We start from the raw sequence: 260,692 nt of genomic DNA on the forward strand, positions 1-260,692 counted from the left end.
GCTGGATGGTAATTTTTAGTTGGTTTATTCTTTTTATAGTATGTTGTTTTGGATCTTTCTCTTGGTTTTTCTTGAGGAAGCTCTTGTGTTGAATCTTGAGATAAATCACTGAGTTCCATAGTATCCAGTTCCGATGAAAAGTTCACTTTTGGTGAATATCCTTGTCCTTTGCCTTTTTTGTTCGTATTTTTCTTTTTAAGGATGGATTTGGGGTAGAGAAGGGTTCTCTCTCCTACCCCATTCGTATATCTGGTCATGTTTGTAGTCGAACATAAGTCTCTTTGAAATTTTCTGTGCTTTATTTCAATGATATGTTCCTCCATTTCTTTTATATTAGCACTCATATTTTTTTGTAACATTTCGTATTCTTGTATATTATCGGGTCTATTTAGTTTTGATTTTAATGTATTGATGTCCGTTTGTAGATCCTTTAGTTTTCCCCCCTCATATCTGACGATAAGTGTCATTAGTTTAGTTGAGCAGTCTGTGAGTATTTGATTCCATTCAAGCACGAATTGCTCCGAAAAGATGGTAGTTGGAATTTTCTTGATACGTAATCCTCTTGGGATCATGTTTTTTTCCAGGTATTTTACCAAAGTTGTGTGGTCCCACCAAAGCCTTGTTTCTTGATTCAGAACTTTTTCCAGTTCATACATGTCAGTAGTATTAGATGTTTCTTGTGGTACATATTATCAGTATCCGAGAATACCTGATCTGCTTTAGATCTTCGTTCCGGTGATAAGCAAAAAGCCATAGCAGAGTTCACACAAGTCAGCCTCGACCTGTATGGTTTGAAGAGAGGAGTCCTGAATGTCTGCTAGATTCAGCTCAATTTCTTTGAGGAGAGGACTTGCTTCTGTTGCGGATCGGTGAGTCACGGTAAAAAATAAACCTTTGAGCAGGGTAGAAACATGTAATGTGAAGATACCAGGCTCACTATTTCTGCAGTGAAGATGTATCCGCGTGCTCGGTGCCTTGGTTTTTTCAACCTCCTTGTTCAGGTATAGCGACAAAATTAGAAATTTCAGGCTCCAGCACTCACTTTTTGAAGTGTCAATTTCTCCATCTTTATTGAGCAATAGTGCATAGACAATACAGGACTCACATTCTCTCTGTAGGCTGTTGACGCGTTTCGAAAGGTTCTTATTTGTAACAGTAATGTGCGTCTGATGTCTTCAGGTATAAGTAAAGGCAGAGGTGTATGTAATTAGCACTAAAATCACCCCCACTTCTCATCATGTGAGGCGTGGGGGAGGGGAGTAGAAAAAGTAGATGTGAATCTTCCCCTTTGCGCAGCATTTATCTCTAAGACCTATCACCTGAAACATCAGATTCTTTCCAATCGAATATCTGGCTTCCAGAGATTAGTTTAATGTTACTTTAAAAACATGATTCTATACATACAAAATGTTTTTCTAACATTAAAAGTTAAGTAGCAGGCAGATAAAATAGGGACAAAAAAAATCAAGAAAACTCTGCTTTCAAGTTCACTGCATGTGATAGGTACTTGTTCACATGGAAGTTGCGTTAGTTTCAAATTTGGCTTTGAGCATATGACTGCTTGATATTGGATTAAACTTGGTAATAAACCATACATACTGAGGCTCTTGTGTCTGCAGGCATCTGTATGTATATACCAACAGTAGGAAAAATGTCCCTAATAAAAGTGCATAATTTCCTTTCTCATGTTTAGACCATTGGGATGTCTAGTTTCTAGTTTAAATATCCAAAAGGCCTCTCTTAGATTAACTTGATGTTTAATATCTCCTCCTCTAACAGGAGTTTTTACATGTTTAATAGCATATGTTTTGAAATACTTGGGGCTACGATTATGTTTTTCGATAAAATGTCTGGCCACATTTGATATGTTAGTATAAGAAGGATTATCTATGTAATTTAGATGTTCCAGAATTCTATTTTTGAATTTTCTTATAGTGCATCCTATATACATTTTATCGCATTGTTCACATCTGATCACATAGACTACTGCTCTTGTATTGCAGTTAATATAGGACTTAATATTATAAGTTTGTGTGTGATCTGTATTTGTAAACGTCTTGGTGTTTTGCACATAATTGCATGTGCGGCATCGCTGACTACCGCAGCATGTGAACCCTTTGTAGGTCAACCAAGTATCAGTTTGCAAGCTGTTTTCTCGTACAAACATGGAAGGAGACAGGGAATTGCCTATTGTTGGAGGTCTTTTTGAGACTATCCTGCAGCCTTCCTTCAATACCGTATTTAGTATGTTATCTTCATATAGTACCGGAAGGTATTTTTTAATTATGCCTTGAATTGTATTGTATTGTCGGCTGTAGGTCAGTACCAAAGTTGGTTGTATTACTTTAGTTTTATTTTTATTGTCCTTCATAGTGACCTGTTTTATTTTTTTGTTGTTTTTTTTTATTTTTATTTGTAATAGCATAATTAGGATATTTTTTGTCTTTACATTTTCTAAATTATGTCTTTTGTTATTATTGAACAACAGGGATTCCTAGTTCTATTTTTTGCTATTCGTAGGCCTCTTAGAATCATCCATTCTGGGTATTTTCTTTTCAGGAGGCGCTCCCCTATTGTGCAACACTCTTTCTTGAATGCTTCAGTAGTATTACAGTTTCTTCTGGCCCTTATAAATTCCCCCACTGGAATGGATTTAATACAAAAAGTGTGAAACAACTGAAAATATGTCATATTCTAGGTTCTTCAAAGTAGTCACCTTTTGCTTTGATTACTGCTTTGCACACTCTTGGCATTCTCTTGATGAGCTTCAAGAGGTATTCACCTAAAATGGTCTTCCAACAGTCTTGAAGGAGTTCCCAGAGATGCTTAGCACTTGTTGGCCCCTTTGCCTTCACTCTGCGGTCCAGCTCACCCCAAACCATCTCGATTGGGTTCAGGTCCGGTGACTGTGGAGGCCAGGTCATCTGGCGCAGCACCCCATCACTCTCCTTCATGGTCAAATAGTCCTGGCACAGCCTGGAGGTGTGTTTGGGGTCATTGTCCTGTTGAAAAATAAATGATGGTCCAGCTAATCGCAAACCGGATGGAATAGCATGCTGTTGCAAGATGCTGTGGTAGCCATGCTGGTTCAGTATGCCTTCAATTTTGAATAAATCCCCAACAGTGTCACCAGCAAAGCACCCCCACACCATCACACCTCCTCCTCCATGCTTCACGGTGGGAACCAGGCATGTAGAGTCCATCCGTTCACTTTTTCTGCATCACACAGAAGACACAGTGTTTGGACCCAAAGATCGCAAATTTGGACTCATCAGACCAAAGCACAGATTTCCACTGGTCTAATGTCTATTCCTTGTGTTCTTTAGCCTAAACAAGTCTCTTCTGCTTGTTGCCTGTCCTTAGCAGTGATTTCCTAGCAGATATTCTACCATGAAGGCCTGATTCACACAGTCTCCTCTTAACAGTTGTTCTAGAGATGTGTCTGCTGCTAGAACTCTGTGTGGCATTGACCTGGTCTCTAATCTGAGCTGCTGTTAACCTGCGATTTCTGAGGCTGGTGACTCGGATGAACTTATCCTCCGCAGCAGAGGTGACTCTTGGTCTTCCTTTCCGCATGTGAGCCAGTTTCTTTGTAGCGCTTGATGGTTTTTGTGACTGCACTTGGGGACACTTTCAAAGTTTTCCCAATTTTTCGGACTGACTGACCTTTATTTCTTAAAGGGCTTCTATCAGCCCACTAAACCGTTTTTTTTTTTTTTGGTTAATAATAATCCCTACACTGCGAGCTCCCTATACATAAGCTAAATATTCATTTTTGTTCAGTAGATTTTGTTAAAAAGCTATTTTTATCATATGTAAATTACCTTGCTACCAGCAAGTAGGGCGGCTACTTGCTGGTAGCAGCCGCATCCTCCTCTCATAATGACGACCCCTCTGCTCTGTGAGTGACAGGGCCAGGGAACGGGATCGTTCTCTGCTGGCCCTGTTTGAATTCAAAATATCGCGCCTGCGCCTTACCTGTCTTTAATTGGCGCACTGAGAGGCGGCCGCTCTGTCAGCTGCTCCATCCTCAATGCGCCTGCGCCGATGACGTCACATCTACACCCGGCGCAGGCGCATTGAGGATGGAGCGGCCGAGAGAGCGGCCGCCTCTCAGTGCGCCTGTGCCGATTAAAGACAGGTACGGCGCAGGTGCGATATTTTGAATTCAAACAGGGCCAGCAGAGAACGATCCCGTTCCCTGGCCCTGTCACTCACACAGCGGAGGGGGCGTCATTATGAGAGGAGGATGCGGCTGCTACCAGCAAGTAGCCGCCCTACTTGCTGGTAGCAAGGTAATTTACATATTATAAAAATTGCTTTTTAACAAAATCTACTGAACAAAAATGAATATTTAGCTTATGTATAGGGAGCTCGCAGTGTAGGGATTATTATTAACCAAAAAAAAAAAACGGTTTAGTGGGCTGACAGAAGCCCTTTAAAGTAATGATGGCCACTCGTTTTTCTTTACTTAGCTGCTTTTTTCTTGCCATAATACAAATTCTAACAGTCTATTCAGTAGGACTATCAGCTGTGTATCCACCTGACTTCTCCACAACGCAACTGATGGTCCCAACCCCATTTATAAGGCAAGAAATCCCACTTATTAAACCTGACAGGGCACACCTGTGAAGTGAAAACCATTTCAGGTGACTACCTCTTGAAGCTCATCAAGAGAATGCCAAGAGTGTGCAAAGCAGTAATCAAAGCAAAAGGTGGCTACTTTGAAGAACCTAGAATATGACATATTTTCAGTTGTTTCACATTTTTTTGTTATGTATATAATTCCACATGTGTTAATTCATAGTTTTGATGCCTTCAGTGTGAATCTACAATTTTCATAGTCATGAAAATAAAGAAAACTCTTTGAATAAGAAAGTGTGTCCAAACTTTTGGTCTGTACTGTATATTCAGTGGATAACAATTTTACTGCAGGCCTGTGAAGTACAGGCCCAAAAAATTAGGCATTAACATGACAGAAAGAACAAGTGATTATGTGGCTGGAGGTATATTAGGCGGTCAGTACATCACAATTTTACTATAGGCCAGGGAAGTACAGGCACCAACCATTAGTCATTCAATGGACAGAAAAGAACAAGTGATTATGTGGCTTGAGGTATATTAGACGGTAGTGAATAATAATTTTATTGTAGGCAAGTGGAGTTCAGGACCCAAACATTAGGCATTTACTTGACAAAAATGAATAAGTGATTATGTGGCTGGAGGAATATTAGGCGGTCAGTGGATAACAATTTTACTGCAGGCCAGTGGAGTACAGGCCCCAAACATTAGGCATTCACCTGACAGAAAAGAACAAGTGATTATGTGGCTGGAGGTACATTAGACAGTCAGTGGATAACCATTTTACTGTAGGCTAGTAGAATGCAGGCCCCCAAAATTAGGCATTCACCTAACAGAAAGAACAAATGATTATGTGGCTGGAGGTATATTAGATGGTCAGTGGATAACAATTTTACTGTAGTCCAGTACACACCCCTAAATTTAGGAATTTACCTGACAGAAAATAACTATTGATTATGTTTCTGAAGGTACATCAGGTAATCACTGGATACAAATTTTACTGTAGGCCACTGGAGTAGAGGCCCCAAAAATTAGGCATTCACCTGACAGAAAAGGCCTCTTATGCCGCTGTAGATACATAAGACAAGGACCATTCTTTGTTCTGGGTTTCGGCTGATATGTGTGGGCTGGCGTGAGGAAATTTTATTACACGTGGTTGTCACAGGTGTTGAATTCCTCTGAGATCAATGCCTCATTCATTTTTAGAAATGTGAGGTAGTCCTCACTGTCGTAAGCTAGGCGAGTATGCTTATCTGTCACGAACCCCCCTGCTGCGCTGAACGTCCTTTTGGACAGGAAACTCGATGAGGGACAAGCCAAGAATTCCATGGCAAATTGTGCCAGCTCTGACCACAGGTCAAGCCTGCACACCCAGTAGTTTAGGGGTTCTCCGCTTCTCAGAGTGTCCACATCGGCCGTTAATCTGTTGTAGGCGTTCCCTGAGGCTAGATCTGGAGCTTGGCTGTCGATGGGTTGGCTGCAAGAATGATCTCATATCCAAAGTGACAAACACATCTTCAAACCTCCCTCTTCTTGCAGGCACGGTAGGATTGGTACCTGCATCTCTTTCGCTGTGGGTGAAATTCCTCTGCCAGCGCCCGCAACAGCAAAATGCAGCATTTCTTGCAGCAAGGCTTGGAATCCTGCATTCTGACAGCCCTCTGTGATGATGGTAACATGTCTGCGATTTTGCGTTTGTACCAGAGATATAAGTACGTTGCCACCCAGTACTGGTCCTTGCCCTTTATGCTTTTTATACAGTGGTCCCTCTTCAAATGCAGGAGCATGAAGGCCCCCATTTGCACTAACTTGGAAGCGGTGGAGCTCCCTGGCTCCTGCTCATCGCCCAGGAGAATGTCGTCCTCGGTCTCCTCCCCCCAGCCACAGACAACACCAGGGATCCCTGAAAAGTTTAAAGTGACCCTCAAAGCCTGCTCTTATTGCTCCTCCCCCCCCCCCCCCCCCAGCCACCATCCTCATCAGACTCCTCTTCACACTCATGCTGACTTGTCTCAGATGGAGCAGTTCCCCCTGGGAATTCATTTAGCATTGCGACTTCCTCATCTTCCTTCTTCTGCTCCTTGACTGCTTGATCAATGACACAACGCAATGCACGCTCCAGAAAGAAGGCGTAAGGTACGATGTCACTGACGGCTCCCTGGCTGCTACTGACCAGTTTGGTGATCTCATCAAATGGCCGCGGAAATCTGCATACACTGCGCATGAGCAGCCACTAGCGCGCTGAAAGAAAAAAAAAAGCTCCCCAGAACCTGTCCTGCTGCAGAGTTCGTACAGGTAGTCTTTAACAGCACGTTGCTGTTGGAGCAGCCTATCAAGCACATATAAGGTGTATTTCCATCGCATCAGGCTGTCACAAATCAGATGTCTGATGGGCAGGTGGTGTCGCCGCTGAACATCAGCAAGGCAAGCCATGGTGTGTAATATCTTCTAAAATAGACAGATTATCCTGGCCTGCCACAGGACATCCTGGACCCCGGGGTTTTTGACAACGAATCACTGCACTGCAAGTTCATGAGGTTTGCCATGCACGGCACGTGTGTCATTTTGCCCTGTTTCAGCGTGCTCAGCGTTGTCGCACACCACTTTACCAACTGTCATATTGAGTGGGGTTAGCCACTGATTGGCCTGTGACCGCAGAGCTGAAAGCAGTGCAGGACCGCTGTGGCTTTTGTCTTCCAGGCACAACAGCTGCAACACAGCATGGCAATGTCTCACCTGGCACGTCGAATTGGTTCTTGGGAGCTTGGGAGGGTGCAGCGGATGAGGCGATAGCAGTGGAAAAGGAGGAGTCAGCCGTGGAGGAGATGGACGATGGAGTAGGCGGAGGAGAAGAAGAGGCAGGCCTGCATGCAATCCGTGGCGGTAACACCAAATCCACACAGGTGCAAGGTTCACCCAGTGGGCAGTAAAAGTTATGTACCTTCCCTGCCCGTGTTTGCTAGACCACGTGTCTGTGGTCAGATGTAGCTTGGCACCGACACTGTGTGCCAGAGATATATTCAATTACCGCTGAACATGGCCATATAGCTCTGGGATGCCCTTCTGGGAGAAATATTTCCATTAAGGACCTTCCATTGTGGTGTGCCAATGGCCACAAATTTTCTAAAGGCCTCCGAGTCCACCAGTTTATATGGCAGTAGTTGGCGGGCTATCAGTTCCAACAAGTTATCTGGCGTCATCAATTTTTTACGCTTGAACATTTGGGCCATGGAAGCCTGGCAACTACTAGATGAATGCGACGGCGGCACGGTAGAAGGTGGAGTGGAGGACAAATGAGAGGAAAGATGATAAGGAGAAGAAGCAGGACGTGGAGCGCCAGGAGTGTGGCTTTGTGGGTTCTGACGGCGTTGCTCTCACTGGGCTCGGTGATGGGAGGCTAGGTGCCTTCTTAAGGCAGTCATCCCTAGGTGAGTGTTGGGCTTACCACGATTTATGTGTTGACAGCACAGGCTGCAGATCTCAACACAGATCATGACACGTTAAAAAAAGCCCACACTACGGAGCCATGTGCCAGCATCCTGGGAGCGCAAGATGTGACTGTTCATGGTGGATGGCTCGCTCCAGATACATTTGCAGTTTGCTTTTTGCCTCCTGTGCACTGCGATTTCTGCCTGCTTCTCTTCTTCCTTCTCTTCCTCTGTGCAGCTCCGTCTCTCCCTCTGAACTCCCCTCCTCTTCCTCTCTTGTGGGCACCCACGTGATGTCCATCGACACATCATCATCGTCACCTATACCACCACTGACATTAGAGATCTCAGAGTAGGCAGCAACAGCGGGGACCACCTTCCTTGGGCTGATCTGGGTACCATCATCAGACCGCTGGGTGGCGGCCGTTGCTACCTCCTCTTCCTCATCCAATGCCAAGAATGGCTGTGCATTGGTAAGCTCTGTGAATGGATGGGAAAACAATTCCTCTGACTCAAGTGGAGGGGTATGGTGGTGGTGGTAGTGGTGTCTTTGGGGGTGCACACAACAGAGAGTGAGGAGGGTGAAGATACATAGGATGAGGAGGGTGCAGAAGCAGAAGGGTGAGTGAGCCGCTTAGCCAACTCTGGTGCATCCTTTGACATAATTACATGCACCTTCTCCAACTTCCCACTTAGGCTCCGGCCTGGTGCACCTGCCCGACCCCTACCACCACTGCGGAACAGCCTGCCTCTTCCACTGCCTGTCATTTTCAAAATGACCCTGTGCCAAAAAGCAGTATTTGTGGAAGCAGGTACAGTTGCAAGAAAAAGTATGTTAACCCTTTGGAATTATATGGATTTCTGCACAAATTGGTCATAAAATGTGATCTAATCTTCATCTAAGTCACAACAATAGACAATCACACATTCTGCTTAAACTAATAACACACAAAGAATTAAATGTTACCAAGTTTTTATTGAACACATCATGTAAACATTCACAGTGCAGGTGGAAAAAGTATGTGAACCTTTGGTTTTAATAACTGGTTGAACCTCCTTCAACCAAACGTCTGATCTGCAACGTTTCCTGTAGTTGCAGATCAGACGTGCACAACGGTCAGGAGTAATTCTTGACCATTCCTCTTTACAGAACTGTTTCAGTTCAGCAATATTCTTGGGATATCTGGTGTGAATCACTTTCTTGAGGTCATGCCACAGCATCTCAATCGGGTTGAGGTCAGGACTCTGACTGGGCCACTTCAGAACTCGTATTTTCTTCTGTTTAAGCCATTCTGTTGTTGATTTACTTCTATGCTTTGGGTCATTGTCCTGTTGCAACACCCATCTTCTGTTGAGCTTCAGCAGCTGGTCAGATGGCCTTAAGTTCTCCTGCAAAATGTCTTGATAAACTTGGGAATTCATTTTTCCTTCGAAGATAGCAATCCGTCCAGGCCCTGATGCAGCAAAGCAGCCCCAAACCATGATGCCCCCACCACCATACTTCACAGTTGGGAAGAGGTTTTGATGTTGGTGTGCTGTGCCTCTTTTTCTCCACACATAGTGTTGTGTGTTTCTTCCAAACAACTCAACTTTGGTTTCATCTGTCCACAGGATATTTTGCCAGTACTGCTGTGGAACATCCAGGTGCTCTTGTGCAAACTGTAAACGTGCAGCAATGATTTTTTTGGACAGCAGTGGCTTCCTCTGTGGGATCCTCCCATGAAATCCATTCTTGTTTAGTGTTTTACGTATCGTAGATTTGCTAACAGGGTAAACGTGCAGCAATGATTTTTTTGGACAGCAGTGGCTTCCTTTGTGGTATCCTCCCATGAAATCCATTCTTGTTTAGTGTTTTACGTATCGTAGATTGGCTAAAAAGTCTTTAGCTGACACTCTAGGATTCTTCTTCACCTCATTGAACAGACTGCGCTGTGCTCTTGCAGTCAACTTTACAGGACGGTCACTCCTAGGGAGAGTAGCAGCAGTGCTGAACTTTCTCCATTTATAGACAATTTGTCTTACTGTGGACTGATGAACAGCAAGGCTTTTAGAGATACTTTTATAACCCTTTCCAGCTTTATGCAAATCAACAATTCTTAATCGTAGGTCTTCCGAGAGCTCTTTTGTGCAAGGCATTATTCACATCATGAAATGCTTCTTGTGAAAAGCAAACCCAGAACTGGTGTGTGTTTTTTATAGGGCAGGGCAGCTGTAACCAACACCTACAATCTCTTTTCATTGATTGGACTCCAGTTGGCTGATAACTCACTCCAATTAGCTCTTGGAGATATCATTAGTCTAGGGGTTCACATACTTTTTCCACCTGCACTGTGAATGTTTACATGGTGTGTTTAATAAAAATATGGTAACATTTAATTATTTGTGTGTTATTAGTTTAAGTAGACTGTGATTGTCTATGTTGTGACTTAAATGAAAATCAGATCACATTTTATGACCAAAATGTGCAGAAATCCATATCATTCCAAAGGGTTCACATACTTTTTCTTGCAACTGTATATCGCAGCCCTCAATCAGTATTTTGTGGAAGCGGGTACATCAAAGCCCGTAATCAGTATTTTGTGGAAGCAGGTATATCGCACCCCTCAATCAGTATTTTGTGGAAGCAGGTATACAGAAACCCTCAATCAGTATTTTGTAGAAGCAGGTATATCGCACCCCTCAATCAGTATTTTGTGGAAGCAGGTATATCGCACCCCTAAATCAGTATTTTGTAGAAGCAGGTATATCAAACCTCTTAATCAATATTTTGTTGAAGCAGATGTATAGCACCCCTCAATCAGTTTGTGTATATCACACCCATTGCAAATAATTGTTCCAATAACGCTTGTCCCTCTATATACCTGCGGTATCGCAGCATAACCGCATACAACTGCTGCACAATAAAAAAATGCACTATAATATTCTTTCTATGTTAGAAAGTATATTATAGGTATATTACACCCCTCAATTTGTTTTTGTTTTTGAGGCAACAGGTATATCACACCAGTTGCAATTAGTTATTCCAATAGCATTTGTCCCTCTATATAGCTGCGGTATCTCAGCAGAACCGCACACAACTGCTGCACAATACAAATGCACTATGTTAGAAAGTATATTATAAGTTTATCACACCCCTCAGTATATCACACACCTATCAATAGCACACCTATTCCAGTCCTTGAAAGGACTTTTGTGGCCCTATTAGCTAGAGTTTGGTGTCCCTAATAGTGATGAGCGGCAGGTGCCATATACGAATTCGAGATATTTCACAAATATTTCGTGAAATATTTGTTAATTCGTGACTTCGTTATATACGTGCATTGTTTTTTTATCGCGAGAAGTCCTCATTGAAATATTAGTGTTTGCATGCGCATATATGGGCGTAGCTTAGTCTCGCGAGCAGTTTCAAACATTTGGTTCAGAAGTAGTTTGGAAAAAATGGTCAGAAGTAATTTTACAGACATCGAGTTAGATCTCCTGATCACTGTATTACATATCAAATGCTTGTTATTTAAATGTATTTATATGCAGATAAAGTGATCCTAAATATTCGTGATATCGAAAATTATTACTAGTGATGGACGAACATCGGCCGAGACGGTTCGCGAACGCGATCAAATGTTTGCGAACCGCAAGTTCGAGGCAGGTCCCATTTACTTTAATGGCAGGCAAACCTGAAAAACCTTCAGCTCATATTTGCAGCCAGCAAACACTTACTAGAAGTACACAAATAGTCCCACAACATGGACAGTGAATATACCAGAGTACACAAATAGTCCCACAACATGGACAGTGATATACCAGAGGGGGATCATTGGCAAAAATTCCCACAAAAAATATGTATTTTAATCAGGGGCCATTTTTATGTGCCTTGAAGGGAAACGATCAATAACGTGCCCTGCTGGAGCCTAGAAACTTTTTATTTTCTATAGGTTTGTATACAAATGTGCAGCACTCCATGTTTTTGTATTCTGCAGAGTCTATTTAAAAAATGAATACGTATATTTTATTTCTTCCGTGGAACTGTATGGTGAACGGACGCCACTGTACGGCATCAGTCTGAGGCATCTGTTAACACATACATTTTTGGTATGCATTAAATGGATGGCAAAAATAGGATGTGGACCCAACCCTGTGTCAGACTAAGCACCAGTACACATCGGAGCAGCGTGGCAGAGAGGGGAGGCCGCCATGTACTGACAGAGTGCTACCTGTTCCTGGTGGTCAGGGATGAGGACTGTGCTTCCCCAGGATCATTTTCTACTGGGAAATACATTGCACAGTATAATACACTAGAATCTATATAATATACACTCACCTAAAGAATTATTAGGAACACCATACTAATACGGTGTTGGTCCCCCTTTTGCCTTCAGAACTGCCTTAATTCTACGTGGCATTGATTCAACTAGGTGCTGATAGCATTCTTTAGAAATGTTGGCCCATATTGATAGGGTAGCATCTTGCAGTTGATGGAGATTTGAGGGATGAACATCCAGGGCACGAAGCTCCCATTCCACCACATCCCAAAGATGCTCTATTGGGTTGAGATCTGGTGACTGTGGGGGCCATTTTAGTACAGTGAACTCATTGTCATGTTCAAGAAACCAATTTGAAATGATTCGAGCTTTGTGACATGGTGCATTATCCTGCTGGAAGTAGCCATCAGAGGATGGGTACATGGTGGTCATGAAGGTATGGACATGGTCAGAAACAATGCTCAGGTAGCCCGTGCTATTTAAATGATGGCCAATTGGCACTAAGGGGCCTAAAGTGTGCCCAGAAAACATCCCCCACACCATTACACCACCACCAGCAGCCTGCATAGTGGTAACAAGGCATGATGGATACATGTTCTCATTCTGTTTACGCCAAATTCGGACTCTACCATTTGAATGTCTCAACAGAAATCGAGACTCATCAGACCAGGCAACATTTGGTGAGCTCGTGCAAATTGTAGCCTCTTTTTCCTATTTGTAGTGGAGATGAGTGGTACCCGGTGGGGTCTTCTGCTGTTGTAGCCCACCTTTCTTTCCCATTCTGACATTCAGTTTGTAGTTCAGGAGATTGTCTTGACCAGAACCACAACCCTACATGCATTGAAGCAACTGCCATGTGATTGGTTTACTAGATAATTGCATTAATGAGAAATAGAACAGGTGTTCCTAATAATTCTTTAGGTGAGTGTAAAGATAGGTGATTATTTATTATATAGAAATACGTCTATGTTAGGCATATTTCTGACACAGATTGTGGTGCAAAGGTCCTTAGCACCGTAATCTGCATATTTTTCCCGCTCAAGCCAGGTCTAAAAAAGGATGGCATGGGCAAGGAAAGGGATACAGTTATGGCCATCCAGATATTGGATACCACTGCCATACATTGACCGGAAAACACCTCTGCACAGTGACCGAATAACACCTCCATACCGTGACCGGATGAAAAAGTATAAGAGGGCACAGTACAGGGAATGAATAGGGGCACTGCACAGGGTGTGGTAAGACGGTGAGGAGCACAGTACAGGGTGGGGGGCACAGTCACGTGACCTTGTGACATTAGAAGGTCCTTATGGTGAATGCGGTTCATACGCCACAATAATGAGAGGCAGAGGAATGAGACAAGGGTGTGATTATGTGGCTAGAGATAAAAAATGTAACTGTCGGCCAGTACAGGCCCCAAAAATAAGCCAATAGTAGGGTTGAGCTTACCGAACTTTACGATTTTTGGACCCTGAACCCAAACCCGAACTTTTCAGTAAAAGTTTGGGTTCGGGTTCGGTGTTCGGCATGGCTGTGATTGGCCAGTGCAGCATGTGACCCAGCCTCTATATTAGCTGGAGTCACGTAGCGCTGCACGTCACACTACTCTGATTAGTGTAGGGATAGGATGCAGCTGAGCCCAGTGACACAGAAAAATAAGTTTTATCCGTCTGTTAGTTAGGTGGGCGTCGGCAGCCATTTTATGCAAGTTCAGTGCACCAGCACTGCATATGTGCATTTTTAACAGTCAAATAAAAGCTTGAAATACTGCAATTATATTCTGGGTTGAAAAAAATTACCAATTTTTTGCAAGACCCAACATCTATGGCCTTTGCAGCATTTGTCAGTGTGAAGTATAATCTTGAAATACTGCAATAATATTCTGGGTTTTTAAAAAAAACACCAATTTTTGGCACATCTGGTGCCTTTGCACTATTTGTCAGTATGAAATACAAGCTTGAAATACTGCAATAATTTTCTGGGTTTAAAAAAACACCCATTCTTGGCAATACCCTGCATCTGGTGCCTTTGCAGCATTTGTCAGTGTGAAATATAAGCTTAAAATACAGCAATAATTTATTGGGTTAAAAAACACCCATTTTGGGCAAAATACTAAATTTGCGGCCTTTGCTGCATCTGTCAGTGTGAAATACAAGCATTAGATACTGCTGTTATATTCTGCTATTCCAAAAACATCCATTTTGTGCAAGATCCTAATTCTGCGGAGAATGAGGAGAGCGTCAAATAAGAGACGTGTCCCCGGTCGTGGAGCTGCTGGTGGAGCTCCTGTTGCAGGGAGAGGACGTGGTCGATCTGTGCCAGCTACACACACAAGTGAAACACCTTCCTCAGGTGGGAGTAGGCGACAGAACCTTCAGCATTATTTGGTCGGGCCAAATGCTGCTCTACTAATGGTGAGGCCAGATCAAGTGCAGGCAATAGTAGATTGGGTGGGAGACAATGTGAAGGAACTGGAGGCACTGTCAGCAACCCAGTCTCCTGCTGAAAGAGTTGGCACCTGTAGCCGATGTCCATTAGTCTTTCACCTCACTCCCTTGCAAATCAGCCAAGCTGTCTGAGCCCCAAATCATGCAGCAGTCTCTTCTGCTTTTTGATTACTCTGCTAGCAGGGTTTCCCAGGGCCATCCACATAACCCTGACCCAGAACTGGAAGAGATTGAGTGCACCGATGTCCAACCACTTATGATTCAGGATGAGTACATGGTAGGACCACCGCAGCACGTCTCGGATGATGACGAAACACAGGTGCCAACTGCTGTTGCGGTATGCCAGACCTTGCAGGGGTATTATGCGTGAGGTCATGGTGTGAGCAATAGGTGGGCCGAGGTAAATACAGTTATGGTTACTCACGGTTATGTCGTCACTGGGCAGGCTTGCATAAGAGTGAAAAGGAGAACGGCACAAGAGTTCTCTGGGGCACACTCTTGTGTAAGGGACACTGGCCAGATGGTGGTTTGAGGTGCCCTTGGTGGTCTGTATTAATGTGCCAGTGACAATGTCCCTTGTAATCGTGACGCCAGTACCTTTTGGATGGAGGTACAACCATTTACTAAACTCCAAATGGTACTTTACTGATGATGATGACCCTTGGTTACAGTACATCCATAGGCAATAAACAGTCTCTTGATACAATCCGGCATTAAGCACAATCTCCCATGCATATTGGAATAGGGAAATGCAAATCCTCAATGAAGTACAGGCTCTTGTAATATATGAGAAAACTACTGCTCAGACTAGGCTGGTAATAATGAAAGTCTTACACTGGTAACAACTCCGGCCTGATTCTAATCATTTAATAAAAAGGTGCTTTTCTGAATCCTGAAACTTCTATTCCAATGTTGTTCTGACAGTTGGCCTGACTGTCCTCAGGATTTAAACTGGAGATGTAGATGCTTCAAGCTATCTCTTACACTTAGTACAAAGGTGCCTATTAAGTCCTCAGGTAATAACTATCTTGCTAATCCTTTGTCTTGCATAAACGTGATAATTCCTCAAATGCTTGGCTGCATACAGTTTAGACATTGGTCACTCTGGAAGAGCGATCTATAGTAGTGGATTTCTCACCTCTAGGAAGAATACTTGCAGGCTTTGACCCTCGGCTATGGAACCGACAGGGACAGAGTAGACAGTCTAGGAAGATGCCTCTCTCCAGATATTCAGCTACATGGCTGTTGCTTTCTTGAAGGCTCATGAGAGAACTTAATTCAACTGAACTCTCACTTGGATTTACCTGAGCTCATCTGCACTGGTTTGGATTTACCTCAACCAGGAACTGAACTGAACTGCACTGCACAGAACAGCACATAATTGCACAGCCTCACTTAGGTCTGAGCTAATATATATATATATATATATATATTATATATATACACATACACACACTGACACTGCTCTATCTAGAGGATAAACAAGTGTAGTGCACCCTGACTAGGCCTGTGTAAAGGATATTTGCATGTAAAATCAAATTGTGACATGGAGAATATGACAGGAGATAAAATACAAAATACTGGCATATCACATGACATTAATACATGATAAAAGCACGTTTGCGGGGCCCGCGGTTAGTTGAGTGGGACACTGCATACACCCCTGTGGTATGACATGTGTCGACTCCGACACATCCAGTAGCAGGAAGACGGTCATCTTAAAAACACCAATACATACACCATATACAATCACTTCCAAAAAGAGCAAATATAAATATGGACTCTGAAATGTAATACAAATACATTTTAAGCAAATACGTCACATACCATAGATACATATAATATACAGTCCTGATCAAAAGTTTAAGACCGCTTGAAAAACAGCAAAAAATCATATTTTACATTGTTGGATCTTAACAAGGTTCCAAGTAGGGCTTCAACATGCAACAAGAAGAAATGAGAGTGAGACAAAACATTTTTTGAGCATTCAATGAATTGAAAATAACGATTAAACTTAAACAGGCTGTTTTTCAGCTGATCAAAAGTTTAGGACCACATGCCTTTAAAAGGCCAAATCTGTGCAAAGATGTTGATTTGTCGTCATTTTCTGTCAGGTAGTCACACGTTGTGATGGCAAAGGCAAAAAACTCTCCCTTTTTGAATGTGGTCGGGTTGTTGAACTGCATAAGCAGGGTCTCTCACAGCGCGCCATCGCTGCTGAGGTGGGACGCAGTAAGACAGTCATTTGGAATTTCTTAAATGATCCTGAGGGTTATAGAACAAAAAAGTCAAGTGGAAGACCCAAAAATAATTTCACCAGCACTGAGCCAGAGGATAGAATTGGCTGTCCGTCAAGACACTGGACGATTCTCGACCCAAATTAAGGCCCTTACTGGTGCTGACTGCAGCACTATAACCATCAGACGGCATCTGAGACTGAAGGGCTTCAAAAACAAAAAACGTCTTCAAAGACTTTGTCTCCTTGAACGCCACAGAACTGCTCGTTTGGACTTTGCAAGAGAGCACCAAACATGGGACATTCAAAGGTGAAAGAAGGTTTTATTCTCTGATGAGAAAAAGTTTAACCTTGATGGTCGTGATGGTTTTCAGCGTTACTGGCATGACAAGCAGATCCCACCTGAGATGTTTTCTACGCGCCACAGTTTTCCTTCAGTGGAACAATGGAGCTCAAGGAAGTGCAGGGGCGTCAAACGGCCGCTGGCTATGTCCAGATGTCGCAGAGAGCATTCCTCATGACTGAGGGCCCTCGTCTGTGTGGTAACGACTGGGTTTTTCAACAGGACACGGCTACAGTACACAATGCCCGCAGGACAAGGGCCTTCTTCCAGGAGAATAACATCACTCTTTTGGCCCATCCTGCGTTTTCCCCTGATCTAAATCCGAATGAGAACCTTTGGGGATGGATGGCAAGGGAAGTTTACAAAAATGGACAACAGTTCCAGACAGTAGATGGCCTTTGTGCAGCCGTCTTCACCACTTGGAGAAATGCTCCCACTCACCTCATGGAAACGCTTGCATCAAGCATGCCGAAACAAATTTTTTAAGTGATCAACAATAACGGTGGAGCTACTCATTACTGAATTCATGTTTGGAAGTTGGATTTCTGTTTTTGAAGGGGGAGTTTAGTTTTTTTTTTGGAGGTGTGGTCCTAAACTTTTGATCAGCTGAAAAACAGCCTGTTTCAGTTTGTTCGTTGTTTTCATTAACCACTTCAGCCCCCCTAGCTTAAACACCCTTAATGACCAGACAACTGTTTACAATTCTCCACTACACTACTTTCACCGTTTATTGCTCGGTCATGCAACTTACCACATAAATTAATTTTACCTCCTTTTCTTCTCACTAATAGAGCTTTCATTTGGTGGTATTTCATTGCTGCTGCTACAAATTTTTGCAAAAAAATGACATTTTTCACTTTCAGTTGTAATTTTTTTTAAAAAAACGACATCTATATATATATTTTTCTCTAAATTTCTTGTTCTACATGTCTTTGATAAAAAAAAAATGTTTGGGTAGGTAAAAAAAAAAATGGTTTGGGTAAAAGTTATAGCGTTTACAAACTATGGTACAAAAATGTGAATTTCCGCTTTTTGAAGCAGCTTTGACTTTCTGAGCACCTGCCATGTTTCCTGAGGTTCTACAATGCCCAGACAGTAGAAAAAACCCACAAATAACCCCATTTCGAAAAGTAGACACCCTAAGGTGTTCACTGATGGGCATAGTGAGTTCATAGAACTTTTTATTTTTTGTCACAAGTTAGCGGAAAATTATGACTTTTTTATTTTTTTATTTTCTTACAAAGTCTCATTTCAATAACTTGTGACAAAAAATAAAAACTTCCATGAACTCATGGGGTGTCTTCTTTCCAAAATGGGGTCACTTGTGGGGTAGTTATACTCCCCTGGCATTTTAGGGACCCTAATGTGTGAGAAGTAGTTTGAAATCAAAATGTGTAAAAAATGCCCTGTGAAATCCTAAAGGTGCTCTTTGGAATGTGGGCCCCTTTGCTCACCTAGGCTGCAAAAAAGTGTCACACATGTGGTATCGCCGTACTCAGGAGAAGTTGGGAAATGTGTTTTGGGGTGTCATTTTACATATACCCATGCTGGGTGAGAGAAATATCTCTCTATAATGACAACTTTGTATAAAAAAAATTGAAAAGTTGTCTTTTAGAGAGATATTTCTCTCACCCAGCATGGGTATATGTAAAAAGAAACCCCAAAACACATTGCCCAACTTCTCCTGAGTACGGCGATACCACATGTGTGACACTTTTTTGCAGCCTAGGTGGGCAAATGGGCCCACATTCCAAAGAGCACCTTTCGGATTTCACAGGGCATTTTTTACACATTTTGATTTCAAACTACTTCTCACGCATTAGGGCCCCTAAAATGCCAGGGCAGTATAACTACCCCACAAGTGACCCCATTTTGGAAATAATACACCCCAAGGTATTCCGTGAGGGGCATGGTTAGTTCCTAGAATTCTTTATTTTTTGTCACAAGTTAGCGGAAAATTATGATTTTTTTTTTCTTACAAAGTCTCATATTCCACTAACTTGTGACAAAAAATAAAAACTTCCATGAACTCACTATGAAATAGTAGACCAGTGTGGCACACTTGGTGATAATGCATGGAGTTGGGATCCCACCCCGTTCTTTCCAAAATGGGGTCACTTGTAGAAGTAGTTTGAAATCAAAATGTGTAAAAAAAAAATGCCCTGTGAAATCCGAAAGGTGCTCTTTGGAATGTGGGCCCCTTTGCCCACCTAGGCTGCAAAAAAGTGTCACACATGTGGTATCGCAGTACTCAGAAGAAGTAGGGCAATGTGTTTTGGGGTGTCTTTTTACATATACCCACGCTGGGTGAGAGAAATATCTCGGCAAAAGACAACTTTTCCCATTTTTTAAAACAAAGTTGGCATTTGACTAAGATATTTATCTCACCCAGCATGGGTATATGTAAAATGACACCCCAAAACACATTCCCCAACTTCTCCTGAGTATGGCGATACTACATGTGTGACACTTTTTTGCAGCCTAGATGCGCAAAGGGGCCCAAATTCCTTTTAGGAGGGCATTTTTAGACATTTGGATCCCAGACTTCTTCTGACGCTTTAGGGCGCCTAAAATGCCAGGGCAGTATAAATACCCCACATGTGACCCCATTTTGGAAAGAAGACACCCCAATGTATTCAACGAGGGGCAAGGCGAGTTCATTGAATTTTTTTTTTTTAGCACAAGTTAGCGGAATTATTATTTATTTTTTCTCACAAAGTCTCCCTTTCCGCTAACTTGGGACAAAAATTTCAATCTTTCATGGACTCAATATGCCCCTCAGCGAATACCTTGGGGTGTCTTCTTTCCAAAATGGGGTCATTTGTGGGGTGTTTGTACTGCCCTGGCATTTGAGGGTCTCCGCAATCATTACATGTATGGCCAGCATTAGGAGTTTCTGCTATTCTCCTTATATTGAGCATACAGGCAATGAGATTTTTTTTTCCGTTCAGCCTCTGGGCTGAAAGAAAAAATGAACGGCACAGATTTCTTCATTCGCATCGATCAATGTAGTTAAAAAAATCTCTGCCCCCCCAAAAAAAGGAGGGGAAAGGCGTCTGCCAGGACATAGGAGCTCCGCTCAACATCCATACCCACTTAGCTCGTATGCCCTGGCAAATCCGATTTCTCCATTCACATCAATCGATGTGGATGAATAAATCATTGCCAGGATTTATTTTTATTTTTTTTATGTACAAAAATCAGGCCGCAACGCAATAAATTTATTAACTTTATAATAACATTTGAACGGAACATATAAACTTTATTTAACTTTTTGAACAGAACGTTAACTTTTTAGCTTACCGGTGATTATTATTTTTTTACCTTTATAGGACAAACCTCTCCTTCCCCATGGGACAATGTGCAAAGCGCAAATCGCCCAGAGATGTAGCTAAGTACATTATGTACTTTGTCCCAGGTAAAATGAGAGGTTTGCAGCAGCTCTGTGTGAATGGGCCCTAATAGCCCTGTGTGCCTGTCCTGTGAGATGCAATCCCTATGCTAAGTGTACCTGTGTGTGGTACTTCCGGAAACACTCCCCTAAGCATAGGGCAGGGTGGTCAGGGCAGTCAGGACAGAAATAGCGGGTGTCACGCCTTATTCCACTCCTGCTACAGACACAACATCTTTTACGGGGTGACGGTTGGGTTGAGGTACCAGCAAAGACATTGGGGAAATGTTGCTCGTGTAGACGGCTCACTACACTGGTGGTTGGGGCCACGGAACATGAGGTTCTCGATGATCTCTTCCTGAAATTTGAGGAAGGATCCTGTTCTCCCAGCCTTACTGTAGAGAACAAAACTATTGTACATAGCCAATTGAATCAAATATACAGCCACCTTCTTATGCCAGCGTCTGGTGCGTCGAGAAACTAAATAAGGAGCCATATAGTCGTGGACACAGAGGGGCTTTTCAATGACACTGGTTGCTCGTTCAATTTGTATTGTCGTGTCTGCGTGAATAGAGGAGAGCATGTAAATGTCACGCTTGTCTCTCCATTTCACCACGAGCAGTTCTTCATTACACAAGGCAGCCCTCTCCCCCCTTGCAAGACGAGTGGTAACGAGCCGTTGGGGGAAGCCCCGGCAACTAGGTCGCACGGTGCCACAGCAGCCAATCTGTTCTAGGAACAAATGCCTGAAGAGGGACACACTTGTGTAGAAATTGTCCACATAAAGATGGTACCCCTTGCCAAATAAGGGTGACACCAAGTCCCAGACTGTCTTCCCACTGCTCCCCAGGTAGTCAGGGCAACCGACCGGCTCCAGGGTCTGATCTTTACCCTCATAGATTTTGTGGGTATAGCCTGTGGCCCTTTCACAGAGCTTATACAATTTGACCCCATACCGGGCGCGCTTGCTTGGGATGTATTGTTTGAAGCCAAGGCGCCCGGTAAAATGTATAAGGGACTCGTCTACGCAGATGTTTTGCTCAGGGGTATACAAATCTGCAAATTTCTGGTTGAAGTGGTCTATGAGGGGCCGAATTTTGTGGAGCCGGTCAAAAGCTGGGTGGCCTCTGGGACGGGAGGTGGTGTTGTCGCTAAAGTGCAGGAAACGCAGGATGGCCTCAAATCGTGCCCTGGACATGGCAGCAGAGAACATGGACATGTGATGAATTGGGTTCGTGGACCAATATGACCGCAATTAATGCTTTTTAGTTAGATCCATGTTGAGGAGAAGGCCCAGAAATTTTTTTCATTCGGAAACTTGGACGGGTTTCCATCGGAAAGGCTGGGCATAATAGCTTCCCGGGTTGGCGGCTATAAATTTAGTGGCATACCGATCTGAGCTGTCTCGACCCGAACTCCATACTGGGCGGTGAAAGGGGGAACTAATGGTGCGACTGAAGTTGGGGACTGCCAATCAGGGTTTGCCAGCACCTCAGGGACTCTAGGGGCTCAAGGGCCTGTCTGTGCGGTGGCTGTGACGGGGTAACTATTGCACGTGGCACCGTACCAGCTTCAACTGCCCTTCTGGTGCTCGCCACTTCACCATGTTGTACGGCAGTGCTGGTACTAGGTCCAGGGTGGGCTGCACTGCTGGTGTATGCCTCACCACGTAATCCGACAGCACCAGCCCCACTCTGCTGCCCTTGAAACGGATCCTGCGCAACCTGTGGTGTAGCAACACGGGGCCAGGTACGCCTGGTGGTATCAGGGACCTCAACCTCCTCGTCCGAACTTTGGGTCAGACTGCCACTGCTTTCTACAGGTTCATATTCTGACCCGCTGGATTCATCAGATGAGGGTTCCCATTCCTCATCCGACTGGGTCAGAAGCCTGTAGGCCTCTTCAGAAGAATACCCCTTGTTTGACATTTGGACGATTAAATTTAGGGGGTATTCCCTGAGACTACTCAAGAAAAAAAGCAAGCCTGTCTTACAAATGGGAGGCTAGCGAAGTGCCGGAGGCCGCTGCGATGGATAAAAAATATCAAAACAGATTTTTTTATCGCCGCAGCGCTTGTAAAGTGATTGTGCAGTGCTAAAAAAAAAAAATTGTCACTGCGGCAGGCGTGGGTGAACGCAGGTGTGGGCGACCGATCAGGCCTGATCGGGCAAACACTGCGTTTTGGGTGTAGGGGGCGAACTAAGGTGACACTAATACTATTATAGATCTGACTGTGATCAGTTTTGATCACTTACAGATACTATAAAAGTACAAATGCTGATTAACGATACGCTAATCAGCGAATCAGTGACTGCGGTGCGGTGGGCTGGGCGCTAAACGATCGCTAACTACCTAACCAAGGGGCCTGGTAGCATAGGATAGTTTTCTTACCGAGGTTGAAATCATAGGCTCATCAGGAACAGCTTTTGTGTTTAAAGGTACAGTGTAAATTGGCTCTGATGTAGCAGAGTCCATAGGAGTGCGGTTTTTCTCATGTGACTGCATTTGTTCACACTCACCATGTTGAATCTGGTCTGTCTGGAGTGCAGCAATGTGGCGTAGATCTTCTAGATGTACCTGTAGTCTGGCAATTTTTTCTTGTAGGTTTTGGACTTTCGCATCAGGCTCTGCAGCAGTAGGTTTCATTTTGTCTTGACGCATCTGATCCCGGTATGCACTGAACCGTTCCTGATTCACAATGTCCTCAGGTGTTTGGACTTTGCGCTTCAGCTCCGGTGATGGCTATGGACTTATAGGGTGCTCCAAGACAGTAGGTTGCCAGAAAATATTAGGTCCAATAAAGGTGGCTTTCTCTTGGTTAGTGGTATGAATCGGTTTACTGGGAACCTCTGGGGTAGTCTCGGATAGTTCATTGGCTTACTCCCAGTTCTCTTGTTTAGGCCGCAGGCGCGTCACTGCTGTGACATAAGGACCTCTCAGGCCCTCCGCAGGGGTAAATTCAACGGGCTCACCTTTTCGGAGATTGTGCAGGTATCCAGGTAAGTAGCTCCACTTCACCGATCTGCGGTTCACATATAGATCACGGTCAGATCTTTTATAAAGCCGAACCCATGATCTTCGTCAAAGGTGATTACGGTGCTGTCAGGGATGGTCTTGCAGAAAGCTGGAACTTATAAATAAACATCCGACTGGCTTGATCACAAACTAAGGAGCATATGGGTGAGCCCTATAAAACCCCTAGAGCTCTCCCTGACTGCTATGCCCATGCAAAGGTCTTTATGGTAGACGATTGCATGTTCACGTACAGTACAGACCAAAAATTTGGACACACCTTCTCATTCAAAGAGTTTTCTTTATTTTCATGACTAGAAAAATTGTAGATTCACACTGAAGGCATCAAAACTATGAATTAACACATGTGGAATTATATACATAACAAACAAGTGTTAACAACAACTGAAAATATGTCATATTCTAGGTTCTTCAAAGTAGCCACCTTTTGCTTTGATTACTGCTTTGCACACTCTTGGCATTCTCTTGATGAGCTTCAAGAGGTAGTCACCTGAAATGGTCTTCCAACAGTTTTGAAGGAGTTCCCAGAGATGCTTAGCACTTGTTGGCCCTTTTGCCTTCACTCTGCGGTCCAGCTCACCCCAAACCATATCGATTGGGTTCAGGTCCGGTGACTGTGGAGGCCAGGTCATCTGGCGCAGCACCCCATCACTCTCCTTCATGGTCAAATAGCCCTTACACAGCCTGGAGGTGTGTTTGGGGTCATTGTCCTGTTGAAAAATAAATAATGGTCCAACTAAACGCAAACCGGATGGAATAGCATGCCGCTGCAAGATGCTATGGTAGCCATGCTGGTTCAGTATGCCTTCAATTTTGAATAAATCCCCAACAGTGTCACCAGCAAAGCACCCCCACACCATAACACCTCCTCTTCCATGCTTCACGGTGCGAACCAGGCATGTAGAGTCCATCCGTTCACCTTTTCTGCGTTGCACAAAGACACGGTGGTTGGAACCAAAGATCTCAAATTTGGACTCATCAGACCAAAGCACAGATTTCCACTGGTCTAATGTCCATTCCTTGTGTTCTTTAGCCCAAACAAGTCTCTTCTGCTTGTTGCCTGTCCTTAGCAGTGGTTTCCTAGAAGATATTCTACCATGAAGGCCTGATTCACACAGTCTCCTCTTAACTGTTGTTCTAGAGATGTGTCTGCTGCTAGAACTCTGTGTGGCATTGACCTGGTCTCTAATCTGAGCTGCTGTTAACCTGCGATTTCTGAGGCTGGTGACTCGGATGAACTTCTCCTCCGCAGCAGAGGTGACTCTTGGTCTTCCTTTCCTGGGCGGTCCGCATGTGAGACAGTTTCTTTGTAGCGCTTAATGGTTTTTGTGACTGCACTTGGGGACACTTTCAAAGTTTTCCCAATTTTTCGGACTGACTGAACTTCATTTATTAAAGTAATGATGGCCACTCGTTTTTCTTTACTTAGCTGCTTTTTTCTTGCCATAATACAAATTCTAACAGTCTATTCAGTAGGACTATCAGCTGTGTATCCACCTGACTTCTCCACAACGCAACTGATGGTCCCAACCCCATTCATAAGGCAAGAAATCCCACTTATTAAACCTGACAGGGCACACCTGTGAAGTGAAGAGCATTTCAGGTGACTACCTCTTGAAGCTCATCAAGAGAATGCCAAGAGTGTGCAAAGCAGTAATCAAAGCAAAAGGTGGCTACTTTGAAGAACCTAGAATATGACATATTTTCAGTTGTTTCACCCTTTTTTGTTATGTATATAATTCCACATGTGTTAATTCATAGTTTTGATGCCTTCAGTGTGAATTTACAATTTTCATAGTCATGAAAATAAAGAAAACTCTTTGAATGAGAAGGTGTATCCAAACTTTTGGTCTGTACTGTACCTCATACTATGTGACACCTGAAAACCCTATATTAGTGAGGGGACACGACCACCGGCTCCCTGCACTTAATACGGACGGAGTCAGGGTCACCTAGAATCAAGCCAGCAAGAAAACACAAATAAAAGGAAACAGACTTATCTGAGGAATCAGCAGAAGCAGCATCCAGCAGTGAACACAATCCAAGAAAAAGTATAAACTGCAAAGTGAGGCAGTATGGGAGAGAATATAAAGGAAGACAATTAGTGTAATTAGGTGACAGCTGGGAGAAGGAGGAGATGACAAAGTGAAACCAAAACAAAGAACTTCATGCAGGTAGAGAAGAACATCCAACAGACCTTCTCACAGAAGTGGCGGTGACAGGTGCCTGACCTTTGTTCCAGGCGGGGTTGACATTCTCTTGGATCATCATGGATGGCTTTAGCAACTTCTTCGAAGTATATCTTGGCTTGGGTCGTCTTGCATTAGAGTAGGCCATAAGGTATTCGGCCTAGGGAAATCTCCATTCAAATTTAGGCAGGGGAAGGGCGGCCTCTCTGGTCCAGGAGAGTAAGCTTGTGGCTCACCCATTTCAAATGCTGCGGCTCCGGGCTGTGCATCGGCAGATGCTGGAGTCTCGGTAATTGTTCCGGTGCCCGTCGCTCTTGGGAGTGCAGTCTCTGGCATGCTTGCAGACAGCAGGACATTCAACAATCCTCTCCATTGCTCACTCAGACTTTTCCTTCCTCGGGCACGCCGCCTAGGTAGTCCAGTATATGGGAGGCGGTGCACATATTGTAATCCATCCTAATGAGGCTTGGTCTGTGGCGCAGCAGAAATATATCTACCGTTTCTTTTCAAATGTAATGGCACCAAGTTTTCCTGCTTTTAGGGGGGAGTGGCTTTAGTTTTTACCGCCAAGCTGCTCAGTGATGACGCAGCAAACAATTACAAGTCCTTCAGCGGCAATTTTAAATGCAAAAACAGTCCATTCAAATACAACAAGCAGCGCTACTGACTTATCAAAAATCCACAATTTCACAGTTTTAACGATGCGGTTTTGTAGCAGATGAATAGCTCAATACATGCAGACAGTCTTTAAGCAGTTTTAACAGTTCCTTGGCCCAATAGAAGCAATAAACAGTTGGGTCTCATTCACAATTGGCAATCCACAATAAAGCAGGGTTTTGCAAGTCCTGTTCTATAAGGCAGAGAGGATATTGATCAAAAATCCTGTTCATAGTGACCCAAATTTAATCTTATGCGGTATGCCAGACCTTGCAGGGGTATTATGCATGAGGTCACGGTGTGAGCAATAGGTGGTCCAAGGTAAATACAGTTCTGGTTACTCACGGTTATGTCGTCCCTGGGCAGGCTCGCATAAGAGTGAAAAGGAGAACGGCACAAGAGTTCTCTGGGGCACACTCTTGTGTAAGGGACACTGGCCAGATTTGGGTTTGAGGTGCCCTTGGTGGTCTGTATTAATGTGCCAGTGGCAATGTCCCTTGTAATCGTGACGCCAGTACCTTTTATATAGAGGTACAACTATTTACTATAGTGTTAATAGAGGAACTGAGTCTGAAGCAAGAAGGATAAAACTCCAAATGGCACTTTACTGATGATGACCCTTGATTACAGTACATCCATAGGCAATAAACAGTCTCTTGATACAATTCAGCATTAAGCACAATCTCCCATGCATATGGGAATAGGGAAATGCAAATCCTCAATGAAGTACAGGCTCTTGTAATACATAAGAAAACTACTGCTCAGACTAGGCTGGTAATAATGAAAGTCTTACACTGGTAACAACTCCAGCCTGATTCAAATCCTTGATTAAAAAGGTGCTTTTCTGAATCCTGAAACTTCTATTCCAATGTTGTTCTGACAGTTGGCCTGACTGTCCTCAGGATTTAAACTGGAGATGTAGATGCTTCAAGCTATCTCCTACACCTATTAGAAAAGGGTCCTAATAAGTCCTCAGGTAATGACTATCTTGCTAATCCTTTGTCTTGCATAAACGTGGTAATTCCTCAAATACTCGGCTGCATACAGTTTAGACATTGGTCACTCTGGAAGAGCGATCTATAGGAGTGGATTGCTCACCTCTAGGAAGAATACTTGTAGGCCTTAACCCCCGGCTATGGAACCGACAGGGACAGAGTAGAGAGGCTAGGAAGATGCCTCTCTCCAGATATTCAGCTACATTGCTGTTGCTTTCTTGAAGGCTCATGAGTGAACTGCATTCAACTGAACTCTCACTTGGATTTATCTGAGCTCATCTGATCTGGTTTGGATTTACCTCAACAAGGAACTGAACTGCACTGCACAGAACAGCACAGAACTGCACAGCCTAAGTTAGGTCTGAGCTAAGCTATATATACACACTGACACTGCTCCATCTAGTGGAGAAACAAGTGTAGTGCACCCTGACTAGTCCCGTGTAAAGGATATTTGCATGTAAAATCACATTGTGACATGGAGAATATGACAGGAGATAAAATACAAAATACAGGCATATCACATGACATTAATAAATGATAAAAGCATGTTTGCGGGGCCCACGGTTACTTGAGTGGGACACTGCACTGTGGCATTCTGCAGCGTGCAGACCGACAAGGAGTGCAGGGGTGAAGACTGGGTGGAAGATGATGTGGAGGACGATGCAGCAAGGGCCTGAGCACACCAAAGCCAGCTCCAAGGAGTGGCAGTTCTTCAGACAATGTGCTGACGACAAGACATGAGTGGTTTGCACGCTGTGCAATTAGAGCCTGAAGCAAGGCATAAACGTTCTCAACCTGAGCACAACCTGCATGACCAGGCATCTAAGTGCAAAGCACGAGCTGCAGTGGAGTAGACACCTCAAAAACCAAGAAAGGTCTCTGGCTCCTCCCACTTCCTCTTCTGCTGCAGTCTCGGCCTCTTCATCCACCTCTGGAGTGACCGTGCCACCTGGCACCCCGCAAACAGAGGATATGCCAGCAACACCGCCACCTGGGTCACCAAGCATCTCCACAACGTCCCACATAAGCGTTCAGCTCTCCATCTTCCAAACACTGGAGCGGAAGAGGAAGTACCCACCTACCCACCCGTGATCCCTGGCCCTGAATGCCAGCATTTCAAAATTACTGTCCTTTGAAATGCTGTCATTCCGTCTGGTGGACACTGAGAGTTTTTAAAGCCTTATAACGGTGGCTGTCCCACAGTACGTTGTGCCCAGCCGCCACTACTTTTCCATGCGAGCCATCTCTTCCCTGCTTAACCAAGTGGGGGACAAAATCAGGTGTGCACTGCGCAACACCATTTGTGGCAAGGTCAACCTAACTACGGATATATGGACCAGTAAGCATGGTCAGGGACGTTATATCTCCATAACAGCACACTGGGTAAATGCAATGGCGGCTGGGCCTGAGGCGGATAGCAGTTTGGCTCATGTCCTTCCACCACCGAGGATTGCAGGATGCTTCTCTTTGCCCCCTGATGCTTCCTCCTCCTACTCCGCTTCCTCATCCTCTACCAGCTCTTCATCCAGTCAGCGTAACACCTTCACCACCAACTTCAGCACAGACAGGGGTAAACAACAGCAGGCAGTTTTAAAACTTATCTGTTTAGGGGACAAACCCCACACCACGCAGGAGCTGTGGACGGGCCTTGAAAAACAGACCAATGAGTGGCTGGTGCTAGTGAGCCGGACAAGCCGGTTTGATGCACATCCCTTGCCTGGCACATATGCTGAATTTGGTGGTGCAGAGGTTCCTCAAAAATTATCACGATATGTCTGAGCTGCTGCATAAAGTGGGGGCCATCTGTGCATGCTTTCAGCGTTCTCACCCTGCTGCTGCTCGCCTGTCAGCACTGCAGCGTAACTTCGGGCTTCCCACTCAATGCCTCATATGCGATGTGCCCACAAGGTGGAACTCTACCTAGCACATGCTGACCAGACTGTGCGAGCAGCAGCAGGCGATAGTGGAGTTTCAGCTGCAGAAAGCACGGGTGAGTTGCTCTGCGGAACAGCACCACTTCACCACCAAAGAGTGGGCCTTCATGCGAGACCTGTTAGCCTTGTTGCGCTGTTTCGAGTATTCCACCAACATGGCCAGTGCCAATGACGCCGTTCTCAGCGTTACTATCCCACTTCTATGCCTCCTTGAAAAAACGCTTTGGGCGATGATGGAAGAGTATGTGGCACAGGAGGAGGAGGAGGAAGAGGGATCATTTACAAGGGTTTCAGGCCAGTCATTCACAAGTGGCTCCGAGGGTGGGTTCCTGCACCCACAAACACCAGGTAGACAATTGTCCAGCCAGGGCACAGTTCTGGAGGATGACGAGGTGGAGGATGAGGAGGAACCATGTTCACAGCAGGGTGGCACACAGACCAGCTCATGGCCATCACTGGTGCGTGGCTGGGAGGATACAGAGGACACAGACGATACACCTCCCACAGAGGACAGCTTTTCATTGCCTCTGGGCAGCCTGGCACACATGAGCGTTTACATGCTGCAGTTTCTCCGCAACGACCGCCGAGTTGCCCACATTCTAACTTGTGCTGATTACTGGGTGGCCACGCTGCTGGATCCCTGTTACAAGGACAACGTACTGTCCTTAATTCCCTCCTTGGGACGTGATCGTAAGATGTGCATGTACAAGCGCACGCTGGTAGACGCGCTGCTGGTGGCATTCCCACCTGACAGCAGGGGCACAGTGGAAGCACAAGGCGAAGACAGAGGGCACCGCCAGCACCTCAGAAGGCAGTGTTAGAATGGCGGAAATGTGGAAAAGCTTTGTCAGCATGCAACAACAGCCAGCACCACCAGCTGATATGGAATGTCTTAGCAGGAGGCAGCATTTCAGCAACACGGTGGAGCAGTATGTGTGCACACGTCTACACGTACTGACTGATGGGTCTGCCCCCTTCACCTTCTGGGTCTCCAAATTGTCGCATGGCCTGAGCTTTCTCTTTACGCCTTGGAGGTGCTGGCCTGCCCTGCAGCCAGTGTATTGTCTGAATGTTTGTTTAGCAAGGCAGGAGGGGGTTATCAAAGAGAAGCGCAGCAGCTTGTCCACAGTCAATGTGGAGAAGCTCACATTCATTAAAATGAACCAGGCAGGGATCCCACAGGACTTGTCCGTACCTTCTGCAGAATAGACATGTATACTGGCCTCACCCAGCCATTGTTGTACTCCAGCCCATTTTCTCTTTGTTTTATTTTTTATATTTCCCAATGTTTTGTGGTCTACCCAAATTTAAACAAAAATAAATTAATTAATAAACTAAAAATAAAAACAAAAACCATTTTTGGCTACCTCCTCCACCGCCGCTTCCACCTACACCGCCACATCCACCGACTCCTCAACCTCCTACTCCAAATGGACCTCCTCCTAGATCAAGATTATTATTTTTTACGTATTTTATGTTATTTGAATCATTTCTCTATCCACTTTTGTTTGCAGAGCACTTCACATGCTCCTAACCACATTTTGCTGCCATTTGCAGCACTCTAGCCCTTTCCATTACTTTTTTAGAGCCATTTTAGTGCTCCAAAGTTCAGGTCCCCATTGACTTCAATGGGTTCAGGTTCAAGTTCAGGTCCGGAACTAGAACTTTTTTTGTGAAGTTCGGCCGAACCCATAGAACCCGAACATCCAGGTGTCCGCTCAACTCCATTAATAAGCCCTTTTTCTTTTTCCCCATTAATATATGCCCCAAAAATAATTTAGAACATACACTACGTGCAGAATTATTAGGCAAATGAGTATTTTGACCACATCATCCTCTTTATGCATGTTGTCTTACTCCAAGCTGTATAGGCTCGAAAGCCTACTACCAATTAAGCATATTAGGTGATGTGCATCTCTTTAATGAGAAGGGGTGTGGTCTAATGACATCAACACCCTATATCAGGTGTGCATAATTATTAGGCAACTTCCTTTCCTTTGGCAAAATGGGTCAAAAGAAGGACTTGACAGGCTCAGAAAAGTCAAAAATAGTGAGATATCTTGCAGAGGGATGCAGCACTCTTAAAATTGCAAAGCTTCTGAAGCGTGACCATCGAACAATCAAGCGTTTCATTCAAAATAGTCAACAGGGTCGCAAGAAGCGTGTGGAAAAACCAAGGCGCAAAATAACTGCCCATGAACTGAGAAAAGTCAAGCGTGCAGCTGCCAAGATGCCACTTGCCACCAGTTTGGCCATATTTCAGAGCTGCAACATCACTGGAGTGCCCAAAAGCACAAGGTGTGCAATACTCAGAGACATGGCCAAGGTAAGAAAGGCTGAAAGACGACCACCACTGAACAAGACACACAAGCTGAAACGTCAAGACTGGGCCAAGAAATATCTCAAGACTTATTTTTCTAAGGTTTTATGGACTGATGAAATGAGAGTGAGTCTTGATGGGCCAGATGGCTGGATTGGTAAAGGGCAGAGAGCTCCAGTCCGACTCGGACGCCAGCAAGGTGGAGGTGGAGTACTGGTTTGGGCTGGTATCATCAAAGATGAGCTTGTGGGGCCTTTTTGGGTTGAGGATGGAGTCAAGCTCAACTCCCAGTCCTACTGCCAGTTTCTGGAAGACACCTTCTTCAACAGTGGTACAGGAAGAAGTCTGCAAGGTAAGAAAAACATGATTTTCATGCAGGACAATGCTCCATCACACACGTCCAAGTACTCCACAACGTGGCTGGCAAGAAAGGGTATAAAAGAAGAAAATCTAATGACATGGCCTCCTTGTTCACCTGATCTGAACCCCATTGAGAACCTGTGGTCCATCATCAAATGTGAGATTTACAAGGAGGGAAAACAGTACACCTCTCTGAACAGTGTCTGGGAGGCTGTGGTTGCTGCTGCACGCAATGTTGATGGTGAACAGATCAAAACACTGACAGAATCCATGGATGGCAGGCTTTTGAGTGTCCTTGCAAAGAAAGGTGGCTATATTGGTCACTGATTTGTTTTTGTTTTGTTTTTGAATGTCAGAAATGTATATTTGTGAATGTTGAGATGTTATATTGGTTTCACTGGTAAAAATAAATAATTGAAATAGGTATATATTTGTTTTTTGTTAAGTTGCCTAATAATTATGTACAGTAATAGTCACCTGCACACACAGATATCCCCCTAAAATAGCTAAAACTAAAAACAAACTAAAAACTACTTCCAAAAATATTCAGCTTTGATATTAATGAGTTTTTTGGGTTCATTGAGAACATGGTTGTTGTTCAATAATAAAATAAATCCTCAAAAATACAACTTGCCTAATAATTCTGCACTCCCTGTATAACTGTGGCCGTGAACGGCAAATAATATTTTTTTTTGCCACTAATACACGCCAAAAAGGGCTATAATTTCTCTCAACACACAACAGCTAATAAGCCCCCTTTTTTTTCCCCACTAACATACGACAAAAAAAGTCTTTATTTCACAATGTTTTTATTGAATAGTATAAAACATACATCACAAGCGACATAGCATTCTTTGCTTTACAATCACTTACATACTTCTCAGATTAATAATCGTCATACTGTGTCCTAGTGTTGGGATAAAGGGAAAGGGGGATAGGAATGGAGTTGGAGGGACATAGGATAAGAACAGCAGAACTACAACAACAACATCAACATAGTCGTGGTTCCGAATTAGGTATAGAGTCAGTACTTAGTGAAGCAGTCAAGTTTCAATTATATTCATGTATAAAGCTGATCCAAAAAATCATAATATCCCAAAGGTTATATGTGTCAGTTCACTAAACTGCAAAGGTAAGACCTTAACCTACAACCCCTGTGCCTCTTAGCCTGCTTTCTCTCCCTTTATGAAGATAGACCTCCAAATTTCCCATTTCCCAAGGTAACTATTATATGATCCTGAGCAAGATGCCATAGTGCTTTCCATTTCACAATGGTAGGAAACCCTTTTCGAGACCTCAGAAATAGTACCACCGTGGACTTCCAATGTTTCGCTATAAGTATTTTAGCAGCTGTTATGACATGGAAGACAACCATACGATTTCTCATAGGAATCAGCTCTAGGCCATTAAGCAGGAGGAACATGTCGGGAGTATAAGGTATTCCAATTCGGAGAGTGAATGACAACAGATTATACACCTCCCTCCAAAATTTCCTGACCTCCGGACATCCCCAAAATATGTGTAGCATATCCCCAAGAAATTTCTTACACCTCCAACATGTGTTAGGCACACCCGGGTATATCAAGGATAGTCTTTCCGGAGTCATGTACCATCTATATATTATTTTCCTAGAAGCTTCTAGGTGGTTAGAGCATCTAGAATATTTTTGGGGGGCAGAGAAAATTGTTCTCCAGGAGATTTGGTCTATCGGAATTTTCAGGTCCGTTGCCCATTTTTCCACTCCTGAAGTCATAGCCACATTACATACATCTAGTAACATTTTGTACAGTGTGGATATGCCTTTAGGCTGGGCAGTTGTCCCAAAGAAATATTTAGCGAAGGGAGAAGCTTTACCAGCTTCCTCTTCTTGTAATGAGGACAGCAAAGATCTCAGCCGCAAATATCTAAAGAATTCCCTGTTGGAGAGACCCAATTTTTTAGTAATTTCAGAAAAGGGTAACAATCTCCCAAATAACACTCACACTTGTTATGCCTTTCTGTATCCAGGTATCGAATGATATATCTGGGAGCATGTGTTCCAGAGTTTTCATAGGGATTTGTGTGCGCTGCATTGTAACTAGTTTCTTAGCCAATATCACAGATTTCCACACCATGAAGCTTGCCCTCATTGGTTCATATTTAGGAGGATGTCTCAGTGGGTTAATAAAAGGACATTGAAGAATGTCCTTGATATCTCCTGTACCCATTGCGGTTGTTTCCATAGCGACCCATATGGGAGGGTTTGGGTTTGCGAACCAATACCTCATTTGGTCCAATAAGGATGCATAGTAATACAACAACAAATAGGGAAAGCTTAGGCCCCCACGCACCGTAGGCGAGTATAAGGTAGAAGCTGTTACCCTGTGTTTGGCGTTTTTCCATACAAAATTTGTCAGTAAAGCCTGAAGTTTAGTAATGTATCTTTTGGACAAAGTTATTGGAACGTTCCTGAACAGATAGATCACTTTTGGTAGTAACATCATTTTAGCCACAGCAATCCTCCCCTCCCATGAGATTTCTTGTGAAGAGAAAAGGTATTAATCAATGGCAAATAGTTCATCTTGTATAGATTTTTGGAGGGGAACGTCAATGTGATGCCAAGATACGAGATCCCTTCAGTCGTCCACTTAAACGAGAATTGGGAGGATAATGTCGATGCCTCATCTGGCGCTAGGCCCATATTAAGAATAACTGATTTACTAACATTTAGCTTGTAGTATGAGATGTCACTGAACTCTTTGAGTTTTAGCATGACCGCTGGGAGGAATTGTGTAGGGTTAGATAGTGCTATAAGCACGTCATCTGCAAATAAGCTTATTTTATGTGCTGCCCCACCTACGGTAATGCCCTCAATATCAGTTGCAGAGCGGATAGCTGCAGCTAAAGGTTCCATGACAAGGGTGAAGATCAGGGGAGAAAGGGGACACCCCTGTCGTGTGCCATTGGAAATCGGAAATGGTTTGGACATAAATCCGGTGGCTAGTACTCTAGCAGATGGTCTAGTGTACATTGCCAAAATAGCAACTTTCGCCATTCCCACTATCCCAAATTTGTCTAGGACTCTATCCAAGTAGCCCCATTGGACCCTATCAAACGCCTTCTCCGCATCCAGGGAGAGGAGTAGAGAAGGCGTCCGACGAGCCTCCACTTCCTCCACTAAGTCCATAAACCTTCTAGTACCATCCACTGATTGCCGTCCCTTCACAAATCCAACCTGGTCTTTATGGACCAGAGTTGGAATTACATCCGCAAGTCTCAGGGCTATGATTTTAGCATATACCTTCAAATCTGTGTTTAACAGCGATATTGGATGAAAGTTCCCTGGTCTGTCTGGAGGTTTCCCCGGCTTAGGGAGTGCAACAATGGTCGCCTCTAACATCTCATCCGGAATCACCCCAGTTGACCGTATTTGATTGAAGAGATTTTTAAGAGGAGGAATTAAAAGATCCTTAAACTGTTTATAGTAACTATTTGTAAGCCCATCAGGACACGGAGACTTGCTAGGCTTTAAGCTTTTGATTGCCAGATAAATTTCTTCCTCTGTTACTGCAGCTTGTAGGACCTCAAGCTGCGATTACGTAACTTTCGGAAGGTCCACTGCCTCTATAAAGGTATCTATAGCCGTGGACGAGGGTTGAGGGGTGGAGACCTGATTTTTCAAGTTATATAGTGAGGAATAGTAGGCCACTATTTCTTCCGCAATAAGTTGAGGGTTAAAGATTTTCGTTCCTTGATCATTCAATATATAGGGAAGTTTTGTTTTACATTGTTTTTTTTTTTATTTAAATTTTTTTTATTTCTCAACATGAAACAGGGAGTTACAAGAATCAAGGTATCAAAGCATAGGCATGCAAGCCTTTACAGATCTGGACAGTAAAGAGACAGCTATAATTCGAATGTATGGGTGATACAGCGAGGATCCAAAAGGTACATTTAGAACATTTTGTCACATCATCTAGACGACACAGAGAGGAGAAGGACAATGTTATAGAAACAGTTAAAGCATTACAGGAAGAGTGGGTTCTACTGGACAAACAGGTCTGTGACTTAGGGGCCAAGAGAGCAGAAGGTCATGCTTACATCTCTCTAGTCTGGGTTTCTGAAGTTCGACCAGGGTGACCATTTTTTGAGAAATTCCTTATGGGATCGCTTCTCCCAGGAGGAAAGTTCTTCAAACCTGTGGAGTTGATCCATTTTTTGGATCCAATTCTCCAAGGTTGGAACTTGGACTTGGAGCCAGTAAGTGGGAAGCAATAGGCGGGCAGCCATTAACATTTGCATAAAGATGTATGGTGGTTTTACCTTCTGGTCTGCATTATGGAGGGATAAGAGAGCAAGCTGTGGAGAGGGTGGGACAGCTGACCCACAGATCTTATTGGCTGATGCAAAAATCTCCATCCACCATCTGTGTATGTTGGGACAAGTCCACCAAATGTGTAGGAAAGTGCCTTTTTCCCCACAGTGCCTCCAGCACGCGTCCGAAGAGGATTCAGAGTAGAGTGATGTTTTATCGGGCGTGTTATACCATCTGGTGAGAATTTTATAACAATTTTCCTGGATTCGAACGCAGCGTGAGGCACTGTGGGGGTAGCCAAGGAGACCATGTAGACTATTAAACGGGAAGACTATGTTGAGGTCTTTCTCCCAGCTGCTCACGAATGAGGGTTTGGCAAGTAAAGGTGGTAGGCGTAGCTTACTATAAATAAGTGAAATTAATTTCTTAGGTGCAGATTTTTGTGAGATAATTGATTCGAACCAGACTATGGGTCGTGTTAAATCTCCTATATTAATGTGTTGTTTCAAGTAAGCTCTTAAATATGCTATGGTAAAGATATCGCATGGATGCGGATTCAAGATAGAGTTGAAAGCTTGGAGGTCTATCCAGTCTCCCAATGGGAGAGCCAGGGTGTTTATGTGTATGGGTGAAGACTTAAGAGCCTGGGAGGTTGCGGATTTTAATGGTAAGGGGGCTGTATCAACTATATCCCTTACCGTCAGGAGGGGAGAAGGGTATGGTATGGCGCAGTGTGAAGAGGAGAACCATTTCCAAGCTTCTAGTGTAGCTTTTATTATTGGATAGTGAGAGAATTGCCCTGGGAAAACTGTCTGGTTACCAAGCAACAGTGCTTTAGGAGACTTCTTCAAGATATCTAGCTCCATGTCTACTAGGAGGGAGGACGTTGAGGTTCTCAGCCAGGCCACTGCTCGAGTCAGGAGGATGGCCCTGCCATAGATTTCGGGGTTAGGTAGTCCGATCCCCCCCGCATGTCTAGGTTTGGTGAGTAAAGAGAATGGGAGTCTCGCTCTCCTACCGTTCCAGATAAATGACCTGAATTTTTTAAAGACTTGATCGTAGTAATGTTTGGGAACTGGGATAGGTAGTACCTGTTGGAGGTAGGTAAGGCGAGGGAGGATCAGGGAGGTAAGTAGATTTTTGCGTCCAAACCAGGAGAGAGTTGGATTGGATCTAGTTAGGTTATCAATAGCCTCGAAAATGGATTTCCTGAGAGGGATATAGTTGAGAGAGAAGAGGTCATGTATGTTTGGACTCAATTTGACTCCTAGATAGGTGATTGTTGTCGAGGACCAGTTAAATGGTGAATCCGTCATAAGGAGATTTTTAGTGAGATCGGGAACTCCCATACATAGTACCAGGGATTTGCCAGCATTTATTTTAAAATCGGAAGCTAAGCTAAAACAGTTGAGGTAGCTTTGAATCCGAGGTAAGGAAATTTTGGGATTAGTCGTCATCATTAGGACATCGTCGGCGAATGCTGCCACTTTTTGTTCCCTGCCTCCCAAACACAGACCTGAAATCTCCCCGTCCAGTCGTATGTTAGCAAGAAGTGGTTTGAGTGCTAGAATGAAAAGGAGGGGTGAAAGGGGACAACCTTGTCTAGTCCCATTGCTTATTGGGAATGGGGCAGACAGATTTCCATTGACTTGCACCCTTGCTGACGCCTGTTCGTACATGGCAAAAGTAGCTTGTACAAAGGGACCAGGAAGGCCAAAGCCCACCAGAGTGTGTTTTAGGTATTGCCAATTGACCCTATCAAATGCTTTCTCCGCATCTGTACTAAGGAGAAGCAATGGGGAGGCAGTTCTTTTAGCGTGGCATATGATGTTAATCACCCTGGCCGTGTTATCTTTCCCCTCTCTAGTGCGGATGAAGCCAACCTGGTCCCCGTGAATGAGGGAGGGGAGAAGAAGAGCTAATCTATTAGCTAACATTTTGGCCAGGAGTTTGAGGTCTGTGTTTAGGAGGGATATGGGTCTATAGTTGGAGCATTGTGCGGGATCCTTCCCTTCTTTTGGTATGAGGGAGATATGTGCCGTGGTCATGTCTCTGGAAAGGGGATGGCCCAACAGTGACTGGTTGCAGACATCCAGGAGATAGGGGAGGAGTATCTCCCCGAAGGTTTTGTAATATGAAAGGGGAAGGCCGTCTGGGCCTGGGCTCTTTCCTGATGGAGTTTGTGACAAGGCATTTTTAAGTTCTGTTATGGTAAAGGGGGCTTCCAGTTTCAATTTTTGAACGGGGGAAAGATGGGGTATTTTGGATGAGTCCAAGAAGTCTCCTATAGCAGATGTTCTCTTCTCGGGTGTCTCAGGGGGGGGGAGATTGTAAAGGTTGTTGTAAAAGGACCGAAACTGCTCAGTGATCTGGGATAGGGAGAAAATTGGTTTACCATCAGGTGCAGCTAGTTGATGGATATAGTTGGAGGATCTTCTCCCCTTAATCCTGCTCATCAGAAATTTGGTAGCCTTGTCACCATGAGCAAAAAACTTGTGCCTAGTGCTCATGTAGTATTTGGCTGCTTTGGATGAAAGGAGGGATTTTAGTTTCGCCCTATTGTCTGATAATTCTTTTAAATGGAGGTCTGAGGCGGAGGATTTATGGCGAGTTTCCAGGTTCTGGATTTTTTTAAGGGTATCATCTATGGCTTTTTCTTGGAGTTTCTTTTTGTAGGAGCCAATACTTATGAAATGGCCTCTGACGACCGGTTTATGAGCGTCCCAGAGAGTGTTAGTGGAAATTTCTGATCCTTTATTTAGAGAGAAGTAGTCTATTAAGTGTTTGGAGATCTGATCTATTGAATCTTGGGAACCTAACAAAGACTCATTTAGGCGCCAACTAAAACAAGAGGGGCTTTTTGTGGGGGCTAGCATCTGGATGAAAATAGGGGAATGATCTGATAGGTGAATAGAGTCTATCGTGGATGTACTACACAGATGAAGGTGTTCCTTAGAAATAAATAAGTAATCTAGCCTATGGTAGGTAGCATGGGTGGAGGAGTAGAATGTATAGTCAAGAGTATCGGGATGGTGGGAACGCCAGGGATCAACCAGGTTTAGGCTCCAAATATTATTTCTGATGGATTTAAGGGCTCTGCCAGACAGGGATGAGATTTGTGTCATATCTAACTGTGGGAAAAGTGCAGCATTTAGGTCTCCTCCTAATATTACTATACCCTCTTTAAAAGGGGTGATAATTGGGATTATGCTGGACAACCACTGGGATTGGTTGGAGTTAGGGGTGTATAAATTTGCGAAGGTGTATATTTGTTGGCCAATTGAGCCTTTTATGAAGATAAACCTTCCGTCTGGATCGAGTTTTTGGTCAATGAGTTTGAATGGAACTTTTTTATGGAACCCTATACTAACCCCACATGATGCAGACGAATTGCCTCCGCAGTGGAACCAATCTGAGTAGTAGGAGAACTGCATATTGGGGTAGTGGTTAAAGCGGTAGTGTGTCTCTTGGAGGAGCACAACCTCTACTTTGGCTTTTCTCAGAATGGTAAAGACTTGGCTCCTTTTTGATGGGGAGTGAAAGCCCTTAACATTATAAGAAGCAATGTGTAAATCAGCCATTTGGTGAGGTGTGAGTGGAGTTACCTCTGAGCTGGAAGTGCCTCCTCCAAGAGAGAAAGTAGGCGATGTATGGACTAATCTCCAGATGCACAATCTGAATCAGGATGATGCTGGGGTCTCTTGTAGCCAGTTTGGATATGATATACCTTGAAGGAAGAACAGGGTAAGAACGTAGAACAGAACATAAAGGAACAAACAAACAATAAATCAGCATTGGTGAATATGCTGCATACATGTGGGGGGAAAAGGATGGTCTGGAGACCAATGAGGAGGTCGAATAACACCTCAAGTGAGGCCAATGAACTATTGGGGAGAATGGATCTGCCTGAACGGTGAAGCAGACATATAAACACTGGTGTCAGTCCAGCGTTATGTCAGAGTAATCGCATGAAATTAGCGATCTTGCTCAAGTTAGGGAGTTCAAACATTTATAACAATAAAAGGGTAAGATTCCTGTGGTTTACTTAATGTTCCTGAGAAAGGCTTCTAGGAGTAAGTTGCATGCTTCTTTTCTTGGATCTGGAGGACTTCGGGGTACGGAGGACTTCAAATGGAACCATCTTGGGGAGATCCGGAAGGTCACGCAGGTCCTGGAAAAGTTCCCAATTCTCGATCGGCAAGGGGTCCACTTTCAGCAGGTCGTAGGTGGCTTGAAGATCTGTGAAGGACTTGATAAAGAACTTGTTCCCTACAGCAGAAAACGCCAGTCCAAAAGGATAGGACCAACGATATGGTATTTTATTGGATCGGAGCCAGTCAGTCAGGGGTTTGAGCGCTCTGCGTTTTTTCAAAGTAGAAGGCGCCAAATCTTGGTAGATCTCTAATCTAGAGTCTCCGTAGGACAGGTCGGCTTTGTTGCGGGCAGCTTCTAAGATGGCGGATTTTGTCGGGAAGTGTAAGAACTTGCAAATAACGTCCCTGGGCGGGTCGGAGGGTTTGGGTTTAGGGCGGAGGGCTCTATGGGCCCGTTCTATGACCACATCTTGCGGGAAGTCGGGGCCTAGTAGCGAGCTGCAGATAGCAAGAACAGCCGCCGGTATATCCCCGGGTAAAACCGCTTCTGGGATCCCACGAAACCTTAGATTGTTCCGGCGCCCTCTGTTGTCTTGATCTTCGATAGTGCTATGCATCTCGTTGAGATAGTTTGAGCAGCGGCGAAGAGCGTCCGACACTGCTGTGTGGTGGTTCAGGGACACTGCCTGATGAAGCTCTAGGGTCTCTACCCTGTCTCCTATTTGCCGCACCTCTTGTCTGAAGGCTGAGAGCTCGGAAAGGATGGGCTCCATAACCCTATTCAGGGCACGATCCAGGTATTTTTTCGTTAGAGGTAGATCGGAGCTGACCTGTGTGTCCTCCGTTTCGCTCTCGTCGTCTGAGAGGGTAGGGGCCCGCTTTGGCGCTTTAGGATGTGTTGCCGGCGCCATCTTAGTTTCCCTTGCAGCGACCGTTGCTGCCGCTTTTTTAAGGAATTTCTCCATATCGCCGGGAGGAATCTGTCCCTTGGAGTTAGCGGGGTGGTCTACTTGTTTCTGGTTGCCAATTTTCACCATTCTCGACCAAATGTGCTACTGTAGGCTGGTGTTATATTTGATTCTCCTAGGAGAGCAGCGGACTATGCGACCATCTCAGTCCGGCGCTAGCTCCGCCCCCCCATTGTTTGGTTTTTAGTCTGGACGCCAATAGGGAGCTCGCTCTATTGTCATATCCATAATATTGAGCTTTCAAACGTCTCAAGGCCATGTCATATTTGTAAAGCTCCAGGTCATGTAGTTTGGAACGCAAGCTTTGCAACTCTTAGTCCCTTAATGGACAGAACTTCTGTTTGTTCAAGTTACTCAGCTTGATTATGGAGTCCACTAGTTGCATCTTAAGTGCCTCCCTCTCTTTTTTGTCTTTGGCTGCAAGGCCCAGATAATGTCCTCTGGCATATGCCTTATGAGCGCACCAAACAAATCGGATATCCACCTCTCCTGTATCATTATAGAGAAAAAATTCTTGCAAAGCTGCATTGGAACCAGGTAGGTACTTAGCCGAGTGCAGGATACGATCATTAAGTCGCCAGGTTGTGCGTGTACCCGACGGGTATTGCTCGGCCATAGTGGTATGAACAGGGGCATGATCCGACCAACTAATATACCCTATATCACACGCCAAAATTTTGGTCACGGTGTTGCTGTCTGTCAGGAACAGATCAATCCTAGAAAAGGTTTTATGTGCTTGCGAAAAGTAGCTAAAATCGCTCGCTCATCGGCATGCTTAGATCTCCATATGTCTGTAAGACCCTCTTTGTGAGTGAGGTCAAACAGTTTAGAAGGTTCATTTGGTTTCGAAGGAGCTGAGGAATCCAGTGCCGGCCACATCAGCGAATTAAAGTCTCCCATAATCACTAGGGAATCTTTTTTGATCCTCGAAACCAAAGTAAGCAGTTTACGTATAAATTTTAAAGGACTTTGTTTGGCGCGTATAGCGCTACTATCGTAAACAGAACATTATTGAGTTCGCAAATCAACACAACATGTTGCCCACCTGGATCCATTATGGACTCATGGAGCTTAAATGCCACCGTATCTTTTATGGCAATAGAAACCTCTCCTTTCTTTTTATTAGCTAGTGTAGACGAAAATACATGAGGGAACTTCTTATGTTTGAGCCTGTGAGCGTCAGCTGTGAGAAAATGTGTCTCTTGGATACCCAGAACATCAGAGTTATCAGAGATTGCATTCTTCCAGAGCTGAGATCTCGTAAAAAGGACTATTGAGCCCCTTTGCATTGATGGAAGTAAATTTAAGTACCATTTTGAACAGTAAGATAGGTTGCTATAATTACTAAATCCCACCAACCCCACTGTAACCTGCTGATTTTCGTTCTAATGGGAAGACACAGAACAGTGTACTGAGTATAATCAGATTCACTCACGACTAAACATAATCTGAACCATAAAAATTGAGCCATAAAGAAGGCGAACTGTACAAACATCAAAAATGGATGCAGTAAGATTGCGCCTCAGTGAGGGGTGTAAGAACATGAAACGGCCGTTAAGCCTAAAATGAGATGTTATATACAGTAACTCTTAGAAAAAAAAAGAATATATATTAATAGCCACCAGTTCAAGTAGATTCATGGTGCAGAAGGATGTCTCTCAGGGACGACAGCCCATTCTTCTTCCATTCTGGTTGGCAAAGGAGACTTGGATCAATCAAAGCCATGGCATCCTTGGCTCCAGGAGCTACAAATTTCCTGCCTTTGTACGAAATGAGAAGCTTTGCTGGGAATCCCCATCTGTATGGAATGCCGTGGGAACGGAGCAGCTTAGCAACCTCTTGGAACTCCCTGCGTTTAGCTAATGTCGCAGCTGATAAGTCCGTGTACAGAGATATAGCTTGGAACCTATCCGGTAAAGCTGGATTTTCTCAGTCTTCAAGATCTATCACTTTGGCTCTCAGAGCCGCTATCTCCTCATCCTTCTCATTATTGGCGTCCACCAACACATTGTGTGCTTGGGCGTACTCCGCCATTTTGTTCTCTAAATGCGATGTTCTATGTCCCACAGCAGAAATCTCCATTTGTAAAGGCAGCACCAGGTCTCTGATGTCTTCTTGCAAGGATTTTCTCAAATCCCCCATAAGGGCTATAAGGAGAGCCTCAGTGACGGGTTTCTCCCCTGCTGTTTGGCCCTGCACGGGCGTCTGGTTCAGTAGCTGCAGGGTTAATGGAGACCTCCCCTGGGCCCCTATACTGTTTCCTAGGCCTTGTGCTTGCACAAGTATCGTCCCCTCCGTACCTTGCTGCAGCGCTGGGGATCCGCTTGGACCCTGAGAGGATGAAGGGTTCTGCTGCCGAGGGGTTCGGTACTCCTGCGCCACCGGGGAACTTGGTTGTTGAGCCACACTATCAGGGGAGACTCCCGCCGTTTCTGAACGCTGCCTAGGTGCGCGCCTCCCGCAGCGCCATCTTGGATTCCTCCCATCGCGGGATAAAACTCTGTCAATTTCGCTGACACCGGCTTCTTTTTGATTCTGCCCATGGTAGGAAGAGGCAGGTGTTGTGTGGGCGAATTCCAGTGGCTTTATAGCCGATGGATTAGTGCTGTGAGCAGCTTATTAGGCTTGTTGGGGCCAGAGCTCACTCACCAGACGTCCAGCTCCATGCGCCGCCAGGCCACGCCCCCCCCCCCCCCCCGAAAAAAAAGTCTTTAGAACATATATATAACTGCACCGCACAAGGGCTAATAAGACCCCAATAGCAAGAACCTGAAATGAGCAGCATTATAATGGCAATTTGGATCCTCAGTCAGGGCAGCAAGGTGTAATAGAATTGTTCCTATTACCCAGGCGGTAAACACCCCTATTGGACCCTGTTCAATACTGTGGAATAATTCCTCCCTATCCTTTCCCTACATTTCTAATTCTCTTTCCCTGAACTTTTATTGAGTAAAATATAAGTTTTCAAGTCTTTCCTAGCACTGTCCCTAATGCCTGCTAATGTCTCTCCCTGCACTAAGTACACTAGAAAATGGCTGATTCCAAGATGGCTGAGGCTATTTATAGGGCTCTGACATCAGAGGGCTGGCTGCTGATTGGCTGCATGCATGGCATTGTGGATGATCCCTCATTCCCAGAATTCCTTGCTTCATGTCCTAACACGTGCAGCAGCCATGTTGGGAAAAAATGTGATTCATTATCACGAAGCGTGAGGAAATTTGGATTTGATGCAAATTGAATAATTCCTGGAATTCAGATCAAATTCCACTTCGTCAGCTTCGATTTGCTCATTTCTAACAGTAGTCCATGGCACCTCATTAGGGAATGAATCCCCCAGAGTTAAAGCCCACATCTCATGACTATCAGTACAGGGAGTAGACATACACACTGCACTTCCTATAATCCGTCTTGACTGTGGGAGACAGATTTCTCCTGTCAATTAGCAGTTGGTGGCAAGATGGCATGAAGGGAGACACCTAGTGCACCTCTTATTCTTCAACTTTAAAAAAAAATCGGGATATATTTTATCAAATGCAACATGTATAAATATTTTTTTTCCTGGAGCATCACTTCTAATGGAGAACATGTTTACATGACACCTGACAAAGCCATTTATGTCCAACTTTATGATATTTCTGTATCCAGTAGAACCCGCTCAATAAGTTAAGGAATGTACTGTGTTTCGGATAACACTAGCTGAGCACAGCATATTGGGAATTAAATGTTCATTTTGCACAGTCCCATACTCACTTATTTCTTCAAAATACCTGCAGTGTCAAAATGCTCACTCCACCCCTTGATAAATAACTTGAGGGATGTTGTTTTTAAAATGAGGTCACATATTGGGGGGTTTTACTGTACGGGTACCTCAGGGTCTCTGCAAATGTGATGTAGCACCTAAAAATCGTTCTGGCAAAATCCACTGTTCAAAAACCAAAGGGTGCTCCTTGTCTTCTGAGCCCTACCATGTGCCCATATAACAGTTTACGTCCACATTTACGCACCCATCTATGAATTCAAGTAGTGTGGTGAGAGTCTCAGACAGCATGAGCTGGGCACAACATAGTGGGCACTGAAATACCATATCTGTTGAAAAATAGCCAATTTTCATTTTCTATGGACCTCTGTGTAAATATTTCAGCAAAATACTGCAGTGTCAAAATGCTCACTCCCCTCCTTGATACCTTGTATTCTATTCAGGCAAATAGAATAGGAGCACATGTAAGGTGTGGGAAGCAAAGCTTAATAAGAAGACGGCTTGCTTTTCACACAAGCATATGCTGGACACAAAATGAAATGGTGTGTAAGTGTAAAAACTGCAACTTTCACTTTGTACCATCTGTTGTGCATACACTTTTTCAAAACACCCATAGGGTTAAAAATGCTTGCAGTACCCCTTGTTAAAGTCGGGGTGTGGTTTCCAAAATTGGGTCATCTCTTGAGGATTTATTTTTTTATTTTACCTCAAAGTTTCTGCAGTTGTCAGTCAGTGCTGTATACATCATAGATTAAGGTCTCAAATGCACATGGGGCTTTTTCTCTTCTGAACCCTGCATTGTGCCCAAACAGCACCTCCTCATAAATTAGCCGTCTACTACGGCAGCGTAAGGAAGACAACTAAGACCGTCTTAGTAAATGTCCCTCCCTCAGGATAGGTCATCAATATCAGATCAGCAGGGGTCCGATCAGCTATTTGAAGAGGCCAGGTGCCTCTTCCTAGGCTATGTGACATCACCATACATCAGTCATATGGCATTGCTCCAGCTCAGCCCCTTTCAAGTCAATGGGGGTGAGCTGCAATACCAAGCACAGCTGCTATACGATGTAGAGTGCTATGGTTGGTGAGCACGGAGAAAGCCGTGGCACTCAACAGAGCTCTGATGTTAAATAAACAAAGATTTGTAACATTCTGTTGTCACTTTATCATTATAGGGTATTGTGTGCAGAATGAAGGTGAAAAACTTGTTGTTGTTTTTTTAGCCCAAGACCACAACATGACAAAATGTGAAAAAAATGTTAAATGATATACAATTTATATATACAGGTCCTTCTAAAAAAAATTAGCATATTGTGATAAAGTTCATTATTTTCTGTAATGTACTGATAAACATTAGACTTTCATATCTTTTAGATTCATTACACACCAACTGAAGTAGTTCAAGCCTTTTATTGTTTTAATATTGATGATTTTGGCATACAGCTCATGAAAACCCAAAATTCCTATCTCAAAAAATTAGCAAATTTGTTTTTAATACAAAAAAAGTCAACCTTCAAATAATTATGTTCAGTTATGCACTCAATACTTGGTCGGGAATCCTTTTGCAGAAATGACTGCTTCAATGCGGCGTGGCATGGAGGCAATCAGCCTGTGGCACTGCTGAGGTTGGGTCTTGCGTCTCTCAACTTTCTCTTCCCAATATCCCACAGATTCTCTATGGGGTTCAGGTCAGGAGAGTTGGCAGGCCAATTGAGCACAGTAATACCATGGTCAGTAAACCATTTACCAGTGGTTTTGGCACTGTGAGCAGGTGCCAGGTCGTGCTGAAAAATGAAATCTTCATCTCCATAAAGCTTTTCAGCAGATGGAAGCATGAAGTGCTCCAAAATCTCCTGATAGCTAGCTGCATTGACCCTGCCCTTGATAAAATACAGTGGACCAACACCAGCAGCTGACATGGCACCCCAGACCATCACTGACTGTGGGTACTTGACACTGGACTTCAGGCATTTTGGCATTTCCCTCTCCCCAGTCTTCCTCCAGACTCTGGCACCTTGATTTCCGAATGACATGCAAAATTTGCTTTCATCCGAAAAATGTACTTTGGACCACTGAGCAACAGTCCAGTGCTGCTTCTCTGGAGCCCAGGTCAGGCGCTTCTGCCGCTGTTTCTGGTTCAAAAGTGGCTTGACCTGGGGAATGCGGCACCTGTAGCCCATTTCCTGCACACGCCTGTACACGGTAGCTCTGGATGTTTCTACTCCAGACTCAGTCCACTGCTTCTGGAGGTCCTCCAAGGTCTGGAATCGGTCCTTCTCCACAATCTTCCTCAGGGTCCGGTCACCTCTTCTCGTTGTGCAGCATTTTCTGCCACACTTTTTCCTTCCCACAGACTTCCCACTGAGGTGCCTTGATACAGCACTCTGGGAACAGCCTATTCGTTCAGAAATTTCTTTCTGTGTCTTACCCTCTTGCTTGAGGGTGTCAATGATGGCCTTCTGGACAGCAGTCAGGTCGGCAGTCTTACCCATGATTGCGGTTTGGAGTAATGAACCAGGCTGGGAGTTTTTAAAAGCCTCAGGAATCTTTTGCAGGTGTTTAGAGTTAATTAGTTGATTCAGATGATTAGGTTAATAGCTCGTTTAGAGAACCTTTTCATGATATGCTAATTTTTTTAGATAGGAATTTGGGGTTTTCATGAGCTGTATGCCAAAATCATCAATATTAAAACAATAAAAGGCTTGAACTACTTCAGTTGGTGTGTAATGAATCTAAAATATATGAAAGTCTAATGTTTATCAGTACATTACAGAAAATAATGAACTTTATCACAATATGCTAATTTTTTTAGAAGGACCTGTAATTATATACAATTACAGTGTATATCACAGTTACCAGATGTACATTATTGGAGGAGATTTTTAATGTTTCTAAAGCCATCCAGCTAATTCAGATATTCGGTAATAATCTTTTGTGATTTTATTGTTTATTAATCATTTAAATACAATGAGTCGCTATAGCTGCATACTATGACTTTGGTACATTTTGTGGATGTGTCTCTTTAATTTAACGAAAAGTGCTGCAGGCCACTCATAAGATAAGGAAAGACAATATTTGAAGAGAAAGATATTTCTTAGTCAGCAAATAGAAAGAAAATTCTAACTAAAGCACCAGAACCTTTGCACTGTAAAAAGTTCACATGGCCAGGGATGTCCTACGGCTCAAGACAAGCTGTACCTATAACTCTTCCTGACACGACAATGTAAGCTGCCTGAAAGACATGTTCTCCTATTGTGTGGAAAGTTTGTGTGGGTGGATAAAAGTTTTAAGGCCAATCAATTATGGCTCCTTTTTAACAGATCCTTTGTTCTCCCCAGGCCCTCACAGTAATGAGATCAATATACCTGGCTGGTTGACAATAGCCAAACTCGCATTTTGTACTGTGACTAAAAGGTTAACTAACCTGTCATACAATTCTCAAAGTCATTTTTTGTATTCTATTTTATCGGTTTTACTGGAAATATAGGCAACCAAAGTTGGTGCCTACTGTGCTATGGAATCAATACGCAGCTGACACGTATGCGTTGTATGGATTCCATTGTACTGCAGGAAAAGGACAGCAAGCAGTAGTGGCAACACACATCGCTGGTCCTGCCTGTGCCCGCTCAGCTAAATCCTGGCATAGGACATTGGTGCAAGTTTTCCTGTAGTGATGTGCTATGAACAGATTTTCACTGAACGGAGCGAGCACAGGCAGGAGCTCTGTATAACACATTGATGCTTCTACCTTTGCCAGGTCCACTCAGCTAAATCCTGGCACAGCACATTGGTGCAGGGTTCAAGTACCCATGTGCTATGCAAAGCTCCTGCCTATGCCCACTCTGCTCAGCTCTGCATAGCACATGGGTACAGGAAACCCTGCACTAATATGCTATGCCAGGATTCAGCATGGCAGAGCGGGCACAGGCAGGGGCAGTGATGTGTTATAAAGAGCTCCTGCCTGTGCCCGCTCTGCTCATCTAATGCTGTGCATTTTACATTAGTACAGGAAACTTCACTAATATGCTATGCCAGGATTTATCAGAGTGGAGCGGGCACAGGCAGGAACAGTGATGTGTTATACAGAGCTCCTGCCTGTGACCACTCTGCTCAGCTAAAGCTCTGCATTTTACATTAGTACAGGAAGTTTTATGCGAATCGACTTCGGATGTTTCATCAGAAGTTGATTCGCTTATCCCTAATTGATAGCATTCTGTGTGTGCTTGTGTATACAGGGAATGCTTATCAGTCACTGATAACACTTCCCCCATGTACAACTGATCTCAGAAAGAGCAGAGATATAAAATGTATAAACTACAAGTTATACTGAATCATTTCCCATAAAACTGTAAATCAATCTGCTTAGCTCCTCCTGCTCTATTACATGCTGCCTGCTGCACTGCGTTTTCTAGTCACAGGTTCTCTTTAATCCCATGCTTTGCCATTACCTCAAAGAATAACTTGATGTCACAATGTCACAACTAAGAGGAGCTTAGGTGCATGGTAGCACCGGACATGCCGGACAAGCTTTCTTGGTGCCAAGACGGGGCACTCAAAATTCCCAGCATTCTCAGTCTATGAAGTTTAGAATGGACAGTCATTAATCTAACCCCCTTCCCCAACAATCCCTACCATTCGCATTTATTATACGTAGTCCCCATTTCCCTCTTCAGATGTGCAGCTTTTAACGGGCTGGCTGGCTGCGACTGACGCTCCCTTCCTTCAGCACCATCTGTCACACAGTTATAGGCCACTTTCACATGGCACTATTTTCCATCAGTGTTTGTAAGCCAAAACTAGGAGTGGAATTTGGTTTTGGCTTATAAATCCTGCCATGCGAAAGTCTGTTAGTCTACTACTATGTGATAGGCGACCCTATCTTCGAGAAATTGCACACTATATCGCTAACCATTTTTTTCACTGATTATCCTAGGACTGGTTCTATGGAAACCACTGATTGGAAGAGAGCAACTACTGACAGTGATCTGCCTAATCGCTGCCTGCATATATATTTTTTTTTACAGGGACTGTGAAAGCAACTAATGGTACCCTCATCTCCATTTAGGGGCAGTACTGTTATAACTGATTTTCATCTATAGACATCATTTTCAAAGCAATATGTTCTTATGACAGTGGTGCTTTAAGGCCTGGTTCACATCTGTGTTGTGAACTCCAGCAGTCTGTTCCAGAAGTTTAGGCATGTATGACGACTTTCAGCCAGACATGCATAATTTTTTTATCTGGCCGAAAGCCGACATATATGACAGAAAGCAGGTAGATCCCAGCCGGATCCCATTACAGTGAAAGGGAATCCAGTGGTGCGTGGTAGTATCCGGCTATGCAGATGTGGATGCAGTAATACAGTTACATTCGTGTGCTGGTATCAACTAAGCACATTCAGCTAGAATAATAATAAACTCACTCCGAAAAGCTAAATTACTGTAACACACAGTTTTTAATGTTCATGTATAATATATGTAATATTCATTTTTGTTTTCTTTTTGTATTCAAAGGCAGGAAAGGCTCACAGACTCAGTGGAGAGGAGCGAGATCAGCTCCTCCCTAACCTGAGGGCAGTTGGGTGGAATGAATTGGATGGCAGAGATGCAATTTGCAAAGAATTCCATTTCAAGGACTTCAACAGGGTAAGGTAACTTCTGCACATATCTATTACTGGACACATACACATACTGTATATACATACACATAACTAAAAAACATAAAAGTAATATAAAGAGCATCTGTTACATGATCAGCCTTATTAAAACAGACATACTGCCTGGTAGGGTTGATCATGGTAAATTAGAATTAAATTAGACGCACAGATGAAGCAGGAGATTGTCAGGAGGTAAGCGTTCCTTCCCGATAATCGCCTGCTTGACAGCGATCTCCTCCACAGTATGGGGAGGAGCAATCACTCATGCCATTGATAGTCCCCATACTAAATCACTGATTTACAGCAGCAGATCTGCTGCTGGCAAATGGTGATGTTTGAACCTGCTGAAAGACTGCAATTGCCCGAAGAGCGAGCATTCATTGGGTAATCAGAAGCAGTATTACACTGCCAGATCATCACTAACGTAGATTATGTGATCAGACCACAGAGAGGTTGATCTAGCCCCTGGGATCACTGTCTCACCTCACCCTCATTGCCTAGCCATGAAATCCCTAGGTCAGCAAATCTATACGCCTTTTCTTCTGGGAGGAGACTGAGTTTTCTGAGCTAGAACAGTGCAGATCTCAGAGCAGGGAGAGCTACCCGAGATCAGCTGCATATGTGGCTGTATTTATGTTTCAATAGGGGTTAATCATGGTAATAGATGCACAGATTCAAAAGTCCTGCCTGTCCCATCAGGAGTATGCAAAGAGGTATCGCCCAAGGAAAATAACTATCTTGCCAGCACCACCTCTTGGAAGTGGCTCAAAATCCGAATTTCCAGCAAGCCTTGGTATTTGACAAAGGAACCTCGAAGTTTGCTGGAAAGTCAGATTTTAGCTAATATGGAGCCACTCCCAAATGGTGGCACTGGCCAGATGGTTCTATCTAGGAGATACTGTACCTTTGCATACTCATTTTCCATGGATTATTGACAATAAGTCTCCACACCATGGAGTACTTCCAGGAAGTCTCCAAACTGAACTGGTCCCTTTAAGGAGATTCAGCAGCCTGCCTAAGCCATCAAGATGCTGAAATACATCATTATAAAAATAAGCATGACAAAGACTAATCTGTACACCCAAGTATAAAGGAAGTCAATGGGAGAACCCGAGCATTTAACCAGGTACCCCCTACTCTGAAGAGGGGAGGACGCCTGATTTATAGGAAAATGTCAGAAACTGATGGGAAACCCCACCGAAATGGTTCGGGAACAGCATGGGTGCATCTTGGACTCCAAGGTCGCTGCTGGGAACAATGTTGTCCGATTAGTACGCCACTTTTACAGACTGACAATAATACACACAAAACCGAAGATGAAATCGATTTTAGAGGAAGATTTTTTAGGAAACATTCTTTCCTGTATATTTAATATATATATATATATATATATATATATATATATATATATATATACATATAAGCAAAAAAAAGGAACAGCACCTCCTGAGACAAATCGCAGGTGCAAGCTACCCGGCAATAATACAGCAAACAAATAAAGTAGCAGCACACCACTAAATGCACTAAGACTAGAGTATACAGGTAAATGTGTGAACAGGGTCAAATACATGACACCAATACTTACTGCAAAGCAGTGAAGAAGCTCTTAGTGCATATTATTGATCAAAAATATGTCGGGCCCACCTACCAGACGACAAGGTAGCTTCTTATCAGGTGGGACCTACTCTAACATGGAGGGTCCAGCTCCATTTTCACTCTGATTTAAAAACACCAAGGGCTGGGGGATGGGCAGGGAGTGCTAAGTTCCAAAGAGGATGCCTGGTCCTCTATAATATACATATAAGCAAAAAAATAGAACAGCACCTCCTGAGACAAATTGCAGGTGCAAGCTACCCGGCAATAATACAGCAAACAAATAAAGTAGCAGCACACCACTAAATGCACTAAGACTGTGTATACAGGTGAATGTGTGAACAGGGTCAAATACATGACGCCAATATTTACTGCAAATGCAGTGAAGAAGCTCTTAGCGCATATTATTGATAAAAAATATGTCGGGCCCACCTACCAGATGACAAGGTAGCTTCTTATCAGGTGGGACCTACTCTAACATGGAGGGTCCAGCTCCATTTTCACTCTGATTTAAAAACACCAAGAGCTGGGGGATGGGCGGGGAGTGCTAAGTTCCAAAGAGGATGCCTGGTCCTCTATAATATACATATAAGCCAAAAAACGGAACAGCACCTCCTGAGACAAATTTTATATATATATAGTGCAAGTGCTGACCCAAATTTTGTTGATTTTCGGAACTGGGGCCATGATTAGGTGGCACGGTCCGTGGCATCAGTATTGCGCCTTTAGAGGTGATATTCGTGGACCAGTGCAAGACGAACCACAATGAAAGCATTTGCCAAGAATATTTTCATTAATCAACAACGAAAGTCGGAGGTTCGAAGACGATCCGACAGGCGATCCGGCGGCGTTATTCCCATGACCCAACGAGCAGCTTCCGGGAAACCAAAGTCTTTGGGTTCCGGGGGAAGTATGGTTGCAAAGCTGAAACTTAAACTAATTGACGGAAAGGCACCACCGGGAGTGGAGCCTGCGGCTTAATTTGACTTAACACGGCAAACCTCAACTCCTCCGTGCTAATTAGTCACCTGACCCCCGGCGGTGAGGATTGTCTTGACCAGACTCTTATGGAGAGTGCCTGCTGCTTAGCTGACCATTGAAAAAATTATGGTTTAGGACCTGCAGGTGAGCTAACCATCGCAAACATTATGGGCGAGGTCCTACTGCCACTTTGCTGACTCTAGATAACTTCTGCCTGATCGCCCGTCCCTGTGACATCGTTGATCCATTTGGATGTCAGCCTTATCAACTTTCCATGTTATTTTATGCACTTAACATGGTGACCACAGGTAACAGGGAATCAGTGTTTGATTCCGGAGAGGGAGCCTGAGAAACGGCTACCACATCCAAGGAAGGAAACTGTCAGAAAAGGACACCGTCTATTGAAGAATAAAATTTTATGTCACAGAAAAGTTTTTGAAGTGCACACGTAACGTGTGCACTTCAAAAACTTTTCTGTGACATAAAATTTTATTCTTCAATAGACGGTGTCCTTTTCTGACAGTTTCCTTCCTTGGATGTGGTAGCATATGTGGATCTGGTCAGGTCACTGTCAGAAGAGGACACCGTCTATTGAAAAATACAATTTTGTCAGAAAACTTTTAGAAGCGCACACGTTACACAACAGATGTGGGCCTGGTCAGGTCACTGTCCACAGCAGACACCGTCTATGGAAAAAGTGCACTGGATGTCACTGATATTTTAGGGATGCGCACAATTTACACAGGAGATGTGGCGCAATTAATTTTACTGTCCACAGCAGCCTATTACACTGTATTTTGTGCAGGATGCGGTAAAAATATATATTGCTGCTGTCACACACAATAGTCCTTAAAAGGACTTTTGGGTCTCTGAATAGTTTTTTGTATAAAAATCTTCCTATTACACTCCCTACACTGTCTGTCCCTTCCTATGCACAGCTCTCCCTAACACTGAGCAATTTAGCGCAGGTTGCGCTACAAACATATATTGCTGCTGTCACACACAATAGTCCTTACAAGGACTTTTGGGTCTATGAAATGTTTGTGTACAGAAATAATATTCAATTACACTCCCTACACTGTCTGTCCCTTCCTATGCTCAGCTCTCCCTGGCTTTGAATGAGCCGAACACGCGTCATCGAGTGCTATATAGCACCCGATGACGTGTTCCGGCCAGCCAATCACTGTAATGCCAGTACCCTACATGGCTAATGGCATTACAGTAAGGACAGTACTTACTTGCACGTTTATTGGCTGCTTAGCAGCCACAAAACATGCGGGGAGGAGACTCAGCCGAGTACCACCAATGGCCGAGCATAGCGATGCTCAAGCCGAACTGGTATTCGGCCGAGCATGCGCATTCAACACTAGGACTGAGCTGTATTTATGGCATGTGACTGATGCAGGTGACATCACTGGCCAAGGGAGATGCTGCAGCTCTCATCAGAGCTGCTGTCCGTGTGGGAGTTGGACCCTTTCCAAGCTCCTATTGATAGCCTACCTTGAGGACAGGTTATTAATATTGTACTCCCAGAACCTCTTTAAACAAAAACAGCTTGAAAATCGCCACCAAGAAGAAATGACTATTGTAATCTAATTGTAGGTCTGTGTTTTTAAGGTTCATATCACCCTGTGCACTCATGAATGTGGCGGTCTTTCCGAGAGGGATATTAACCTGGCCAGTTTTATTGAGCAAGTTGCAGCCACTTTGTCTTAACAAGAGGTGGCAGCACTGCCATGCAACGAGATGTCTAAACGAGGAAAAACTCAAGGACTTGACGTGTTCCTGATGTGAATATGGAAATATCCATTCATTACTTGTGTCTTTTTCAAGCATAAAAAAGTAGCATTTCTTAGGATGTACTGCTAACAATTGAAACATTGCAACTCTAATGATAAAAGCACTAAGTAAAACCTTATTCACAGATCAGTGATTTCCATCATTGATTGTGAGCCAATCACTTAGGCGGGAAAATGCGGGAAAATGTGCAATTTTTCACCGCTAGTGGAAAGCGTTTTAATGCGTTTTGCACGCGCGTGAGAAAAATCGGCACGTTTTGTACTGCAATGAGCCGGACCGTGGTACGGTTACACGAACACCAAATTATGCAGTGGGTCAGGATATGGGTTTAATAATCTATAGTTTTGTTTGTGATGCCAATTGCAGCGTGTGCAGGGTACAGTCACAGGGCCCTTTAAGGTGTTGAAACTCACGCCCCAGGTTAGGAATGCCAGAGTGGTGTAATGTCTCTGTATGGTAGTAGTAATAGTGTCAACGGTGTCTCCTACCCGGGTACGGCTGGACTCCTGGATCCTGGCTCACGTGCAATAAATTAAGTGAGGTGCTAGTAGGAATAATAGAGGAATTTGCAGCATAAATTGAGATCCAGAACTTGGGCAAAGTTCAAACTTGTCTTTACTGGTTGTAGCTTTCATCCAAGCAAGATACAGCATTAGTCTTTGGTCCCAGCAGGTATTGGCAATGTGTGGCAGGAATATATCTTCTGCTCTATCATGTAACTGGAGCTTTGCAGGAAAGGACGTCTGCTTAGTAGCGCTAAACTGTGGCAGGAATTTGGCTTCTGTGCTTTCTTCTGCTGTCTGGGGACTGACTAGCTGAGGAGGAATATGGCTTCTCCTGGGTCTCTGGTCTGTACTCACACCTAGCCCTGCCCCAGAAGTGGAAGAGATTGAGTGCACCGATGACCAACCACTTATCTTTCAAGATGAGTACATGGGAGGACCATTGCAGCGCGTCTCGGATGATGACGAAAACACAAGTGCCAACTGCTGGGGCTTTCGAAAGTGTGCACACCAACTGCTGTGGTGGTGCAGGGATTCCTTAAAAATTACCCCGATATGTTAGAGCTGCTGCATAAAGTGCAGGCAGTCTGTGCGCGCTTTCGGCGTTCTCACCCTGCTGCTGCTCGCCTGTCAGCACTGCAGCGTAACTTCGGCCTTCCAACTCACAGCCTCATATGCGACATGCCCACAAGTTGGAACTCCACCTAGCAAACGCTGGCCAGACTGTGCAAACAGCAGCAGGCGATAATTGAGTTTCAGCTACAGCACCCACGGGTGAGTCGCTCGGCAGAACAGCACCACTTCACCACCAATGTCTGGGCCTCGATGCAAGACCTGTGTTCCTTGTTGCGCTTTTTCGAATACTCCATGAACATGGCCAGTGCCGATAATGCCGCTCTCAGCGTTAGTATCCCACTTCTATGCCTCCTTGAAAAAATGTCGATGATGGAAGAGGATGTGGCACAGGAGGAGGAGGAGGAAGAGGGATCATTTCGTAGGGTTTCCGGCCAGTCATTCACAAGTGGCTCCGAGGGTGGGTTCCTGCACCCACAAACGCCAGGTACACAATTGTCTAGCCAGGGCACAGTTCTGGAGGATTACGAGGTGGAGGATGAGGAGGACGAACCATGTTCACAGCAGGGTGGCACCCAGACCAGCTCATGGCCATCACTGGTGCGTGGCTGGGAGGATACAGAGGACACAGACAATACACCTCCCACAGAGGACAGCTTTTTGTTGCCTCTGGGCAGCCTGGCACACACGAGCGATTACATGCTGCAGTGTCTCCGTAAAGACCGCCGAGTTGCCCACATTCTAACTTGCGCTGATTACTAGGTGGCCACACTGCTGGATCCCCGTTACAAGGACAATGTACTGTCCTTAATTCCCTCACTGGCGCGTGATCGTAAGATGCACGAGTACAAGTGCACGCTGGTAGACGCTCTGCTAGTGGCATCCCCACCTGACAGCGGGGGCACAGTGGAAGCACAAGGCGAAGGCAGAGGACGAGGAAGAGGTTGCCAACGCAGCTGGGGCACTGCCAGCACCTCAGAAGGCAGGGTTAGCATGGCCAAAATGTGGAAAAGCTTTGTCAGCACGCCACAACAACCAGCAGCACCAGCTGCTATGGAGCGTCTTAGCAGGGTTAGCATGGCTGAAATGTGGAAAAGCTTTGTCAGCACGCCACAACAACCAGCAGCACCAGCTGCTATGGAGCGTCTTAGCAGGAGGCAGCATTTCACCAACATGATGGAGCAGTATGTGTGCACACGCCTACACATACTGAATGACTGGTCCAAATTGGGCACATGGCCTGAGCTTGCCCTTTACGCCTTGGAGGTGCTGGTCTGCCCTGCAGCCAGTGTATTGTCTGAATGTGTGTTTAGCACGACTGGAGGGTTATATTTCCCAATGTTTTGGGGTGTACCCTAATTTAAAAAAATTAAGATAAATTTTAAACCAAAAAGCAGTGTAGGCTACCTCCTCCTCCTCCATCGCCACTTCCACCTACACCGCCACATCCACCGCCTCCTCAACCTCCTACTCTATATGGACCTCGTCCTCCTAGATCAAGATTATTATTTTTTATTTTTACGTATTTTATGTTATTTAAAGTAATCTCCCTATCCACATTTGTTTGCAAAGCACTTGCCATGCTCTTAACCACATTTTTTATATTTGCAGTCCTCTAGCCTTTTCCATGAAATATTTACAGCCATTTTAGTGCTCAAAAGTTTGGGCCCCCATTGACTTCAATGGGGTTCGGGTTCAAGTTCGGGTCCTGAACTCAAACTTTTTTTCTGAAGTTCCACCAAACCTGATCATCCAGGTGTCCGCTCAACTCTACATACAAATACTAAACATATAACGGCTACCCAAGGTTCCTGCCCGCATGAGTAGGGTGTCCTAAGTAACAGTTTCCCTCTCGGTATAACCAGTGAACCAAGGTCTGCACTAAGCAATCACTACTGACTAACTTTGAAGTGTTCTGGCCTCTAAACTCCAAAGGAAGCATGGGAGTGTCTTTACTCTGTAGTCCCGCCATTATGTAATGAAATACTCGCAAATGGAAGGGTGGCTTTATCCTGTATTCCCTTCCCTGCACCAAAGTCAAAATATAAGGTTTATAGCACGATCACTAGGGTGACTATGGATAGCTAAAATGGCTCTAAGGTTTGAGGCGCCATACCTTAGGCAAAGGCTCAGAAGGGGATGTATTAGTGTCTCCATGCACTTTTGGCAGTCACAGGAGGAAGGTATGATAATCCCATGAAACTCCTGGAAGACACCTCAGGATGGGAGCAATCCTGAACATATAACAAACGGGAAGGAGGGCTCAAAAACTCCTCTAACCATTCCCAAAGCAGCGGGGTTACCCGTGTAGTTACTAGACCTGTCAGGACTTACCACTTGGTCCTACCTGGGTACCTATGGGTATATAACACTGGGTGTAGGCCATTAGTATTAAGCGTCCGTATAGGCAGTCCGTATAAAGGGGGGAGAGAACAAGAGCTGTAAAGTAAGGCACACAAAAGTAAATTGCTACATTAAGTGCAACTATCACAATAAGTGCATGAGGTCACATTGCGGCACCTAGAAGAGAATACACACAATGGGCATATTATACTTGAACGTTACATGACCTGTAAACCGGTAAAATTAGTGCAATAATAGTATACAAATATCACATAGAGATCACAAAAAGCTCAGGTATACATTTGAGTCTTTTCTTTGGGTGCAAGCTTTCTACGTAGCAATAAACCATTTTTTAGAAAGTAGTGCAAATTTATTAGTGCAAGAGTATGCTGAAATATGACTTGAGTCCTTTTGCTTCTTGAAGTGCTTAATGTAGAATCCTCTGAAAACTGTAAAAGTCAATTGTAATCCACAGAAATAGTAAAAGTTAATTGTAATCCAATGGGAGATATAAAATATCATAAAAACACATAAAAGCAGCATAATTTAGAACCAAAGTTCCATAAGGTTATCAAGTAACCTGAAAAAAAGGGATAAAACGATGTTAACTTGGACATGAGGGGTTAAATGATGATGGGGGGAGTCCTTACTGCACATGACCATCAGGGTGAGGACAAAATAGGGCAACCTGAAAAAGAAAACATTAAAACAATGCCAACGGGTCCTCATCTGTCAGGAACAGTCCATGACTTGGCTCCCAAATAATTCTTTATTTTTTTAAAAGGATAGCATTTTAGAGAAGGATGTCCATGTCCTCCTGACTGCTTGAGCTACTAAAGCGCATTAGGGGGCGCTCTTGCCTCTGGTAGCTCAGAGTTGTAGTAGTAGTGATATGCCACTGCCCTCTGGTGGTGTCCTTTGGAGTTGGCTGAGCAGACAGCCTGGTGAATGCAGCTGTGACATGCTGCAAGCCTGGATCCCTAGCCGGTGCAGAGGCGGTTAATACCTCCGGGTGAAGGGGTTCTGGTAGGCAAACAGAGGGTGACTGGGGCTTCTGTCATATAATTGCACCCTGGGGTTAAATGTGAGGACTGAATTATTGATTTCGCCCACCCGTAGGGTTGGTGGTGCAGCCAGGTCAAAAGTAGAAAAGAGAAATCCGGCTCACTTCAGATGAAGTATAATAGCTTTTATTCCAGCGAAGTAAAATCCGTAAACAAGTGTACATGAAACAATCTACGCGTTTCAGACCTCTGAGGTATGTGGGTCCTTCCTCATGACAAACATGCGGTCAGGTCAAGGATGAGTGGTTCAGGTTCAGGCTGTTCCTTAAAACGCAAATCTGCCAGCCTGAGTTTCTTGCAGACATCTAACTTTCCATGCAGAGCCTGGATATTCCTGCCAGGACTCTGGGGTAACTGCAGGGGACAAAGGTTTGGCCAGCAGGGCCACACCGGCAGCAAATGGGCCTTGGATGGAGCGCATAGAGGTATACTCCACTTGATCCCCTGCGTACAGATTGTGCCGGGCCTGGGGCAAGTAGTGGTGCTTGACAGAGTGGTGGCCCACAAATATTTCCTCCCCACTATGAATGTCCTGCAGGAATCAGACGCCTCTCTCCACTGAGAACCAGAGTACTGTCCCAGTGCGTCTGATAAGCTTAGGGTCTCCTGGCCGGGGGTCATCTATAACCTGCTTTGCCTATTCTTCAACAGCTGATTTGTATTCCCAGGCCGCCTGGGCATGAGCAGTGGGTTCCAATGGGACCTCTGTGTTAAGGCGTCCCGTTCTGGAGGTGTTAGCTCTGGGCGGCAGAGTGGAAGTTCCGGCCGCCTCTGCCGCACCAGTACGTGTGCTTGGCGGAGCAAGCTTGGGCCTATCAGCAGTGATGGGAACCACCGGGCCTGGTGCAGGGGCAGCTTCGGACCGGGCCTGGGCCTCAGGGAGCGTGACTGCTCCTACCTTATGTTGCGGCCGGTTTCTCCTGGTGGTCATCTGGGGCTTCAGGTGCCGTCTGAGGTCCCAGCTGGTCCAAGGCCTGGGCGATCTTGTAGGTGGCGTCTTCTGCGGGAGCAGGCTTAGCGTTGGCGGCCATCTTGGGGGATGTCTGGTCGTCGTCGGCTGTCTCTCCACCAGTCGCGGCATGCGCAGACTCCAGGGAAACTCCAAACGTGCAGGGGCCAGCTCTCTTCACGTGCTGGGAGACTCAGATCTCAGGTACGGTAGCCTCGTAGACAAGTTCTCCCTGTATTGCCATCTGGTCCCACTTCGGTGAAGGGAGCACCATCTTCCTTGGCTCCTCTGTCAGGGTGCATTAAGGAAGTGAGGGTGGAGCCCAGAGGGAGGAGTCTGCACTCCCTTGGCTTGCATTGCAAAGTTCCTGGTGGGCAGGCTTGAGAGTTCCCGCTTCTAGGGAGACGCATTCGGCATCTTTGCGCTCTTGAGAGGGCATTCTTGGGTTTTCCCACTTCTGAAAGGCATTAAGAAGCAGCGCCATTATGCGAATATGGCAAATTAACCCTTTGAGTGCTGGTGCACACTGTAGCGCTTTCTGGCACAGCAATAAAGTCAATTTGCAGGGTTTTGGCACAGTTCTCAGGTCTTGTAGTACTGTTAAACATACAATTTGATCCTGTTGGCACACAATTGGATCTAGTTCTGCTGGCACACAGTTGGATCCGGTTGGCAGGAATGGGCACACAATTCAATCCTATCCTGTTCGTGACACCACTTGTGCAATGAGCCGGACCGTGGTTCAGTTACACGGATGCCAAATTATGCAGTGGGTCAGGATATGGGTTTAATAGTCTATAGTTTTGTTTGTGATGCCAATTGCAGCGTGTGCAGGGTAAAGTCACAGGGCCCTTTAAGGTGTGGAAACACACGCCCCAGGTTAGGAATGCCAGAGTGGTGTAATGTCTCTGTATGGTAGTAGTAATAGTGTCAACGGTGTCTCCTACCTGGGTACGGCTGGACTCCTGGATCCTGGCTCACGTGCAATAAATTGAGTGGGGTGCTAGTAGGAGTGATAGAGGAATTTGCAGCAGAAATTGAGATCCAGACCTTGGGTAAAGTTCAAACTTGTCTTTACTGGTTGTAGCTTTCATCCAAGCAAGATACAGCATTAGTCTTTTGTCCCAGCAGGTATTGACAATGTGTGGCAGGAATATATCTTCTGCTCTATCATGTAACTGGAGCTTTGCAGGAAAGGATATCTGCTTAGTAGCTCTAAACTGTGGCAGGAATTTGGCTTCTGCGCTTTCTATCTTCTGCTGTCTGGGGACTGACTAGCTGAGGAGGTATATGACTTCGCCTGGGTCTCTGGTCTGTACTCACAGTTATCTTCACAGGGTATGGTTCTTCCTGTAACTGGAGTTATTTGCTTGCTCCTTCCAGCTGAGGCTGCAAGGCTCAGGCTGGGGATGATGATCAATGTCTCAGCCGAGACAAGATCCTGGCTTGGATCCCTATATCTGGGAGCTCCTACACGCACAGCCTTCCCCTAGCCGGGGTGGCTGGCACACACTAACTTAACTTCCTTCTCTCCCCATAAGGCAGGATATGGGCGAAGCCCACTTTGCTCATAGAGGAGGGAGCCTAACCGGAATAAACTATTCCAGCCTAGAAACACTAAACTGGCTCTAACTCATTGCTGGCACATTGCTGCCACCTGCTGGTGAACATGGAAATTACAGCAATATATATTTACCAAGGCTTTCAATGCACATTTGTGAGAATATTATGTGAAATTACATCTAGGGTGTTACAGTACCTAGACCCAAACCCGGACTTCTTCACAGAACATAGTTATAAAGGGAAAATAATAGCATTCTTAATACAGAATGCTTAGTAAAATAGGTATGGAGGGGTTAAAAAATGTTTTTATTTTTTTTTAAACTCGCCTCATCCACTTGTTTATGCAGCCCGGCTTCTCTTCTTTCATGACCTGGGAGGAAAAGGACCTTTGGTGACGTCACTGCGATCATCACATGGTTCGTCACATGGTCCATCACCAGGGGGGACAGACCCGGACACAGGCCTCTCAGCCAGTTAAGCCAGTACTCTTTGCTCTGCACTAATGTGGGGCAATCACCCCGAAACAGCTGTCTGCAGATGAGGTGCTGGCTCATTTAATATCCAAGTCATGTCTCAAGGCTTATTTTAAGAGTTGAACATTGCCTTACAGCAGGGATGCTCAACCTTCGGCCCCCCAGCTGTTGTAAAACTACAACTCCCACAATGTACTTCTGAAGGATGATCGCTGTAGGCTGTCAGGGAATGATGGGAGTTGTAGTTTTGCAACAGCTGGAGGGCCGAAGGTTGAGCATGCCTGACTTATAGGATAGCTGCCTTACATCTAGTGGCATTAGAGGCAGAGCTTGTTAAGAGCTCATTTGCATCCCTTCCCTCACAGAATTCCAGAGGAGCATGTATGGCCTATAAGTCTCCTCACACTGATTAAGGTGCTCTCTGATCAATGAGGTTATTAATGGTTGTCAAATGCTTTGCCACACTGAATCCACTTTTGCACACAAATCTTCAAGATCTGCTGACCAATGACATCCCAGATGTGTTTGATGGGAGACAAGGCCATATACATTGCAAGCCATGGTAGAATGTTTAAGCCATGCAGGCTGCTCACAGTAACACAAGCAACATGAGGCCTGGCATTGTCCTGTTGAAAAACAGCTCGTAGGACACCTGGGAGAAATGGCTGTATCACTGATTTCACAAACAAATCAATGTAACGTTGAGCTGTTAGTCTAACTGAAACAAAGACTAGAGGGGCTCTGCTACCATACATTATGTCACGCCACATCATAATCCTGGTAGTAGGACCAGTTTGAAGTTCTCTTTTGAAGACCTCTTCATGGGGTTGCCCACATAGTCTCAAAAATCTTTGGGACTCATTGCTGAAGATAAATGACCTCCATTCCAGCTTCCATTGTCATCTTGTTGTGCACCACAATAGCCTCTGAGAGGCGTGGGGTCAATGGAACACCTGTAGCTGGATATCTGGGTTGTAGCCCAATGTTGTGCAAACACCTTCAATAGTTTGTGTAAATGCTGTTTACTAACTTAACCTTGGGATGTGATGTCTAGGTTCACTTGCAGTACAGATCACCAAGCGGAATCAGATCATTTGTCCCATGCAGAGGTTTGTCTTTGTGTGCCTCTTGCTGTCATTCCACTTTGTAGTTGTTCTCCCAATCAGCAGAACACAATGTTTAACAGTGCTGACATCTTGGTCTGGGCATGTAACAAATCTGCTCGACTGATAAACTAAGGTCGCTAGGTTCAAGAATTTTGTCCCTTTCAGTCTGCAATAATTGATATGTCGTCGAACAGGAGGCATCGGACAGTTGTCTCGCATGCCCCAGATTGGAGCTAAGTGCTTGAAAATTTAATCATTTCCAGATCTTAGGGACACCTGCTACTTCTTTGATTTTCATCACCTTATGGCTTGTCCTTCCTGGCATTTCAATATCAATGTTGAGGACTTTAGTTGTTCAGAAGACCCCTTTCTCTTTGGTGCACCATGGTTCCTTCCTTCTGCTGACTAAGCCCCTCCTACTATCCCTTGGTGACTGTCCGGAGTAGAAGAAAAAAGGAGATGGTGGCACTGCAACAAGAGGTTTTAAAGATCTCTTGTGTAAGGACTATTGTTTTGTTTCTAGATAATTGATATTTTTTGGACATTACATACGACTTGTTGTCCTGCAGTTTGTGTACCCTCCTATGTTCTAAGGCTGATATACACTATATGGAACAAAGTATTGGGACAGCCCTCTCAGTCACTGCGTTTTCGTGTTTCATTCAGTCCCATTGCACCAGGTATATAAAATCAAGCACCTATTAATGCAGCCTACCTTTACAAACATCTGCAAAGGAATTCAAGCATGGTAGTGTAATAGGATAGCACTGTTACAACAAATCAGTTCATGAGGTTTCTTCGCTTCTAGTTATTTCACGATCAGCTCTGTAAGTGGTATTATTGCTGTCAAGAAAATTGCAGGCCAAGTAAAAGTTAGAGAGGTTTATAGATCAGGGTCGCAGAATGCTGAGGCGCATAGTGCATAAATGCCTCTGCTGACTCAATTCCAGAGTTCCATATCTCCACTGGTAAAAAATAAAATCTGCAAAAAAAATTAATAAAAAGGTGTTCCCATAGTTGAGCAATAGTGATGTCCCGAACTATTCGCCGGTGAACAGTTTGCGGCGAACATGGCTTGTTCGCGTTTGCCGCGGCGGGCGAACATATGCGATGTTCGGTCCGCCCCCTATACATCATCATTGAGCAAACTTTGACCCTGTACCTCACAGTCAGCAGACACATTCCAGCCAATCAGCAGCAGACCCTCCCTCCCAGACACTCCCACCTCCTGGACAGCATCCATTTTAGATTCATTTGGAAGCTGCATTCTTAGTGAGAGGAGGGACAGTGTAGCTGCTGCTGATTTAATAGGGAAATCGATAGCTAGGGCAGTGTTCTGTGTCCACAGACTTATCTGCTGTAAGGACAGCATCCTGACAGCACCCCAAAAAGCCCTTTTTAGGGCTGGTACATCAGTCTGCTTTTATATATATATATATATATATATATATATATATTGCAGTTGCCTGCCCGTGTGTGAGAGGCTGCTGTCCCACAGACTGTACTGTGTGCACACCATTCATACAGGGTGTCACAATACCTTGCAGATAAAAAAAAGTCAATTTATTTTTTCTCTGTGATATAATCGCAGTTGCAAGCCAGTGAGTGTCTGGCCCACAGACTGTACTGTGGCCACTGGCCAGGTCACCACTCATACCGTTACAGCAGATAAAACTAAAGTCAATTTATTTTTTCTCTGTGATATAATCGCAGTTGCAAGCCAGTGTGTGTCAGGCCCAAAGATTGTACTGTGGCCACTGGCCAGGCCACCACTCATACCGTTACAGGGTGTCACAATACCTTGCAGAAAAAAAAAAATGTCAATTTATTTTTTCTCTGTAATAAATATAATCGCAGTTGCAAGCCAGTGTGTGTCAGGCCCACACAGACTGTACTGTACCCACTGCCCAACACTTATATAAGGTGGCACAGTACCTTGCACGCATAGTACCACTTATCTATAAAAAAAACAATGACAGGCAGAGGCAGGCCACCCCGCAGGGGCCGTCGTGGTCGTGGTGCTGTGATTTCCACTGGCCCTGGAATAATGCCCAGTAGTTCAGAGGCCACGTACCCTGAACCCAAAAAATTCTGAGGACATAGTTGACTGGCTTACACAGGACACCTAATCTTCAATAGCCTCCGCTAAGAACCTTGATGCACCATCCTCCTCCAGCTCAGCTTCGGTCACCTGCTCTCAAGTTACCACTCTCCCGTCCACCGCCTCCACCACTACCACCACAGCCACCACAGCCGCTTCACTTGATCCGTCAGAGGAGTTATTTACACATCAGTTAGGATGAAATTAGTGATGCGCAACCATTAGTGCCAGAGGATGTAGATAACAGGGATATGTCTCAGTCAGGCAGGATTACACACATGGATGTACAGTGTGATCATGATGATGATGTTGTACCCGCTGCTGCTTCCTTTGCTGAGGTGTCAGATACAAGTGAAGTGGTTGATGATGACGATGTGTCCGTGGATGCCACGTGGGTGCCTGCTCGAAGAGAAGAAGAAGAGGGGAAAGTTCAGAAGGGGAGACAGAGAGAAGGAGGAGACGAGTTGGAAGCAGGGGGAGGTCGTCGCAAGGAGCTAGTGGCACAGTCAGACAGCATGTATCGGCACCCGGGGTCAGCCAGACAGCACACCAATCAACGCATGCTGTTGCCACCACCAGAATGCAGTCATTGCAAAGCTCAGCAGTGTGGCATTTTTTTTGTGTGTCTGCCTCTGATAACAGCAATGCCATTTGCAACCTGTGCCAAAAGAAACTGAGTCGTGGGAAGTCCAACACCCACCTCGGTACAACTGCTTTGCGAAGGCACATGATCTCACATCACAAACGCCAATGGGATCAACACATGAGTACAAGCAGCACACAAACTCAAAGCCACCATCCTCCTCCTGGTCCAGCATCTTCAGCCACATCAACCACTGCTATCCTCCTTGCCCCCTCTAAACCACCCGCCACTCCACCTCTCACCTTCAGCAGTTCCATCTCATCTGCCCACAGTCAGGTGTCTGTCAAGGAAATGTTTGAGCGTAAGAAGCCAATGTCAAAGAGTCACCCCCTTGCCCGGCGTCTGACAGCTGGCTTGACGGAACTCTTAGGCCGCCAGCTTTTACCATATTAGCTGGTGGAGTCTGAGGCCTTCAAAAAATTTGTCGCTATTGGGACACCACAGTGGAAGGTACCAGGACAATTTTTTTTTCAAAAAAGGCAATCCCAAACCTCTACTCATGTATTGAAAAGGAAGTCATGGCATCTCTGGCATACAGTGTTCGGGCAAGGGTCCATCTGACCACTGAGACCTGGTCTGCAAAGCACGGTCAGGGCAGGTATATCACGTACACTGCGCATTGGGTCAACCTGCTGACGGCTGACAAGCATGGAATGCGTGGCTCTGCAGCGGAGTTGGTGACACCGCCACAACTTGCAGGCAGGCCTACTTCCACCTCCTCTACTCCTCCTACTCCATCTTCTTCGATAACCTCGTCGGCTGAGTCCTCTTCTGCAGTGGCGTCTGGCTGCACATCAGCTGAATCCCCCCAGCTCCCCAGGGGCTATTCCACATCCCGGATACGACAGTGTCACGCTGTCTTGGGGTTGACTTGCCTGAAAGCAGAGAGCCACACTGGACCAGCACTCCTGTCCGCCCTGAACGCACAGGTGGATCAGTGGCTGACCCCACACCAACTGGAGATCGGCAAAGTGGTGTGTGACAATGGAAGCGGAAGTTGTTGGCGGCATTGAATTTGGGCAAGTTGACACATGTGCCGTGCATGGCACATGTGTTGAATCTCATCATACAACGCTTTGTGTCTAAGTACCCAGGCTTACAGGACGTCCTCAAGCAGGCCAGGAAGGTGTGTGGCCATTTAAGGCGTTCCTACACGACCACTGGCGCACTTTTACGATATTCAGCAGCGAAACAACATGCCAGTGAGGCTGCTTGATTTGCGACAGCCCGACACGTTGGAATTCAACACTCCTAATGTTCGACCGCCTGCTCCAACAAGAAAAAGCCGTCAACGAGTATTTGTATGACTGGGGTGCTAGGACAGCCTCTGCGGAGCTGGGAATTTTTTTGCCACGTTACTGGACGCTCATGCGCAATGCCTGTAGGCTCATGCGTCCTTTTGAGGAGGTGACAAACCTAGTCAGTCGCACCGAAGGCACCATCAGCGACCTCATCCCATTTGTTTTCTTCCTGGAGCGTGCCCTGCGAAGAGTGCTGGATCAGGCTGTAGATGAGTGTGAAGAGGAAGAGGAAGAGTTGTGGTCACCATCACCACCAGAAACAGCCTTGTCATCATCGCTTGCCGGACCTGCGGCAACGCTGGAAGAGGAGTATGAGGAAGAGGAGTCAGAGGAGGAATGTGGCTTTGAGGAGGAGGAAGACCAACCACAGCAGGCATCCCAGGGTGCTCGTTGTTGTCACCTATCTGGGACCCATGGTGTTGTACGTGGCTGGGGGGGAAGAACAGACCGTCAATGACATCAGTGAGGACGAGGAACGGGAAATGAGTAGCTCGGCATCCAACCTTGTGCAAATGGGGTCTTTCATGCTGTCATGTCTGTTGAGGGACCCTCGTATAAAAAGGATGAAGGAGAACGACCTGTACTGGGTGGCCACGCTACTAGACCCCCGGTATAAGCAGAAAGTGGCGGAAATGTTACCAAATTACCGAAAGTCGGAAAGGATGCAGCAGTTCAAAACCAAACTAAAAAATATGCTTTACACAGCTTATAAGGGGGATGTCACAGCACAACGGGAATCTAACTGGGGAAGAGGTGAAAGTAATCCTCCTCCTACCACGACCACGGCGGCAAGGACAGGACGCTTTACAGATGTGTTGTTGATGGAGGACATGCAGAGCTTTTTCAGTCCTACACATCGCCACAGCCCTTCGGGATCCAGCCTTAGAGAACGACTCGACCGACAGGTAGCAGACTACCTCGCCTTAACTGCAGATATCGACACTCTGAGGAGCGATGAACCCCTTGACTACTGGGTGTGCAGGCTTGACCTGTGGCCTGAGCTATCCCAGTTTGCGATAGAACTTCTGGCCTGCCCCGCTTCAAGTGTCCTGTCAGAAAGGACCTTCAGTGCAGCAGGAGGCATTGTCACTGACAAGAGAAGTCGCCTCGGTCAAAAAAGTGTTGATTACCTCACCTTCATTAAGATGAATGAGGCATGGATCCCGAAGGGACTGACAGTGGGGGATACGTTTGACTAACAATAGGCCTGATGACATGCCTTGGCCTCAAAATGGTCCCCACGCTGCTGTATTTAATGTCTGCATACCGGATGACTTTCGTGAATTCTCCGCCACCAACTAGGGTTCAAGCCGCAATGTTTTAGTCACCTTTCTGCCTGGAAAACATAAATTTTTCCGGCCGCTGCTACAACAGCGGCTGCAACAATACCATTATTTTTCAGGCATGTGTACATGCCTAATTTTTCTGTCCTCTGGTGCTGCACTGTGGATGCAAAAACAAAACAAACAAAAAAAAGGCACATACAAGTGTCAATTCCCCTTCGTGATCGTTACCTTGTTGTGGTGAAGGGGCTTGCGTATCACAATGAAGCGATCATCACCTCTATGAGTGTGTTGGCAATGTTGCCACACCCCAGATGATAAGGCCGTTGCTTCATTATGATCAGACCAAAAGCGATCGGCTGGATAATTTTTCATAGAAAAAACATTAATTTTCTTTTTTTTTTTTTAAGTTGTATGGGTTTTTAATACATAAAATAAAAAAATCATAATAAAGTCTCTTAATAGTTTATTAGAAATAATGCAGACAATTTAAAAAATCCCCATCAATTCCAATACAAAGCAAGTACAGAGCTCAGAACAAAATTATTTCAGGATGTCGTAATGGTTCGTTAATTCGACAATGGTTAATCAATTCGACACACGTCTCCGGATAGGGGACGTAACAGGGATTAAACTGATAGGAATAGTACTAGTTAAGACACCACTCATATAGGGTATCACAGCACATTGCTCCGTGCACGCGCAGTGCCCCAACTTGGGAGTAAGAGGACCGACCAAGCTGCTTTTTCCATCTCCCGGTTCCTAAAATCAATTCAGTTTGGTGTATCAGAGTTTGGTCTGTCACTGTGAAGGCAGTCGAAGGTACCCGGCCTAAATTTTTTTTTCACAAAAGGCAATCCCTGATATGGGACGTAACAGGGATTAAACTGATGAGAAGAGAACTACAGAAAATACCACTCATATCGGGTGTGACAGTAAATTGCACGGCGCAGACGCAGTGACCGTGGATTCAAACAAAGGGGAGGGAGCCAGCGTTTTTTTAACCATCTCCCCGTTCGAAAAATCTATTCAATTCACCTTTCGGGGACCCTTGGTGTTGTACGTGGCTGGGTGGAGGAAGAAACCTTCAATGACATCAACGGGACATGGCTAGCTTGGTATCCAACCTTGTGCAAATGGGGAGTTTGCGGTTGGGCAAATGGACTGTTTGCGGTTGTTTGCGGTGCATTAAAAGGGGAGTTTGGTCTGTCAATGTCTGTGAAGCGGGCGTAACCCTTACACTACCTGATCGATACAACATCATACCTGATCGTATACACACACTGGATGTTTTAAACCACGTTGTTCAAAAAATTTTAGTATTGTTAGGTGATTTATGCCCTTTATGGATTAAAATCCAACTCTGCGTCAACTATGTAATTTTCCATGGGAGTTTTGCCATGGATCCCCTTCCGGCATGCCACAGTCCAGGTGTTAGTCCCCTTGAAACAACTTTTCCATCACTATTGTGGCTAGAAAGAGTCCCTGTGGGTTTTAAAATTTGCCTGCCTATTGAAGTCTATGGCGGTTCGCCCATTCGCGAACATTTGCGGAAATTCGCGTTCGCCGTTAGGGAACTGAAAATTTTATGTTCGCGACATCTCTGTTGAGCAACAGCATGCAATCTTTGCATCACCAAGTACAATACCAAGCATTGGATGGAGTGGTGTAAAGTATGCTACCACTGGACTCTGCAGCAGAGGGAACGTGTTCCATGGTGTGACGAATCATGCTCGAGTCTTGGTTTGGCAAATGCTAGGAGAATGTTACTTGCCTGCATTGTGCCAACTGTTGGTAAGTTTAGTGAAGGAGGAATAATGCTATGGGTTTGTTTTTCAAGGTTTGGCCAAAGACAATTAGTTCCATTGAGGAGAAATCGTAATGTTTCAGCATACTAAGACATATTAAAAAAATTGTAGGCTCCCAACTTTCTGAGAACCGTTTCGGGAAGGCCCACAGACTAGCATGTGTCCCAGTATACACCGCAAGGTCCAGACATGGTTGGGTGAGTTTTGCGTGGAAGAACTTTACTAGTCCACACAGAGCCCTGACCTCAAATCTATCAAGTACCTTTGGGATGAACTAGAATGGAGACTGTGAGCTAGGCCCCCTCATCCAATATCAGTGTCTGACCTTACAAATGCTCTTCCAAAATCTTGCTGGAACCTTTTGTAGAGGCAATTTTTATTTATTATTTGGATGCAAATGGGGGTACCAATTCCATATTAATGCCTATGGATTTAGACTGGGGTGCCATAAAAGCGCCTGTAAATGTAATGTGTAGGTGTTCCAATACTATTGTCCACGCTGTTTTTATGTGTGTCCTTAGAAGAGTGCCTTATACATGATAGAAAAATCTATTGCCAGTTATGCAATCTATCCTTTCATTCACAGAAAACTGGAAGGTTAAAAGGGGTTATCCAATCCTACAAAAAGCCCCCCACCCCCACTCTGAATGTACTTACCTGGGTCCCTGCACTGCCGCTGCTTCTCCCCACACCCAGATGAAAACATGCGGTGTCGGAGGAAGGCTTAGAGCCTCCCTAGCATCACCCGCGATGCTAGGGAGGCTCCCCAGCATCCCCCCTCCCCGGGCACAGGGAAAAGCAGCAGTGGCGGTGCACGGAGCCCGGACCCAGGTAAGTATATTCAGAGTGGGGGGCCTGGCTTATGGAGGGACATTGTATAGGATTGGATAACCCCTTTAAACTTTATTCTTCAGTTCAAGCTACAGTGTAAACAAAGTCTATGAACTAGATCAAGCCACATTTTGTGCTCAAATGTATAGCTAAATTTAGCATATCTACACATACTGGTAGTGATGACACCATTTTTAATGCAGTTAATTTTTCCATGGAAGAAGTAAAAGGAAAAAAATGGTCATAAGGACAATAAAATATTGCAGTGTGATCCTGCAATAGTTAAAAAAATATAATATGTAAATGTTCTATTTCTCAAATGTATGTTCGGAACAAAAGCTGGAGCGTGACCAATCAAGATCTGGCTCATTTCCAACAAGCCATCTAGAACTGGTTTTTCCACTAATTTTTTGCAGCATAATGACTTGGATAAATAAAGGACAACATATCTGTTTTCATAAATAATTGCATTTAATACAAGCTAGCTAGATTTCAGCTGTTTTACACTGAGCTCTGTGGCAGTGTGAGGTAAGCCTGTGAGGAGAAAATGCAGGTTACAGGCCTCACAGCACAGAGTAGGCCTTACGCTTCTGGTCTGACATCTTTTGCAGTCGTCATGCTGCTTGGGACTTGAAGATATGCACCTCACCACTAGGAACTGCAAAAAAAAAAAAATATTTAAGGGCTTCTGTCACCCCACTAAAGTTATTATTCTTTTTTTGGCTACTTAAATTCCTTATACTGCGATATATCAATATATAATGTTCTTACTCATTTTCCTTAAGCAGTTTCTTAAAAAACAGACTTTTATAATATGTAAATGACCTCTCTACCAGCAAGTAGGGCGGCTACTTGCTGGTAGCAGCCGCATCCTCGTTTCATAAAGGCAACCCCTCCTCATGTTGATTGACAGGGCCAGCGAACGCGCTCGTCTTCTGGCTGGCCCTGTCTGCGTTCAAAATCTGGTGCCTGCGCCGTACCTGTCTACAGTCGGGGGTGTAGATGTGACGTCATCAGCGCAGGCGCATTGAGGATGGAGCGGCCAAGCGAGCGTCCTTCTCTCAATGCGCCTGCGCCGACTGAAGACAGGTACGGCGCAGGTGCCAGATTTTGAACGCAGACAGGGCCAGCCAGAAGACGAGCGCGTTCGCTGGCCCTGTCAAGGGGGCGTTTTTATGAAAGGATGATGCGGCTGCTGCCAGCAAGTAGCCGCCCTACTTGCTGGTAGAGAGGTCATTTACATATAAAAGTCAGTTTTTTTAAGAAACTGCTGAAGGAAAATGAGTAAGAACATTATATATTGATATATCGCAGTATAAGGAATTTAAGTAGCCAAAAAAAGAATAATAACTTTAGTGGGGTGACAGAAGCCCTTTAATCCATTTGTGCACCCGCAGCTGGGAACTGCATAACAGAGAAACTGCTGCAGTATGTGAAATTACATCAAAAGACTACTGCATCTAAGAAGACACGGAATTAGGAAACCTTGAGTCCAGCCACACTAGCACATGGAAAAAACTGCTATGTAAAGCCTCATTCATACATCAGTGGATCAAGAACGTGTGCTGTCCAAGGTCAGCACACATACCGATTGACCTTAATGTATGTATTCACACATTAGTGGTTTTCCACGAACTGTGGGTCCATGGTGATACCACTAAAGCATTCCCTATTTAGGTCTGCGATTACAGATCCCTCAAGCACATTATAGTTTATTGGCCCTGAAGCCCATGAACACAAAACAGATGCAATCTGAGCTTGGTCCATGGTTTTAATGGATCATTGCTAGGGGATGCTCTGGAAATTAAATTTTCAGCTGAGCAGTGTACATGGAGAACACATGCAGAGCAAAAATTGGTCACAGAGACCAAACACTGATTCTTCACCACTGACCATCTTGTCGCTGATATCATCACGGACACGTGGAAAAGGCTTAAGACTGTGAATCTTCATCTTGTATGGATGTGTTATGCCAAGTAAAGAAAATGTTGAGTTACTTGTTCAACTACATCTGTCTCCTGCCTATAAATTTGTGCACCATCTCCAAGGTCACTCCACCATCTACGAGATTCTACACAGAGTGAGCTCTGGGAGACCTACTACTTCAGTTATCCCAAGCAAGACCCTCTCATTACTGCACCAGCGCTGGGAGTGAGGAATGTTTGGTGGAGAAAGTCCCCAGGAACACTGGCCACCACCTACATGCTGTCCACTACAATGCCCACCCTCTTCACACTCCCCTGGGTTGTTGCAGTAACCATTAATCCTCTCAAATATTTATGAATAAATTGGATGTTAACATTACCCATGTCAAACTGGTTGATCTGCTTGGACACCCATTTATCTAATGAATCATAAAGTTCTAGGTGGAAAAACAGAGGAATGACAAGTTGTAATAAAAAAATAAATATACCCTCACACCTAATGCATAACTCTTCAAAGGTTTTTTGAAGGGGTCTTGTGTCATCTGACAAAACTATGGCGTTCACAGGATACCCAGAGCATGTTCAATCCCTGTACTAGCTTCTTGGAAAGAAAAAAAAAAAAAATAAAAAAAAAAAAAAACAATTATGCTAGTTTGCTCACTTACACCATGGTGACTTCTCACCTTCCCTGACCTCACAAGGAAGGCCATCAAAAAGCCTGCATTTTCTGCAGAGGTATTACCTAACCGTTAGTCTTCCTGCCGTCCATGTCTCCAGGGGAAAGACAACACTTTAGTTTTAATTTGTGATTTGCAGCTTTTATTTGGCAGTATGCTGATCATATTTTTACATGACCCCCCCCACCACCACCACCACCACCACCACCACCACCACCACCACCACCACCACCACCTTCCCAGAATTACTATAGGTGGGATACTTGACCTACCTAGTAGTTGACTAAAATCCAATTTTATTCTCTCTTCCTTCCTTTTCCTATTGCAATATTAAAATAAAGGTGTTAAGCCCTTTGCCATGCGAGTATGTTTACCGCTGTTGACTTCATGTCTTTATTCTCCTCCCAAGTTTAATTAACCTTTGACATTCAGCCCTCTGCACTTACCATGTAAGCCCGTATTGCAGACTCTAATGCACGGAACGGCCGTCACACGTTCGTGTGCATGAGCCCTAAAAATGTAATAAAATTTCCAAGCATGTTGTGTTTAAGACTAATACTTGGGGCTTTCAATATCATTCAATTATAATAGCAAATTACTGCTGCATAGTAGTAAATCTAAAATTTTTATTCCATTATCATGTTCCATTATTATTAATCAGCCACCTACAAGGTGAGAAAAGGCACTTGACATTTAGCTCAGCCAATTTCTAAACATTACTTCACAAACTAAATCTATGGCATTTTAAGAAATGACAGCATACATTGTACTAGAAAAAAATGTAATACTCGAAACAGAAGACAGGAAGAAGAGGTGCTTTCAACACAAAGACAATTCTCAATTGATAATTAGTAAGAACATCATTATTATTAATGGTTATACAGGGATCAGTGGTTTCTATAGCAAATAGAAGACAAACTAATATTATCAAGCAGAACATGTTCACATGTTGGAGGTCTACATAAAAGAAATTACAAAAATTAAAAAATAGACTTTTTAATTGCTGCAAATTGTATGGAATTCAGAAGTGCATTTCCTTCTTTCATGTCAAATGAGTAAAATCTTCACAATTTCGACTTGCACAGTCCAAAATTTTTCCCACAGCTGATGCCTGGAAGTTTTATTTTTACAGCATGAGAACCCCGCTTGAAAAAGTACCTGAAGGCAAGCATGACGTCAGAATCTTCAGTGCAGCGTGGACCATATCTTACAATAAGGTGCATGCCTGCCAGGGAATGGGATACGTAGCCAGTGAACATTGCCAGGTTGGGCCTTTGGGCGTTTACTGACACTTTTAAATATCCCCTGTGAGGTTTGTGCTTGTCCATTTAAACAATGAGGTGTGTAGCCGCTGTAGACTGTTACCATCAAGTATAAATTAACATAATGTGACATCTCAAACAGTAGACTAGCTGTGCAGTGTGGCGCATGTGCAGAAGATCCGCATCAGGATTAACAGCATTGTCATGCAACTGATTTCAGTGGTGGAATTTTTTTCCATGATGTGGACAAAGACCGTTCAGCAAATTTCCATGTTAACTGGGTCGTGGACACCACATTTACATACAAGGGATGCAGCTCGATACCGGATTTGACAAATAATCCAAATCCACGGCAAACCCAACAGACGTGAATGGGGCCTTCCATTTACCAATCCCCTATGTAGATATTGGTCACTCACAGTGTCTGGTTTAGAAAAACAATAGAATAAATATGTTATAGGGGTCATCCAAGATAATGCAAAATCTCAGACGACAGACAGACTAGCTTAAAATAAAAAAAAATTGTGATACACCTTTCTCTGGCGCTGTTCCGGTTCACCTCATGCTGTTAGTTAACAAACAGCAGCGATAGCATGTCTCCATATGGCAGCCAATCACTGTCCTCGGCTGTCTAACATGATGATCGGCTGCAGTGTTCACATGCCATATCCCGACATATCACTGTCGATGACATGACAGGATATGACGGCTGATCAAAACGTACAATAATGCCTCTTGGACAGCATGTAGTATCGGGGGCTGTACACTTTAATATGGCGCTGAGAACAGAGTTTAATTAGATCAAAGCATAGGATTGTGGATGTGCAATCCATTTCCGTTTTTCTCCGCTTGATATATGATGGCTGGAGCCAATCACAGTTCTCAGCCGTAGACAGCGACTGGCTCCAGGGGTCATGTATCATATGCAGGCACGTCACTGCTGTAGTTCGACAGTGTAATGAGGACCAGAATGGCAGGATTCTTTCTTTAGGCTATTTCGGCAGTCATGCAAGATTTTGAATGATCTCAGACTACCCCTTTAAACAAATGCTAAGAATACAGTAAATCAAAAGGCATTTTCACAATTACTATCTGCTATTCATCACACTAAACATGAAAGAACATACTAAGTGCACTTGTCTATTACCCAGTGATAGTTCCATTTATGCCTGGAAAAATCCTTATTGCATGCCCTATGACATAACTAATACAGACAGCTCCTGTACCTTTTTTATTTATCTTGATTTCCTGATTTAAATGCCCTGTATTTCAAGGGACAAAACAATTAAGTATAAATTCCCTTGGTTCTGCTGTGCATAATGGGAACATGATCTGCTAAAGTAATAACTGGAATGGGGCGGCTACAGTACCCTGAAAGATTATCAAAATTAGGGTTATTCACTTTAGAAAAAAGACGACTGAGGGGAGATCTAATTACTATGTATAAATATATCAGGGGTCAACACAGATGGATCCCATCAGCTATTTATCACCAGGACTGTGACGAGGGGACATCCTCTGCGTCTGGAGGAAAGAAGGTTTGTACACAAACATAGAAGAGGATTCTTTACGGTAAGAGCAATGAGACTATGGAACTCTCTGCCTGAGGAGGTGGTGATGGTGAGTACAATAAAGGAATTCAAGAGGGGCCTGGATGTATTTCTGGAGTGTAATAATATTACAGGCTATAGCTACTAGAGAGGGGTCGTTGATCCAGGGAGTTATTCTGATTGCCTGATTGGAGTCGGGAAGGAATTTTTTATTCCCCTAAAGTAGGGAAAATTGGCTTCTACCTCACAGGGGTTTTTTTTTGCCTTCCTCTGGATCAACTTGCAGGTTAACAGGCCGAACCGGATGGACAAATGTCTTATTTTTTTTTACTTACGATGTTACTAAAGCGGTAAGGGCTCATGCACACGACTCATGCTTGGTCCAGAAAACACGGCCTGTGTGTAAGCCGCATGTCTCGGACTGATGGTGGCTCCTCTGACCTGAACTCACTCTATCTATTGACTGATGATGCAGTGAGTTCCTATATGACTGCTGGTCTACTGTACTTCAGTCACATCATCATGTGTTGCCATGTTTCCTGGATCGAGCACGGTCATGTGTATGAGCCCAGAGGTCAGCCACCCATCTCCCTGCTTGCTATTCTTTAGACGAGAATGGATATAAAATTACACAAAATCAGAGGCATAACTTGAAGCTTGTGGGACCAAAGCCTGTAATAGGGACTTATGTGGGGTCCTTTGTGGCAGAGGGGGTTTGGCGCCAACCTGATGTACCAGAGCCTGGATGTAACTGCTATTTCTGCACCACCTACAGCTATGCTCAACAAAACAATTTAAAACAACCAGCTACCACAAAAAGCAGTGCAATCTGTAAGCAGCATGTTCTAGAGCACGAAGAGTGAGCATATTGATGTATATAATTCTATAAAAAGATTAATTAAGACTTGTAAATCTCTGCTCTGAGCGCAGTTATACACGGGGACAGTCTTATTAATACACATTTATACAGGGAATGCTATCAATCACTGATAAGACGCTCCTGTGTACAACTTAACTAAGAAACAGCAGAGATTTAAAATGAATAAATTACAAGTTATGCTGAATCTTTTCTGATAAAACTACCGGTATATCAATCTATTCAGTTCTCCATGCTCTATAACATGCTGCGTTTTATGGCGACAGGTAATTTTTTTGATCACTATAGTTGATCGAAACTAATGATTTCAACCACAATGATCAATCAATCATCAAATAAAATTTTAAAATACAATTGCTTCAGCTGATGATAGGCAGCCATCATTGGCCGTGCTTTCATCCAATAGTGGATAGACTTCAAACTATTTTTCCATGAAAGAAGATTCCTAGAGAGACAGTTTGCTCGTCACCTGAAAAACTGCAAGGAAATCAGAATTAGCAGGTAATTTAGGTGGAGACTGATACTATTTGATTTGTTTTAAAAAATGTATCAACTGCAACACGCTCGCCTGAATTAATTTTTTTTTACGATTCTTTGCAATCTATTGGTTAAAGACTTGACTCCCATGACTCTAATCAGAGCAGCAAAAACAGTTGATATTTCGTATCGTGCTCGACCTACACAATCTGATCAGGTTAAGCACTCCACCGTTTACAATACAGTGTACTTTACAGTGCCATTTTCTTTTCTCCCTCTTATAGACTAAACATGTATGGCCATATGGACTCAAATGTGTACGGCTGTATCGGCGTAAGACTATTCACCAGATGATCGTTCTTTAAATGGTTGTTCAATCATTAACTTGCTTCAATCAAGTGTGTATGGACATCTTTACATCTTATAGGAAATAATTACAAAGGTTACAGATTAATTTGGATAAAAAAAGGAAAAAAACCAAACTGTAAAACAAATGTATAACAATCGCCAATTTTGAAAACAGAACATACAGTAAACGTGCTGAAGTGCAACAGATTCCCAAATACGTTGCACATGAGAACAATTATTGTCCTTTGTGATTTCCAGTAATCTTACTCATCATAAAATTGAGCAGCAACTTCTTGATGAGTAAAATTGAAATTGAATTCTCTATTGACAGAAACCATTTTCTATCTATAAATCTTGACATCCATCAACTACACCATTAACCATTTGTATTTATGATCTCCATTGTACTAGACATTCAATTATGGAGAATAGTTGTACATGGAATTATGCTTAGGGAAGCACAATGCTGTGCCTACTGTTGGCTCCGTTCTGTGCTTCCTACTGCTGCTGCCACTTCATTCTAGTAACATTGGATGGCGACAGTGGTTAATCCCCGATGACACATCCTAAGATATAGGCCACCAAGATCTATACTTAAACAATCCCATTAATACATAAAACTGTCCCATCTCTGTGCTTTCCAGGGACTTTTCTAATATGGTCACTGTAAAGAAAGCAGAGAAGACTAGTGATGCATCATGTTCTTCACATGTATCCCTATGTTACAGTTTTGTGGATTGTTGAGCCTGGACATCAGGCTAGTCGAATCCTCGGATGTTACGAGGCACATACATTACTCATGTTGTCAATTCTGTAGGAAAGGGAACAATATTTCTAGGCAACAAGCACCTTAATCATTGGGCATATAAAACATAAAAGACACATCCCTTAAAAGTCAACAAAAAGTAAAAAAGTAATAAAAAGCAGTCTCTGTGAGATTCTGCTGCCCTGTGGAACCATTTGGAATAGTACCGCCTAAAGAAAAACAGTAATGTCTATTGGTGTCCAGGTGAACCATTTATATGTTTGACACTGGGTGGCAATTCTGTGATATACAAGCAGTCCAGGAACGCTTTTGAAATTTCAGAAACCATGGATCTATCTGGAATTGTCTGCGCCATCCCATATATCGCACCCTTAAGAGAAAACAAAAACAAGAAACATTTATGTGAAAATCTGCATTTCCATAATTCATTCTACAGTCCCTGACAAAAGTCTTGTCACTTGTGTACAAATTGACCTGAAGTGCCGCTAAAATATATTTCTAATCTAATTTTGTTACAAGAAATGGGTCATTTTAATCCCAACAGCTTTTGTAATAACGTTTCAGTGCAAAACGAAACTGACAAAAAGTATTCTAATATTCACAGCTTGGTAAAACCCATTGAGTTAATTTTTGCCAAGACGTAAGTGCTGTTGCCTTGTCATATGAGCTTCACCTGTGACTAATAATGGATTAATTAGGTCTCAGGTGTGTATAAAAAGAACCCCAGTACACTAGACCTTCACATCAACTGCAACTAGACCTCTGCAAACATGCCTAAGATTCACCCGGAGACTAAAGTGTTGATTATCAAGAGGCTGAAGACCAGATCCACTGCTGATGTGGCAGACACCTTCAATGTGTCTCAGCGTCAAGTTCAGAGGATAAAAAAAAAAAAGGAGACGTTTTGGACAAGGCCAGGCCAGGCCAACCCCGCAAGACAACTGCTCGAGAGGACCGTTTGTTGGCTCGAAAATCCAAGGCCAGCCTATTTTCCACTGCAGCAGAGCTCCACGAGACCTGGTCACCTGAAGTCCCTGTGTCAACCAGAACAGTTTGTCGGATTCTGTCTCGAAATGGCCTCCATGGTCGAATCAGTGCCCATAAGCCAGCACTAAACAAAAGATAATTGAAAAACCGTGTGGCATTTGTCAAGGCCCACAGTCTTCAAAAAGGATGGACGCTGGAAAAGTGGCAGAAGGTGGATTTTTCAGATGAATCTTCTGTTGAATTACACCATGGAGCCGAGATTTACCCAGAAAACAGTGACGTTTGGTGGAGGCAAAATCATGGTCTGGGGTTACTTCCAGTATGGGGGTGTGCGAGGGATCTGCAGGGTGGAAGGCAACATCAATAGTCTAAAATACCAAGAAATCTTAGCTACCTCTTATATTCCTAACCATAAAAAAGGCCAAATTCTGCTGCAGGATGGCGCTCCATCGCATACTTCCATCTCCACATCAAAGTTCCTTAAGTCGAAGAAGATCAAGATGCTCCAGGATTGGCCAGCCCAGTCACCAGACATAAACATCATTGAGCATATGTGGTGTAGGATGAAAGAGAAAGCATGGAAGACGAAACCAAAGAACTCTGGGAGGCATGCAAGACTATTTTCTTTGATGACTTCATCAATAAATTGTATGAATCCTTGCCAAACTGCATGGATGCTGTCCTTCAAGCTCATGGAAGTCATACAAGATATTAAATTTGGATCTCACAGCACCACTACTTAATTTGCTGACATATTTTTGGATTTTGTCTTGCTAAAATTTGACCTTTCTGTCTTGATTAAATGATAAATATTTTTTCAGTGAAACTAATTTATTTCAGTGCATTAAACATCATTTGAGAGGGCTTTAGCTTTTCATATGAACTATTTCTAACAGCAATTGATTAAATAAAAGTCAGGTTAATAGCAGGAGTTTCTACAAAATAGAGAAGCAACAAGACTTTTGTCCGGGACTGTACTAAGGTGTTAATGGCTACCAGATTCCTATCAGACTACCTTGTAATATAAAAACAAAACTAACATTCTTCATACAATATAAAGTATTGAATGAAAATCAAGTTACCACTCCAGTAGCTTTGGCTCCAGGATCTTCCATGATCACAGACAATGAATCTCGGACATCCTTCACAAAAAGTTGCGCTACTCCAGGTTTTGTGTGCAGCAATGTGAGACATATATGAATACTGAGGAAAATAAAGATATTATACTGTAGGGGATCACACAATACAACCTAATTCACCACACACGATTACTAATGAAAATAAATGGACACAATGTGTGCGGAATCTATCTACATACAAATAGACTCATTTATCACATTTAAGTTAACCCTTTCAGCACTGGAGGGTTTTCCTTTTTTGCATTTATACTTCTCACCCCTTGCCTTTCTGGGGCCATAACTTTTATTCTTATTTTTTTGTTCACATGGCCATATGAGGGATGTTTTTTGCACTTTCTAATGCCACCATTTAACCACCTCAGCTCACCTAGCTAAGGACCAGATCACTTGTTACAATTCTGCACTATACTATTTTCACTGTTTATTGCTCGGTCATACAACTTACCACCCAAATGAATTTTACCTCCTTTTATTCTCACTAATAGAGCTTTAATTTGGTGGTATTTCATTGCTGCTGACATTTTTACTTATTTTTAAATTAATCGAAATTTTTGCAAAAAAATGAAATTTTTCAATTTCTGTTGTAAAATTTTTCAAATAAAACTACATTTCTATATACATTTTTCTCAAAATTTATTGTTCTACATGTCTTTGATAAAAAAAAAATTTAATAAGTGTATATTTATTGGTTTGGGTAAAAGTTATAGCGTTTACAAACTATGGTACAAAAATGTGAATTTCCACATTTTGAAGCAGCTGACTTTCTGAGCACCGGTCATGTTTCCTGAGGTTCTACAATGCCCAGACAGTAGAAAAAACCCACAAATGAAAGTAGACACCCTAAGGTATTCGCTGATGGGCATAGTGAGTTCATGGAAGTTTTTATTTTTTTGTCACAAGTTAGCGGAAATTTTTTCTTTTTTTCTTACAAAGTCTTATATTCCACTAACTTGTGACAAAAAATGTACATTAACTCACCATACCCCTCACGGAATACCTTGGGGTGTCTTCTTTCCAAAATGGGGTCACATGTGGGGTATTTATACTGCCCTGGCATTTTAGGGGCCCTAAAGCGTGAGAAGCAGTTTAGAATCCAAATGTGTAAAAATGCCCTGATTTTTTTTGTTTTTTCTTAAAAGTCTCCCTTTCTGCTAACTTGGGACAAAAAGTTCAATCTTTCATGGACTCAATACGCCCCTCAGCGAATACCTTGGGGTGTCTTCTTTACAAAATGGGGTCATTTGTGGGGTGTTTGTACTGCCCTGGCATTTGAGGGTCTCCACAATCATTACATGTATGGCCAGCATTAGGAGTTACTGCTATTCTCCTTATATTGAGCATACGGGTAATGAGATTTTTTTTTTTTCCGTTCAGCCTCTGGGCTGAAAGAAAAAATGAACAGCACAGATTTCTTCATTCGCATCGATTAATGTGGATAAAAAAATCTCTGCCAAAAAATTTGCAAAAAAAAAAAAGAAGAGGGGAAAGGAGTCTGCCAGGACATAGGAGCTCCGCCTAACATCCAAACCCACTCAGCCCGTATGCCCTGGCAAACCCGATTTCTCCATTCACATCAATCGATGTGGATGAATATATCATTGCCGGAATATTTTGTTTTTATATACAAAGTGTTTGCCAAAGCATATGAACACCGCCCCTCAGCGCATAAGCCTCGACAAACGTATCTTTTTTTACTGCAGAGGAGAAATCTCGTCTTGCAGCGCCGCATACACCGACTTTTGCGTAATCTGACAGCAGCGCAATGCTTCGGTCAGAATGCACATCAGTGCTGCTGCTGGTCGATCGGTTGGTCCACCTAGAAGGTAAAAAAACTAAACAAAAACAACAGTCCGCAACGCAATAAATTTATTAACATTAACTTTATATAAACATTTGAAACAGAACATTAACTTTTATAAACTTTATTGAACTTTTGAAACATTAACTTTTTTGCTTACCTGTGATTTTATTTTATTTTTTGTTTTTTTTACCTTTAAAGGGCAAAACCTCTCCTTCCCCATGGGACAATGTGCAAAGCGCAAATCGCCCAGAGACGTGGCAAAGTATATTATGCACTTTGTCCCAGGTGAAAGGAGAGGTTTGCAGCAGCTCTGTGTGAAAGGGCCCTAAGAGCCCTGTGTGCCTGTCCTGTGTCACACAATCCCTATGCTAAGTGTACCTGTGTGTGGTACTTCCGGAAACACTCCCCTAAGCATAGGGCAGGGTGGTCAAGGAAGTTAGGACAGAAATAGCGGGTGTCACGCCTTATTCTACTCCTGCTACAGACACGACATCTTTTTCGGGGTGACGCTTGGGTAGAGGTACCAGCAACGACATTGAGGAAATGTGGCTTGTGTAGATGGCTCACTACACTGGTGGTTGGGGCCACGGAACAGACACCTTCTTATACCAGCGTCTGGTCCTGCGGGAGAGTAAATAAAAGAGCCAATACCTGTTCATTGAAGTCCACCCCTCCCATGAGCAAATTATAGTTGTGGACACAGAGGGGCTTTTCAATGACACTGGTTGCTCGTTCAATTTGTATTGTCGTGTCTGCGTGAATGGAGGAGAGCATGTAAACGTCAGGCTTGTCTCTCCATTTCACCGCGAGCAGTTCTTCATTACACAAGGCAGCCCTCTCCCCCCTTGCAAGACGGGTGGTAACGAGCCGTTGGGGGAAGCTCCGGCGACTAGGTCGCTCGGTGCCACAGCAGCCAATCTGTTCTAGGAACAAATGCCTGAAGAGGGGCACACTTGTGTAGAAATTGTCCACATAAAGATGGTACCCCTTGCCAAATAAGGGTGAAACCAAGTCCCAGACTGTCTTCCCACTGCTCCCCAGGTAGTCCGGGCAACCGACCGGCTCCAGGGTCTGATCTTTACCCTCAGACACGAAATTTGTGCGTATAGCCTGTGGCTCTTTCACAGAGCTTATATAATTTGACCCCATACCGGGCACGCTTGCTTGGGATGTATTGTTTGAAGCCAAGGCACCCGGTAAAATGTACAAGGGACTCGTCTATGCAGATGTTTTGCTCAGGGGTATACAAATCTGCAAATTTGGTGTTAAGGTGGTCTATGAGGGGCCAAATTTTGTGGAGCCGGTCAAAAGCTGGGTGGCCTCTGGGACGAGAGGTGCTGTTGTCACTAAAGTGCAGGAAACGCAGGATGGTCTCAAATAGTGTCCTGGACATTGCAGCAGAGAACATGGGCATGTGATGAATTGGGTTCGTAGACCAATATGACCGCAATTCATGCTTTTTTTTGTCAGGCCCATGATGAGTAGAAGGCCCAGAAAAGTTTTAAATTCGGAAACTTGGACGGGTTTTCACCGGAAAGACTGGGCATAAAAGCTTCCCGGGTTGGCGGCTATAAATTGAGTGGCATATGAGTTTGTTTCTGCCACAACCAAGTCAAAGAGCTCCGCAGTAAAGAACAGCTCAAAAAACCCCAGTGCCGATCCGATCTGAGCTGTCTCAACCCGAACTCCAGACTGGGCGGTGAAAGGGGGGGGGGGGAACTACTGGTGCAGCTGAAGATGGGGGCTGCCAATCAGGGTTTGCCAGCACCTCAGGGACTCTACGGGCCTGTCTGTGCGGTGGCTGCGACGGGGGAACTACTGCACGTGCCACCGTACCAGCTTCCACTGCCCTTCTGGTGCTCGCCACTTCACCATATTCTACGGCAGTGCTGGTACTAGGTCCAGGATGGGCTGCGCTGCTGGTGTATGCCTCACCACGTAATCCAACAGCGCCAGCCCCACTCTGCTGCCCTTGAAGCAGATCCTGCGGTCTAGCAACACGGGGCCTGGTACGCCTGGTGGTATCAGGGACCTCAGTAAGTCCAGCAACAAAAACCCTTATAAAATAGATAACTAATGTTTATTAGAGAAATGACAAACTAAACTATATAGTTATCCAGGTAGGACCAGACTAGGCTAGGTATATCTAGCTCATGGGTGGGGAAGGTGTCCCTATACTGCTACCCTAGTCTAAGACCTCAGCCCAGGGACATCCCCTAATGGTGGGGACTCCCTGTCCTCGAGCCTTGCCTCAACTCCTGTCTAGCCCTGACAGGAGGTGGAAGCTGGTGTCAGGGTGGCCTACCGTAGGATGACTATCACAATGACAAAATAGAAAAAGGTGCCCGCTGTATACGACCCTCGTGATGGTACGCCAGGAGGTACAGGGTACACCAAGTATAATAAAAGCACAAAAGAAGAAACACAAAAAACGCACTCTAGTTGTTAGATGAATACTATAGAGTGATAAGAGAAAAATATCATCATATATTCACCCCCCACCACCCCCTGATGATCCCACTCCGTGGGTGAAACGCGTCGGGGTTTCTTTTTCTCTTATTACTCTATAGTATTCACAACTAGAGTGCGTTTTTTGTGTTTCTTCTTTTGTGCTTTATTAATCATTACCCTCATTTATCTACTATCATAATCCTTGCTGGACTTGGAGTATCAGGGACCTCAACCTTATCGTCCGAACTTTGGGTCAGACTGCCACTGCTTTTTACAGGTTTGTATTCTGACCCGCTGGATTCGTCAGATGAGGGTTCCCATTTCTAATCTGACTGGGTCAGAAGCCTGTAGGCTTCTTCAGAAGAATACCCCTTACTTACCATTTGGTCAACTAAATTTAGGGGGTATTCCCTGAGACTACCCAAGAAAAAAGCAAGCCTGTCTTACAAATGGGAAGCTAGCGAAGTACAGGGAAGCCGCTGCAAAGTACAGGAAGCCGCTGCGATTGATAAAAAATATCAAAACAGATTTATTTATTTTATCGCCGCAGTGCTTGTGAAGTGATTGTGCAATGATAAAAAAAAAAAATAAAAAAATGTTGTCACTGCGGCGGGGCGGGCGTGGGTGAACGCACGTGTGTGCAACAGATCAGGCCTGATCGAGCAGACACTGCGTTTTGGGTGGAAGGCGAACTAAGGTGACACTAATACTATTTATAGATCTGACTGATCAGTTCTGATCACTTACAGATACTATAAAAAGTACCAATGCTGATTAGCGATACGCTAATCAGCGAATCAGTGACTGCGGTGCGGTGGGCTGGGCGCTAACTACCTACCAAAGGGGCCTAAACTAACCTAAAACCTAACCGTCAATACTGGTGAAAAAAAAAAAAAGTGACAATTTACACTGATCACTTTTTTCCCTTTCACTAGTGATTGACAGGGGTGATCAAGGGGTTCCATTTTTTAAAAGTCATTAGCGTGCCAGCGCTGATCATTGGCTGGCAGGCTGGTGACGAACTTCTCCTGCGAGGATTCCCGGCCCGCACTGAGCATGTGCGGGCCGGCTTGGCGCGTCATCTAACCCGACCGCCCGCAGGAAGCATCCCTGCGTTAGGCGGTCGGGTAACTGTTAATATTGTATAGCTTAGTGAGAATCTGGCAAAAAAATTCTAATGGGTTGAAATTGGAAAAGAACGCAATTCCGCAACAGTTTTCTGGGTTTTGTTTTTACGACGATCCCTATACAGTAAAACTGACCAGTTATAAAAGTAGTAAATGCCCAGATTTGGGAGAAATATGGACTTAAATCGTATTCACCAATTATTTGATAATAGTAACCTTAACCACTTCAACCCCGCTAGCTGAAACCCCCTTAATGACCAGGCTACTTTTTACACTTCTGCACTACACTACTTTCACCGTTTATCGCTCGGTCATGCAACTTACCACCCAAATGAATTTTACCTCCTTTTCTTCTCACTAATAGAGCTTTCATTTGGTGGTATTTCATTGCTGCTGACATTTTTACATTTTTTTTGTTATTAATCGAAATTTAATGATTTTTTTTGCAAAAAAAAAATGACATTTTACACTTTCAGCTGTAAAATTTTGCAAAAAAAACAACATCCATATATAAATTTTTCGCTAAATTTATTGTTCTACATGTCTTTGATAAAAAAAAAAAAAAAAAAGACGTTTGGGTAAAAAAATAAATGGTTTGGGTAAAAGTTATAGCGTTTACAAACTATGGTACAAAAATGTGAATTTCCGCTTTTTGAAGCAGCTCTGACTTTCTGAGCACCTGTCATGTTTCCTGAGGTTCTACAATGCCCAAACAGTAGAAAAACCCCACAAATGACCCCATTTCGGAAAGTAGACACCCTAAGGTATTCGCTGATGGGCATAGTGAGTTCATAGAACTTTTTATTTTTTGTCACAAGTTAGCGGAAAATGATGATTTATTTTTTATTTTTATTTTTTCTTACAAAGTCTCATATTCCACTAACTTGCGACAAAAAATAAAAAAATTCTAGGAACTCGCCATGCCCCTAACGCAATACCTTGGGGTGTCTTCTTTCCAAAATGGGGTCACTTGTGGGGTAGTTATACTGCCCTGGCAATTTAGGGGCCCAAATGTGTGAGAAGTACTTTGCAATCAAAATGTGTAAAAAATGGCCTGCGAAATCTGAAAGGTGCACTTTGGAATATGTGCCCCTTTGCCCACCTTGGCTGCAAAAAAAGTGTCACATCTGGTATCGCCGTACTCAGGAGAAGTTGGGGAATGTGTTTTGGGGTGTCATTTTACATATAACCATGCTGGGTGAGAGAAATATCTTGGCAAAAGACAACTTTTCCAATTTTTTTATACAAAGTTGGCATTTGACCAATATATTTTTCTCACCCAGCATGGGTATATGTAAAATGACACACCAAAACACATTCCCCAACTTCTCCTGAGTACGGCGATACCAGATGTGTGACACTTTTTTGCAGCCAAGGTGGGCAAAGAGGCACATATTCCAAAGTGCACCTTTCGGATTTCGCAGGCCATTTTTTACACATTTTGATTGCAAAGTACTTCTCACACATTAGGGCCCCTAGAATGCCAGGGCAGTATAACTACGCCACAAGTGACCCCATTTTGGAAAGAAGACACCCCAAGGTATTCCAGGAGGGGCACATCGAGTTCCTAGAATTTTTTATTTTTTGTCACAAGTTAGCGGAAAATGATGATTTTTTTTTCTTTTTTCCTTACAAAGTCTCATATTCCACTAACTTGCGACAAAAAATAAAAAATTCTAGGAACTCGCCATGCCCCTCACGGAATACCTTGGGGTGTCTTCTTTCCAAAATGGGGTCACTTGTGGGGTAGTTATACTGCCCTGGCATTCTAGGGGCCATAATGTGTGGTAAGTAGTTTGAAATCAAAATGTGTAAAAAATGGCCGGTGAAATCCTAAAGGTGCTCTTTGGAATGTGTGCCCCTTTGCCCACCTAGGCGGCAAAAAAGTGTCACACATGTGGTATCGGGTAATGTGTTTTGGGGTGTCATTTTACATATACCCATGCTGGGTGAGAGAAATATCTTGGCAAGAGACAACTTTTCCAATTTTTTAATACAAAGTTGGCATTTGACCAAGATATTTTTCTCACCCAGCATGGGTATATGTAAAATGACACACCAAAACACATTCCCCAACTTCTCCTGAGTACGGCGATACCACATGTGTGACACTTTTTTGCAGCCTAGATGCGCAAAGGGGCCCAAATTCCTTTTAGGAGGGCATTTTTAGACATTTGGATCCCAGACTTCTCACGCTTTAGGGCCCCTAAAAAGCCAGGGCAGTATAAATACCCCACATGTGACCCCATTTTGGAAAGAAGACACCCCAAGGTATTCAATGAGGGGCATGGCGAGTTCATAGAAATTTTTTTTGGGGGCACAAGTTAGCGGAAATTGATTTTTTTTTTTTTTTTTTTTCCTCACAAAGTTTCCCTTTCCGCTAACTTGGGACAAAAATTTAAATCTTTCATGGACTCAATATGCCCCTCACGGAATACCTTGGGGTGTCTTCTTTCTGAAATGGGGTCACATGTGGGGTATTTATACTGCCCTGGCATTTTAGGGGCCCTAAAGCGTTGAGAAGTCTGGAATATAAATGTCTAAAAAGAGATTTAATTTTTTGACACAAGTTAGTGGAATAAGAGACTTTGTAAGAAAAAAATAAATTCCGCTAACTTGGGCCAAAAATTTTTCTGAATGGAGCCTTACAGGGGGGGGGGGGGGGGGGGTGATCAATGACAGGGGGGTGATCACCCATATAGACTCCCTGATCACCCCCCTGTAAGGCTCCATTCAGACGTCCGTATGATTTTTATGGATCCACGGATCGGATCCGCAAAACACATACGGACGTCTGAATGGAGCCTTACAGGGGAGTGATCAATGACAGAGGGGTGATCACCTATATAGACTCCCTGATCACCCCCGTCATTGATCACCCCCCTGTAAGGCTCCATTCAGACATCCGTATGATTTTTACGGATCCACTGATACATGGATCGGATCCGCAAAACACATACGGATGTCTGAATGGAGCCTTACAGGGGGGTGATCAATGACAGGGGGGTGATCAAGGACAGGGAAGTGATCAGGAAGTCTATATGCGTGATCACCCCCTTGTCATTGATCACCCCCCTGTAAGGCTCCATTCAGACGTCCGTATGCGTTTTGCGGATCCGATCCATGTATCCGTGGATCCGTAAAAATCATACGGACCTCTGAATGGAGCCTTACAGGGGGGTGATCAATGACAGGGGGTGATCAGGGAGTCTATATGGGGTGATCAGTGGTTCATAAAGGGTTAATAAGTGACAGGGTGGGGGGGGGGGGGGTGTAATGTAGTGTGGTGTTTGGTGCTACTTTACTGAGCTGCCCGTGTCCTCTGGTGGTCGATCCAAACAAAAGGGACCACCAGAGGACCAGGTAGCAGGTATATTAGACGCTGTTATCAAAACAGCGTCTAATATACCTGTTAGGGGTTAAAAAAAAAAATCACATCTCTAGCCTGCCAGCGAGCGAGCGATCGCCGCTGGCAGGCTGGAGATCCACTCGCTTACCTTCCGTTCCTGTGAGTGTGCGCGCGTTCGCAGGAAATCTCGGCTATCACGAGATGACGCACGGATGCGTCCAGGAGGAGTAAATCAACCACCTCCCGGACGCATCCGTGCGTTAGGCGGTCGGGAGGTGGTTAAAGAGGACCTTTCACCAGATTTAAACTTCTAAAGTAACTATACAGGCATGTAGAGCGGCGCCCAGGGACCCCCCTGCACTTACTGTTATACCTGGGCGCCGCTCCGTTCTCCCGTAATTGCCTCCGGTATCTTTACAGTTAGGCTCCACCCAGGGGAACCTGCCGTCGACTCATTCTCCCATGCTGTAGCGCTGGCCAATCACAGCGCTCAGCTCATAGCCTGAGAGAGAAAAAAAAGCCTCTCAGGCTATGAGCTGAGCGCTGTGATTGGCCAGCGCTGCAGCATGGGAGAAGGAGGCGCCGGCAGGTTCCCCTGGGTGGAGCCTAACTGTAAAGATACCGGAGGCAATTACGGGAGAGGGATAATAGTAAGTGCAGGGAGATCCCTGGGCGCTGCTCTACATGCCTGTATAGTTACTTTAGAAGTTTAATTCTGGTGAAAGGTCCTCTTTAAGGAATACACCCAGCTACAACAAGAGTGTAAACTGCCGAAAACCGGTTTTTACAGCTCAGGGATGCCATACAGTCACAGGAACAATAGGGGGCGATAGTACCTGCTACAAAACCCTCCATTATTAGACCTAACTAATTCACAGGGGGATACCAATAGAGTTATTACTCTTCATTATATGAGTCTTATGGAGATGCAATTTAAAACACCCCTTACAGCTACACGAAAAATGGCAGAAAGATATAGCTGACCTAACTGTGGAACAATGAGATAGTGTGTTAGAAGATTTCACAAAAGTGGCAGTGAGAGAGGCCCATAGAGTCTCCGAACTATATCTCCTCCACAGGGTATAAAGAACTCCGGTAGTATTGAAAAAAATTGGATATCGGGAGGATGACGATCGCCCAAGATGTAATGTAATGCTGATCTGATTCACCTTATGTGGAACTGCCCGAGACTAAGACGCTACTGGACCGATGTTATAGACCTCTTACATAACGTATTTTGTGTAAGGGTGGAAGAGTTGGCAGTTTGATTTACTTGTTTCTTCACAAAATGTCAATAAAAAAAAAAAAATTATCTGATTTAAAAAAAAAATAAAAAAATAAATTGACCAGTTACTTTCATTCTCCAGGTCAGTATGATTATGGTAATAACACAAATGCCTAGCCTTTCTTGCATTTTTATACTGATAAATAAAAGCCTTGACAAAAATATATTTTCTTTTCCATCACCATATTCTGACCCCTATAACTTTTTTCAGTTATGTGTATGGAACTGTGTGATGGTCACTTTTTTGTAGGGAAATCTGTATTTTTGACTGATGTGTATGACTTTTTGATCACTTTTTATCTAATTTTTTGTGGGAGGAGAGGAGACCCAAAAAAACAACAAAAATATAAAAATGCTAATACGCCATTTTAACTTTTTTTTGCGTTTCGCCATTTTGCGCATGGGATAAATATCTTTATATTTTATTAGTATGGGCATTTTTGCACACAGCGATGCCCATGATGTGTATGTCTATTTTTTTTTATTTTATGTTCTAAAATTTTCATTTTGGGGGAAGCGATTTGAATTGTTATACTTTTTTTTATATTTTATTAATTAATTTTTTATTTTTTTATTTTTTACTCATGGGGAACTATAAAAAGCAATTATTACATTATTGCATCAGCATTTGAGTCTATGGGGGTTACACTGTGGTCCTATGGAGCCCTGACACTCTAAGTGCCAATAAGAGGTGAAAAATGAGGCACCATATGTACTCCTCATCCTCATATACTGTATACTAAAATATTTTTGTGAAGATTGTACTTACATATTTAAATAAAAGGTAATACAGGTTTAATTACTTTCCTCTTACTAAATAATTATTTACCTTGATGGAAATTGAAGTGTATTCAGATTCCAGCCTTTTGCTGTCAAAGAGGTAGACAGGCGGTATATATCAAAAACTTTTGAACCAATTGCGATCACTGAAACCTCAGGATTCCCAAAAATAAAGATTTCTTTCATTTTTTGCAACCTTGAATAAATCAAAAATACAAATGGAGTAAAAATCCTATTATATGCCAGCAGTTAACATTGAACAGCATAAAAAAAACGAATTCATCTAGATGATGATGGCCTATACACTCAGGAGAGGCAGTCAATATGATCAGTGGGGGTCTGACTTTTGGCATCCCTGACGATCCTGAGGAAAGGTCATCAATATACAAGGGCTGCACAACCCCTTTAAAGTTCTGCTTTGTGTCGTTCCTGTTATTCCGCAGCTCAAAGTATTGTGCTCCTCCATACACTGACACTGCATTAAGTGCTGACATTGTCATATTGTGTAGCAAGACAATGTATCGAACACTCCATTTTCCAGGAAGAATTTAAAGGAACAACACAGAGTTCTAATAAAAGAAGCTCCCACCTTGTTATTTTTATTTGTATTAGGCCGAATGCACACGGCCGTGTTCCGCGGCCAAGAGCGGTCCGTGGTATGCCGGGCTGGACTCCTGTTCCGAGCAGGAGCGCACAGCGTCATTGGTTGCTACGACGCCGTGTGCTTCATGCCGCCACTGCACTACAGTAATACATTTGTATAGAGTATTACTGTAGTGCAGCGGCAGCATGAAGCGCACGGCGTCATAGAAACCAATGACACCGTGCGCTCCTGCTCTGAACAGGAGTCCAGCCTGGCATACCACGGACCGCTCTCGGCCGCGGAACACGGCCGTGTACATTCGGCCTTAGGATTATTAGTACCTACTAAATCAAATGTCAGGTCCTCTACATATCTCTAAAAGGTAACATTATTTAGCTACAGAAAAAAAAATAGATTTTTGTGAAACCTGTAAAATCTCTTTCTCGCTTAGTTCATTGGGGGGGACAGGACCGTGGGTATAGCTGCTTGCTGCCACTAGGAGGCGACACTAGGCTGAAAAGTGGTAACTCCTCCCCTGCCGGCTATACCCCCTCCAGCCTGGAGATAGCATATCAGTTTATGCCCAAGCAATAGGAGAAGGAGGAAAAAAAATAAAAATAAAAAACACATATGGTAAACAACCAATAACTGACCAACGTCAGTCGGATCGAACCAGAACTGAGGGCCATACTGGCTCCACAACCGCCAACATTTACGGCAAACAGAAATTACTGGGTGGGAGCTGTGTCCCCCAATGAACTAAGCGAGAAAGAGATTTTACAGGTGAGTTTCACAAAAATCTTGTTTTCTCGCTCGTATCATTAGGGGACAAAGGACTGGTACCTCCTAAAGCAGTCCACGGGGAGGAAACAAAATCACACGCACATGGAGAAAAACGCAGCTGGGCGGTGTCTTACCCGGGAGTGGAATGCCGGAGCAACTGTTTAACAGATATATCTGGAAAACATCCTTTGGAGGCAGTCAGCTTTGACAAGGACCCCAGGTAAAAAATTGGTAAAAGTCTGTATGGCGGTAATTGCTAGTCATGGACAAGCAAATCTCAGAGGGCAAATCACATGGCTGATGGAGAGCTCAGTCTGTATAATGCGAGGGAGAAAGAAGAGAAATCCATGTCTGTGATGACGTGGAAGGGCAACCACCTTCTGCAAAGAAAGAGGATACTGGGCGGAGCACTGCCTTATGTTCATGATAAAAGAAAAAAGTACGTACAAGAAGGTGTATCAACTCCGAAAAAATGCCACCAAACAGCTGGCTCCTGGCCGCAACTGTGGAAGTAGAACTAGAAAGCCAAGTCCGCAGGATCCTCCTCTGGCCAAGAGAACGCCCCCTAAGAAGCGGAATACTGGTAGACCAATGCCTTTATAGCCGTAGAGGCTTGTGGTGAGATTTCTAGTGAGAGAAGCTGCCTGAAAAACCACAAAGAAAAAAAACACCTGAGCCAGGCGTGCCCCACTGCAGGCCAAAGAATCAATACCTCGAGAGAAAGGTAAAAGTAAAGCCGATGTGAGCATCATCGGTGATGGGAAGCCCCGTCAGTGACCATATATTAACAAGGTGGCAACCCTGCCTGGAAAGGCAGATGAGTGGAACAAAGATGAGAGAAATACTCTTGTGGAGTGCGATTACGACGCCCAACACCTCCACCGTACCAGAGGAACCCTGGGCCAGTGGAAAAAATTGAGATGGGCTTCCAGAGTTGTACAACCCATGGCTACTGGTCAGCTAGACAGAAGGAGAAGGTGATCAGTTATCCAGCTCGAGGAGAGACAGGGAAGGAAAAGTGTGTTCCGGTCCAGGGACAAAACCCCTACCAGCGGTGACACCCGCTCTACCCGTCAAGGGAAGACTCAGTCCACCCCTGGAATGAGCAGTGAAAGAATGTCCACCATTGGCTTGAGGTGACGTAGACATTACTGATATCTGAAGAGAGGTAGCACCGATGGCGTCACGGCATCACTAGTAGAACCCAAGTCCCGCTTAGAACGGCAATCTAGTGGTTGACGAGTGCCGCAGGGACTAAGCTACACAGTAGAATGCACTTGAAGGTAGGTGCTGATCAGCAATGGCAATTACGCCATCGCCACGCCCGAATTGACGACAGAAGGACAACAGTTGTCAGAGCAACAGACCCTTATCGGTAGTGTAAACCAGAAAGAGGCCAGAACTAAAGCCCATTCACATCTGAGACTGGCGCTCTACAGAATCTAGTGGTAATGCGATACTCCGCCTGAAGGTGAGGCCATACAAGGGAAGATACAAGAGTAATGGTCACGCCATACTCCAGCTGAGGAGTAGGCTACACCATAGAGATCACTGATTCTCGTGTTAGAAGAATTTGTCACCTGACGAAAGAGCTGTGCAGTAGGGACCTTAGCATGTAATGGTAACGCAAACACCCCTTGTGCAGTAGGAGCTACCGCATGCTCCGCCAACGTAAAACTGAGGGGAAGGACTGAGGACATCCAGTAGAAGTCATGGAATCATGCTTTCTCAGTTAGTATGGCTAACCTTAAACCCTCCACCTGAAAAGGGCACTGAACAGGAACAACTGCCGAAGTAGTGCCAGGGTAGAACCCCTACCTGAGGGGGGCTGTCCCACTAAAGTGATTACGATCATCTAGCCCTAGCGTGAAGACTTACCCGCGAAGGAGAACCTGTTGTAGTAGTCAGCATAACACCCTCACCTAGATAAGGAAGAGTGGTGGATGAAGCATCCAGAGTCAGTGGAATATTCTGCTTGCTGGATCGTGATCACAGTATTCTGTGTAATGTGACTGACCTGAACGGTGGAGGCTAATGGGAATGGGGAAGGGGGGGGGGGGGGGGGGTTTCTAGGACACATAAGTGTTGCTGGGTGACCCCCCTGAGAGCAAAAAGGTCGACATTCTTGTGTCCCCAACCAGTGACGGAAGAAAAGAAGGACACAATATGTGAGCATCCATAGTATCCAGTGGCAGTATCCATATGCGCTAGATGGAGAGTACCAGGCACCAGCGGGTACCGACTGTTGCCACGGACCACCTGTGAAGGAAGCCAAGGCATCTAGTGTTGTGGCGTAGTATAATTATAGCATGCAAAGATGCTTAGCGATTAATGGATCATTTGTAGACGGTAATGCCACAGGAAGTATGTGATGGCAAATAAGTGATGGAATAGCAACCAATGGTAGTGTAATCCCCCGGTTAGGGAAGGGGGTAGCGCGATAGTCAGATCCGCAATCTACAGAAGTGTAATTACCCACCCTATGGAGGGGGGGGGGTAATGCCTACGGTAAGCACTGCGCTCAGTGGCAGTGCAATCACTCCACCTATGATAGGGAGTAACATATCCATTAAGTACTGTAACCCGAGGTAGTACAAATACATCACCTATCATCAAGGGGGTAACGCACCCAGCAGGAACTTGCATAGGATGAGTTCTGTACCCGGTGGGAAGTGCAATTATTCCACCCCAGGAAGGGGGTAACAGCAGTGAGAATGGCATAATGCCACCTATACAAGAGGTTAATGCATACTTACAATACTGTGACCAGTGGAACTGCAATTTCGCCACTTACGGAACGGGGGACGCCTATGGCTGGCATTGAGACCAGTGCTAGTGCGGTCAGTCCACATAAGGAAGGAGTTAGTAATACATAAGGCAAGTACTGAAGGTGGAAGTTGCGGCCTAGAAGGCCGCAAAGCCGGGGACTAAGTTTTCACCGCCAGTCGGAACACAGCAGTACTTGGATCGGTGTCCGGAATGCGGCCGCCTGTGTTCACTGGCCGCGGAAACCCACCCCGTGTGCCGGAAGAAAAAACAGCGCGGCCAGAGGGAAAAATAAATAAATCAGTAGGCCCGAATAAAGCCGGGGCCTAGATTTTGCGGCGACCGGCCGACTGGGGTATCCGTTCTGCCTGCTCTTCCTCTGGAAAACAGAGGGACCCAGAACAGCATTAGCGGGCGCCCGGGATGGATCCGCCGAGAAGGTAAAGGCGCTTGGCCCACCCGGTCGGTCAGAGAACAGGGGGCCCGGAATGGGGCGCGGAAGGCGCCTGTTTGTTGAGAAATCCTCTTGAATGTCCCCTGTCCTGATATGTCTAGATCGGAGAGTGGTGGGGAGACAGAAACTAAGATGCTGCCGCCGTGGAATGGGATTAACCCGTTTATTGCTAAGGTGAGATGGGTGACGGGTGGAGGATTCGCTACCATCTTAAGAAGGGGGCCATGTGTGAGGGGGACAGGGAGGGACAGTAATACTCACCTGTTTTCATCTGTGCTCTTCACCCTTAGTCTTGTACCAGCAGGGCCACCCCACGACCGCTGGCACCAGGCATCAGGGGTCCGGGCAGAGAAGGGCTGGAGAGGAGGTGGCCCTCTTTCTGGCGGAAAGCAGAGGAGCGAGGCTGCCCTGGTCCACTTTGTCTTCTTGGGGGAGGCAAGGCGGTGGAACAAGCAACACCGGCCAGCCTCCTAGGGAGACAGGGACTCAAGCGTTCCTGTGCCCCATCCAGGAAATCTGTAAAAATAACAAAATGAAAAAAGATCAAAAAAGCCACCCCCCTACGACACCAAGCTAAAAACCGATATGCTCTCTCTAGGCTGGAGGGGGTATAGCCGGCAGGGGAGGAGTTACCACTTTTCAGCCTAGTGTCGCCTCCTAGTGGCAGCAAGCAGCTATACCCACAGTCCTGTCTCCCCCAATGATACAAGCGAGAAATCTTAATTTTCGGTTATCAAATCTAAATTAAAAATAACATCCATGTCCTCCTTAGAAAAGATGTTTTAATTTAAATTCTATTTCTAAGAGTACGGCTACACAGCAATTTTGAGCGTGACACATATTGTGCACACAAGTATCGGAGCGTAGCAGTGCAGCCATAGGAATAAATGGAAATGCAGTGTTGATCAGCAAGCTGGATTTTTTGTGACTTGAGTGTTGTGGTCGCAGCAAACGCACGAGTCACGCTGTGACGCTATTCATTCCTATGGCTGCCCTGCTACACTGTGAAAACTGGGCATGCAACATGTGAATACATTGACTACTATCTGACTTTCCAGGCTCCTGATATTGATGATTTATCCTCAGGGTATGTCGTTCATATATGATCAGTGAGCATCCAACATCCAGCACCCCCACCGATCAGCTATTCCCTGAAGCCTCCAGCTCTGGAACTAAAACTGTGAATGGAATAGGAAACAGCTCCGCTCAAAGTGTAGTGGCCATGCCAGGTTACTGCAGCTCCCATATTTACAGCGCTGAGGTGCAGTAACCAAAAACAGCCATTACACTATGAATGTGAATGGAACTGGAAGGACAGAACCAAAGTTAGTTCCAGTGGCCAAGGATCCAGGGAATAGCTGATCGTAGGGGTTGGGGGAGGGGGGTGGTTGAACCTTCACTCTGAGGAGAAGTAATAAATATCAGGAGCATAGAAAGCCCCTTTAAAAGGGGTATTCCAGTAACAAGATATCCCCTAGCCACTGGATAGGGAATTAAAGTTAGATCAATGAGGGTCAGACTGTTGAGATTCCCACCACAAGAACAGGAATCTTATGCCCCCTCAAAAGGAATGATGCGACAGTCAAGCATGCAATCATGCATGCTGCCGGTCCGTTTATTTATATGGAAGTGTCAGAGATTGCGGAGTACATCGCATAGTGTAGGAGTAGAAAAGTGGGACGCATGCTCGACCACCACTCCTTTTAACAGGGGACACAGGACTCACATTCTCGTGAATGGTAGAGGTCCCCTCTCCCCGATCAAACAGTTATCCCCTATACAGGGGTTAGGGATAACTTGTTTTATCCAGAATATTCCTTTAAATAAAGAAGGAAGACTTGTCAACACGAGTGTCTTCTTTGTAAAGTAAGGAATATACAGAAGATGATTTAATAGGTAGCTAAATTAATAAATCAAATCAACACAAGTTCACATACTCTTTTATAATGAATTGTGCAGTCGAAATTATATTCTTGGTGGCCTCAACATATCCATCTTCCCCCATGTGCATCATTGTTGCCCAACAAGCAGCTACAATCCCACCAGGTCGAGAGCCAGCTATAGACGGAGAAGCATACAGTCCACCTGGCCAGTCTGATGCGACAAAGTACTGATAGTGCCTATAGTCCTTGTGGCTATACAGTATCACTGAAGACCCTTTAGGTGCGAAGCCATACTGAAAGGAAATCAGACGAGAAAAACAGTAAGAAGTCAAATACACAGTTACTTAAAAAGGGGTTCACCGGGAATAAAGAAAATTGAAAAGTTATAAATATATTCCCAAGTACCTTTCATTAGTTATAATAGCTCCTTTTGTCTAGGGAACAATCTTCAGGAGAAATAAAATGGCCGCCGCCCAGAAAACCTGTCCTAATCGCACAGGAGGACAAGATACATCAGAACTGCTTCATCTTCCTCTCTGCTCTACTCGTCAGGGATTAAGATCCTAAATACAGCTGTTAAGAACTTAAGCTGAATCTCTGTGAGAATGATGTTCATGATGAGACATTAAGTACAGAGAAGACGGACAGGACAGACTGTGGTAGTGTGGGGCTGTGGTAATGGAGACGGCATACAAGGGCTGCTGTTCATTAGCCTAATCCCCACCTTCTTCTCTGTACTTCATGTCTCTTCATGAACTCCATTCCTATATAGATTCAGCTCAAGATTATATTAAAATGTATTCAGAATAACAATCCCTGACAAGTAGAGCAGAGATGGATGAGGCACATCTTTCCTCAGTATTGTGAAGAAACTTTGAGCGTACCAATAGGATGGCAACAATTTTAATTCTCCTAATGAATGCTCCCTAGACAAAATGAGAAATTATAATTAATGAAAGGTATTTGGGAATATATTTGCAATACAGTAATATTTATGTACTTTAATAGTTTTAATTCCTGGAGAACACTTTTAAAGAGGACTTGTTACCACAAAAGGAAGTGCAATCTGCAGGCAGCATGTTATAGAACAGGAGAGCTGAGCAGATTGACATTGTAATTTATAGAGTTATATCTCAGCTTTTCTTGAGCTTAAGACTACCCCTGTGTACAGCTATAAATGAGTGACAGCCATCTCTGTATACACACTTACACAGTGAATGCTATCAATCACTGATGACACCTCCCCCATGTAACAACTGAAGTCGGAAAAAGCAAAGTCAAATATATTAAATTACAAGTTTTGCTGAATATTTTCCTACAAAACTATCTATAAGTCTGTGGAATGCCTCCTGGTCTATAACATGATGCCTGCAGAGTGCACATTTTGTTGACACCTTCTCTTTAGGGTTCCTAATAATTCCTAAAGAGCAAAGTAACATCAAGGTTAGAGGTTAAAAGGGTTCTCCGGGAATTAAGAAAATGAAAATACTTAAATATTACTTTATAATAAATATATTCTCAAATACCTTTCATTAGTTATAATGGCTTGTTTTGTCTAGGAAGCAATCATCAGGGGAAACAAAATGGCCACCCACCCATTAGTTCACACAAAACCTGTCCTGATCACACATGACAAGTTCCTTCACAACACTGAGGTAAAGAGCTGCCTCATCCTCCTCTCTGGTCTACTTGTCAGGGATTATGATCCTGAATACAGATAAGAACTTTAGCTGAATCTCTGGAATAATAAATTCATGAGGAGACATGAAGTACAGAGAGGACAGACAGGACAGACTGTGGTAGTGTCTTGCTGTGGTAATGGAGACTGTAAACAAGTACTGCTGCTCACTAGCGCCACCTCACCCTCCTCATGTCTCATCTTCTCCATTCCCACAGAGATTCACCTCTATTGAGGATCATGATTCCTGACAACTAGAGCAGAGAGGAGGAGGAGGCCCTTGTTGTGAAGTAAATTGTCCTCCTGTGCGATTAAGACAGGTTTTGTGTGGACTAATAGGACTGCGGCCATTCTGTTTCCCCTGATGATCGCTCCCTAGACAAAAACAAGCAATTCTAAGTAATGAAAGGTATTTGTGAATATATTTATAATAAAGTAATATTTAAAGTATTTTCATTTTTTTAAATCCTGAAGAACCCCTTTAACTATTGAACCTTTCCGTAAAATGAGCAGTTATAGCGCGTTTACTTAACATATACTACAGGTCATCAGGTGTGTCCTGCTAAAAGATGAAAGTACTTTTAACTTAATTATTGTACCTTATGAGTATCTGCAGAGATGCTGGTCACTCCTTTGACCCTAAAGTCAAATGGCGGAAGAGGAAAACCAGCTTTCTCCATGAATACAATGAGAAATCCACCCAAACAGGCATCCACGTGGAAAGGGATTTTGTATTTTAGGGCCAGCTAAAGTTATAAAAAAAAAAAAAAAAAAACGGAGAATTATAAACACAAGAACAAACTGAACATTGGAACTTGCCCTCCAAAATATAAGCCATATGAATGAAAAGTTAAAAAGCCTGGCAGAACAAACTGCCAGGCTTTTTAACTTTTCATTCATATGGCTTATATTTTGGAGGACAAGTTCCAATTTTAAAAGCGCCATTTTATTTACCAAATCTTGTATGGGAAAACAGAAAAATTATTTGAGGGATGAAAAACCCAATACAATTCCATCAGGGTTTTTTGGTTTGTTATCATGACATTCACCATGCGCTAAAAATGACATTACATCCTTATCCTGCGGGTAAACACGATTTTGGAAATACCAAATTGGTATAGTGTTTATTATGTTTTACTAGTTTAAAAAAATTAAAACCTTTGAAAAATATAAATTCTTTGCATAGCCATTTTCTGACACTCATAGCTAATTTTTTTGGTCTACATAACTGTGTGAGGGCTTATTTTTGTAGAGTGAACCATAGTTTTTATTGGTACCATTTTGTGGTACTTACGACTTTTTGATCACGCTCAGGAAAAATATATTAATAGGTCGGACATTTTAAAACTTTTTATATTGTTTATTTTTATATGTAAAATAAGTAAAGGGGATACATTGAATTTTGAATACATTTGTGGTCTCGTATATTTTTTTTTACTTTATTTTTTTTTATTTTTTTAGTTCTCTCATGGGATTTGTACATGCAATCTTCTGATCGCTGTACCATTGACTGCTACAGAATAGTATTGTACAATATGCTTTTATGACAGCTTAGTATGCAGCTTGCTGTGACAGCGCTGGGAGTTTTCACAAGGCTGTCATAGTAACCAATTGTAACCCTGCCTTTTCACCAGTGGGGTCCCAGTAGCCATACCGTCACAGATCAGATACATTTCCCACCGCCAATGGAGGGAGGACAAGGCTAAATTCCCAGAACACAGAGTAGGTTTTATTATATATTTCTCAGTTATAACTGTTATATGAGACAAAATGGACCAAGGGAAAGGAGGAGATGAAGGGTGTAAGGATATTTTTGTTATTTTCTGCACATTTTGTGAGTTTTATTATTTCTACTTACCTTAGCGACTTCTTCTATAGGATCAATAACACCGTGTGGAAACTGCGGGGCAGAACAAACTAGCATCGCTGTGTTTTTAGAGATTGCTCTCCTCATAGCCTGCGATAAAAATTAATACACGTATGTGAATTCACTACACATGGAATCTATTTAGAAAAATGTTATTATATATAAATATTATACACACACACACACACACACACACACACACACACTGTATTCTTCACTGCATAAGACAAAGTCGGGGTAAAATGTCAGTGTGTCTTATGGGGCGGATACGAATGAGCGCTTCCATTAGGGAGTACAGGTGGACTGGGAAGCTCAATGTGCAGGCTCTGTACTCACCACTTCCTGGTCTTCTCCTGCAAGGCTACGCACGCTGTGCTGTGACCTGCGCACAGCATGAGAACATTGGCGCGCTCTGTGACCTCACGTTGTGCGATGTTGGGTCACAGCACAGCACGGCAAGAAGATTAGGAAGAGCACTGGATCTCAGGAGTAGCGGTAGTATCTGGAGAAGGAGAGGTAAGCTGATTTTTTTTCCCCTCTGCTTGCTGATTAACATGAGGGTCTGATCTGAGGTCTGTATGGGGGGGAGGGGGAGGGGGGGTGGGAAGAGATCTTATTCACATTGGTGCTCTGATCTGTGGACTGAATTGGGGAGGGGGGGGGGTCTTGTTCATATTGAGTATCTGATCTGAGGTCTGATTGGGGAATCCTATAAATATTGGGGCTCTAAGCTACACACACACATATAATTTCAAAAAGTATTGGGAGAGGTCTGAATAACATTGTTTATTCCACATCTTCACTAGGTGTCACCTTCCTGTTAAGAATAAGACAACCTTCCAATCTATGAACCACTCTTAAGATTTTACCTACATAGCACATACAGGTTAATATACAGGTAGGTGATACTGTTTAACTATTTTGTTAAGATAGGGAAAAGTGAAAAACATGAATAGATTACATCTCATCTGATATACTTGAAACCCTGAAAGAAGCATCAAAAGGCATCAGGAGAATGGACCAGGGATGGTCCCGGGATAAAACAGTAAGGGAAATAAAATGCACATTATAAAGGTAGAGTATACACATAGATCATGGAGCCTTTGTGGATCCTTTTAAACTAGAACTCCTTAGCAGCACATCCAGCTATGAATGTTTGAGGTTATTAAAGGAATATCGTTGTTACAAGAAGATATCCCTACCCACATGTATAAATGCCAACTATTAGGTCAGCAGACGTCCAACCCTCGGGGCCTCTACTGATTATGAGAAAATGTGCCGCATACCCCGAAGTGAATGGAATGTGTGGTTAAGCATGCTCTATTCTACTCTATGGGACTGCCAAAAACAGCCATGCGCCGTGCCCCCCATTCACTTTCTAAGAGATAATGAAAAGCGGAGCATAGCATTTGGCTATTTCTGGCAGTCCTGTATAGTTGAATGGAGGGGCAGCACATGCTCGTCCAGCTGTGACAATTTCAGAGTATGTGCGTAGTGAAGCGCTAATGTACATGTCAAACTCAAAGTTACAGGTGACCATGCCCCTTTTCCAACCATAACCACACCCACAATCCCAACCAAATCACGCCGAAAATATCACCCATTCAAATCCCCTTCCATTCTTTCAGATCCAATAAGGCGTCAGTAATTAAATTAAGTTTTAATAGGTTAAAAAATAAAATGATATTAAGCTTGTATTAACCCTTTAAGGACGTCTGCCATACATGTACGGCGGAAGTCCGGTCCCCAAACATGGCGCCCGCTCGCACGTGCAGCGGGAGCCTTAGCCGCGGGGTTTCTGCTATTTCAAATAGCAGAGACCTGCGGCACATGTATGCAATCAGCCATAAGGCTGATCGCATACATTTTCCCTTTCAGATGCCATGGTCAAATGTGACCAAGGCACATATGCAGTCCGGAAGCGGAAGTTGCGCACTTCTGCTCCGGTAACAGCTTTCCCCTGCCGCTAATAGGCTGAAGGTGGCAGCATTGTATTGGTATAGTTCAAATGAAGTGTTCAATGAGGTCTATATAGACATCAATGAACACAATAGGCAATCTAATGATTGCCAGTTACTGTCACACAAGATTAAAAAGTAAAAAAGTTTTTACAAATTGTATATATATATATATATATATATATATATATATATAGATATATATATATATATATATATATATATATATATATAGTTCAAATCACCCCCCTTTCCTTAAAATAAAAATACTTAAACAACATAAAAAAATAAATAAACAGCATGGGCATCGCCGCGTGCGAAAATGCCCATGCTATTAAAATATAACAATATTAATGGCTCTTACTAAGCCATTATAAAATGGCTAATTGATCCTTCTATCTTCCTAAAAGCCCTTTGATGATGTCACCAAAACGCCCCATTTTCTGCCCATAAACCCCGTCCATTATGATATCATTGAAGATCGCGGGAGAAGGAGTTGCATTTCCGCGAGAACTTGATCTCCTTCTCCCTGGCCAACAGTGGGGTGCTCCGATTGGATGCGCTCGCAGATAGTCCACACCTAGTATAACACAGTCGCCTCATTAGCATATGAGGCGCCAAAAGAGACTGTGACCAGAGCGGATGAACTTTCTTTAGAAGAAAAAAAAAAAAAGTGGCAAGACATCAGTGGGGGCTGCACTATAAGTTTGGATAATTATAAGTTTGGATCCATTACAATAATACAACCGCATGCATCCGTCATGAACGGATCCAGTTGTATTATCTGTAACATAGCCAAGACTGATCAGTCATGAAATCCATCGAAAGACAATGGGAGACTGATCAGTTTGCTAATGTGCCAGATTCTGTCAGAGAAAATGGATCCGTCCCCATTGACTTACATTGTGTGCCAGGACGGATCCGTTTGGCTCGGTTTCGTCAAGCGGACAGCAAAACGCTGCAGGCAGCGCTTTGGTGTCCGCCTCCAGAGCGGAATGGAGACTGATCGGTGGCAAACTGATGCATTCTGAGCGGATCCTTTTCCATTCAGAATGCATTAGGGCAAAACTGATCCGTTGTGGACCGCTGGTGAGAGCCCTGAACGAAGCTCTCAAACGGAAAGCCAAAAAGCTAGTGTGAAAGTAGCCTTACACAGATATTTATCATTTCTAAATATTAACACTAGCTAATTGCGACACGCAACTTTTCCCAGGGCCAATTCTGTCTACCCATTTGTCCTATTCCATAGCCTATGAACAGAGGTTCACAGACATGTTAGTTATATAAATATATTAGAACATGCCCTATCTGTTATCTATCAATTTATCTATCTATTTTATCTAGGACCTTTGATGAGCCCCTTTCCCCGCCCAAGCGTTCCACAAACCCAATAGTACTGTTTATACATGTGTTACGAGGCATAGGCATCATGCCGCACAAACAGCGGAAACAATAAAGAGCCAGGATAACACAGTTAAATCAAGCTACTTCATATCCATCTATCTACACAGCTATCCATCTAAAAAAAAAAAATATACAAAATGTAAACTTCTAATATCTATTAATCCATATTTCTATCTACATATCTATGAATCGGTGTTATGTAAAAGAGCGCTACACACTCAAAAAAAAAATAAACATTTTTATAGCCTGGTTTACAAACGCCTACGCCAGACTCGAATTATACACACTCCTAGACAGATTGCAAGAATGTTGTTTTTATCACGACACAGACTCAGTCATATTCGTAAGTAGAGGCGGCTACTGCCACCGTAATAAAGGTTAACGCTGGGTTCACACCTGAGCGTTTTACAGCGCGTTCCTACGCGCTGTAAAACGCACAACAGGCAAGAACCAATGATTCCCTATGGGAATGGTTCACACCTGGGCGTTTTACAGCGCGTATGATCGCGCTGTAAAACGCCCGACGCTCAAACAAGTACAGGAGCTTTTTTTGGCGCGTTTGACGCGCGTTTGGGCCATAGACTCTTTGGACAACACTGCTGTCAATCACCCAAACGCGCGTCAAACGCGCGTTTACTATTACAAAAACGCGCATAAAAACGCGCGACAAAATCGCGCATAAAAACGCGCGTTTGCAAAACGCTTAGGTGTGAACCCAGCGTAAGAGTAGAACTTTCAACGTCGCTAACACCCAACTTATTAATTTTGCCAGCTTAAAAAAAGCTTGTGTTGTATTACACACGCAATCCCGATCCCAAGATGCATCAAACAATAGGTATAGAGCAAAACAGCATTTTCAGAAATGGGAAGAGTCGGGACATTGATACAAGACCGCTACGTAAAACACAAAAGTACGTCTACAGTCGTGGCCAAAAGTTGAGAATGACACAAATATTAGTTTTCACAAAGTTTGCTGCTAAACTGCTTTTAGATCTTTGTTTCAGTTGTTTCTGTGATGTAGTGAAATATAATTACATGCACTTCATACGTTTCAAAGGCTTTTATCGACAATTACGTGACATTTATGCAAAGAGTCGGTATTTGCAGTGTTGGCCCTTCTTTTTCAGGACCTCTGCAATTCGACTGGGCATGCTCTCAATCAACTTCTGGGCCAATTCCTGACTGATCGCAACCCATTCTTTCAGAATCACTTCGTGGAGTTTGTCAGAATTCGTGGGTTTTTGTTTGTCCACCCGCCTCTTGAGGATTGACCACAGTTCTCAATGGGATTAAGATCTGGGGGGTTTCCAGGACATGGACCCAAAATTTCAGCGTTTTGGTCCCCGAGCCACTTAGTTATCACTTTTGCCTTATGGCACGATGCTCCATCGTGCTGGAAAATGCATTGTTCGTCACCAAACTGTTGTTGGATTGTTGGAAGAAGTTGCTGTCGGAGGGTGTTTTGGTACCATTCTTTATTCATGGCTGTGTTTTTGGGCAAAATTGTGAGTGAGCCCACTCCTTTGGATGAGAAGCAACCCCACACATGAATGGTCTCAGGATGCTTTACTGTTGGCATGACAGGACACCTTTTCTTCTCCGGACAAGCCTTTTTCCTGATGCCCCAAACAATCAGAAAGAGGCTTCATCAGAGAATATGACTTTTCCCCAGTCCTCAGCAGTCCATTCACTATATTTTCTGCAGAAGATCAATCTGTCCCTGATGTTTTTTTGGGAGAGAAGTGGCTTCTTTGCTGCCCTTCTTGACACCAGGCCATCTTCCAAAAGTCTTCGCCTCACTGTGCGTGCAGATGCGCTCATACCTGCCTGCTGCCATTCCTGAGCAAGCTCTGCACTGGTGGCACTCCGATCCTGCAGCTGAATCCTCTTTAGGAGATGATCCTGGCGCTTGCTGGACTTTCTTAGATGCCCTGAAGCCTTCTTAACAAGAATTGAACCTCTTTCCTTGAAGTTCTTGATGATCCTATAAATTGTTGATTGAGGTGCAATCTTAGTAGCCACAATATCCTTGCCTGTGAAGACATTTTTATGCAACACAATGATTGCTGCACGCATTTCTTTGCAGGTCACCATGGTTAACAATGGAAGAACAATGATTTCAAGCATCACCCTCATTTTAACAGGTCAAGTCTGCCATTTTAACCAAATCAGCCTGACATAATGATCTCCAGCCTTGTGCTCGTCAACATTCTCACCTGAGTTAACAAGACTAAAATGATCTCAGCAGGTCCTTTAATGACAGCAATGAAATGCAGTGGAAAGTTTTTTTGGGGATTAAGTTAATTTTCAAGGCAAAGAAGGACTATGCAATTCATCTGATCACTCTTCATAACATTCTGGAGTATATGCAAATTGCTATTATAAAAACTTAAGCAGCAACTTTCCCAATTTCCAATATTTATTTAATTCTCAAAATTTTGGCCACAACTGTACAGAAAGACGACTGATGACGGACTTTACGACGCTACCTTTTGACTATTAAACATGGCTGTGCAATTTCAACACTTGTTTTCTTGTATTTTAGCAGGTCCCTCAAATTCTGGAAAGAGTTTTTGGGTAAAATGGTTGTTAATACAAGCGGATACGCTAATGTTGCACAATCCAGACAGACAATGTCATTTGTTTTTACGTGTTTTGGCAGAAATTGCACAACGAGCTAACCCGTTTGTTTACAAATATCAGGTTTCTCGAGGGAATACGGCAAAAACTTACAGACTATGACCTATTCCCGTATGACAAGGTAAATTTGGTGGTCGTCGATGATCTTATGGAGGCAGCTTGCGAAAATCTTGAAATACAAAACGCTTTCACCAAATACGTGCACCACAGAGATTTGAGCATCATGTATCCTTCGTTCAAAACGTTTTTTTGTCAGGGTAAGAAAAGCAGGACCATAAATTTAAACACTAAATACATGGTCCTTTTTAAGAACCCTTGTGATAAATTACAGATTATTATGTAGGCTCGGCAAATGTACCCCAGTAAAACACGTTTCTTTTTAGAAGCTTTTGAAGACGCTACCCACGTAACCTTAAGGCTATTTACTCGTAGATTTTAAATCTGACACTCCTGAGGAACTACAGCTAAGAACCGGTTTGTTCCCGTCATATCTTCCAGTGGTTTAGATGTGCAAAAAGAAGCTCTAAAATGTGATATTTCTTATCTCGACAGTCATTCTTGGTAGCGTCGCCACTCCTATAAAGATGTCAAACAGAATCCGACGTAATTGAGATCTTTTAAAAGCGTTGGTCAAAACAAAACAGACGGTCCGAAAATTAATATTACGCAGCGTCATTAATGATTTGATATCCGCAATGGCAAGAGATCGCTCTCAATATCCTTAAAGGAAAGATACCTCTTAGAGAGCAACAACAACAAAAAAAATATACTGAAAACATGGCGCAAGGCTATAAAGAAATTAAGCGATAAAAGCTGTCCCATTAAAGACAAGAAGCGCATTGTGAACCAGAGCGGCGGTTTTATTAGGTTCGCTGCTCAGCTTTGCAATACCTTTAATCACTAGCTTGATAGCTAATAGAGTCGGCGGCTCATAATGGAGTATGCTGAGAAAATGTTCCTGATTTCCAAACACGAGTTGGACCGTTTCAGATGATGAAAAAATTAAGAGATACACTAACGTGTTACACAGATACTTGATGCTCAACAAACAGTCAGATAAAGAAATGTCAACCCTAACTTTGATTACACAGCCGCAACCCGATCAACAATGATCGGCAAATGACGCTTGTAGCGGAGACGATGTTAAAGAGATAGTTTACAATGTTAATATAAAAGGTATAGGAAGAATTCTAAATTTTTGTTGAACAAACTGCGCCGATCAGATAAGCCGTACCGGGGTGAATTTATTTACAAAGATCAGGAGACCAGGATCCAACATCATCTATATTATTCGTGTCGCCATGCAGAGTCACGCGTTGCTTAAGGCTAAAACGCCTCACAGGTGAGACTTCATGGAAACCATCGCCGAACTGAACGTGCCATCAACCGTGATCAGTAATACAAGAAAGAGAACTTTAATTTAAAAAGGGGGTCGGCCGACGAACCTTTTGAAACGGTTCTTACCCCCTTTAAGAAAGCAGCCGATCGTAATAACAACCCCAGTGTTAACGCGAGGCTCTTTATTACCTAAAAAGAGAACCCAACGTTGTTACAGACGTCTCGGTTAACGTTGTAACTTTTACTTTTAATGTACGTAGCGCCTGATAATTTGTTTATTTGTTTTACTTTGTTACATATGGCTTGGTTGTCATAGTAAATTTTTATTTGACTGTATATAAAAATGTATTTGCGTGTAATATCTCAATGTTTTTACATAAAATGACTTTTTAACCTCTTCAGCCCCGCTAGGTGAAACCCCCTTCATGACCAGAGCACTTTTTACACTTCGGCACTACACTACTTTCACCGTTTATCGCTCGGTCATGCAACTTACCATACAAATGAATTTTACCTCCTTTTCTTCTCATTAATAGAGCTTTCATTTGGTGGTATTTCATTGCTGCTGGCATTTTTACTTTTTTGTTATTAATCAAAATGTAACGATTTTTTTGCAAAAAAATGACATTTTTCACTTTCAGCTGTAAAATTTTGCAAAAAAAACGACATCCATATATAAATTTTTCGCCAAATTTATTGTTCTACATGTCTTTGATAAAAAAATGTTTGGGCAAAAAAAAATTGTTTGGGCAAAAGTTATAGCATTTACAAACTATGGTACAAAAATGAATTTCCGCTTTTTGAAACAGCTCTGACTTTCTGAGCACCTGTCATGATTCCTGAGGTTCTACAATGCCCAAACAGTAGAAAACCCCCACAAATGACCCCATTTCGGAAAGTAGACACCCTAAGGTATTCGCTGATGGGCATATAGTGAGTTCATAGAACTTTTTATTTTTTGTCACAAGTTAGCGGAAAATGATGATGATTTTATTTTTTTTATTTTTTCTTACAAAGTCTCATATTCCACTAACTTGCGACAAAAAATAAAAAATTCTAGGAACTCACCATGCCCCTCACAGAATACCTTGGGGTGTCTTCTTTCCAAAATGGGGTCACTTGTGGGGTAGTTATACTGCCCTGGCAATTTAGGGGCCCAAATGTGTGAGAAGAACTTTGCAATCAAAATGTGTAAAAAATGACCGGTGAAATCCAAAAGGTGCACTTTGGAATATGTGCCCCTTTGCCCACCTTGGCAGCAAAAAAGTGTGACACATCTGGTATCGCCGTACTCAGGAGAAGTTGGGGAATGTGTTTTGGGGTGTCATTTTACATATACCCATGCTGGGTGAGAAAAATATCTTGGTCAAATGCCAACTTTGTATAAAAAAAAAAAAATGGGAAAAGTTGTCTTTTGCCAAGATATTTCTCTCATCCAGCATGGGTATATGTAAAATGACACCCCAAACACATTCCCCAACTTCTCCTGAGTACGGCGATACCAGATGTGTCACACTTTTTTGCTGCCAAGGTGGGCAAAGGGGCACATATTCCAAAGTGCACCTTTCAGATTTTGCAGGCCATTTTTTTACACATTTTGATTGCAAGGTACTTCTCACACATTTGGGCCCCTAAATTGCCAGGGCAGTATAACTACGCCACAAGTGACCCCATTTTGGAAAGAAGACACCCCAAGGTATTCCGTGAGGGGCATGGAGAGTTCCTAGAATTTTTTATTTTTTGTCACAAGTTAGCGGAAAATGATGATTTTTTTTTTTTCTCTTTTTTCCTTACAAAGTCTCATATTCCACTAACTTGCGACAAAAAATAAAAAATTCTAGGAACTCGCCATGCCCCTCACGGAATACCTTGGGGTGTCTTCTTTCCAAAATGGGGTCACTTGTGGCGTAGTTATACTGCCCTGGCAATTTAGGGGCCCATATGTGTGAGAAGTAGTTTGCAATCAAAATCTGTAAAAAATGACCGGTGAAATCCGAAAGGTGCACTTTGGAATATGTGCCCCTTGGCATCAAAAAAGTGTCACACATCTGGTATCGCCGTACTCAGGAGAAGTTGGGGAATGTGTTTTGGGGTGTCATTTTACATATACCCATGCTGGGTGAGAGAAATATCCTGGCAAAAGACAACTTTTCCAATTTTTTTATACAAAGTTGGCATTTGATCAAGATGTTTATCTCACCCAGCATGGGTATATGTAAAATGACACCCCAAAAGACATTGCCCAACTTCTCCTGAGTACGGCGATACCAGATGTGTGACACTTTTTTGCAGCCTAGATGCGCAAAGGGGCCCAAATTCCTTTTAGGAGGGCATTTTTAGACATTTGGATCCCAGACTTCTTCTCATGCTTTAGGGCCCCTAAAAAGCCAGGGCAGTATAAATACCCCACATGTGACCCCACTTTGGAAAGAAGACACCCCAAGGTATCCAATGAGGGGCCTGGCAAGTTCATAGAAATTTTTTTTTTTTTGCATAAGTTAGCGGAAATTGATTTTTATTTTATTTTTTCCTCACAAAGTCTCACTTTCCGCTAACTTAGGACAAAAATTTAAATCTTTCATGGACTCAATATGCCCCTCAGCAAATACCTTGGGGTGTCTTCTTTCCAAAATGGGGTCAGTTGTGGGGTGTTTGTACTGCCCTGGCATTTGAGGGTCTCCGCAATCATTACATGTATGGCCAGCATTAGGAGTTTCTGCTATTCTCCTTATATTGAGCATACAGGTAATGAGATTTTTTTTTCCGTTCAGCCTCTGGGCTGAAAGAAAGAAATGAACGGCACAGATTTCTTCATTCGCATCGATCAATGTGGATGAAAAAATCTCTGCCAAAAAAAAATAATGGAGGGGAAAGGCGTCTGCCAGGACATAGGAGCTCCGCCCTACATCCATACCCACTTAGCTCGTATGCCCTGGCAAACCAGATTTCTCCATTCACATCAATCGATGTGGATGAATAAATCATTGCCGGTATATATATATATACACACACAAAGTGTTTGCCAAAGCATAGGAACGCCGCCTCCTCCTCAGCTCGTATGCCTTGGCAAACGTATATGTCACTGCAGAGGAGAAAATCCCGTCTTGCAGCGCCGCATACACCGACTTGCGTGTAATCTGACAGCAGAGCAATGCTTCTGTCAGAATGCACATCGGTGCTGCAGCTAGTAGATCGGTTGGTCCACCTGGAAGGTAAAAAAAGAAAAAAAAAAAAGAAAAAGAAAAAACCAGGCCGCAACGCAATAATTTTTTAACTTTGCAACAGAACATATAAACTTTAACTTTTTTAACTGAACATTAACCTGTTTGCTTACTGGTGTTTTTTTTTTTTTTTTTTTACCTTTATAGAACAAACCTCTCCTTCCCCATGGGTCAATGTGCAAAGCGCAAATCGCCCAAAGATGTGGCGAAGTGCGTTATGCACTTTGTCCCATGTGAAAGGAGACGTTTGCAGCAGCAGTGAGTGAATGGGCCCTAATAGCCCTGTGAGCCTGTCCTGGTGAGATGATCCCTATGCTAATAGTGTACCTGTGAGTGGTACTTCCGGAAACACTCTCCAAAGCATAGGGCAGGGTGGTCCGGACAGTCAGGACAGAAATAGCGGGTGTCACGCCTTATTCCACTCCTGCTACAGACACGACATCTTTTTCGGGGTGACTGTTGGGTTGAGGTACCAGGAACGACATTGGGGAAATGTCGCTCGTGTAGACGGCTAACTACACTGGTGGTTGGGGCCACGGAACCTCCTGGATACAGGAGGTTCTCGATCTCTTCCTGAAATTTGAGGAAGGATCCAGTTCTCCCAGCCTTACTGTAGAGAACAAAACTATTGTACAGAGCCAATTGAATTAAATATACAGACACCTTCTTATACCAGCGTCTGGTGCGTCGGGAAACTAAATACGGAGACAACATCTGGTCATTGAAGTCCACCCCTCCCATGTGGAGGTTATAGTCGTGGACTGAGAGGGGCTTTTCAATGACACGGGTTGCTCGCTCAATTTGTATTGTCGTGTCTGCGTGAATGGAGGAGAGCATGTAAACGTCACGCTTGTCTCTCCATTTCACCGCGAGCAGTTCTTCGTTACACAGTGCGGCCCTCTGCCCCCTTGCAAGACAGGTGGTAACGAGCCGTTGGGGGAAGCCCGCGCGACTAGTTCGCGCGGTACCACAGGCGCCAATCCGTTCTAGAATCAAATGCCTAAAGAGTGCCACACTTGTGTAAAAATTGTCCACATAAAGATGGTACCCCTTGCCGAATAAGGGTGAGACCAAGTCCCAAACTGTCTTCCCACTGCTCCCCAGGTAGTCAGGGCAACCGACCGGCTCCAGGGTCTGATCTTTTCCCTCATAGACACGAAATTTGTGGGTATAGCCTGTGGCCCTTTCACAGAGCTTATACAATTTGACCCCATACCGGGCGCGCTTGCTTGGGATGTATTGTTTGAAGCCAAGGCGCCCGGTAAAATGTATCAGGGACTCGTCTATGCAGATGTTTTGCTCTGGGGTATAATTATCTGCAAATTTCTAGTTGAAATGGTCTATGAGGGGCCGAATTTTGTGGAGCCGGTCAAAAGCAGGGTGGCCCCTGGGACGGGAGGCGGTGTTGTCACTAAAGTGCAGGAACCGCAGGATGGCCTCAAAACGTGCCCTGGACATGGCAGCAGAGAACATGGGCATGTGATGAATCGAGTTCGTGGACCAATATGACCGCAATTCATGCTTTTTTGTCAGGCCCATGTTGAGGAGGAGGCCCAGAAAAGTTTTAAGTTCGGAAACTTGGACTGGTTTCCACCGGAAAGGCTGGGCATAAAAGCTTCCCGGGTTAGCGGTGATAAATTGTGTGGCATACCTGTTTGTTTCGGCCACAACTATGTCTAAAAGCTCCGCAGTCAAGAACAGCTCAAAAAATCCCAGGGCCGAACCGATCTGAGCTGTCTCAACCCGAACTCCAGACTGGGCAGTGAAAGGGAAAACTACAGGTGCGGCTGAAGTTGGGGACTGCCAATCAGGGTTTGCCAGCACCGCTGGGATTCTAGGGGCTCTACGGGCACGTCTTTGCGGTGGCTGCGACGGGGTCACTACTGCACGTGCCACCGTACCAGCTTCAACTGCCCTTCTGGTGCTCGCTACTTCACCAGGTTGTACGGCAGTGCTGGTACTAGGTCCAGGGAGGGCTGGGCTGCTGGTGTATGCCTCACCACGTAATCCGACAGCACCAGCCCCACTCTGCTGCTCTTGAAGCGGATCCTGCGCGACCTGCGGTCTAGCGACACGGGGCCGGGTACACCTGGTGGTATCAGGGACCTCAGCCTCCTCGTCCGAACTTTGGGTCAGAGAGCCACTGCTTTCTACAGGTTCGTATTCTGACCCGCTGGATTCATCAGATGAGGGTTCCCACTCCTCATCCGACTGGGTCAGAAGCCTGTAGGCCTCTTCAGAAGAATACCCCCTGTTAGACATGTGGGCAACTAAATTTAGGGGTATTCCCTGAGACTACCCAAGAAAAAAAAGGGGAGGCTAGCGAAGTACCGGAGGCCGCTGCGGTTGATAAAAAATATCAAAACTGATTTTTTTTATCGCCGCAGTGCGTGTAAAGTGAATGTGCAGTGATCAAAAAAAACTGCGGTGGGGCGGGTGTGGGCGAACGCACGTGTGGGCGACCGATCAGGCCTGATCGGGCAAACACTGCGTTTTGGGTGGAGGGCGAACTAAAGTGACACTAGTACTATTATAGATCTGACCGTGATCAGTTTTGATCACTTCAAGATACTATAAAAGTACAAATGCTGATTAGCGATACGCTAATCAGCGAATAACGGACTGCGGTGCGGTGGGCTGGGCGCTAACTGATCGCTAACTACCTAACCAAGGGACCTAAACTATACCTAAAACCTAACGGTCAATAACAGTGAAAAAAAAAAGTGACAGTTTGCACTGATCACTTTTTTCTTTTCACTTGTGATTGACAGGGGTGATCAAATGGTTAATTGGGGTTCAGGGGGGTGATCAGGGGCTAAAGTGTAGTGTTTGGTGTACTCACTGTGAAGCCTGCTCCTCTGCTGGATCCAACCGACGAAAAGAACCAGCAGAGGAGCAGGCAGCCATATATCAGATCATATTTACTAATATGATCTGATATCTGGCACTTTGATTGGCTTTTTTAAAAATCAGCAACCTGCCAGCCACGATCATTGGCTGGCAGGTTGCTGACGAAATACTTCTCGACGAAATGCCGGCGCGAACTGCGCATGCGCATATTCGCGTCATCTCGCGTCTCGCGTGACTGTGCGCAGCGCTGCCACCTCCGGACCGCACATCTGCGTTAGGCGGTCCGGAGGTGGTTAAATAAAAAAAAATTCTGTTTTTCTTTACAATAAATACACTATCTTGATTAGTTAAAATTGCATAAACCGCTAGGGCACGTCGTCGACTTTAGCGTCCCGGCAGCCATGGTAACCATTCAGAAAAAGCTAAACGTCGGATCCGGCAATGTGCCGAAACGACGTTTAGCTTAAGGCTGGATCCGGATCAATGCCTTTCAATGGGCATTAATTCCGGATCTGGCCTTGCGGCAAGTCGTCAGGATTTTTGGCCGGAGCAAAAAGCGCAGCATGCTGCGGTATTTTCTCCGGCCCAAAAACGTTCCGTTCTGGAACTGAAGACATCCTGATGCATCCTGAACGGATTTCTCTCCATTCAGAATGCATTAGGATAAAACTGATCAGGATTCTTCCGGCATAGAGCCCCGACGACGGAACTCTATGCCGGAAGACAATAACGCAGGTGTGAAAGAGCCCTTACACAATGCACAAACCAGTTAAAAAATTATTTAAAAGAAACAAAGTCGTGGTGTCTGATATAGACGACCAATGGCAAGCAGATCTTGTGTTGATAGATTTTTCTAAAGAAAATAATGGTGTAAAATACTTGCTAACGGTCGTTGATATTCTTTCGAAATACGCTTGGGTGTCTGGACGACATAAGCACTAGGGGCCTCAGAACCCTTTATAAGTTGAAAGACCTGTCCGACGAGATCATTGAAGGATCGGTCTACACGGAAGAAGTCCAAAAAGTGCCCCTCAATAAGCGGCACTTCACCGGATAGAAAAAAAAAATCGTGAAAAAGAAGAAAAACACAGTATTTTGTAAAGTGGGTCAGCTACCATGAAAAGTTTGCAGTTGGTGAGCGTGTAAAGACTGCTCATTTTTTATTACGCTACCCTGCAACGCCTCTGCCAAACTTTAGCCCGGAAATACCATCGCCGATTACACCACTAAATTAACAAAAGCCATCCATCTTCGCGGTCCTTTTGAAGCGGTGTTAGTAGATTTAGTACCCTCATACGTGGAAAACCTTTGGGACTGGCGATGGTGTATTCTATGTCGCCTGGCGCCATGACACTTTCAGAGTTTTTTGTTAAATCGGATTATTACCCTAAAATAAACAAGCTGATCAAAGCCATTAATAAAAAACTTGATTCTATAAAAATACCGCCTGATCAATTGCATCTAAGATACGACGAGATTGACAGAACAGTTTATGTAACGATATTGAGCTCATATAAGTTCATGCTCGGTGAAAAATTACGCAATATATTGGGGCTTCAGGGCTACTCACGCGATCACTCAAACAAGAATGTAGACGCGGGGCACATCGTTTTGTGCTACAACAAATTTGGCTTGCCTGTTTTAGAACATTTCGCGGATGACGATTCAGTTTTAGCAAAAGAAGAACGAACGATTCTTTACCTATAAAGAGAAAAATTCATCCCGACATTAAAGCCGGATTTTATACAATGTTGGTTTAAACCGATATTCAGCATCAACTTGGAGCTATGCGGCAAAAATTGTGAAATAGTCACGCAAACGTATAACTAGGCCGGACTATATACCTCTCTGCAAACAAAACTTTGATACCATTACAATATTGATACTCACGGATCAAGCTAAACTTGTTAAATTCAAATACTGGAAAAACTATTGTGCGATTACAATTTAGACCTCGCGCTGTGGCGATGCATTAAAATGTTGTCCCAGAGAGTGTGCGGCGATCCCGACGCTAATACGCATTATTACATAGCGCAAGCCGGGCATGGTTTGGACGGTTTTCACGGAGCAGAATTTATGCACGGTTCTGGTCTCGCCGGGTTATTTTGTGGATTGTTCCGACGAGTCGTTCCCCTATTCAAGAAAGGTGTGAAACTTGTAAAACAGCCGCCAGGAATATCGCTAAAGAGGATAAATAGACCAACGCAAGGGCAGGAGGGCTCCGGCGTAGCGCAAATTCGGAGAGAACTGCTGAAAAGAAAAAACGCGGTTGCGACAGCGCCTTCCTACCCCCTTTTATGAATAAAGTAGAGTTGACTAAGACGTTGCCGCCAGAAAACAAGAAGCCGTTCACCGAGCGACATCTTCTAATTAACAGCTATGGCTTTGTACACGACGCATCCGCCGAGTACGCCATATCAGAGTTGGATATCTTTCAAATACCGCCTACGCAAACAAGTATTGAAAAATCGTTTTATGTAGCGGTACAACCAATAGCGGCCATCGCCGACAACGAGCCTTTGGAGTTCTTCATCTCTGGCAGTGGTGAATATTATTACAACCTAAATAACACTCTGTTACACGTCGTTTGCAGAATAGTTAATCCTGATAACACACCCATACCCGACAGATCCCGTGTTGCCCTTATTAACTACCCTACTGCCAGCCTGTTTAATCAATTGGAAATAACGCTCGGCGGCACATTGATTTTAAGAAGCGACAACCTTTATACATAGAGTGTATACAGAGTCCCTAATAAATTATTCACAAACTTTAGCGGCCCAATTTACATCCGGCTTATTCTATAAAGATACCGCAGGGCATCATGATGATTGGGCTCTCGACGGCCGTAATGTCGGTTTCGCCAAGAGAGCTCAGCATATGAATCGCTCTAAAAGTGTAGAATTAATTGGGCCCCATTTCCGCGGATCTATTTAATCAGCCTAAGTTAATACTGAACGGCCTAGATCTAAAGATAAAGTTGACCAGAAACAAAAAACACCTTCTGTCTTACAGTCAGGTCCATAAATATTGGGACATTGACACAATTCTAACATTTTTGGCTCTATACACCACCATAATGGATTTGAAATGAAACGAACAAGATGTGCATTAACTGCAGACTGTCAGCTTTAATTTGAGGGTATTTACATCCAAATCAGGTGAACGGTGTAGGAATTACAACAGTTTGCATATGTGCCTCCCACTTGTTAAGGGACCAAAAGTAATGGGACAGAATAAGAATCATAAAATCAAACTTTCACTTTTTAATACTTGGTTGCAACTCCTCTGCAGTCAATTATAGCCTGAAGTCTGGAACGCATAGACATCACCAGACGTTGGGTTTCATCCCTGGTGATGCTCTGCCAGGCCTCTACTGCAACAGTCTTCAGTTCCCGCTTGTTCTTGGGGCATTTTCCCTTTAGTTTTGTCTTCAGCAAGTGAAATGCATGCTCAATCGGATTCGGGTCAGGTGACTGACTTGGCCATTGGATAACATTCCACTTCTTTCCCTTAAACTCGTTGGTTGCTTTTGCAGTATGCTTTAGGTCATTGTCCATCTGCACTGTGAAGCGCTGTCCAACAAGTTCTGAAGCATTTGGCTGAATATGAGCATATAATATTGCCCAAAACACTTCAGAATTCATCCTGCTGCTTTGGTCAGCAGTCACATCATCAATAAATACAAGAGAACCAGTTCCATTGGCAGCCATACATGCCCACACCATGACACCACCATGCTTCACTGATGAGGTGGTATGCTTAGGATCATGAGCAGTTCCTTTCCTTCTCCATACTCTTCTCTTCCCATCACTCTGGTACAAGTTGATCTTGGTCTCATCTGTCCATAGGATGTTGTTCCAGAACTGTGAAGGCTTTTTTAGATGTCGTTTGGCAAACTCTAATCTGGCCTTCCTGTTTTTGAGGCTCACCAATGGTTTACATCTTGTGGTGAACCCTCTGTATTCACTCTGGTGAAGTCTTCTCTTGATTGTTGACTGACACACATACACCTACCTCCTGGAGAGTGTTCTTGATCTGGCCAACTGTTGTGAAGGGCGTTTTCTTCACCAGGGAAAGAATTCTTTGGTCATCCACCACAGTTGTTTTCCGTGGTCTTCTGGTGTTGTTGAGCTCACCAATGCGTTCCTTCTTTTTAGGAATGTTCCAGACAGTTGTTTTGGCCAGGCATAATGTTTTTGCTATCTCTCTGATGGGTTTGTTTTGTTTTTTCAGCTTAATGATGGCTTGCTTCACTTCTAGTGACAGCTCTTTGGATCTCATCTTGAAAGTTGACAGCAACAGATTCCAAATGCAAATAGCACACTTGAAATGAACTCTGGACCTTTTATCTGCTCATTGTAATTGGGATAATGAGGGAATAACACACCTGGCCATGGAACAGCTGAGAAGTCAATTGTCCCATTACTTTTGGTCCCTTAACAAGTGGGAGGCACATATGCAAACTGTTGTAATTCCTACACCGTTCACCTGATTTGGAGGTAAATACCCTCAAATTAAAGCTGACAGTCTGCAGTTGAAGCACATCTTGTTTGTTTCGTTTCAAATCCATTGTGGTGGTGTATAGAGCCAAAAATGCTAGAATTGTGTCACTGAACCAATATTTATGGACCTGACTGTATGTCTGCAAAGGCGACCCATTTTAAAGTCCAAATACAGCACACTTCGTTGTTTGTCAAAAGAGTTCATGTATCGCCCTCTGTGAGAATCGGACACAGTCACGCACTGCTAACGCAAAGTACTCGGTCGATCGTGCGTCGCTTAAAGTGTATAGCATCCCCGCCAGTACTCTCATATCTAAGCACAGGAATCTTTTTCTGGGAAACATCCCAAAAACTGTAATACTAGCGTTTGTGGACAATAAATCATTTTCCGGGAATTACCAAAGAAATCCTTTGTGCTTCAATCACTATAATGTTAATTATGCCGCATTATATTTGGACGGACAACAAATGCCTGCAAAACTGTTTTAAACCTAATTTGAATAGGCCGTTCGTAAATATATGTCGCTTGTACACATTTCGGGGAAGCAAAAGGCTGACAATGCTTTATCCGTGGATCGGGCAGAATTTTTGAACGGGTACACTTTGTTCGCTTTTGATTTATCGCCAGATCAAGAGCCTGGCGGCCATTTCTCTCTAGTAAAAACTGGAAATCTTAGAGCTGAAATTAGATTTGCTGAGCCGGTGGTAAACACTACTAACATGATTGTGTATTCCGTACATGAAAATTTTATTGAAATATAAAACCTCCCTTCTATTGTTTATGATTTTCAATAAAATGATTAATTACGAAATTACCAGCGCTATCAAAGCCAACTTTCATGCCCGACGCATATTTAAAGGCGTATTTCTATGCGATTACTGGAAAATAAAATTATCGACCGTCCAGTGGCCTATATTGTAAATACGGACAATTCATATCAGCGGGGAAAGCACTGGATTTTAATTATTTTATACCCGAATGGAGCCTCTCTCTTTTTGATAGTTATGGATTATCGCCCGCGAATGAAAAATTTCCTGGCGAATTTATGAAATTTTTATCTAAAAATTCGAAGACTATAAAAAGGTATAAAAACAGACAAATACAAGACAAGACATTGTTAGTTTGGTCTGCGGGCTTTACTGCAGCTATATCTTACATTGTATCGCTAAAGACATGTCTTTATATTCATATTTTAGAAAAAAAAAATGACCGTGTTGTACGTACCTTTTTAACCACTTCAGCCCCGCTAGGTGAAACCCCCTTCATGACCAGGCCACTTTTTACACTTCGGCACTACACTACTTTCACCGTTTATCGCTCGGTCATGCAACTTACCACCCAAATGAATTTTACCTCCTTTTCTTCTCACTAATGGAGCTTTCATTTGGTGGTATTTTATTGCTGCTGACATTTTTACTTTTTTTGTTATTAATCAAAATGTAACGATTTTTTTGCAAAAAAATGACATTTTTCACTTTCAGCTGTGAAATTTTGCAAAAAAAACGACATCCATATATAAATTTTTCGCTAAATTTATAGTTCTACATGTCTTTGATAAAAAAAAAATGTTTGGGCAAAAAAAAAATGGTTTGGGTAAAAGTTATAGCATTTACAAACTATGGTACAAAAATGTGAATTTCCGCTTTTTGAAACGGCTCTGATTTTCTGAGCACCTGTCATGTTTCCTGAGGTTCTACAATGCCCAAACAGTAGAAAAACCCCACAAATGACCCCATTTCGGAAAGTAGACACCCTAAGGTATTCGCTGATGGGCATAGTGAGTTCATAGAACTTTTTATTTTTTGTCACAAGTTAGCGGAAAATGATGATGATTTTTTTTTTTTTTTTTTTTCTTACAAAGTCTCATATTCCACTAACTTGCGACAAAAAATAAAAAATTCTAGGAACTCACCATGCCCCTCACAGAATACCTTGGGGTGTCTTCTTTCCAAAATGGGGTCACTTGTGGCGTAGTTATACTGCCCTGGCAATTTAGGGGCCCAAATGTGTGAGAAGAACTTTGCAATCAAAATGTGTAAGAAATGACCGGTGAAATCTGAAAGGTGCACTTTGGAATATGCGCCCCTTTGCCCACCTTGGCAGCAAAAAAGTGTCACACATGTGGTATCGCCGTACTCAGGAGAAGTTGGGGAATGTGTTTTGGGGTGTCATTTTACATATACCCATGCTGGGTGAGAGAAATATCTTGGCAAAAGACAACTTTTCCCATTTTTTTATACAAAGTTGGCATTTGACCAAGATATTTTTCTCACCCAGCATGGGTATATGTAAAATGACACCCCAAAACACATTGCCCAACTTCTCCTGAGTACGGCGATAGCAGATGTGTCACACTTTTTTGCTGCCAAGGTGGGCAAAGGGGCACATATTCCAAAGTGCACCTTTCGGATTTTGCAGGGCATTTTTTACACATTTTGATTGCAAAGTTCTTCTCACACATTTGGGCCCCTAAATTGCCAGGGCAGTATAACTACGCCACAAGTGACCCCATTTTGGAAAGAAGACACCCTAAGGTATTCCGTGAGGGGCACTGCGAGTTCCTAGAATTTTTTATTTTTTGTCACAAGTTAGCGGAAAATGATGATTTTTTTTTTTTCTCTTTTTTCCTTACAAAGTCTCATATTCCACTAACTTGCGACAAAAAATAAAAAATTCTAGGAACTCGCCATGCCCCTCACGGAATACCATGGGGTGTCTTCTTTCCAAAATGGGGTCACTTGTGGCGTAGTTATACTGCCCTGGCAATTTAGGGGCCCAAATGTGTGAGAAGTACTTTGCAATCAAAATCTGTAAAAAATGACCGGTGAAATCCGAAAGGTGCACTTTGGAATATGTGCCCCTTTGCCCACCTTGGCATCAAAAAAGTGTCACACATCTGGTATCGCCGTACTCAGGAGAAGTTGGGGAATGTGTTTTGGGCTGTCATTTTACATATACCCATGCTGGGTGAGAGAAATATCTTGGCAAAAGACAACTTTTCCAATTTTTTTATACAAAGTTGGCATTTGACCAAGATATTTTTCTCACCCAGCATGGGTATATGTAAAATGACACCCCAAAACACATTGCCCAACTTCTCCTGAGTACGGCGATACCAGATGTGTCACACTTTTTTGCTGCCAAGGTGGGCAAAGGGGCACATATTCCAAAGTGCACCTTTCGGATTTTGCAGGGCATTTTTTACACATTTTGATTGCAAAGTTCTTCTCACACATTTGGGCCCCTAAATTGCCAGGGCAGTATAACTACGCCACAAGTGACCCCATTTTGGAAAGAAGACACCCCAAGGTATTCCGTGAGGGGCACTGCGAGTTCCTAGAATTTTTTATTTTTTGTCGCAAGTTAGTGGAATATGAGACTTTGTAAGGAAAAAAGAAAAAAAAAAGAAAAATCATCATTTTCCGCTAAATTGTGACAAAAAATAAAAAATTCTAGGAACTCGCCGTGCCCCCCACGGAATACCTTGGGGTGTCTTCTTTCCAAAATGGGGTCACTTGTGGCGTAGTTATACTGCCCTGGCAATTTAGGGGCCCAAATGTGTAAGAAGTACCTTGAAATCAAAATGTGTAAAAAATGGCCTGCGAAATCTGAAAGGTGCCCCTTTGCCCACCTTGGCTGCAAAAAAGTGTGACACATCTGGTATCGCCGTACTCAGGAGAAGTTGGGGAATGTGTTTTGGGGGGTCATTTTACATATAACCATGCTGGGTGAGAGAAATATCTTGGCAAAAGACAACTTTTCCCATTTTTTTTATACAAAGTTGGCATTTGACCAAGATACTTTTCTCACCCAGCATGGGTATATGTAAAATGACACCCCAAAACACATTCCCCAACTTCTCCTGAGTACGGCGATACCAGATGTGTGACACTTTTTTGCAGCCTAGATGCGCAAAGGGGCCAAAATTCCTTTTAGGAGGGCATTTTTAGACATTTGGATCCCAGACTTCTTCTCACACTTTCGGGCCCCTAAAAAGCCAGGGCAGTATAAATACCCCACATGTGACCCCACTTTGGAAAGAAGACACCCCGAGGTATTCAATGAGGGGCCTGGCGAGTTCCTAGAATTTTTTTTTTTTTTGCATAAGTTAGCGGATATTGATTTTTTTTGTTTTTTTTCTCACAAAGTCTCACTTTCCGCTAACTTAGGACAAAAATTTCAATCTTTCATGGACTCAATATGCCCCTCACGGAATACCTTGGGGTGTCTTCTTTCCGAAATGGGGTCACATGTGGGGTATTTATACTGCCCTGGCTTTTTAGGGGCCCTAAAGCGTGAGAAGAAGTCTGGAATATAAATGTCTAAAAATGTTTACGCATTTGGATTCCGTGAGGGATATGGTGCGTCCATGTGAGATTTTATTTTTTGACACAAGTTAGTGGAATATGAGACTTTGTAAGAAAAAACGAAAACAAAAACAAACAAAAAATTTCCGCTAACTTGTGCCAAAAAAAATGGCTGAATGGAGCCTTACCAGGGGGGGAGTGATCAATGACAGGGGGGTGATCAATGACAGGGGGGGTGATCAATGACAGGGGGGGTGATCACCCATATAGACTCCCTGATCACCCCCTGTCATTGATCACCCCCCCCTGTAAGGCTCCATTCAGACATCCGCATGATTTTTTTACGGATCCATGGATACATGGATCGGATCCACAAAACGCATGCGGACGTCTGAATGGAGCCTTACAGGGGGGTTATCAATGACAGGGGGTGATCAGGGTAATCACCCCCCCTGTAAGGCTCCATTCAGACGTCCGCATGATTTTTACGGATCCATGGATACATGGATCGGATCCACAGAACGCATGCGGACGTCTGAATGGAGCCTTACAGGGGGGTTATCAATGACAGGGGGTGATCAGGGTAATCAGGGTGATCACCCCCCTGTCACTGATCACCCCCCCTGTAAGGCTCCATTCAGACATCCGCATGATTTTTTACGGATCCATGGATACATGGATCGGATCCACAAAACGCATGCGGACGTCTGAATGGAGCCTTACAGGGGGGTTATCAATGACAGGGGGTGATCAGGGTAATCAGGGTGATCACCCCCCTGTCACTGATCACCCCCCTGTAAGGCTCCATTCAGACATCCGCATGATTTTTTACGGATCCATGGATACATGGATCGGATCCACAGAACGCATGCGGACGTCTGAATGGAGCCTTACAGGGGGGTTATCAATGACAGGGGGTGATCAGGGTAATCAGGGTGATCACCCCCCTGTCACTGATCACCCCCCCTGTAAGGCTCCATTCAGACATCCGCATGATTTTTTACGGATCCATGGATACATGGATCGGATCCACAGAACGCATGCGGACGTCTGAATGGAGCCTTACAGGGGGGTTATCAATGACAGGGGGTGATCAGGGTAATCAGGGTGATCACCCCCCTGTCACTGATCACCCCCCCTGTAAGGCTCCATTCAGACATCCGCATGATTTTTTACGGATCCATGGATACATGGATCGGATCCACAGAACGCATGCGGACGTCTGAATGGAGCCTTACAGGGGGGTTATCAATGACAGGGGGTGATCAGGGTAATCAGGGTGATCACCCCCCTGTCACTGATCACCCCCCCTGTAAGGCTCCATTCAGACATCCGCATGATTTTTTACGGATCCATGGATACATGGATCGGATCCACAGAACGCATGCGGACGTCTGAATGGAGCCTTACAGGGGGGTTATCAATGACAGGGGGTGATCAGGGTAATCAGGGTGATCACCCCCCTGTCACTGATCACCCCCCCTGTAAGGCTCCATTCAGACATCCGCATGATTTTTTACGGATCCATGGATACATGGATCGGATCCACAGAACGCATGCGGACGTCTGAATGGAGCCTTACAGGGGGGTTATCAATGACAGGGGGTGATCAGGGTAATCAGGGTGATCACCCCCCTGTCACTGATCACCCCCTGTCATTGATCACCCCCCTGTCAGGCTCCATTCAGACGTCCGCATGATTTTTACGGATCCGATCCATGGATCCGTAAAAATCATGCGGACGTCTGAATGGAGCCTTACAGGGGGGGTGATCAGTGACAGGGGGGTGATCACCCTGATTACCCTGATCACCCCCTGTCATTGATAACCCCCCTGTAAGGCTCCATTCAGACGTCCGCATGCGTTCTGTGGATCCGATCCATGTATCCATGGATCCGTAAAAATCATGCGGATGTCTGAATGGAGCCTTACAGGGGGGTGATCAATGACAGGGGGTGATCAGGGAGTGTATATGGGTGATCACCCCCCTGTAAGGCTCCATTCAGACGTCCGCATGATTTTTACGGATCCATGGATACATGGATCGGATCCGTAAAAATCATGCGGACGTCTGAACGGAGCCTGACAGGGGGGTGATCAATGACAGGGGGGTGATCAATGACAGGGCGGTGATCAATGACAGGGGGGTGATCAGGGAGTTTATATGGGGTGATCAGGGGTTTATAAGGGGTTAATAAGTGACCGGGGGGGGGGGGGGGGGGTGTAGTGTAGTGTGGTGTTTGGTGGGACTGTACTGACCTACCTGAGTCCTCTGGTGGTCGATCCTAACAAAAGGGACCACCAGAGGACCAGGTAGGAGGTATATTAGACGCTGTTATGAAAACAGCGTCTAATATACCTGTTAGGGGTTAAAAAATTCGGATCTCCAGCCTGCCAGCGAGCGATCGCCGCTGGCAGGCTGGAGATCCACTCGCTTACCTTCCGTTCCTGTGAGCGCGCGCGCCTGTGTGCGCGCGTTCACAGGAAATCTCGCGTCTCGCGAGATGACGCGCCGATGCGTCCAGGAGGAGAAAAGCAACCACCTTCCGGACGCATCGGCGCGTTAGGCGGTCCGGAGGTGGTTAACAAAGCGCATGCAACAATTATGTATACGTTGCTGTAAATACGCACAAAACGTGTCTACCCTACTGAGTTACTGAAAAATGTACCGTGATGCGTCGTAAATAAAGACATTTTGCTTAAATCACGTACACCTTCGATTTTTATTAAACATTACGTAACAAAGCAAATTTTCTATGGTCTGGACTGGTGGGGGTATGGGGACGCCGTAGAGCGCGGTTATGAACTCTTACAGGGTTTCTACCATCAGAATTTCTGTTATGTAGCTGACTGATATTAGCGATGTGCTAATGTCAGCAGTACATAACAGTATGCTTGTCCCCGATGCCGTTCTCCTAAAAAATTTTTTTACAATATGCTAATGAGCCTGTAGGTGCTATGAGGGCATTGATTCAGCACCTAGAGGCTCGTTATACTAACCATTTATCCAGCCCAGGTCCCCCGTCTAGCCCGCCCCGCTCCTCGTTTGATGTCCAAGTTCGCAGCATCGCTGACGAAATCCTGCGACATCCACTTCTGTATTTGGCGCAGTGAGTGAAGGACGTGCTCCTGGTGCTGGTATCCTCACTGCGCCGACTACGTCACAGAGAGGAAGCACCTAGAGGCTCATTAGCATATTGTAAAAGTGTTTTTTTTGGAGAACGGTGTCAGGGAGAAATGTAAAAAGAACACTGTTATGTACTGCTGACATTAGCACATCGCTAATTTATCTACATATGAGCAGATTGCAGCATAGGAAGTTATGCCTGATGTTAGATTTTAACCAAAACAAGAAGCACACTTGAGATAATTGAAAAAAAAATATGGTATGTATGCCTTTGCAAGTAATATTTTCTTTTTAGCAACTTTGCAAATGTTCTTCATCACCTTTAAAGGGGTTGTCCTATGTTGCCGTTAAGCCCAACCCCAGGTGGCAGGGCTTATGGAAACAGAGCAGACCAGAGCTTTACTTTGTCTGCAACTCTCATTGTAGTCAGTTGGAGCTACACAAACTGCTCAGCATAACCCCTGGAGTACAATGTGAGTTACAGAAACAGTGGAGCTCTGGCCCGGCCACCTAGGGTTGGTGCTCAGTTCCATCTCATTGAGAAATGACGAGATGGGACAACCCCTTTAATGTATAGAGCTCTTACATAACAGCATGTGTCCATGGTTGAAGACTACAATAAAGCCCTGTGTACCCTAATACTGCAGGCAGATTCCCTTCTACCTGTCCCCTACTTATTGCCAACATATATTTGGTTTGGTTTAGTTTGCCAAGAAAAGACTGCACGGCCAGACTACACAGAGCCTGTAGAGTCCGCAAACATATTCCTGCAGAGGAGCTGTAGATGCACAATGGTAAGATTAGAAAATTGTTTTTTTTTACTTGTAGATGCTCTGGAGTGATAAAAAGGATTGCAAAGATGTAACCACCCTTTAATAAATGTACTACCTTCACATCCACTCTCATGGTTTTCTTATCCAGGGGGATATGCACAATCTTCATGCCAAAATAATGAGCCGCTTTATCAAACGCTGCATGAGCGCTTACTGGAGCAACACTACAAAACAAAAAAATTCACTACAGTGATCTATGTCCCGGCATACAGATTATTTTATACATAAAAATCACGTGAAGCAATCAACAGATTAACATAAAAAAGCCTTCTGCCCAATGAAACATCATTCCTGTCTGTGGACTGTGCAGTTCAACCCCATCCACGTACATGGCCTTGGGCTCAATGGTCAGTAACCTGTGTGATGCCTTCACATACTGCAGAAAGGTAGGAGACTACTCCCAGAAAACCAGCTGAATGTGAGGCTTGTGTGTCCAAGATGCTGCTGTATTCACTAGCTCTCATGCATCAGCACTGCTTCATTCCTGTACCGATTACTCCTTCTACAGCCTGTGAGGGATCTCTTTGATTTGTGCTGATAAACTCTGATGCTAAAAAGCATGTAACTAAAGGTCCACTCACACGTCCGTATGCGTTTTGCAGATCCGCAAAACAGGGACACCGGCAATGAGCGTCCCGCATTTTGCGGACCGCACATCGCCGGCACTCTCATAGAAAATGCCTTTTCTTGTTCGCAATTGCAGGCAAGAATAGAACATGTTCTATTTTTTTGCGGAACGGAAGGGCAGATCTGCAAATGCGGATAGCATATTACGGCACCATTGAAAATTAATGGGTCCTCACCTGTTCCGCGAAATTGCAGAATGGATGCGGACCCATTTTGCAGACGCGTGAATGGACCCTAAATGCCTCTAAGTGTTCCTTCCTGACTATCCCTGCTTGTCAGGGGAGGAGAAAGCTGCATTTACATGCAGGGATATCCTCCACAGTATGGGGAGGAGCAATCCCAAATGCCATTGCGCGTCCCCTTACAAAATCACTGTATGTCGGCAGCAGAGGCTGTTTACACAGCATGATCTGCTGGCTGCAAAAGATGATATAAGTGACCGATTATCATATTGTTAACGCTTGTTAATGATAATCTGCCTGAACATAGGGCAGTCTAAAGGGGCCTTAACCCTTTCCTCCCCCCTACAGAGTTTGCTGCGGGTGCTCTAAATTTTTTCTCTATGCTTGTACACAGTATGTGTGAATAACCCCCCTCCTCCATGTCACCGCTTAAATAAGGCTACTTTTACATCTGCGCTTTACCTTTCTGCTACTGAGATCCATCATAGGATCTCAATAGCGGGGGGAAACGCTTGTCAATGGGGACAAAACTGATCTGAAGGGAGCAGAGGGCACCAGAATGCATTCCGTTTCATTGCGTTCCCATGACGCACACAAAAGCCATGCAAGCAACGTTTGAGGGCATCCTGGGATGCGGAGCGAGACGGATCTGTCATGACTCCCAATACATGTCAATGGTGAAGGATCAGTTTTCTCTGACACAAAAGAAAACGGATCCGTCCCCCATTGACTTTCAGTGGTTTTAGAGACGGATCAGTCATGGTTATTTTAGAGATAATACAACAGATTCCGTTCACAATGGATGCAGACTGTTGTATTAGGCTACATGCACGTTAGGGTTCCGTGCTCATGCTGCGAACCGCAAATTGCAGTCCACAATGCCCCACAGACCGTGGGGCAGCAGCATGCGGAGCCATTTACCTGAATGGGGTCCGCGATCCGCATAAGACGGTCCGCACCTCAAAAAAGTAGTGCACGCGGAGGCACGGCCAGAAACACCACAGAAGCACTCCATAGTGCTTCCGTAGGGTTCCGAACCGTGCCTCCGTTCCGCATCTCCCCGATTGCCGACCGAATCCGTGATGCGGAATGCACACGGACCGCAATACTGCTAAGGGGGGGGGGGGGGAGGCACACTGTCGTGTGCATGTAGCCTTATCATGACAGAAGCGTTCTTTGCTGATCCATGACAGATCCAGCAAAAACGCTGATGTGAAAGTAGCCCAAGATACAGAACAGAGAAATGTGGAAGGTACAGTACATGTACACTAGTGTCCTCTGAAGTTTGTATGGTGCTAGTCAGAAGAGAAGCAATACATTTTTGTAAACCAGAGAATTCATACATTTCTGGGTACTTGATTCCTCTTTCATATGCCAGGTCTCTATACGCTTTGCAGGCCATCAAGATGCTTTCGGTACCTCCAGATGTCACCTGCAAAAAAGAACAGAGACAATTATATTCCTACTAGGGCTGCAATGAGTACTCGATTAAATAGAATAATTAGACAAAAAAATCCTTGATGCAAATTTATTGCATCCAGGATTCATTTGTGTCACGTGACCATGGAGCGGGAGTAAAGCGATTGCAGGAACCGGCACTCTCCATACTAGTATGACAATCCCTCAGGCAGCTGCTCCCAGCCAATCCCAGTGCTCTTCTCATATACACCTCATGTGAGAGCAGCCATAATAGGCCCGCTGATTGGTTAGTGGTAAGACAAATGCTGATTGGCTATAAGCGGATTGGGCGGGGCTTAGTGTAGTGGTTTCAGGTTAGTGTGGCTGGGGCTGGTGACTACCTGCAGTGCATCACCCTGTGTGGGCCCGAGCTGCTGTCATGGGGTTGTCTCTGTTACTGCCTGAGGTAGGCAATGCTTTGGCTTTGCATCATACAATAAGCTAATGTTAAAGAAGCAACCTGTGGCCTTAAGTGAACTACAAAGCCCAGCAAGCCCTCAGCCATTTATGCCATGCATACTACACTGAATAGATCTTGTATTGGGGTGGGGACTGTTGCCCCTTTGCAGTATAATGTCACCATTTAGCCACCCCATGCAGTATAATCCTCTCCATATAGTATAAGGTCACCTTGTCCCCAGCCGCCTCATACAGTAGGGGGAACAGAACTGATGGCGCCAGGGGGGGGTCATGGGTGATGCACTTGGGGACTGATGACCAGAAAGCGGCCGGATCCCATTATAATCAATAGCGATCCGCCATTGATCTGTAGAATTCGGCAATGCTGGATTTGGTGAACTCCAGCAGGCTGTTCTCTGCCAAATAGTCTGACAAAAACGGTCACCGGAGATGTGGGGGGAGGATAAGAGCTCATGGCACTAAGGGGGAGACAGGATCTCTATAGGAACCTATGTGCGGCAGCCTCGTATCATTCAGGAGGACCAAGGCTGCCGTATACACCATCCGGCTCCCCCGATCATCGCTAGGGAGAGTCGGTACGCACCCAGAAGCACTCTTATGGGTTTTTGTGCTCCCATATCCTGTGGTCACGTTTGATCACGGCATATTTTGGGTTAAATGTCCGTGTACATCATTACGGCCGGTTGTGGAAATTAGGCACAGGGGTCTGCGGGCACCATCTTTAATGACCCGACATGTGATGTACTGTTACATCACATGTCGGCAAAGGAATAATATATACAGTAGTTTTATGGGTAAAGATTCAGTAATATATGTAAATTTATTTACATTCCTGCCATTCTGGCCCTTGAAGTCAAGGAGGCGGTCCTGTCAGTGATTGACAGCTGTCTCTGGATACACAGTCAAAGAGGGAAGGCTGTCAGTCTCTGATAGGACGCCTCCTTGACTTCAAAGCCCAGAATGAGAAGGAGTTTAAATGAATAAATTACAAGTTTTACTGAATCTTTTCCCATAAATATATATACCAATCTGCTCAGCTTCTCCCCTGCTCTATAACATGCTGCCTGCAGCTTAAACACCATGTTTAATGTGACGTGTCCCCTTTAAGAAACACATATACAAATCATCCATTGGGTGAAACTAATATGGTTCCATTAATTAATAGAGATGCAAGCGTTGTGACCCAGTATTTCCTTGTTATTTAGGTGTCCTGCAGGGAGCTGTAATTACAGATAATTGTTGTACATGACTTAATTAAGACAAAACAGGACAAGTCAAAAGTCATCATTTACTTAAGGTACTTTCACACTAGCGTTATTCTTTTCCGGCATTGAGTTCCATCCTAGAGGCTCAATACCGGAAAAGAACTGATCAGTTTTATCCTAATGCATTCTGAATGGAGAGCAATTCGTTCAGGATGCATCAGTTCAATCCTTCGTACATTTTTTGGCCAGAGAAAATACTGCAGCGTGCTGCATTTTTCTTTCCGGCCAAAAATCCTGAACACTTGCCGGAATGCCGGATTCAGCATTAATTTCCCTTGAAATGTATTAGTGCCGGATCCGGAATTAAAATTGCCGCATTGACAGATCCGGTCTCCCGGTCCGCCCATGCGCAGACCTTTAAATCTGTGAAAAAATCTAATACCGGATCCGTTTTTCTGGGTGACACGGATGCAGTATTTCAATGCATTCGTCAGACGGATCCTCATCCGGATCTGTCTGACAAATGACATCCGTTTGCCGGATCCGGTTCTGGCGACGGAACTGCCTGCCGGAATTCTCTGCCGCAAGTGTGAAAGTACCCTTATTCGTACAGATATATTATTCCAATAAAATGCTGAGTCCCACAGAATAAATCCAGCCGATGTGTAATTGTGGCCTCTAGACATTATGAAACGTACTGTATTGCTCAATACAGAGCAGACACCATACAGTGAAGTCATATGAGGCACAGCTGTCTGGCTTCCTGCGTCTTCTCAGATCAGCACAAAACACAAGTTCAACCGTGACCTCATGCAGACATGCTGAAAACAACAAATGTAACCTTCATCACAAGCACGACTGTCTGGATTTCTCCTCTTCGGTTTTCCTCCTAAAATTCACCCCTCTAACTCTCTCCAATTTCAGATTCCAGAAAACACTGGAGCAGAGGCTGACTCTTGTACACTGCCAAACGTCATAGCCCCAGGGTTTCCAAACTTAAGCCTCATGCACACGTCCGTGGAACACGGACCGCGAGATACCGGCCTGGATCGCTGCCGAGTGCTATGACGACCGCACATTGCCGGTACTAAAAGAATATGCCTGTTCTTGTCTGCAATTGCGGACAAGAATAGGACATGTTCTATTTTTTTCGGGAACGGAATTGCGGACCCGGAAGTGCGGGTCCTCAATTCTGTGCCCAGGCAGCACATCGTGCTGCCCCATATAAATGAATGGGTCCGCCATTCCGTTTCGCAAAATGCAAACCGAAATTGCGGACGTGTGAATGGACCCCAAGAGTGAATTCAAACAACCATATGAATGAGTCTGCATCCGTTCCACAATTTTGGGGAATAGGTGCTGCCCCATTAATTTCAATGGAGCTTTAAAAGATGCGGACTGCACACGGTGTACTGTCTGTATTAGTTGTTCTGTTCCGTGGCCCCGCCCAAAAATACAGAATAGGTCCTACTCTAATAGGCATTTTCTATATAGAAGGTGTCGTCAGATAAGAACCATTTGACCCATCTAGTCTGCCCAATATACTGAATACTATGGATAGCCCCTGGCCCTATCTTATATGAAGGATGGCCTTATGCCTATCCCATGCATGCCTAAACTCCTCCACTGTATTTGTAGCTACCACTTCTGCAGGAAGGCTATTCCATGCATCCACTACTCTCTCAGTAAAGTAATACTTCCTGATATTACTTTTAAACCTTTGCCCCTCTAATTTAAAACAATGTCCTCTTGTAGAAGTTTTTCTTCTTTTATATATTCTCTCCTCTTTTACCTTGTTGATTCCCTTTATGTATTTAAAAGTTTCTACCATATCCCCTCTGTCTTGTCTTTCCTCCAAGCTATACATGTTAAGGTCCTTTAATCTTTCCTGGTAAGTTTTATCCTGCAATCCATGTACCAGTTTAGTAGCTCTTCTCTGAACTCTCTCCAAAGTATCAATATCCTTCTGGAGATATGGTCTCCAGTACCGAGCACAATACTCCAAATGAGGCCTCACTAGTGCTCTGTAGAGCGGCATGAGCACCTCCCTCTTTCTACTGGTAATGCCTCTCCCTATACACCCAAGCTTTCTGCTAGCATTTCCTGCTGCTCTATGACATTGTCTGCCTACTATTAAGTCTTCTGAAATAATGACCCCTAAATCCCTTTCCTCAGATACTGAGGGTAGGACTGTATAACTGATTTTATATTCTGCTCTTGGGTTTTTATGCCCCAGGTGAATTATCTTTCACTTATCACCATTAAATTTTAGTTGCCATATTTTTGACTATTCCTCTAGTTTTCCTAAATCCTTTTCCATTTGGTGTATCCCTCCAGGAACATCAACCCTGTTACAAATCTTTGTCTCATCAGCAAAGAGACAACTTACCATCAAGGCCTTCTTCAATTTTGCTGATAAAGATATTAAACAATATGGGTCCCAGAACAGATCCCTGAGGTACCCCACTGGTAACAAGACCATGGTCTGAATATACTCCATTGACTACAACCCTCTGTTGTCTGTCCCTCAGCCACTGCCTAATCCATTCAACAATATGGGAGTCCAAGCCCAAAGACTGCAATTTATTGATAAGCCTTCTATGTGGGACAGTATCAAAAGCATTACTAAAGTCTAGATAAGTGATGTCTACTGCACCTCCGCCATCTATTATTTTAGTCACCCAATAAAAAAATAAAAAAATAAGATTAGTTTGACACGATCTCCCTGAAGTAAACCCATGCTGTTTTTCATCTTTCAATCCATGGGATTTTAGATGTTCCACAATCCTCTCCATAAGTTTGGTTTCCATTAATTTCCCCACTATTGATGGCAGGCTTACTGGCCTATAGTTGTCCGATTCCTCCCTACTACCTTTCTTGTGAATCGGCACAACATTTGCTAATTTCCAATATTTTGGGATGACTCCTGTTACCAGTGATTGGTTAAATAAATCTGTTAATGGTTTTGCTAGTTCACCACTGACCTCTTTTAATAGCTTTGGGTATATCCCATCAGGCCCCTGTGACTTATTTGTATTAATTTTAGACAGCTGACTTAGAACCTCTTCTTCTGTAAAGACACATGCATCAAAAGATTCATAAGTCTTCTTTCCTAACTGAGGTCCTTTTTCTTCATTTTCCTTTGTAAAAACTAAACAGAAGTATTCATTGAGGCAGTCAGCTAGTTCTTTATCTTCTTCCTTATACCTTCCTTCTTTTGTTTTTAATTTGGTAATACCTTGTTTTAGTTTCCTTTTTTCATTTATGTATCTGAAGAATGCCTTATCGCCTTTGTTCACTGACTGAGCTAATTTCTCTTCTGCCTGTCCTTTAGAAGCTCTTATAACTTGTTTAGCCTCTCTCTGCCTAACCTTATAAATTTCCCTGTCATCCTCTTTTTTTTTTTTTTTTATGATTGCTAAATGCTATAATACGCCAGCCATGTGTGGTCCGCAAAATGCGGAACGCAGGCGGCCAGGATCCGCCATTTGCAGACCGCAAAACATGGCACAGTTGTGTGAATGCACCCCAACACTGGAAAAGAAGCTTTAGCTAGCCAGCACCAAAAAGGGAATGGGATCTATGGGCAACTGGTGAACGGTGAGAGAGGCACACGAAGGCTTTTCTCAGGAATGCATATGAAATCCACGACTTGCTGTATTTTAGAAGAATTCTCAGCTAGAAGAACGGCACTGTACATGGACTCATTCCTCGAGATCAATGTTTTCTTCTCCGATCTTGATATCCACTCGACTGCTGGAGAACGTGCTTAATTCATGATGAGTCTCCTGCTTCTTCCTAAATAACCATATCCTCCAGAAGTCCATGCGCCTAGAGTGGAATCTATGCCAGCTGGTGTAGTTTCCGGTAATCATTTATGCAAATTGCTGTAAATTATGAAAAATCTGACAAGGGCATATGACCTCTCCCACACCACCTTTTTGGAAACTGGCGAGGGCTGTGTAAAACCTGCAGTTTACAACTTTATAACATCAGTATTCTGCGAGTGGCAATGCCATGTGCTTGAGGTTTAAAGGTGTTACCGCACTCATGTTAAAAAAAAAAAAAAAAAATGGATATTGAGGTATTTAATCACAAATGGAAACAGCTCCTGCTGGGGTTAATCCGAATCTCAGACTGCACTTCCATTTCTTAGAGCCTAACAGTGCTGAAGACTTGAGAAAAGACAAATAACTCACTGCTCCACATGTCTCAGGACCTCCGTTAAAAAGGTTACACGCCATTCTTATTACTTCTGCTTCCATTTTACGTACACCGGGAAAAACATCAGGATGTAAAGGATTGCTCCAGGCAAACTCTCCGTACACCTGTATACAGCAAAGAGAATGGTTTTAACTTAATTTTCATTGAGAAACAACGTAGCTTTTAGGGTTCATTCACAGATCCGCAAATGGGTCCGCATCGGTTCCGCAATATCGGGAACAGACCCATTCTCCGCATTTCCGGAGTGCGGCCCCGAACTCCCGGGTCCGCAAAAAAATAGAACATGTCCTTTTCTTGTCCGCAATTGCGGACAAGAAAAGGCAGTTCTATGGGGGGGTGCCGGCCGGGTGGATCCGCAATACACTACGGACGTGTGAATGGACCGTTAGCTGTACCCCTAAGCGTGCTTTCACATGAATCAAATACATGCACTATAGAAGCATGAATTCCATAGGCACCTTATAAACATCATAGAGGACGTTCAGGAACCCCTCCCCCCCCCCCCCCCCCCCCCCCCCCCCCATTATCTGGATCAGAGAGCTTCAAAGAGAAACTCCAGTTCAGGTCTCCCCATTGTCATATACATTCATATTAGGGGCTTGTGCATTGGTCTCGTACTGATGGCCCATCCTCAGGATATACACAGCACCCTCGCCGATCAGCTATTTGAAGGGGTTAGGGCGTTCGTGCAAGCTATGTGTCCTCTTCAAAGTTGAGCTGCACAAGGTCTCCCTTGTAGCGGCGCGGTGTAATTACAACTGCTTGTTCCAGTCACTTGTATAGGACGAGAAGCTGTAGTTACACTGCGCTGCTGCTTGAAGAGAGATGGCGTGCAGGAAAATACTGAAGAGGAAGGAGAATTCCCATGAGCACAGCAAACCCTTCAAACTGCTGATCGTCAGGGCTGCCGGTAGGAGGACCCCCACCGATCTGATATTGATGACCTATGCTAAGGATAGGTAATCAATATATACCACTGCACATCCCCTTCAAACCATTTCTAGTGCAGCTGATATTTCTGGGGGTTCGGAGCAGGGACACAGCATTATTCTGACTTCTACCTTCACAAGAAGTTGGGTAAGCCGTTCATCTCCGCTATAAACCGTTCCAGACACTTTTCCTTGCTCCCATGACACCTCACCTGAAACAGACAATTGGGGCTGTAAATTATAGAACAAATCTACTGCAGACAATGAGAAGCTACACCGCAACATTTTTATCACATAACATTTCATGAATTTCAATGGAGTTCCTATGTCACATGTAGGGTTGCACCAGGTATTGAATTATCGATACACAATGATACTGCGCAGCCTAGTATCAGAGTACATGGAGCACGCTGCTCTTAGTGCGCGCCATGTTCCCTCAGCAGCACAGGGGAGAAGGAGTCGCGCTCTCTCCCTCCCCCCTGCGCTGCCAATGAGAGGGGGGGGGGGGGGACTGGCCACTGTGCCACCAATGATAATGAACATTTAATACAGATCCAGGAGGCGGGTGCCGGCGGCAGAATCACATACACACTGTGCCGCATCTGAGGGGTTAACTGCTGCTGATCGCAGCTCCCGTCATAGAGGCCGGGTGCTGGCTATGTGATTCTGCTGCTGGCACCCGCCTCCTGTATCTGTATTAAATGTTAATTATCATTGGTGGCGCAGTGTGCCCCCCCCCCAGTATTAAAATCATTGGTGGTAGTGGCCACAGGGTCCCCTCCCCTCCTCCTCAGTGGTGGTGCAGTGGCAGTTGTGATCGGAGCCTCAACAGTGTAATTCTGGGGCTCCGATCGGTTACCATGACATCCAGGACGCTACTGAAGCCCTGGCTGCCATGGCAATCTCCCTGCCGCTGTGTGCACAAAGCTCAGGGCATCAGGGAGAGTGTGAAGTCCTATTCATCCTAATAGAGATCGATCCGGGTGAAAAGGGGAAGGGATTAAAATATCCCAGGTTCTAGCCCCTAGGGGGGAAATAATAATTAAATAAAATGTTTAAAAAAAAAAAAATAATAATAATTATTTAACCACTTCAACCCCGCTAGCTGAAACCCCCTTAATGACCAGGCCACTTTTTACACTTCTGCACTACACTACTTTCACCGTTTATTGCTCGGTCATGCAACTTACCACCCAAATGAATTTTACCTCCTTTTCTTCTCACTAATAGAGCTTTCATTTGGTGGTATTTCATTGCTGCTGACATTTTTACTTTTGTTATTAATCGAAATTTAACGATTTTTTTGCAAAAAAATTACATTTTTCAATTTCAGCTGTAAAATTTTGCAAAAAAAAACGACATCCATATATACATTTTTCGCTAAATTTATTGTTCTACATGTCTTTGATAAAAAAAAATGTTTGGGCAAAAAAAAATAAAAAATGGTTTGGGTAAAAGTTATAGCGTTTACAAACTATGGTACAAAAATGTGAATTTCCGCTTTTGAAGCAGCTCTGACTTTCTGAGCACCTGTCATGTTTCCTGAGGTTCTACAATTCCCAGACAGTAGAAAACCCCCACAAATGACCCCAATTCGGAAAGTAGACACCCTAAGGTATTCGCTGATGGGCATAGTGAGTTCATAGAACTTTTTATTTTTGGTCACAAGTTAGCGGAAAATGATGATTATTTTTTTTCTTACAAAGTCTCATATTCCACTAACTTGTGACAAAAAATAAAAACTTCCATGAACTCACTATGCCCATCACAAAATACCTTGGGGTGTCTTCTTTCCAAAATGGGGTCACTTGTGGCGTAGTTATACTGTCCTGGCAATTTAGGGGCCCTAATGCGTTCGAAGTAGTTCGCAATCAAAATCTGTAAAAAATGACCGGTGAAATCCGAAAGGTGCACTTTGGAATGTGGGTCCCTTTGCCCACCTAGGCTGCAAAAAAGTGTCACACATCTGGTATCGCCGTACTCAGGAGAAGTTGGGGAATGTGTTTTGGGGTGTCATTTTACATATACCCATGCTGGGTGAGAGAAATATCTTGGCAAAAGACAACTTTTCCCATTTTTTTATACAAAGTTGGCATTTGACCAAGATATTTATCTCACCCAGCATGGGTATATGTAAAATGACGCCCCAAAACACATTCCCTAACTTCTCCTGAGTACGGCGATACCAGATGTGTGACACTTTTTTGCAGCCAAGGTGGGCAAAGGGGCACATATTCCAAAGTGCACCTTTCGGATTTCGCAGGCCATTTTTTACACATTTTGATTGCAAAGTTCTTCTCACACATATGGGCCCCTAAATTGCCAGGGCAGTATAACTACCCCACAAGTGACCCCATTTTGGAAAGAAGACACCCCAAGGTATTCCGTGAGGGGCACGGCGATTTCCTAGAATTTTTTATTTTTTGTCACAAGTTAGCGGAAAATGATGTACGGCGATACCACATGTGTGACACTTTTTTGCAGCCTAGATGCGCAAAGGTGCCCAAATTCCTTTTAGGCATTTTTAGACATTTGGATCCCAGACTTCTTCTCACGCTTTAGGGCCCCTAAAAAGCCAGGGCAGTATAAATACCCCACATGTGACCCCACTTTGGAAAGAAGACACCCCAAGGTATCCAATGAGGGGCCTGGCGAGTTCATATAATTTTTTTTTTTTTGGCATAAGTTAGCGGAAATTGATTATTTTTTTGTTTTTTCTCACAAAGTCTCACTTTCCGCTAACTTGGGACAAAAATTTCAATCTTTCATGGACTCAATATGCCCCTCAGCGAATACCTTGGGGTGTCTTCTTTCCAAAATGGGGTAATTTGTGGGGTGTTTGTACTGCCCTGGCATTTGAGGGTCTCCGCAATCATTACATGTATGGCCAGCATTAGGAGTTTCTGCTATTGTCCTTATATTGAGCATACAGGTAATGAGATTTTTTTTTCCGTTCAGCCTCTGGGCTGAAAGAAAAAAAATGAACGGCACAGATTTCTTCATTCGCATCGATCAATGTGGATGAAAAAATCTCTGCCCAAAAAAAAAAAAAAAAGAGGGGAAAGGCGTCTGCCAGGACATAGGAGCTCTGCCCAACAGCCATACCCACTTAGCTCGTATGCCCTGGCAAACCAGATTTCTCCATTCACATCAATCGATGTGGATGAATAAATCATTGCCGGGATTTTTTTTTTTATATACAAAGTGTTTGCCAAAGCATAGGAACGCCACCACCTCCTCAGATCATATGCCTTGGCAAACGTTTCTTTTACTGCAGAGGAGAAATCTCGTCTTGCAGCGCCACATACACCGACTTGCGTGTAATCTGACAGCAGCGCAATGCTTCTGTCAGAATGCACATCAGTGCTGCAGCTAGTCGATCAGTTAGTCCACCTGGAAGGTTAAAAAAAAAAAAAAAAAAAAAAAAACAGGCCGCAACGCAATAAATTTTATTAACTTTATAATAACTTTAGAACAGAACATATAAACTTTATTTAACTTTTGAAACTGAACTTTTTGGCTTACTGGTGTTTTTTTTTTTGCTTGTTTTTTTTTTTACGTTTATAGGACAAACCTCTCCTTCCCCATGGGACAATGAGCAAAGCGCAAATCGCCCAAAGATGTGGCGATGTACATTATGCACTTTGTCCCAGGTGAAAGGAGAGGTTTGCAGCAGCTGTATGTGAATGGGCCCTAATAGCCCTGTGTACCTGTCCTGGTGAGATGTGATCCCTATGCTAGGTGTACCTGTGTGTGGTACTTCCAAAAACACTCTCCAAAGCATAGGGCAGGGTGGTCAGGGCAGTCAGGACAGAAATAGCGGGTGTCACGCCTTAGGCTCCTTTCACACCTGCGTTCAGGTGTCTGCTCGTGAGCTCCGTTTGAAGGGGCTCACAAGCGGCCCTGAACGCAGCCGTCTGGCTCTAATGCATTCTCAGTGGAGGCGGATCCACTGAGAATGCGTCCGTCTGCCAGCGCTCAGCCTCCGCTCCGCTCAATGAGCGGACACCTGAACGCTGCAAGCAGCGTTCGGGTGTCCGCCTGGCCGTGCGGATCCGTTCCGACTTATAATGGAAGTCAATGGGGACGGATCCGCTTGAAGATGACACCATATGGCTCAATCTTCAAGCGGATCCGTCCCCCATTGACTTTCAATGTAAAGTCTGAACGGATCCGCTCAAGCTACTTTCACACTTAGAAAATTTTTCTAAGTTATAATGCAGACGGATCCGTTCTGAACGGAGCCACCGTCTGCATTAATATGAGCGGATCCATTCAGAACGGATCCGCTCGAATGCTAGTCTGAAAGTAGCCTTATTCCACTCCTGCTACAGACACAACATTTTTTTCGGGGTGGCGGTCGGTTTGAGGTACCAGCAACGACACTGGGGAAATGTCGCTCGTGTAGAAGGCTAACTACACTGGTGGATGGGGCCACGGAACCTCCTGGGTACAGGAGGTTCGCGATGATCTCTTCCTGAAATTTGAGGAAGGATCCAGTTCTCCCAGCCTTACTGTAGAGAACAAAACTATTATACAGAGCCAATTGAATTAAATATACAGACACCTTATACCAGCGTCTGGTTATGCGGGACACTAAATACGGAGACAACATCTGGTCATTGAAGTCCACCCCTCCCATGTGAAGGTTATAGTTGTGGACTGAGAGGGGCTTTTCAATGACACGGGTTGCTCGCTCAATTTGGATTGTCATGTCTGCGTGAATGGAGGAGAGCATGTAAACGTCACGCTTGTGTCTCCATTTCACCGCGAGCAGTTCTTCGTTACACAAGGCAGCCATCTCCCCCCTTGCAAGACGGGTGGTAACGAGCCGTTGGGGGAAGCCCGCGCGACTAGTTCACGCGGTGCCACAGGCGCCAATCTGTTCTAGAAACAAATGCCTAAAGAGGGCCACACTTGTGTAGAAATTGTCCACATAAAGATAGTACCCCTTGCCAAATAACGGTGACACCAAGTCCCAGACTGTCTCCCCACTGCTCCCCAGGTAGTCAGGGCAACCGACCGGCTCCAGGGTCTGATCTTTACCCTCATAGATCCGAAATTTGTGGGTATAGCCTATGGCCCTTTCACAGAGCTTATACAATTTGACCCCATACCGGGCGCGCTTGCTTGGGATGTATTGTTTGAAGCCAAGGCGCCCGGTAAAATGTATAAGGGACTCGTCTATGCAGATGTTTTGCTCAGGGGTATACAAATCTGCAAATTTCTGGTTGAAGTGGTCTATGAGGGGCCGAATTTTGTGGAGCCGGTCAAAAGCTGTGTGGCCTCTGGGACGGGAGGTGGTGTTGTCGCTAAAGTGCAGGAAACGCAGGATGGTCTCAAATCGTGTCCTGGACATAGCAGCAGAGAACATGGGCATGTGATGAATTGGGTTCGTGGACCAATATGACCGCAATTCATGCTTTTTAGTTAGACCCATGTTGAGGAGAAGGCCCAGAAAAATTTTAAGTTCGGAGACTTGGACTGGTTTCCACCGGAAAGACTGGGCATAAGAGCTTCCCGGGTTGGCGGATATAAATTGAGTGGCATACCAATTTGTTTCCGCCACGACTAAGTCCAAGAGCTCCGCAGTCAAGAACAGCTCAAAAAATCAAAGGGCCAAACCGATCTGAGCTGTCTCAACCCGAACTCCAGACTGGGCGGTGAAAGGGGGAACTACAGGTGCGGCTGAAGTTGGGGACTGCCAATCAGGGTTTGCCAGCACCTCAGGGATTCTAGGGGCTCTACGGGCACGTCTTTGCGGTGGCTGCGACGGGGTCACTACTGCATGTGCCACCGTACCAGCTTCAACTGCCCTTCTGGTGCTCGCCACTTCACCATGTTGTACGGCAGTGCTGGTACTAGGTCCAGGATGGGCTGCGCTGCTGGTGTATGCCTCACCACGTAATCCGACAGCGCCAGCCCCACTCTGCTGCCCTTGAAACGGATCCTGCGCAACCTTTGGTCTAGCGACACGGGGCCGGTACGCCTGGTGCTATCAGGGACCTCAACCTCCTCGTCCGAACTTTGGGTCAGAGAGCCACTGCTTTCTACAGGTTCATATTCTGACCCACTAGACTCATCAGATGGGGGTTCCCATTCCTCATCCGACTGGGTCAGAAGCCTGTAGGCCTCTTCAGAAGAATACCCCCTGTTTGACATTTGGGCAACTAAATTTAGGGGTATTCCCTGAGACTACCCAAGAAAAAAAAGCAAGCCTGTCTTACAAATGGGAGGCTAGCGAAGTACCGGAGGCCGCTGCGGTTGATAAAAAATATCAAAACCGATTTTTTTTTTATCGCCGCAGCGCGTGTAAAGTGAATGTGCAGTGATAAAAAAAAAAAAAAAATGTTGTCACTGCGGTGGGGCGGGCGTGAGTGAACGCACGTGTGGGCGACCGATCAGGCCTGATCGGGCAAACACCGCGTTTTGGGTGGAGGGCGAACTAAGGTGACACTAATACAATTATAGATCTGACTGTGATCAGTTTTGATCACTTACAGATACTATAAAAGTACAAATGCTGATTAGCGATACGCTAATCAGCGAATAAGTGACTGCGGTGCAGTGGGCCAGAAATGGGGGACACGGCGGGGCCGATCCGATGGCACTGGGGGACACGGCGGGGCCGATCCGATGGCACTGGGGGACAGCCATCAACCAAACCACTGCATCTACAGCAGCCTACGAAGCTCCAGCAATCACAATAGACCATCGTCCAGCGATGAAATCCTGTTCACACAATGCAGATTTAAGTTACTGCGTTTGTGTCAGTTTCACCCAGTAACTTAAATGGTGAAGAAAATTAAACTGAACTGCATATAAAACCACAAGTTGGGGTTTACATGATCACAGTAGTAGCTCTAGAAAACCATCCCCAAAATCATGACGATAATAATAGCAAAACCGAAACAAAAAAAAGCACAACATAACTGTTTAATGTGGCATCGGATTGTAAATTCTTAAGGGGCCGTCAGTGATTTTCAGAAACTTAAGGAGGAACAGGAAACTGTACATAAAAAAAATACCTGTTAAATCACCTGGTGCTCAAGTGCCACCACTATAGGAGTCCTGCAATGACTTCATGTACATAATTCACATGACGAATGCAGCCAATCACTGGAGCCAGCAGTCACCGTGTACCCTGGCTGCAGCAGTCATGTGAATGATGCTTGTGAAGTCATTGCTGCATGGCCAGTAGCAGCTTTTACAGATAAGTACTAGTTATTTTTTGTTGTACCTTTTCCTGCAGTTATTCAAGTTTTTGGTCACCTTTAAGATTCTGAATTCTCATAATTCTTAGGCATGTTGTCATAAAATGTATAAAGGCCTTAAAGGGGTATTCCCATTACAGATCATGGGGGCATATGCCCCCCATTGTCTGATAGGTGCGGGTCTCACCTCTAGAACCCACACCTACAATGAGAACAGAGCCAGCGCTCGGCTCTGTTATAGGGCCAGCGCTCGGCTACTTCAGTCTGCCCCATAGAAATGAATGGGAGCAGGAGCTTCACGTGCGCGGTGCTCTCCTATTCACTTCTATAGGAGCAGCGCTTGGTGGTGGACGGACCCTAGGATATCAGGGCTCCTCCAGCCACAGCTCTCCCCGCTCCGTTCTCGTTGTAGGTGCGAGTCCCAGCCATATGCCCCCATTCTCTGTGATGGGAATACCCCTTTAAGAATCCTTGTTTCCTTATTTTCTGAACAGCTATCATGTAAACAGGGGGTTATACTTAGAGCAGAGTATTCCTTTAACTTCTCCATAACTTGTTCTTGCTTAAGTCCAGTGTGCGGGAGAGTTTTTACAAAGCTCATTCCGTATTTCTCATTTAGCATTCCATGAGCCATGAAATCCAAAGCTTTATCGAGTTCAGTCTGGATCTGTGCAAAGAAAATGAAGAATCAGAACTTTCCTATAATAAACACTTAGCAGCGAGGTCTATGGAAGCCACTAAAGTGGCTCTATTACACCGCTCCTGCTCATTAAGGGAGGATGGCTAATCCTTTAAGATTTTACGGAATTGCTATAAATGCTACAACATACAAACTTAAGGTCACCTCTGGTTAAACGGAAAAAAATAAAAAATAAAGTGCTCTTTATACCTATGACTATTGCTCTGCGTTCCTAACAATGGAGCGTAGTCTGGTCCTGCAGTCATAATACTTTCCACGGGTCCCAAACATTTGGTAGCTTAGCAAGAATTATGGAAAAGGACAAAGACTGAAGGATCAGACTACATGGTTTGCTTGCAGTCTGTTACCATGGAGACACAGAGGTCTTTATAGTAAACAAACAGTACAAATTTCTACTAAGTGTAAATTACTTTAGGAGGGGGGGGGGGGGGGAGGGGGCCGGACATTAATTACCGATACTGTACTAGAAAAGTTGTTGTGATCTCTTCTCTATTAAGATAAATGACACTTTGCTGTACTTGTCTTAGCACTGTGGTATTTTGTGCTGCACTAAGGTACTGCTGGCCATGCTTAGGCTACATTCACACTGGCAGCACTACGATCTGATCAAGCTGTCTGCCGGGAATCAGCCAGACACAAACCGCAGCATGTAGCGGCTGATTCTCTGCATTTTTGCAGCCAATGACTGACCTCTGAGGTGACGTTTCCCCAAGCGGCACAGCACCCAGCAGTGACAAACCAACTGGGAACATGTCACCACTGAGGCCAGTCAGTGGTGGCAGAGGTGCAGGATATCGAGTCTATCCAACAGTTTAAAAAACAGGGATCAGGAGACCTTGGAACAGAGCAGCAGGGTGATTATGAAAAAAACATATATATGTTAACAGATAGAACAGACAGCTGGTCAGAGTAAAAAAAAAAAAACTTCAGTTCAGTGACTGGAAGTAAACTTTGAGACAGATGAGGGAATAAGACACGTGAGGGAAATCAGAAGAAGTGCCCCGTGATGATAAGGTCACTTTGTGTAACGTGGGAAATAACAATGTCACCACACAATGGCAGTACTGTACTGTCAATAACTATCCAGCGGGTCAGCAACTCACAAACTCCAAAGGAAAAAATAAAACATTTGGGGTCGAGTTTACTTACTTTTGAACCTATAAATGGCATTCTTCTGATTATCCGGAAAAATTGCTTCTTACATCTGGACTTTATACCTGTTTAAAGAAGAATTCACCAAATCAGAATTCCTGAGGAAAAGGAAAGCCTTAAACAAGAGCTCCGCATGTATGACACTGCTGTCAATATAATGTCAAGAGGGGCATTCAAAGAGGACCTGTCCTCTCTCCGGACATGTCTGTGGAAGCAACTACTTGTATTCCCCATGTAACAACAATTCTGGAGCATCTATTTTTATGACTAGGTTGTACCGTTCCTCTATTATTCCTGCCAGACGCTTATGAATAAATTAACAGTAGTCCATAAAAAAGGTCTATCTGGGTGATACCAGCCGGGGTGTGTCCAAGCACATTCCGCTACTATCCAATCTGTGCTGCCAGTTTCAGACTGTGCAAGGACTCACCCCATCCAACTGGTAACACCCATCTGGACCTTTAATGCAAACTACTGACAATTTATTCATAAACTTCTAGCAGGAATAATAAAGGAATGGCATAACAAAGGAGTCATGAGAATAGATGCTGTAGAATTATTACATGGGGAATGCAAATAGTTGCTAAAACAGACAAGTCAAGAGAGGCTAGAGGTCCTCTTTAAAAAGAACCTTCAGTTCTCCTGAAGTGTTTTTTGCATTTCCCATTAAATATAGGGTCTGGAACATCTTATTTCTATGTGCTGCAATCTTCCTTTTATGGCTTATGCACTCGACAGTATGTATTTTGCGGTCCGCAAAAAATACGTCTGTGTGCATTCCGTATTTTGCGGAAGGGAACAGCTGGCCCCTAATAGAACAGTCCTACCCTTGTCCGTAATGGGGATAATAGGACATGTTCTATTTTTTTGCAGAACCGAAATACGGACATATGGAAACAGAAGGCACAAGGAGTACCTTCCATTTTTGTTGCAGATCCATTGAAATGAAAGGTTCCACATAGGGTCCGCCCCAAAAAAAAAACGAAACGGACATAGAAAGAAAATACGTTCGTGTGCATGAGCCCTTATTCCGGCTAGAAATGTATTAATAAATTAACACTTGGGCGATACGAATGAGATGTGTCCCTGCACAGCCACTGTCAGCATTTATACAAAGGCTCTTCCCCAGTATTCGGTCCGTGGAAAAGGGTCCTTACTTTGTCCAAAGTAAGGACCCTTTTCCACGGACCGAATACTGGGGAAGAGCCTTTGTATAAATGCTCGTTCCTGATATTCTGACAGTGTAAAAGGTGTCAGCAAATGCTCATTCATCGGGTGATCACGTTGGTCAGATGCCACAGGAAAACTTTGTTCCTGCGCAGCAGATCCTGGAGTATAAACAGCAATCTGCTGCGCTGGAACAATGATTGGAAAGAAGTCATTGCTGAATGGTTCACTTGTCCCCATACAGCAGAGGTGCTCTCTGCATGTAAATGCTGCAGACACCTCCGCAGGTGACCTGACCGTGATCGTGAGCGGCTGATTCATTCTCAATTATCTGTCAGATAATCGGCCATCTAAAAGGACCAAAGTTTATAGGGACACATCCTAACTGGTACCATCCACGTCTGTCCTGCCTCTAGTCTTGCTTCATTACATGTTATCCAGTATACTGGTAGAAGGCAAAAGATTCAAGTAAATTACCACAGAAAATAAATATGTTAAAGGAGCTTCCACATCTGAAAACTGCTTGCCCGTCAATAGAGATTGATTTACAAGCATGACCACATCTCCAGTCACAGCGGCTATGGGGGTCCCAGAGGTTGGACCCTCATCTGACAGATCATTTTATCCTGTGGATATGTCAGAAATGAGAATGAAAATGGTGACTAATGAGCAGAATAATTCTATAAAGCCGATTACTGGATGTACTGTACCTGGTATAACTCCTAAAGGCACTGCTAGAGCTAACGCCATGTATTATTCAGAGGTTCCTAGGCCGAATTGTGAGACATCAGACAGGTGGCATGCTGGGAGCGCCTGTGAAGTCCCCCACGTAGGAGACAAGCATATGGACTACCTACCACTGCTCACCATCACCTCTAGATAAATGCTGTCTACCTTCTTCTCCAGGAGACCATCACTGCCACAAAGGACTCCTATAGTGACGGTCACACTTGTGGCGCTCTATAGCAGACTGGTTCAGGGTTCTTCCAAAAACAGCCCCATAGCAGCCATTTTGGGGTACACATAACTTACCGATGAACCTTATTAAAAACTGCCACTGAGTTTTTACAGTATCATTTTTGCGGTGTTTATTTTTGCACAATAAACTCCTCACCCTCTTGTATATATTTTTGCATTGCTGCATCCCAAGACCCATAACTTTATTTTTCTTTCCACTGAGCTGTGTAAGTGCTCAAAAACACACTACGGACGTATGAATGGACCCTCAGACTAGGCCACTGCAAAAAGGTGGCGGCCTAGCCTAAGGCACCCAACTTTTACAGAGTTTGATATTGTCCACACCTCATCTTTCCTTCTCATCCCCTGGTATGTCTGCATTGAGCTTTAATGTCTCTTTCCCTGCTGGACTTATTGAGTATTGATTAGGCTATATGTAGTCCCCTCCCATGTTATTCACACCTGAACTGAACACAGAGTGGTATAAATCTGTCTTTCAGACCTTGGTCTTTTCAATGCAACATCTTTCAAGTGCCACACTCTAAGTGCACATACCGAATTATACTAGAATTGAACCATTAGGGGACCAAAAGATAATTACAGACATAGTTAATGTAAACAATGTTTCAATCTTTGATCTTACGCTTCGCACTTTCCCAAAACCTCCTGAAATCCCCCCACATCCATTAACCCAGCAAGGAACTATTCATCTCACCCTCCATCTTGCTCATCTGACCACTTGTACAAACCTGTTTGGCAACATAAAACACTTCCTTCCCAAAACATACACAGATACCTCATGCCCTCTCTTATTCTCACCTAATAACACTTTCTCTGCTTCTCCTTATTGCTGGTGATCTCTCCAAATCCAGGCCCCCCTCTCACCTCTACCTCCCACTAAAAAATATAAAAAAAAATAAAAATAAAAAAGTCACCTTCTACTAATTTCTGCAACCCCTTAAACCTACAAAAAAAAAAAAAAAAAAAAAAAAAAAAAAACACATTCCTCTGTCCCCTGATCCCTTAGGGCTCTTTCACACCTGCGTTCTTTTCTTCCGGCATAGAGTCCCGTCGTCGGGGCTCTATGCCGGAAGAATCCTGATCAGTTTTATCCTAATGCATTCTGAATGGAGTGAAATCCGTTCAGGATGCATCAGGATGTCGAACGTTTTTTGGGCCGGAGAAAATACCGCAGCATGCTGCGCTTTTTGCTCCGGCCAAAAATCCTGAAGACTTGCCGCAAGGTCGGATCCGGAATTAATGCCCATTTAAAAGGCATTGATCCGGATCCGGCCTTAAGCTAAACGTCGTTTCGGCGCATTGCCGGATCCGACGTTTAGCTTTTTCTAAATGGTTACTATGGCTGCCGGGACGCTAAAGTCCTGGCAGCCATGGTAAAGTGTAGTGGGGAGCGGGGGAGCAGTATACTTACCGTCCGTGCGGCTCCCGGGGCGCTCCAGAGTGACGTCAGGGCGCCCCAGGCGCATGGAAGACGTGATCGCATGGCATGTCATCCATGCGCATGGGGCACTCTGACGTCATTCTGGAGCGCCCCAGGAGCCGCACGGACTGTAAGTATGCCGCTCCCCCGCTCCTACTATGGCAACCAGGACTTTAATAGCGTCCTGGCTGCCATAGTAATACTGAAAGTATTTTGAAGACGGATCCGTCTTCAAATGCTTTCAGTACACTTGTGTTTTTCCGGATCCGGCGTGTAATTCCGGCAAGTGGAGTACACGCCGGATCCGGACAACGCAAGTGTGAAAGAGGCCTTATACAGGAGCATTATGGAATAGACACTCTTTGTTCCCTCCAAGACCCAGATGCTGCCACCACCCTGTATAAACACCACAATAAGTACAGCTCTGGACATTGTTGCCCCCTCACACACACACACACACACACACACACAACAAAACCCGAAAAATCAACAGACAACCCTGACACTGACACCGACACACCAACCTGACCAAAAAACTCAAACAAGCTTCCAGGGCTGCATAGAGGCGATGGAAGAAATCCCACTCTAAGGAACACTTCACGACATACAAACAATCCTTCCTCATTTTCAAATGCTGATGCAAAACATGCCTACTTCTCATCTTTCATATCTTCCCTGTCCCACAGCCTTAAACAATTTAACACTTTCAACTCCCTTCTCAGTCCCCCAGCGCCCCTACCCTCACCTCAGCTGAGGACTTTGCCACATATTTCAAACAAATGATCGTCAGAAAGCTTCAGTGCACAGTCCCCACAGCTCCCTTACACAACTACTCAGTTCTTTTCTCCCAAAACCTGCTTCTCCACCATTACAGAAGAAAAACTTTCCACCCTACTCTCCAGATCACATCCTACCACCTGTGCACTTTACCCAATCCCATCCCACCTCATCCCTAATCTCACCACAGTGTTTATCCCAGCCCTAACTCATCTCTTCAACCTATCACTAACCTCTGGTGTGTTCCCCTCTGGTTTTAAACATGCTACCATTACACCCATCCTCACAAAGCAGTCACTTGACCCATCTTTGTCAAGTTATCGCCCCATATCACTTCTTCCATATGCCTCAAAGCTACTTGAGCAACATGTCCATTCTGAACTGTCCTCTCACCTCTCCTCCTGCTCCCTCTTTGTCCGTCTACAATCTGGCTTCCGACCCCACCACTCGACTGAAACTGCCCTTACCAAAGTCACCAATGACCTGCTAACAGCCAAAACCGAAAAACATTACTCTGTCCTCCTTCTCCTTGACCTGTCCTCTGCCTTGTTGACCACTCCCTTCTGTTACAAACTCATCTCTTAGCATCACTGACCTGTCCCTCTCCTGGATCATATCATACCTCACAGACCGGACATTTAGCATCTCCTCATCATTTAGCATCCCTCATCATCTCCAGCCTAGACTACTGCAACATTCTCCTCTGTGGCCTTCCATCTAGCACTCTCACACCCCTCCAATCCATCTTCAACTCTGCTGCCCGACTAATCCACCTCTCACCCTGTTACTCCTCTTTCAATCCCTTCACAGATTCCCCATTGCCCAGCGAATTCAGTCCAAAATACTAAGAAATACATACAAGGCTGTCCACAAGCTGTCCCCTCCCTACATCGCTGAGCTACTTTCACAATACATCCCCACATGTAATCTCTGATCCTCACAAGACCTCCTCCTCTCCTCTCCCCACAATCGCCTCCAAGATTTCTCCCGCACATCCCCCATATTCTGGAACTCTCTACCCCAACATATCAGACTCTCACCTACAGTGGAATCCTTTAAAAGAAACCTAAAAACCCATCTCTTCAGACAACCCTACAGCCAGTGACCCTGCTACCTCTATACCGCCATGACCAGCTTTACCCTCTCCTACTGTGTCCTTCTCTCATACCATGTAGATAGTAAGCCCTCATGGGCAGGGCCCTCTCTCCTTCTGTACCAGTTTGTAACTCGTCTTGTTCATGCTTAGTGCAATTGTCTGTATTATGTATGTATACTCTTTTTCATATGTACAGTGCCGCTATGGAATGAATGGCACTCGCTAACAGGTCAATGTATAATTTACAATCCCCATCCTATTAACTTTAAGGGGGTTTACTGAAGGCTAATTTTCAGAACAGGCCATCAATATCAGATCAGTGGGGGTTCATTCCCCACATCCCTGCCAATCAGCTGTTTCAGAGTAGCTCCAATGCTACAGAGCTCTGTCCATAACTGCAGTGCTGCTCCCATTCTCTTCAAATGCAGCAGTTACCAGCTCCATCCACTAAACAATGGATGGGGATACATAGTTCCAGGCTTCATTCACACGTCCGCAAAACAGGTCCGCATCCGTTCGGCAAATTGCGGAACAGGTGCGGACCCATTCATTCTCTATAAGGACGGAATGGATGCGGAGAGCACATTATGTGCTCTCTGCAACCGCATTTCCGGAGTGCGGCCACGATCTTCCGGTCCGCAAAAAAATAGAGCATGTCCTATTCTTGTCTAGAATAGGCAGTTCTATGGGGGTGCCGACCGGGTGTATTTTTTCCCTACAAAAGTGTCTTTTGAAGCAAATACTAATGAGCACTTCCATTATGGAAGCACTCGTTAGTGTGCAGAAGATCCAGAGAGCGGCGAGTGTAGCTCTGCTAGCGCTGGTACTAATCGCGAATCCCTGGTCGTCTTCCTGGCCCCGCGCTCCACTGCCTCCAAACTGCATATAGCATCAGGACACATAGGCATGCACTGTAACATGTGTCATCAGGTCACAGTGCAACGCATGACCGGAAGAAGACAAAAGAGCAGTGAGTGCAGGAAGAGTGTGCAGTCCGGAGGAGGGAAGGCAAGTTCATTTATTTTATATTTGATCTGCGGTCTGATGAGGAATGGGGGTCTGATCTGAGGTCTGATACAGATTGGGGGATCTAATTTGAGGTCTGATTGGGGGGCTGATCTAAGGTCTAATGAGGATTCGGGGTCTGAACTGAGGTCTGATAAAGTTTGAGGGTTTGATCTGAGGTCTGATACAGAATGGGGGTCTGATCTGAGGTCTAAAAGATTGGGGGCCCGATTTTTTTTTTGGGGGGGGGGGGGGGGTGTCTGATGTCTGATCTTAGGGCTGACGAAAAATATTTTTTAATACATTTTCCTCTTTTAAAACCTTGGTGCATCTTATAAAGTGAAAAATAAGATAATTAAAATACATTTTTGAACTAGTGAAGCAGAGATAATAATTTAGAATAAGCCTAAGCAAGAGACCTACAGAAAGTTATGTTTTCTCTTTTTCAAATTTTTGCTACGATTTTCTACATTAGAATTAAATTCTTACTTTCACGTTGAAATATGAAGTTGTAAGTCCATATGGTCACCAGTGTTGAGGCAACAGTTAGTGTTATAAGATGGGATGGTTCAAGTTCTTTGAAGGAATCATTGATAAAGCTTCGAATGTCGAGCACATGTTGTACAGCTATTTCTTTATAATCCATTAAGGTTTTCTGTAAGAAAAAAATAAAAATAAAAACATTTATATGAAAACATGAATAAAAATGGAAATCAAACACTTGTGCTCTTTTTCTAAGTCTGCACAGTAATGCACAGTCTCATGCAGAGCACCTTTGTCTTTGGTCATCTAATCAATTAAGGGCCTTTTTTCACACATGCAGCAATCAGTAAGGAACATTACTAAGATGGTTCGCCCACATGCATTTAACTTTTTCAGTAGCACAATCATGTCTACTAAAGGGGCAACATGCTGCCAACCAATAACGATTTTTGCCGCAGTTTGAAAGATGCGATCCCTTGAGAGATTAGTGGCAGCTCTACATGAGCTAATTCACGAATGAATATTCATATGAACATTAATTCCCAATAAATGGCCATATCTGCAACCTGTGTAAAAGGGTCCTAACTAGGGTTGCATCTGGTATCGAATTATCAATACCCAATCGATACTTTTGTACCCGGATGGATTAGATACGGGTATTTGCCTAGTATCAGAATATGGTGCGTGCTGCTCTCAGCGCGCGCCATGTTCCCTCAGAATCACAGGGCAGGAATCTCTCCCTCCCTCCCCACTGTGCCGCTGCCGCCAATGACGAGAGAGGGGAGGGGCTGGGGCCACTGCACCACAAATGAAGATAACTAACCCATTAATACAAATCTAGGCGGCGGGTGCAGGCTGCAAAATCACATACTGCCGCTGCCACCAATGACAAGAAAGAGAGCAGCTGGTGCCGGCTGCAGAATCGCATAGCCGGCACACAGCCTCTATGACAGAGCGCTGCGATCCGCAGCAATTAACCCATCAGGTGCTGCACCTGAGGGGTTAACTGCCGCGGATCGCAGGTCCCCCGTCATAGAGGCAGGTCCCCCGTCATAGATTAATTTCAGCATTCACATTTTTATGCCATTACTGAAGAAATTGAGATGAAAGTAGGGTAACGAGAGAAACATGCAAACTTAAATAAAAAGGCCCAAGCAACTCGGTTAAAAGTTTTGGCAGGGTATTAAAGCTGGAAATGACATGAAGCAGACTTGGAAAGGACAAAAGTGAAATGCACAGAAGAAAGGCTCATATAGCCTATTGGGTTTAGTTTTTAAAAGATCAGTATATTATTTCTACATATATTATATTGGGGGGGGGGGGGGGGTTATACATGTGATGCATTCCTCTGCCACATTTTCTGTATTCATTTGCAGGGGAAGAGATGGTATGCCAACATATACCAACCCAACGTATCCCAAAAGACACTCTTGATGTGCGTGGACAGGGCCATGATACTCAGAACATAGCAGGAACATAACCTAAAGCTGCCGAAAAACTTTAGTTTACCGTTTGCGATATGCTCATTCAGCCAATGGCTATACCTCCTAACGCCCCATACACATGGACCCTTAGATGGGGTCTGCAATTAAAGGGGTTGTCCAGGTTTAGCCGCTATTGGCTGCTCCCCCCCCCCCTTCCCAACGCAGTATGTTTTCATTCGCGCTGGTATGAGAAGCGACGTGGGTGGCGGGGAGCGAGGCAAGTACAACATCTCTGAACGGCCCAGGAATATGGGGGAGAGGTGCACTTAATTACAAGTACTGCTAACCAACACAAGTTTTGGCCAACTCTAAACTAAAGAAGTAGGAGAAATGATTTCCACTTCTTAGAAAAAGCAAAAAGAGATAAAACCTTAGTACTTGTACATACACAAGATCAGGACACAGTATCTGATGCATATACAACCCCTTTATATACACAGGGGCATATCCTTCCATATAATTAGAGTAAAGGCTCCAAACACTGTTGTTGGAAGAACTCGCCAAGAACAGTAGGTTAGGCCGATAAGGTATATGGGGAGCTCCCAAAATCTCCCCCAACAGATGATGTCAGGGTGAAGTGAATATTTTTGCCCAATCCTTTTGTGTCTAGCAGGGACTTTCTTTGCTTTCAGGACTGAATACACATACAAGTTTGGGAGTCGGGAGAGAAAGCCGACTGCCGAACAATCATTCGTCCGACAGCTATTGAATGTGTATCCAGACTGCCCTAAAATACTTCTTTACTAGTGAACTGGCCCTATGCCACAAGTCATCCGCCTGCCAAATGTTACAGTAAGGCCTCATGCACACAAACGTATTTTCTGTGTCCGTTCAGTTTTTTTTTTTGCGGACCGTATATGGAACCATTCATTTCAATGGGTCCTCAAAAAAAAAAAAAAAAAAAAAAGAGAGGGTACGCCGTATGCATTCAGTTTCCATATGTCCGTTCCGCAAAAAAAATAGAACTTGTCCTATTATTGTCTGCATTATGGACAAGGATAGTACTGTTCTATCAGGGGCCAGCTGTTCTATTCCACAAAATACGGAATGCACACGAACATCATCCGTATTTTGTGTGGATCCGTTATTTGCTGACCGCAAAATATATACGGTCGTGTGCATGGGGCATAAGACACCAATTTCATCTTATCTTGTATAACACAAGCAAAGCTCGGTTTGGGCAGCATGGTGGTTCAGTGCCTAGCACTGGTGCCTTGGGGTCCTAGGTTTGAATCTGACAAAGGACAACATCTGCATGGAGTTTGTATGTTCTCCCCATGTTTGCGTGGGTTTCCTCCAGGTACTCTGGTTTCCTACCACACTCCAAAGACATACTGATAGGGACCTTAGATTGTGAGCCCCATTGGGGACAGTTGGATGCTAATATCTGTAAAGCGCTGCAGAATATAGTAGCGCTATACAAGTGCATAAATAAATAAACTAAGATAATAGTACTTTAACTAGAAGGTTTACACGTCCAGATATAACAGCCGATTGTCGGGAAGGAAGTCAGCTGCTAGCTCAGTGGAGGTGAAGTGATGCTTTAATGCAGTGATTACCTCCACGGTATGAAGATGAGGGATCGCTATTGCGATTGCTCGTCCATATACAGCTGCATTGTTTCTGTGACGCAGATCTCCGTTTAGAGGGCACAATCTGCTGACCAGAAAACAACATGAACGACAGGATCACTTGATGAAAGAGTGTTTCGCTCGTTCATCGGTGGCACATTTAGATGGGCAGATTGTCGGGAACGAGCATTCGCAGAAACACTTGTTCCAGAAAATCTGCCCTAGGTAAAGCAAGCATACAAGGGTTTAAAAGGGTCATATTTGGGGTAGAATTACTACTACTCTGTTCACATCTGAACCTTCTGTCAGACAAATCATTTGGGTGGATTTCCCAATGACTGACTTTGTCCCACCCACAGTGCACTTAACTGCTCATTTTCATATGTATTAAAAGCACTCTTTCACTAAGTGACAGGTACAGTCCTGATCAAAAGTTTAAGACCACTTGAAAAATGGCAAAAAATCATATTTAGCATGGCTGGATCTTAAGGTTCCCAGTAGAACTTCAACATGCAACAACAAGAAATGGGAGTGAGAAAATATTTTTTGAGCATTCAATTTAATGAAAAACAACGAATAAACTGAAACAGGCTGTTTTTTCAGCTGATCAAAAGTTTAGGACCACACCTTAAAAAAAAAAAAAAAAAAAAAAAAAAAAAAACGAAACCCCCCAAAACAGAAATTCATCTTCCAAACATGAACTCAGTAATGTGTAGCTCCGCCGTTATTGTTTATCGCTTCAAAAATTTGTTTCGGCATGCTTGATGCAAGCGTTTCCATGAGGGGAGTGGGAACATTTCTCCAAGTGGTGAAGACGGCCGCACGAAGGCCATCTACTGTCTGGAACTGTTGTCCATTTTTGTAAACTTCCCTTGCCATCCATCCCCAAAGGTTCTCAATTGGATTTAGATCAGGAGAACACGCAGGATGGGCCAAAAGAGTGATGTTATTTTCCTGGAAGAAGTCCCTTGTCCTGCGGGCATTGTGTACTGTAGCGCTGTCCTGTTGAAAAACCCAGTCGTTACCACACAGATGAGGGCCCTCAGTCACGAGGAATGCTCTCTGCAACATCTGGACATAGCCAGCGGACGTTTGACACCCTGCACTTCCTGAAGCTCCATTGTTCCACTGAAGGAAAAAGCACCCCAGACCAATATGGCGCCCCCTCCACTGTGGCGCGTAGAAAACATCTCAGATGGGATCTGCTAGTCATGCCAGTAACGTTGGAAACCATCAAGGTTACATTTTTTCCTCAGAGAATAAAGCTTTCTTCCACCTTTGAATGTCCCATGTTTGGTGCTCTCTTGCAAAGTCCAAACGAGCAGTTCTGTGGCGTTCAAGGAGACGAGGTCTTTGAAGACGTTTTTTGTTTTTGGAGCCCTTCAGACTCAGATGCCGTCTGATGGTTATTGGGCTGCAGTCAGCACCAGTAAGGGCCTTAATTTGGGTTGAGGATCGTCCAGTGTCCTGACGGACAGCCAATTGGATCCTCCGGCTCCATGCCGATGACATTTTTTTTGGGTCTTCCACTTGATTTTTGTTCCATAACCCTCAGGATCATTTAAGAAATTCCAAATGACTGTCTTACTGCGTCCCACCTCAGCAGCGATGGCGCGCTGTGAGACCCTGCTTATGCAGTTCAACAACCCGACCACGTTCAAAAAGGAGAGTTTTTTTGCATTTGCCATCACAACGTGTGACTACCTGACAGAAAATGACACCAAATCCACATCTTTGCACAGATTTGGCCTTTTAAAAGGAATGTGGTCCTAAACTTTTGATCAGCTAAAAAACAGCCTGTTTCAGTTTATTTGTTGTTTTCATTAAATTGAATGCTCAAAAAATGTTTTGTCTCACTTCCATTTCTTCTCTTTGCATGTTGAAGCTCTACTTGGAACCTTGTTAAGATCCAACAATGTAAAATATGATTTTTTGCCATTTTTCAAGTGGTCTTAAACTTTTGATCCGGACTGTATCATTACAATCAGCTGAGCCAGTTCTACAAGGCATTGCGCCTGGTTTATCAGTGAATTTCCTGGTGACAGATTCCCTGTAAGACTAAGAATGCTGAGTCTTCATTAAAAATGTACTTGAATTTTGCTGCTACGGAGTCTGTGCAAGTCCTTCACATAGCTACTTGTCCTGCTGAATCAAATAGATTCCACATCTTAAGGGAGGGGGAGGAGGATATACACAGCCAAACAGAGCATGTACAGGGGGTAAAACATGCAGGTTTTCAGGGTGTGCAAACCAGAAAGGCTGTAGACAGGGGAAGCACTCGTTTCTGCCCCTTGTGCCACCTACCACTGTTAAGCCCACAGGAAGATGAAAGGTTTGGAGATTGACTTTGCTAACCAACTCCCCACCCAGCCAGGCAACCACCACAATGAGTCAGGACAAAATTCAAGAGCCCCGTAAGAGTGCAATATTGAAAATGAAAGGCATTTGCTAAAATTCATAGAATTGACATTAGCTAACAGTTTAACCACAACTGCCGATGTGGGAACACTTGTTTGAGCAAAAAAAGAATAAAGAAAAAAAAAAAAAAACGGCAAACGCTAAAGTAACGCGATCCAATAAACCTTTACTTTGTTTAAGGCTAAATCAGCAAATATGATTTTTTGCTGTATTAACTGCATTCTGAGTCACCATAAAATCATGATTTCAAAGGTTTTGTGTGTGAAAGTAGCAGCTTTCATGAGAGGGAAGAGGTGGGGGCATAGACTATTCTGCTTCATATGTTGCAACCACAGCTTAGGAGGAAGTCATACGGCTGTTGGCAGAGACAAAGGAACACTGAATATTATGCACGGGGCATGTAAAAGACCGCAGGGGGAATTTATCATCAGGGGAATATGCAAAGTCAGTTTAGCTTGAGCCTGTGTGGAGTACTTTGTTACATTTATCAAATGTTGCATGTTTGACAAGTTTGTCTTAGGCTACTTTCACACTGGTGTTTTTGCTTTTAGTTTGTGAGATCTGTTCAGGGCGCTCACAAGCGGTCCAAAACGGATCAGTTTTGCCCTAATCCATTCTGAATGGAAAAGGATCCGCTCAGAATGCATCAATTTGCCTCCGATCAGTCTCCATTCCGCTCTGGAGGCGGACACCAAAATGCCTGCAGCGTCTTGCTGTCCGCTTGATAAAACTGAGCCAAACGGATCCGTCCTGACACACAATGTAAGTCAATGGGGACGGATCCGTTTTCTCTGACACATTAGAAAACTGATCCGTCTCCCATTGACTCTCAATGGAGTTCATGACGGATCTGTCTTGTCTATGTTACAGATAATACAAACTGATCTGTTCATGACGGATCTGCCCAAAACGCAAGTGTAAACGTAGCCATATCCTTAAAGAAAGGTGTTATGCAGGCGGTATTATATCTACAGTGGATATAAAAAGTCTACACACCCCTGGTAAACTGTCAGGTTTCTGTAACGTAAGAGAAAAATAAAATCATTTCAGAACTTTTTTCACCTTTAATGCGACCTATTAAACTACCACTCAATTGAAAAAAAAAAAAAAAACTAAAATCTTTTAGGTAGAGGGAACAAAAAAAATATAAAAATAAAATAATACGGTTGCATAAGTGTGCACACCCTTAAACTAATACTTTGTTTTAAGCACCTTTTGATTGCATTACAGCACTCAGTCTTTTTGAGTATGAGTCTATCAGCATGGCACATTTTGACTTGGCAAGATTTGCCCACTCTCCTTTGCAAAACACTCCAAATCCCCCCCCCCCCCCCACCCCCCCACCCCACAGATTTTCAATAGGATTCGGGTCTGGGCCATTCCAAAACTTTAATCTTCATCTGGTGAAGCCATTCCTTTGTCGATTTGGATGTATGCTTTGGGTTGCTGTCATGCTGAAAGATGAAGTTCCTCTTCATGTTCAGCTTTCTAGCAGAAACCTGAAGGTTTTGTGCCAATATTGACTGGTATTTGGAATTGTACATAATTCCCTCTAGCTTAACTAAGGCCCCAGTTCCAGCTAAAGAAAAACAGCCCCAAAGCATCATGCTGCCACCACCATTCTTCACTGTGGGTATGGTGTTCTTTTGGTGATGTGCAGTGTTTTTGCGCCAAACATATCTTTTGGAATTATGGCCAAAAAGTTCAACCTTCGTTTCATCAGACCATAACACCTTTTCCCACATGCTTTTGGGAGACTTCAAATGTGTTTTTGCAAAATGTAGCCTGGCTTGGATGTTTTCCTTCCTAAGAAAAGGCTTTCGTCTTGCCACTCTACCCCATAGCCCAGACATTTGAAGAATACGGGAGATTGTTGTCACATGTACCACACAGCCAGTACTTGCCAAATATTCCTGCAGCTCCTTTAATGTTGTTGTAGGCCTCTTGGTAGCCTCCCAGACCACTTTTCTTCTCGTCTTTCCATCAATTTTGGAGGGACGTCCAGTTCTTGGTGTTGTGGAAATTTTATTATGCAGACATTTTATCTTAGGATGTGTGTGTGTGTGTGTGTGTGTGCGTGTGTTTTATAGATTGTCATCTGTCTCCCTGTGTCGGATTTAACCGAAGAACGCTCTAGCAGAGGGTACCTGGGTTGAATCGGGACTAGTGGTAAAACTGTCAGTATGAAAACCTTCTCATGGGCTTGGAGACGTGTTCTCAGTGTGTAGGGTGGCGTTTGCCGGTTTGTGAGCACTAAGTGCAATGCTCTGGGCTTCTTCCCTTCAAATGTCTATACACATTAGAGAAGTGAAGTCTGCATAACGAGAGATACATATTATACCTTTGCTGCGGCTTCGCTATTCCTTTCTGGATAAAAATCTGCTTTTAACCCCTTAAGGACGCAGGGCGTATCGGTACGCCCTATTTCCCGAGTCCTTAAGGACTCAGGGCGTACCGGTACGTCCTAACTTTAAATGCAGATTCCGGCGCCGCGGGGGTTAATGGAAACGGGATGCCGGCTGAAATCATTCAGCCGGCATCCTGTGACAACGCCAGGGGGGGGTCATGTGACCCCCCCCTATCGGCGATCGCCGCAAACCGCAGGTCAATTCAGACCTGCGGTTTGCTGCGCTTTTTGCAGTTTCTGATCCCCTGCGGTCCCTGACCGCGGGGATCAGAAACTTTAGTGTACCTCAAATATAGATTTTACCTCCCCCCTGCACCCCTGCATGATTTTTGGCCGGCGGGTGGTGCAGGGGGGGGAGTTGTGGGCGGTGGGGGCGGTGCGGGAGGCGGGCGGTGCGGCAGGCGGGATCGCGATCCCCGCCCGCCTCCCCTTGAAAATTCGTTGGTGTAGAGTGGGTATACCAGGGTGCCAGCACATTGCTGGCACCCTGGTATAAACGGCTGACATCGGTGATGCGATGTCAGCCGTTTAACCCTTTCCATACAGCGGTCCGTACGGACCGCTGTATGGAAAAAGTTAACAGTAAGAAGTAGCTCCCTCCCTCTCCCATCGGGGGGCTGCTGTGCCTTTGCAGCCCCCCGAATGGAGAGGGAGAGAGCTCCCAGGCAGCCCCCCGAAGCCCCGTCCTTACCCTTCCCCGTCTGCGCAGTTCTGACCACTACTGAGCAGACGGGGAAGGTTCCCATGGCAACAGGACGCCGTCTCAGGCATCCTGCTGTCCATGGTTCTGAACAGATCTGTGCTGAAAGCATAGATCTGTTCAGACAAAGTGTAAGTAAAATACAGTACTGTACAATATATATTGTACTGTACTGTATTATACAGACATCAGACCCACTGGATCTTCAAGAACCAAGTGGGTCTGGGTCAAAAAAAAAAGTGAAAAAAAAGTAAAAATCAAAAAAACACATTTATCACTGAATAAAAATGAAAAAAATAAAATTCCCTACACATGTTTGGTATCGCCGCGTCCGTAATGACCTGATCTATAAAACGGTCATGTTACTTTCCCCGCACGGTGAACGCCATAAAAAAAAAAAAAAACTATTAGGAAATTGAAATTTTGCCCACCTTACTTCCCAAAAAAGGTAATAAAAGTGATCAAAAAAGTCGCATGTACGCCAAAATAGTACCAATCAAACCGTCATCTCATCCCGCAAAAATCATACCCTACCCAAAATAATTGCCAAAAAACTGAAAAAACTATGGCTCTCAGACTATGGAAACACTAAAACATGATTTTTTTGTTTCAAAAATAAAATCATTGTGTAAAACTTAAATAAATAAAACAAAGTATACATATTAGGTATCGCCGCGTCCGTATCGACCGGCTCTATAAAAATATGACATGACCTAACCCCTCAGGTGACCACCGTAAAAAAATAAAAATAAAAACGGTGTAAAAAAAGCCATTTTGTCATCTTACGTCACAATAAAGTGTAATAGCAAGCGATTAAAAAGTCATGTGCACCCCAAAATAGGGCCAATCAAACCGTCATCTCATCCCGCAAAAAATGAGACCCTACTTAAAATAATCGCCCAAAAACTGAAAAAACTATGGTTCTTAGACTATGGAGACACTAAAACATTTTTTTTGTTTTAAAAATGAAGTCATTGTGTAAAACTTACATAAATAAAAAAAATTGTATACATATTAGGTATCGCCGCGTCCGTGACAACCTGCTCTATAAAATTACCACATGATCTAACCTGTCAGATGAATGTTGTAAATAACAAAAAAAAAAACGTGCCAAAAAATCTATTTCTTGTTACCTTGCCACACAAAAAAGTGTAATATAGAGCAACCAAAAATCATATGTACCCTAAACTAGTACCAACAAAACTGCCACCCTATCCCGTAGTTTCTAAAATGGGGTCACTTTTTTGGAGTTTATACTCTGGGGGTGCATCAGGGGGGCTTCAAATGGGACATGGTGTCAAAAAAAAACAGTCCAGCAAAATCTGCCTTCCAAAAACCGTATGGCATTCCTTTCCTTCTGCGCCCTGCCGTGTGCCCGTACAGCGGTTTACGAACACATATGGGGTGTTTCTGTAAACTACAGAATCAGGGCCATAAATAATGAGTTTTGTTTGGCTGTTAACCCTTGCTTTGTAATTGGAAAAAAAATATTAAAATGGAAAATCTTCCAAAAAAGTGAAATTTTGAAATTGTATCTCTATTTTCCATTAAATCTTGTGCAACATCTAAAGGGTTAACAAAGTTTCTAAAATCAGTTTTGAATACCTTGAGGGGTGTAGTTTCTTAGATGGGGTCACTTTTATGGAGTTTCTACTCTAGGGGTGCATCAGGGGGCTTCAAATGGGACATGGTGTCAAAAAAACATGTCCAGCAAAATCTGCCTTCCAAAAACCATACGGCGCACCTTTCACTCTACGCCCCGCTGTGTGCCCGTACAGTAGTTTACGGCCACATATGGGGTGTTTCTGTAAACGGCAGAGTCAGGGCAATAAAGATACAGTCTTGTTTGGCTGTTAACCCTTGCTTTCGTTAGTGGAAAAAATGGGTTAAAATGGAAAATTAGGCAAAAAAATGAAATTCTCAAATTTCATCCCCATTTGCCAATAACTCTTGTGCAACACCTAAAGGGTTAACAAAGTTTGTAAAATCAGTTTTGAATACCTTGAGGGGTGTAGTTTATAGAATGGGGTCATTTTTGGGCGGTTTCTATTATGTAAGCCTCGCAAAGTGACTTCAGAGCTGTAGTGGTCCCTAAAAATTGGGTTTTTGTAAATTTCAGAAAAATTTCAAGATTTGCTTCTAAACTTCTAAGCCTTGTAACATCCCCAAAAAATAAAATATCATTCCCAAAATGCTACAAACATGAAGTAGACATATGGGGAATGTAAAGTCATCACAATTTTTGGGGGTATTACTATGTATTACAGAAGTAGAGAAACTGAAACTTTGAAATTTGCTAATTTTTCTAAATTTTTGGTAAATATGGTATTTTTTTATGCAAAAAAATTCACTTTTTTGACCCAATTTTAGCAGTGTCATGAAGTACAATATGTGACGAAAAAACAATCTCAGAACGGCCTGGGTAAGTCAAAGCGTTTTAAAGTTTTGAGCACTTAAAGTGACACTGGTCAGATTTGCAAAAAATGGCCAAGTCCTTAAGGTGAAATAGGGCTGAGTCCTTAAGGGGTTAAGACATACATATCTGCCTTGTCGGTATACTCGTACCGTATACTGACAATAGCTGTAGCAATGTCTTGCAGATAATCTCAAACCTATAGAGACCAGTAGAAGGAGCTTCACTAGATACTGACAGTGATGGGGGATGGGAAGCCACCTGCCTGCTCAGACAATGGACATGACTCATCCTTCCTTATACAGGGATGGGGGGGGGGGGGGGTGCATTGCAATGTCTAGCCACGTTGATGCCCTCCCCTGTCCTTTGACAAGTACCTGAACTCTCTCATCTTCCTGTGTCATCACTTCCTGTATCCTTGTTACATGAAGTAAGTGGTCAGGTGATGAGCCAACCCCTTTCCATTGTTACTGTGACTAAATAAAAGGTAAGCAGACTGGAGGAGTGGCAGTTGCTCAGAAGAACTCAAGATGGTAACACCTTTGTCTGACTGCGGTTAAGGGGTTTGCCTATCCTTACACAAAGCCTGATGAGAGCGGATTTCTAATATTAATATTTCTACAACATTGGTAATGTCACTGTTGTGCCATATTTTCTCCACTTGATGATGACAGTCTTTACTGTGTTCCATGGCATCTCTTATGCTTTGGAAATTCTTTTGTACCCTTCTCCTGACTGATACCTTTTAACAAGGAGATCCCTCTGATGCTTTGGAAGCTCTCTGTGGACCATAACTTTTGCTGTGGGATGTGACTAGGAAAATTTCATGAAAGACCAACTAGAGCAGCTGAACTTTATTTGGGGTTAATCAGAGGCAATTTAAATGATGGCAGGTGTATGCCGACACCTATTTAACATGATTTTTAATGCGATTGCTTAATTCTGAACATAGCTACATCCCCAGTTATAAGAGGGTGTGAACACTTATGCAACCATATGTTTTGTTTTCTTCCCTCCACCTAAAAGATTTCAGTTTTTCAATTGAGTGGTACAGTTTATAGGTCACATTAAAAGTGGAAAAAATTCTGAAATGTATCTTTGTCTAATTTTTTTTAAAGCACAGAAATCTGACATTTCAACAGGGGCTTTTTATATCCACTGTATACTAGACATTAAGCCTGTTACAATACCGGGCACTAGAACAGTAGTTCTTTCTTTCTCTTAGAGATTGTTTTTTATACTGATTTTCCAAATCATTTCCAGACCAAAAGTTTGGACACACCTTCTCATTCAAAGAGTTTTCTTTATTTTCATGACTATGAAAATTGTAGATTCACACTGAAGGCATCAAAAACTATGAATTAACACATGTGGAATTATATACATAACAAAAAGTTCTTCAAAGTAGCCACCTTTTGCTTTGATCAGGGAATGTCCCAAAGGATTGGCGCATGGCAAATGTGGTGCCAATATTCAAAAAGGGTCCAAAAATAGAGCCTGGAAACTATAGGCCGGTAAGTTTAACATCTGTTGATGGTAAACTGTTTGAAGGTTTTCTGAGAGATGCTATATTAGAGCATCTCAATGGAAATAAGCAAATAACGCCATATCAGCATGGCTTCGTGAGGGATCGGTCATGTCAAACTAATTTAATCAGTTTCTATGAGGAGGTAAGTTCTAGACTTGACAGCGGCAAATCAATGGATGTCGTATATCTGGACTTCTCCAAAGCATTTGACACTGTACCACATAAAAAGGTTAGTATATAAAATGAGAATGCTCGGACTGGGAGAAAACGTCTGTAAGTGGGTAAGTAACTGGCTCAGTGATAGAAAACAGAGGGTGGTTATTAACGGTACACACTCAGATTGGGTCACTGTCACTAGTGGAGTACCTCAGGGGTCAGTATTGGGCCCTATTCTCTTCAATATATTTATTAATGATCTTGTAGAAGGCTTGCATAGCAAAGTATCAATTTTTGCAGATGACACTAAACTGTGTAAAGTAATTTACACTGATGAGGACAGTATACTACTACAGAGGGATCTGGATAGATTGGAGGCTTGGGCAGATAAGTGGCAGATGAGGTTTAACACTGACAAATGTAAAGTTATGCACATGGGAATGAAAAATGCAAGTCACCCGTACATACTAAATGGTAAAACACTCAGTAACACTGACATGGAAAAGGATCTAGGAATTTTAATAAACAGCAAGCTAAGCTGCAAAAACCAGTGTCAGGCAGTTGCTGCCAAGGCCAATAAGATAATGGGTTGCATCAGAAGGGGCATAGATTCCCGTGATAAGAACGTAGTCCTACCACTTTACAAATCGCTAGTTAGACCACACATGGAGTACTGTGTACAGTTCTGGGCTCCTGTAAACAAGGCAGACATAGCAGAGCTGGAGAGGGTCCAGAGGAGGGCAACTAAAAGTAATAACTAGCCATTTATCCCCAGGACTGACTGTGACGAGGGGACATCCTCTGCGTCTGGAAGAAAAAAGGTGTGTACACAAACATAGAAAAGGATTCTTTACGGTAAGAGCAGTGAGACTATGGAACTCTCTGCCTGAGGAGGTGGTGATGGGGAGTACAATAAAGGAATTCAAGAGGGGCCTGGATGTATTTCTGGAGTGTAATAATATTGCAGGTTATAGCTACTAGAGAGGGGTCGTTGATCCAGGGAGTTATTCTGATTGCCTCATTGGAGTCGGGAAGGAATTTTTTTATTCCCCTAAAGTGGGGAAAATTGGCTTCTACCTCACAGTTGTTTTTTTTGCCTTCTTCTGGATCAACTTGCAGGATAACAGGCCGAACTGTATGGACAAATGTCTTTTTTCGGCCTTATGTACTATGTTACTACTGCTTTGCACACTCTTGGCATTCTCTTGATGAGCTTCAAGAGGTAGTCACCTGAAATGGTTTTCACTTCACAGGTGTGCCCTGTCAGGTTTAATAAGTGGGATTTCTTGCCTTATTAATGGGGTTGGGACCATCAGTTGCGTTGTGGAGAAGTCAGGTGGATACACAGCTGATAGTCCTACTGAATAGACCAGGGATCAGCAACCTTCGGCACTCCAGCTGTTGTGAAACTACGACTCCCAGCATGCTCCATTCACTCCTTTGGGAGTTCTGAGTACAGCCAAGGAGGTGTGCATGCTGGGAGTCGTAGTTTCACCACAGCTGGAGTGCCGAAGGTTGCTGATCCCTGGAATAGACTGTTAGAATTTGCATTATGGCAAGAAAAAAGCAGCTAAGTAAAGAAAAACGAGTGGCCATCATTACTTTAAGAAATGAAGGTCAGTCAGTCCGAAAAATTGGGGACACTTTCAAAGTTTTCCCAAGTGCAGTCACAAAAACCATCAAGCGCTACAAAGAAACTGGCTCACATGCGGACTGCCCCAGGAAAGGAAGACCAAGAGTCACCTCTGCTGCGGAGGATAAGTTCATCCGAGTCACCAGCCTCAGAAATCGCAGGTTAACAGCAGTTCATATTAGAGACCAGGTCAATGCCACACAAAGTTCTAGCAGCAGAAACATCTCTAGAACAACTGTTCAGAGGAGACTGTGTGAATCAGGCCTTCATGGTAGAATATCTGCTAGGAAACCACTGCTAAGGACAGGCAACAAGCAGAAGAGACTTGTTTGGGCTAAAGAACACAAGGAATGGACATTAGGCCAGTGGAAATCTGTGCTTTGGTCTGATGAGTCAAAATTTGAGATCTTTGGTTCCAACCACCGTGTCTTTGTGCGACGCAGAAAAGGTGAACGGATGGACTCTACATGCCTGTTGGGGATTTATTCAAATTTGAAGGCATACTGAACCAGCAAGGCTACCACAGCATCCTGCAGCGGCATGCTATTCCATCCGGTTTGCGTTTAGTTGGACCATCATTTATTTTTCAACAGGACAATGACCCCAAACACACCTCCAGGCTGTGTAAGGGCTATTTGACCATGAAGGAGAGTGATGGGGTGCTGCGCCAGATGACCTGGCCTCCACAGTCACCGGACCTGAACCCAATCGAGATGGTTTGGGGTGAGCTGGACCGCAGAGTGAAGGCAAAAGGGCCAACAAGTGCTAAGCATCTCTGGGAACTCCTTCAAGACTGTTGGAAGACCATTTCAGGTGACTACCTCTTGAAGCTCATCAAGAGAATGCCAATAGTGTGCAAAGCAGTAATCAAAGCAAAAGGTGGCTTCTTTGAAGAACCTAGAATATGACATATTTTCAGTTGTTTCACACTTTTTTGTTATGTATATAATTCCACATGTGTTAATTCATAGTTTTGATGCCTTCAGTGTGAATCTACAATTTTCATAGTCATGAAAATAAAGAAAACTCTTTGAATGAGAAGGTGTGTCCAAACTTTTGGTCTGTACTGTAGATCTATTTGCTTTTCTGAGTCTCTCTTTTAGCGTTTTTGTGACATTTTCTTTTTCTTAAATTGATCTATTTGCTTGTTTTTTGCTTTGTTTTTCAGCCTTTTTTTGGATGTTTACTTGATGCTTCTGTAGGATTTCATTGTCTGTCTTTTGTCCTACTTGACATGTCCTTTTTTTGGATGGAATGTTGTAATATTTTCTGTTACTGAAATACTGGCTTATATGTGGCTGTAATATGCGTCACGGGCACAGTTACTGGTGGGGCTGAGGCGGCGGGCGCAGTGACTGGTGGGGCTGAGGCGGCGGGCTGTCACGGCGGGAATGCACTCAGACTCACAGATAACCCACCAACCAGGCTCTGGGCGAGAGACAGGGGATGGGTCACCTCCTAGCTAATCCCTGACCTCTTTCCCTGCACTGCTCAGCAAACATGCAGACCTTAAAGGTAGGTGTGATGTGTCCTCGTGCCTGGGCTGACAAAACCCTAAATTCCCTGAGATGGTGAAGAGGGGAAATAGGAGCAGCCTGCTCACACAGAACCTGGATGGGAGAGATGACACAAAACAACCAAACGTGAATCACACTTATCTTTCTGAGCTGGAACAGACAGACAACCTTCCTTCCTAGCTTCGAAGACCACAATGATTAGTATAATCCGCTCAGAGCACTGGGCTGGTGTGCTATTTAAACTAATGACCCCACCCAGTGCACCTGATAAGAGGCGGATCCAGCACGGCTCCAAAACAAACACTAAACTCGTGCTGCTATCCTGGCCGACCTCCGCACATCGTCAGAGTGGGGCTGAGGCGGCGGTCACAGTGACTGGTGGGGCTGAGGCGGCGGTCACAGTGACTGGTGGGGCTGAGGCGGCGGTCACAGTGACTGGTGGGGCTGAGGCGGCGGTCACAGTGACTGGTGGGGCTGAGGCGGCGGTCACAGTGACTGGTGGGGCTGAGGCGGCGGTCACAGTGACTGGTGGGGCTGAGGCGGCGGTCACCGACTGCTGTCACTGTGACTGGTGGCACTGACTGATGGCTGATACGACTGGCACTGACTGGTGGTGCCGAGACCACTGGCGACAACTGGTGGCTAATACTGCTGGCAGCAGCATCTGCTGTGCATATCTGACAGGACTGTAATGGCGGCGCTGAAACTGACACAGCACACAATAATAACGGCATGCTGCTGTGGGCGGTGTGTGGTGCACCCTGTGTTTATTGGCCGGCGCAATTGTGGGTGGCTTTGATAGAACAGCGCGGTTGCTGTGGGTGGTCCATGAGGCCTGAGGTATGCTGTGTTTTTATTGGCCGGTGGCGCACTGACTTGGGCGGTGTGTGGTGTGCTGTGATTCTATTGGACAGCGCACTGCACACTTAAGAAATCGTCAAACGCACAGACACAGCACAGGCACACTTTTTATTAGGTAGGATAGTGATATTATATCATGAAAGTAGGACATTTAACTAGAAGCATGCAAGGGCGATTTCCTCATCGCAAACAACTTATTTTAACACAAGCCAACAACAATGGTGGGTATAGCTCCACAAAAAATGTTAGTGTCTCAATAACTTGTCATATGGCCTTGAGAATCTATTACAGCTTGACAACGATATCTCATGCTGTTCACAAGTCAAATTGTCTGCTGAGGCATGGCACTCTTCTTGAAGGGTGGCCCTTAGGTCATTGGAGTTCTGGGGTACAGAGTTACGAGCCTCTACATGGCGACTGCTGATCCCATAGGTTTTTTATGGGATTCAGGTCTGGAGAAAGTGCAGGCCACTCCATTTGAGGGTACCCCAGTCTCCAGCAGCCGTTCCCTAATGATGTGACTTCGATGAGCTGGCATATTGTTGCCCATGAAGATGAAATTGGGCCTGTTTTGTTAATGCAGAGGCACAATGACTGGATTAATGATGTTATTCAAGTAGTATGGGCTTGTCACTGTACTATTCACAAAGCGTAGGTTAGTTCTGTATTGACTAGGCACCTGCCCACACTGTAACACCACCACCAGAGGCTCATCTGGTGATAACAGTAGCTGATGCATAGTGCTCTCCTTGACTTCAACAATGTTGGCGTCCATAATTTCTTCTCAGCGTGACTCGACTTTTATCAGTAACGCAGACCACGCTGAGGTAAATGGTTTCAAATGGTCTGACATGACACTTAGGTGCCGCTCACCTACCTGAAATGTGCCTGGAGTTGTGTGGTAGTCATCATCCGTTTCTGCCGGGCATTATTCACAATGAAGCGATCATCAGTGTGGGATGTGGCCAAAGGACATCCACTTATATGCCTTTCTGTGACTCTTCTAGTCTCTATGTATCTCTGTTGCAACCTGCTGATTACACTCAAACTCTAAGCTCAGTGGCCACTTCCGTCTGAGAAAATCCTCCCTGAAGCCTCACAATGGCAAGGTACTGTTGATCAATTGTTGGGTGTCTTCTTGGACTCATGATGTCAAAATGTGAACAGCACGATGAGGAGGACTGTTCAAATACCAATTTTAATTGTACCAGGAAACTTATTGGGCGATTCGTGGATCAAACACCTGTTTTGAATTTTGCAGTTAAGCTCCTTGTTAGAGAACAGCAAGTTGTGCAAAATTTCGGAAACATTTAACAGTTGGACATGTGCATTCAAAAGTTTACACAAGGTTACATTAAGTTCACCTGTAAAGGTTTGAGTGCATTTTAGGTTCATCCTGAGATTTCACCCACATCTGATCAGTAGGAGTCACCAGGCACTCAGCCGTTTGAAAAAGAGGCAGTGCTCCATGCTCATTATGCTATGCGTCTTCTCCCTTGTAGCGGCGGCATAGTATAATTACAAGTACTCGCTCCATTCAAGTGGAGGGAGCAAGTGCTCGTCATTACACTGCACTTCCGAGATGATTGGCATTGTAATGAAGAGGAAGTAGGTTCCCATGCCTGTCCTAAGGATAGGGCATCAATATAAAATGCTTGCACAACTGCTTTAAACCTAAGGCCCCGTTCACACGGGCGTTGCAGAAAAGGTCCGGATGTGTTGCGGGAAGCTCGCCCAAGTGCGCACTTAATTTAAGTCACTTTTGTCTGCGATTGCGTTGTTCAGTTTTTTCTCGCGAGTGCAAAGCGTTTTAATGCGTTTTGCACGTGCGTGATAAAAAACTGAATGTGGTACCCAGACCCGAACCCGGACTTCTTCACTCAAGTTTGTGTTTGGTGTGCTATAGATTTTATTATTTTTCATTATATCATGGTTATAATGGAAAATAATAGCATTCTTTAATACAGAATGCTAAGTAAAATGTCCCTTGAGGGTTAAAAAATAATTTTAAAAATTACTCACCTAATCCACTTGATCGCGCAGCTGTTAGTCTTTCTTCCTCTTGCTGCACCTGCGATGACGTCCCTATTTAATATTATCTCCTTAGCAACCATCTGTGAAAATCGCATAGCATCGCACTTGCTTGCGATTTTCACGCAGCCCCATTTACTTCTATGGGGTCTGCGTTGAATGAAAAAAAAAAAAAATGCCGAATATGGAACATGCTGAGATTTTCACGCAAAGCATTAGTGATGCGTAAAAAACCATCGCTCATGTACACAGCCCTATTGAAATGAATGGGTCAGGATTCAGTGCGGGTGCAATGCGTTCACGTCACGCATTGCACCCGCACGGAAAACTCACCTGTGTGAAAGGGACCTAACACTTTTGTCAAGAAAAGTTCCTCCAGTTTTCCTACTCTACCCTACTACTGAAATGAGATTGCAAATTTTTAAAAACTGAATGGTGTGAAAAGGATGAAAATCGCAAACATTTTGTGCAAGTGAGCCCAAAAAGCTACAAAAGCCCCAATTGGCAACTTCTGGAGTGAAGGCATGATAAATCCAAATGTGCCAGCTACATGAATTCACTGAATAAAAACTTTTGACAAAACTACCCGATATGTGCTTAGCAATGCTGATTAGTAGCTCAAAGGTCCATGAAGAACTAGCACCAAAGTGTAAAGTCCAGATATGGGAGCGATATCCTTATTTTATCAGCACCTTTATACGGAGTTTCAGAAGAAGCAACTTTCAGATGTCTTATCTTTATGGAATTCGGTCACAAAGCTTATGGTGGCATAAAAGAACAGACCATGTCAGCAGAATTTGTGAACCTACTCTGAATGGTACTTAGACTTCCCCTCATCAGTTATTACACACCTAAAGACAAACCTGAGCTAGCCAGATGTCTGCCATCATTTGGCAAAAATTTCAACATATGATTATGACGAGGGGCAAATTGGCCACTGATCCTAAAGGACCCATTACACTGCTCAATGTTCGGACATTGCGAGTGTCTTACATAGGCCGATGTAAACTCAATGTGAGAAGAGTGGTTGCTACTGCTGTCATTCCACCCTCATTCACTTCTATGCATTATCTAGGGATGCGCTGCCGATAATCAGGCATCTTTCATCCTGATCAAAGAAGCCCATCAGCCGATGAACGAACTTGGCGGATCAGATGCATGATTATACGCGCCAATTCAAGTGCTTGTATAAATACTTGTTCCCGATAATTGGCTCAAAATCATGCAGTCTTAACAGGGCCTAAAACAGTTATGGCGAACCTTTTACAGACCGAATGCCCAAACTGCCAACATGGCAAGTTAACCTGAATACTACAGTCTAATATAGTATATCTTCCATGTACTTTATCATATAGCTATAATAGCCTGCCTATATTCAGTGCGCTACAGGAAAAGTCTAAGGCATATTGGTACACCATAGACTTATTCCAGGGGGTGGGTGCGCACAGAGAGGGCTCCGAGTACCACCTTTGGCACCCGTGCCATAGGTTGGCCACCACTGGCCTAAAAGAATCACAAATTTTTCACTCACTTCTATGGGTCCGCAAAAAATAAAATGGACAGCACACGGTAGATGTGGACCAGTCATGTTAGGGCTTCATCAGGTCGCCCCTGATACACTGAGCATTCTGGGCGTTCATGACGCTGAAGAGCCATTACACCATATGGCATTATTAGTATTGTTCCTCATCCATATATACAATTGTAATAACAGGTACAGTCTACGCACAAGCCACAAGCTCTGCCCGATAACATGACAGAACAGAATTCCTCCCATTGTATAAAGAGTATACTACTATGTATGTGTAACGCTCCATATGTCACTATAGGGGTGTATATACAATTCTGGTGCTCTGCATCTCACCTTAGGGCTCGATATACAGTTATTTATAAAGAGGTTTTCTGAGACTTTAGAACTGATGACCTATCCCCTGAATAGGTCATCAGTATTTGATCGTAGGGATCTGACTCCCGCCAATCAGCTGTTTGAGAAGGCACCGGCGCTCCTGCGACAGCGCCACAGCCTTCTCCCATTTTCCCTATACGCCAATGACGACACATTCATCGTTTACATGGCCTAGTCGCAGCTCAGCCCCATCAATGTGAATGGGGATGAGCGCAATACCAGGCATATCCACTATACAATGTACAGCGCTGTGCCTGGTAAGCCAGGAGAAGGCCAGGGCACTCACAGGAGCGCCAGTGCCTTCTAAAACAGCTGATCGGAGGGGTGCGGGTGTCAGACTCCCACGATCAGATACTGATTACCTATCCAGAGGATAGATCAATCTTAAAAAGCCCCTTCCCCTTAACTGCTTCAGTTAATGATATAGGACACAGTTAGTTAGTTCAAGAACTGTATTGATATAATGGATAATAACATAACATAAACATACCATAATATATCCCACAATAACTAACATAACTTGGGTAGGGAATACAATGCAGTTGTGGAGGCTATTGGAAAATCCAATTAACGGTAAGAATAATTGTCTCTTTTCCCCGGCGCCTCCACAACGGCACTCCAGGAGGATTAATAGAGAAAACAAAACACTAGGGTGGGAGTACTGCAGATAAGACTTTTCTGCCATATGATAAATCAAGATTTTGCTCTACTGAGTCAGAGGCATTCTCTGCCCAGGAGGAAGAGACAGCTCTGGTAGAGTGTGCTTTGATCTATTTAGGAGGAGTCAAGCTTTTTTGGAGGTACAGAACTCAATGGTGCTTCGGATCCATCTGGCTATGGTACTTTTGCTTGCCGCCGACCCCTTATGCTGGCCTTGATACTGGAGAAGGAGATGGTCCGATCTTCTGAATACTTTTGAGACCTCCAGGTAAATTAACAGGCATCTTCTGACATCCAAATTATGGTATCTCCTTTCTAACTCAGAAGTGACACCTCCTGTTGGCGATGGGATTTTGAGGCCACCTTAGGTAGGAACATTGGGGTGTGTTTAAGGATAATACTGTCTTCCAACACTGTGAGATAGGGTGCTCTGCAGAAGAAGGCATGGATCTCCCCTACTCTTCTAGCTGATGTTATTGCTAGTAAAAGGTGGTTTTTAGAGTCAGGAGTTTAAGTGAGATCTCCTGCAAAGGTTTAAAAAGTGCGTCCATTAATACTTCTAATACTAGATTCAGGTCTCAAGGAGGAATGGTAGAATGGACAAGTGGGCATCTTCTGAATGCTCCTTTTATGAACCACTTTATCAACGGCAAGTCTGCCAGCTTTACTTCGAGAAAACTACACAATGTAGAGTTTTGCACTTTTAGGGTATTTGGCCCGAGACCCTTGTCAATACCTGCCTGCAGAAAGTCCAGTATGAGTGGAATACTGGGATCCTGGCTGCAGTACAGTCTGTCTCCTGCAAACTCCAGAAATGCCTTCCATGTTCTCCGTTAGATCCAGGAGGTAGTGTCTTTTTTACTACAAAGCAGAGTGGATATTACAGATTCTGAAAAGACAAAGGGGCCTAAGTGGACCCATTCACTCTCCAGGCTTTTAAATGTAGTCTCGCTACATTTGGATGGAACACCGGACCCTGACATAGTCCTGGATATGATGGGAGAGACCAGAATTTACCTGCCGACAGACTGTAGAGGAGGGGAAACCAGGATCTTTTCAACCAAAAGGGTGCAATCAGTATTAACTGTGCCTCTTCCTCCATTGCCTTTACTAATACCTTTTGGAATCATACTGTAAGGGGGGAAAGGCATACAGGAGATCCTTTGGCCACGGATATGACAGGGCATCCACCATTAGTGGCTGATCCCTGCTGGAGAGGGAACCGAATAAATAGAGTTGTTTGTTCGTCTGATTTGCGAAGAGATCCACCTTTGGTAACCCCCATCTGAGAGATATCTGTCTGAACATGTTGGGATCCAATGACCACTCTTCAACTCTTAAATCTTCTCTGCTGAGATAATCCGCTACTCTGTTTTCCTCGCCCTTTAGATGGACAGCTACCAGGGATTTAATATTTTTCTCTGCCCAACCGAAAATCTTCCCTGACAGTTGTTGTAGTTCTCTGCTTCTTGTACCCCCCTGCCGGTTTAAGTAGGCTACTATGGTAGAGTTGTCGGACAATATCTTTATGTGATAGGATTTTACATGCGGATGAAGACACATAAGTATCTTCAAGACTGCCGACAGCTCTCATGTTCGAAGAGACAGCAGACATTCCTGGGCTCCAGGTGCCCTGGACTACCTGATTTCCTGTGTGAGGTCCCCATCCTCGGCTGCTGGAGTCTGTTGTTATGATGATCTGATCTGCCGGTCGCACAAAATACTCCTCTTCGGAGATTTTTCTTTATCTTCACTTTTTCTGGAATTTTCACTCTCCTGTTTAAAGAATTCTGATTCCCATCCCAGGATTCCAGAAGGATTCTCTGCAGTGTCCTTGTATGATGCTGGGCCCATCGGACTGCGGGAATAGAGGATGTTAGATGTCCCAACAGTCTCATGATATCCCTAATGGCCACTCTTCTGCATTCGCAGAATTGGGAGATTTTTTTTTTACTTATTACCTTCTGCTTTTCTGGAGGTAAAAAGGACATAAGGTTGTGTGAATCTAGCAGGATTCCTAAGAATTTCTTGTGCTGACTGGGAACCAGGTCTGATTTTTGGGTATTTATTAGCCAGCCTAATTTGACTAGCTTTTTTTGCGCCGTCTTCAGATGCCCCTGAAGAGATGAACCTGCTATTTAAAAGGTAGTCTAAATATGGGACCACTATTATTCCTTGAAGATGTAAATATCGTGTCACTTCGGCCATAATTTAAAAAAAAATATTCTTGGGGCTGATGACAGCCCGAAAGAGTGCCTGGAACTGAAAATGGTACTCCTGACCTCCAAGAAGTATTGCAATTCTGAGATACCTTTTGTATGCTCTGTGTATGGGAACGTGGTAATATGTGTCCGAGAGCTCTATAGTTACCATGTAACTGTTGCGAGATAGGAGATTCACCGTAGATCTGATAGATTCCATTTGGAATCTTTTGTAGGTCATGTATTTGTTTAGTTTCCTTAAATTGATTATTAGTCTGAAGGACTTGTTTGGTTTTTGAATAAAGGAATATGGGAGGAAAAAAAAAAAATATATATATATAAAAACTCGCCCTTTCTGGTATCTCGGGACTGGAACAATTACGCCTTTTTTTTTTTTTAGGAGAGATAATATTTCTAAGGCTTGCTGTTTTTCTGATCTTTTTAATGGCCTGTTGACGGTAAAAAAAATCCAGTGGAGGCGTGTCGAACTCTAGCTTTTACCCCATGCATATGGTATTTATAACCCATGGGGAGGATGAAATTTCTTCCCAGGCCATAGAGAAGATTTTTAACCTTCCACCTACTTTAAGCCTGGCGTCATTGGCCAGGTTTTGAAGTGGGTTCAGGGTTGAATAGAAAACCCTTCCCCTCTTCCTCTGGAGGATTGTCTTTCCTTTTTTGGTCTGGTTTAGCTTTCCTTTGATTTCAAAAGGATCGGCGGTGCTGATAGAATTTTGACTCCGAAGGGAATCCTTTTTTCTTGTCTGATGCTTTAGCCAAGATGTCTTCAAGGACTGACCTGAATAGCCTATCCCCCTGACACGGAATAGAGCATAGCCGACTTTTTGAACTGGCATCACCAGATCAAGATCTGAGCCATATAGCTCTTGTGGAATTGGAGAGGGCTGAGGATCTGACGGAGAGTTTCACCAGGTCTGCGGATGCATCTGACAAGAAGTTACAAGCCTGCTTTAAGATGGGTATTGAGGCCAGGATCTCTTCCTTCAACGTCCCTGCCTCCAAGTGTTCTTCAAGCCGTGTTAACCAGACTGACAGGGATCTTGAGATACAGGTGGCAGTTATGCTGGGTCTTAGCATGGCTGTGTTTGTTTCCCATGCACGTTTTAAAAGACCCTCGCATTTCTTATCCATAGGATCTTTTAAAAGGCCCATGTCTTCAAAAGGGAGAGAAGTTTTCTTAGATATGTGGACGACATGCGCATCAATCTTAGGAGTTTTTTTCCACAGTACTGAGTCCTCCTCAGTGAATGGATAATTCCTCTTAAAGGAAGTAGGAATTACATTAATTTTCTCCGGATCTTTCCATTCTTTATTAAACAACATTTTACTGTTATTATGTACGGGAAATACCTTCCTTTTTTTCTCTCCCAGCCCCTGGAACATCCTGTCCTGGATGGACTGAGGCTCTTTAACTTCCTCTATTTTCATCATAGCCCTGATGGTCTTTAATAACTTTTCTGTATCCTCTGGGCTACAAAGGGGCTTCCCCGATTCATCATCGGAGGATTCAGATTCTCCGAGTGATAATACCTCTCCCTCTTCAGAGTCTGGCTCCAACTGAAGGTCCGACATCTGAGATCTTTGTGAGGTAGAGGGCTGAGGAGAACACGGCGGTAGCCTTGTATCAATCGCTGATTTAACCTCTTCCTTAAATCATGCTTCTGATTGATTCAAGGAAAGGGGGTGACTCCTCAGAAACTGTGTCCGTGCATCTTGGACATAAAGCTCTCTTTGTTTTGGAGGGTAGGGATTTTCTACATATTGCACATTTTGTCAGAGTTAATGAATCGTCAGCAGATCTTTTGGTGCTGTTGCCCCTGCCCTGTAAGGTATTAAGAACTTTTTAGTGCTCTAACTATGGTGACTCCTTTTTAAAACACCAGCACTGCACCAGTGAGGGATATAATAATGTGCCCCCCCCCCCCCCCATTCAGCAGGGTCAGTAGTCAGACAGGAAGGAGGCTTACCGGGCTCTGGGCAACAGGATCCACAGGCTTGCTGGACTCAGGAGCTTCCTGGGGAGCCGACATGCCAGGCACTCAGCGATGCTAGAACGCCGAACTCCCTGCTCCCGGCCTCATATCCGCCAGTTCTCTAATGTCACCCGCCACCGGAAGTGACCCCAAGGACTGGCATGCGCGCGATCCCTCGTTCCCGCGATGCGTGAGCAGGAGAACGAAAGCCCGGAGCTGCTTTCATGGAAGGACTTATGCCGAAGGAACGGGAACAGGGAATGATCCCTCCCGGATGGGGCAACATTATTTAGGCAGTGCGATCCTTGAACCCCTGACATGGCAGGAGCGGCTTCCATGCGATCCTGAGGACAGGAAACAAACTGAAGCAGGTAATGGGAGGGGGCATTTTAAGACTGAGCTTCTACGTTGTTTCCTGTCCTGGGGAGGCTGGGACACCCTCCTGGAGTGCCGTTGTGGAGGCGCCAGGATTTTTTATATATATTTCATATATATTCACTGGGATCCACATGACTAGGACAGGCCTGTATTAGGGATCGACCGATTATCAGATTTACCGATATTATCGGCCGATATTCAGGATTTTGAACGTTATCGGTATCGGCATTTATTTTGCCGATATTCCGATAACGTCCTGGGAACACAGATCGCGCTGCTGTCAGCGCTCTCCGTGCTCCCTCAGCAGCAGCACAGGGGAGAAGGAGCAGTGTCTCCTCCCCCTGTGCTGCTGCTGCCGCTCCAGCCAATGGGAGGACAGGGGACAAGAGGAGGGGAGGAGCTATGGCCACTGCGCCACCAATGAAGCTTAATCTCTAATTTATTCATATACAGGAGGCGGGAGCTGGCTGCAGGATCACATAGCCGGCTCCCGGCCTCTATGAGCTGTAGCTGCGATCTGCGGTAGTTAACTCCTCAGGTGCCGCGGATCGCAGCTACAGCTCATAGAGGTCGGGAGCCGGCTATGTGATCCTGCAGCCAGCTCCCGCCTCCTGTATATGAATAAATTAGAGATTAAGCTTCATTGGTGGCGCAGTGCGCCCCCCCAAGCCCCCCAGTATCAGACATTGGTGGCGCAGTGCGCCCCCCCTCCCCCCCAATATTAGGCATTGGTGGCGCAGTGCGCCTCCCCCCCCAAGCATTAAGCATTGGTGGCGCAGTGCGCCCCCCCTCCCCCCCAGTATTAAGCAGTGGTGCGCTCCCCCCCCCCACCCCAGTCGCAGTGCACCCCCCCACAGGATCCCCTCTCCCCTGCTCCTCCGATCGGAGCCCCAGCAGTGTAATGCTGGGGCTCCGATCGGTTACCATGGCAGCCAGGACGCTATTGAAGCCCTGGCTGTCATGGTAAGCTCCATGCTGCTGTGTGCACAAAGCACACAGCAGCAGGGACAGTGTGAGCTCCTATTCACCCTGATAGATCTCTATCAGGGTGAATAGGACAAGGGTTCTAGTCCCTAAGGGGGCTAAAAGTTAGTTTAAAAAAAAAAAAAAGTAATAAAAATAAAAACACCAAAATATTAAATATAAATGAAAAAAAGATTTACAAAAAAAATAAAAATACACATTAACAATAAACATTAATTTTCAGCAGATTTGTGGGAATTTTAATTTTTTTTCAAAAATGAAAATTCCCAGAATATCGGTATAAATTATCGGCTATCGGCCTGAAAGTTCACAAATTATCGGTATCGGCCCTAAAAAATCAATATCGGTCGATCCCTAGCCTGTATATCAAATAATCATGCTCCATTTGACAACCTCATCTATGATGTTCTTCAGGGGCTAAAGTATTGAAGAGATATACAGGGGAAATGCATCCTAACAATATACAAACACCAGTGCTGGTACAATAAAAGTAAATTGCTAAGACAGTATAGTAATGATGGCAATCTAGACCATGCACAGCAGCTAGATATAGACCCATTAACAAGACCATGAATATGTTAGGGTACGACCACACGTGAAAGGGCTACAGCGGGCTCTAATTAAATGAACAAAGACCACACCGTTTAGTGGATCTGTATTGTTAATGGCCACAAGGTATTGAAGGTGCCGCAAGGTCATTAATTGTACAGACCCACTGAACAGTGAAGTCTCAGGTCTTTGAACTTAGCATGGCCATTACATCCATGACATGATCGCGTGGTGTGGTCGTATCCTAAGTGATACTCATCTGTAAAGAGGTCAGCTGGTAGCAGCGTCTCTGTAGGTCCGGTGATTATAGGAACCATGGTAGAAATGATGTGTAGACCAAACAAGGCCACGTGAGGTTTTGTAGACTTTTCATACAGGAGGCCTATTGACTACTGTGCTGGTGGATTTGTTATTATACGTATTACTAAGCCGCAGGACCAGTTCAGAATGAATTATTAAAGGATAGTAGTGTGATGAATGTATGTCAATGAGATCGTCGCCATCACCGCCTCCATTTTACAATAACATGTCATCATCATGGTACTCTAATCATGCAATTATTATACCAACAGCAAAAATAAAAATATCTGAGGCAACAATCTGCTTACCAGACCAGATGTAGAGCAGAAAAACCTGTTTGGTTACTCCACGTATAATGGGAACGAGGTTGCTTAACCTCTTAATGACACAGGGCGTACGATCGGAACTGGGTGCCTGCTGAAATCAATCAGCAGGCACCCTGTGACAATGCCGAGGGTGGGGGGGTCCCGTATCGGTGATCGCTGCAAACCGCAGGTCAATTCAGACCTGTGGTTTGCAGCGCTTTCGGAAGTTTCTGATCAGACCGCGGGGATCAGAAACTTCAAAATGACCTAAATTTTAATTTTTTAACCCCCCCCCCCCAGGTGCAGGCGATTGGGCGGACGCCCGATCATCCCGCCCGCCACCTCTGATTTCCAGGATGGCCGAGTGGTTGTCAAGCAGAGTGTCAGCACATTGCTGACACACTGCTTGAAACGGCTGACATCTGTGTTATGATCTCAGCCGTTTAACCCCTTCAATGCCGCGGTCCGTAGGGACCGCTGTATGGAAGGCGTTAACAGGGAGGGAGCTCCCTCCCTCTCCCATTGGGGGCTGCTGTGCCTTTTCAGCCCTCGATTCTTGACGGGATCCAAGGGGCCCCCCTCCCTTCTCACCACTCGCTGCTCTGTTGTGGTAGCGAGTGATGGTTACCATTGCAACCGGATTTCACAGGATTCCTGCTGTCCATGGTGCTGATCAGACTTCTGCTAAAGGCAGAAGTCTGATCAGACTTTGCAAAGTGAGGGGTTAATTGCGAGGATCACAGCGTCCTCTCAGAGGTCGGGTGCCGGTAATGCAAGTCACAGAATTCCTTCCCCCACGCCGAACTGCTGAGAGCGCCGCCACAAGTGGCCAGCAGGTATCGGCAGTGGTATCGGGGACATTTGCACGAGTACAAGTACTCTGCAAATGTCCAGTATCGGTCCCAATACAGATACCGGTATCGGGACATCCCTAAAAACAACCAATCATGGGGATTTTTGGGTGTTCACAGGCCCGGTGCTCTTTCAGAACTCAGAAGGACCCATTTGGCTATTATAAGCAATTTATAGCATTCCCTGTGTTAGTGTGTATAAAGAGATAGCTATTACTTACTGATAAGGAGGATTCTGTGTACAACTGAAGTCAGAAAAAGCAGATACTTAAGGGTGCCTGCACACATTGCAGATTACACGCATTTTTCCACAGCATAAGGGCTCATTCAGACGGCAGTTTGAATGAGTCCGCATCCGTTTTGTAATTTTACGGAACGGGTGCGGACCCATTCATTTCAATGGGGCTGCAAAAGCTGCGGACAGCACACCATGTGCTGTCTGCATCCGTGGTTCTGTTCCACGGCTCAGCAGAAAAGATAGAAAATGTCCTATTCTTGTCCGCAATAGGCATTTTCTATTATTGTTGCGGCTATGTGCGGTACGCAAATTGCAGAATGCACACGGCCAGTAGCAGTGTTTTGCGGATCCGCAAAGTACTACGGCCGTCTGAATTGGCCCTGATACAGTACCGCCAAAGTGAAGAAGATCAGTCAAATCTTATGTACACTTTGCGTTTTTTCTGTGCAGAAATAGACCCACTGGCATGTCAACTGTTTGAGCATTTTTTGTGCGAAATTGCGGTTTTTGCTGTGAATTTGGTGTGGAATGTAGAGAAATCTGCACAAAAATCCCTGTGGATATTGTTTCCAAAACCGCATCTGTATACAGGTAGCCTAAATGTATACATTACAAAGTATTCTCACAAAACTATAAATGAATCTGCTCAGCTCCTCCTGCTCTATAAGGGAGGAGTATAAAATGCATTCAGTGAAACTTGTTTTGTCTGCAACTGCATTCACGTTTCAGTTTTTTCTCACGTAGAAGCTATCAGTTTAGATGCATTTTTCACGCATGTGAAAAAAAAGTTAGAATTCCAAACATCTCTTAGCAACCATCAGTGAAAAACGCTTTGCATGCGTTTTTCACGGAAGCCCCATTCACTTTTAGGCTAGGTCTACATGACGACATGCGTCGTGCGACACATAGGACACAACTACACTGCAACAGGTGTCGCATGAAATTTTGTTGCACCAATGTATGAGGGCCGCAGAGTCTCTATCACCTCCTTCCAGGATTTGGATCCAGCATACGATCTCTTGGGGATTAACCCTCTTGACATCCAGAACTGGGACCCTGTCCAGGACTTAACTACCCTCCCAGACTTACCTCAAGCTGAACCATGGGAAAAAACAGCGTACCCCAAAACCACAGAGGAACAGAAGATGAAACCTGGGACCATCCCCAGACACCTTCCTATGGGGATGTAACTTGCTTATATGGTTGCACTTGTCCTCTCTCAGTACAGTGTTTTAATATACTGTCAACCATTCTACTCTCATAAGCTCTATATCACTTTCCTAACATCCATCTTCCACTATACTAATATTCCTCATTAATGGCCTCCACTGGCCAATACTTCTTCTCTATTGACCTGATCCCCAATTCTGATCTAGGGTGAACTAAACAAGAACATCGTTCTTTTCCCCCATATATTAATCGTCCTACTTTTCATACTATGACGAAAATGTATTTACCTGTTAGCAATGGCATGTGCATTACTCTATGCTTTTTTATTTCTTGTTCATCTTTGTTTCAGTAGGTATAATTGTGAACAAACTGGTACTGAACATATTAGATGGGACTCCAGTACAGGGAGGTCGGCTACACTCTTGGAGGCTGAGTATTTATTTTTATTTTAAGAGATCCACACCATTTATTAATTTATAGCTTAAAGAGGACCTTTTATTACAATAAAAAAATCTAAACTAAGTATAGTTTAAATCTAAACTAAGTATAGCATAAAATGTCCTTTGCAGATGACTTATTGATAAGGACAAAAAAAAAAAAAAACAACGACCTCGCTGCCTCTTATATATAAACTATTGGAACAATTTAGCCCTATATCCAATTTCAAGATAAACATGAAAAAAAATCTCAAAACCCAAGTGTAGGGCTGTGCCCCTCATTAAAAATTACCTTAAAAGTTAACTCTCCCTATAATTGGGATACTCCATATATCACGTACTTAGGGATACAAATTGGTCCAAATCCAAGCAATATCTTCAAGCTTAATTATAGCCCACTACTTCGCTGACCCAACTAGATCTCCTGACATTATCATGGTTTGGATGTAAAAACTTTGCTAATCATCCCTAGACTTAACTATCTACAACAGGTATTACCCATTCCTATACCAAAAGGATTTCTTCACAACTCTCACAAGGCAGATATGCAGATTTATATGGAAACAGAAAGGTCCAAGGATAGCCATATCAACCCTTCAGAGACCAAGAGCCGTGGGTGGTATGGGTTTACCTAACACTTTGCTATATAACAGGGCTATTCATCAGTCAAGAGCCTTGGACTGGTTTCGTGGACCAGTACATACATCTTGAGGTGAGATGGAATCCTTGAACTTACAGTCATCCTTTAGAATACTACTTATAGGTGACACTAAAAAATGCCCCTAACAATACAAGACCTAATCCGGTAGTTAAAACCACACTTGATGTGTGGAAATGGTTCCAAAATTCAGTATGGGGTTTTCCACTTCCCTCCCCACTCATTCAGGTTAGGGATTTGATAGCATTAGCCCCAGTGGAATTAAGACAAAGTCTTCCACCTTTGCTGAGAATGTCCCAACTCCCCAGTCTATCCTTCTTCAAAGATGAAGGAGAACTAATAAATAGAGAGGACATTGCTTCTTTACTACCTCTTTCCAATACGTTTCCTTCCCTGGCCTCTTTTCTTCTTTTGTATGTATCCAAACACATCCTTCACCAGGCTCTGCTTAGACCTATTACATGGTTTGAGGGATGGATATGTAGTCATACCCCTCAAAATAAACTAATCTCGCAACTATACAAAAAACTTAATAATCCCATTCCTATGCCAAAACCAGCCTTCATTGGTCTCTGGGAGAGAGATCTTAAGACATCCCTGTCTCTATCTGAACAGTCCAAACTTCTCATGCTTCCACATACTTCTTCACGGTGTGTACTCATCCAGGAGAATGGATATAAAATTCTCACGAGATGGTACAAAACACCAGATATCACATATAGATATAGTAGCTCAAACTCAGACATTTGTTGGAGGTGTGGAAGGGAAAAGGGCCCTTTCTTTCATATATGGTGGTCCTGCCCCCCCATCCTAAGCTGGTGGCAAGATGTGTTCAGGAAAAGTAACAAAATACGCAACACGTCTATCCACCCCTCCCCTCAAATAGCTCTTTTGGGCCTGCCTCCCTCTAACATCATTTCCAATATCCCGCCCTTGTTTCCTAATCTCCTCATGGCAGCTCACCTTCTTATACCATGCTTTTGGTTAAAAGCAGAACTTCCCTCACATGATCTTTGGATAGGGAAGATAGATTCAATATATAGATTTGAGGAAATAGGCTCGCACAGAGGCTTTACTCCTAGTAACACGCCATTTAACCAGACTAACAATATTTTTTTCTATGCCATTACTGTCATTCGCTTAGATTGATATGCATATGTAGTTGATCATACCATCTATTCAACTTAAAGGGAAGCTGTCACCGCCAACAAACATCCCAAGCCGCCAGCAGCGTGTTTGTAACGATCACTTTCTTCCTGCAGGTAGATGAAGCAGAAGCTGTAAAAACGTTCTTTTATCCTCTGCGGCGCTCTTCTCTACTCAGGCTTGAAGTCACGTAGGCAGAGGCCTCCTTGCTACAAGTCACGGTAACCACGCCCCCTTCCCTGCCCCTTCGCTGTGACTGACAGCCGGCAGTTCGGCAAAGCCAGCCAAACGGTCGTGCATAAGCGCTGTCAGTCACGAGGGGCGGGGAAGGGGGCGTGGTTACCGTGACTTCAAGCCTGACTAGAGAAGCGCGCCGGCAGGGGATAAAGAACGTTTTTACCGCCTTTGCTTCATCTGCCTGCCGGAAGAAAGTGAGCGTTACAAACAGGCTGCTGGCGGCTTGGGATGTTTGTTGGAGTTGACAGGTTCCCTTTAATATGTCAATTACAGTATACCTACTCCGTGGTTTTGTACTTATCTCACGTACAGTTTAGGCTACTTGCACACTTGCGTTCGGAGCGGATCTGTCTAGTGTCTGCACAGACGGATCCGCTCCTATAATGCAGACGATGGGATCCGTTCAGAACAGATCCGTCTGCATTATATTTCAGAAAAAAATCTAAGTCTAAAAGTTAGTCAGACGGATCCGTCCAGACTTTACATTGAAAGTCAATGGGATCCGTTTGAAATTGCACCATATTGTGTCAATGTCAAACGGATCCGTCCCCACTGACTTACACTGTAAGTCTGGACGGATCCGTTTGCCTCCGCACGGCCAGGCGGACACCAAAACGCTGCAAGCTGCGATCAGGTGTCCGCCTGCTGAGCGGAGCGGAGGCCAAACGCTGCCAGACTGATGCATTCTGAGCGGATCCGCATCCACTCAGAATGCATTAGGGCTGGACGGATCCGTTCGGGGCCGCTTGTGAGAGCCTTCAAACGGAGCTCACAAGCGGAGCCCCGAACGCAAGTGTGAAAGTAGCCTTAGTGTTGCTGATACTGTACGATATGCTTACAATTATATGTATCTCACCATTTATTCTCAATAAAGTATAAAAAATAAAATACTGCATGGTGTAGAAAATTGAAAGCTTGGCGAACAGAGGCCCACATTGGAGCCTATAGGTCTGGTTACGGTATGTGCCGGGAGTTTCCAGGACATATGGTAAATGCACACTAAAGGGCAAGGTGAATACACCCTTAGGCCCCTTTCACACGGGTGAGAGTTCCACGCTGGTGCAATGCGTGAGGTGAACGCATTGCACCCGCACTGAATCCGGACCCATTCATTTCAATGGGGCTGTGCACATGAGCAGTGATTTACACACATCACTTGTGCGTTGCGTGAAAATCGCAGCATGTTCTATATTGTGCATTTTTGACGCAACGCAGGCCCCATAGAAGTGAATGGGGTTTGCGTGAAAATTGCATCGCATCAGCAAGCAAGTGCGGATGCGGTGCGATTTTCACGTATGGTTGCTAAGGAGAAGATGTTTACTAAATAGTGATGAGCAATCCCGGACCCCATTAAAGTAAGTTTACTGGATTATTTTCCCTTCTAACATGGTTAGAAGGGAAAATAATAGCATTCTTAATACAGAATGCTTAGTAAAATGTCCATTGAGGGGTTAAAAAATCCTTCCATCTTCATTCAGCAGGACCTGCGCGGACATCACCACGTGGTCAGCGCGATGACGTCAGTGAAGGCCCTTTTGCAGGTCCTTCAAGAAGAACAAAGAAAAGGATCCTGGCTGCTCGATCAAGTGGATGAGGTGAGTTATGTTTGTATTATTTTTTAACCCTCAATTGACATAATACTTAGTATTTTGTATTAGGAATTCTATTATTTTCCCTTATAACCATGTTAGAAGGACAATAATAAAATCTACACAACACCTAACCCAAACCTGAACTTCTGTGAAGAAGTCCGGGTTCGGGTCTGGGTACCACATTCAGTTTTTTATCACACGCATGCAAAAGGCATTAAAACGCGTTTTACCCGCGCGACAAAAACTGAACGAAGGCCAAACTGAATGACTTTGCCTGCGAACTTGCTCAGTTTTCACTGAACGCAGACGCACCGCATCCGGACCTAATCCAGACACGCTCATCTGCAAGGGGCCTTCTGTCTCTTTCACACGAGAGAGTTTTCCGCGCGGGTGCAATGTGTGACATGAACGCATATAGCACCCGCACTGAATACTGACCCATTCGTTGCAATGGGTCTGTGTACATAAGCAATTTTTTATTTTTTCACGCATCAGTTCTGCGTTTTTCACGCAGCCCTGGCCCCATAGAAGTGAAAGGGGATTCAGTGAAACACGCATTACATCCGGAAGCAAGTGGGGGTGCGATACGTTTTTCACTGATGGTTGTTAAGAGATGTTCTTTGTAAACCTTTGTGGGAAAAGCTGAACTCAAACGCAGACAAAACTTGCTTGCAAAATGGTGTGAGTCTCACTTAACACATCTGGACCAGTTCCGTCTTAACGCTCATGTGAAAGAGGCCTTAGTCATTGGGGTCCGCGGGGGATCACTAGTGTCCATCACGTGATGGATCTATATTGCCGGTATACTGAGGTCACAGGTAGCACTTCTACAGAGTTTAATAAGGCGCCGAATACAAGAAAACAAAGACAATGGAGAGCAGCCTCAAGACTACTGCCCTGAGCCTCCCCAGCTTAGGCACTACAACTCCCAGCAAGACTGCCAAGCAGCTATGGGACTTGCAGAAAGTTCCCTGAATACCTGCCACTTATAATTGTATTGTGTGATCCCTTTACGGCTCCCCAGATACTGAAACTACAACTCCCAGCATGCCCGGCGCTATTTACAGCAGCAGGGGAATCACAGATCACTGCTTCTCTCCACTTGCGGGAAAGTTTCCTCACCTGGAAGTCCATGTCGGGAACGTCAGTTAGGACGATGACCTCTGTCTAGGGACTGGAGATAAGAGGGAAGCAGCTGATATTGGGTCTTCCTATCTCCGGCGGCGGCCTGCTCTCCTCCCCTGATTTAAAGCTCTGCTACTCATTGCCTGTCGGCTCTGCCAGCTCCTCCTGCCTCCCTCACTTACTCCTCCTTCACAGCCGGCCGGAAATGGCGTGTAGCCTTGCCTCACGCTTGGAAACGACGCCATCGCACATAGCAACGGCGCGATGGTGGGGGTTAATAACGGCCGCTGATTGCAGCGACATCTAGCGCTGGAGGGACGGAAGTGCACCTGAATAGGGTTACCTCAGCAGTGGTATCGGACGATCCCCCAAGTAATTGATCGCAGACACTGGGTGTGGGCAGAGCAGTTTGTTATCATATATCGTACAGAAGGCTGCAGCAAGCAGCACTCCACAGAGTAGGCCACCCAGCTTTCCCGGGTGCCAGGGTGTGTCAGCCAGCCACTTTTCCGGGTTTCGCACAATACAGACATTTCCCCTAAACATAGGAACGTTGATAAATATCAGATTGGTGGGGGTCTGACTGTTGGGACCCCCACCGATCACATAAGTGGTGCCATGGTGTCCCAGTAGGGATGCATTGCCAGGAACAGCCAGTGGTCCCATAGAGCCTGCTACTCCATATGGAAGCCCCTGAGGTCAGACCCCCAACAGATCAGATACTTATGGGGGTCAGTTATCAAACTGGTGTAAAGTAGAACTGGCTTAGTTGCCCATAGCAACTGATCAGATTCCACCTTTCATTTTCCAAAGGAGCTGTCAAAAATGAAAGGTGGACTCTGGTTGGTTGCTATGGGCAACAGAGTTTGATATATTCTGTATCGTATAAATAGGGGATATGTTTGTATTGTGGGAAAACCCATGCACCCAGTGGTGTATCCTGCTCACTTTCTGGGCTGATGCTCAGTTTCGGCTCTGTGGGTGCCGGGTACGGAAATGTTGCTGGTACAGTAATGTGTCCCCAAATGCTGGATGATGTGCCGCTTGGGACATATGACCGCTAAGGCCCCTCATTGGCTGCAGCAGTGCACATGACAGGTTTATAACTATCTGATGCTCTCAGCATTAATTAATATAGGAGCATCAGGTACTTGGCCAACAGCCGCCGGCGCCTTCCTGAACTCTACCGTATCACTGTCCTCAGTATGGTGTTCGGGCAGTATTATATGGTTTTCCTGGGGCGGTATTTTGTGTTGCACTACGGTATTGCTGGCACCTCCTGCGTCTATTCCCCTCCTTCTGTCAATTTGGACTCAGGGCCACTTTTATGTTTTTCCAGGGCCACTATAAGTCCCCAGCCCGCCCCTGCATGTGACCCCCATCCATGGCAGAAGTTTACATATAAAGCGCAGCGAAGACAGGACCCACATAGCGGGAAACAAGCATCGGAGAGCAGGTAAGTATGTTTCCCTTGACAGGTCCCACTGGATGAGGGGGGGTTATTAAAACATACTTGAAATTGGACAATCCCTCTAAGATACAGGACCAGGGAAGTGAACTGCACCTCTGCCTCGGGTGAACCGATACCATAGCCAGAACCGTATTACTAGCCAACCTCCCAGGCCGCTCTGCGGAGAAGCTGGGGCTCATTCTCTGTGGATCCATAAGGCATGCAGTGCTTTAACGTCAGGATAGGATCCAAAAGCGTACGTACGTTATTAATGGCGGTATGATATATATAGAGTACTCGGAGCGCTACCGTAATGCTAGTTAGATGAAAAGGGAGCGTTCTAATCACACAATTATCCATTCCATCCAGCGCATGCCTCTTTGATTACACAGTGCCCAGCTGGCGCGCCTCTCTTCTACTGCCATGTCTTAGTACACTGCAGACAAAACATGGGCAGCAGAATACGGCCTGATCCTCAACTCAATATATCTTCATGTATATGCCAAGTTATTAAAGGGGCACTCCCAGATATGCCCGAACGTACTTACCAGTGGTTAGTTGGGCCGCTGTCTACGACTTCGCCCAGCTCACGTCAAGTCTAAAATTGTGGAGTGGAAGAGGACTGGCCGGCAGACCCATCTCATTCATCATTTTCTATTCCTGTTTTAGGGGTAGAAAATCGTCTAACTGTAAGACAACAAGGGAGCTGTGCTACATGTAGAACTGGCGAGGGAAGTTATGGGGAGGCCGGCGCATCTTCAGAACTTTGGCGGATCCACCGCCAGCTTAGGGCTTTATTATTAATAAATGTGCCCCTAAGTGCCCAAACTGTAACCCAAAACCCACTTATTTATCGCAAAGTGCCAACATGGCAAGTTAACCTGAATACTACAGTCCAATATAGTATATCTTCCATGTACTTTATCATATAGCTATAATAGCCTGCCTATATTCAGTGTGCGCCCTGCACTGTTCCTAGTGCGCCCTGTGCTGATGAATGGAAGGAAAGTATGAGGCATATTAGTACATCATTGACTTTTTTCAGGGTGCGGGTGCCCACAGAGAGGGCTCTGAAAGCCACATCTGGCACCGGTGCCATAGGTTTGCCACCACTGGCCTAGGTGCTGATCAGCCCCATTCAAGTGAATGGGGCTGAGCATAATACCAAGCACAGGCGCTATACAGTGTACGGCGCTGTGCTTGGTAAGCATGGAGAAGGCCGCAGTGCTCACAGGAGTGCTGGTGCCTTCTCAAACAGCTGATCGGTGGGGTCCGGGGTGTCGGACTCCCACAATTAGTTTAAAAGACCTGGAAACCCCTTTTAAAAGGGGTTGTCCAGCCTTTTTTAAGGGTTGACAGCGCTGTAAAGTTCTATTATTATTATTTTTATTTATTATTAAAGCGCCATTCATTCCATAGCGCTGTACATACTGTATGATAAGGGATGCACATACATAATACAGACTATTGCAATAAGCATAAACAAGACGAGTTACAAACTGGTACAGAAGGAGAGGGGGCCCTGCCCGTGAGGGCTTACAATCTACATGGTATGGGAGAAGGACACAGTAGGTGCGGGTGAAGTTGGCCATGGCGGTATAGAGGCAGCAGGGTCACTGGATGTAGGCTTGTCTGAAGAGGTGGGTTTTCAGGTTTCTTTTGAAGGATTCCACTGTAGGTGAGAGTCTGATATGTTGGGGTAGTGAGTTCCAGAGTATGGGGGATGCACGGGAGAAATCTTGGAGGCGATTGTGGGAAGAGGCAATAAGAGGAGAGGAGAGAAGGAGGTCTTGTGTGGGTCGGAGAGTGTGTGTGGGGATGTATCGGGAAAGTAGCTCAGAGATGTAGGGAGGGGACAGGTTATGGACGGCCTTGTATATAGTTGTTAGTACTTTGAAGTGAATTCGTTGGGCAATGGGGAGCCAGTGAAGGGATTGGCAGAGGGGAGAGGCAGAGGAGTAATAGGGTGAGAGGTGGATTAGTCGGGCAGCAGAGTTGAGGATAGATTGGACGGGTGCGAGAGTGCTGGATGGAAGGCCACAGAGGAGAGTGTTGCAGTAGTCTAGGCTGGAGATGATGAGGGCATGTACAAGCATTTTCGCAGATTCAAAGTTAAGGAAAGCGTGGATGTGGCAGGTGGTGGAAAGGGCTTGGATGTGCCGTCGGAAGGAAAGGGCAGAATCCAAGGTCACTCCAAGGCAGAGAGGCAGGCAAGGAGAGTGTGCAGCCATTGATCATGATAGATAGGTCTGTTGGGGGGGTTGAACAAGATGGGGGAAAAATTATGAATTCTGTCTTATCCATGTTAAGTTTTAGCAAGCAAGAGGAGAAGAAGGATGATATAGAAGATAGACATTGTGGGATTCTTGATAGTAAGGTGGTGATGTCTAGCATCGACTTCCAGTAAAGGAGCTATACAGTACAGCCGATCAGCTCGGGTGCAGGTTGCCAGACCCTGCCGATCAGCTATCAATGGCCTATACCAGGGATGGCCAACCTTCGGCTCTCCAGCTGTTGTAAAACTACAACTCCCAGCATGCCCGAACAGCCTACAGGTATCAGCCTACAGCAGGGTATTGTGGGCATTGTAGTTTTACAACAGCTGGAGGGCCGCAGTTTGAGGATGCCTGGTATAGACCATGGCTTAAAAAAGGCTGGACAGCTCCTTTAAGAAAGCATACTAAATGTGTGAATAAAAAAGCTAAACAAAAAACACTAGAAACACATAAAATTCAAGCCATTTTTCTTCAAGTCCCCAAAACCATGAAAAACAAACATAATGGGAGAATTTATCAAGACTGGCATTTCTACCACCAGTCTTGGTCTCTTTAATGGTAGTGTGACACATGCAAATATTATTAAGAGGTGTGCATCTTGGCGGGTCTGTGAACCACTGTCTGAAATGTATACCAGCTAGAAGCAGGCGTAGATTCCAGGTGTAACTTGTGCTATAAAACTGGAGTAATTAACCTTAAAGGGAACCTGTCACCGGGATTTTGGGTATAGAGCTTAGAACATGGGTTGCTAGATGGCCACTAGCACATCCGCAATACCCAGTCCCCATAGCTCTGTGTGCTTTTATTGTGTAAAAAAACGGATTTGATACATATGCAAATAAACCTGAGATGAGTTCTGTCCCTGACTCATCTCACGTACAGGACTCATCTCAGGTTAATTTGCATATGTATCAAATTGGTTTTTTTTACACAATAAAAGCACACAGAGCTATGGGGACTGGGTATTGCGGATGTGCTAGCGGCCATCTAGTAACCCATGCCCTCAGCTCTATACACAAAATCCTGGTGACAGGTTCCCTTTAAAGGCTATGTACACCTTTGGGGGCAATTTTTTTACATTATTTCATTGTACTCATTTTGAGCAAAAAATTTTTTAATTGGTCTTTATTCAAAATATGGCTTCCTTTTTTCTATACAGGGCTGACAGGCTCTAGTAGCACCCTTTGGATTTTCTGTCAGACCAGGAGCTCCTTATCTCTGCTCTCTGACCTCCTAAACACTCATTATGGCTCAGTTCTTATCTTACTGATAAGAATGTGGCTTATATAAGTATTTTTGACCTCTCAGTAATTAAGGCTGCTTTCACACTGGTGTTTTGGTTTCCGTTTCTGAGATCCGTCTTACAGAGATCGCCTTGACGTACGGCAGACGGGCTTAGATGGTTTTGTACAAAATGTATTTGCCAAGCGTCTCACTTTATAAATAGCGTAGCATTAGCACTAAAATATTTTTTGTGACTTTGGCATTGTTGTACTTCATGAGTGCTGTTGCATTGTCTTTTTTCTCTATTCTGAGAATAGGTCATCAATATAAAAAAAAAAGCGGAAAACAAAAATGAACTTTAATAGATATATACTTTAAATAAAACACATATAGGGGTAGGGAAATAGCCAAAATGGTGTGGCCAGACAATACGATGGCACAGTGTGGTTTAGTTGTCGATCACACTGGTAGGATTCTCACACGTGTGCTGTATGAGCTGGTCCTCACATTGGACACTGTGCATGCAGAAGCCGAGGCGAGAGGGTGCATGTAGCTCAGTGGCACAAGTCCGTCTCACGGGCAGAACTGTGGAGAAGATTAGACCATACAGATCATACCGCAGTCTCCCTAGGTACCACCTGTGCCATTGATGTTGCTAATGATTAGTATAACCAAGCCTTTCCAGACAGGCCACTAACAATCAGCCGGTGGTATGGCGCTGCTAGTAATTCACGCCTCATAGCACTGGCACCTGCCCGCTCAGTTAGAGTAGTGACCACTAGTAATATAGCAGTAAAAGCAGCACTAGTATACCTTTCAGACCTCAGGAATGCCCAGCCAGTCAGCAACCTCCGATCCTCTACAGTTGCTCCTTAGATAATCCACACATAGTCTACGGCAGCATGTCCTTCAAGGATTTCTTTAATATTTAAATCGAGTCCATAAAAATGTACAAAAAGTGCCACTATACATTTACAGTACCCTGAGCCTAGCAACCAATCAGATTCCACCTTTCATTTTCCAAAGGAGCTGTGAGTAATGAAAGGTGGAATCTGATTGGTTGCTATGGGCAACTAAGCCAGTTCTACTTTACACCAGTTTGATAAATGACGCCATAATCTCCCATGATTCTTGAAATTTAAATTCTTGTGTGTTTCTAGATATACAGTGTCTTAACTAGGTACCCTAGGTACACACTGTACAGACAAAATATATTATTATATCTGCACACCCATCGGAGGGCGCTGAAGGTGAAAAGCAGTAGTATTGGGCCAAATCTACAATAGTGTTATGTCTAGTAACTGGCAGATGGTCATGGAATTATATAACTGAAAATAATAATATGGTGTTATCCTATGGCCCAACCAGTAAAATATGGAGGAAGTTTGAAATAATTATCCATAAATATATCCGGTAAATAAAGATCATAGGCATTGCCACATTCCAGAATGCCAGAACTATTAAAATATAAACAAAATCATCCCACATGGCGATTACCGTAACGGTGAAAAAAAATTAGAATGCCCAATTTGCAGTTTTTTTGTCCCTTCACCTCCCCCTCAAAAATTTTATAACAAGTAACATGACATGGTATCAATAACAACTACAGATGGCCCTGCAAAAAATGAGCCCCTCTGCAACTCCGTAGACATAAATATAAAAAAAATTATGGGCATCAGAATATGGTGATGCAAAGAAAAAAATATATTTTTTCCAAAGTTTTTTTATTTTTTATTTTGTGTTAAAAAAGAAGAAAAACTATAAAATGTGGTATCGCTGTAATTGTACTTACCCAGATAATGAAGATAACAGGTCAGTTTTATCTCATAGGGAACACTGTAAAAATGAAACCCATAAAATAAAACTTTGGCGAAATCACATTTTTGTCCCAATCTTTTAGAATTCTTTTTTCTTTATTCAGCCATATTTGGAATAGATGTACGGCAGATGTCAGGAAGTGGTTAAGAAGAGTAAGTTGTGTTAAAAAGGGTTCTCCCACCAAACACATATATCACCTATACACAAGAATTCAGGTGGCCATACACATTAGATAGAAGTTGGTTGATGGAAGAACATCAGTTGAACAATCATCTGGTGAACAATCCTTTTGCAGACACAGCCATACACATTTTAGTCCATACTGGTCCTTACAGTTGTTCAACCTGTTGTTCTTCAAAATTTCACCCAATTATCTATGGTTTTGGTTGATATCATCTGATTTAATTGACTTTAGACTAATGTTTACGGTCAAGACTAGATAGGCCTCCACCGATCACTAGTGTGATAACTGGTCATTACTCTGGCTAAAAACGTTGGTGCTCAGCGCTAGGAAAGTCCTCCCGAGTATAAAAAATCCACTCCACTACCGTGATATGTGTAATTAAATTAAAAAAATTCTGTCTTTTTTAAACTAGCTTAAGTGACCAATAGAGCGGGGGTCTCAGGTCCAGTGGCGTCTCTAGCTTTCAAAATTTGGGGGGGCACACTGGGGGCCAGGACAAAAGTAGGGGGGGCAGCTATAACAACGATACATTTACACAAGTACGCTTCGAAATGCTGCGATACCTAAAAGCGCAACAGGGAAGAAAAGTCCAGCTGTCTGTGGATGACACTTTTATAGAGAGGGGGATCTGTGGATGACACTGCTATGGGGGGGATCTGTGGATGCCACATACCGGGTATAGCATCTTATGCTATATGTGTCATCCACAGATCCACCCCATGACAGTGTCATCCCCATTTCCCCCTCCATAACAGTGTCATCCCCATTTCCCCCTCCATAACAGTGTCATCCACAGATCCCCCTCCCCGCCTCTCACAGGAGTGTACATTTGACATTTCTAAACCGTAATCCATATCCTGCAGTAACTTTAACTTTAAATCAGGATTCAGCAGCCGCTCATCTCTACTAGTACCTTAACCTTACACCACTCGGCTAGCTTCGGTAACAGGGCCAGGCTACAGCCTACAGGTACTGCCTGTTAGTTGTTATCGAGCGAGCGCTGATTTCTGCAGGTCAGAGGATACGGATTACAGTTTAGAAGAAATGTACACTCCTGTGAGCTGTCCAGACCAGTGGCGGATCCAGAGCCTGGTCTCGGGAGAGGCACTTCCAGATTATTTTCTGTCCGCTGCCACAGAACAAGGGTGCTTATAGAACAGACTCCACAGTGTAGCGGTATACTGTATACTGTGTGGCACAGTGTAGCTGTATACTGTATATTGTGGGGCACAGTGTAGCTGTATACTGTGTGGCACAGTGTAGCGGTATACTGTATATCGTGGAGCACAGTGTAGAGGTATACTGTATATTGTGTTGCACAGTGTAGAGGTATACTGTATATTGTGGGGCACAGTGTAGCTGTATACTGTGTGGCACAGTGTAGCGGTATACTGTATATCGTGGGGCACAGTGTAGAGGTATACGGTATACTGTGTGGCGCTCATCTCCCTGTGCCCGGCGGCGGCGGCTCACTTTGGGGGGGGGGGGGGCGCATTTTAGTTGGGGGGGCCGAGCATGATGTAGGGGGGGCCGTGGCCCCCTCTGGCCCCCCCCCCTGGCGACGCCACTGCTCAGGTCCCCTTTTTCTCCACCACCAGCACAACAATGGTAAGGAGATGTTTGGAGGAAGCAGTGGTAAAGCTCAGCTTTTCTGTAACTTCCATAAACTCCACCATTGCTCCATTAAACTCCTTCTCACTATGGTCATGCAGATAAGGAAAAGTGGAGGACTCTGGACCCTTTTTCTAGTGATTGGCAGAATTCCGATCAATGGAGCCTTGTGATCTTGTTTGTGGTGTTACTATGAGGTCCTATGACAAATGTTTGAATGCTAACAATATACATTCATTGTAAACTCATGGCGGAAATCTATGCAGGAAGCATTTTAAGTCAATAGCCCCATAGTTATACCAAGAGAAAAAATATCTGCAAATCCTAAAAGGTGTTATACCGTGACTGAAAATCAGACATAATATAGTACATGGGTGCATTCAAAAGACCGTATTTCTGGGACTGCACCTGTTCCACACCCATTCCCATTCATTTCAGTGGGACCACAAAAGTTGCGGACAGCACACTGTGTACCGTCTGCATGTCCTATTCTTGTTCGAAATCGCAGAAAATGAGGAGCGCACACGGCCGGTATCAGTGTTTTGGGGATCAGCAATTTGTAGACAGCAAAACACTTTTTGTAGCCTAACAAAGTAGGAACCAGCCCTGTACCTCACATGGATCCAGAGTTTCTTCCATTCCTTGCTCCAATTCTCTTCAGGCTCTGGTGGTGTGTCCTTTCTCAGGTGGTGTCTCCTTTCTGCTGCAGCGCCCTTGCTGTAACTGTCGCAGTTTCTAACAGTAGATATGATGGGTGGCAGGTAGAGGATGGAACTGAGCATACGTGACCACCTCAGTAGTTGAATGTGCACATTACTATACAGATTAAACACCAGGGGGTGCCATTATAATGAAATATAGAGAATATTGTGTTTCCATGGTTACGACTAGTGTTGAGCGAACTTGTGATTTAAGTTCGGCGTCTAAAGTTCGGGTTCGGGTTATCGAAGTATCCCGTTATGGATTCCGCTACCACAGACCATAACAGAATTTAAATCCATAACGCGATTCTTCGATAACCTGAACTCGAACTTTAGACGCCGAACTTAAAACACAAGTTCGCTCAACACTAGTTACGACCACCCTGTAATCCATATATATGAACACAACCAAGGTAAAAAGCTGGTCACACTTGGAAATCAATGGCGCCCAAAATATGGAGTCAAATAAATTTAATATTGGAATGCCTTAAAATATATCTTTAATAATACCATTTAAAATGATAGGCCCAACAAAAAGTGCATAAGTAACAAAAACCTCACTAGGAGGTAACATATCCCTGCCAACCACAGTGAACTGGTAGGACAAGAAAAAACACAGCCAGGAGGTGTGTTCACTGGCCCACTCAGAGGGTGAGTTAGGAAGAAAACAGGGATAGCAAATAAAGAGGGAGACAGATGCTGGGTCTCGACCCCTAAACATGTCCCTGTGTTCTAACTGTAGGTGGAAACTCACTCTGACTACCCCTAGATGGCCCTCAGACCTATCCTTTGACTGCCCAGCTTCGTCGGAAGCAAAAAAGACCAGTCACTACTAGGGAAGTCAGATATGAAAAAAATAATAAACCATGTCCCTACGCGTTTCACTGGCCTCCGCCAGATCATCAGGGGACCAAATACAACCAGGATCGCAGGCAGACAGTAACAATGTGTGCTTATTACAGCCTAAAATGAAAGCTATAGCAATTGAAAAGACAATCCAATCAATGTGTGAGGATGTACTTAGCTTGCCCAATTGTCTGCTCGCGTCCAGGGTCCGCACTGCCATACGCAGGATAGGTGCGGACCCTGGACGCGAGCAGACAATTGGGCAAGCTAAGTACATCCTCACACATTGATTGGATTGTCTTTTCAATTGCTATAGCTTTCATTTTAGGCTGTAATAAGCACACATTGTTACTGTCTGCCTGCGATCCTGGTTGTATTTGGTCCCCTGATGATCTGGCGGAGGCCAGTGAAACGCGTAGGGACATGGTTTATTATTTTTTTCATATCTGACTTCCCTAGTAGTGACTGGTCTTTTTTGCTTCCGACGAAGCTGGGCAGTCAAAGGATAGGTCTGAGGGCCATCTAGGGGTAGTCAGAGTGAGTTTCCACCTACAGTTAGAACACAGGGACATGTTTAGGGGTTGAGACCCAGCATCTGTCTCCCTCTTTATTTGCTATCCCTGTTTTCTTCCTAACTCATCTTCTGAGTGGGCCAGTGAACACACCTCCTGGCTGTGTTTTTTCTTGTCCTACCAGTTCACTGTGGTTGGCAGGGATATGTTACCTCCTAGTGAGGTTTTTGTTACTTATGCACTTTTTGCTGGGCCTATCATTTTAACCACCTCCCGACCGCTGTACGCGTATATGCGTCCGGGAGGTGGTTGCTTTATTCCTCCTGGACGCATATACGCGTCTTCTCGCGAGACGCGAGATTTCCTGTGAACGTGCGCGCTCACAGGAACGGAAGGTAAGCGAGTGGATCTCCAGCCTGCCAGCGGCGATCGCTCGCTGGCAGGCTGGAGATCCGAATTTTTTAACCCCTAACAGGTATATTAGACGCTGTTTTCATAACAGCGTCTAATATACCTCCTACCTGGTCCTCTGGTGGTCCCTTTTGTTAGGATCGACCACCAGAGGACTCAGGTAGGTCAGTACAGTCGCACCAAACACCACACCACACTACACTACACCCCCCCCCCCGGTCACTTATTAACCCCTTATAAACCCCTGATCACCCATGATCACCCCATATAAACTCCCTGATCACCCCCCTGTCATTGATCACCGCCCTGTCATTGATCACCCCCCTGTCAGGCTCCGTTCAGACGTCCGTATGACTTTTACGGATCCACGGATACATGGATCGGATCCGCAAAAAGCATACAGACGTCTGAATGGAGCCTTACAGGGGGGTGATCAATGACAGGCGGGTGATCACCCATATACACTCCCTGATCACCCCCCTGTCATTGATCACCCCCCTGTCATTGATCACCCCCCTGTAAGGCTCCATTCAGACGTCCGCATGATTTTTACGGATCCGATCCATGTATCCATGGATCCGTAAAAATCATGCGGACGTCTGAATGGAGCCTTACAGGGGGGGTGATCAGTGACAGGGGGGTGATCACCCTGATCACCCCCTGTCATTCATAACCCCCCTGTAAGGCTCCATTCAGACGTCCGCATGCGTTTTGTGGATCCGATCCATGTATCCATGGATCCGTAAAAAATCATGCGGATGTCTGAATGGAACCTTACAGGGGGGGTGATCATTGACAGGGGGGTGATCACCCTGATCATCCCCTGTCATTGATAACCCCCCTGTAAGGCTCCATTCAGACGTCCGCATGCGTTTTGTGGATCCGATCCATGTATCCGTAAAAAATCATGCGGATGTCTGAATGGAGCCTTACAGGGGGGGTGATCAGTGACAGGGGGGTGATCACCCTGATCACCCCCTGTCATTGATAACCCCCCTGTAAGGCTCCATTCAGACGTCCGCATGCGTTTTGTGGATCCGATCCATGTATCCATGGATCCGTAAAAAATCATGCGGATGTCTGAATGGAGCCTTACAGGGGGTGTGATCAGTGACAGGGGGGTGATCACCCTGATCACCCCCTGTCATTGATAACCCCCCTGTAAGGCTCCATTCAGACGTCCGCATGCGTTTTGTGGATCCGATCCATGTATCCATGGATCCGTAAAAAATCATGCGGATGTCTGAATGGAGCCTTACAGGAGGGGTGATCAGTGACAGGGGGGTGATCACCCTGATCACCCCCTGTCATTGATAACCCCCCTGTAAGGCTCCATTCAGACGTCCGCATGCGTTTTGTGGATCCGATCCATGTATCCATGGATCCGTAAAAAATCATGCGGATGTCTGAATGGAACCTTACAGGGGGGGTGATCATTGACAGGGGGGTGATCACCCTGATCACCCCCCGTCATTGATAACCCCCCTGTAAGGCTCCATTCAGACGTCCGCATGTGTTTTGTGGATCCGATCCATGTATCCATGGATCCGTAAAAATCATGCGGATGTCTGAATGGAGCCTTACAGGGGGGTGATCAATGACAGGGGGGTGATCAGGGAGTCTATATGGGTGATCACCCCCCTGTCATTGATCACCCCCCCCCCCCCCCACCTGGTAAGGCTCCATTCAGACATTTTTTTGGGCACAAGTTAGCGGAAATTTTTTGTTTGTTTTTGTTTTTTCTTACAAAGTCTCATATTCTACTAACTTGTGTCAAAAAAAAAAATCTCACATGGACGCACCATACCCCTCACGGAATCCAAATGCGTAAACATTTTTAGACATTTATATTCCAGACTTCTTCTCACGCTTTAGGGCCCCTAAAAAGCCAGGGCAGTATAAATACCCCACATGTGACCCCATTTCGGAAAGAAGACACCCCAAGGTATTCTGTGAGGGGCATATTGAGTCCATGAAAGATTGAAATTTTTGTCCTAAGTTAGCGGAAAGTGAGACTTTGTGAGAAAAAAACAAAAAAAAATCAATATCCGCTAACTTATGCAAAAAAAATAAAAATTCTAGGAACTCGCCATGCCCCTCATTGAATACCTTTGGGTGTCTTCTTTCCAAAGTGGGGTCACATGTGGGGTATTTATACTGCCCTGGCTTTTTAGGGGCCCGAAAGTGTGAGAAGAAGTCTGGGATCCAAATGTCTAAAAATACCCCCCTAAAAGGAATTTGGGCCCCTTTGCGCATCTAGGCTGCAAAAAAGTGTCACACATGTGGTATCGCCGTACTCAGGAGAAGTTGGGGAATGTGTTTTGGGGTGTCATTTTACATATACCCATGCTGGGTGAGAAAAATATCTTGGTCAAATGCCAACTTTGTATAAAAAAATGGGAAAAGTTGTCTTTTGCCAAGATATTTCTCTCACCCAGCATGGGTATATGTAAAATGACCCCCCAAAACACATTGCCCAACTTCTCCTGAGTACGGCGATACCACATGTGTGACACTTTTTTGCAGCCAAGGTGGGCAATGGGGCACCTTTCGGATTTCGCAGGCCATTTTTTTACACATTTTGATTGCAAGGTACTTCTTACACATTTGGGCCCCTAAATTGCCAGGGCAGTATAACTACGCCACAAGTGACCCCATTTTGGAAAGAAGACACCCCAAGGTATTCCGTGGGGGGCACGGCGAGTTCCTAGAATTTTTTATTTTTTGTCACAATTTAGCGGAAAATGATGATTTTTCTTTTTTTTTCTTTTTTCCTTACAAAGTCTCATATTCCACTAACTTGCGACAAAAAATAAAAAATTCTAGGAACTCGCCATGCCCCTCACGGAATACCTTGGGGTGTCTTCTTTCCAAAATGGGGTCACTTGTGGGGTAGTTATACTGCCCTGGCAATTTAGGGGCCCAAATGTGTGAGAAGAACTTTGCAATCAAAATGTGTAAAAAATGCCCTGCAAAATCCGAAAGGTGCACTTTGGAATATGTGCCCCTTTGCCCACCTTGGCAGCAAAAAAGTGTGACACATCTGGTATCGCCGTACTCAGGAGAAGTTGGGCAATGTGTTTTGGGGTGTCATTTTACATATACCCATGCTGGGTGAGAAAAATATCTTGGTCAAATGCCAACTTTGTATAAAAAAATGGGAAAAGTTGTCTTTTGCCAAGATATTTCTCTCACCCAGCATGGGTATATGTAAAATGACACCCCAAATCACATTCCCCAACTTCTCCTGAGTACGGCGATACCAGATGTGTGACACTTTTTTGATGCCAAGGTGGGCAAAGGGGCACATATTCCAAAGTGCACCTTTCGGATTTCACCGGTCATTTTTTACAGATTTTGATTGCAAAGTACTTCTCACACATATGGGCCCCTAAATTGCCAGGGCAGTATAACTACGCCACAAGTGACCCCATTTTGGAAAGAAGACACCCCAAGGTATTCCGTGAGGGGCATGGCGAGTTCCTAGAATTTTTTATTTTTTGTCGCAAGTTAGTGGAATATGAGACTTTGTAAGGAAAAAAGAGAAAAAAAAAAATCATCATTTTCCGCTAACTTGTGACAAAAAATAAAAAATTCTAGGAACTCGCCGTGCCCCTTACGGAATACCTTGGGGTGTCTTCTTTCCAAAATGGGGTCACTTGTGGCGTAGTTATACTGCCCTGGCAATTTAGGGGCCCAAATGTGTGAGAAGTACCTTGCAATCAAAATGTGTAAAAAATGGCCTGCAAAATCTGAAAGGTGCACTTTGGAATATGTGCCCCTTTGCCCACCTTGGCTGCAAAAAAGTGTGACACATCTGGTATCGCCGTACTCAGGAGAAGTTGGGGAATGTGTTTTGGGGTGTCATTTTACATATACCCATGCTGGATGAGAGAAATATCTTGGCAAAAGACAACTTTTCCCATTTTTTTATACAAAGTTGGCATTTGACCAAGATATTTTTCTCACCCAGCATGGGTATATGTAAAATGACACCCCAAAACACATTCCCCAACTTCTCCTGAGTACGGCGATACCAGATGTGTCACACTTTTTTGCTGCCAAGGTGGGCAAAGGGGCGCATATTCCAAAGTGCACCTTTTGGATTTCACCGGTCATTTTTTACACATTTTGATTGCAAAGTTCTTCTCACACATTTGGGCCCCTAAATTGCCAGGGCAGTATAACTACCCCACAAGTGACCCCATTTTGGAAAGAAGACACCCCAAGGTATTCTGTGAGGGGCATGGTGAGTTCCTAGAATTTTTTATTTTTTGTCGCAAGTTAGTGGAATATGAGACTTTGTAAGAAAAAATAAAAAAAATAAAATCATCATCATTTTCCGCTAACTTGTGACAAAAAATAAAAAGTTCTATGAACTCACTATGCCCATCAGCGAATACCTTAGGGTGTCTACTTTCCGAAATGGGGTCATTTGTGGGGTTTTTCTACTGTTTGGGCATTGTAGAACCTCAGGAAACATGACAGGTGCTCAGAAAGTCAGAGCTGTTTCAAAAAGCGGAAATTCACATTTTTGTACCATAGTTTGTAAATGCTATAACTTTTACCCAAACCATTTTTTTTTTTTGCCCAAACATTTTTTTTTTATCAAAGACATGTAGAACAATAAATTTGGCGAAAAATTTATATATGGATGTCGTTTTTTTTGCAAAATTTTACAGCTGAAAGTGAAAAATGTCATTTTTTTGCAAAAAAATCGTTACATTTTGATTAATAACAAAAAAAGTAAAAATGCCAGCAGCAATGAAATACCACCAAATGAAAGCTCTATTAGTGAGAAGAAAAGGAGGTAAAATTCATTTGTATGGTAAGTTGCATGACCGAGCGATAAACGGTGAAAGGAGTGTAGTGCCGAAGTGTAAAAAGTGCTCTGGTCATGAAGGGGGTTTCACCTAGCGGGGCTGAAGTGGTTAAATGGTATTATTAAAGATATATTTTAAGGCATTCCAATATTAAATTTATTTGACACCCTGTAATCCAGCAGCAGTGGCCATGCTTGCATACTATAGAAAAAAGCGCCAGCCAATGTGCACTCCTATGGGCCCGGCCACCACAGGGTGGTCGTAACCATGGAAACAAGCAGTGTATAATGTGATGGAAAAATGAATCCAGCCAGCAAAGGAGGCAATATGGACAAACACAATACATTAGTAAGTGCCTTGTATTAACTTTCTCTACATAATAAATGACACTTGCTGAAGTGACACAACCCCTTTAAATATATTAAAATAGCATTTATTGGTGGCACAATTCCTTAAGTTTGTCCATGTGGTAATGGTAAGAATGCAACAGACCCTCAAAACAAAGATATGTATAGATGGTAATTCATAAATTCCAGTTTGTGCAGATGTTAAAAAATAGAAAAATAGAGTGAAACTGTGGGAATGCTCCATGTGCTTCAGTAGGTGCACACTGTACAATACACGTCTCCGATATTGTAGTAGCAATCCAGGGTGCAAAGTGAGCTCATTGAGTGACCACTGTAGAATTGTCACTTACTGTCTATGAGGAAGAGAAGAGCCGAGCGATGCTGGCGGTCGCTCAACTGGTACTTTTCTATATGAATACGTTTTAATGGGAAGTTTGATCTTTGGAGAGTAAAGTATTAAAGCTTTATGCATATTAAATAAATGTTTGTATTTTGGACATACGCCTCTGACTAAAATGTAATCCATTATGTATGAGCAAAAAAAGCTAGTAAATCAGGAAATATTTAAACCAACCTATATTAGAAAACCTCTTAAAGGGCTCCACCACTTTCTGCAAGTACACGCATGGTTGTCATGGAATAGGATCGCTCCTTACTTCCACAGGGGAATTATCTGTCCTCACCATGTGATGATCTCTGATGTCCACCTATGGAAGCCATCTTCACATGACCAGAACAGATTCTCACCATATACTGAAGGTTCCTATTCAATGACAACTGAAATTTTGAAAGATGTAAGGAATTGGTACAAAGTACAGGTATATATTATAAAATGACTTTATTTGAACAAGCTTTATTTGCTGATAGCAGAATACCTCTTTTACTGTCCTTACTTTATAGAGAACAGGACCCTGCGTTCAAACGTGTAATCACGGCTACACATCAAACATGCTTGGAGGGGTTCTTTTTGCCGTTGCAGGTAGAGTATCTAGAAATAAAATCCAGAGCTTTAATAGACACTCATAAATGCAGTACCACATACCTATCTGCAAATTGTTTATTTCTATTGTATGTAGTTATATATTATGTATTGTTATTGGCTTGTATCTTCCAGTAAGACGTATGCTTGGCAGTAACAGGGCTAACCATCCTGTTCCTCCCCACTTGGTAGGAGTGGGCTCGTCCCGATTTATTTCGGTAGGGGGAGTTGCTGCTGAGATACGGAGGGAGAGGAAGCACACTGCGGAGCTCCTGCTCCTTTGAAGGTTTCTCCAGAGAGACCAATTCATTTCCAGCCTCAAGCAAATACTTGAGAGATCAGACAACACAATGAACAGCTGAAAACCTACATAATAGACCCCTGTAAGAAAAGGGACAATGGCTCAAACACCCATCACCTGAAACTATCACTAGGCCAGATAAAGCAATTCTAGACGTGTTAGTGGACATCTACATCCACAAGCGCTAAGTTGCAGCTATCCCACCTGCCTCAAAATTTTCTCACTGGTGCCAGAAATTGCACTTTGAATCCGCTGCGTTTGGATGTAGCACAAGTTATATCTTGCACTTAGTAAAAAGAGACTGTTATACGTACACCCGTGGCCTCATGCTTCAAACTATATTTTTACTGTATCCCCAGGGAGCAACGGCCCCAGTTACACAACACTTCATCACAGTGGCGGATCCAGGTGGGGAAACAGGGAGATGAGCGCTTCCATTGTGGGAGCGCTCATCTCCAGTCATCTGTATTGCCGTCCTCAGGACTGCGATACAGATGGCTGTGCTGCGGCAGGGGAGGGAGAGGCGTGTCCCTTTCCCTTCCTCTGATAGGCTGCAGGCACTAGGCCGGCAACCTACCAGAGGCCGGCGCAGACAGCGCGATGACGTCATTGCGCCGCCTGAGCCATACAGCGCGGGACACAGGCCGGAAGAGGCCTGCATCGCATTGCTGACATGGAGGCAAGTATGTTTTTTTTTTTTTTTTTTATATATATATACAATACTTTTACTGGCACGGGGGGGCTGTTATTGCTAGCACAGGGGGGCTGTTATTACTGGCACAGGGGGGGGGGGCTGTTATTATTGGCATGGGGGGCTGTTATTACTGGCACAGGGGGGCTGTTATTGCTGGCACATGGAGGCTGTTATTACTGGCACGGGGGGGGGCTGTTATTACTGGCATGGGGGGGCTGTTATTACTGGCACAGGGGGGGCTGTTATTACTGGCACAGGGGGGGCTGCTATTACTGGCACAGGGGGGCTGCTATTACTGGCACAGGGGGGCTGCTATTACTGGCATGGGGGGGCTGTTATTATTGGCACAGGAGGGGGCTGTTATTACTGGCACGGGGGGGCTGTTATTAATACTGGCACGGGGGGGCTGTTATTAATACTGGCACATGATTAGGGGCACTATGAGGTCATCTACGGGGGCACTAAGAAGGGGTATTTTATACTTGCAAATTATGGGGGACACTGAGGGCATCTACTGGAGGATTTTATACTGGTACATTATGGGGGGCACTAGGAGGAAGGAGTGTGTGGAGCACTATGGGGGCATTTACTAGGGGCACTATATAGATTTTTCTTATACTGACACATTATGGGGACACTATGGGGACATTAGCTCAACTGGGGGCATTACAAGGGGGTATTTTTTGCACTGTCACATTATAAGGAGAATTATTTCTACTGGGGGGGGGGGACATTATGGTGGGCTTTATTACTCCCCATGGTATGACCCCCTAGTAGCAGCACCATCCTCTCCCTGCTCTGCTATCCCTCTGCCCCTTCTCCAAATCCTTATGAAATCTTTCTCATTAGGATAAAACACAACATCAGCTCCACCGAGCCCCCGGCCAAAGTGTGGAAGTGGTGTCCGAGATCCCCAAGGGTCAAGCCAAGTAACTGTAAGTTTTCATGTGAAATATGTTTGTTATACATATATAGCCTACACTGTGGAGTCTGTTCTATAAGGACCATTGTTTTGTGGCGGCGGACAGAAAATAATCTGAAAGTGCCCCTCCCGAGACCAGGCTCTGGATCCGCCACTGCTTCATCAGGATCATTATCACTCCCATCTTCTGCACCCAGTGTCGGACTGAGGTACCTAGGGCCCACCAGTAAAATGTAATTGGGGGCCCACCATACGGATACATTCAAATATAATAAATAATTTAACAAGTTTTTTATATGAACATCGGCTGGTTGAGGTGCTGTACATTGAATATATGTATGTAGTGCAGTAAATCTAATGTGTTATGTTCAACTTGTGCAGGGGGTGGGAGACTAGGGGCCCACCTTGCTCAGGGGCCCACCGGGGGATTCCCCTGTACCCCTGTGGGCCAGTCCGAACCTGTCTGCACCGGCTCCTCGGGGGCTTGCTGCATAAACACACACTAAGGCTGCATTCACACATTCAGCTGTTTCTGTGCAGTTTTTGAAGCCAAAGCCAGGAGAGGATTCAAAAAGAAAAGACTCAAGTCTTTCATTTACATCTGTCCTCCATTTAAGATCCGTTGCTGGATTTGTTTTAAAAAATCCAGCCTTAGGCTCGTTCACACATGTGTTTGTTCTCACATCCACTGACTCACAGCAATGGAGAAATGCTCTAACTAGGTCTGTGATGCTGACCTAAACATGTCCATTGAAGTGTAAATTTATCAAAACCAATCCGATTCCACCTTTCATTTGTCAGAGCTCCTTTGGAAACTGAAAGGTGAAATCTGATTGGTTGCTGTGGGAAACTAGGCCAGTTTTCCTTTACATCAGTTTAACAAATCTCCTATAGGGCTGTGGAAATCACTGACAGAACATGGATGACATCAGTGTCCTCTCAGTGGTTTTCACTGACCATTGGTAGGCGATGCTCTGAAAATCCATTTTTCAGCCCAGCATTGCACATGGAATATAGATGAAACAAGAAGGGCAAAAAACAGACATGGACCAACAACCACCCCTTTATAGACATCTTCGCAGATGAAACACTGATCATCTTGTCACGGTTGTCATCACGGACACGGAAATGGTTGTACTGCAAATCTGAATCGGTAATCTTGATGCCTAACTGCTTTTCAGCGTTTGCTGCTCTGCAGTCTGGACGCTGTGAAGTCATACACCCATACCCATCCAAATGAATCAAGACATTGTAAAAAATAAAAAAATAACCTTTAAAGGGGTTGTCCAAGTTAACAAAATAGTTCCCCAGCAGCGGTAAATGTAATAAAGTCACACTTTTCGCTTTCCTCACCAGTGGCCTCTTGCGTCATGCTCCAGTCCTTCCCACCGTGTTTGTTTTCCTGGTTGCAAAGATGACATCAGGTATACACCGCATCATCACTGCAGCCAATCACTGACCTCAGAAGTCACATGCCGTACACTACTAAGGCAAGCGATTGACTGCGCGGTGACACGGAGTGAACGGCAACCAGGAAAATGATGTCTGCGCTGCTCTGGAGACAGCAAGGAAGAAAAGTTGTAACTATGACTTTATTTGTTATTTTCTTCCCCTTAGCCCTCATGCACTCGGCCCAAAGCAGCAGAATGTGCGACTTTTAGAGGCTGATTTGCAACATTTTAATGACAAAATTGCTACTTTTGCCTCATATTCATGATGTGATGCCACCCGGCCGGTATTGTTTTTGTTTTTTTGCAGAAACAGAGAAGGGGGCACTAATGAGAGCATTATTCTAACGGGGGGCATTATTCTAACTGGGGGCACTAATGGGGGGCATTTTTCTAACTGGGGGCACAAATGGGGGCATTAATTCTGGGGTGCACTAATGGGGGCATTATTCTTCCTAGGGGGCACTAATGGGAGCATTATTTTTACTGGGGGGCATTATTGGAGGAGTTCAAATTAATTACGGTATTATATATACTGTAGAATTGAATTATTTGTTGATGATAGGTGATATCCCTATGTTAAGGGGATTATAATGTGCAGTAAAAAAAAAAGTTCAAATACCAGTAGGTGTTACCAGTTAGGGGTATGTCCCTGCACAGTCTGCTACTGGCACCACTGATTGGATAGGATAAGACTGTGCAGGGAACTTCATTGCAAGCTGCTAGCATTCGTTCATAACGGCACAACATGGAGTCATAAGAATAGATGCTCCAGAACTTTTATTACATGGGGGATGCATGAAGTTACTAAAACGGGCATGTCAGGAGAGGGGACAGGTCCTCTTTAAGTGCTATAAAGGAATGGTGTGGATTTTACACTCTATTCTTGCATTTCACAGTGCAGAGGTGTGAGCTATTATCACAAATTATAGGTTCAGATCTTCTCACATTTATAACACCTTATATTACAAAGTAAGCTATTCAGAACTAGAACCTGAGATGACCTATCCAATCAATACAAAAGGTTTATATATCTAGGCTATTAAATCGCATTTCAGTATTAAATTTTTCCACATTTTTTTCAGCTTACTTTATAGCAAATGCATCATCTGAGATTTTATTTGCCGAATGTCCAGATGCATACACTCATTTCTGTTTCCACGGTACATGCCGGTTCTTGGTAGCAGAATGGACAGCTTCTTGCATGTAAGTATATACCATATTTTTCGCCCTATAAGAGACACCTGCCCATAAGACGCACCTAGGTTTTTGAGGAGGAAAATAAGAAAATAAATATTTTGAACCAAAAGGTGTACTTTTGGTGGGTTTTGAACTAATGGTGGTCTGTGGAAGACACTGTTATGGGGGATCTGTGGATACGCACTGTTATGGGGATCTGTGGATACGCACTGTTATGGGTATCTGTGGTTGACACTGTTATGGGGATCTGTGGATGGCACTGTTATGGGGATCTGTGGATGGCACTGTTATGGGGATCTGTGGATGACACTGTTATGGGTATCTGTGGTTGACACTGTTATGGGTATCTGTGGTTGACACTGTTATGGGTATCTGTGGTTGACACTGTTATGGGTATCTGTGGTTGACACTGTTATGGGTATCTGTGGTTGACACTGTTATGGGGATCTGTTGATGGCACTGTTATGGGGGGGATCTGTGGATGACACATATATAGCATCCTATGCTCGATCTGTGTTATCCACAGATCCCCCCCCCCCCCCCCATTACAGTGTTTCTGTGTAAATAGTGAATGACCCCCAATACAAGGGATGGGGGCCAGCAACTGATATTGGAATGGCAGCGGGCCCTGATGCAGTCACTGTATTCTATTTCACCGGGCCCCGCTCACTGTAATATTCATATGTAACGTGTAGGCATGGGCGCTTTGTTAAACTATAGCAATTTGCAGGAGTAGAGAAATCCACTGTAGTACTCACTTACGTGAAATTCCCGTAGCAGGCAGGCCGGGCGGCAGCGTAGCGTCACTCACTACATCACGCGCCTGCTTCTCCTGCTTCATTCATAAAGTGGGAGGAACTGTCTCTGACCCTATGGGTCATCTGCTAACTACACGTAGACTATTCCAAGAGGTAGCAGCCTGGTGGGTCCCCTGCAGCGAAAGCCAGATCCCTAATTAGGGGTTAAAGGGTGAAAACCAAGGGATTGCCAAGATAACGCCCTTAGGACTAGCCTAAAGTCAAATCTGTCAATTTGTACAGTGGGTCCATAACTGTTAAAACTAGTCTGGGCCAACCAAGAGGTGGGTTAAATTAGATAAAAATGCCCAACGTGTCTATTAAGATGCACCAAATCCGAAGTGTGCACCTTTGTGATAAAATTTGATGTATCTTCTGCCTGTCTGTGACATTATTAATAAGTTTGCTCCGCACACCCACCAATCAGACATGTATGGTATTTACAATTGATTTAATTCATCAGGAAATGCTCATAATGATGTTTTGCAGAATTTTTTATACTAAATATTAATGACATTGAAGCACACAGCAGCTCTCACCTTCCCCTCTACCAGCCTACTTTTCCTAAATATTAATTACAACTTATTTTGGAGTACTGCTCTATATATTCTTTCTTAGATGTTTCAAAGGTTACATTGGCAGTAGATGCCAGAAAATGGACTTGTTGCAAGTGATGGCTGGTGACCCTCGCTCCGTTTTGGTGGTGGCCCTAACACTGCTGGGCAGCACATGCCTTGTTATATAGTAAGTATATCCCCTATAGTTCACCAGACCTGTATGTATTGTAACAACACATCTCTAGGTGAAGAGGATTTATTGCTACCATAGTTATGCAACTGGTAATTTACATCAGTCTACAGACATGTTGTAACAGGATGCCCCCTGGTTTGTTCTATGTGCAGCCAACAGTAAGCTTTTCCTCAGGATGAAGCACGTTCTGTTTAAGGAACTGGTCTACATTATTGAACAAAAGGTCAGATCCTTTTTGTGCCCCACTGACTATGATCAGCTCTGCTTAGTTGTCTGCAGAGACGCAGCGTTAATAGTGTACGGACCTTCTACGAATCCAGCAAAGCCGATCACATAAGAATGGCAGCTGGGTGCTTCTGGCCCTTCATTTAAAAAAATCACTGGGGTCTCATCACCCAGGTCCCCACCTTTCAAAACTGACTGTAATGACATATGATGTGTCCTGTTGTGACCACACAAGTAACCTCTGAGGCAGGGGCGTAGCTATAGGGGGTGCAGAGGTAGCAGTCCCAGGAGCCTGAGGGGGCTCAAAGACCCTTGTGCCACATAAGAAGACACCAGTATTATAGAAAGTGCATGCTGGTCAAGTTATAGCTCTGGCTGGAGGGAAGGGGTTAGGTCAAGAATTTGGGTTGGGGGGGGTCTACTGGTTAAATTTTTTGCCGCAGGCAGCATGAAGGCTATGTGCTTCCCTAGCTACAAAACACTGAGGGAAGGGGGGGCCCCAAGCTGAACCCTTGGACCAGGGCCCATGAGCCTTTAGCTACGCCCCTGCTCTGAGGTATGTAGAGCTGTAATGCAGGTATCTAAAACACTCTATCGGTTTACACTACATTTCTGGATGCCTCTGGTGTGATACAGAGTGTTTTTGTGACTGATTGCGCCTGAACTGAGAATTGTGACATGCTCTACTGGATGCCATTTTACAGAGGTATTCTCATTTAGAAGCATTGCTTAGGGAAGAGTATCTCTGTAATACTGTGCAGTACCGAGGAACATGGTGTTACTATGGCTCTGCCATTTGCATGGTACCATAACATTTTTGAATGTTAAATGTTTTTCAGTATCTTGCTGGTTGTTAAAATAAAAAAAATTGTTATTGCCCTTCCAGAGACCACTGGTGCACGGTCATCTAAATAGTCACATGCTGCCTAAAGCCAGCCATGCCCGCACCCTGAATAGGTTGCAGTAGTAATTATAGGTAAACCACAGTAGCAGCCGTTATTACACAGCCAGTAACCACCACACATCCAATGACCTCCTCCCTCAAACAAACAGTACAGACACTAATAAGGAGAGTGAAAATTGTCTCAAATTATACAAATAGAAACAAATGAGAAGAAAAAGCAACAGGGAGGCAGGTTATTATCCCGCATAAGGGAAGAAAGGCCTACACAGTACCTAGCCCTGGCGGCAGAGGCCTCCCCGCTCCCTTTTATCCTTTTATTTTTCAAGACAGGGGAGGAGCTATGCCGCCTTAGAGAATAGAGGGGCCTGGAGTTTAATACTCTGAGAAGAGGCAAAAGCCAAGACAATTACCATGCAAACACCCCCGATAGAAATAGGCCAATGAAATAATCAGCCCCACAGTCTGCATCCCATATAGCTACTCTGTCTCTACAAATCCTCCTATCCCAATTTCCTCAATCACCGAATCTACCGTAAGTACATTAGGGTCATGATTGTGGTTACCATTAACATGCCTAGCAACTGGTTTGTCCCTTTGATGGTTTATATCTCCAGTGTTTTTCAGGAGAACGGTATGGAACCCCTGAACTGTCTTAGGCTACTTTCACACTTGCGTTCAGAGCGGATCCGTCTGCCAAGACAGATCCGCTCATATAATGCAGACGGTGGCTCCGTTCAGAACTGATCCGTCTGCATTATATTGTAGAAAAAATTCTAAGTGTGAAAGTAGCTTCAGACGGATCCGTCCAGACTTTACATTGATAGTCAATGGGGTTGGATCCGTTTGAAAATTGAGCCATATTGTGTCAAATTCAAACGGATCCGTCCCCATTGACTTACATTGTAAGTCTGGACGGATCCGTTTGCCTCCGCACGGCCAGGCGGACACCCGAACGCTGCAAGCTGCGATCAGGTGTCCGCCTGCTGAGCGGAGCTGAGGCCAAACGCTGCCAGACTGATGCATTCTGAGCGGATCCGCATCCATTCAGAATGCATTAGGGCAGTACGGATCCATTCGGGGCCGCTTGTGAGAGCCTTCAAACGGAACTCACAAGCAGAGCCCCGAACGCTAATGTGAAAGTAGCCTTACCAATATATCATAGACCACAAATGCATTGGCGAAGGTACACAACCTCCCTCCTATGACAGTTAGCAAAGTCTCTGGTCTCATATTGTCTACCTACAATGCAGATCAGCGACAGACTGGGAACTAAAAGTGGCCCTGGAAAAAAAAATAAAAGTGGCCCCATGTTGTAGGTGGGTCCAAACTGACAGAAGGTGGGGCAACACAAGTAGGCAGTATCAACAAATGTGGGCATGGATAACAGAAGTTGGTGGGGTCTTCATTACTGTAGTGCAAAACAAAATAGCACCCCAGCAGAATGAAATACCACAATGCCTCTCCTACCACAGTATGAACCTAAAGATGGTCATAAAGATGAACTCAACAGGGCACCTGCGCCCGCTGGCCGGGCGTATAAGTACCTGATGCTCCTACACTAATTCATGCTGAGATCATTAGATCTTTATGTACCTAGTGGCAGCTTTGGGTGGCACCCTGAACATTTGCCCACCGGGAATTTTCCCTGTAGGGTATATGGCCAGTCCACCCCTGACGCAGATATACTGATAGGCTTTGCATCTGCCACTACGTTGAGTCCCATTCGATGTAGTGCTTTCTCTGGGGGACTAAAAATGACTTTTCACTAAACAGTCACGTATAGTCTGGCCTCTTCTATATGTAATTGTTGGTAACTCAGATAGATTCTGATAGATCTGGATCTGTCCTGAGTAGAATCCAGGACTTAGAGAGAATCTTCGGTACGATTTCAAATTGAGCATCATATGTACCTACTGTATAATATGGAGTCATCTTTTTTCCATTTGGCTGTTAGTAACTGGCTCCTAGGTTGAAAGCTTGCATACTTAGCAGAAAAAAACAATACATGAGGGATATCCTCTTTCTTTGAACCTACTGGCCAGTTTGGCAGACTCTTGGTGGAAAGATACATCACCGAAGCAGTTTCTGCAAACCCTCAGAAATGGGCCCTTTGGGTTACCTCTCTTTAGTGAGTATGGATGAACGCTCTGCCACTGTAGTAGACTAATACTCACTGTACTCTTGTGGAATAACGTAGTCTGCATGCTATCGGTACCCCCTATAAATGTGGACATCTAGGAACGCAAGTGATTCTGCAATGTCCTTTCTAGTTTATATAGGAGAAAGGCACAGAGCAAGTTGACACTTCTGAAGAATATTGATGCTCATGGTAAGTTTACATAGAGATTCAGAAATCCAACGATTAAGTGTAATTATATACACAAAAAAAATTTGTAGCAGTTTTTTATGCATTCTTATGAGCCAAAGCCAGAAGTGGATTCACATGGAATGGGACATGCAGTATAAGCCAATGAACATAAAGCAGGGGCTTATATTTCTTCTTCCGGGATCTGTTTCTGGCTTTGGTGAAATAAATAAAAAACTGATCATAAAAAAAAAAACATTGTGCATGAAACTAGGGTGAATTCACACATGTTTGCTCATACATTATTTATTTATTTTTTGTGCATTTTTTCCATAAAAAGCCTCAGCTCCAGATGTTCTATGGGGGAAAAAATGTAGGACATACAAGTGTTTTTTTTTTGTTTTGTTTTTTTGGGTACTGTCATTTTTGCCAATTTGGTGGAATTTTTGTCTCTCTGGCTTATTTTATGTAACATGTTGGTGCAATGTCATTTTTTTTTTTTTTTCCAAGTGCTTTCTCACCCCTTTCTTTATAGAGAAAAAAAATGCCAGAAAAAAAAATGCATATGGTATGCAAAAAACACTAATTGTGTTTATGGTGTTTTTGTTAGTGGTAAAAAAACACTAGAAGCTCCGACTGAGCATTAAGTCGATTCTGTCTTCAGCGTTTTACTGAGCACTAAAGACGGCCGTGTGTAACAAGTTATACAGGCAGGGTGATAGTGGCCATAGTCAGGGACTGAGGTGGTGACAAGAGGCGGCTGGAAGCCTCCATATGTTACACAGAGGTGTAGAACTGAAGACAGACAGACTCTCCTTAGCAACACCTTCAGTGCTTTGCACTCTTTACACCCTGTTATTTAGAACAAAGAAGCATCTTTTCCTAGTGACGTATATTACACATTTCTCTAACATCCCTGTCCATGCATTATATTCAAAATAAAGCAAAGTAGTTTTATTTTCAGATATGCTGACCAAGCATATTTTTCAAGGGTCAGCCCACACGAAATATGTGCAAGATACATAATAGATCATATGGTGCAAATTTTTATATTGCAGATTTCAAGTGCACATTGTAGAAATAAATGTAATGATGCCATGTCACTTCCTGACGCCAAATCTACATGAAATCGGCAATGAAATGGGGCTAATCCTTATGTAGATCAGCAATATGACAAGCTGAAAATCCATGGTAGAATACTTCCATTCCACAGGATAGGAGATAACTATTAGGTAGGGGTCCTACCACTGGAGCCCCCACCAATCATGAGAATGGGGGCCCCGTACTCCATGGAGCCTCCTTGCAATGGACAGAGCGACTGGTGGGAAATGTGCACCACCGCTCCATTCATTTCTATGGGAGTGCTGCAGATAGGCGAGGACAGTGCTTGTCTACCTCTGGCACTCCCATAAAAATGAATGGATCGGCAGATCGCATTTCCAACTAACCGCTCTGTCGTTTTCAGGGGGGCTCCATGGGTTATGAGGCCAGTGTTTGCATAATCCAAGAAAATTTGCAAGCACCATTCTCTGCGTTGCTGCCATACACTTCCACATTACTCTGCACATCAGTGACACTGAATACAGGTGTACAGCACATGACTGCTGCAGCCAATCTTGGTAGACTGATGAGAAAAGTGATTGGCAGAGAGTGGCGCTGTAGACAGGTAGAGGTGTCTAGAGGTGTAGAGGTGAACGCACCCTTATTTTTTTATTTTAGACAACTGGGGGCCTCGTTTGAGATTTTAAATTATCTCAGAAACCATTTTTAAGGGATGAAATTCAAAGATTTTTCCCCAAATCGGAAGTCCTAAGAAATGATTATCTTGTACACAGCTGCCATTACATATCTATTACTAGACTGAAAATAATGTACAGGAAATAAGGTAAAGGGGTTGGACACTTTCTGCTGACCAACATGTTTGTGAGATGAGTATATGACACTTACTAATATAGTCTCTGTTGAAATTCTGCACAATTTTCAATATTTCATAAGGTATACTCCTTTCTTTCCAAAGTTATTTGTGTTGTCCACACAGAGGTCCTGTCCATAAGATGGCCGCTGATGGAGGGTCATGTGACCAGGCAAATCACCTCCATGTGATGTCTCCTCCATTCAAATGCATTGCACCTGTCATCTCCACTTGTTCTGTTGGGAGTTTAGTGCAGGTGCAGTGTGTTTGGATGGAGGAGACATCACATGGAGGTGATTTACCTGGTCACATGACCCTCCATCGTCAGCCATTTTATGGACAGAACCTCTGCGTGCACAGCACAAATGACTTTGTAAAGAATGGAGAATACCTTATAAAATAGAAAATGGTACAGCATTTAATCAAAGGCTATGTTAGTAGGTGCCATATAATCATCTCACAAACACATTGGTCAACAGTAACCAGAAAGTGGCCAACCCCTTTAATTTATGACCTTCCCTTAAGGGTCCATTCACACGTCCGCAAATGGGTCCGCATCCGTTCCGCAATATCGGATATCAGTCTGTACGGGGCCGGAAGAAATGCGGAGAGCACACTATGTGCTCTCCGCATCCGCATTTCCGGAGCGCGGCCCTGAACTTCCGGGCCGCAGCTCCACAAAAAAATAGAGCAATTGCGGACAAGAGCAATTCGGGACAAGAATAGGCAGTTCTATGGGGGGTGGCGGCTGGGTGTATTGCAGATCCGCAATACACTACAGACGTGCGAATGGACCCTAAAGCGAATCTGGGGAGAGCTGGGAGCTCATGAATATGGGGACTTATTGCCATACGCCGGAGCTGTTTAGCACAAGATTTTAGCGAAATGGCAGTTAAAGAAAGCGACCCATCATTTTGTTAAGAGAATCTGTCACTAGGTTATATTGCCCTTTGTTAGGACACCATAAAACCAGTGACAGATTCCCTTTAAAGTTTGCCTACATTTTTGATGAATTTTATTATTTAATGGCATATAATTAATTTTTGTAAAATACTTTTTTTCCCATTTTACTTACTAAATAGGTACCCGAAGTCTTTGGAATCCTTACAGTTGTACACCGTGAAATGTATGGATTTCACTGTGGGACCGCCATGGGCGCTGTACAGGCAGTAGCACACACAATCTGCTATGCCAAGCTTTAGAGGAGGGGCACAGCCAGGAGCAATGATACAGGAGCAGTGATTTGCTAAGCAAAGGTCCAGCCTCACCCTGCTGCACTAAATCCTTGCAGAGCACATACAGTCAGGTCCATAAATATTGGGACATCGACACAATTCTAACATTTTTGGCTTTATACACCACCACAATGGATTTGAAATGAAACAAACAAGATGTGTTTTAACTGCAGACTGTCAGCTTTAATTTGGGGGTATTTACATCCAAATCAGGTGAACGGTGTAGGAATTACAACAGTTTGCATATGTGCCTCCCACTTGTTAAGGGACCAAAAGTAATGGGACAATTGGCTTCTCAGCTGTTCCATGGCCAGGTGTGTGTTGTCCCCTCAGTATCCCAATTACAATGAGCAGATAAAAGGTCCAGAGTTCATTTCCAGTGTGCTATTTGCATTTGGAATCTGTTGCTGTCAACTCTCAAGATGAGATCCAAAGAGCTGTCACTGTCAGTGAAGCAAGCCATCATTAGGCTGAAAAAACAAAACAAACCCATCAGAGAGATAGCAAAAACATTAGGCGTGGCCAAAACAACTGTTTGGAACATTCTTAAAAAGAAGAAACGCACTGGTGAGCTCAGCACCAGAAGACCCAGGAAAACAACTGTGGTGGATGACCGAAGAATTCTTTCCCTGGTGAAGAAAACACCCTTCACAACAGTTGACCAGATCAAGAACACTCTCCAGGAGGTAGGTATATGTGTGTAAAAATCAACAATCAAGAGAAGACTTCACCAGAGTGAATACAGAGGGTTCACCACAAGATGTAAACCATTGGCGAGCCTCAAAAACAGGAAGGCCAGATTATAGTTTGCTAAACAACATTTAAAGAAACCTTCACAGTTCTGGAACAACAAGATCAACTTGTACCAGAGTGATTGGAAGAGAAGAGTATGGAGAAGGAAAGGAACTGCTCATGATCATAAGCATGCCACCTCATCAGTGAAGCGTGGTGGTGGTAGTGTCATGGCGTGGGCATGTATGGCTGCCAATGGAACTGGTTCCCTTGTATTTATTGATGATGTGACTGGTGACAAAAGCAGCAGGATGAATTCTGAAGCGTTTCGGGCAATATTATCTGCTCATATTCAGCCAAATGCTTCAGAACTCATTGGACGGCGCTTTACAGTGAAGATGGACAATGACCCAAAGCATACTGCAAAAGCAACCAAAGAGTTTTTTAAGGGAAAGAAGTGGAATGTTATGCAATGGCCAAGTCAATTACCTGACCTGAATTCGATTGAGCATGCATTTTACTTGCTGAAGACAAAACTGAAGGGAAAATTCCCCAAGAACAAGCAGGAACTGAAGACAGTTGCAGTAGAGGCCTGGCAGAGCATCACCAGGGATGAAACCCAGCGTTTGGTGATGTCTATGCGTTCCAGACTTCAGGCTGTAATTGACTGCAAAGGATTTGCAACCAAGTATTAAAAAGTGAAAGTTTGATTTATGATTATTATTCTGTCCCATTACTTTTGGTCCCTTAAAGAGGACCTTTCACTTGTATAAACGATGTGAACTGAGTATGCTGCCATATAGAGCGGCGCCCGGGGATCTCACTGTACTTACTATTATCCCCGGGCGCCGCTCCGTTCTCCCGTTATAGGCTCCGGTACCTTTGCTTCTTAAGTTATAGTAGGCGGGTCTTCCCTTGTCCTGTGGGCGTCTTCTTCTCCTAGGCTGCACCGCTGGCCAATCGCAGCGCAACAGCTCACAGCCTGGGAGGTTTTTTTCTCCCAGGCTGTGAGCTGTGCGCTGCGATTGGCCAGCGCTGCAGCCTAGGCCAGAGCTGCAGCCTACTATAACTTAAGAAGCAAAGGTACCGGAGCCTATAACGGGAGAACGGAGCGGCGCCCGGGGATAATAGTAAGTACAGTGAGATCCCCGGGCGCCGCTCTATATGGCAGCATACTCAGTTCACATTGTTTATACAAGTGAGCTGGCTATGAGCTGAGCGCTGCGATTGGCCAGCGCTACAGCATAGGAGAAAGAGACGCCAGCAGGTTCCCCTGGGTGGAGCCTAAGTTCCCCCGGGTGGAGCCTTAGTAGGAACATACCGGAGGCTATAACCGGAGAAAGGAGCGGCGCCCGGGGATAACAGTAAGTGCAGGGGGATCCCCGGGCGCCGCTCTACACTTCGGTATAGTCAGTTTACATACTTTTTCCTGGTGAAAGGTCCTCTTTAACAAGTGGGAGGCACATATGCAAACTGTTTTAATTCCTACACCGTTCACCTGATTTGGATGTAAATACCCTTAAATAAAGCTGACAGTCTGCAGTTAAAGACCATCTTGTTTGTTTCATTTCAAATCCATTGAGGTGGTTTATAGAGCAAAAAATGTTAGAATTGTGTCGATATCCCAATATTTATGGACCTGACTGTATGTACAGGGTCTCATGCAGGGCCTTATAACACTATGGAGCACGTATAAAGGGCCATTTGCATTCATTTGTAATCATTGCCCTGAGGAAAACAAGCAGCCGACATGTCTGCAAAAATGATCGATGGTTAGCAGCACATCCCCCTGTATAAGCAGGGGATATGCTGGAAATATAAGGAGGGTGGTACAAGATATTGTACAATAAGGGGCACACCCCTCCATGCGGTGAACATGTAATTTGCATAATACATTTTTTAATGGCACAACCAACTTACATAAGAAATGTATTCTTTTATCAGCAGGATCTGCCCTATCAGACACTGTGCCTATTTAATAGGATTGATCCAGCTGACAGGTTTACACTTAATGCATTGGAAGCTGTGTTTTATACAGTTTTCTTTTTACTGCAGATGTATAGACCTGAGAGAGGAGACTTCCGCTAAACATGTCAGTGAACAAACGGAGACCGGAATGGCTTTATCTGTTCAATCTAATGCATAGATTGCATTTATATTTGTATGTATATTTATAAAGTGGTATTGATAAAGCATATCATTGTACATTGTGCATTATTACTGTGTCAAAAAGACGCCTGGTATGTTATAGGATTTGGAATGCCAACCTGATGCTTGTAGTAAATGCAGGTTCATTTACATTGTAACGTTTTCTACAAGGAGCAGTATCACCCCATATAACAGACATCTTTCCTAGAAGCACTTGTATGAAAAGGTACCTCTACAACAGGGGTGCACAACCTGCGGCCCAGGGGCCACATGCGGCCCTTGATACCATTCTGTGCGGCCCCCAACCATCTGGTAACAGACATGTATGCCTATGTCTCACAGTCTGACATTGTGGCCCCCACCCAGAAAACGTTGTGCACCCCTGCTCTACAATATGGCATCCCATAGAACATAGCATAATCTGCATGCCTAGGTGTGTTTCCATAGACTTCCATGGATGCTGTAATAGGTCTTAGTACACCGAGTTTGTGTGCAGTTCTGTTTAGGAGGGCTGAATCTTTAAATCAGTAAAATGTTAGGAACTATATAAGTTTAACCCCTTCAGGACCCTGCCGTTTTTCACCTTAACCACCTCAGCTCCCCTAGCTTAAACCCCCTTAATGACCAGACTACTTTTTACAATTCTGCACTACACTACTTTCACGGTTTATTGCTCGGTCATACAACTTACCACCTAAATGAATTTTACCTCCTTTTCTTCTCAATAATAGAGCTTTCATTTGGTGGTATTTCATTGCTGCTGACATTTTTACTTTTATTGTTATTAATCGAAATTTACCCAAATTTTTGCAAAAAAATGACATTTTTCACTTTCAGTTGTAAATATTTTTTTAAATACATTTCTATATACATTTTTCTCAAAATTTATTGTTCTACATGTCTTTGATAAACAAAAATGCAATAAGTGTATATTTATTGGTTTGCGCAAAAGTTATAGCGTTTACAAACTATGGTACAGAAATGTGAATTTCCGCATTTTGAAGCAGCTCTGACTTTCTGAGCACCTGTCATGTTTCCTGAGGTTCTACAATGCCCAGACAGCAGAAACACCCCACGAATGACCCCATTTCAGAAAGTAGACACCCTAAGGTATTCACTGATGGGCATAGTGAGTTCATAGAACTTTTTATTTTTTGTCACAAGTTAGCGGAAAATGATGATTTTTTTTTTCTTACAAAGTCTCATATTCCACTAACTTGTGACAAAAAATAAAAACTTACATGAACTCACTATGCCCATCTCAAAATACCTTGGGGTGTCTTCTTTCCAAAATGGGGTCACTTGTGGGGTAGGTCTACTGCCCTGGCATTTTAGGGGCCCTAAAGTGTGAGAAGAAGTCTGGAATCCAAATGCGTAAAAATTGCCTGTGAAATCCTAAAGGTGCTCTTTAGAATTTGGGCCCCTTTGCCCACCTAGGCTGCAAATAAGTGTCACATGTGGTATCGCCGTACTCAGGAGAAGTAGGGCAATGTGTTTTGGGGTGAGAGAAATATCTCTCTAAAAGACAACTTTTCCCATTTTTTTAATGCAAAGTTGTCATTTGACAGAGATATTTCTCTCACCCAGCATGGGTATATGTAAAAATACACCCCAAAACACCTTGCCCTACTTCTCCTGAGTACGGCGATACCACACGTGTGACACTTTTTTGCAGCCTTGGTCCGCAAAGGGGCCCAAATTCCTTTTAGGAAGGCAATTTTAGACATTTGGATTCCAGACTTCTTCTCACGCTTTAGGGCCCCTAAAATGCCAGGGCAGTATAAATACCCCACAAGTGACCCCATTTTGGAAAGAAGACACCCCAAGGTATACCGTGAGGGGCATGGTGAGTTCATAGAAGTTAAAAATTTTTGGCACAAGTTAGCGGAATGTATTATATTTTTTTTCTCAAAGTCTCTCTTTCCGCTAACGTGTGACAAAAAGTTAAATCTTTTATGGACTCAATATGCCCCTCAGTGAATACCTTGGGGTGTCTTCTTTCCAAAATGCGGTCACATATGGGGTATTTATACTGCCCTGGCATTTTAGGGGCCCTAAAGCCTGAGAAGAAGTCTGGAATATAAATGTCTAAAAAATTTTACGCATTTGGATTCCGTGAGGGGTATGGTGAGTTCATGTAAGATTTTATTTTTGGTCACGAGTTAGTGGGATATGAGACTTTGTAAGAAAAAACAAAAAAACTAAAAATAAATAAATATTTCCGCTAACTTGTGCCCAAAAAAAAAATCTATGAACTCGCCATGCCCCTCAAAAGTGATCTTTTTATAGCGCTGCAGCGATTTTACAGTGTTTTTGCAGTGATCAGAAAAAAATATTCTGTCACTGCGGTGTGCACACAAGATCAGGCCTGATCGGGCGAACACTGCGTTTTTTGTAGAGCCTAAAGAACATGTACTATTCTTGTCCGCAATTGCGGACAAGAAAAGGCATTTTCTATATAGTTCTGGCAATGTGCGGATCCGCAAAATGCGGAAAGCACATTGCCGGTGTCCGTGTTTTGCGGATCCGCAAAGCACATACGGACGTCTGAATGGAGCCTTACAGGGGGGTGATCAATGACAGGGGGGTGATCAGGGAGTCTATATGGGGTGATAACGGGTTAATAAGTGACAGGGGGGGGTGTAGTGTAGTGGTGTTTGGTGCTACTTCACAGAGCTGCCTGTGTCCTCTGGTGGTTGATCCAAGCAAAAGGCACCACCAGAGGACCAGGTAGCAGGTATATTAGACGTTGTTATCAAAACAGCGTCTAATATATCTTTTAGGGGTTAAAAAAATCGCATCTACAGCCTGCCGGTGAACAATCGCCGCTGGCAGGCTGTAGATCCACTAGTTTACCTGCCGGATCCTGTGAACGTGCGCCTGTGTGCGCGCGTTCACAGGAAATCTCGCGTCTCGCGAGACGACGCACCGGCGCGTCCAGGAGGAATAACAGGGCCGCCGCCAGGACGCAATCCTGCGTACCGCGGTCCTGTAGTGGTTAAGGACCAGGCCATTTTTAGCAAATCTGACCGGTGTCACTTTATGTGGTGATAACTTTAAAACACTTTTACTTATCCAGGCCATTCTGAGATTTTTTTTTCTCGTCACATATTGTTCTTCATGATAGTCATAAATTTGAGTCGATATATTTCACCTTTATTTATGAAAAAATCCCAAATTTACCCCAAATTTTGAAAAATTAGCAAATTTCAACATTTCTATTTCTCTACTCTTATAATAGATAGTAATACCTCCAAAACTAGTTATTACTTTACATTCCCCATATGTCTACTTCATGTTTGGATGATTTCTAAAATGACATTTTATTTTTTTGGGACGTTAGAAGGCTTAGAAGTTTAGAAGCAAATATTTTTTATTTTTTTTACGTTTTAAAAAGCTTTATTAAGTATAAATGTGCAGACATTTAAAAGGAAAAAGAATCTTATCGATTCAACAACTGTAACTTGCACAGAAATGGGTACATACAATGAAGAAGGTATGCAGTTTTACATCAATAAGAATATATCAGGCATGTAAACACTTATATTGCAGCTAGTCATAAATTAACTAATAGTCAACCCTCGGCTTTCAGAAGCACATAGTGTATATTATGATCTGGTACACGAGCGGCTAAACAGGAGTCAATCATAAAAAATAATATTCCTATGAGTTATCCAATTTTTCCATTTTGACGTGAAGACAAGTAGTTTACGTGATTCTGCTGCAGTGATCTCTTCAAATCTATAGATAGCATCTACCTTCCCCGTCCAATGGTCTATAGTAGGGAGTTCAGCTGACAGCCAGAAACGTTGAATAAGGAGGCGTGCAGCCGTAAGTAGAATGTAGAATAGGGGAGGGATGTTATAAGCTAAATCTGAAGTACCACCTTTCAAAAGAGCTAGTTGTGGAAAAGGAGGGATAGTGGTTTTGCAAATTTTGTTAAATTTTTTGAATAGTTCTTCCCACCATAGAAGTATTGAGGAGCATGACCACCATGCATGGAAGAAGGTACCCCTCTCTTCTCCACATCTCCAACACTTATCTTGGTTAGTGCTATCGTATCTAGATGTAATGTCCGGTGTTTTGTACCACCTTGTAAGGATTTTATATCCATTCTCTTGGATAAGTACACACCTTGATGATTTGTGTGGAGAGATAAAAAGCTTTGATAGGTCTTGTGCCGAGAAGGATGTGTTTAAGTCCCTTTCCCAAAGGCCTATAAAAGCAGGTTTCGGTATCATGACATGTACAATGAGTTTTTTGTATATATGTGAGACAGTTTTTTTTTTTAGGGTGCTGGTTGCAAATCCAGCCCTCAAACCATGAGATAGGCTTGAAAAGGGCCTGGAGAGGGATTTCTCTTTTATTTCTTTTATTACATTAAATTTACCACATTATACATGACATTTATCACATTAGCCTCCATGAGGGCCTTCACAACAGCCTCCATTTTGTTGTGGGTCACTGGTTGTAATACAGCTGGTTTAATGTACGACATACAACCGTGCCTGAAAAAATTCAGAAACCAAAAATATTGGCGTTCATGCTAGCCTCACTGCTCTTGCCCGCATCCTCCAGCAATTGTGCGGTTTCGCTCTGGTAAATAGGGTAAGCGGGCACAGTACAGAGGTAAAATACAAGTTCTTAACTAAAAACTTCAGTGCTTATTCACACTTGAGGCAATTGCACAAAACAGCACGTAACTTTGCAGTCATGGTGGTAATTCACACACAATGGAAAGTTCATATAACACAAGTCACCTGTGCAAATGTAAATGAGCACACTACTGATCGGTGCTCTGCAACACGCACGCACACAGATCATGCTTGCATGCAAAAACTGTAGTATAAAAATTCACTACAGTGCTCTGCAAAATGCATGCACGCAGATGGTGTTCGTGCAAAAATCTAAACTGACACTAACTGAAATTTACATATATATATATAACTACCACTAACTGCAGTTCTTTATTCACACACAAAAAAAAACTCAAAAATGTGCAGATGTAAATGAGCACATTACTGATCGGTGCTCTGCAGCACGCACGCACACAGATCATGCGTGTGTGCAGAAACTGTAGTATAAAAATTCACTAGTGCTAAAAATGTACTTATATCTATGTATATAGAAATATAGAACTCTATATATATTTATGTAACGCCCTAACTACAATTTCTTCTTTTTCAACCCAAAATGTGGAAAAAAAAATGCGCAAAGAATAATCCCCAGGTGCTGATCAGGCAGGTATACACTGAACAGCACTTGGCGGTCACAGCTCGCACGCATAAAACGCAGGGCAGAGCCGGAAAATTGCAAAAAAGCTTTTTTCATCTTCCGGCGCTGCGATGTGCCGGTCTTCATTGACTGGCCAATCGCAGCGCTTGGAGCTGCAGGAGGCAGTGCAGTACCATGCTGCCCTTACCCCGCATGGCTGCCTACCGGTAAGAGTCATATTGTCCCGATTCCCCCCGATCATTCCCGAGAGCCCCGCGGACGGCGCTGGTCCTCACGTACGGCGCTGGTCCTTAAGTCACATACAATTACTCCGTACATGTACGGCGCGGGTCCTTAAAGGGTTAAATAAAAATAAATACATTGCTTATTTGCGTTTTGAACCATACCCTAACAAGCCTTACAAATATACAGTACAGTCAGGTCCATAAATATTTGGACAGTGACACAATTGTAACATTTTTGGCTCTATACACCACCACAATAGATTTGAAATGAAACAAACAAGATGTGCTATAGGCCTCATGCACACGACAGTATTTTTTCACGGTCCGCAAAAACGGGGTCCGTAGGTCCGTGATCCGTGACCGTTTTTTACGTCCGTGGGTCTTCCTTGATTTTTGGAGGATCCACGGACATGAAAAAAATGTCATTTTGGTGTCCGCCTGGCCGCGCGGATCCAAACGGATCCGTCCTGAATTACAATGCAAGTCAATGGGGACAGATCCGTTTGACGATGACACAATATGGTGCAATTGCAAACGAATCCGTCCCCCATTGACTTTTAATGTAAAGTCAGGAGTCCCTTTATACCATCGGATCGGAGTTTTCTCCAATCCGATGGTATATTTTAACTTGAAGCGTCCCCATCACCATGGGAACACCTCTATGTTAGAATATACTGTCGGATATGAGTTACATCGTGAAACTCAGATCCGACAGTATATTCTAACACAGAGGCGTTCCCATGGTGATGGGGAAGCTTCAGGTTAGAATATACTAAAAAACGGTGTACATGACTGCCAGGTGCTGCCAGGCAGCAGGGGGCAGACCCCCCCTGTTTTTAACTCATTGGTGGCCAGCCCCCCCCTCCCCCCTGTAGTTAACTCATTGGTGGCCAGTGGGCCCCCCCTCCCTCCCCTGTAGTTAACTCGTTGGTAGCCAGCCCCCCTCCCTCCCCTGTAGTTAACTCGTTGGTAGCCAGCGGGCCCCTCCCTCCCTCCCCTGTAGTTAACTCGTTGGTGGCCAGCCCCCCCCCTCCCTCCCCTGTAGTTAACTCATTTGTAGCCAGTGGGCCCCCCCTCCCTCCCCTGTAGTTAACTCGTTGGTAGCCAGCCCCCCCCCTCCCTCCCCTGTAGTTAACTCATTGGTGGCCAGTGGGCCCCCCCCTCCCCTGTAGTTAACTCATTGGTGGCCAGTGGGCCCCCCCCCTCCCTCCCCTGTAGTTAACTCGTTGGTGGCCAGTGGGCCCTCTCCCCTACCTCCCCCTCCTAATTAAAATCTCCCCCCCTATCATTGGTGGCAGTGGAGAGTACCGATCGGAGTCGCAGTTTAATCGCTGGGGCTCCGATCGGTAACCATGGCAACCGGGACGCTACTGCAGTCCCGGTTGCCATGGTTACTTAGCAATTTGTAGAAGCATCATACTTACCTGCGAGCTGCGATGTCTGTTTCCGGCCGGGAGCTCCTCCTACTGGTAAGTGACAGATCATTAGGCAATGCACCGCACAGACCTGTCACTTACCAGTAGGAGGAGCTGCCGGCCGGACACAGACATCGCAGCTCACAGGTAAGTATGATGCTTCTACAAGTTGCTAAGTAACCATGGCAACCGGGGCTGCAGTAGCGTCCCGGTTGCCATGGTTACCGATCGGAGCCCCAGCGATTAAACTGGGACTCCGATCGGTACTCTCCGCTGCCACCAATGATAGGGGGGGAGATTTTAATTAGGAGGGGGAGGAAGGGGAGAGGGCCCACTGGCCACCAATGAGTTAACTACAGGGGAGGGGGGGCCCACTGGCCACCAATGAGTTAACTACAGGGGAGGGGGGGGCCCACTGGCCACCAATGAGTTAACTACAGGGGAGGGAGGGGGGCCCACTGGCTACCAACGAGTTAACTACAGGGGAGGGAGGGGGGGGGCTGGCTACCAATGAGTTACCTACAGGGGAGGGAGGAGGGGGGCCCACTGGCTACCAATGAGTTAACTACAGGGGAGGGAGGAGGGGGGCCCACTGGCTACCAATGAGTTAACTACAGGGGAGGGAGGAGGGGGGCCCACTGGCTACCAATGAGTTAACTACAGGGGAGGGAGGGGGGGTCTGTCCCCTGCTGGCAGCACCTGGCAGTCATGTACACAGTTCTTTTAGTATATTCCAACTAGAAGCGTCCCCATCACTATGGGAACGCCTCTGTGTTAGAATATACTGTCGGATCTGAGTTTTCAGGAAGTGAAAACTCAGTTCTGAAAAAGCTTTTATGCAGACGGATCTTCGGATTCGTCTGTATGAAAGTAACCTACGGATCACGGACACGGATGCCAATCTTGTGTGCATCCGTGTTCTTTCACGGACCCATTGACTTGAATGGGTCCGTGAACCGTTGTCCGTCAAAAAAATAGGACAGGTCCTATTTTTTTGACGGACAGGATAGACGGATCACGGTCTCGGCTGCAAAACTGTGCATTTTCCGATTTTTCCACGGACCCATTGAAAGTCAATGGGTCCGCAAAAAAAAGCAGAAAACGGCACAACGGCCACGGATGCACACAACGGTCGTGTGCATGAGGCCTTAACTGCATACTGTCAGCTTTAATTTGAGGGTATTTACATCCAAATAAGGTGAACGGTGTAGGAATTACAACAGTTTGTATATGTGCCTCCCACTTGTTAAGAGACCAAAAGTAATGGGACAGAATAATAATCATAAATCAAACTTTCACTTTTTAATACTTGGTTGCAAATCCTCTGCAGTCAATTACAGCCTGAAGTCTGGAACGCATAGACATCACCAGACGCTGGGTTTCATCACTGGTGATGCTCTGCCAGGCCTCTACTGCAACTGTCTTCAGTTCCTGCTTGTTCTTGGGGTATTTTCCCTTCAGTTTTGTTTTCAGCAAGTGAAATGCATGCTCAATCGGATTTAGGTCAGGTGATTGACTTGGCCATTGCATAACATTCCACTTCTTTCCCTTAAAAAAACTCTTTGGTTGCTTTTGCAGTATGCTTTGGGTCATTGTCCATCTGCACTGTGAAGCGCCGTCCAATGAGTTCTGAAGAGATTTAGGCCCCTGTCACCCAGGCACAGCAGGGGTTCATTCACGGCAAAAAGAGATTAGGCCCCTGTCACCCAGGCACAGCAGGGGTTCATTCACGGCAAAAGGGGGTTCTTGTCACCCTGCAATAGAACAGATGATTTTGAGAGAATGAGACCCATGTCACCCAGGCACAGCAGTGGTTTATTCACGGCAAAAGGGGGTTCATGTCACATCAGCAATAGAACAGAGGATTTTGAGAGATTTAGGCCCCTGTCACCCAGGCACAGCAGGGGTTCATTCACGGCAAAAGGGGGTTCATGTCACCCAGCAATAGAACAGAGGATTTTGAGAGATTTAGGCCCCTGTCACCCAGGCACAGCAGGGGTTTGTATACGCCAAAAATGGTAAAATGTCACCCGACATTTGAAAATAAGATTTTTTTGAATTTAGGGCACTAAAATTGGCACTTTTTTGCATTAAAATGGCTCTAAAATAGTCCTTGAAAAGGCTAGAGTAAAAGGCAGTAAAATGTGCTTAAGAGCATGGCAACTGCTCTGCAAACAAATGTGGATAGGGAAATAACTTAAAATGAAATAAAATGACTAAAAATTACAAATTATTAACCTGCAACTCAGAGAAGGAGGTGGATATGGAGTCGGAGGTTGAGGAGGCGGTGAATGTGGTGTTGTAGGTGGAGGCAGCAATGGAGGAGGAGGAGGTAGCTAACAATGTTTTTTTTAATTTTTTTATTGGGGTAGGTAGCCCCTAAAATATTGGGACAAATAAAAATAAAATAAAACAAAGAATCATTGCACTGGACTTCAGTACAAGAATGTATGTTTGATGGTGGTATAAATGTCTATTCTGCACAAGGTACAGACAAGTCTGTGGGATCCAAGCCTGGTTTATTTTAATGAACGTGAGGATGTCCACGTTGGCCTTGGACAAGCGGCTGCGTCTGTCTGTAATGACGCCTCCTGCTGTGCTGAATACACGTTCAGAGAGTACACTGGCTACAGGGCAGGCCAGCACCTCCAAGGCATACAGGGCAAGCTCTGAACATGTGGACAATTTAGAGACCCAGAAGTTGAATGGGGCAGAACCATCAGTCAGTACATGTAGGCGTGTGCACAGGTACTGTTCCACCATGTTGGTCAAATGCTGCCTCCTGCTAACACGCTCCATATCAGCAGTTGGGGCCGGTTGTTGCGTCGAGGTGACAAAGCTTTTCCACATGTCGGCCATGCTAACCCTGCCTTCTGTGGTGCTGGCGCTGACACAGCTGCATTGGCGACCTCTTCCTCCTCCCCTGCCTTCGCTTTGTGCTTCCACTTGTCCCCCGGCGTCAGTTGGGAATGCTCTCAGGAGCGCGTCTACCAGCGTGCGCCTGTAGTCGCGCATCTTCCGATCACGCTCCAGTGAGGGAATTAAGGACGGCACATTGTCTTTGTAACAGGGATCCAGCAGTGTGGCCACCCAGTAGTCAACACACGTTAAAATGTGGGCAACTCTGCAGTCATTGTGCAGGCACTTCAGCATGTAGTCGCTCATGTGTGCCAGGCTGCCCAGGGGTAAGGACAAACTGTCCTCTCTGAGAGGCGTATCGTCTGCGTCCTTCGTATCCTCCCAGCCACGCATCAGTGATGGGCCCGAGCTGCGTTGGATGCCACCCCGCTGTGAACATGCTTCATCCCCATCATCCTCCTCATCCTCCTCATCCTCCAGTAGTGGGCCCTGGCTAGCCAAATTTGTACCTGGCCTCTGCTGTTGCAAAAATCCTCTTTCTGAGCCACTTCTAAAAGACTGGCCTGGAAGTGTTAGAGATGACCCCTCTTCCCCCTCCTCGTCCTGGGCCACATCCTCTTCCATCATCGCCCTAAGTGTTTTCTTAAGGAGACATAGAAGTGGTATTTTAATGCTGATAACGGCGTCATCGCCACTGGCCATGTTGGTGGAGTACTCAGGTCTCGAATTGAGGCCCAGTCATTGGTGGTAAAGTGTTGCTGTTCCGCAGTGCGACTCACCCGTGCGTGCTGCAGATGAAACTCCACTATGGCTGCTGCTGCTCGCACAGTCTCTCCAGCATGTGCAAGTTGGAGTTCTACCTGGTTCCACCGGAAGCGCGCACAGACGGCCCGCACTTTATGCAGCAGCTCAGACATGTCAGGGTAGTTGTGAATGAATTTCTGCACCACCAAATTCAGCACATGCGCCAGGCAAGGGATGTGCATCAACCGGCTAGTCCCAGAGCTGCAACGAGATTTTGCCCATTATCGCACACCACCAGGCCAGGCTTGAGGCTCACTGGCAGCAACCACTCGTCGGTCTGTTGTTCTATACCCCGCCACAACTCCTGCGCGGTGTGGGGCCTGTCCCCCAAACACATTAGTTTCAGAACGGCCTGCTGATGTTTACCCCTGGCTGTGCTGAAGTTGGTGGTGAAGGTCTGTCGCTGACCGGATGAGGAGGCGTTAGAAGAGGAGGAGGAAGCCGAGTAGGAAGAGGAGGCAACAGGAGGCAAAGAATGATGCCCTGCGATCCTTGGCGGCGGAAGGACATGCGCCAAACAACTCTCCGCCTGGGCCCCAGCCACCACTACATTTACCCAGTGTGCAGTTAGGGAGATATAGCGTCCCTGGCCGTGCTTACTGGTCCACGTATCTGTGGTTAGGTGGACCTTGCCACAGATGGCGTTGTGCGGTGCACACTTGATTTTATCCGATACTTGGTTGTGCAGGGAGGGCCCAGCTCTCCTGGAGAAGTATTGGCGGCTGGGAACGACGTACTGTGGGACAGCAAGCAACATGAGCTGTTTGAAGCTGTCCGTCTCCACCAGCAGGAATTACAGCATTTCAAAGGCCAGCAGTTTAGAAATGCTGGCATTCAGGGCCCGGGATCGAGGGTGGCTAGGTGGGAATTTACGCTTTCTCTCAAAGGTTTGTGAGATGGAGAGCTGAACGCTTCCGTGTGACATGGTGGAGATGTTTGGTGATGGAAGTGGTGTTGTTGGTGGCACATCCTCTGTTTGCTGAGCGGCAGGTGCCAACGTTCCTCCAGAGTCGGAGGAGGAGGCCGAGGCGGCAGCAGCAGAAGAGGGAGCAGGAGGGGCCTGAGTCCTTTCTTGGTTTTGAAGGTGCTTACTCCACTGCAGCCCGTGTCTCGCATGTAGATGCCTGGTCATGCAGGTTGTGCTAAGGTTCAGAACGTTAATGCCTCGCTTCAGGCTCTGATGGCACAGTGTGTAAACCACTCGGGTCTTGTCGTCAGCACATTGTGTGAAGACGTGCCATGCCAAGGAACTCCTTGAAGCGGCCTTTGGTATGCTCGGTCCCTGGTGACGGTGGCCGGTAGAGGCGAACAGTTTTGGTGACGGCTGCTCTGCTTTTGCACCCTGCTCCCGCTTTTGCTACACTGTTGGCTCGGTCTCACCACTGCCTCTTCCTCTGAACTCTGAAAGTCAGTGGCACGACCTTCATTCCATGTGGGGTCTAGGACCTCATCGTACCCTGCATCGTCTTCCACCCAGTCTTCCTCCCTGACCTCCTTTTCGGTCTGCACACTGCAGAAAGACGCAGCAGTTGGCACCTGTCTTTCGTCATCATCAGAGACGTGCTGAGGTGGATTCCCATGTCCTCATCAGGAAGCATAAGTGGTTGTGCGTCAGTGCATTCTATGTCTTCCACCCCTGGGGAAGGACTAGGTGGATGCCCTTGGGAAATCCTGCCAGGCTGCAAGACTGCTGCATGACTTGAGGCTCAGACAGGTTCCCCGATATGCACGGGGGTGATGTGACAGATTGATGGGCATGGGTTTCAGGCGCCACCTGTGTGCTTTCTGCAGAAGATTGGGTGGGAGATAATGTGAACGTGCTTGATCAACTGTCGGCCACCCAATTGACTAGCGCCTGTACTTGCTCAGGCCTTACCATCCTTAGAACGGCATTAGGTCCAACCAAATATCACTGTAGATTCTGGCAGCTACTGGGACCTGAGGTAGTAGGTTCAGTAGGACGTGTAGCTGTGGCAGAACGGCCACGTCCTCTCCCTGCACAAGAGGCTCCACCAACACCACCACCACGACCGCGACCCTTATTAGATGTTTGCCTCATAGTTAGCGTTTACAAAGCAAAGTAAAAAGTGGTTAAGTCTGTTAAAAATAATTAACCGCCAATAAAAACCCTGATGTAGGGTATTGCACTCAATTTATTTATTTTTTTAACTGTATATGACAGCCGTATTTGTGGCCTAAATGTGACAGTCACTTATGCACGTCTTATCCCAGATGTGCAGTATATTAGAGGGTTTTTTAACCCCAGTAAGCAAAAAAATGTATTTCTGGCCTAAATGTGACAGTCACTTATGCATGTCTTATCCCAGATGTGCAGTATATTAGAGGGTTTTTTCACCCCAGTAACCCAAAAAATTTATTTCTGGCCTAAATGTGACAGTCACTTATGCATGTCTTATCCCAGATGTGCAGTATATTAGAGGGTTTTTTCACCCCAGTAACCAAAAAGCCGTATTTCTGGCCTAAATGTGACAATCACTTCTGCACGTGTAATCCCAGATGTGCACTATATTTAACAGATGTATTTTTTTAACCCCAGTAAGCAAAAAGCTGTATTTCTGGACTTGCAGACATACAGATAGGCTGTGCTGGTGCACTATCGTTGCATAAAATGGCTGCCGATTATGCATTGATATTGACTAACTGAAGAAAAAAAAGTTCATTTTCAGTAGTAGTTGGCTCAGGGCAGGCTTAAAAAATTGTGCACTGCACCCACAAAACACATTTGCTGTAGATCGCTGAGTACAAAAAACAGTTGTTGATAAGATTTCTCCCTGATCTCTCCTTCACAGCAGCTGCAGCCTCTCCCTACACTAATCCGAACAGAGTGACGGGCGGCGCTACATGAATCCAGCTTAAATAGAGGCTGGGTCACATGCTGCAGTTGGCCAATCACAGCCATGCCAATAGTAGGCATGGATATGATGGCCTTTTGGGGCAAGTAGTATGACGCTTGTTGATTGGCTGCTTTCGCCGAACACCGAACCCAAACTTTTACGTAAATGTTCGGGTTCGGGTCTGGGGGCCGAAAACCCTAAAGTTCAGTATGAACCAGAACTTTACAGTTCGGGTTCGCTCAACTCTAATCATGAGCAGTTCCTTTCCTTCTCCATACTCCTTTTTTCCCATCACTCTGGTACAAGTTGATCTAGGTCTCATCTGTCCATAGGATGTTTACATCTTGTGGCAAACCCTCTGTATTCACTCTGGTGAAGTCTTCTCTTGATTGTTAACTTTGACACACATACACCTACAGTGCTGCTCATAATTATTCATACCCCTGGCAAATTTTGACTTAAAGTTACTTTTATTCAACCAGCAAGTAATTTTATTTACATTTGAGCACTGTGGAACATCTCAGAGGACATGGTCGGAAGCCAAAAGTGACACCTGTGCTGGCCAGGAGGATAGCTAGAGAGGTGAAAAAGAATCCAAGGATCACCACCAAGCCCATCCTGGTGAATCTGGGCTCTGCTGGTAGCAATGTCTCAAGGCAGACAATCCAACGGACAGCACTGTACCTCCTGGGGAGTGTTCTTGATCTGGCCATCTGTTGTGAAGGTTTTTTTCTTCACAAGGGAAAGAATTCTTCGGTCATCCACTACAGTTCTGTGGTCTTTCGGGTCTTTTGGTGTTGCTGAGCTCACCGCTGCGTTCCTTCTTTTTAAGAATGTTCCAAACTGTTGTTTTGGCCACGTCTAATTGTCACCACCAGACATCTGAGAAGCTCTGACAGACGTTCTTCAGAACCTCCTGCTTGAGGTTCTTTTGTTTTGCTTTCGTTTTGTCATCTCGTTAGCCTCTCTGAGCTGTCATGTAGTTGCACTGATTGCATCCCTTTAAATCCCTTCCCATACTGCATCACTTTGCGGTTTATACAACTTCCTGGTGTGTGTACATGCTGGATGCTACAATTGATCCTTCTACAGATAAGTCTGTTCATTGATTTGTGTTTGCTTGATCCTAGGTGACCCTGACTCCCTCCGTATTAAGTGTAGGGAGCCGGTGGTCGTGTCCCCTCACTATTATAGGGTGTTCAGGTGTCATACAGTCGAGGCACGAGGGCATGCAATTTTCTATCATAGAGATCTTTGCATGGGCTGAGAAGACAGGGAGAGTTTCAGGGCTTAAATAGGGGTCACCCTTTTGTTCCTTAGTTTCGGATCAAGCCAGTCAGATCCTTATTTGTAACTTCTTGTTTTCTGTTACACCATCCGTGACACTAATGTTTTTACTATCTCTCTGATGGGTTTGTTTTGTTTTTTCAGCCTAATGATGGCTTGCTTCACTGATAGTGCCAGCTCTTTGAATCTCATCTTGAGAGTTGACAGCAACAGATTTCTGTAACGGGGTTCCGAAGGCGCACTCGGTCTCCCATCAACCGCAGACCTGCTGCTTAGCTTCGGGAGCGAGGATCTGTGTTTGACCTCGTTCCCAGGGCGGCTTTGCTAGCTGGGAGGCTCCCTGCTCCTAGGTCTGCCTTGAGTGCCGAGCTGATCACTCTGTGCTTGACTGGTCGGTCTGTCGGTCATGTGATGCTGGCCACGTCACATGACCCTCACTCCCCACTATAAATACAGGCAGGTTGCTGGCCACAGGTTGCCTGTTAATTTAGGTTCCTGGCAGTTGTTTGATACCTGTGTACTTACCTGATCCTGTTCCCTGACGATCCTTTGCCTCCTCCTCCTGTACTGCGCATCCTTCCTGGTATATTGACCTCAGCTTCCACCTGACTATTCTTTGCAGACTCCTTTGGTACTTCTCGACTCTCCTGGTATTTATGACCCCGGCTTCTCCTGACCTTTCTTTGCTTATCCCTCTGTACTGCGTCCTCTTGGTTTTGACCCGGTCCATTCACTATCCGTTATTTGTCTTGTCTGTCCTTCCCGCACGTATTCTTAGTTAGAGACTGCCGTCCAGTTGTCCCCTGTCATCAGGACTCGTGAGGCAAGTAGGCAGGGCCAGAGGTGAGTGTGGAGCGCAGTGGTCACTATCCTCACCTCTGTGTGTGTGTGTACGTGACCTTTACAGATTAACAGGCCCAATAACCACTGTATAATGAATCCTCTGGTGACCCTGACTGACCATGTCTCTAATTTGACGCAGATGGTGCAGGAGCTAGGGGAAAAACCCAGTTCTTTTGAGTTAGGGCAAGGTTCTTCCACTCCACAGGCCTCCAGTCTGCATTTTGAGCCCCAGATTAAGCTCCCAGAACCCTTTTCTGGAGACCGGAAGAAGTTTCTCTCGTTTAAGGAGAGTTGCAGACTTTACTTCCGTTTGCGCCCCGTTCCTCTGGCCCAGAGAGTCAACGCGTGGGCATTATCATTTCCCGACTACAGGGTGATCTCCAGGACTGGGCGTTCTCTTTACCTGCTGGTGCCAGTTGTTTAACTTCTGTGGAGGGGTTCTTTCAGGCCCTGGGTACCCTCTATGATGAACCAGACAGGGCTCTAGTAGCAGAGACGGCTCTAAAGGCACTGGTTCAAGGCAATCTACCTGCAGAGGATTATTGCACCCAATTCAGAAGGTGGTGTGTCCCCTCAGGATGGAACGAACCAGCCCTGAAGAGTCAGTTCAAGTCAGGTCTGTCTGATAATTTAAAGGATCTTCTGGTCAGTTATCAACTTCCAGAGACCTTAGAGGAGATGATGACCCTTGTTGTCCGACTTGACCGACGGGTTAGAGAGAGACGACAGGAACGACAGTTCTCTTCCCAGATGGTGGTTCAGCCAGAGGCCTATCCCAGAGACAATGCTGAGGTCTCCACCGAGGAACCAATGCAGGTTGGCATGACCCGAGGGAATCTTCGCCGCAGACGTGGAGAATGCTTTTACTGTGGACATCCTGACCATTGGATCAACCAGTGTCCTAAGAAGGTCCTTTCTGTCAAGTCTCCTAAGGCAAGGCAACCTAAAGACCAGGTACACCCTGATTTTTCTAAATGTAAGATTTTGGTACCCATTACGATTTCTCTGGGGGTAGATAAATGGCCGGGTAAGGCCTTTATTGATTCTGCCTCAGCGGCCAGCTTTATTGACTCTGAGTACGCTGTAAGATTGGGTATTCCAATGTTTGCTTTACCAACTCCTATCCATGTCATGGAAATTGATGCTACTCCTCTTATTGGTGGTACGGTGAGCTCATGTACCTCAGAGATTTCTCTAACTGTGGGTGTGTGCCACTCAGAGAGATGCTCCCTTTTTGTCCTGGAGAACCTACCGGTTGAGGTGGTACTAGGGTTGCCTTGGCTCCGACTACATAACCCCACTATAGATTGGTCCAAGGGGGAGTTGGTGAGATGGGGGCCTAAGTGTGACACATGCTTGTCCGTGGTACAGGCTGGGGTCTCAGTAAAGTCTGATACTTTACCCACTGTTATTAGGGAATATTCTGATGTATTCTTATCACCAACCCCAGAGGTTCTACCCCCCCATAGACCTTATGATTGTACTATAGAGCTAGTAGAGGGGGCCAAGTTTCCTAAGGGGCGAATTTATAATCTTTCTAAGCCCGAACGCAAGGCCATGGAAGATTATATTAAGGAGAGCCTTGGTAAAGGGCATATATACTCTGTCTCTCCTATGGGGGCGGGGGTTTTCTTCGTTAAGAAAAAATATGGTGTTCTTAGGCCATGTATCAATTACCGGAGATTAAATAAAATCACTGTCCAGAATAGATACTCCCTGCCATTGATTCCGGATTTATTTAACCAGGTTCTGGGGGCAACCTGGTTTTCCAAGATTGACCTGAAAGGGGCAAACAATCTAATCCGAATCAAGGAGAGAGACGAATGGAAAACGGCGTTCAATACTCCGGCAGGACACTTTGAATATCAGGTGATGCCTTTTGGACTCAGCAATGCCCCAGCTGTGTTCCAAAACTTCATGAATGACATTTTTAGGGAGTTCTTAGGTAAATTTGTTATTGTCTATCTTGACGACATTTTGATATTCTCGCCTGACTTCGAATCCCATGTGTCTCATGTTAAACAAGTATTAGAGGTGTTGAGGGAGAATCAGCTATCCGCTAAGCAAGAGAAATGTGTCTTTGGTGTACAGGAGATTCTGTTTCTAGGGCATGTTCTGAGTCCTCACACCTTCAAGATGGATCCTGGTAAGGTACTAGCAATTAAGGAATGGGTAAGACCTTCATCCTTAAAGGCCTTACAACGGTTCTTAGGTTTCGCCAATTACTATCGTAAATTTATTATGAATTTTTCCGTAATTGCTAAACCGTTGACTGACCTTACTAAGAAAGGGGCCGATTTGGAGAATTGGTCTACTGAGGCCATTTCTTCATTTGAAAAATAAAAAAGGCATTCAGTAGCGCTCCCATTCTGATCCAGCCTGATCAGGAGAGACCTGCTAGCCTCACTAACCTGAGACCATGTGCCTTCTTCTCCAGGAAATTCTCTCCCACTGAAAGAAACTACGACATAGGGAATAGGGAGCTGCTGACCATTAAATGGGCATTTGAGGAGTGAAGGCATTTTCTGGAGGGGGCAAGGCATTGTGTAACTGTTGTCACTGAACATAAAAACCTTATGTTTCTCGAGTCTGCTAAGAGGTTAAATCCCCATCAAGCCAGATGGGCTCTGTTTTTTACTTGTTTTGATTTTTCAATTACGTTCAGGCCGGGAAGTAAAAATGTGAAGGTGGACGCATTATCTCGGAGCTTCCATGCTTTTCAACCTACTGAGGTACCACCTGAATCCATCCTACCAGCAAAAATCTTCATAGCAGCTCTAACCCAGGATATCTCGGCTCGCATTAGGTCTGAACAACATCTGGCACCAGTATCCACCTCGTCTCCAGCTGTTGGGTAAGTGTCACGATTCTGCCTTTTGTGGACATCCGGGTGTTGAGGGCACTAAGGATCTGGTTTCTAGGTCTTATTGGTGGCCCACTCTAACTAGGGATGTCAAGTCCTACGTGTCAGCCTGTGAGGTTTGTGCCAGGTCCAAGACACCTAGGACTCGCCCTGCTGGTAACCTACGACCCCTACCCATTCCCAGTAGACCCTGGTCCCATATCTCAATGGACTTTATAACTACCCTACCGCCGGCGGAGGGTAAGACTGTAGTTTGGGTAGTGGTCGATAGGTTTAGCAAGATGGTCCATTTCATTCCCCTGTCTAAACTCCCGAAAACCCTGGCGTCTATTTTTGTGAAAGAAATTGTTCGATTGCATGGTATCCCGGAAAATATTGTTTCTGACAGGTGTGTGCAGTTTGTGTCCAAATTCTGGAGGCCTTCTGTCAAAAATGTCAAATTTCATTGTCTTAGGCTGATAGGAGACGATCAAGGGGGGGAATTTTCAGGTTGGGGATAAGGTATGGTTGTCCTCCAAGAATCTCTCTCTTAAGGTAGATTCTAAAAAGTTTGCTCCTCATTTTATTGGACCATATAAGATCACGGAGGTGATTAACCCGGTATCATTTAGGTTGGAGCTGCCCGAGTCATTCCACATTCATAATGTGTTCCATAAATCTCTACTCTACTATACAAAAATATTTTGAACTGGTAGTACCATCGAAAGCCTCGCCTCTGCCGTTTCTTGTTAATGATGCTGTTGAGTATGTGGTGTCTAAAATAGTGGATGTCAGGAAGGTGCGAGAGATCTTGGGTACCTGCCAGGGAGGTTCATGCTCCTAGACTTGTTCGAAAAATTCATTTAGAACACCCTGAAAGGCCATCGCCTGAAGTCTTGGGTCCGGTGGCCTCTCGTACTGTAACAGGGTTCCGAAGGTTCACTCGGTCTCTCATTAGCCACAGACCTGCTGCTTAGCTTCGGGAGCGAGGATCTGTGTTTGACCTCGTTCCCAGGGCGGCTTTGCTAGCTGGGAGGCTCCCTGCTCCTAGGTCTACCTTGAGCGCCGAGCTGATCACTCGGTGCTTGACTGGTCGGTCTGTCGGTCATGTGACGCTGGCCACGTCACATGACCCTCACTCCCCACTATAAATACAGGCAGCCTGCTGGCCACAGGTTGCCTGTTAATTTAGGTTCCTGGCAGTTGTTTGATACCTGTGTACTTACCTGATCCTGTTCCCTGACGATCCTTTGCCTGCTCCTCCTGCACTGCGCATCCTTCCTGGTATATTGACCTCAGCTTCCACCTGACTATTCTTTGCGGACTCCTTTGGTACTTCTCGACTCTCCTGGTATTTATGACCCCGGCTTCGCCTGACCTTTCTTTGCTTATCCCTCTGTACTGCGTTGTCCTCTTGGTCTTGACCCGATCCGTTCACTATCCGTTATTTGTCTTGTCTGTCCTTCCCGCGCGTATTCTAAATTAGGGACTGCCGTCCAGTTGTCCCCTGTCATCAGGACTTGTGAGGCAAGTAGGCAGGGCCAGGGGTGAGTGTGGAGCGCAGTGGTCACTATCCTCCCCCCTGTGTGTGTGTGTACGTGACCGTTACAATTTCAAATGCAAATAGCACACTTGAAATGAACTCTGGACCTTTTATCTGCTGATTGTAATTGGGATAATGAGGGAATAACACACACCTGGCCATGGAACAGCTAAGAAGCCAATTGTCCCATTACTTTTGGTTCCTCAACAAGTGGGAGGCACATATGCAAACTGTTGTAATTCCTAGACCGTTCACCTGTTTTGGATGTAAATACCCTCAAATTAATAAAGCTGACAGTCTGCAGTTAAAGCGCATCTTGTTAGTTTCATTTCAAATCCATTGTGGTGGTGTATAGAGCCAAAAATGTTAGAATTGTGTTGATGTCCCAATAGTCATGGACCTGAATGTACTTGCAAACTTTTAAAACTTGCCCACTGGGAGAGGCAAGTGTGCAGATCCTAACCATACCCCTTAGTGCATATCACATAAGACTTTCTGTCTTACAGCTCCACCTATCCCCGCTTTTACATATTACACCTTATTTATGCTTGCAGTGCCCCCTTTACCTGCTGTAGCTCTTCTTCTTCATTGCACATGTTAGTCCTGGGTTGATTCTCATTGCACAGTTTCGCAACACCTCATACAATTAAAGTCTATGCTGTGCACTGGAGATTTGCCAACTCTTCTGGGAGTCCATGAGATCTCTCTTCTTTTCTGGAGTCTTCTAAATGTTTCAGGAGTTGGCAAGCTTAAAATTAATGTAATAATCTTATAATTTTGTTTCTTGAAAATGCTTCACCACAATGCTTTTAGTGGAGAATATCTCAGTAATATGGAGTATGCCACAATTTATTACCAGTTGGGGTGTGCCCCTGTGCTGCTGATGATTTATCTTTAAAGCAAATAGCTTTTATCATGTAGACAAGGTGAATACAAGGCACTTATTAATGTACTGTGATTGTCCATCTTGGTTCCTTTCCTGGCTTGATTCATTTTTCCATCACATTATACACTGCTTGCTCCCATGGTTATGACCACCCTGCAGTCCATCAGTGGTGGTCCATTGTATGGAGCAGGCACAATTATGGGGATTGCCCCCCCCCCCCCCCACGTAATTTAACCCCTCAGATGCCCACATTCAGCCTACATATGCATTTAATCCATTTGATAGTTAAAAGGCCATCCCAACCATCTTGATTGAAAATGTGCCAATTCACCACATCATCACGCTGGGTGGGCGCAGTGACATCTGATTGATCACCTCTCCATGACCAAATGGATGAGATGAGTATGTTTTTTTTTACCACCATTTTATAAAAAATTGATTCGTTACCATGAAGCTCGAAGAAATTTGGATGTGTGGTGAGTCAAATTTTTCCTGAAATTCAGATCGAATTCCACTTTGTTAATGTCGATTCACTGAACACTAGTAATGATGATATATGTAAGTACAATATTAGAGAGAAAGGAGGCCAGGCACCAAAGAGGTATTATATAGTGTGGGTTCGGCATGCATGTGGAGCCTGCATCTCCTGGATATAATGGAGGCCATTTGGCACCATAAGAGACATAATACGATGTGGGCTCGGCCTGCATGTGGAACCTGCATTCCCTGTATGTAACGGAGGCCAGTATGGCACCAGTTAATGTAGTATTTAGTGTTAGGTTCCCGTCTTACTGAGATCGCCTTGACGTTTGACAGACGGGCCCAAATAATTTTGTACAAAATATATTTGCCAAGCATCTCAAATTTATTAGTATAGCATTTGCACCAAAATACTTTATATTATTTTGGCATTATTGTACTTTATTTGGTTTGCAGAGTGCTGTTGCATTGTATATTTTTTTGCCTTTGTGCTTTCAGCCATGGCAATGCGCACCTGTGCACTGGATGTGCTGACTGACCCCCAATTTATTTACTTTTTTGTAGAGAGAAAGGATAAGTTTATTGGGAAAATTGTACAATTGAAAGGAGACTCTAGTACTCTGTTGACCCACCTCCAGCTTAAATACAAGATGAGACACAGTTGGGCATGGAGGCATACAGGTTCCATATGGTATCCTGTGGCACATTTCCCCACAGATGTTGCAGCTGGAGCTTTAGATCCTGCGCACTGGTAGGTTGCTGAAGGTGACATCTCAGCTGGTCTCATAAATGCTCAATTTGTTATAAATCTGGTGACAGGGCAGGCCAAGGAAGTGTAGTAATCTAGCACAGACATTCCCGGTAGACCCTAGCTGTGTGTAGGCGAGCATTATCGGGCCAGTTGGAAGTCCTGCTATGAGAGGCAACACATGTGGCCGGACATATGCTGAGCTGTTAGTATCCCTTGTTTCACTTCTAGATAATCACACTAGCAGTTGGAGCAGTGTGTCACTCCACAGTAAAGACAAGATTGAAGTGCTCACCTTAAGGCCTCCATACTCAAACCCAACTGTCATTGTATTCCAAACAGAACCTGGATGCGTCACTAAAGACTCTACAGTTTCAGCAGTCCATTTTTCTGTTCATGACATCACCGCAAATGAAGGTGACATGTAATGGGCACCATAACACAATTTTTTGTCCTTTGGCTAAGTACCTGGAAATGGTCTGGGTAGAGACAGCGGTGTGTAATGAAGATGCTATCTGTGTCTGTTTGATGGATAATGACAATGCTCATGCTTGTGAATGGATCAAATTATTCTCTCTTCTGGTGGTCTGTCTTGGCCATCCGGAGCCTGTTCGCTGTGTGTACATGTCCTCACTTAACCACTGCTCCTGACACCTCCTAACAGCTAGGTCAGAACAGTATAGATTTGTCAAAACGACCATTCTGCTTCTCTCAGTCCCTTGATGTGCCAACTCTCAAAGTCAGTCAACGGAGCAAAATGTCTTCAAGAGTGTCAAACAGACATGTCTAGCAGTCGGTGATCTCTCACTAAGAGGTACACTACTCAAAAGTGGCCTCTACAAGCCTTTTTGTCAATGTCTGTACATTGCTTTCAGTGTATCTCACTTCATACCAATGTATCCATTACAGGACATGGAAACAAATGGCAAAGTTTGATAATTGTTGTCACATGATTTTAAGTCTCCAGTTTGTTTTATCCCCAAGTTTAAGTGTATTATAAACCTACCTGTATTTGAATAGAATAGTCTACTGTGTAATGTGCTAACTCAGCTTGTGGCAAATAGTAAATCATTAAACAACTACTGTGCGGCTTGTCATTCTATACAAAGACGCAAGTTCAGGTTTGTCAGCGTTGTGATAAATGTCTAAATGAGACAGTATTTGAAGTGGAAAATGCTTGGAGTTTGCTGATGCAGAACTACATTGAGTTTGAAATCCAATCCCGCTTAAACGAATACTAAACATGGAAAATGCACTAAAAAAGTAAAAAAAAAATTACAGCAAGTCCTCCCTTAATCTCTTTATTTTCTTTCCTTTTTTTTTTTTTTATGACAGCTAAAACTGAGACATATAAAAATACATCTTTGTGTCGCATATATACAGTTGCAAAAAAAAGCAAGAGAACCCTTTAGATAACCTGGATCTCTCTCTCACTATACATATATATATATATATATATATATATATATATAGTATACACACATATATATATATATATATATATATATATGAAGTACAGACCAAAAGTTTAGACACACCTTCTCATTCAAAGAGTTTTCTTTATTTTCATGACTATGAAAATTGTAGATTCATACTAAAGGCATCAAAACTATGAATTAACACATGTGGAATTATATACATAACAAAAAAGTGTCAAACAACTGAAAATATGTAATATTCTAGGTTCTTCAAAGTAGCCACCTTTTGCTTTGATTACTGCTTTGCACACTCTAGATGAGCTTCAAGAGGTAGTCACCTGAAATGGTCTTCCAACAGTCTTGAAGGAGTTCCCAGAGATGCTTAGCACTTGTTGGCCCTTTTGCCTTCACTCTGCGGTTCAGCTCACCCCAAACCATCTCGATTGGGTTCAGGTCAGGTCCGGTGACTGTGGAGGCCAGGTCATCTGACGCAGCACCCCATCACTCTCCTTCATGGTCAAATAGCCCTTACACAGCCTGTTTGGGGTCATTGTCCTGTTGAAAAATAAATGATGGTCCAACTAAACGCAAACCGGATGGAATAGCATGCCGCTGCAAGATGCTGTGGTAGCCAAGCTGGTTCAGTATGCCTTCAATTTTGAATAAATCCCCAACAGTGTCACCAGCAAAGCACCCCCACACCATCACACCTCCTCCTCCATGCCTTACGGTGGGAACCAGGCATGTACAGTCCATCCGTTCACCTTTTCTGCGTCGCACAAAGACACAGTGGTTGGAACCAAAGATCTCAAATTTGGACTCATCAGACCAAAGCACAGATTTCCACTGGTTTAATGTCCATTCCTTGTGTTCTTTAGCCCCAAAAAGTCTCTTCTGCTTGTTGCCTATCCTTAGCAGTGGTTTCCTAGCAGATATTCTACCATGAAGGCCTGATTCACACAGTCTCCTCTTAACAGTTGTTCTAGAGATGTGTCTGCTGCTAGAACTCTGTGTGGCATTGACCTGGTCTCTAATCTGAGCTGCTGTTAACCTGCGATTTCTGAGGCTGGTGACTCAGATGAACTTATCCTCCGCAGCAGAGGTGACTCTTGGTCTTCCTTTCCTGGGGCGGTCCGCATGTGAGCCAGTTTCTTTGTAGCGCTTGATGGTTTTTGTGACTGCATTTGGGGACACTTTCAAAGTTTTCCCAATTTTTCGGACTGACCGACCTTCATTTCTTAAAGTAATGATGGCCACTTGTTTTTCTTTACTTAGCTGCTTTTTTCTTGCCATAATACAAATTCTAACAGTCTATTCAGTAGGACTATCAGCTGTGTATCCACCTGACTTCTCCACAACGCAACTGATGGTCCCAACCCCATTTTTAAGGCAAGAAATCCCACTTAGTAAACCTGACAGGGCACACCTGTGAAGTAAAAACCATTTCAGGTGACTACCTCTTGAAGCTCATCAAGAGAATGCCAAGAGTGTGCGAAGCAGTAATCAAAGCAAAAGGTGGCTACTTTGAAGAACCTAGAATATGACATATTTTCAGTTGTTTCACACTTTTTTGTTATGTATATAATTCCACATGTGTTAATTCATAGTTGATGCCTTTAGTGTGAATCTACAATTTTCATAGTCATGAAAATAAAGAAAACTCTTTGAATGAGAAGGTATGTCCAAACTTTTGGTCTGTACTGTATATAATAAATAAAGAAGAACGTATATGTGTGTATGTATGTATGTTCCGCTATCATTCAAATACGCAACCATCGATTTCAACTAAACTTGGTATACACATCCCTTGTTACCTGGAAAGAAATCTTGTGGGGCTCATACACCCCTACACAGCAGCTGCATGGAGTTTGTATGCTCCAACTGTTTTTGATACACACATATTGCTCTGTAACTCAAAAACTCATTGATCAATTTCTACTAAACTTGGTACACATATCACTTACTATCTGGGAAAGAATACTGTGGAGGTAACTGTCATGGTGCCTTCTGTGACAGAGGTTAGAAGATCGGAGAGCTGAATGCACGTGAGGTTAACTGACAGTCTCTTGATTCTCAGTGTTGTGGTTTGGTAATGACCACACCTCTTGTCAGGTGCAGCCCGTGGTCATTACTGCATTCCCTACTTAGTTTGGTCTCACACTTCATTCCATGCAGTTGATATTCTCTGCTTGTATTTGGAAGAGTTGGTGTGTGGACCATACCTGTGTTCCTGCTCATCCATTTTCTATAAAATAAGTTGTACTGCTCTTTGTATTTGGTTGTTCCCCTGTGCTTGTTGTTACTAGGTCTCAGGGAGACGCTGGTTCGTTCACCCGGGAAGGAGCCAGTAGTCTCATTCTCTGCCTTTACTTAGGGCATTTCAGTATTTTCCCACCTTTAGGGTCTATACATACTGACAGGAGTCAGGGCCAGGTTTAGGGGCTTCCTAGGAGGTGACCTTTTCCCTCTCCCTAGCCTTGAGGCCTTGTTCTGTGTCCTTCCCCTCCCCTGTATGTGTGACAGTAACATGCTGGTACACAATGAGTTTCTGTCTGTCCCGAGGTCTGTGTCTGTTCTTTATGCGCAACCAAACGACTAGACCGATCATCACCAAATATGGCACATAGGTACATTAGGTATCTGGGAACGTTTTAGACCGGGTCTCAATTCTCTAAGATGTACCGTTCATGAGATATTCCCCAAAAATGACCTGCAGTAGCAAATAGAAGCCTGCAAGTCTTTCTCTTCATATCCCAACTGCCATGCACATGGTCACATGCACCTTATCATCCAATAGAAGCTCGCAGGCCCTTAGTCTACACATACACACAGTTTTACTCCTTTCCATAACAACCCAGCCATTTTTATTCACTGCTGTAGGTCAGCTTTAGGCTAGGGCTACACGACAACATGTGTCGCACGACAATAAGACAGATGGGGCACTGCTACATGTGTCACACGGCATTGATGTTGCACTAATGTCGCGCAACAATTTTTATAATGATAGTCTATGGTGTTGCACTGCGACATGTGACATGCTGCGACTGCGACGCGACAGAGAGAATTGTGTAGTTCACAGGAAGGTGCAGCTGCCAGGACCTGTGATAACTGAAAGAGTTAAATAAACACAAGTTGAGAACGTTAATAATATGGCCTTAAATGTGGGAATGCATTTTAGATACAATTTTAATGAAATGAACTAAGAAGAAGAAAATGGAGAGAAAAAGAAAGCGACAGAAGAACAGCAAAGTAAAAAAATTAATAAAACAGAATAGATGTAGGAATATTATGTGCAGAGGAAGGGGGCATGGGTTAAGAACACTGAAGGATCAAGGCACGGTGTGAAGTGTAAACCATTATCTCCATCCTTGAACATAATCTATCTATTCTAAAGCCATATAAACTTACTGTATTTGTCATCTTCAAGAGTAGGGGCCAGCACTCCAGCTGATGTTAAACTATAGTTCCCAGCATGTTCCATTCCACGATGCCAGGATGGGACAAGAATGAAAAACATATAAGAACCTGGTAAGAACATCCATCTTGATAGCTAAACCAAAACAGGTGTCTAGAGTTATACTCTTCCATGTTAGATAGTTAGATAGTTTGTAAGGTTAGAAAAAGACACAGGACTATCAAGTCCAACCTAAAAAAAAGTATAAGGCATATGCCAATTACCCCTATATTAAGGGATAAAAACTACTTTCCAACTCCAAATATAGCAATCAAATTACATTTCTGGATCAATAACCCATCTTTACAAATGAATAAGCCATCATAACTTCTTGTGGCAGAGTGTTCCATAATCCCACTGCTTTTACAGTACAAAAACCCCATCTATGTTGATGGTGAAACCTTTCTTCAAGATGTAAAAGATAACCCATTTTCATCATGGTTGCAGGCCAGGTTACAAAGATCATTACAAAGATCTCTGTACTGTGCATTAATTTATATGTTTATAGTGTAAGTATATGTGTACTTGCAGTGGGGTCAGGAATGACAGACTCTCAGACTTCAAGGGTTAAAAGTCCAAATGTTATTTTATTTTTCATCCAGAACAACACAATCCAGCACATAAGGCATAACACAAAACATCAAATGAACACCTGCCCGTCTGGGCTCTAACTCTACAGAGAACATCTCTCTGACCTATGCCTTTCAGCATGTCATAAGGATTAGGCTTTGCACAGCTATACGGTCAGATAGCCAGCATACTCTGACCCTGACTGAGGCTGAAACCTCTATTTCCCAGTAATGACCCAGTAGACACACCTGGGATCTCTGACTTGACTGGCGGAATAGGTGGTTGGGTTCGCATACTGCATATGACTAAAATAGACATGCACTCGCTGCACAATTCAGCTTATGCTGAGTTTTAATTCTACTTATTGGATATTGCTGAATTTCGATGTGAGCCTTTCAGTTACATGGTAAGTGAACAGGTGGAACACTGTAGCGACCCATGACCTTTTTCAGTACAGTTCATGCTCTGACATTTAAGTGTACTATAGAAGGAGCACAGTAAGCATACTTTTTTACTGATGACCTATCCTCTGGATAGGTCATCAGTATGTGATTAATGGGGTCCGACACACAGGGCTGATCAGCTGTTTTGAGAAGACTGTGGCGTTTCTGTGAGCGCCGTTGCCTTCTTGCAGCTTACCAAGCACAGAGCCTTACATTGTATAGCGGCTGTGCTTAGTATTGCAGCTTAGCCCTATTCACTTGGGAAGGGGGGATCTGGATAACGTTGTAGATCTTCCTTCAACAAAAATCAAAAGTGGGTCAAGCAGGAAGGAGAGGTATATGTCCTTCCTTTATATTTCTGATTCCTTTCGAATCCCCTTTTGGCTGAAAAACCTGCAGGAAAATCAGCCTCAACACATCCTCCAAAAAATTATTTGTGAATCTACCCTTATAGTACTTGTCTCCTCATATATGTCAGTGGAACCAATTGGGCCTCTTCAAGGTTCAGGGCATATCTCACCTATAGGCAGTAATTTTTTAACACTGTAACAGGAGTCAGGGGTGTAATAGTGAAATAGCATAAAGAACCATGATGGTGCAACAGAAGGTCTTACATAATGCAACGTGCCACCCCTCAGGGCCGATCGTGTCCCAGGTTTGTCGGAATGCTAAGTGGTGTGGTCTCAATAGTTTTCTGTGTGTGTCACGGTGCTGGATACCGTCGCTCCCCAGGATTTGGCTCCAAAGCAATAAAGGGGATGAGTAATGGTGGAGAATAAGTCAAGTCCAGGCTTTAGTAAAGTTTAACAGCTTTACTTAATTATTCTGCTTTATCTCTCTGCTGTGCTAAACTCGGCTTTAGTCTGGTCGCTGGACTTTAGGGCTGTTCTAAGACCTTTGGAGTGGGGTGCCTTTGGCTGTTGAGCCCCTCACAACACTCTGTCGGTTAATCTGTAAGAAGTCAGGGTGATTCTCATCTCCATCCAACTCTAGACTAGACTAGGATTCACTGAAAACTTCCTACAGCCCCTCCCTTTGTAGGAAACAGGACTCTCCTACTTCTGTCCAAAAGGGGAGAACGGAATGGTAAGTTTCATTCTATCTAAAGATCTCTCTGCTATATACACTGCCACCTGCTGGTGAACCAGGCATATAACATGTAATACAAATAACAGTTACATAACAGAACAATTAATGCATAGTGTAAGAGGACCTCAAATATAGATACAGATGACATTATGGTTATCCCATTAGAGACAGTAGCAGGGTGTTGGAATGGTAATACCACTCTGGGGTATTAAAATAACAGAAGACCTCTTTTTGGAAACTGTCTAACTGCATCCCTCCATTGTATTTCAATTACATTGTGCTGTATGAGCATATACACCTAACATAATCTAACCCATTTAATAACTGTGATAAATACTGTATGTGGTCAAATATGAAACCTGTAAACAGAATGTAATGAAAGTGCTATGTGCTCCCTTTTCAACAAGTGAAAGTATATGCTTTCACCTTAGCGTCTCAAGAAACAAGTGTGACATTGCAGTGTGCGACTCAGATATCTGCCCCCACCAAGTTTTACTGTTTATCAGACTGATATAACTTAAATAACTTCCACATAATTCATATTTAGTTTAATGATCTGTAAATTAACCGTACCCAATGCTGGACGTGTAAATCACTAAGAACAAATAGGTGTGTGCACAGAGATTACAATGTCTGGGCTGTGACAAAATGTTTACCACATGCAAACACATTAAACTGAAGAAGGCAGTTACAGACTGCAGCAGATATGACCTGTATATACAGGGAGTGCAGAATTATTAGGCAAGTTGTATTTTTGAGGATTAATTTTATTATTGAACAACAACCATGTTCTCAATGAACCCAAAAAAACTCATTAATATCAAAGCTGAATATTTTTGGAAGTAGTTTTTAGTTTGTTTTTAGTTTTAGCTATTTTAGGGGGATATCTGTGTGTGCAGGTGACTATTACTGTGCATAATTATTAGGCAACTTAACAAAAAACAAATATATACCCATTTCAATTATTTATTTTTACCAGTGAAACCAATATAACATCTCAACATTCACAAATATACATTTCTGACATTCAAAAACAAATCAGTGACCAATATAGCCCCCTTTCTTTGCAAGGACACTCAAAAGCCTGCCATCCATGGATTCTGTCAGTGTTTTGATCTGTTCACCATCAACATTGCGTGCAGCAGCAACCACAGCCTCCCAGACACTGTTCAGAGAGGTGTACTGTTTTCCCTCCTTGTAAATCTCACATTTGATGATGGACCACAGGTTCTCAATGGGGTTCAGATCAGGTGAACAAGGAGGCCATGTCATTAGATTTTCTTCTTTTATACCCTTTCTTGCCAGCCACGTTGTGGAGTACTTGGACGCGTGTGATGGAGCATTGTCCTGCATGAAAATCATGTTTTTCTTACCTTGCAGACTTCTTCCTGTACCACTGCTTGAAGAAGGTGTCTTCCAGAAACTGGCAGTAGGACTGGGAGTTGAGCTTGACTCCATCCTCAACCCGAAAAGGCCCCAGAAGCTCATCTTTGATGATACCAGCCCAAACCAGTACTCCACCTCCACCTTGCTGGCGTCTGAGTCGGACTGGAGCTCTCTGCCCTTTACCAATCCAGCCACGGGCCCATCCATCTGGCCCATCAAGACTCACTCTCATTTCATCAGTCCATAAAACCTTAGAAAAATCAGTCTTGAGATATTTCTTGGCCCAGTCTTGACGTTTCAGCTTGTGTGTCTTGTTCAGTGGTGGTCGTCTTTCAGCCTTTCTTACCTTGGCCATGTCTCTGAGTATTGCACACCTTGTGCTTTTGGGCACTCCAGTGATGTTGCAGCTCTGAAATATGGCCAAACTGGTGGCAAGTGGCATCTTGGCAGCTGCACGCTTGACTTTTCTCAGTTCATGGGCAGTTATTTTGCGCTTTGGTTTTTCCACACGCTTCTTGCGACCCTGTTGACTATTTTGAATGAAACGCTTGATTGTTCGATGATCACGCTTCAGAAGCTTTGCAATTTTAAGAGTGCTGCATCCCTCTGCAAGATATCTCACTATTTTTGACTTTTCTGAGCCTGTCAAGTCCTTCTTTTGACCCATTTTTCCAAAAGAAAGGAAGTTGCCTAATAATTATGCACACCTGATATAGGGTGTTGATGTCATTAGACCACACCCCTTCTCATTACAGAGATGCACATCACCTAATATGCTTAATTGGTAGTAGGCTTTCGAGCCTATACAGCTTGGAGTAAGACAACATGCATAAAGAGGATGATGTGGTCAAAATACTCATTTGCCTAATAATTCTGCACTCCCTGTAAAGAGGGGCACAGGACAGTGCTTTCAGTACACTTGCGTTTTTCCGGATCCGGCGTGTAATTCCGGCAAGTGGAGTACATGCCGGATCCGGACAACGCAAGTGTGAAAGGGCCCTTAGGGTACTTTCACACTTGCGTTTTTCTTTTCCGGCACTGAGTTCCGTCACAGGGGCTCTATACCGGAAAAGAACTGATCAGTTTTATCCCCATGCATTCTGAATGGAGAGCAATCCGCTCAGGATGCATCAGGATGTCTTCAGTTCAGTCGTTTTGACTGATCAGGCAAAAGAGAAAACCGCAGCATGCTATGGTTTTATCTCCGGCGAAAAAAACTGAAGACTTGCCTGAATGCCGAGTCAGGCAAAATGTATGCTAACTGACGGCATTAGTAAGACTGATCAGAATCCTTATCAGCATTTTTTCCCATAGGAATGTATTAGTGTATTCAGAATACCGGAATGACGGATACGTCCTTCCAGTCTGCGCATGCGCAGACTGAAAAAAAGGTGAAAAAAATAAATGCCGGATCCGTTTTGCCAGATGACACCGGAAAGACGGATCTGGCATTTCAATGCATTTTTTAGACTGATCAGGCATTTTTAAGAATGATAAGGATTCTGATCAGTCTTACTAATGCCATCAGTTAGCATACATTTTGCCTGACTCGGCAGGCAGTTCTGGCGACTGAACTGCTTGCCGGATCTCTCTGCCGCAAGTGTGAAAGTAGCCTTACTGTTTTAGCTGGATATGCCGTGCAATTGTGCCTTTTTCTTTCTACAAATTTTGACACCATTTAAAATTGTGCAGTTCTTTGCTTCAATACCAGTTTGTTTGTAACTGTGGATGTTTAAAGAGGTTGGTACCCAAAAATATTGCTACCATTTATCGGTGTGCATTTCGGTGCATTTTAGTGTGTCAATATAAATGTAAAGTGAGGGAGATTTATCAAAACTGGTGTAAGGTAAAACTGGCTTAGTTGCCCATAGCAACCAATCAGATTCCACCTTTAATTTTTAGAGCTCCTTTGGAAAATGAAAGGTGGAATCTGATTGGGCAACTAAGCCAGTTTTACCTTACACCAGTTTTGATAAATCTCCCCCAGTGTGTTTGTAGCAGGCGAATTGCACCTCTGTTTATTACCAAACAAAAGCCGTGGCATTTTGCTACCATTTAACTGTGGGCAATTCAATGCATTTTAGTGCATTAATACCAGTGTACTGTGTGTTTGTGGCAGGGGACATTTAATTGTGTCTTACTTACAAAAGTCTCAGGCATATGACTTGCTGCACCTGGTGAAGAAGTGGCTCCAGCCGGAGACCTTGAGTCCCTTACAAATAATTGAGCAGGTGGAAGTGGACCGTTTTGTACGCATGCTGCCGAGGGCCATACAGCGCTGGGTGGGCCAAGGAGACCCAGGCAACCTTGATCAGTTGGTTAACCTGGTCGAGCAGTATATAGCGACCCAGGACTTGATGCGGGACTCTACTCAGTTGAGAGCAGTTGGGGACCCGTGAGGCCACTGTGATTTGGTGCTGGGCCCGGGACATGTTGCGGCTAACTGCCCTATGACTTCTGAACCCATGGACTGCGAGATCGCTCACTGGTCCTCGTTCTATGGACGACCTGTGTGTATTGCTGACCTTCTGCTGGCCTCTGATACGCCTCCCTTGTGCCAGGTTTCTGTTACTGGGTACCCGGCCAAGGCACTGCTGGATTCTGGGAGCCTGGTAAGCCTTGTGCATGAGTCACTGATTTCAGAAGAAATACCAGGAAGTAAGAAAATAGCCATAGTCTGTATCCATGGAGACCTCCGGGAGTATCCCACCACGAGGGTTACCCTATCCGCGTCAGGCAGGGAAGTGCAACATGTTGTCGGGGTGGGGCGACATCTCCCTTATAACGCCATTTTTGGAAGAGACTTACCAATGTTCTGGACACTGTGGAAGAATGGTACGCATTCTCTTAGGGGGGGAAACTGTCCAGGCACTGAACCCGACGACCCCGATTCTGGGGTACCAACCATAGGGGTCACCACCACAGATATAGAGTGTAATCCCAATAAGTTTCCTGTAGAGGTGTTGGCTGGTGCGACGGTAGAGACCCCATCCATCCTGGACCTGGAGGTGTTCTGAGAAACGTTCGGGACAGCCCAGCTCCAGGATCCTACATTGATGCGGGCGAGAGAAGGGGTAACCGTAATCAATGGTGTGGCTCAGCACCCAGGAGCAGAATCTGTGTTTCTCCACCTGGCTTTTAACCAAGACCTATTGTACAGGGTGGACAAGGTGCAACAAGAGGTAATAGAGCAGCTGGTGGTACCCCAGCCTAACCGTCGGATGGTGTTAGACTTGGCCCACACGCATGTACTGGAAGGTCATCTGGGAGTGAAAAAGACCCAAGAGCAAATATTGCTGTGTTTTTTTTGGCATGTTCTCTCGGGTTGGGATACCTAAGGAGATCTTGACAGACCAGGGGACTCCCTTCATGTCGAAGGTCATGAAGGAACTCTGCCAGTTGTTAAAGGATAACTGTGGTATTGTTTTATATATTTTTTTCAGCATTGGATTGTGGTGATTAATATCACCTTGGTGGCCCTATTTTAACTTTTCACTGTGTATTCAATTACCCCTTAATTCCACATTTTGTTCCCTGTACTGCCTATTTTTACCTCTGCTTAAAATACGGTTGCTAGGCATGGTCCGTCTAAACAGATAGACGGAGCATTCAGCGTGCAAGGTCACATTACTGACAGCCAGGGACTGTAAGTAAATGATTAAAGCCAGGTCCTCCCCAGCAGCTGATAACAGTGCCTGGGCTGTGTTCACTTCTCCCTGTCCCTGCGCTTGGCAGACGCTCCCTCACTCAGCAGACTTGGAGAATGCAGAGTTGAAGCAGCGCAGACCAGGGAATGGAGATCTGCCATCTGCTCAGTGTATAAATGAAAGCAACATGTGGTAAGAGGACCCCTTTGTGCTGCAGGAGATTAACACTTTATGGGGGGCTCTGGTTACTGACACTTTTGGGGGGCGATTGTTACTGGCTAGTGAGGGCAGGTGGGATTAGCCTCAGGGTGAGGGCAGTGGCTTAACTGAATAGTGAAATTGCAGTTTTATGCAGACTGGTTGCTAAGGGCTTAATCTTATTAAATATGGGGTGTGGAGAAACCAACCTCGCCACTGGGTTTTGGAGGGGCCTGGTTGCCATCCTCTTTCCCCAGGATTATGGTCCATACTAACTTTGAAGAAGAAGACAGACCAGCCGCACAGCTTAAAACTGTGGAACTGTTTTGGGCAGGAAAGCCATGCTTGCGGCCGGCCAAAAGTGACTTGCTCGGATCCGACCCCTGCTCGGATCTGGGTGATTTCTGGAGATGTTGTTCACCCAGATCAGAGCTATCCATGGATCTATACATTATGGGTGTGTGTGGGATTTTGAGGTGTTTTCTGAGTGTTGGGGAAAATGTGTGTGTTCTGTCTGTGAGTGATTAAGTTAGCCCAGTATGCTTGGTAATTGTATTTTGTTGATTGCGTCTCAGACAATGCCAGTGTGTTAGTAAATTGAGTCAAAGACAATGCTCATTGTATTTTGTTGATTGCGTCTCAGACAATGCCAGTGTGTTAGTTAATTGCGTCAAAGACAATACTCATTGTATTCTGTTGATTGCGTTACAGACAGAGGGAAGGGGGTTTTGTGTACAATTGCTGGGAAGGTTTCAATACTGTAAATGCATGTGATAAGCTAAAATATAAACTGTTACAGTCTTCTACAAGGGCCCCAGTGGGAGTGTCCCTTGCTAGGAGACCTGCATAAAAGGCTGAAAAATAACCCATTAAAGAGTTGCTGTTTTACATTCAATAAAGAGCCTCGTCTCATGTGTGTGGGGATTGCTATACGTGTATATTCCCCTGGCTATTATTTCTAGCTCTTGTAAGAGCTGTTCCTGGCTCCTGTGGTGGTTTTGGTGTAGAGCGGAGTGCTTGGAGTCCTCAGGAAGCACTGGGAGCATCCATCAACGGAGGTACCCGGTCGGGGTGCTAGGAGATCCGTTACATAGGGTAGGTCAGTCTAATAGTAACTGATTCTGGAATATCATGTTATTAGTAACTACATATATGAAAATTGAAATTAGGGTCTAAATGTGACAGTTATCCTTTAAATGATAAACACTTACACACGTCTGTTTACCATCCCCAAAACCAGACGGAACGTTACGATTCTGTAACGACTTCCGGAAGCTCAATGAAGTATCAAAGTTTCATGCCTATCCCATGCCTTGGGTCGTTGAATTGATAGGACGGTTAGGGCAAGCACGATACGGTCTTGGACCTCACAAAAGGGTACTGGCAGGTGCCCTTAACGGAGGCTGCAAAGGAGAAAACTGCCTTTGTCACCCCCGAAGGGCTGTTTCAGTATAAGGTGTTGCCCTTTGGCTTACATGGCGCTCCGGCCACCTTCCAATGGTTAATGGATATCATACTCTGGCCCCATCGTCAGTATGCTTCGGCCTATCTCTATGATATTGTAGTGTTTAGCACGGACTGGGAGAGTCCCTAACCCAAGGTGCAGGCGGTGGTAGACTCTCTCCGGAAACCGGGGTTGACCACCAACCCAAAGAAATGTACAATAGGGTTGGAAGAAGCTCGGTACCTGGGGTATGTAATTGGACAGGGAGTCATTAAACCCCAGGTAAATAAAATAGAAGCCATAAAGAACTGGCCCAGATCCCTTACGACGAGGCAGGTAAAAGCTTTTGTAGGGTGAGTGGGATATTACCGGAGGGTTATTCCCAATTTTGCCACATTGTCTTCTCCATTAACGGACCTCCTGAAAGGACGGAAGTCTGTGATGGTCCGCTGGAGTGTTCAGGCAGAGGAGGCCTTCAGGTCATTGAATTCGGTGTTATGTGGGACCTCGGTCCTAGTTACACCCAACTTCAATAAATAATTTATTGTACAGACAGATGCCTCTATAGTAGGTCTGGGTGCAGTACTGTCTCAGGAGGTTAACGAGGAGGAGCATCCCATTAAATTCCTGAGCCGCAAACTAACGCCAGCAGAATCTAGGTATAGTGTTGTCGAGAGGGAGTGTCTCGCTATCAAATGGGCACTTGAATCACTATGCTATTATCTGCTGGGGAGGATGTTCCGCCTGGTGACCGATGATTCACCTTTCGCATGGATGAGTCAGGCGAAGGAGAGGAATGCTCGAGTCACCAGATGGTTCCTCTCCATGCAAAATTTTCACTGTATGCCATGTTTTGACCCTCACAGGTTTCAACAAAGGGGGGGTATGTGAGGAGGTGACAGGAGTCATCTATGAGGGGAGACATGTGTCACCCAGAATGTTGCAGGAAGCATTCTAAAGTGTCTTGCCAGGAATGTGCCACCAAGGTGCCCAGCCTTGGTGGAGTAAAAGCCCTAGTCTAGGTGTCCACTAAGTTAGCTGCTGGACACAGAAAATAGATAGTGTACCTGGTTCAGCTAGTTCAGTTTAACTGGGAACAGGCAATATGTTGGGTGGGTGCCTGTTCCCCAGGTTCCAGTCCGGGACTTGAGGCATGCTCATGTCCAGGGATCCTATTTAATCCTGCTGCTGGATCTTAGGCAGTCTGGAGGAAAGGCAGACAGTGTGAAACAACACTGTCAGAGTGTGCTACATCTGTTTGACCCGGCTGCGATCTGGATGTACTGGCGGTACTTTTGATGAAAAAGCCTAAATAAAGAGGACTTTTCTTGAGCATTTTGGTGTCCCTGCCTCTGTACACTGGTCAAGTGAGTACGGTTCCGCACAGGGGCAACTAATGGTCAGGTGCTTCTTATAGTCCGAAAAATACAGTATATGTATTCTTTCCTACACTAGACCACCACTGATAACTCCTTCACCATCATAAACCATGTAATACTAAACTATGTAATTGAAATGTTATAATATTACATAACATTAATCTGTACCTAGACTCCCAGGTATACTATATAAATACTATTTACCAACCTATGTAAACGGTGTAGAGAATCTGCCATCTCATTTGTTGGCACTTGGCACCAATGCACTTGGAAACTCCCCGTTGAAAATTCTCTGTTTAACCTTGCAGGTACTTTAGAGAGGAATTGTCAGCAAGTCTCTTGTTTGTATGCTTTGTGTATGAGGCTTAGGTTTGTGAAATTGAAGTGGCCACCTGCACAGAAGAGAGCACAAGAACAGGGTTCTTGTAGGAACAATGTACAGTATCTTTGCCTCATGTACAGAATATAAAATGCCCAATAAGCATAGTAAATATAATAAAGGGGGACTTTCGGAAAGTCTGTTATTTTAAGTAGCATGAATTTATTTTGTATAAAACAGCCTATAGGTTTAGCATTGTGAGTTAGTAGTGTTGATTTAGCCTGTAAACTAATGGATGATTTTGTGGGAAGACTAGATAATACAAAACAATTGTGGATCTGCTCTCAGGGGGGTCTATAGTCCTGCTCCACAGTTAGAGTAACATATATTAACAGTATGTGTTCACTTGCCCTTAAAGTATCTAGAGCAATGCTGCTTTCTGTATTTTCTCCCCTGCTGAAAACTAATTGCAAACTAGTCACATACCTTGAAAGCAGACATTATGAAATTCTACCAGCATGATCTAATGCGTACAAGTATGCATTTCATATATCTTAGTAATACATCAACCTTGTGGTCCAACATTAAAGGGCATTTTGAATCAAACCACAAAAAAGTAATTGCGTTTCCCATGGCTATTCAACTTTTCGTTCACGCTCTGACTTCTTAAAATGATATCTAATAATGGCAGCCAACCTAGCTCCAGCAGTAGACGTGACTCAACTTTTATTCATTCTTTATTAATTCTCTAACACCAAATATGCCTTGGAAAGCTGTGACAACTTCCTTCTGATTGTCTGGCAAGAGGGTGCTTTTTAGCTGTCATACTTAAAGGGGTTATCCAACCCCTATAATGACCCCTCCTCCAATACCCAGGCACCTCATATAGATTATACTTACCCCGCTCCCCAGAACCTCCCTAGCATCACCTGCGATGCAGTGGCAGCCGTGTGGGGATCAGGAGCAAAGCTGGTGCCGAGAAGCAGGGGCCCGGGCATTTGGGTGGGGAAATTATAGGGGTTGGATAACCCCTTTAAAGGATACTCTTGTATGTCTCTTGCTTCATACGACTGTTCTGTATGAATCAGAGAATTCTTTATAGAGGTTGGCCAACTTCTGGCTACTGGTAAACAATATGTATATAAGATCAATATATGCCAGTTGTTAATATAGCCTTTGTTGGTATTACGCACCATTTTCTATATTTGATAAGCCAGGTCCCCATT

General features: G+C 44.4%; 2 protein-coding genes across 2 annotated transcripts; one reads left to right on the forward strand and one right to left on the reverse strand.

Moving 5' to 3' along the window:
• Positions 1–79,896: 79,896 nt before the first annotated feature.
• On the reverse strand, positions 79,897–189,507 carry SGPL1 (sphingosine-1-phosphate lyase 1). Its single transcript, XM_044303087.1, has 14 exons — positions 189,341–189,507; positions 153,900–154,065; positions 146,965–147,032; positions 145,635–145,782; positions 138,034–138,113; positions 136,948–137,076; positions 131,009–131,097; positions 128,912–129,020; positions 102,664–102,762; positions 101,405–101,551; positions 99,182–99,420; positions 92,708–92,854; positions 81,809–81,929; positions 79,897–80,109 (listed from the first exon to the last, which is right to left on the reverse strand). Exons 1-14 carry the CDS (start codon positions 189,350–189,352, stop codon positions 79,969–79,971), a joined length of 1,695 nt encoding a protein of 564 aa, XP_044159022.1. The 5' UTR covers positions 189,353–189,507; the 3' UTR covers positions 79,897–79,968.
• Positions 189,508–189,621: 114 nt separating this feature from the next.
• LOC122944437 (protransforming growth factor alpha-like) lies at positions 189,622–222,054 on the forward strand. Its single transcript, XM_044302708.1, has 7 exons — positions 189,622–189,715; positions 190,683–190,799; positions 206,447–206,525; positions 210,976–211,096; positions 212,506–212,631; positions 216,037–216,095; positions 222,006–222,054. The coding sequence occupies exons 3-7, from the start codon at positions 206,495–206,497 to the stop codon at positions 222,011–222,013; spliced, it is 345 nt and encodes a 114-aa protein (XP_044158643.1). The 5' UTR covers positions 189,622–189,715; positions 190,683–190,799; positions 206,447–206,494; the 3' UTR covers positions 222,014–222,054.
• Positions 222,055–260,692: the final 38,638 nt, after the last annotated feature.

This window comes from Bufo gargarizans, chromosome 8, assembly GCF_014858855.1.
Source record: "Bufo gargarizans isolate SCDJY-AF-19 chromosome 8, ASM1485885v1, whole genome shotgun sequence".
NCBI lineage: Eukaryota > Metazoa > Chordata > Amphibia > Anura > Bufonidae > Bufo > Bufo gargarizans.

Coding starts and splice junctions, on each gene's coding strand:
- SGPL1 (XM_044303087.1), bottom strand. Junction 101,552..102,663: donor CTATAGAAGAAGTCGCTAAG/GTAAGTAGAAAT, acceptor TTATAACTTTAG/CTGGCCCTAAAATACAAAAT. Junction 80,110..81,808: donor GAGCCAAAGCTACTGGAGTG/GTAACTTGATTT, acceptor TTTTCTCTTAAG/GGTGCGATATATGGGATGGC.
- LOC122944437 (XM_044302708.1), top strand. CDS start 206,495: ATGCTTGGAGGGGTTCTTTTTGCCGTTGCAG. Junction 206,526..210,975: donor GGTTCTTTTTGCCGTTGCAG/GTAGAGTATCTA, acceptor CATTTTTTTCAG/CTTACTTTATAGCAAATGCA. Junction 211,097..212,505: donor GAATGGACAGCTTCTTGCAT/GTAAGTATATAC, acceptor ATTCTTTCTTAG/ATGTTTCAAAGGTTACATTG.